This window comes from Triticum urartu, chromosome 5 (genome assembly GCF_003073215.2).
Source record: "Triticum urartu cultivar G1812 chromosome 5, Tu2.1, whole genome shotgun sequence".
In the NCBI taxonomy this organism is placed as follows: domain Eukaryota; kingdom Viridiplantae; phylum Streptophyta; class Magnoliopsida; order Poales; family Poaceae; genus Triticum; species Triticum urartu.
In genome coordinates, this window is record NC_053026.1 from 467,202,519 (window position 1) to 467,490,876 (window position 288,358).

Genomic DNA, 288,358 nt, shown 5'->3' on the forward strand with positions numbered 1-288,358 from the left:
CTAGTTAAATAGATGGTTCAAGCTAAGGGGGGAATTAGAGAATATACATGGTCTAAGAGTCATCAATTAGCACAACCGTACAAGTATATCGTCTAGAATGTACATGAGAAATAGGATAGTTGTCATCTTCTTACTTCAGAGCATACATCAAATTCTCCCATCAAACAAATGTTACACAAAGATCAAGCGTGGTACAATGGACGCATTTTCTCCCCCTTTTCTCTGCTGCCACAAAGCAAATGAAGTTGTCCAACAATGAATTAAGTTATGCAAGTATCAGGTATTGGTAAAAGGAGAAGTCACTGGGAGAAGAGAGAGTCAGGGAGAGGCTGGGGACCAAACAATGCACCGAGCAGGCCAAACTCCATGGGAGAGGCTACAACCAAAGATATTGTTCCCACGCTCTATTCCTGACCAAAGGCTAAGGCACACGATATCATAAAACTGCATTACCCAAATATTTCAATAAACACCACGGCGAAAAGTACTTTGTAAGCACCTCACACTAAGCAATGTCATATTTCTCTTGATTTGTAGCATCAAATCTTGTAGGAATTTTTATAGGGATTCTTTTGCAAGGTGCAACCAAACAACTTTGGTAATCCAGGGCCCATTTGGTTAAGAGGATTTTCAGATTTTGCTGTGCGTGGGTTGTTCGACAAGCTGCCCCAATTTGTTAAGGAAATGTTCAGAATACAACACCTATGTCAGGGGTTTGGCGGGCTTATTCAGAGATGATGTGTTTCATAGGCTTCTTCCGAGAAGTCGCAAATATGCAACGGGAGCTCCCATATCAGCGGTACCTACAACAGAGATCAAACTCAAACGGGTTTGTAGATACAACTTACATGGCGCACAGAAAAAAACTGAATAAATTGTAAATCACAGAAGGTAGAAGCTAGACATATATACCTGTACCCAACAGTTTTCAAGATTTAAGAACTACTAACAACCTCTTCACTTTGCGTGATTATGAGAAACCAAGAGTAGCAGAACGCATAAATGCTTCTTGAAGGATTTAATTCGTTTGTTCCACTGCCTCCACACTGCACCTCGCCAGATACATACTACAGACTTCCTATGCACTATGCTCATAACCAGAAGGAGAAGAGGGGGTGAGAGCACCTTGGTCATGGCCGCCGTGCTTGCCGTCCGTGCGTGAAGATGAATCAGCCTGTGCCCATCAAACATGCAAGCACAAGCGTGGTGGAGGACAAGCTAGAGGTAGCCAGTGTGTGCTTGGTCGCAACCAGCTCCACACCCTTGGCGAAGACGACAACCTACATGAGGAAACAAATTGGACTAGCGTGAGTAATAGCAACGCATCATCCAATCGAATCGAACCAAGGGGCGAAGAAGAGGGCATGAGAGGACCTTGTTAATGCCGAACTTTGCAGCGTCGTCGCTAGAGAAGAACCTCACAGAGCAGCCCAGGTCGATGAAGCACCGTTCGATACCGTTGGAGATGTGGCTGCATGAGAGTGGGAGAGCCACCCCTCGCACTTCAGCGACGCCAAACACAGCCAACCATCTCTCCCCCTCGCCTCCACCGCCCTGCCCCGTCTCGGCAACGGCCACATCGCCTTTCTCCCGCGTGCTCCCAAGGTCTAGATTGAGAAGATCGCTAAAGATGAGGCAGGAGGTGGAGCTCGGGGCGGGATGGAGAGGGCACGATTGTCGGGGAGGACGCCGCCGCCGGCGGCGGTAACCCTAGCCTGAGAGAAAAAACAAAAAGGAGCGCTGGGTCATGGAGGAGAGAACTGGCTCGATGAAAATCTTGTTTTTTAACTTGGCACAGTAAATGGACAGGTGTACCACGCGAATGAGCGCCCTTACCGCGACTGTTAATGGGTTTAATTGTGATCCCCTATACTTGTGGGTTATCAAGACCTTTTTCTGGCGCCGTTGCCGGGGAGCATAGCTATATTTGTTGAGTCACTTGGGATTATTATCATATTATCACTATGAAGAATCTGAAGAATCCAAAGACTAAGATTTATCCCTCAAAGACGAGGGGAGGTAAGGAACTGCCATCCATTTCTGCCTTAGATTCACCTTCTATTATGAGTAAATTTGCAACATCACCACATGCTATTAATTCTAATACGTTGCAAGTTATTGATGATACTTCCACTATGAATGATGCTTATGATGATGCTAGTACCTTGCTTGATGATGATGATGTGCCACTTGGTGATTTTCTTGATAAACAAATTGCTAGAGTTATACAACATGATGTTGTTGAATCTGATGATGAACTTGAAACTGAAACTCCTGAAACACCTGCTAGAACTAGCCTTACTAGATATGAATTGCCTAAGGCACCGGAAGGTTATGTTACGAGTGAAGAAACAACTAGAGATATTCTTGCTTGCAATGATAGAGATGATCTAGAGAAATTACTAAAAAAGTATAAAAAATCTCTGAATGCTCAAATGAAATGTGATCCCAAGTTTGCTACTTCAGCTATCTGTATTGCTAATAAGGATTATGAATTCTCTGCCGACCCAAAGTTAATTACTTTGGTTGAATCTTCTCCTTTCCATGGTTATGAAACTGAAACTGTTGTGGCACATCTTACTAAGTTGAATGATATAGCTGCCCTTTTTACTCATGATGAGAATCTTGTTATTACTTTATTCTCAAATTATTTCGTTTCTCATTAAAGGGTGATGCTAAAGCTTGGTACAATACTCTTGCTCCTGGTTGTGTGTGTAGTCCCCAAGATATGGTTTATTACTTCTCTTAAAAATATTTCCCTGCTCATATGAAACAAGCTGCCTTACAGGAAATATTTAACTTTGTGCAAACTAAAAAAGAGAGTCTCCCACAAGCTTGGGGAAGGCTTTGCCCGTTACTCCATGCTTTGCCTAATCATCCTCTTAAGAAAAATGAAATACTTGATATCTTCTGTAATGGACTAACCGATGCTTCTAGGGACTTCCTAGATAGTTGTGATGGTTGTGTTTTCAGGGAACGAACTGTTGCTTGGGCTGAAGAACTATTGAACAACATATTGAAAAATTATGATGATTGGACTATTCCTGAACTACCGGCTAAATTCATTCCAAAGAAGAGGGGTACATTATATCTCAGTCCAGAAGATATGCAAGAGGCAAAGAAATCTATGAAGGAAAAAGGTATTAAAGCTGAGGATGTTAAAAATTTACCTCCTATTGAAGAAATACATGGGCTTAATACACCACCACTGCCTAAGGTGGTAGAGGTAAATTCTCTTATGAAGTTCAATGAAAATGATAATCCTCACAATATCCATCCTAGTCAATGCCTTTATGAGTTTCTATACTACATTAGGAAACAAGATCACTTCAATGCAAATGTTATGAGACACTTGAAATATAATTCTGATATGATTGCTCGCTTGAGTGACTTGTTGTTTAGAATTTCAAATGATGTTAGAGGTGTTGGAAAACATGCTTCTATGGTTCAAACTCAACTAGAACAAGTTGCTAAATCACAAAGAGAATTACTTGATGAAATGGATCATAATATGCATGACTTTGCTGTTAGAGTTGCAACTAGAGGAGGTAAAATGACTCAGGAACTACTTTATTGTAGGGGAATGCAGTATTTCAAAAAACTCCAATGATCACACAAGATCTATCTTGGAGATGCATAGCAACGAGAGGGGAGAGTGTGTCTACATACCCTCGTAGACCGAAAGCGGAAGCGTTAAGTAATGCCGCTGATGTAGTCGAACGTCTTCGCGATCCAACCGATCAAGTACCGAACGCACGGCACCTCTGCGATCTGCACACGTTCAGCTCAGTGACGTCCCTCGAACTCTTGATCTAGCTGAGGCCGAGGGAGAGTTTTGTTAGCACGACGGCATGATGACGGTGATGATGAAGTTACCGATGAAGGGCTTCGCCTAAGCACTACAACGATATGATCGAGGTGGAAATCTGTGGAGGGGGCACCGCACACGGCTAAACAATCAACTTGTGGGTCTATGGGGTGCCCCTCCCCCGTATATAAAGGGGTGGAGGAGGGGGACGGCCGGCCTCCTAAGGCGCGCCCCTAAGGGGGGAATCCTACTCCTACTAGGAGTAGGTCCCCCCTTTCCTAGTCCTGATAGGAGGGGGAAGGAAGAGAGAGAGGGGAGGAAGGAAAGGGGGGCCACCCCCCTCCCAATTTGGATTGGGATTGGGGGGTGCCCCTCCCATTGGCCTTCTCCCCTCTCTTCCACTAAATCCCATGGAGGCCCATTAAGCCCCCGGGGGGTTCCGGTAACCCCCCTGTACTCCGGTAAATGCCCGAACACATCCGAAACCATTCCGGTGTCCAAACATAACCTTCCAATATATCAATCTTCATGTCTCGACCATTTCGAGACTCCTCGTCATGTCCGTGATCACATCCGGGACTCCGAACTACCTTCAGTAAATCAAAACACATAAACTCATAATACTGATCGTCATCGAACGTTAAGCGTGCGGACCCTATGGGTTGGAGAACTATGTAGACATGACCAAGACTCATCTCCGGTCAATAACCAATAGCGGAACCTGGATGCTCATATTAGTTCCTACATATTCTATGAAGATGTTTATCGGTCACACCGCATAACAACATACATTGTTCCCTTTGTCATCGGTATGTTACTTGCCCGTGATTCGATCGTCGGTATCATCATACCTAGTTCAATCTCGTTACCGGCAAGTCTATTTACTCGTTCCATAATGCAATATCCTACAACTAACTCATTAGTCACATTTCTTGCAAGGCTTATAGTGATGTGCATTACCGAGAGGGCCCAGAGATACCTCTTACACAATCAGAGTGACAAATCCTAATCTCTATCTATGCCAACTCAACAAACACCATTGGAGACACCTGTAGAGCATATTTATAATCCCCCAGTTATGTTGTGACGCTCGATAGCACAATAAGTGTTCCTCTGGTATTCGGGATTTGCATAATCTCATAGTCATAGGAACATGTATAAGTTATGAAGAAAGCAATAGCAACAAACTAAACGATCATAGTGCTAAGCAAACGGATGGGTCAAGTCAATCACATCATCCTCTAATGATGTGATCCCGTTCATCAAATGACGACTCATGTCTATGGTTAGGAAACTTAACCATCTTTGATTAACAAGCTAGTCAAGTAGAGTCATACTAGTGACAGTCTGTTTGTCTATGTATTCACACATGTACTAAGTTTTCGGTTAATACAATTCTAATATGAATAATAAACATTTATCATGATATAAGGAAATATAAATAACAACTTTATTATTTCCTCTAGGCCATTATTCCTTCTGTCTCACACTTGCACTAGAGTCAATAATCTAGATTACACAGTAATGATTCAAACACCCATGGAGTCTTGGTGCTGTTCAAGTTTTGCTCGTGAGAGAGGCTTAGTCAACAGGTCTGCAGTATTCAGATCCGTATGTATCTTGCAAATCTCTATGTATCCCTCCTTGACTTGATCGAAGATGGAATTTAAGCGTCTCTTGATGTGCTTGGTTCTCTTGTGAAATCTGGATTCCTTTGCCACGGCAATTGCACCAGTATTATCACAAAAGATTTTCATTGGACCCGATGCACTAGGTATGACACCTAGATTAGATATGAACTCCTTCATCCAAACTCTTTCATTTGCTGCTTCCGAAGTAGGTATGTACTCCGCTCCACACGTAGATCCCGCCATGATGCTCTGCTTGGAACTACACCAACTGATAGCTCCACCATTCAATAAGAATACGTATCCGGTTTGTGACTTAGAGTCATCCGGATCAGTGTAAAAGCTTGCATCGACTTAACCGTTTACGATGAGCTCTTTATAACCTCCATAAACGATAAACATATCCTTAGTCCTTTTCAGGTATTCCAGGATGTTCTTGACCGCTGTCTAGTGATCCACTGCTGGATTACTTTGGTACCTCCCTGCCAAACTAATAGCAGGGCACACATCAGGTCTGGTACACAACATTGCATACATGATAGAGCCTATGGCTGAAGCATAGGGAACATCTTTCATTTTCTCTCTATCTTCTGCAGTGGTCGAGCATTGAGTCTTACTCAACTTCATGCCTTGTAACATAGGCAAGAACCCTTTCTTTGCTTGATCCATTTTGAACTTCTTCAAAACTTTATCAAGGTATGTGCTTTGTGAAAGTCTTGATCTATCTCCATAGATCTTGATGCCCAATATATAAGCAGCTTCACCGAGGTCTTTCATCGAAAAATTCTTATTCAAGTATCATTTTATGCTATTCAGAAATGCAGTATCATTTTCGATCAACAATATGTCATCTACATATAATATCAGAAATGCTACAGAGCTCCCACTCACTTTCTTCTAAATACAGGCTTCTCCAAAAGTCTGTATAAAACCATATGCTTTGATCACAATATCAAAGTGTATATTCCAACTCTGATATGCTTGCACCAGTCCATAAATGGATCGATGGAGCTTACACAATTTGTGAGCACCTTTTGGATCAACAAAACCTTCTGGTTGCATCATATACAACTCTTCTTTAAGATATCCATTAAGGAATGCAGTTTTGACATCCATTTGCCGAATTTCATAATATAAAATGCGGAAATTGCTAACATGATTCGGACGGACTTAAGCATCGCTACGGGGGAGAAGGTCTCATCGTAGTCAACTCCTTGAACTTGTCTAAAACCTTTCGCAACAAGTCGAGCTTTGTAGACAGTAATATTACCGTCAGCGTCGATCTTCTTCTTGAAGATCCATTTATTCTCTATGGCTTCCCGATCATCAGGCAAGTCAACCAAAGTCCATAGTCTGTTCTCATAGATGGATCCCATCTCAGATTTCATGGCTTCAAGCCATTTTGCGGAATCTGGGCTCATCATCACTTCCTTATAGTTCGTAGGTTCATCATGGTCAAGTAACATGACCTCCAGAACAGGATTACCGTAACACTCTGGTGCGGATCTTATTCTGCTTGACCTATGAGGTTCGGTAGTAACTTGATTAGAAGTTTCATTATCATCATCATTAGCTTCCTCACTTACTGGTGTAGGAATCACTTGAACTAATTTCTATGATGAACTACTTTCCAATAAGGGAGCAGGTACAGTTACCTCATCAAGTTCTACTTTCCTCCCACTCACTTCTTTCGAGAGAAAATCCTTCTCTAGAAAGGATCCATTCTTAGCAACGAATGGCTTGCCTTCGAATCTGTGATAGAAGGTGTACCCAACAGTCTCCTTTGGGTATCCTATGAAGACACGTTTCTCCGATTTGGGTTCGAGCTTATCAGGTTGAAGCTTTTTCACATAAGCATCGCAGCCCCAAACTTTAAGAAATGACAACTTGGGTTTCTTGCCAAACCATAGTTCATATGGAGTAGTCTCAATGGATTTAGATGGTGCCCTATTTAACATGAAAGCAGCCGTCTCTAAAGCATAACCCCAAAACGATAGCGGTAAATCAGTAAGAGACATCATAGATGGCACCATATCTAATAAAGTACGATTACGACGTTCGAACACACCATTACGCTGTGGTGTTCTGGGTGGCGTGAGTTACGAAACTATTCCACATTGTTTCAAATGAAGACCAAACTCGTAACACAAATATTCTCCTCCATGATCAGATTGTAGAAACTTTATTTTCTTGTTACGATGATTTTCCACTTCACTCTAAAATTCTTTGAACTTTTCAAATGTTTCATACTTATGTTTCATCAGGTAGATATACCCATATCTGCTGAAATCATCTGTGAAGGTCAGAAAATAACGATACCCGCCGCGATCATCAATACTTATCGGACCGCATAGATCTGTATGTATTATTTACAAAAAGTCTGTTGCTCGCTCAATTGTTCCGGAGAATGGAGTCTTAGTCATCTTGCCCATGAGGCATGGTTCGCAAGCATCAAGTGATTCATAATCAAGTGATTCCAAAAGCCCATTAGCATGGAGTTTATTCATGCGCTTTACATCGATATGACCTAAACGGTAGTGCCACAAATAAGTTGCACTATCATTATTGAACTTATATCTTTTGGCTTCAATACTATGAATATGTGTATCACTACTATCAAGATTTAGTAAAAATAGACCACTCATCAAGGGTGCATGACCATAAAAGATATTGCTCATATAAATAGAACAATCATTATTCTCTGATTTAAATGAATAACCGTCTCGCATCAAAAAAGATCCAGATATAATGTTCATGCTTAACGCTGGCACCAAATAACAATTATCCAGGTCTAAAACTAATCCCGAAGGTAGATGTAGAGGTAGCATGCCGACGGCGATCACATCGACTTTGGAACCACTTCCCACGCACAACGTCACCTTGTCCTTAGCCAATCTTCGCTTAACCCGTAGCCCCTGTTTTGAGTTGCAAATATTAGCAACAGAACCAGTATCAAATACCCAGACACTACTGTGAGCATTAGTAAGGTACACATCAATAACATGTATATCAAATATACCTTTCACTTTGCCATCCTTCTTCTCCACCAAATACATGGGGTAGTTCCGCTTCCAGTGACCAGTCCCTTTGTAGTAGAAGCACTCAGTCTCAGGCTTAGGTCTAGACTTGGGCTTCTTCACTTGAGCAGCAACTTGCTTGCCATTTTTCTTGAAGTTCCCCTTCTTCCCTTTGCCCTTTTTCTTGAAACTGGTGGTCTTGTTGACCATCAACACTTGATGCTCCTTCTTGATTTGTACCTCCTCAGCCTTTAGCATCACGAAGAGCTCGGGAATTGTCTTATCCATCCCTTGCATATTATAGTTCATCGCGAAGCTTTTGTATCTTGGTGGCAATGATTGAAGAACTCTGTCAATGACACTATCAAATGGAAGATTAACTCCTAGCTGAGTCAAGTGATTGTGGTACCCAGACATTCTGAGTTTGTGTTGACTGGCAGAACTATTCTCCTCCATTTTGCAGTTGTAGAACTTATTGGAGACTTCATATCTCTCAATCTGGGCATTTTCTTGAAATATTAACCTCAACTCCTGGAACATCTCATATGCTCCATGATGTTCAAAACATCGTTGAAGTCCCAGCTCTAAGCAGTAAAGCATGGCACACTGAACTATCGAGTAGTCATCAGCTTTGCTCTGCCAGGTGTTCATAACATCTGGAGTTTCTCCTGCAGCAGGTTTGGCACCTAGTGGTGCTTCCATGATGTAATTCTTCTATGCAGCAATGAGGATAATCCTCAAGTTACAGACCCAGTCCGTGTAGTTTCTACCATCATCTTTCAACTTAGCTTTCTCTAGGAACACGTTAAAATTCAACAGAACAACATCACGGGCCATTTATCTACAACAACATAGACATGCAAAATACTATTAGGTACTAATTTCATGATAAATTAAAGTTCAATTAATCATATTACTTAAGAACTCCCACTTATATAGACATCCCTCTAATCATCTAAGTGATCATGTGATCCATATCAACTAAACCATGTCCGATCATCACGTGAGATGGAGTATTTTTCAATGGTGAAGATCACTATGTTGATCATATCTACTATATGATTCACGCTCGACCTTTCGGTCCAGTGTTCTGAGGCCATATCTGCATATGCTAGGCTCGTCAAGTTTAACCTGAGTATTCTGCATGTGCAAAACTGGCTTACACCCATTGTATGTGAACGTAGAGCTTATCACACCCGATCATCACGTGGTGTCTCGGCACGACGAACTATAGCAATGGTGCACACTCAGGGAGAACACTTATACCTTGAAATTTAGTGAGAGATCATCTTATAATGCTATCGTTGTACTAAGCAAAATAAGATGCATAAAGGATAAACATCACATGCAATCAATATAAGTGATATGATATGTCCATCATCATCTTGTGCCTTTGATCTCCATCTCCAAAGCACCATCATGATCACCATCGTCACCGGCTTGACACCTTGATCTCCATCGAAGCATCGTTGTTGTCTGTCCAACTATTGCTTCCATGACTATCGCTACCGCTTAGTGATAAAGTAAAGCAATTACATGGCGATTGCATTTCATACAATAAAGCGACAACCATATGGCTCCTGCCAGTTGCCGATAACTGAGTTACAAAACATGATCATCTCATACAACAATTTATATAATCACGTCTTGACCATATCACATCACAACATGCCCTGCAAAAACAAGTTAGATGTCCTCTACTTTATGTTGCAAGTTTTACGTGGCTGCTACAGGCTTAGCAAGAACCGTTCTTACCTACGCATCAAAACCACAACAATTTTTCGTTTGTTTGCTGTTTTAACCTTCAACAAGGATCGGGCGTAGTCACACTCGATTCAACTAAAGTTAGAGAAACAGACACCCACTAGCCACCTATGTGCGAAGCACGGCGGTAGAACCTGTCTCATGAATGCGGTCATGTAATGTCGGTCTGGTCCGCTTCATCCAACAATACCGTCGAATCAAAGTATGACATGCTGGTAAGAAGTATGACTATTATCGCCGACAACTCTTTGTGTTCTACTTGTGCATATAATATCTACGCATAAACTTGGCTCTAATACCACTGTTGGGAACGCAGTATTTCAAAAAAATTCCTACGATCACGCAAGATCTATCTAGGAGATGCATAGCAACGAGAGGGGAGAGTGTGTCTACATACCCTCATAGACCGAAAGTGGAAGCGTTAAGTAACGCGGTTGATGTAGTCGAACATCTTCGTGATCCAACTGATCAAGTACCGAACGCACGACACCTCCACGATCTGCACATGTTCAGCTCGGTGACGTCCCTCGAACTCCTGATCCAGCTGAGGCCGAGGGAGAGTGTACTATCCCAAAATTCTAAATTTTGTAATGTTAAATTAAATAGATAGATTTGATTGGCTGTGTGAAATTGAGTGCAATTCGAAACCTTTGAAAGCTAAATGAGAGGGAATAAAAGGACTTTCCCAAACTTTCATTTTTGCATTTCTGATCTCCGTGAATTAAAATTCTTTTCAAATACAAAACCATAGAGAGAAGATAACATGACTTCCATTTAAATAAATGAAAAGGGTTTTTGAAATATTTGAATTTCACTTGGAAATATTGCAAATTCAGAAACTTTAAGCAACTCAATGATTTTCGTGAGAGAAGATAAAATGACTTCTTCAAAACATATGAAATCTGAGTGTGGAGTTTAAAAGGATCAAATTTAAAGTCCTTTTGAATTTATTTTCAATTTGGAGTTATTTGGGTTGTATTCAAATTATTTTTCTCCAAAATAAAAATATATGGAAAATAGGGTAACATGATTCCCTACATCAAAAACTTGGAGATAAATGAATTTGAAGTCATTTTGGTATTTTTAAAATGATTTTTTTATTTTAGTAGGGCAGTTGCACTCTTTGAATTATTTGAATTTTTCTCGATTTTATATGACTTGACAAAAATGTCCATGTTGTAGAAAATCTTTTTCTAAATTTTTTGATATATTATATGCCTATAGAATATTTTCATTTACTTTTGTTTTATTCTTTTAATTGTCAAAAAATTGTTTTAGAAAAACTTTTCTCCCGACCAAACCGGGCCGACCCAGCTCAGCCGGGCCGCGACCCAGTGCCTCGTCACGCCCGAACCGCCGACGGAGTCCCGCCCGACCACTGTCACCGCCGTCGTACCCCACACGGAGACCGTCGCCGCCTCACCCCTTGCCCTTCCTCCACGCCTCGCCTCCCCTTCCTTAAAAAGCAGAGCCCCGGGCCCCCTCTCCACGACGCCGCCGCCGCATCTTGCCATGCTGCCCGAGACCGACACAAACCGCCGCCGCAGCTCTAGTTCGCCGCCGCCGCCTACTGCTGCTGCTGTTGCCGCTGCCGCTGCCGTTCCGCCTCGCCTTACCGCTGCTGCTGCCCACCGCCGCAGACGCCGGAGCTCGCCGGACTCGCCGGAGTCCGCAGGCTCGCCGGAGAGCCGCCGAAAAACCACCACCGCTGGTTTTCCACCGAAGACTGCCGAACCGCCAAGGATCGGTATAAAAAAACCGAACCCTAGATCGGTTATTTTTGGTTTTCTCGGTTTTCTTTAAAACACTGTTTTTCTTTTTAGTCTAGTTATTTAACGAATGTTCGTCGTTTAGACTTCTGTAGCGAACGTTCGTTCGATATGATTTTTTTCTTTTTCTTTTTCTTTTTCGGCCAGGGACCCATCTGTGAATGTTTTATTTATAGTTTAGTCCCTATAATTCAATCGATCACTACTTTCTGCTCATTTATCCAAATCCAACTAAACCAATGCCCACTTCTTCGTTATGATCCCTTCTATCCAGTAATCCAACTCAAACATGTTTTTGAAATTTTTAATTTTGAATTAGATCAGATTTGAATTGAAACTTTTTTGTTTATAACTCAAGTTTTATAACTCCGATTTAGTTTATTCTTTTTGCAAATCGAAGCTCTTGACCTAAACTTTCTGATAAGGTCACATTCACATAATTTTGGTACTGTTAGAAATTGTTTTATGTTGCAAGAGTTATTTGCTTGGTTTTGATGTTTTCCGAATGGTCTTCTTCGTTCTTTCTAATCTTTTGAGTGATTGCTTATGTGTGATTGCTATTGCTTGCTTACGATAGATTGACCGGAGTGTGACGAGTAGAACTATCAAGAGTTTTGTGTGTGAATCATCTTCATCAACAGTATATGCAAGTTCACACTTTGATCATATCCCTTTATCACCCAGTTTTTATGCATTAGTTTCAACCCTCAAGCATTGCATGGTTAGGATTGATAACATGTGGGTATTGGGAAGTAGTTGATGAGGTAGAACCTATTACCTGTTTTATTATCAAACCCTTGGGAGTTACTTCTATGTTATGCTCATGTTGCTATGCTATGCACATAGACGTGGATTGGGTTTGAGTGTAACCATGACAGATGTGAGATTGTTAATTAATGGTTCAACTTAAGGTGGCAACTTTAATACACATCTGGGTGGATTGGTTGGGGCACCCTGGAGCATCTAGTGGTTTGCTCGGGCACCTGGAGAACCCAGTGCTTGCCCAAGGGGATCCCGTAGGACCCGTGTGATCACCCTATGAATGCCACCCAGGCTCAAAGGGATCATAAGATTATTCATGCTAGAAACTTCCGTGTGCAGCCACAAGCCATTATGGGCTCTAGCATTGTTGAGTAAGTTGCGTGAAGCTCTTGAAGAGGTAGACTAGCAGATGTAGTGGGTTGTAGGTGGTACAGTCTATCCAGAGTAGAGAGTTAATGCTTCTGAAAGACTGTGTCTCGGTCATCCATTTGTCAAACACTATGTAGTGCGAGAAATCCAATGGAGGAGATTGAGTCTTGTGGGGAAAAGCACGCAAACCTCTGCAGAGTGTACAAACTAATCATGATTAGCCGTGTCCCTGGTTATGGACATCTTGAGTCTCTGGTTCTTGGATTATCCTCATCACTTCACTTAATTAATTGGTTGGGTTGTTAACTTCTAATTGGGATTGAGTTGGAGGAACCTCCTAAATAATTTTCAACCAACTTTGTAGTTAAATAAATTATATTCCTTTGCAGTAGGGAAAAATTGGCTTTTCACAAAAAAACATTATAACCATTGAGCTTTTCCACCAGCCACATATGCATGTAGTGATAGTTATTATTCATCTTTATCCTATGGTGTGAATTTGCCAGTACATTCAATGTACTGACCCTTCGTGGCTGCAACGTCTCATGTTGCAGGATTCTTACGATGAGTAAGTGATACATTAGGGTTACGATTCTACACTCACTTTTGCCATTGGTGTTGATGGGAATCCACAACCTTGTTGTTACTTTTGCTATTTGGATTGAGGTAATAGTATTTATGTTATTTTATACATGTGATTTACCTCTGTTATAAATCCTCAAGTACTGTGTGTCAGCATAACGATCCAGGGATGACACTTAAGCACAGAGACTTGACCGTCCGAGGTCGGGTTGCTACACAGAGTTTCATCAGCACGACGACGTGATGACGGTGATGATGAAGTTACCGACGCAGGGCTTTGCCTAAGCACAACAACGATATGACCGAGGTGGAAATATGCGGAGGGGGGCACCGCACACGGCTAAACAATCAACTTGTTTGTCTATGGGGTGCCCCGTCCCCCATATATAATAGGGTGGAGGAGGGGGCCGGCCGGCCTCCTAGGGCGCGCCCCCAAGCGGGGAATCCTACTCCTACTAGGAGTAGGTCACCCCCTTTCCTAGTCCTAATAGGAGGGGGAAGGAAGGGAGAGAGGGGAGGAAGGAAAGTGGGGTCGGCCCCCTTCCAAATTCGGATTGGGCTTGGGGGGGCGCCCCTCCCCATGGCCTTCTCCTCTCTCTTCCATTAAAGCCCGTGTAGGCCCATTAATCCCCCGGGGGGTTTTGGTAACCCCCCGGTACTCCGAAAAATACCAGAATCACTCGGAACCTTTTTATGTCCGAATATATCGATCTTTACGTCTCGACCATTTAGAGACTCCTCGTCATGTCACCGATCTCATCCGAGACTCTGAACTACCTTCGGTACATCAAATCACATAAACTCATAATACCGATTGTCACCGAACGTTTAAGCATGCGGACCCTACGGGTTCGAGAACTATGTAGACATGACCGAGACATGTCTCCGGTCAATAACCAATAGCGGAACATGGATGTTCATATTGGCTCCTACATATTCTACGAAGATCTTTATCGGTCAAACCGCATAACAACATACGTTGTTCCCTTTGTCATCGGTATGTTACTTGCCCGGGATTCGATCATCTGTATCTCAATACCTAGTTCAATCTCGTTACCGGCAAGTCTCTTTACTCGTTTATGTAATGCAACATCCCGCAACTAAATCATTAGTAACATTGCTTGCAAGGCTTATAGTGATGTGCATTACCGAGAGGGCCCAGAGATACCTCTCCGACAGTCGGAGTGACAAATCCTAATCTTGATCTATGCCAACTCAACAGACACCATCAGAGACACCTGTAGAGCATCTTTTTAATCACCCAGTTATGTTGTGACATTTGATAGCACACTAAGTGTTCCTCCGGTATTCGGGAGTTGCATAATCTCATAGTCATAGGAACATGTATAAGTTATGAAGAAAGCAATAGCAACAAACTAAACAATCGTAGTGCTAAGCTAACGGATGGGTCAAGTCATTCACATCATTCTCTAATGATGTGATCCCGTTCATCAAATGACAACTCATGTCTATGGTTAGGAAACTTAACCATCTTTGATTAACGAGCTAGTCAAGTAGAGGCATACTAGTGAAACTCTGTTTGTCTATGTATTCACGGAGGTACTAAGTTTCCGGTTAATACAATTCTAGTATGAATAATAAACATTTATCATGATATAAGGAAATAGAAATAACAACTTTATTATTGCCTCTAGGGAATATTTCCTTCATTTATCCCGAAGGACACCCAAAAAGAATTGAAGAATATTCACAAAGAAACAGCACTAGTGCACCTAGTCCTTCTAAAAAGAAAAAGAAGAGAAAAATGATAGGACTTTGCACACTTCTAGTGAACCTGAAATAGAGAAACCTCCTGATGATGCAAATGAAACTTCTATCTCAGATGCTGAAACTCAATCTGGTAATGAACACTCACCTACTGATAATGAAAAAGATAATGATGAGGTTCATGAAGACATTCAACCAAATAATGATAAAGAACCAGATAATGATGTTGAGATAGAACCACCAGTTGATCTTGATAACCCACAACCTAAAAATAAAAGATATGATAAAAGAGACTTTGTTGCTAGAAAACAAGGTAAAGAAAGAGAACCGTGGGTTCAAAAACCTATGCCTTTTCCACCCAAGTCAACTAAAAAGAATTATGATGAAGAATTTGAACGCTTTGCTGAAATGCTGAGGCCAGTATTTTTGCGTACCCGCTTGACTGATATCTTGAAGATGCCTCCTTATGCAAAGTATATGAAAGACATCATCACAAATAAGAGAAAAATACTGGAAGCTGAAATCTCCACTATGCTTGCTAATTATACTTTTAAAGATGGAGTACCTAAAAAACATGGAGATCCGGGAATACCAACTATACCTTACTCTATCAAAAAGAATTATGTGAAAACTGCTTGTGTGATTTAGGAGCTGGTGTTAGTGTTATGCCTTTCTGTTTATACAAAAGACTTGACTTGAATAAGCTCACACCTACTGAAATATCTTTGCAAATGGTTGACAAATCAACTGCCATACCTATCGATATCTGTGAGGATGTGCCCGTTGTTGTTGCTAATATTACTATTTTGACTGACTTTGTTATACTTGAGATGCCCAAGGATGACAACATGTCGATTATCCTTGGTAGACCCTTCTTGAATACTGTAGGGGCTGTTATTGATTGCAATAAAAGCAAGGTCACCTTTCATATTAATGGTAATGAGCATACGATGCATTTTCCGAAGAAACAATTCCAAGTGAATGGTATTAATGTTATTGAAAAATCTCCGGCAATCACTACTGGAAGTTTTCAAATACCTCTACCTACTATCAGAAAGAAATATCAAATGCTTATTGTTGGGGAAATGCAAATCCCCGTAGAGGTAACTTAGTGATTTATGAAAGTTCTTCGATTTCATACGAACCGAAAGTGGTTGTTAATAGACTTGATCAACCTTATTAATGAATCAGTTTTGAATGGTATGAAGTTGATGAATTTAGTAAGCACTACTTTCTGTCCCTACTTTTTATTCTCTGTTTTTATTAGTTAAATAAAATAAAATGCCATGTTTTGTCTGTTCTCTGAATTTCCTGTGCAATAAAAAATGACCCAAAAATAAAAGTTCTCAGAATGCCTTGAAAATTTTATATGATTTTTTCCTGAATATTTAAGAATTTTTGCTGCAAAAATAACTAGAGGGGGGTGCACCTCATGGGCACAACCCACTAGGGCGCGCCAGCACCCCCTGGCGCGCCATGGGGGGTTGTGGTTCCCACATGGGCCCCCTCACTTACATCTTCATCCCACATTGTCACCTACCTACAGAAAAAATCACTCCTGCTCTCTCTCCCGCGTTCTTGCTCATTTTGCTGCCATTTTCGATCTCTTTGCTCGAAGCTCCATTTCCGAAACTATTTCGGGTATTTGTTGCTTGGTATGTGACTCCATCATTTGTCCAATTAGTTTTTGTTCTAGTGGTTTATACTTTGAATAAATAGCTACTCTTGGTGCTGCTGTAGATGTTCTTGCATGTTGAATTCTTAGTGTTACAAGTAGTTTGAATGCTTGCTATGGCCTCTATGTATCCCTATGAGTAGTTGCTATTAGTTTTGTGAAGTTTTGTTGGAAAAATTTTGTGGACTAAAAATACAGATTTTTGTTTATAGAAAAAATTGTATGCGGACATGAATATCTTCAGGAAATTTGTCTCTAAGAAGAACTCCAAGGGTGTTATTGGGGAGTCTGCTGACAATGATCTCCACCTTTGGAGGTTGGCGGAGGTATGACTGTGTGAATGGCCGCACATCCCGTTCCTACAAGAAGCTGGAATTCATGAGGAGTTCATGCAATTCATTGCCAATGCGGGTCTGATACGTCTCCAATGTATCTATAATTTTTGATTGTTCCATGCTATTATATTACCTGTTTTGGATGTTTAATGGGCTTTAATATGCCCTTTTATATTATTTTTGGACTAACCTATTAACTGGAGGCCCAATGACAGTTTCTGTTTTTTTTTGCCTATTTTAGAGTTTCACAGAAAAGGAATACCAAACGGAATGAAACCTTTGCGATGATCTTTCTTGGACCGAAAGCAAACTAGAAGACTTGGAGTTTGAAGTCTGGAACGCCACGAGGCGGCCACGAGGCAGGAGGGCGTGCCCAGGGGGTAGGCGCGCCCCCACCCTCATGGGCCCCTCGTAGCTCCACCGGCGTACTTCTTTCGCCTATATATACTCTTATACCCTAGATCGATCAGAGAGAGCCACAAAACCACTTTTCCACCGCCGCAACCTTCTGTACCCATGAGATCCCATCTAGGGGCCTTTTTTGACGATCTGCCGGAGGGGGAATCGATCACGGAGGGCTTCTACATCAACACCATAGCCTCTCCGATGAAGCGTGAGTAGTTTACCATAGACCTTCAGGTCCATAGTTATTAGCTAGATGGCTTCTTCTCTCTCTTTTATTCGCAATACAAAGTTCTCCTTGATGTTCTTGGATATCTATTCGATGTTGTACTCTTTTGCGATGTGTCTGCCGAGATCCAATGAATTGTGGATTTATGAACAAGATTATCTATGAATATCATTTGGTTCTTCTCTGAATTCTTATATGCATGATTTCATATCTTTCCAAGTCTATTCGAATTATCGGTTTAGTTTGGCCTACTAGATTGATCTTTCTTGCAATGGGAGAAGTGCTTAGCTTTGGGTTCAATATTGTGGTGTCCTTTCCCAGTGACAGTAGGGGCAGCAAGGCATGTACTGTATTGTTTCCATCGAGGATAAAAAGATGGGTTTTATATCATATTGTTTGAGTTTATCCCTCTACATCATGTCATCTTGCTTAATGTGTTACTTTGTTCTTATGAACTTAATACTCTAGATGCATGCTGGATAGCGGTCGATGTGTGGAGTAATAGTAGTAGATGCATAATCGTTTCAGTCTACTTGACACAGACGCGATGCCTATATTCATGACCATTGCCTTAGGTATTCTCATAATTATGCGCTTTTCTATCAGTTGCTCGGCAGTAATTTGTTCACCCACCGTAATACTTGCTATCTTGAGAGAAGCCACTAGTGAAACCTCTGCCCCCCGAGTCTCTTCCGTATTATATTGCATCTCTTTTATTTACATCACATCTCGTTTACTATTTTACGATCTTTACTTTCCAATCTATACAACAAAAATACCAAAAATATTTATCTTACTATCTTTATTAGATCTCACTTTTGCGAGTGACCGTGAAGGGATTGACAACCCCTTTAACGCGTTGGTTGCAAGGTTCTTGATTGTTTGTGCACGTACTAGGTGACATGTGCTTTATCTCCTAGTGGCTTGATAACTTGGTTCTCAAAACTGAGGGAAATACTTATGCTACTTTGCTGCATCACCCTTTCCTCTTCAAGTGAAAACCAACGCATGCTCAAGAGGTAGCAAGAAGGATTTCTGGCGCCGTTGTCGGGGAGATCTACTCTCAAGTCAAGACATACCAAGTACCCATCATAAACTCTTCTCCTTCGCATTACATTATTTGCCATTTTCCTCTCGTTTTCCTCTCCCCTACTTCTAAAACGATTTTCGAAAACCTTTTCCTTTTCTTCTCCCTTTTCTGTTCGTCTCTTTTCGCTTGCTTCTTGTGTGCTTGTGTGTTGGATTGATTGCTTGTCATGATGGCTCAAGATAATACTAAATTGTGTGACTTTTCCAATACCAACAACAATGAGTTTATTAGCACTCCGATTGCTCCTACTATCAATGCTGAATCTTGTGAAATTAATACCTCTTTGTTGAATCTTGTTATGAAAGATCAATTTTCTGGCCTTCCTAGTGAAGATGCCGCTACCCATCTAAACAAATTTGTTGATTTGTGTGATACGCAAAAGAAGAAATATGTGGATAATGATATTGCTAAATTGCAGCTATTTCCGTTTTCTCTTAGAGATCATGCTAAAACTTGGTTCTCTTCTTTGCCTAAAAATAGAATTGCTTCATGGAATAAGTGCAAAGATAATTTTATCTCAAAGTATTTTCCTCCCGCTAAGATCATCTCTCTTTGGAACGATATTATGAATTTTAAGCAACTTGATCATGAGCATGTTGCACAAGCTTGGGAGAGTATGAAATTAATGATATGTAATTGCCCTATACATGGTTTGAATTTGTGGATGATTATAGAAAAAATTATGTCGGATTGAATTTTGCTTGTAGAAATCTTTAAGATTCGGGCGCAGGAGGCACTTTTATGGAAATCACTTTGGGAGAAGCTACTAAACTCCAAGACAATATTATGGTTAATTATTCTCAATGGCACGTGGAAAGATCCACTAGTAACAAAGTTCATGCGATTGAAGAGAATAATGTTTTGACTGGAAAGATGGATGAACTTATGAAATTGTTTGATAATAAAAGTGTTTCTTCGGATCCTAATGATATGCCTTTGTCCACTTTGATTGAGAATAATAATGAATCTATGGATGTGAATTTTGTTGGTAGGAACAATTTTGGTAACAACGCGTATAGAGGAAGCTCTAATTCTAGGCCGTTTTCTAATAATTCCTCTCATAATTATGGTAATTACTAAAAGAACTGTTATGGAAATTTTAAGAAGATTCCCTCTGATTTTGAGATTAGTGTTCAAGAATTTATGAGTTCACAAAAGAATTTCAATGCTTTGGTTGAAGAAAAATTGCTTAAGATTGATGAGTTGGCTAGGAACGTGGATAGAATTTCTCTTGATATTGATTCTTTGAAACTTTGATCTATTCCACCTAATCATGACATCAATGATTCTCTCAAAGCCATGAGAATTTCCATTGATGAGTGCAAAGAAATAAGTGCTAGGATGCGTGCTAAAAAGATTGCTTTGTGAATGCGTGTTCTTCTAGTTTTCGTGATAATAATGATGAAGATCTAAAAGTGATTGATGTGACTCCTATTAAATCTTTGTTTTCTAATATGAATCTTGATAAAGATGGGACTTGAGATGAGTCAACTTTAGTTAAAAGGCGTCCCAATGATTTGGAGTTTTTAGATCTTGATGCAAAAATTAATAAAAGTGGGATTGAAGAGGTCAAAACTTTACGTGGCAATGAACCCACTATTTTGGATTTCAAGGAATTTAATTATGATAAGTGCTCTTTGATAGATTGTATTTCCTTGTTGCAATCCATGTTAAATTCTCCTCATGCTTATAATCAAAATAAAGCTTTTACTAAACATATCGTTAATGCTTTAATGCAATCTTAAAAAGAAAAACTTGAACTAGAAGTTTCTATTCCTATAAAACTTTATGATGAGTGGGAACCTACTATTAAAATTAAGATTAAAGATTATGAATGCTCTGCTTTGTGTGATTTGGGTGCTAGGTTTCCGTGAATTTGATGATTGTTCTTTAAATTTGCATCTTGCGGATTCCACTATTAAGAAACCAGTGGGAAGGATTAATGATGTTCTTATTGTTGAAAATAGGAATTATGTTCCCATAGATTTTATTGTTCTTGATATAGATTGCAATCCTACATGTCCTATTATTCTTGGTAGACCTTTCCTTAGAATGATTGGTGCAATTATTGAGATGAAAGAAGGAAATATTAGATTCCAATTCCGTTAAGGAAAGGCATGGAACACTTTCCTAGGAAGAAAATTAAATTACCTTATGAATATATTATGAGAGCCACTTATGGATTGCATACCAAATATGACAATACCAAGATCTATTCTTGCTTTTATGCCTAGCTAGGGGCGTTAAACGATAGAGCTTGTTGGGAGGCAACCCAATTTTATTTTTGTTATTTGCTTTTTGTTCCTGTTTAGTAATAAATAATTCACCTAGCCCCTGTTATGGTTGTGTTTTTTATGTTTTAATTACTGTTTGTTCCATGTAAAGCCTTTAGGATCTTCTTGGGTGATATTTGTTTGATCTTGCTAAAAAAACAGAAAGTATGCGCTCACGAAAATAATTATCATTTTTTACCAGAGAGCGATAAAGTACCAATTCCAACTGTGCTAGATTGATATAACTTTTATCCTGGTATTCCTAATTTTTCAAAAAAATTGGAGTTACAGAAGTATTCGAAACCTTCAGATTGCTAGAGACTGTTCTGTTTTGACAGATTCTATTTTTCGTGTGTTGTTTGCTTATTTTGGTGAATCTATGAGTAGTATCGGGGGGGGGGGGGTATGAACCATAGAGAAGTTGGAATACAGTACGTTTAACACCAATATAAATAAATAATGAGTTCATTACAGTACCTTAAAGTGGTGGTTTATTTTCTTATACTAATGGAGCTCATGAGATTTTCTGTTGAAGTTTTGTGTTTTGAAGTTTTCAAGTTTTTGGGTAAAGATTTGATGGATTTTGGAATAAGGAGTGGCAAAAGCCTAAGCTTGGGGATGCCCAAGGCACCCCGAGGTAAAATGCAAGGACAACCAAAAGCCTATGCTTGGGGATGCCCCGGAAGGCATCCCCTCTTTCGTCTTTGTCTATCGGTAACTTTACTTGAGGCTATATTTTTATTCACCACATGATATGTGTTTTGCTGTGAGTGTCTGGTATGATTTGAGTATTTGCTTTTAGTTTACCACAATCATCCTTGCTGTACACACCTTTTGGGACAGACACGCATGAATCAAAATTTATTAGAATACTCTATGTGCTTCACTTATATCTCTTGAGCTAGATAATTTTGCTCTATTGCTTCACTTATATCTTTTTAGAGCACGGTGGTGGTTTTATTTTATAGAAATAATTAATCTCTCATTCTTGACATATAATATTTTGAGAGTCTTTTAGAACAGCATGGTAATTTGCTTTGGCTACTAGTCCTAATGTAATGGGAATCCAAGATGGGTATAATAAAAACTTTCATATAAACTGCATTGAATACTATGAGAAGTTTGATGCTTGATGATTGTTCTGAGACATGAGGATGGTGATATTAGAGTCATGCTAGTAGATTAATTGTGAATTTGATAAATACTTGTGTTGATGTTTGCATGTCCCGTAGCATGCACGTATGGTAACTGTTTTGTAACAAATTTGAAGCATGAGGTGTTTCTTTGATTGTCTTCCTTATAAGTGGCGGTCGGGGACGAGCGATGGTCTTTTAATCACTTGTAGATTTTTGCAATAAGTATGTGAGTTCTTTATGACTAATGTTGAGTCCATGGATTATACGCACTCTCAACCTTTCATCATTGCTAGCCTCTTCGGTACCGTGGATTGCCCTTTCTCACCTTCAGAGTCGGTGCAAACTTCGCCGGTGCATCCAAACCCTGTGATATGATACGCTCTATCACACATAAGCATCCTTATATCTTCTTCAAAATATCCACCAAACCTACCTATTATGGCATTTCCATAGCCATTCCGAGATATATTGTCATGCAACTTTCCACCGTTCCGTTTATTATGACATGCTTCATCATTGTCATATTGCCTTGCATGATCATGTACCTGACATTGTATTTGTGGCAAAGCCATCGTTCATAATTTTTCATACATGTCACTCTTGATTCATTGCACACCGATACAACCGCCAGAGGCACGCATATAGAGTCAAATTTTGTTCTAAGTATCGAGTTGTAATCCTTGAGTTGTAAATAAATAGAAGTGTGATGATCATCATTATTAGAGCATTGTCCCGTGTGAGGAAAAAAAGAGAAAGGCCAAAACAGAGAAAAGAAAAAAATAAAAAGAGAGAAGGGACAATGCTCTACTATCCTTTTTTCCACACTTGTGCTTCAAAGTAGCACCATGATCTTCATTGTAGAGAGTCTCTTATTTTGTCACTTTCATATACTAGTGGGAATTTTTCATTATAGAACTTGGCTTGTATATTCCAACAATGGGCTTCCTCAAAATGCCCTAGGTCTTCATGAGCAAGCAAGTTGGATGCACACCCACTTAGTTTCTTTTGTTGAGCTTTCATACATTTATAGCTCTAGTGCATCCGTTGCATGGCTATTCGTACACACTCACATTGATATCTATTGATGGGAATCTCCATAGCCCATTAATATGCCTAGTTGATGTGAGACCATCTTCCTCTTTTTTGTCTTCTCCACAACCACCATTCTATTCCACCTAGAGTGCTATGTCCATGGCTCACGCTCATGTATTGCACGAAAGTTGAAAAGGTTTGAGAATACTAAAGTATGAAACAATTGCTTGGCTTGTCATCGGGGTTGTGCATTATTTGAGCATTTTGTGTGACGAAGATGGAGCATATCCAAACTATATGATTTTGTAGGGATGAACTTTCTTTTGCCATGTTATTTTGCGAAGACATGATTACTTTGTTAGTATGCTTGAAGTATTATTATTTTTATGTCAATATTAAACATTTGTCTTCAATCTTTCGGATCTGAACATTCATGCCTCAATAAATAAAACTACATTGATAATTATGGTAGGTAGCATTCCACATCAAAAATTCTGTTTTTTATCATTTACCTACTCAAGGACGAGTAGGAATTAAGCTTGGGGATGCTTGATACGTCTCCAATGTATCTATAATTTTTGATTGTTCCATGCTATTATATTATCTGTTTTGGTTGTTTAATGGGCTTTAATATGCTCTTTTATATTATTTTGGGACTAGCCTATTAACCGGAGGCCCAATGCTAGTTTCTGTTTTTTTGCCAATTTTAGAATTTCGCAAAAAAGGAATACCAAACGGAATCCAAACGGAATGAAACTGAGGGATTCGTGGATTAAGGGGTCTCCGGACAGCCGGACTATATCCTTTGGCCGGACTGTTGGACTATGAAGATATAAGATTGAAGACTTCGTCCCATGTCCGGATGGGACTCTCCTTGGCGTGGAAGGCAAGCTAGGCAATACAGATATGTAGATCTCCTCCCTTGTAACCGACTCTGTGTAACCCTAGCCCCCTCCGGTGTCTATATAAACCGGAGGGTTTAGTCCGTAGGACAACATAAAATCATACCATAGGCTAGCTTCTAGGGTTTAGCTTCTACGATCTCGTGGTAGATCAACTCTTGTAATACTCATATCATCAAGAACAATCATGCAGGATGTAGGGAATTACCTCCATCAAGAGGGCCCGAACCTGGGTAAACATCGTGTCCCCTGCCTCCTGTTACCATCCACCTTAGATGCACAGTTCGGGACCCCCTACCCGAGATCCGCTGGTTTTGACACCGACATTGGTGCTTTCATTGAGAGTTCCACTGTGTCATCACCGTAAGGCTCGATGGCTCCTTCGATCATCGGTAGCGATGCGGTCCAGGGTGAGGTTTTCCTCCCCGGATAGATCTTTGTATTCGGCAGCTTCGCACTACGGGCCAATTCGCTTGGCCATCTGGAGCAGATCGAGAGCTACGACCCTGGCCATCAGGTCAGATTCGGAAACCTAAACTACACTGCCGACATCCGCGGAGACTTGATCTTTGACGGATTCGAGCACGTGTCAGGTGCGCCGCACAGTCACGACGAGCACGACGTAACTCTGCCGTCGGACAGTGTTCGGGAGATTGCATCTGCAACTACTCCGGCCTTCAATCCGGAGCAAATTGCGCCATCCAAGGACGGAGGGATAGACCCCGCCATGGAGGCTGCACTCTCAATGGCGATGGAGCCGGATACTGACTTCACCCCCTACGAGAGCCGTGTCGCTGAACCACTGGATTCGTCTCCGGCCACGGACTCCGAGCCGCTTGCATCTGTGCCTATCGAATCCGACCGGGCGCCGATCATGGAGTTCACCTCTGCGGATATCTTTCAACACTCGCCTTTCGGCGATGTGCTAAATTCATTAAGGTCTCTCTCCTTGTCAGGAGAACCTTGGCCGAACTATGTCCTGCTAGAATGGGATGCGGAAGACGAAGAAAATCGCTGCCCACCCACCACCCACTTAGTAGCCACCGTCGACGACTTAACCGACATGCTCAACTTTGACTCCAAAGACATCGACGGCATGGACGAAGATGCAGGAGACGAACAGGAACGAGCGCCCACAGGGCGCCGGACAGCCACTTCATCACATGACATATACATGGTGGATACACCCAAAGAAGGCAATGGCGAAGAGACAGCGGAGGATGGCCCCTCCAAGAAGCAACCCAAGCGCCGACGTCAGCGGCGCCGCTCTAAGTCCCGCCACAACAAAAATAGTGATAACAACGCAAGAGAAAATAACACTCTAGTCGACTCCAGAGAAAACGACGACCACATTGCCTCGGCAAGTGGCGAACATAGTACGGATCCGACGTCCGAACACGGCGTCACCGAGGATAAACCTCATCAAACCCCCTCTGGGGAGGAAAACAGTTCGGACAAAGATGCACACATCATCCCGAAAACGCACTTGGAGCAAGAGAACCTCCGCAGAAGGCTTATTGCCACAGCGAGGAGTCTAAAGAAGCAGAAGCAAAGGCTTAAGGCCGCACAAAATACACTCAATAGCAGGTGGAACAAAGTGCTCGACAACAAAGCAAAGTATGGTGGAAGTTACCACACAAAGAGCTATCCAAAGCACAAGCTATTACCCGAATTCGACGACGAGGCCTTAGAGCCCACACAGCCAAAAAATGAAATGGCCAACCGGTCGGATCAACCACTCTGTGACCACGATAGAGCGGCTAACAAAGTCGCACATAAGTCAACACACGATCTACGTGAGGACTTGAGCCAAAAATCCGGTACGACCAGATCCATCTATGGATAGGAAGCGCGCTCCGGCACAAAATCAAAACCAAATACTACAACCGTCCGGACGCCATGGCACATCCCAATACAGGGGTGCCGCACACCCCCTATGTTTTACCGATGAGGTGCTGGACCACGAATTCCCAGAAGGATTCAAACTAGTGAACATAGAGGCATATGACGGGACCACAGACCCTGGGGTCTGGATTGAGGACTTTATCCTCCATATCCATATGGCTCGCGGAGACGATCTCCACGCCATTAAATACCTGCCCCTCAAACTTAAAGGACCAGCTCGGCATTGGCTGAAAAGCCTCCCCGAAAACTCAATTGGAAGTTGGGAGGAGCTAGAGGACGCTTTTCGGGCTAATTTTCAAGGGACCTACGTCCGACCTCCTGATGCAGACGATTTAAGTCATATAATTCAACAGTCCGGAGAGTCCGCCCGAAAGCTTTGGAATAGGTTTATTACCAAGAAGAACCAAATCGTCGACTGTCCGGACGCTGAAGCCTTAGCAGCTTTCAAACACAGCGTCTAAGATGAATGCCTCGCCAGACACCTCGGCCAAGAAAAACCGAGAACAATGGCAGCCCTAACAAGCCTCATGACCCGCTTTTGCGCGGGCGAAGACAACTAGGTAGCCTGCAGTAGCACCAGCGACCCAAGCACATCCAAAGTCAGGGATGGCAATGGAAAACCACAACGCAATAAAAACAAGCGTCGAAATAAAGAAGATAGCCCAGATAATACGGCGGTAAACACCGGATTCAGGGGCTCTTGACTAGGTCAGCGGAAAAAGGCTTTCAAAGGCAACATAGACGGACCGTCTGGCCTAAACAGGATTCTTGATAAAGTATGTCAGATTCATGGCACCCCCGACAAACCTGCAAATCACACCCATAGAGAATGCTGGGTCTTCAAGCAGGCCGGTAAGCTAAACGCCGAACATAAGGGGGGAGACACCAAGCGAAGACGAGGACGAGCCTTGCCAGCAAAGCACTGGAGAACAGAAAAAATTCCCACCATAGGTTAAAACAGTAAACATGATCCATGTGACAAAGAGGAGAAGCAAACATGCACTCCGAGACAGACGCGCCATAGAGCCCGTCGCCCCTAGGTTCAACCCCTGGTTGTCCTGCCCGATCAATTTTGATCACGGGGATCACGCGACAAGCATCCGACATGAAGGATTGGCTGCCTTGGTGTTAGACCCAATAATAAACGGATACCATCTCACACGAGTCCTCATGGAAGGCGGCAGTGGTCTAAACCTGATATATCAGGACACAGTCCGCCAAATGGGGATAGACCCGACAAAAATAAGCCACCGTACTACTACCTTCAAGGGAGTAATACCAGGCCTAGAGGCCCGCTGCACGGGCTCTCTATTACTAGAGGGTGTATTCGGTTCTTCCGACAACTTCCGAAGTGAAAGGTTAACTTTCTACATCGCTCCATTCCGAAGTGGCTATCAGGCACTACTCAGAAGAGCGGCTTACGCTCGTTTTAATGCAATACCGCATTATGCTTCTCTCAAGCTTAAGATGCCCGGTCCACGTGGCACCATCACAGTTAGCGGAAACACTGAGCGTTCTCTATGTGTGGAAGAATGTGCGGCAGCTTTAGCCGCCGAGCACTAGACGGCCTCACCAACCAGAAAAAATGACAGGTCGTCAAGACCACAGACACGGTTAGACAAGTTCGGTGCACCACTAGATATACATGAGATTGGTTTGATGATCAAACCCTCCTAGACGGTACCAGGGGCTTCCCGCGTGTAATCAGGGCTAGTCCGGCTCAACTTGACCTATCTTGAATTTTAGTGGTTTATTGATAATAACCAATTTTCTGGCACGACAACTTTCACCTACGTTCTTCTCTTTTACAGATGATAATCGTGCTACACCCGTCCAGGACACGGCACAACTGAGACACAGGCGCAGACGTGCAGCAGGGACCCGCTCAAAGGTTTCTTTTCAGATTAAGACCCTGCGTAAACCTTTTTTACTGTCTCTTGTTGTTCACATCCTCCGGATACTCAATACAACCGAGAAGGATGCTGACGTTATTGGCATGTGGCCACGTCAGGATATTGCACGTACCTGGACACCTGAGGTTTATTACTAAGGGCATTGTTCAGCCCGGCATATGTTATAAAGACTGAATACCTTAGGGAGTGTTCGGCGTCACGAGTTTGCCCTTATATGCATCAACTCCGAATCATGTCTTTGGTCAAATGTTGGGTTTGCCCGGCTCCCATGTTTTGGTACCTTACGTTCCGCTATATCGGCTAAGATAGCACTGGGAGAACTACTGCGATTGTGCCCTGGTTCATCCGGATTTGCACCTCAGTAGAGAAAACCAAAAACTGACTGTCATGATATAGCGCGAGACTGGTCAACCACTCGATGACTCAGCGGAATCTTCGGGATTCCTCCGCATTAACGAAGGGCTGTTTCCCGGTCATGTACGTACGCGCCCCGTATTCAGACGAGCGCAGAAGTACCAGGGGCTATATAGTAGCCCCACCGTCAAACTCCTATGGCTAAGTGAAAGTGTTAGAGCAATATAGTCCAATTGCCTCATTCGCTGCGCTACTACCTCCTTAATGGACCAAGACGTTGGATCAAGTGTGAATACGCGTTTTTTGCGAACACCCCCGCATTATATGCGTGGGAGCGGAAGCCGACGACTGCAAACTTTCAGGTTATATACATATATACATAAACGACCGCACAGGAGGTATCATAATACTTTCAGGCAAAAGTATAAACACAGCCTTGATAACTCAATAAAACATTGTTCTTACAATGGGAGTACATGTCAATAGAACATAATATTCTTCGAGCACTGAGCCTCTATCGAATGAGCGCCTTCAAGAACTTCTTCAAACTAGTGCTCGGCAGCCACTCGGCCCACGGCCGAACCCTGTGTTGCAACAGTGGTGGCCTCCATCTCTGCCTAGTATGTCTTAACACGGGCAAAGGCCATCCGCGCACCCTCTATGCACGCCGACCTCTTCATAGCATCGATGTGCGACACAACACCAAGGAATTGTTGCACTAAACTGAAGTAACTATTCGGCCTTGGCCATCCCGGCCACAGATGATCCACAATAGACCTCATGGAAAGTTCGGACAACCTATGGAGCTCGGCCCACTCGGCCATTCGCTCATTCAACAGCAACGGACGCACTGGAGCATGGAACTGTGACCAGAATAGTTTCTCCACTTCATGATCTTTTTGATCCTTGAAGTACTCGACCGCGTCAGCAGCACTTGCCGCCAAATCCACGTAGGTGTCCGCAGAACTCCATAGTTGATCAAGAGGAGCATACTTCGGATCTCCGAACTTAGTCCGCAACAAGAAGGGCTTCCCAGCCACGATATCCGCAGCTTGACATAGCTCCTCCTTCGCCGCTCTGATTTTGGAGCGGGCTTCCTTGGCTGCTACCATGGCCTTCTCTAGGTCCATTGCCCTCGCTCGGTTTTCTTTTTCAAGAAGCTCGTAACGGTCAGCGGCATCTTTTAACTCAACGGACATCTTGGCTATTCTTTCCTTGCTCCGGCCGTGCGCGGCCTGTTCGACCCTCAGCTCTTCGACCGCCTTTAGAGCGGCTGCATCGCTATTCCTTGCTTGTTCCTTGGCTCGGGCAAGCTCCGCCCGAAGGGTCTCCACGGTGGCAGCTCCATCTGCAGTCACAACATATTAAAGATACTGGCATCCTGCTCCTCTTACCATATGTTGATCACCGGAGAAATCACTTACCCTGTGCCTCGTCAAGCCTCTTGTTGACAAGCACGATGTCGGCATCTGCCGCATCAAGTTGCCGCTTTAGCTCGGCAAACCCATCAGCCCGGCTAGCCACCGGAGCTTCAGCCACCTGCACATAAAGGCAGTCTGGTTATTACCTGGGACTACGATCCTCTGTTTTCCGCCGTTTTCAAGGACATCCAGAGTCTCAGGGGATACTATCTGCATAGGGCACACCTAACGTGTGCGGTACTGTCAAAACATACACTATGTCACGTACCTCAAAGCCTTTCAGCAGACTCATAAAAGCTTCATGCAATCCACTTTCAGCGGATGAAATCCTTTCAATTACCGTACCCATTAGCATACAATGCGCTTCTGAGATGGCCGCTTGCTCCGTAAGATCCTTCAGTGCGTCCAACCGCACACTGTACGGTTCCGGACTCTTTTTGTTGCTCTCTTTAGGAGCCGAATACTGAGGACTCCGGGTGGCCAAGGGATTACCCTCTGGCCTTGGTGGATCAGGAGAAACCCTCCACGATGACACTTCGGGGTCGCCCGCCTCATGAGGTGGGATGGCAGGGGGAGGTGTTTCGCTCTCCATCATATCCGGAAGAAGATCCCCCAAAGACGAACTCTGTCGAGAAGGGCTATGATCCGAACTACAAGATATAAGCTTCGGTTATTGTCTTCAGAACTAAGGTAGGATATTTTCACTACTAAGTACTTTTCGATTACTTATAGCTCGGTAGAGGGCTGATTCCCTTGCAGACACGGTGCGGCAAGTGAACCCCACGAGGCAGGACCCTCTGGTGAAGATTTCTTCCCCCGTTTGGAAACCTTTGTTCCGGACCTTCAGAGGTGGTCCTCTTCCTTCCTCGGGGAGAGGGAATGTCAGATTCTTCTCCCTGGTTATCCTCCCTTGCGGAGGCGCTCATTCCCCCGGTTGGGACGAGTAGCGAGTGAGGCTCGCTTTCGGCCTCTCTATTTCCCCCTTTATCTTCCTTCGAGGGCACCTAATAAGGCGCCAACTCGAGCATTATGTCCAGTACCGGATTGGCCAAGCCTTCGGGAAGGGGGGCCAAACACCTGATCATCTTTGCCTTTGTTATCCAGTCCTGGTCAAAGAGGGACTTTTCCGAATGATGTCATGATAAATAAAAGGACAGCGTGTTCGTCCATGTGATTACTTACTTGGGTATCAGGACGGTTGCAGCTCAGACCCGCATCCTCGGTGGTGTCCGGACACTCTATTTGGGGTTCGAAGAACAATTTGTACATCTCTTCGAGCATCATGCCGAGGAAGTGCTGAATAGTTTGCGGTCCTTCCAGGTTGAATTCCCACATACGGAGGGGTCGACATTTGCAAGGCTGGACTCGACGAACTAGCATAACTTGCATTACCATAACCAAGCTGAAATCTCTCTCAAAGAGATCTCGGATGCGGCTCTGCAATATCGGCGCATCCTTTGCTGGACCCCAGCTCAGCCCCCTGCTGATCCATGACATCAGTTGTGGTGGGGGCCCGAGCGAAAGGCAGGGGCGGCTACCCACTTGGCACTTTGGGGAGCTGTGATATAAAACCACTCCCGCTGCCACAAACTGGACACCTCTGGGAAGGAACCTTCTGGCCATGGAGCATCAGCGCTTTTGCTTATTACGGCACCTCCGCACTCTGCGTGTCGCCCCTCGATCATCTTCGGCTTCACATTAAAGGTCTTGAGCCACAGGCTGAAGTGAGGGGTAATGCGAAGGAAGGCCTCACATACGACGATGAACGACGAGATGTGAAGGAGGGAATCCGGGGCTAGATCATGGAAATCTAGCCCATAATAGAACATGAGCCCCTAACAAAGGGATCCAGAGCGAGGCCTAGTCCTCGGAGTAAGTGAGAGATGAACACAACACTCTTGTTGGGTTCGGGAGTGGGGATGACCTGCCCTTGGGCGGGCAGCCTGTGCGAAATTTCGGCAGTCAGATATCTAGCCTCTCTCAGCTTCTTGATGTCCTCCTCTGTGACAGAGGAAGGCATCCACCGACCTTGGAGGTTGGATCCGGACATGGTTGAAGGTCCGAAGCGCCTGACCTGAGCCTGGGGTGTGGGAACTCGAGGCGGGGGAAGGATTCGACTGAGCACGAGAGGAAAAAAGGACAGGTCTTGGCCTCTTTATAAATAGGGTGAATGTCAAGCATCCTCCTCGCGTCCGTTTTGGAATCGCCTAAAATCGAGGAGTCATACCAATGGGCACGGTTGGGTTACCCACGTCTGTATCGATGAGAATCTCGTAATAAGGGGAACACGATCTCTGCTTTGACAAGACGTGTCAAGAAAACCGTCTCGCGATATGTGCGGTGCTAGTTGAGAAAAACGGTTCGAATAATGACCGGGCCATGGCGTGATGTCATGCTGTCAAAACGTGTCAGTAGATTAGATTTGTTGAAATATTATTCTCTCTACGGTGGTATGTGGAACTTGTTTTGCAGAGCCGGACACTATCCTTGTGTTCAAAATCTTCCATGGAGTATTCGGAGGAGGAACCTGCCTTGCAATGCCGAAGACAATACTGCGCGTCGGACTCATCGTCATTGAAGCCTGGTTCAGGGGCTACTGAGGGAGTCCTGGATTAAGGGGTCTCTGGACAGCCGGACTATATCCTTTGGCCGGACTGTTGGACTATGAAGATACAAGATTGAAGACTTCGTCCCGTGTCCGGATGGGACTCTCCTTGGAGTGGAAGACAAGCTAGGCAATACGGATATGTGGATCTCCTCCCTTGTAACCGACTCTATGTAACCCTAGCCCCCTCCCGTGTCTATATAAACAGGAGGGTTTAGTCCGTAGGACAACATACAATCATACCATAGGCTAGCTTCTAGGGTTTAGCCTCTATGATATCGTGGTAGATCAACTCTTGTAATACTCATATCATCAAGAACAATCAAGCAGGATGTAGGGCATTACTTCCATCAACAGGGCCCGAACCTGGGTAAACATCGTGTCCCCTGCCTCCTATTACCATCCGCCTTAGACGCACAGTTCGTGACCCCCTACCCGAGATCCGCCGGTTTTGACACCGACAGAAACCTTCGCGATGATCTTTCTTGGACCGAAAGCAAACGAGAAGACTTGGAGTTGAAGTCTGGAACGCCACGAGGCGGCCACGAGGTAGCTAGTAGCTAGGCAAGTTGCTAAGTTTAGAGGAAGTACCTCAGGCATGGCGAGGTGCCATGGATATTTATTTCCCAAGTGTCAAGGAAGATCCGCTTTACATGTTTTAGATGCAAAAAATGTACGTAACCATATCACAGATCCTTTGTTGCGTGGCCATAGCCGATCAACCTTCTGCATGTACATAAAAATGATTATTCATTCAGCTACAATTAAGCACGTGCATGTTCACACCATATATACATCTTAGCAGCTATTGGTGTTGCGAACCAACATGTGGTTGGATGGTTAGAGGGACTGTGGTATCCCAGCCCACCAGGGTTCAAGTCCTGGTGCTCGCATTTATTCTTGGATTATTTCAGGATTTCCGGCGATGCGCATTCAGTGGGAGGAGATGTTTCCATCGGCGACGAGGTGCCTATGGTGACTTTGTAAATTTCAACAAGTGTTGGAAAGTCCCCATCTAAATTTGAGCTCATATGATTTCAGCATGAACAGTAAAATCTAAAAACTAAAAAATCAATAAATTCTACAAAAATTGTGGCAAACATTGACAAATATTTTGAGTGCTTGCGAATTTCATGAGGGAATGACATTTGTGGAGGTCGTGGCTAAAAACAAAATTAGCACTCCAAAATGCTTTTGTTTTGGAGCATTGATTTTTTTGTGCCACGACCTCCACGAATGCCATTCCCTTATGAATCTAGGCAAGCACTAAAAACATTGGTCAATGTTTAACACCAAAATTTTTAGAATTTCTTAAAAAAAATCAGATTTTACTGTTCATGCTGAGATCATATGAGCCCAAACTGGGTTGGGGACTTTCCAACACTTTTGTCATGACTGCAACATATAGGTGATGTTTTTTTGAACATTTTGTTATCTTATTCGCATTTTTTTGAGTTAGTACAATTTTTTTATGAATTATTCAAAATGATGGTCATAGGCGTCGCTCCCTCTGTGTCGGCCACAGGCGTCGCTGCTAGCAAGGAGCAGCAGCAGGCCGACATGGGAAGAAGCACGAACTAACAGATTCGTAAGCTTCCTCAAAACAAATCTTAAGAATAATAATAGCCTTGCTCCCACTAGAGAGAAGGTGCAATCTCATGAAAACTAAGGTTCACATCAAGAATAAATCATAACTTTTTGAAAGTAGACTGGTGTCACCCAATAACCCTATGGGCCACCGAGGATAAGTGAGAATCAAAACCTTTTGAAGGGAACTTAACAATATTATTGATCGGCACAATAGCACTAAATTGACGAATGGAGTTAGCACCCTTAACATTAGGAACCAGAGAAATTACGACATAGTTCAGCCAAAAAATATCTACCGTCCCGAGGCAAAAACCTTGGATGTTAGCGTAAACAAGGAATTTCATAACATGCCAGAGCTTTTTGAAGAATGACTTAGAGAAGCCATTTGGGCCACGAGTAGAGTTACACTTTGATGTCGCTACCACTTCATCAATCTCAGCCTTAGATAAGGGCGTCAAAAGTTCCAAGTTTTCAGCATAGGAAATGTGAGCATTAGTAGGCCAGAGTTGGGGAGAAATAGACATGGCAGAGAGAGGACTAGCAGACAGAAGAGACAAGAAGGAGAGCACATTTTCCAAGATGATGGCGGGATCAGCCACGACTTTTCCACTGATAACTAGGCGCAAAATAGAGCAACAACGATGCCTTCCATTAGCAATAGCAAAGATGTAAGCAATGATAGCATCACTTTTAAGAATCCAGGAGAGACATCCTCACTATTACCAGTAAATTTCTTCCTGGCGATGGATGTCCAAAAGTGTGATTTCTAAGGCATACATTTGATCCGAGAAAGGGAGAGACCCACAAAAACAACAACGGAATCAAGATTCTTGATTCGATCCAAAAGACTAACTTTGTCTCAACGAGGCTCGACCGCCGGATTGGCACCCCAACCCTTGAGGAATTTGTGAAGATTTTGAGAACAGAACTGCAAATCATACATGGGTCCAAAAGAACGATGATTAGAGAAGAGAAGGGATAAAATCTTGTCAAAAGGAAGAGCAACAAAGCCATAAATGAGAAGACGAGAAGAGTCAAAGTGGAATCTATGTTTAAAACCAGCCATAAGATAACCATAATCAAGAAGTGGGGGTGTGGTTACTACCAATGTGATATTTATCAATAAAAAACGAGTGAGGAAACAACAAATCCCATTCCAGGCATATAAGAACACAGTCCAACACCGACCTAACGGGATTAAATTATAGAAGGCATCATCCCTAGCCCAAGAAAACTTAGCTTGTTCTTATCATCAGGTGTTCGCATCAACTTAAAATCACCACCAATCAACAAAGGAAAGCTGGAGGAGGAAACCCAACTCATCTAAAAAATTGCAAGATTGAGTGATCCCCAGGGCCGTAAACAACTACCACTTCCCAAAGCTTGTTAACAGAATGATAACAGAGAACCATGCAAGTGAAGAAAATACCAAGCTGGAGGGAGATAGTCAAAAACATCTAGTTTAGCCCCAATATGGATACCTCCCGAGTGCCCATTGGCCATGAACTACTTCCAAATAAAATTTTAAGAGCCCACAAGCGAAGACAGTAAGTTAGCAGAAAAGAAGGTTCTAATGGTTTTTTGAAGGCGAATGACATCAATAAGGTTGTCCGAGATGTATTCACGAAGCTGGTTCCAGCGCCCTAGCACCGAAACCATGCATGTTCCCAAAATGGCCCTCATTTGAATGAGAAGTTTTTAATACGGAAAGTAGCCCTGCTAGGGGCGACATATCTTTTATCTCATTTTCCTCTCGTGCGAACCGCCGCGGCTGGCCCCTACCAGCTTGACTACCAACACTCAGTAGCAATGAGACAGCAAGCCAAGCTGCTGCTCGAGATTTGGCCAAGGCAACTTGAGAAAGTACATTATCCCGGATTACAAAAATCAACTTAGAAGGAGAAACAAAGGAGGAATGAAATACTAAAATAGAGTCCTGAGCCACGTTAGAAAAATGCAGGTCTAAGTGATTAGGAAGGATAACACGCGCGGAAGATTTGGGCGGCGAAATACCTAGAGATACCCAATTCCTCTCCTCGTGTGTCTCTTTGCATGAGCCACCACTGACTCCCCAATGCCGCGATTGCAATGACTCTTGCATGTCATCGAAACTAGAGCTAGATATGGAGCGCCCAGAAGGCAAAGACAAAAAGCGCTCAGCCACATCCTCCCCAGCCACCTTTCCAAGGTCATGATAAAGCTTGCGGCAAAGGCCCACGTAGGATTATTTGGAGGCACCAGATGCACAACTGCAGTTGCGGGAGGAGAACTTTCTGATAGTAGAGTTGCTCTTCGGTATAGGAACTGAAATCTCAGCATCGTTGGTAGGTTGCTCGGGACAGTCGTCGATACCAGAGAAGGAGACATCGAATGGGTTAGGAGGTTGGAGCACACCATAGAATATGGGATAGGGCGAGCCTCCGTCATCGAATTGGCATGCACCCTCAGGCCAGCTAGTAGCTTGATACGTCCCAAACGTATCTACTTTTCCAAACCCTTTTGCTATTATTTTTGACTTTAATTTGCATGATTTGAATGGAACCAGTCTAGATTGACGTTGTTTTCAGTAGAATTGCCATTGTGTTATTTTTGTGCAGAAATAAAAGTTCTCGGATTGAGCTGAAAATTTACTTAGAATATTTACATAATATATAAAAAATATTGGTGAAGAGAACTACTGGAGGGAGGCCACCGAGAGGGCACGAGCTCAGTAGGCGCGTCCACCCCCCCACCACCACCCTCCCCCAGGGCACGCCCTATGAGCTCACGGGTCCCACATGCCTCCGTTTACCCTAAATCCAACTCTATGGGTGTGTTTGTGTAACGCCCATGATGCGGATATATCTCCCACGTGTGGAGGCACGACTTAGAGGCATAACCGCACTGTGGTTTTGTCGCAAGAAGATTCATCTTCACATAGTCCCATGTAATGAACAAGAAAGGGATAAATAGATAGTTGGCTTACAATCGCCACATCACACAATGATCAAATGATTCATACATCAATCGGAGTAACATTGTCCGACTACAGACAAATCCAAATGAAAAGAAGATAAACCGAACTGCTAGATCCCCGATCGTCCCAACTAGGCACCACTACTGATCATTAGGAAAAGAAACATAGTAACGACTAAGGTCCTCGTCGAACTCCCACTTGAGTTTGGTAGCATCACCTGCGCAAGTATCATTGGCACCTGCAACTGTTTTGGTAGTATCTGTGAGTCACGAGGACTCAGCTATCTCAAAACCCGCGAGATCAAGACTATTTAAGCTTATGGGTAGGATGTGGTTATGAGGTGGACCTGCAGCAATCGCAACGAAAATATGGTGGCTAACTTACAAGTACAAGAGTGAGATGAGAAACTACCCAACGGTCATAAACTAGAAGTGATCACAAAGTGATCCTGAACTACTTACGCTCAAAAATAACCCCACCGTGTTCTCTTCCCGAACCTCGTCGAAAAGAGACCATCACGGTTACACACGTAGTTGGTGTCTTTTAATTAAGTCAAGTGTCAAGTTCATTACAACCGGAAATTAACAAATTCCCATCTGCCACATAACCGCGGGCACGGCTCTCGAAAGTTTAAACCCTGCATGGGTGTCGCAACTTAGCCCATGACAAGCTCACGATCCGCGGAGACAATCCTCCATCGTGGGACCCTCCGATCAGACTCGGAATCCCGGTGCACAAGATATTTCGACAATGGTAAAACTAGTCTAGCAAGACCTCCCAACGTGCTGACACCCTGATAGTAGCCCCGCGTATCTCATCTCAGGCCACGATCGGATTGTCCAAACTTCCTGTAGGCCAATCTAGAGTTGCCCCTGGCAACCACCGGCGGCTGACAGGTTTGGACCAACACTCATGAGGAGCACTGTCCCGGGAGGGGGTTAGTTAAGTGCACGGGGTCCGGAAAGTCCCTATGCAAGTTTTAGTTGTAAAAAGGCAAATGGTAAAACCAAGGTTGGGCCTTGCTGGAGGAGTTTTATTCAAAGCAAACTATCAAGAGGGGCCCATAAACCCTCACTGTGTTAGGGACGCAAAATTAAGGAACATAACACAGGTATGATGGCTACTAGGGCGGCAAGAGTTGAACAAAACACCGAGCAAAATGCCAAGCCTTCCACCCTTTACCAAGTATGTAGATGCATTAATTAAATAAGAGATATTGTGATATCCCAACATATCCATGTTCCAACATGGAACAACCTGCAAGGCACCTGCAACTAGCAACGCTATAAGAGGGGTTGAGCAAAGGAGTAACATAGCCAAACAACGGTTTGCTAGGACAATGGGTTAGAGGCTTGACATGGCAATATGGGAGGCATAATAAACAAGTGGTAGGAGTGCGGCATAGCGATAGAACGAACAACTAGCAAGAAAATACAGAAGTGATATCAAGGGTAATGATCATCTTGCCTACAAAGTCATCGGGGTTGTCGAAAGCTTGCTCCTCGTAAACGTACTCGACAGGTTCCTCGTTCATGTACTCGTCTCCCGTCTCTACCCAAAGCAAGTGCACAAGCAACAAAACAACAATCAATCATGGTGCAATGCACAAGCAACATGATGCAAGACATGGCATGGAATGTAAGGTATGACGTGCAATGCATATGGGTACTCCAGAAGGGAAAAGATGATCAATGCATCAACTTGGCAAACCAAGTATGCCTCTGGAAAGAGTGAGTGATTTCGGTCAAAATCGATATAAGGATCACCGTAAACGGATGCACTGTTTGCAAATGACAAGCAAAACAAGAATGATGCAAATCTGCGCTTAACAGCATCATAACACTTATGATGCAACATGAAACTATGCTACAGCACTCCAACATAGCAACAAGGTACATGAAAGTAAAGTACAAGTGAAGCTCTACAAATCATGAACACTGAGCTCCTGCTATAACTCACTAGAACAAGCCTAAAATAGCATGGCAAAAATGCAAATGACAATCAGGTTACAGAATTAGTAAAAATACCAAACATGGCATAAACAGCATCACATAGCAATGTTTAGAGCTAGCAAACAACATGCTACAGGAACATATCATGGCAAACAACATGTACTAAAGGCAGAGAACAAAACTCCCTTACTAAACTTTAGCCAAAGATGCATAGAAAAGATGGTAGCCCTAATGCAAACATGGCAAGTAATATGATCAGTTTCAGACTTGGAAGAAAAACGGAGCATGGCAGAAACAGATTCATGATAGCAACTTTGCAAGCTCATGGCATTCACCACAAAGCATTTCATGGCATCACAAGGTAACAAACAGTAAGAAGACACAATTATGAATTTAAGCATGGCAAGAGAAAGTTCATAGGGAGCATGGACCACTAGCAAAAAACATGGAAAAAATGAACTTCATGTTAACAATCTGCCAGCAACAATATTTAGCAAAAGTAGAGCATGGTTATGACAAACTACACTACTCCATAATTGCAACCAGAGGCATGAATGGAGAGAGCATAACCATATCTTCAAAACACTCGTACTGAACTACCTCAAAATGTGCATGGATTTACCAGTAGCAACAAGACAACACAGCAACATAATATACCAGGAAAAGACTTGGCAAAATACCAAGTGTCTGAAAACAGCAACATCATATAGCCTACTTTGCATGCTTGTGCTAGTCACCATAGAGCTCATAAAAATACAAGGCTTGCACCACTGTAAAGATGGCATGGAGATGCTCCTAAAACATGTAGACATGATGCTCAAAGGATGCACCCACAAAATGCAATGAAAATGACAAATCAGCAAGTTATGTTGAATTGCAGCAGACAACATCATATAGCAATTTTGCAACGAAGGTGAGAGCATCAATATGGAAAGTAACATGAATGCAAATGCCACTAACATGAATAGCATCATGAGACGAACATTACGACATATCATATGTGCAAATCGGAGCTACATGCATGGAGATAGGACATGTCAACGAGGTGCACATAATGTTGAAAATTCCAAGACTTAGTGATGAAAACGACCTCGAGGTGAGAAAGTCAACGCGGCATTTCGGATCGGCCGCGGGCGTGGGAGGTGATGCCAGCGACCGGCGGGGAAAGGTCCAGGGGCCCCGGATCCGGCGAGCCCCGGCCGGATCTGGGCACCGGAGAAGATGTGGCGGCGTAGGGGCGGCGTACCGGCGACGGGGTTGGCGTGGGCGCGCGGCAGAGGTGCGGCGACTCGGCGGAGAGGTCCGGCGTGGTTCGTTGATGGTGGCCGACGATGGCGAGTCCCGATAGAGACGAGCGGTGTGAGGTGTGGTCTCTCGAGGGGGGCGGCGGGAGGCGACCGGGCCGGGGGGCGGATGCGGGCTTGCGCGGGCCGGCAGCAGGTGGCGGTGGCCAGCTGCCACGTGGCACGCGGTGATTCGCCAGGTGCAGCGAAGGATGTGTCTGGCATCGCCCAGACATGTCCGGCGGCACGGGGAGAGGGGAGCTAGGGTTTTGATCCGGATAGTGAGAAGGGGGAGGCATATTTATAGGTGGGGGAGTTAGGAGTGTCCAAATGAGGTGCGGTTTTCGCCCACATGATCGTGATCCAACGACGGAGAGCATGGAGGGGGTTTAGATCGGTTAGTGGGATGTAAAGAGAGAGAGGCTTTTGCGGTTACCTGGTTAACCGTTGGGGCATCAAACGACCTCCAAATGGAGCGAAATTTGACAGGCGGCCTACGGTGATGTACCAAGGCCACTCGACAAATCCCGACCCATTCCGAGAATGTTTTTCTCCTGCTCACAAAACGAGATTTGAGGGGTGCAACAGGTGCATGTGGGAGTGTCGGATTGCGAAACGGACAAACGGGGAAATGACCGGATGCAAGAGGCGAACTTGAATGCAAATGAGATGCACATGATCACATGAGAAGAAATTCATGACATCGACAATAGGAAAAACGAAGACAAAAACCCAACCACGGAGGGAATATCATATCACATAGCTGGAAATGGCAAGAGTTGGAGTTACAATTATGGAATGTTCTGGAACGAAGTGTAATGGAATGTCACGGTTCCATTCCACTAGAATGGGTCGGTTCCGTCCTTGTGTTTGGTAGTGAGAATTTGAAGGAATGGAATGGTTACATTTTAATGTTTAGTTTGAGACATGGAATCGAACGAGTTTATTTATCCCATCATGAACTAGAGTGAATTTCGGTCATAAAAAGGAAAATAAAAATTGAATTGTGCAGTAGTGTGAGCATCAACTACTTTAGAACACTCTGTCAAAAACATATCGCACCTCATCTGATTGGATTTCAGTTAAACAAAGGCCACCCAAATAACAAAGTCTGCATCTCATCTGAGTGCTACAAACAAAGTCTACATATGTTTCATTTCTTTTTCAATCATGTGGCCGACGGGCTGAATTGCACGTTGCTCCTCCAGTTCTTCTTCCCTCACTGAGGCCGTCCAGCTGCTTGAGCTCGAGCTTGACTGGCCTTCCAATCACAGCATGCCACACGCACACATGCGTCTTCTCATGTACACAAAGACACACCTCACTCGGACTCCTTACGCCAGATTCTTGGTCGAGGGGGAGATACGAGGGGACAGAGACGCCGACGAGGCTACACTTCCAACGAGGGGCAGAAGTCAGCGACGTAGCAGGCGTGATGCACGCTGCACCTTCGATGAGCCAGACCTCGGCAGCGCATCCGTCGTGGCCGTGCACAAGGGGGTGCATCAGAGAAAGCAAAGGGGCTATGGCAGCCGGCCGCTGCCACGACCATCGAGGGAGAGAGGAGGGCAGAGATCGTAGGTGGCCGGGGCGCGGGCTGCGGGGTGGGTGAGTCAAGGAGAAGAGACACGAGTGAGCCATTCTGCATGGTCCATCCGATTTGGAGGAACTCCCAGGTTCGGCATAAACAGGGAATATGTCATTACTTGGAACCGGTGGGTTCCGATTCCTTCGGCAATCTAAACACCAGAACCGGTCCTTGGGATAGAACCGACCCGTGCCGTTTCGGTTTGTGACAGAAACCAAACACACCCTATAAGTGTCGTCTCGTGGAGAAAAAAATCAGAGAGAAGGAATCATCATGTTTTATGATAAGGAGCCACCTCCTGTTCTTCATCGGGAGGGCCGATCTGCAGTCCGTTCGGGGTTCCGGAGGGTGGAAATTGTCGCCGTCATCATTATCAACCCTTCTCAATCAACAATTTCATGATGCTCACCACCGGGAGTGAGTAATTCCTTCGTAGGCTTGCTGAATGGTGGTAGAGTTGTATGATGTTTGTCATGTAGTTGAGTTAATTTGTTAGGGCTTGATCCTTAGTATCCACTATGTTCTGAGATTGATGTTGTTATGACTTTGCTATGCTTAATGCTTGTTACTTGGGCCTGAGTGCCATGATTTCAGATTTGGACCCTCTATGTTTTTATGAATATATTTGAGTTCTTGATCCTATCTGCTATTTATATGCACTTGTTATTGTTCTGATTCGTAGACCCCAAAGTGACAGTAGTTGGGATACTCTCTGGGGATGACTGTAATTCGAGGGGTTCATGTATTCACCATGCGTTACTTTGTTGTGATTCTCTATTAAAAGGAGCTCTTAATATCTCTTAGTTTCCTTATGGACCTCGCTGCCATGGGAGTGTAGGACAAAAGATGTCATGCAAGTTCTTATTATAAGAATGTATGACTATATACGAAATACATGCCTACATTGAATTGATGAATTGGAGCTATTATGTATCGCTCTAGGTTGTGATTGTTACATGATGTATATCATCCAACACGAATAGCCATCGGTGACGCAATGCCTAAGATTTTCTCACATTGATCTTTGCTAGGTTACTTTTGTTGCTGCAGCCGTTACAATCACTACAAAACTGCTGCTGCTATTGTAACTGTTACTATTGCTACTGTTACTAAGTTGACAAAGTCCTCTGTCCCCGTCAACTTAGTAGGCCCACAAGTCAGCCTCCCACCAAGGTGGGTCCCAGCTAGCAGGGGGTATTCATTTTTTTGTGCGTAATAAGGAGGCACTTCCGGTGGGTCCGAGTTGACAGCAGGGGGAACGTTTTTTTCGTGAAATACGGTGGCCCGTCGGGTGGGTCCGAGCAGTCAGGGGCAAACGTTTTTTTCGCGATATACTAGTGGGCGTCCAGTGGGTCCCTGCTGTCAGGTGGAAGAATAATTATTTTCCGCGTAATAAGGAGGCACTTCCTTGCGGCTGCCATGGACCCAGCTGTCAGCCTCTCCACTTACAGTATTCTTCCGATGGAATTCGGTCGTTGACCACATTGACCACGCCGCGCCGACAGCACCACGGCGGTGGACGACGACGAGGCCTAGGAAGGGGACAGCGCGGAGACGGGGAAGACGCGGCAGTGGATGCCCATGCGGAGAGGAGTATGAGGGTTCACTGGTTCGGCTGCGCTGCCGTCGCCGCAGAATAACAAGGGGTGTGGGTGACTGGAGTGGAGGGATGGCCTGGCCAGCGGCGGGAGTAGTATGGGGGCGGTGAGGCCTCCGCGGCAGCATAGCCGGCCACGGGAGGCAGGAGCAGGCGGCACGACCAGCGCTGCTTTGGGCGGCTGGAGCAAGAAGACCAGAGGTTGAAGAAGCACTACGGCCGTTGGATGGACATCGTACGGTCAGTCGAGGTAGAATCGTGCATATTGACTAAGTTGACAAATCCCTTCGTCCCCGTCAACTTAGTAGGCCCACTATACTGGGTCCCAGCTAGCAGGGGGAGTATTCATTTTTTGTGCGTAATAAGGAGGCACTTCCTTGCGTGCGAAGATATAGCTGGTGGGTCCAAGCTGTCAGCGGCGGTAACGTTTTTTTCGCGAAATACAGAGGCCGTTTCGGTGGGTCCCAGATGTCAGGTGGAGGAAATCATTATTTTGCACGTAATAAGGAGGCATTTCCTTGCATGCGGCCGTGGACCCAGCTGTCAGCCTCTCCACATACAGTCCACTTCAGATGCATGTCGGTCGTTGACCACGCTGACCACGCCACGCCGAGAGCACCAGGGTGGTGGACGACGGCGAGGCCTAGGAAGGGAACGACATGGAGGCAGGGAAGACTCGGCCGTTGTTTTTGTTTCCCACGCGGAGGGGAGTACGACTGTACGAGGGTTTACTGGTTCGTCTAGCGTCGCCGGAGAATAACAACAGGTGTAGGTGAGTAGAGGGATGGCTAGGCCAGCGATGGGAGTACGGTGGGGCGGTGAGGCCTGCGGCAGCAGAGCCGACCGTGTGGAGGAGGGAGCAGGTAGTCCCGCCGGCGCTTGTTTGAGCGGCTGGAGCAGGAAGAGCAGAGATTGAAGAAGCACGACGGCCGTTGGATGGACATCCAACAGTATACAGGCCATCTGTGGAAAGCCTCAAATCTTTGGAAAACAACATACAACCCATCTGTCATTATTTCAAATAATTTACAGCCCATTTGCTAATTCTTATGGGTTTTTTCGGAGCCCATATTATTTATGTTAGCATTACAGCCCATATTGTGGCCATGGTTAAAAAATTATACGAAATTTTGCATATGTCGGTGCGGTCTGAACTATTTTTAATCCCGAAATTTCGAGTCACATTTAGACTGATTTTAAAAATAAATGTATATCAATATAAAATCCAATAAATTGTCCACGCATAAAAATCAATGCAATTTAAAATCTTGAAATGAAAAAAAGATATTTGAAAATAATTGCCGGTTTGATGTGTTTTAAAAATGTACAGCCCATTTCTCAGTACTAATAGGCCATTTTCTCGGCCAGCCGAATGAAGCTCTCCTCGTCTTGAAAGATTTGCAGTCCAACAGGCCTGATAAAGCGACTTACTTGACAAATCACAAAAGAACTGGGGTAGCCATTTTCAGAAAGAAAAAAAAATACTGGGCTGGTCTGTGGTAAACATAAAAGAAAAGGTTGTCTAGACGGGCCAGAGTGTCCCTCACAGCCCAGTTTACACCCTGCTTCCGTCTCAAAAACAAATTAGATAAATGCCACTCCAATTATGGTGAATCATAAAAATGCCACTGCAATTTCCAAACTTTGAAAAATGCCACTACAATTTTTGCAAACTTTGAAAAATGCTACTGCAGTTTGCAAACTTTGAAAAATGCCACTCCAGACTTCGAAAAATGCCACTAGAAATGGCATGAAATGGCATTTTTCAAAGTTTGGAAATTGAAGTGGCATTTCTCGGATACACCAGATTTAGAGTGGCATTTATCAAATTAACCCAAAACAATAATAACTGGGCGAGCTGCTGGGTCCCTGGTGTCAGCCGCTCATTGTGCAATTCTCTCGTTTATTGACTACGTTGATAATGGCATGGGACCCAGATGTCAGAAATCCACTAGGAGGAGCCATTTTTTTATTCGCTTGAAATAAGGAGGCACTTGCTTGCATACTGCCATGACCTTGGCGGGTCCCTCCTGTCATCCTCTCCACGTACAATCATCTCCTGATTGTGTACGCGTCAACTTGCTAGGCCCACAAGTCAGCCTCTAAACCGTGGAGGACAAATACAACCCGTTTATAAAAATAACAGCGCATTCCATACATTCAAACGGAAAGTTTAACATTCAGAGCAAAGTAACAGGTCTGATCCACATATAGAGTACTGAACTTCCACATTGACAACCATCATAGCCAAGTTAACTATCTACTCCCACTAACACTCTAGTAGCGTACAAGTACTAACTTACTCTTAGCTAACTAGACGATGTCGGCCGCCATCTGCTGTCCATGCTAAACGCCGGCACCGGCGTCCTCCGCCTCGCCTCGGACATGCCAAAGGTGCGATAGGGCGCATTGCTCGCGCGCGTTGGCCCTTTCCATGCCGGCGTGGTCCATCGAAGCTTCGGTTCCAAGCGGGAAACCCACTTGACGAGCTGGTAGTAAAAATCGGCGTCGCGAACGTGTGCGTGCCCGACATCCTCCCCGGCTATTTGCCGGGCGCCGGCCTCCATGTAGTCAGCCCAGTTGCGGGCGCTATTCTCGCGACTCAGAGCGTCGGTGCGCTGCTGCTCCATGTCCCGCTGGCGGCGCAAATCGGCGATACACTGCTCCTCCGCCAGGCGGTCGTGCTCCAACAACTCCTGCTCCTCCGCCATGCGGTCGCGCTCCAACAACTCCTCGATCTCCGCATTGCTATCTAAAGACAGATAGAATGCCTCCTCCCTCCGTCTTCCTTCCGGTGAAAACCCGAACACTAGTTCCGGTGGTGACCGCCTCCGGCATCGCCTACCGCGGACGGGTGGGGGCATGGCGGACGTGGCGAGCGACATCAGGCCGGTGGGGGCTTATGAGGATATGGCGAGTTGGGTCATGGTGGCACCTAAGAAGGCCGGGAAACAGTACTTATAGGCGGAAGGTAGCACGGCGGTCATCGGAATTCAATGCATAATGGCTTAGCGCGCCAGCTTGCCGTGGAAAACTAGAGAAACTGAAATTATGACTGTGTCGTCCCGTCCCGTCTGGGTCATACGCTGGCATGGCGGTCAAACGAGTGCACTCGAATCATCTCCCTCCTTGTCAATAATGATTCCACGGATTTAAAGCGTATCTTTTTTCGCATCAGTTAGCTGCCTTAATTACGGCCGGCTACATGCAGGCACTCAGAATCACTCGCAGGCAGTATGCGAAGCAGCATGCAACGAGTCGCAGCCGAGGGCACGCATGCAGCCACTTAAATTGCTGGAATTAATTAGGACTAAACTTTTGCATGCCGTTAATTATTGCCATGCCTTGGTCTTGCTGCTTTGCTCACGTGTAACATCCCAAATTTTCAATTTGGAATGTTATACATTAGATCATCATTGCATATCATATTTGATCTACGTTTGGTTTTGATCCTAGAATTTCTACGCAACTCAAGGACCCATGGAGAGAGTTGGGGAATTCATTATTTTCATATTTGAGTTTTCTCAAATTTTGAGAATAGGATCATTTGATTTTATTTATTTTATCATCAATTATTTCTATTACAAAAATATGAGAGAGGGAATAAAATGACTTTCCCAAAATAAAGAAATATTGAGGATTTAATAATAAAATCAAATAAGATTTTATTTCGGAGTTTTTCGTTATTTTATTTGAATTTAGGAAAAATGTGCGTTTTTCAAAATAGCATTTAGGCCCCAAATAAATGTTCACCTTGTGCGGCTTGATTTTAGAAGTCCGTGAAAATTTATTTCGGAATTTTTCGAGTCCGTTTAGTATTTCTTTTTATTTTTCTTCTGTGCTTAATATTAAAAAAACAGCGAACCGACCTAGGGCCGTGTCCGACTAGGACTCCCGGCCCGTTAGGCTATATAAGCCGGGGTAGAGGCCCAGCCAAACCCTAGCCCCGCCCCAAGCCGCCGCGCCGCCGGACGCCGCCGCCGCACGCCGCCCGAGGTCCGCCGCCGCCTCGATTTCCGCACCGGTTTTTTTATTTTTTATTTTTTTCGAAAAACCGTTCGGTTTTTCGTCGTTTTTTTAGTTTCGGTTTTTTTAATAGATCGGTTTTTCCGGTTTATTTATTTACCGAGCGTTCGTCCGTTCGTTCGTTCTAGCGAACGTTCGTCGTTTTTCTTTTTCTCGGATTAAATCCGCGATTTTTCTAATCGTGATTCCTGATCCGATTTTCGTTTTAGTATAACTTTTCGCTCGTTTATCGGAATCAGGCGATTCAAGCGCCTAGAGTTTCGTCTCGAAACCCTCTATCCGTTTAACCAACTTAGACAAGTTTTTGATACTGTAAAATTTTCCCTAGATCCAGATTAGTAGAACGAAGTTGTTTTCTTTCGCCGTTTGACCTTCGTTGCTTCGTTCGATTTGATTCTTTTTGCAAACCGGAGTTCTTAAGTTGAACCTTCTGGTTAGATCTCTTATTTGAGTTTTACCCGTGCATTAGATGAGTGCTTATTGTATGCTTGTTTGTTTGTTTGTTTGCGATAGAGTACCCGGAGTGCGTCGCTTGGTTACTTCGAATCGCTAGGTTTCCCGGATCATCAGCAAGGCAAGTAACACTTTGATCATACCTTTCCTACTACCCAATTTTATTGCATTAGATCAATCCTCACACATTGCATGGTTAGGATCTAATTAAATTGTGGGATGGGAAGTAGTTGAGGTAGTACCTATTACCTGTTTATTATCAAACCTTTGGGAGTTACTTCTACGTTTGCTTATTATGCCATGCTATGCTCGTAGACGTGGATTGGGTGAGTGATATCCATGACAGATGTGAGCTTGTTAATTAATGGTTTATCTAAGGTGGCAACTTAAACACACATCTGGGTGGATTGAGGCACCTGGGTATTCCAGGACTTGCCTGTTTTCTTTTGGACCGACACCCAGGCTCAAAGGGATCATGAGACTATTCATACTAGAAACTTCCGTGTGCAGCCACAAGCTATTATGGGCTCTAGCATAGTTGACTAAGTCATGCGAACTCTTACAGTGGTAGACTAGCAGATGTAGGGGATGTAGGTGGTACGGTCTACCCGATTGTAAGGTGCTAGTGCTTCTGAAAGACTATGTCTCAGTCATCCGTCTTCTCAAACACCATGTAGTGCGAGAAACCAAACGGAGGCGATCGAGTCTTGTGGGGAAAAGTGCGCAAACCTCTGCAGAGTGTAATAAACTAATCATGGTTAGCCGTGTCCCCGGTTATGGACATCTTGAGTATCTAGTACCTGGATTATCATGTGAATCTCAACATGTTACTCTAAATTAATTTTGTTGGGTTTTGTTAATGATGATGCTTAATTGGGATTGAGAATGCTGTCAACCATTCTCAATGTTTAACAACCACTATTTTAGTAAATAAATTTATTCCTTTGTAGTAGGGAAAAATTGGCTTTATGCAAAACTGTAACCATAGAGCTTTCCACCAGCCAGATATGCATATAGTATAGCTGTTTCATTCCATTACTCTCTATGTGTTACCTTGCCAGCATATTCCATGTGCTGACCCATTTCGGGCTGCAACGTTAATGTTGCAGACTTTTCAGACGACGATTAAGGAGTTTTTAGGTCGTGGTTCTATACTCAGTGATGCCGTTGGAGTTGATGGACTCACTTATCTTCCAAGCCTCCCGCTGTTATCGTTATTAGATGGCCTTAAGCCATATTTATTGTAATAAGTTCTCTTTTGAGACACTCGATGTAATAAGTGTGTGATTGATACTCTATTATAAATCTTCCAAGTACTGTGTGGTGTCAGCATTACTGATCCAGGGATGACATCGGAGCACAGAAATCAGACTGTTTGAGGTCTGTTCGCTACATCACGGGACTAAAAAATCCCGGACGGAGGGAGTACCTTGGTTGGTGAGAGGTTTGAATTAAGCCCTGCAAACCGGAAAGGAGGTACTAGTACGTGCGTGATCCGCTATTTATTCGTGTAGGATCGAGTAGGTCGTTTCTTGAATTGAGCCCTGCAAACCGGAAAGGAGGTAGTACGTGCGTGATTAGCTATTTATCCATGTAGGATCAATAGTGTAGCTTGTCAGTTTCTTCAGAGGTAGGCATTTTTATCTGTGTAGGATCGATAGTGTAGCATGTCAGTTTCTTCAGAGGTAGGCATTTTTATTCAAAAAACTGCCACTTCGCTTCTTGCGTTGCAAATAAAACTACCAGGAGCGCATTTGTAGGCTAGCTAGTGATCGATCAGTAACTTGTAAACACTGAGCGAACAGAAATAAGTAACTGTTAATGCATCTCAATGATTCACAGATCATATACAAATATGTAACTACAAAAGCAAAGATCAGCCACTTTGGATCTCGCGTCGCAACTAAAACTAACTAGTACGATTCCCATACATAAGATCAACATGTTAATGCATTTCAATGATTCACAGATCATATACAAATATGTAGCTCCAAAAGTAGAGATCTAGAAAAAACATCTGTTCTTCCTACTAACATGGATGCTTCTCTTGGCCAACATTCAGTACAGACTGAAAGACATATTTGTTTGTGAAGTCTACAATTCCTCTTGCAAACTTAAGTGGTTTCACCAACAGCTGGAACCATGAGAATGAACCACACATGATGGAGGAACATCCACTGCAATATGATTTGGTCTTCTCTCGATCACACCGTGAGACTATTTTTGGAATACAAACTTTAACTTAGGCAAAATGATGCCCATTGTATAATCGGACCAAAGCATTGAAGCAGCTAGTGTTGACCAATAAATAGTATAGTACTACTTTTCTGCAGTCCATGAAGTGACTATCCAATCTTTCTGTGTCTATTTTCAAATGGCACTGCATGCAGTGACTATACTATTCTCCTGTGCAGTTCAACCAAAATTGCGGACACTTTGTTTGTTTGCCAAATAGCAACGGGCAGACATCTCTGTCTGCACAAATATCAAGTAGCTAGTAAACATATACTACACCTTGTATTTTCGGTTTAAACATGTCTCTTCCGCTTAGCATCTGTCATGTTCTGCACTGGACAATATGATACAGTTGTGTTTTGCCCTAGACAATTTCATACTGAATTGATATGCTAGTTCAGAGCAGAAATATAGCGCCTATTCTTCATCAGACCAAGGATATCCATGTTCGGAGTGATTGAAGAGGTGAAATCAATACAACCAAAATTGAGCATCCAATCATTGAATCATGTCCTGCACCTCCAATGTAGGTCCACCCTGCCAATAAATTCACATGCAAACCACTAGTATTACTATCTAATGACAGTACAAAAAGAGTAGCAAGATAGTAGCAAACCATGTACCTTCGTAATGAACAGCTCAAAGTGCCACCAATTGGATATAAAGGTTTGGAAAAAAACATGCTCCTAATGTTGAACCAGTTGGACTTTTTGTGCAGTTCCACTAAAATCAAGCATCCCTGTTTGCATAGATATTGAAAGTGTGATTACTCTAAAAGTGGCACTAGTTGAAGCAAAGACTCACAAATATAAGCATTCCAATTTCATAGTGGGAAAAGGTAGCAAGACAGTTTCTAACCACCTGTTTGAAGGAATAAATAAAGCAACAACGGCTAATGTCAGGAAGGCATACATAGTTTTTTCTGAAAAACTGAGCCATTCCTGACCTTTCCTCTTCTTTTAAGCAAATTTTGTGCAGTTCTACTAAAATAAAATGCCATCACCGCCTTGACAATTCAGTGACACTGTACAAAAGGAAATGACTTAACATTACATCATAATGTCAGGTATGTAGTCGACAGGCATTAGAGACAAACATACAGATCTCCTCCGATAACATAATGAACATTAATTTTAACAAAGGTGTGACTAGCTTTACCGGGATAATTTGAGTGAACTCTACACCCTTTGTTCCTTAATATAAGACGTTTTCGCGGTTCAATTTAAAGTACCCAAACGTCTAGTATTTAGAAAAACGGGTAGTAGTTTTCTTGAGCACATATCTGGGAAAGCTTACCACACTTTATTTATGTCCATACACTAATGCAACACCATTCGAATACTACAAATATACACTAATCCAGTGGCTAGTGCAACAGTAGAGTAGTTAGTTTATTACAGGGTACAGTACAATGGTTTTACTGAACAGATTTCAATAAACTCTAGCACTGGAAGGTTTCTATAAGAATTAACAATACAAAATGTAAAGGTAACAAGTTTCAGCATTGGTATACTAGCTCTGCATGAGCATTAAACCAAATACAAAAGTCTGAAGGTAACTAGCATTATTAACTAATGACAGTATAAAAAATTGCAAAGCATGTACCTCCAAGGTAAATATCATTTCGAACTCGTGGGGACCTTAAAAATTGCTATCCCAATCTTGATAATCGATCAAACATAAAAACTTGATCGAACGAATCAAGAGAACAGCCGGAGGAGGAGGTGCCCACTCTTGACCTTTCCTCTTGTCTTCATAATTGTCAGTGTAGTTTAACCAAAATAAAATGACATCAGTGCCTTGGCATTTTGGTGACACTGTACAAAAAAATTAACTTATCTCATGAAAGTGAGGTATGTAATCTATAAGCATTAACAGTGCAAAAATCTGAAGGTAGTAACAAGTTTCATCATTGGTATACTGGCTGTGCAACAACATTAGAATGCCTTAGCTGAAAAATCTTTAATACATCCACAATCAACAGCTAACCCTGAAATAATCCAGTGACATTAAATGGCATTGCTTAAATTTATCGGTGGCATTAGACTGAGAGCGGCATTAGTTAAATGTGGCATCACTTTAGTAGTAGCATTGCTTGACTTGACTGCTGGCGTTATACTAACAGCAAAAAAAGTGGCAACAAGAGCATGGGAGGCCCATTCGGACAGTGGGCGCACCAGTACGTTGTACTTCCATGGACGCAGAGTGGTGAGGGAGGTATGGTTGCCCAAATCAACAAATATCCAGGCAGCATGTGTGGATTACGTCCTATTTTTGCTCTCTTTAGCCACCCTTTTCCTATGCGATGACAACAAACCGATCGACCTGGTCATTCTCTATTGCGTTGTCATGCCTTTCTACCCTTCTTCAACCAAGAGACACGAGACTCGTTCCTTAGCTACTAATTTTCCCCTTTTCAACCTAGATGCGGGTTCGATGCCTACTCTCTTGGACAGTACAGTCTCCCTTCCTTTCCTTATTCAACCCAGACATGGATTAGTCTGCATGAAGTAGGGTTTCCTTTAATAGTGCAAATTATGGTTTTCGTCTGCGTGGCCAGCAGAGCAGAGGATAGCAAATTGGGAAGATGGTGGAGTGGAAAAAGATCCACATGCAACGACGTGGCAGATGGGGCAATAGAACAAGGTTATGGTTCGAAAAGAGGTAGCATACCTGAGGGTCGGCGGGAAGTGGCTTCGCTCGTGGTCGTCATCCTCCGCACACACTACGGCAGCGAGCTTGGGGACGGAGGCCATCCCCCGCGGGCGCTAGTTCTGAGAGGACGACCTTGTTGTTAGTGCGTGACCTCGCTCGCCGACGACGAGTGCGTCAATGCTACACGTCCTTTTCTTCCCTGGCGGATCTGTGACCACCGGTGAGGAGGGAGAGAGGGACCGTCTTTTTTAGATCTGGAGAGAGGGTGGTAGTGTGAGAAGCAAGTGGGCAGCCCTTAGCAAGAAAGCGCTCAAGCTCCAGCATATATATCTTTTTTATACTACTAGTACTGGAGGTGGAGTAGTGGTAGAGTAGTTTATATTTTCTCTACGTACAGTACCAGTTAGTCGTGATTCAAAACTGATCGGCACCCCATTAAAAAAATAAAGGTCGATAACTAATGCGGCACCTTGGGCCAGCGTGGCCAGATCGCATTTTGCACGAGAAATTACACACCATGTTTCGTTGACATGTGGTCCCGTTCCAACATATCAGTGAGACGACGGCGAGTAGTAGGAGTATTTCCGAACGGACGTGTAGGCCGGGGCGCCTCTTCGTGAACCATGGCAAACTTGCAACCGTCCACTGACTCTTCGCCTTTCCCTCTCGATTTGGAACTGCTATCGCACGCTCTTCCTCTCCCTCCTCCATTTTCCTTCAGCCCTTCACCCTTTCTTCTGCCATTGTTCGATCGTCTTCTCCATGGAGGGAACAGGCCGGAAACGACCCCGTTATTCTTGCCCCGATCTGAAAGATGACGTGGTGGAGAAACTCATTGATCAGTGTGACGTCATCACCTCGGCTAGCATGGTAGATTCGTTCAAGACCATTCTCGACTCAACTAATAACATAATTAAAAGAACCCAAGAGTCAAGGAGCGGTTTGATCTCCCCTATCTTCTTCGCCGTGACCCTGATGATGACTGGCGCCGGCACGACGAAGGCCTCGCCCTGTGCAAGTTGATGCCCCTTGATAATGATACGTATGATGTTAAGATGCCATCGCTTGAGGGCAAGGCTTGGGCGGGCGCAAATGGAGATTGGGTTGTTTACATTGGGTCCAACTGTGAGTTGGAACTTGTGAATGTGTACACTCGTCACCGGGTTCCACTTCCAAAAATCTCAGCACACTGCCCAGAGGTTGAGCACACCGTAATGTACGCACGTTCAAATACGATCATGGTGACTGTATTCTATGGAAGATAGAAATTTGTCGAGTTCCCAACCGCTCTTGGAATTACAGCAACTATGATGTTGTTGCTATCTTCGACAAGCTTGTTGCCGTCCTTGATGGTTTCACTCGATGGATATTCCTCAAAAATCAGATCCTGTACACGGATGAGTACTGTGATGCAATTCAATACGAGGGCCTTGTGTTTGCTGCCACCACTCGTGGCACTGTTTTTGCATGGCATCCTAATAGTTTCGTACGTTTGACTTCCACCGTAATTATAATTGTTTCATCCACATGCATGTGGGTTAGCAAGTTTCCCTTTACTAATTAACCTTCTTCTTGTGTTTCCAAGGTCCTGTGAACATCCCACCACCTATACTTGAAAATTTTTATAACTGATGACCCACAAGTATAGGGGATCTATCGTAGTCCTTTCGATAAGTAAGAGTGTCGAACCCAACGAGGAGCAAAAGGAAATGATAAGCGGTTTTCAGCAAGGTGGTCTCTGCAAGTACTGAAATAAGTGGTAACAGATAGTTTTGTGATAGGATAAATTGTAACGAGCAACAAGTAACAAAAGTAAATAAAGTGCAGCAAGGTGGCCCAAACCTTTTGTAGCAAAGGACAAGTCGGAACAAACTCTTATAATAGGAAAAGCGCTCCCGAGGACACATGGGAATATCGTCAAGCTAGTTTTCATCACGTTCATATGATTCGCGTTCGATACTTTGATAATTTAATATGTGGGTGGACCGGTGCTTGGGTGCTGTTCTTACTTGAACAACCATCCCACTTATGATTAACCTCTATTGCAAGCAACCGCAACTACAACAAAAGTATTAAGGTAAACCTAACCATAGCATGAAACATATGGATCCAAATCAGCCCCTTACGAAGCAACACATAAACTAGGGTTTAAGCTCCTGTCACTCTAGCAACCCATCATCTACTTATTACTTCCCAATGCCTTCCTCTAGGCCCAAATAATGGTGTAGTGTTATGTAGTCGATGTTCACATAACACCACTAGAGGCTAGACAACATACATCTTATCAAAATATCAAACGAATACCAAATTCTCCCTTGTCCTCAGGAACGAACGTAATTACTCACAAAGCATATTCATGTTCATAATCAGAGGGGTAATAATATGCATATAGGATCTGAACATATGATCTTCCACCAATTAAACCAACTAGCATCAAGTACAAGGAGTAATCAACACTACTAGCAACCTACTAGCTCCAATCCCGGACTTTGAGACAAGAATTGGATACAAGAGATGAACTAGGGTTTGGAGATGAGATGGTGCTGGTGAAGATGTTGATGGAGATTGCCCTCTCCCGATAAGAGGAGCGTTGGTGATGACGATGGTGATGATTTCCCCTTCCTGGAGGGAAGTATCCCCGGCAGAATAGCTCTGCCGGAGCTCTAGATTGGATCCGCCAAGGTTTCGCCTTGTGGCGGCGCAGTCTTGTCCCAAAAAGTTCCTTCTTATTTTTTTTCTCATCGAAAGACTTCATATAGGAGAAGATGGGCGTCGGAGAGCCACCAGGGGGCCCACGAGGTAGGGGGGACGCCTTAGGGGGGGGCGCCCCCCACCCTCGTGAGCAGGGTGTGGGCCCCCTAGCCTTCATCTTTGGCGATGATTTTTCTTTATTTCTTTTCAGATGTTCCATGAAGTTTCAGGACTTTTGGAGGTGCGCAGAATAGGTCTCTAATATTTGCTCCTTTTCCAGCCCAGAATTCCAGCTGCTGGCATTCTCCCTCCTTATGTAAACCTTGTAAAATAAGAGAGAATAGCCATAAGTATTGTGACATAAATTGAAATAACAGTCCATAATGTGATAAATATCGATATAAAAGCATGATGCAAAATGGACGTATCAACTCTCCCAAGCTTAGACCTCGCTTGTCCTCAAGCGAAAAGCCGATAACAATAAATATGTCCTCATGTTTAGAGGTAGAGGCGTCGATAAAAATAAAATACGGACATGAAGGCATCATGATTATTCTGATAACAGCAACATATATAGATTTTGTCATATGATTACTTATATTCAAGTGATGATCTATTCACAATGCAAAAGCATAAATCATAAACCTTATTGGGCTCCGACAAACTATAATCTCAGTCATTGAAGAAATTGCAATTTATCATAACATCGGAGAGAGTCTATGTCAGAGCTAAAAAGCAAGTCCACATACTCAACTATCATTTAGTCCTCCATAATTTCTAACACTCACGCGATACTTGTGGTTACGGAGTTTTAATCGGACACAGAGAAAGATAGGGGCTTATAGTTTTTCCCCACAACCTTTTACCTCAAGGGTAATGTCAACAATAATGGTTCATGCTCCCCTACATCCAATATTATATATATATATATATCAAGTTCTTTCCAACATGCTGAGCTTGCCAAAGGGTAAAATGAAAAAGAAAAGGTGAAGATCACCATGACTCTTGCATAAGGTAGAAGATAATAATAAAGTATAGGCCCTTCGCAGAGGGAAGCAGAGGTTGCCATGCACTTTTATGGTTGGATGCATAAAATCTCAATGCGAAAGAACGTCACTTTATATTGCCCCTTGTGATATGAACCTTTATTATGCAGTCCGTCGCTTTTATTACTTCCACATCACAAGATCGTATAAAGCTTATTTCTCCCACACCAATCAATCATACACATTTAGAGCAATTTTTATTGCTTTGCACCGCTGACAACTTACTTGAAGGATCTTACTCAATCCATAGGTAGATATGGTGGACTCTCATGGCAAAACTGGTTTAAGGGTATTTGGAAGCATAAGTAGTATTTCTACTTGGTGCTTAGAATTTGGCTAGCATGAGGGGGAAAGGCAAGCTCAACAAGTTAGAGGATCCATGACAACATACTTTATCTCAGATATAAGAAAGACATAACTCATTACGTTGTCTTCCTTGTCCAACATCAACTCTTTAGCATGTCATATTTTAATGAGTGCTCCCAATCATAAAATATGTCAATGATAATATATCTATATGTGAAACCTCTCTTTCCTTATTACTTCCTATTAATTGCAACAATGACCAAAGCTATGTCTGCCAACTCCCAACAACTTTTAATCATCATACTCTTTCTATGTGAAGTCATTACTCTCAATAAGATCAATATGAACTTTTTGTTTCTTTTTATTCTTTTTATCTTTTCTTTATTTACCCAAGATCATGGCAAAATAATCAAGCCCTTGACTCAACACTAATCTTTATTATATATAGCTCACGGACTCGATTACATAGAGAGATCATAAAGCAAACTCAAAACTAGATCATGCCATAAACTTTATTCTACTAGATCAAGATACTACTAATAGGATCGAACTAAGAAAAATGGTAAAGATAGGAGTTGTGATTGTGATACGATACAGGGGCACCTCCCCCAAGCTTGGCAGTTGCCAAGGGGAGTGCCCATACCCATGTGATTATATCTCCTTTGTCGGTGAAGATGGTGGTGGTGATGTTGGCTTAGTTGATGTCTTAGGCTTCTCCCTTAATTTGCGCTTGAGGATGGCATTTTGATCCCTCAGATCATCAATCTCCCACTCCAGGGTCAATATCTTTTTGCATAGGTCCTGCTTATTTTCCTGCAAGAGACGAAAAGGGATAAACTCGAACTTGGGTTTCTTTACCCTATCAGGGAGACTTGACTTTTTGAACTCCACGTGCATGTCCCCAAGCTGAGGTAATGGTGCTTCATCTTCATCTGAGCTCGTCTCCTCCTTCCCCTTGGGTTCATAGTCCTCTTCTTCCTCCGTGGTCCATCCATCGTGTTCCACATCTCCATAGACCTTTGGATTTGCTAAGTAATCATCCACATAGCTTTCTCCTTCCGAATCCTGGGAAGACATGTTGATTTAATCTGCAACGGGACAGCTCGAAACGAAAACAGAGGATATTTGCATGATACAGGAGTCAAAACCATCGGGAGAATATATAATGAATTTTTACCGACCAAAATATGTGACGTGCAAGAAAACGGAGTCCGGAAGGCACATGAGGTGCTCACGAGGTAGGGGGCGCTCCCAGGGGGGTAGGGCGCGCCCACCACCCTCGTGGGGCCCTCGTGTCCTTCCCGGACTGCTACTTATTTTTCTATTTTTCTAAATACTCCAAAACGGAGAAATATTGCCTTAGAAATTGTTTTGGAGTCGGTTTACTTACCGTACCACATACCTATTCCTTTTCGGAGTCTGAAACGTTCCGGAAAGTGTCTCTTATGTATTCCTCTGGGGTTACGGTTTCAATAATATTGGTTTCAACATTTATGGGATTACCTGAGATATAATGTTTGATTCTTTGACCGTTTACCACCTTCGGATTTGTGCCTTCGAAGTTGTTAATTTTTATGGCACCGGAACGATAGACCTCTTTGATAACATAGGGACCTTCCCATTTAGAGAGAAGTTTTCCTGCAAAAAATCTTAAACGAGAGTTGTATAGCAATACATAATCACCTACATTAAACTCACGCTTTTGTATCCTTTTGTCATGCCATCTTTTAACTTTTTCTTTAAACAACTTGGCATTTTCATAAGCTTGGGTTCTCCATTCATCAAGTGAGCTAATATCAAATAACCTCTTCTCACCGGCAAGTTCAAAATCATAGTTGAGCTCTTTAATAGCCCAATATGCCTTATGTTCTAGTTCGAGAGGTAAGTGACATGCTTTTCCATAAACCATTTTATACGGAGACATACCGATAGGATTTTTGTATGCAGTTCTATAAGCCCATAATGCATCATCAAGTTTCTTGGACCAATTCTTTTAGACCTATTAACAGTCTTTTGCAAAATTAATTTGATCTCTCTATTGCTCAATTCTATGATTAACATCATATTTAGCAAGCATTTTACGGAAAGCACCATGAATAAAGTGTGAACCACCATCAGTCATTAAATATCTAGGGACTCCAAACCTCGGAAAAATAACTTCTTTAAGCATTTTAATAGAAGTGTTATGATCAACGCTACTAGTTGGAATAGCTTCTACCCACTTAGTAACGTAATCAACAACAACTGGAATATGTGTGTATCCATTAGAGGCAGGAAAAGGTCCCATATAATCAAAGCCCCAAACATCAAATGGTTCAATAACAAGAGAATAATTCATAGGCATTTATTGACGTCTACTAATATTTCCAATTCTTTGACATTCATCACAAGACAAGACAAACTTACGGGCATCCTTGAAGAGAGTAGGCCAATAAAAACCAGATTGCAATACCTTATGTGCAGTTCTATCTCCAGCGTGGTGTCCTCCATTAGACTCAGAGTGACACTTGCGTAGGATCTGTTCCTGTTCATGCTCAGGTACACAATGTCTAATAACACCATCTACTCCTTCTTTATAAAGATGTGGGTCATCCCAAAAGTAATGTCTCAAATCATAGAAGAACTTTTTCTTTTGTTGGTATGTGAAGCTAGGTGGTGTAAACTTAGCAACAATATAATTAGCATAATCAGCATACCATGGAGTACTACGAGAAGTACTTATAACATTTAATTGTTCATTAGGAAAGCTATCATTACTAGGTAGTGGGTCATCAAGAATATTTTCTAACCTAGACAAGTTGTCTACAACGGGGTTCTCAGCTCCCTTTCTATCAACAATATGCAAATCAAATTCTTATAGCAAGAGAACCCATCTAATAAGTCTAGGTTTAGCATCTTTCTTTTCCATAAGATATTTAATAGCAGCATGATCAGTTTGAATAGTTACTTTAGAATCAACAATATAAGATTTGAACTTATCACAAGCAAATACAACTGCTAAAAGCTCTTTTTCAGTAGTAGCGTAATTCCTTTGAGCATTGTCTAGAGTCTTACTAGCATAATGAATAACATTTAGTTTCTTATCAACTCTTTTCCCTAGAACAGCACCTACAGCATAATCACTAGCATCACACATAATTTCAAAGGGTAGGTTCCAATCAGGTGGTTGAACAATAGGTGCAGTGACTTATGCTTTCTTAAGTAATTCAAATGCTTCTACACAATCATCATCAAAGACAAATGGTATATATTTTCGCAATAAATTAGTCAGAGGCCGAGAAATTTTTGAGAAGTCCTTAATGAACCTCCTGTAAAATCCGGCGTGACCAAGGAAACTTCTTATACCTTTGATGTCCTTGGGACATGGCATCTTTTCAATAGCATCAACCTTGGCTTTATCAACTTCATTATATCTTTCAGAAACTTTGTGCCCCAAGACAATACCTTCATTAACCATAAAGTGGCACTTTTCCCAATTCAAGACAAGATTAGTTTCTTCACATCTCTGCAAAACTCGATCAAGATTGCTCAAGCAACCATCAAAAGAGGAACCATAGACGGAAAAGTCATCCATGAAAACCTCACAAATCTTTTCACAAAAGTCACAGAATATAGCCATCATGCATCTTTGAAAGGTAGCAGGTGCATTACATAAACCAAAAGGCATACGTCTAGAAGCAAAAGTACCAAAAGGGCATGTAAAAGTAGTCTTTGATGGATCTCTAGCCGACATAGGTATTTGGCAGAAACCAGAATAACCATCTAGAAAGCAATAGTGTTTATGTTTGCATAATCTTTCTAGCATTTGATAAATAAAAGGTAAGGTGTAATGATCTTTCTTAGTAGCTTTATTTAATTTGCGGAAATCAATTACCATCCTATAACCTATGATAATTCTTTGTGGAATCAATTCATCTTTATCATTAGGAACAACAGTAATACCTCCCTTCTTAGGGACACAATGGACAGGACTTACCCACTCACTATCAGCAATGGGATAGATTATCCCTGCCTCTAGAAGCTTTAGTATTTCTTTTCTTACCACTTCTTTCATCTTAGGATTCAGACGTCATTGAGGATCACGAACTGGTTTGTCATCTTCTTCCAAATTTATTTTATGTTGACATAGAGTGGGACTAATGCCCTTAAGATCATCAAGAGTATATACAATAGCAGCACAGTGCTTCTTCAGAGTTTTCAATAATCTTTCTTCTTCATGCTCTGAAAGGTTAGCACTAATAATAATAGGATATATCTTCTTTTCATCAAGATAAGCATATTTAAGATTATCAGGCAAATGTTTAAGCTCAAAAACGGGATCTCCCTTGGGTGGAGGAGGATCCCCTAAGATTTCAATAGGCAAGTTGTGATGCAGAATAGGTTCCTGTTTAAAGAATACTTCATCTATTTCCCTTCTTTCATTCATGAACATATCATTTTCATGGTCTAGCAAATAGTGTTCTAAAGGATCACTAGGAGGTACGGCAATAGAATCAAGACCAATAATTTCATCCTTGCTAGGTAATTCTTCCTCACGATGTTGTTTACTAAATTTAGAGAAATTAAACTCATGAACCATATCATCCAAGCCAACAGTAACAACATTCTTTTTGCAATCTATGGTAGCATTGACAGTATTTAAGAAGGGTCTACCAAATATAATGGGACAAAAGCTATCTTGTGGGGAGGTAAGAACAAGAAAATCAGCAGGATATTTAGTTTTACCACACAAGACTTCAACATCTCTAACAATTCCAATTGGTGAAATAGTATCTCTATTGGCAAGTTTAATTGGGACATCAATATCTTCTTACTCAACAGGTGCAATTTCATTCTTAATTTCTTCATATAAAGTATGCGGTATGACACTAGCACTTGCACCCATATCACATAAGCCATGATAACAATGATCTCCTATTTTAACAGAAATAACAGGCACGCCTACCACATGTCTATGTTTATATTTGGCACAAGGTTTAGCAATTCTAGCAGTTTCACCTTCGAACTGAATAACATGCCCATCAATATTATCAGACAAGAGATCTTTAACAATAGCAATATTACGTTCTACTTTAACTTGCTCAGGAGGTGTATAAGTTCTAATATTGCTTTTACGAACAACAGTTAAAGCTTTAGCATGATCCTTTATTCTAACAGGGAAAGGTGGTTTCTCCATATAAGAAGTAGGAACAATAGGATCATTATAAGTGACAGTCTTTTCTTCAACTTTAATAGGTGCAGCTACTTTTACTTCTATGGGAGGATGATATTGAAACCACTTCTCCTTAGGGAGATCAACATAAGTAGCAAAAGATTCACAGAAAGAAGCTACTATCTCAGAGTCAAGTCCATATTTAGTGCTAAACTTACGGAAAATATCGGTGTCCATAAAAGATTTAACATAATCAAACTTAGGTGTCATACCTGACTCCTTACCTTCATCGAGGTCCCAATCTTCAGAGCTGCATTTAATTCTATCCAATAAATTCCATCTGAATTCAGTAGTCTTCATCATAAAAGAGCCAGCACAAGTAGTATCGAGCATGGTGCGGTTGTTATCAGAAAGCTGAGCATATAAATTTTGAATAATCATTTCTCTTGAGAGCTCATGATTGGGGCATGAATATAACATTGATTTAAGCCTCCCCCAAGCTTGAGCGATGCTTTCTCCTTCGCGAGGCCAGAAATTATATATATAGTTGCGATCACGATGAGCAAGATTCATAGGGTAATACTTTTGATGAAATTCCTACTTCAATCTTTTATAGTCCCATGATCTCATATCATCACATAGCCTATACCATATCAATGTGTCTCCCTTCAAAGATAAAGGGAAGACCTTCTTCTTAGCAACATCATCGGGTATACCTGCAAGCTTACATAATCCACAAACATCATCCACATATATTAAGTGCTCATCAGGATGCTTTGTTCCGTCTCCTGTAAAAGGGTTATCTAGCAGTTTTTCCATCATACCCGAAGGAAATTCAAAAGGAGTTTCATTTTCAATAGGTTTAGTAGGTTGAGGAGCAACTCTCTGCTCTACTGGACGGGGTGAAGATACCCCGAACAAGCCCCTCAGAGAATTACTTTCCATAGTAACAAGTGACAGTAAATTTCAGCACACTATATAAAATTTTCCTTACCAAATTCCACCTACCAAAGGCGCTACACTCCCCGGCAACGGCGCCAGAAAAGAGTCTTGATGACCCACAAGTATAGGGGATCTATCGTAGTCCTTTCCATAAGTAAGAGTGTCGAACCCAACAAGGAGCAGAAGGAAATGATAAGCGGTTTTCAGCAAGGTGTTCTCTGCAAGTACTGAAATAAGTGGTAACAGATAGTTTTGTGATAGGATAAATTGTAACGAGCAACAAGTAACAAAAGTAAATAAAGTGCAGCAAGGTGGCCCAATCCTTTTGTAGCAAAGGACAAGCCGGAACAAACTCTTATAATAGGAAAAGCGCTCCCGAGGACACATGGGAATATCATCAAGCTAGTTTTCATCACGTTCATATGATTCGCGTTTGATACTTTGATAATTTGATATGTGGGTGGACCGGTGCTTGGGTGCTGTTCTTACTTGAACAAGCATCCCACTTATGATTAACCTCTATTGCAAGCATCCGCAACTACAACAAAAGTATTAAGGTAAACCTAACCATAGCATGAAACATATGGATCCAAATCAGCCCCTTACGAAGCAACACATAAACTAGGGTTTAAGCTTCTGTCACTCTAGCAACCCATCATCTACTTATTACTTCCCAATGCCTTCCTCTAGGCCCAAATAATGGTGTAGTGTTATGTAGTCGACGTTCACATAACACCACTAGAGGCTAGACAACATACATCTTATCAAAATATCAAACGAATACCAAATTCACATGACTACTCATAGCAAGACTTCTCCCTTGTCCTCAGGAACGAACGTAATTACTCACAAAGCATATTCATGTTCATAATCAAAGGGGTAATAATATGCATATAGGATCTGAACGTATGATCTTCCACCAATTAAACCAACTAGCATCAAGTACAAGGAGTAATCAACACTACTAGCAACCTACTAGCACCAATCCCGGACTTCGAGACAAGAATTGGATACAAGAGATGAACTAGGGTTTGGAGATGAGATAGTGCTGGTGAAGATGTTGATGGAGATTGCCCTCTCCTGATGAGAGGATTTTTGGTGATGACGATGGTGATGATTTCCCCCTCCCGGAGGGAAGTATCCCCGGCAGAACAGCTCTGCCAGAGCTCTAGATTGGATCCGCCAAGGTTCCGCCTCATGGCGGCGGAGTCTCGTCCTGAAAAGTTCCTTCTTTTTTTCTCATCGAAAGACTTCATATAGGAGAAGATGGGCGTCGGAGAGCCACCAAGGGGCCCACGAGGTAGGGGGCGCGCCCTAGGGGGGCGCCCCCACCCTTGTGAGCAGGGTGTGGGCCCCCTGGCCTTCATCTTTGGCGAGGATTTTTCTTTATTTCTTTTAAGATGTTCTGTGAAGTTTCAGAACTTTTGGAGTTGCGTAGAATAGGTCTGTAATATTTGCTCCTTTTCCAGCCTAGAATTCCAGCTGCCGGCATTCTCCCTCCTTGTGTAAACCTTGTAAAATAAGAGAGAATAGCCATAAGTATTGTGACATAAAGTGAAATAACAGTCCATAATGCGATAAATATCGATATAAAAGCATGATGCAAAATGGACGTATCAATAACCAAGGGGGAGATGACGATGGTGATGATCACGAGCATGAGGACGAGCAGCGCCCATATACTCTGTGGCGCCTGGCAACTAATTCCGATGGATCACCTCTTCTTGTGTGTATACATCCCACTGATGCTGTTACTGCTAAGGAAGCAGGTGTCTCCCATGGTCGCACTCTCCGGACCTATTCCAACACCCATTGCATGGTATTCGGGATGGATACTAGTGTGCTAGCGCCAACTCCTTCTCCCAGGTACAGAATTGATAGTCTTGGAGAAAACTCGCTCTTCCTTGGACAAAACTATCCGATGATGGTGAAAGGCGATCCAACTACTGTTGACACAACATTAATAGTTCCATTTATGAGAAGCAATTGTGTCTATACCTCGGGCATTTGTGGGGTTCCCTACCCTGGTAGGGATATAGTAGGCCGCTTCAGCCTGGATGATCAGTCCTGCGTTCGTTTCCAGATCGACAATCGATGGCCCGTCCCAGAGAATCACTTGTGGTTCAAAGCAAGCGTTTCGAACGCCGAGGAATGGTTGAGTTGAAGTTCATTTCATTGCTTGTTATTTGTTGTGTGGTGAAAACTTTAGTATTTATAATGTATCCTCGTTGTCGATGTGGGCTGATGACCTGTTGTGTGGTGAAAACTTACTAAATTTATGAATGGCTTTCGAGTCGCTTCTCTAAGTGAGTGGTGCGACGAGGAAACAAAATATTTTCCAAATACATAATTGTACGTGCATTGCAACAGGTTATCGGATGAGGCCAATCAACAATAGTAGTACACTATTTGTACTAGCTTCACATGCTTCGCGCGTCGGGCGGGTGTTTTTACTATAGCCATATGTTAATGTGTTCGCTGTACGTAACCAGCACCTCGAATCCTCGATACTAGTACTATATAGTAGGAGTAAGTAGTAGGAGTAGTAGGGTGGCATGGGCCAGAACAAGCATTCACGTCCAGGAGTACGGCACACGCCACCACCACGACATCCGTCTGACACCATATTATTTCTTGGAGTCCGTGCTAGAGCAATCTCTTCAACCTCGTCGTTTCTCTAACTTTAGCCATCGCACGGCGGGCGAGGTGGGGGTTTGCCGATAGTCGGTTTCCTTAACTACGGTCCCACTTGTAAGGCCAACTCCAACGCATGACCCCAAACGCACCTCTGTTTTGCACGAACTCCAACGATAATTTTGACTAGAAAAGCCAGACCAAAGAAAACAAGAACCATAAGAATACATTTTACTACTCCTGTAAGTTGGATTAGTGCCTTCTCGATGCATTCATTGTTGATCTACGGAGGCTCGATCTTGCGTCTGTGCTAGCTAAAAGTGATAGAACATCTACTAAATTGCGCTCTATCAATATATGGTTGTACTATTCTTCCCAATACAAAAACTTGCATCCATTCTACTCCCTCCATTGCACAATACATGCCTTCTATTTGTCAAAATATATATGTATCTAGACATGTCTTAGTATATAGGTACATCCATTTTTTGACAAATGGAAGTCAAGTATTTTGGAACGGAGGGAGTACACAATAAAAAATTTAAGTTAGCACAACTAGTCTAATTCGTGAGCAGAACCGAAGATTTGGTCGGGTTCTTCCTCCTTTTGCCGACACGTGGGACATCCAGCATCCAGGTCGTGTCATGAAAGAAAATAGAGTGGTAGTTGAAGCCACGAGATGTGCATCTTGGGTTAAACTGTAAATAGAATCTTACTACTCTTGAGTAACTCCAAAAGCGGCCACCAGAGATCTTTATTGGATTTTTTTTCATCACCAGCACGACAAAGGTGAAAGATGTGCAGGTTCAGTGGGTCCTCTTGCGTTTTCACTGACATGTGGGGCCGCATGTGAGCAAATAGATGATGGGCTCCGTGCGTCCGCTGGCTGGCTGAGAAGAGAGGTAGAGGAGGGCTGAGCACGGACTGCAGGAAATTTGTTCTACATACCTCGATATAGTGGGGTGGCATGGGCCATAACTAGCATTCACGTCTAGCAATATGGCACACGCCACCCACACGAGTCCCATCCGACACCAATTTTCTTGGAGTCCGTGCTACAACCATCTCTTTGCCCTCCTGTTTTCTCAGCCATCGCGCGGTGGGCGGGGTGGGGGTTTGCCGATAGTCGGTTTGCTCAACTGCGGTCCCACTTGAAAGTGAAAATGCAACACCGCACGCAATCCCGCTTGAGCAGCATGGCGGACCAACCGTGAGGGGGTGCGTCGCGAACACGGCAGGCTTTTCCTTTTGAACTCGTAACTTGTAAAATTTGGTTCTGCTCCATGGCGCGACCGATAGATAGAAATAACGATTTTGCCTAGAGTAATCAGAAGTTTGGTTCTGGCGCCGTTCATGCATGGAGTACGTACGAAAATTATGAAGTTGATGCGAAAGGTAAGATAATTACTGTAGTATCATATACTACTACATGGATTTGACCGAAAGATAAAAATACATACGGATCCATCAACGTTCAACGACATCCTCACGCCCTAGTGCGTCGGGTCACCAACCGACGTGTGAGGAGCAGCGGCCTTGGCGGCGAGAGCAATGTGCTTCTGAACAGTGCCGTCCAAGGTTGCCCTACGCTCCAAGAAGGCCAGCGTCCTATCGTCCTCCTCTTGCATGTAGTAGTCCTTGTGGATGATTTGCGTGTAGACGTGGGTGATTATGTCGATGGTGTCTTGCTGCGCCAGGCGCTGCGTGGCGAGCGCGACCTCGAGGTGGACATTCTCCGGCACGGCGGCGGGCAGTCGCAGGGCCACCAGTGCGTCGAAGAGGTTGTTTCCATAGTGGCCGTTGAGGGTGGCGGGCATCGTAGAGCCTGGGCGCGTCCGCTGGAGGCTTATGTCAAAGTCGTCCACAAGCTTCTTGATGACGGTGAACTTGTCGAGGAAACCGACGAGGACCTCGTCGAAAAAGGAGACGAAGCTGTCGTCCAAGCGGCCCCTCGCCCAGGCGGCCTCAAGCAATACTACCTGGAGACGTTCCTCGGTGTCGGGCCGCAGGCCGGCGTCGTGGACCATCTGGCACAACCGGCTGATGCTCGCGCTCATCGCCTCCATGGGTCTAGCATAGCTTCTAGTCAACTGATCTTGCGATTCGAGTGATCACTCAGCCTTTGGTTAGCATGCGTAGGTGCGTAGGATTTCATACTACTCCTCGGCCCTCTACTGCACCTGCCTTTGGCTGTATGATAGGTGGGCCAGCCACCCCCTAGGGCCACGTGTCATTCACCCAAAGGCAGTTGCCGTAAGTCAATGAAGCTGCGTCTCCCTCCGTGTCAGTGTAGTATAGTCATCTCACCGGACCTCTAGTTGGGGCCAAACGACAGAAGTTTGATGTTTACTAGTTTATTGGTCCCCTTTGCATTTTGCGCCCAGTTTTGACCTTTGATTTAACTAATAAAATGTTAATGCATGTAAACAAAAACGTTGTGTAAGTCACCTTACGAAAACCAAATAATCCCAAATACTTAGGCACGGTGCATTAACTCCCTCCTTGTTTCTTATTTCGTGACATATCAACCAATGAGAGATGTGGGTCGTGCATGCTTTCAATGACTTGAGACTACCAAACATGACATGCAGTGTTTAGTTCATTGCATGTAATCCTATTAGTACTCTAGTTAGGAGTAGCAAAAAAACGTTAAGTTCTCTTGCCGATAGGAATAAAACACCATGCATTTATTTACAGAGGGAGTAGTACATTTTTGGTGACATGAATTACTAGATATTGCTAGTCAAATAATAAAATCCAGATGGACGTGGTAGTACTCCTAAATCCAGACGGTGGTGCTACTAGTACTAGTAGTAGTACTACCAATGTAGTAGTAGGAGTACTAGCACTGTACTACCCGTTGGTCAAATTATTACGTGCCACTCCTCACAGTGAAGTGACAAGACCCTGCGTCGGAGATGACACCTGAGTATAGGCGCCGTGTTCGGCATACCATAGTCAGCCTCACCGTCTGCACTCACTATCATCATGGCTGTAGAGCTAGCCTGCTTACATCTTGCCCTATTCGACATAATTTTCCGTGCGTAGATGCCCGTGCATTGCACGGAACACCAAGATTGGGGGTGGACGGCTCCGGCAGCGGCCATCATGCCAGATTTTTCCACGGCCTTCTACTCCTAGATGTGGTGGGGAGGAGACGAGGCTGATTGTGAGAGACAAGGAGTTGTTTGTAAATAGGGAACAAGTGTGGGCATCTTTTTTCAAAAATGGAGAAGCTTGATTTGTATGCGTAAGATCTAGATCTGACGGCTATTGGTGAAAGATGGGAGGCACAACATCATCACCAACTCAGGACCTGTTTGATTCGTAGGATTTTGAAAACGCAGGAATAGGACACGGCAATTTTACAAGTTTCAAACTGATATTACAAATGTTAGGAGTAATGCTGCACCTACGAAGAGGGAATTACTAGGAAGTTTACGTAAGAACTTTCGTTACTTTAGGTGGATGCAGCATTATCGTACAAACTAAAATCCACCGCCCTGACAAGTCACTAATGGGCAAATAAGTTTTTGAGTCTCTGGCCACTTGATGTTTCAAAAACAAATTCAGCTTCTGCGGAGACTTTGTCATTTAGGCTTAGATGCTTGCGGTGATCAGCACGCCATTCATTGTTGCGCCAGAGAATGCCAAACCTCATTACCTTGAGCACACTTGCCTCCAGAACAAAGAACCTGGCCAATTTAAGCTCAGATGTGCCGCCTCGGTAGTCGATCAAATCAATTTCTGTAAGATGGAGATCAAGGCATTCGATGAGATTGTTATAGTGCAGAACATTTTTCACTTTTGGGTCTTTTTTTATCTGCAAAAGAAGAGAACATATTAGAGCAGCTGGCTGCATAAGATTGTCGTGTCAGCAAGAGTTACCAATATCATTCGCTCATACGATAGGGTTGGCTGGCTAGTGATATTTTTTCACTCTCTCTCTCTCTCTCTTTCCGTTTCCTCTCATTTAACTAGGAGCACATGAAGAGCTTGGGCATTTGTTGCCTTCCACTATGTAGCTGATGCCATATTTCGCAAAAGTATGCCACATAACACGCATCGATGTCAAATCAAAATATTTTGGCACCGCTGTGCAGACAGACCCACATGTATAAACAAATCAATCAAACCAACTACACCAGCCTCTCACTCTCCCAAACAAGTGTTTTTTTCTTGCCTCAGTCCTCTCTCTCTCCCACGTAGTGTTTTTTCATTGCGTGAGTTAATTTGGCACCGGAGCAAAGTAGGTGATCCAGATTGGGACACCAGGTGAGCAATGGAGGGGCATCAATGCCAAATGCATCACAAGTGAATTTGGCACATGTTTTGGCCTACATAGCCCACTTTTGTAATACTACCTCGTATTTAGTATAAAATTTTGACCATAGATTTACCTAAGAAAATGCCAATGCATGTCACTAAAAATTACAGCATTTGAAATTATGTTCAAATACGAATCCAACGATATAGTTCTTAGTGACATGCATTAACATTTTGTCAGTTAAATCTATGGTCAAATTTTGATACTAAAAAATTGGAAGAGTAAACTAGGAGAATTTGGCAGACGAGTACACCAACGCTGTCAATTTCGGCGCGTCAATGACCCTGATTTTTGTTGGACCTTCTAGATCTGATACAAGCAATCTCTCAAGGAAAGGCGCATTCTCAATGACCATAAAATGGAACAGCTGGAGTGATCTCTTCCAATTGATGTCTTGTTGCGGGGCCAACAAGACACATAAATCCATTGGAGATTTGTCGAGGCGATGTGGAGGCTAATGAACCCGTGGATTTGCTCAAGACGAAGGTACTCGAGTGCAGTACAGCTGCGGACCAGGTGCTCCATAGCCTTCTTCGAGATGACAACGTCGAAGAGGTCGAGCTGCTTGAGTTGAGGGAGAATAAGAGCGGGCGTGACATTAATCTGGGGAAGATAGCAGGAGCTGAAGCTGGCGCGGCGCAGCGTTGGTGTGAGGCGGAGCGCGGACGACGGTAGAGAGCGACATTGTCCAGCTTCAAAGCTGAGCTCCTCGAGCTGATCTATGGCGGGGGATAAGAACCACTCGTCGAACTTGGGTTGGACCTTGCAGTTGGTACTGAACATGCGGATGTCAAGGCATTTGGCTGGCCCAGGGTGCGATGAAAGGATCTTGGAGACTGCGGCCATGCGTTTGCAATCCCCGCCGCAGAGGCAACTGTCGATGGTGAGGTTGAGGGGGACGCAGCGCTAGAGGGGGCGCCACCGCCGGGAGAGCAGGGCGGTCCGCACTACATATTTGGTGGGGAGGAGGCCAATGATGACGAGCAGTGTGTCGTCGGGGAGGCTGCTGATGAAGTCCAGGCTCGCCGGATGCAGTTTTGGCTCGAGCCGCCTCCGCTTGTTGGCTGCCTCGCCGTCCATCTCAACCGGCGGCGACGCCGGTGTACACGTGTGTTGGTGTGTGTTGTGTGCTGGGTGTGCGCGAGTGCGTCCTTCTGTGCATGCTGCCGCGCAGTGGTGAATTGTGCGCGAGTGCGTCCTTCGCGCGCAAGAAGTTTGTCCTCAATGCGCCCTCAATTTACTAGCGTGCGGGGTGCTGCCCCGAGTGGTTTCAACTTTGTTTACTTCACCGCGTGTCAGATGGGCCTCTAGTTTACTTATTTTCACCCACTGCCACATGGGCCAGCACACGAAGATACAGAACACGAGCTGACAAGGCAGCATGTGGACTGGTTGACCGGTTAACTAAACAATATACGGAGCTACACGCTGACACAGTGAGCGTATAATCTGTCGGTATAGAGAGTTCGAGTAAGAGGGGAGGCCCGTGAGAGGTAGTAGAGAGAGAGAGAAAGAGCTACTCCCTCCGTTCGATAATGTAGTTCCAACATTTTTTTAAGTCAAACTTTTGAAACTTTGACCAAGTTTATAAAGAAATTACTTATATCTACAATACCAAAGATAAATGATAGTATGAAGTAAGTACATGTTGTGATGAATCTAATGATCGTTCCAGATGTAAATGTTTTTCTCCACATATACCTGGTCAAACGTTTCTGAGGTTTGACTTTTCAAAACATCCATATGCTTATGGACGTGACCGAGTCCCTAACAAGAGAGAGAGAGAGAGAGAGTGAAAAAAGTGTGTGTGCATGTGTGAAAGAGACATGGACAACACATGATAAAAGTAGAGAAAAAGCGTGCATGTCTTATGCAAACATATCACACATGCATCTTCGACAATGGAGGCAAGGTGAGGAGATAGTGTGTGGTTGTTTGGAACCGAGAGAGCAAGACCCCTAGCACGTGGCCAAGAGGGGTCTGACAAACAAGGGAGAGAGGTCGAGAGAGACGTATGGAGAAAATGCAGACATGGGGAGGAGAGAGTGTATGTTTGTCATACAGAGATCCGCTGGAGATCGTGATGGGACTACATGGGTGGGAGATCGAGTGACAAGGTGTGTGCGCGATAGAAGATGCCCCGAGAGATATCGCGATAGACGTATGGATGGAAGGAGACAATACGTGTGTTCCTGTTGGCTAGTAAGAGATAATCATACTTAGGAGGGGGGAGTGCTTGCGCCTATGATGGATTGAGGGATTATGGTACTTAGGGGGTGCATGTCACATGGAGAGAGAACAAGGGCGGAGAGTGTTGGATGGGTCTATATGTATAGCGCGAGCGAGACATGTGTATGTGTGAACCAGGGAGATATAAGGCCAATTTGGCTTGCATCCTGAGCATCTTTTGCCTGGCCTGGGGTTGTGGCTGGATTTCATGCACGCTTGTTTGGTTGCTACCCTGTGAAAAAGAAAGCCCGCCTGGCCTGGGTTCCCTTGCACTTTAATTAGCCTGGCTGAACTCTAGACACTGCAAGTAGCCTGGCCCAGGTGACCGATTTCGAACGCCTGGTCGTGCCTGGTCGTGTGGCCACGAGGCTAACAACAACATGGATGGATATTAGCAATAAATAATTGATGCATGGATTGATTGATGGGACATTGATGCTTTTTCCTGGCCCAGGCATGAACCGAACGCTTCAGCACCACACAAGCCTGGCCAGGCAGAAATATATTACATCTCACGTCCACACCAGGCAGTACCGGCCATCAAGGCATGAGGGTCAGGTCACGAACCAAACTGACCAATAAAGTTTGAGAGAGATTGAGGAGCCCTGATAAGGCTGAGTGGTGCGCCAGATAGCTGAGAGGGGGAAAGAGATATTCCATCCGCTCGTTAATGCAGTGCATGTAATTTTTTTAGAAGTCAAACTTTGGAAACTTTGATCAGGTTTACGCAAATGTTATTTATATCAACAATACCAAAGATACATCATACAAAACTACATCTCATGGTGAATCTAATGGTATATGTTTGCCGTACTAGACGTAATTCTTTTTCTCCACGTACATGGTCAAACTTTGTGATGTTTGACTTTTCAATAAATCTATATGCTATGGACCGAGGAGAGTGCCTCAGTCGAGACAGATCAAGTGCGTGTGAAGGAGAATGAGTAAGTGTGCAAAAAGAGTATATGTGTGAAAGAGAAAGTGACAACAAACGATAAATTAGAGAGAGTGTGTGTTTTTCCGTTTCTTATGCGAACATATCACGCATGCATCTCCGAGATGGAAAAGCGAGGCGAGGAGATACACGAAGATAGCTAGTGTGTGATTGTTTGCAACGGAGAGAGACACCCCTGTAGCACATGTCCAATAGAGGTGTGGCCAACAAGGAACAAAGGTCGAGAGGGACACATGGATGGCATGGACGCATGGGGAGGGAGAGAGGGTGTGTTTGTGATAGAGAGATCCCGTCGAGGTCGTGAGGGGACTATATGGGTGGGAGATCGAGGGAGTGCATGCGCGATAGAAAGATGCCCCGAGAGAAATCGAGATAGACCATGCACATGTTTGTGATGGAGACTAAGATTAGCTAGTCTTATACATATAGGGGGACTGCGTGTGCCTACAATTGAGTGAGAGACCATCATACCTGGGTAGCTGGGCATGAGATTGTGTGTGTGCGCGTGTGAGATGGAGAGAGAACAAGGGGGAGAGATAGAGTTGTAGATGGGCCTATCGAGTGCGAGTGAGATATGCATGTGTATGTGTGACCCCGGTGGATGGAGAGTTTGAGAGAGGGGGGGAAGAGCTCCGAGACGACATAATGGTGCGTGAGAGAGTTACAGGCAAAGAGCCAAGGAATCTGTGTGCGTACGATGAGTGCATCCAAGATATCTAGCTTGGACTAGCTAGAGTATCATACATAGTGTGCGAGAGAGACCTATAGATGGTGTATATATGCATGCGAACTGGAAAGACCCCCCCCCCCCACACACACACAAAGAGAGAGAGATGGAGAGAAAGGGAGAGGGACAAACAAGGTTTTTGTGTCGGATGCGTGCGACAGAATTGAAGATTGTCGGCGAGAGAGAGAGAGAGAGAGAGAGAGAGAGAGAGAACAGGAGTCCAGGAGAGGGGGAGGTCGCGTTTTATGCATCAAAGACTGATATAAACCATGTTTCAATATAAACTTGCATTCAAATATTTAAATTGGAGAACATGTTGTCTGCAATCCACACATGAACGGATATATGCGTATATCAAACAAGTTCATTAATTTGACTTTCAACATGTTCATGGAGTACTATAATACTGTACAACATGCTACTGGATTGAGGTGTTCAATTTTGGATTTAGTTTACTATTTAGACCTACTGAACGAGCTATTTCATTGAATCGAGATATTTCATTTTGGGTTTGATTCGCGTTTTGAGTGGGTCAACTATTTGTCATATAGTAAATCGCTAGCAACGAGCATGTAAAAACACATTACACCCGAGCATCATCTCTCCATCTAAAAAAGAAGTGGCAAGCTAATATTTCAAAATTTGATCCGAATCGACTTGGTAAGGTAGACGTGGATGCTCGTTCTCCCAAAATTTGAACGAACCGTTAAACATCCTCTCTGCTCGGTGGAATTCGCCCGAGCAAATAAATGGGAGACGCGAATTTACCATCCTATGTGGGACATGCATCAATTGGCCGGTTGTACATCGAGGGTAGGTTCATAACTTCATCCAAGCGCGCCTTCTCCTCGGCCGAAATGACATGTGCCGAATAATTCATAAACCATGGACGGCAAAACACACTCTCCTCGCCCGAAATAGCTCGTGCCCACTATTTCAAAACACGCTCTCCTCGCCCAAAATCGCTCACACCCACTTTAGTTCAAAACACGCCCTCCTCGCCCGAAATCGCTCCCGCCCAGAGAAGCAAAGCTACTCTACTATCCCCGACCCTCAGTACACAAACCCAAGCCGAGAAGCCTATAGGCAAGGGTAGAACTGTAACTCCCCCTCCCATTTCAGACAAATGCGTCCGTAAGACATGGTTCCACTCCCCTCCCAATTTCCCCCACCCGCCCCCATTCATACCTCGTGGGCGCCAAATCACCTTCTCCCCGGGAAGCTCCCTTCTCCCGAGCCGCGAAACCTCAGCCCCACCTCCATGGCGCCCCCCACCGCACCAATTTCATAGCCACCCTCCTCCCTAATGCCGGAGACGCTGTCCATTTGCCGTCATGCACTGGGCCGTGTGCCTCTTACTCCGTGCTGCTGGTGCTGCCTCGACGACGGCCGCATGAACCGTACCAGAGCCGATTCACCCCCACTGTTGTTCACGGTGCCGGAGCGGCTCCAACTTTGGATCCGTCCAAAGTCCTGGCGCTTCTTCGGCGTGCCTGTTAACCATCGCGACATCGCTCTTTCCCTGCCGCCGGTCGCCACCGCAACCACGCCGGCCTCACCGACTCGGCAGCTGGACCTGACTACTTCACCATGCCGCCAGATAGGTCGCACCCTCATCTCAAATCACTTTATTTAGGCGTCCGTTGTCTGAATTTTTATTTTGGGCCAATCGATTTGCAATGGGAAGCAGCACCCCTCGAGGCGGCGGAGCTCCTAGGCTGCCGGTTGGCTGGTGTCTAATGTAAGGGTGCGGGGCCGCAAAGTTCACCGCGGAAGCATCGCTTAGATGGCTATCTTTTAGAGTTGCGTGGGTTGAAGGTACTGCCGCCGCTAGATCTGGATGACGGGGAGTCTTTGTGGATTGGCCCGGGGGCAGTGCAACCACGACAGTGCGGTGGGGCGGGGAGCGGGGTTTTGGCCGGGGCCACGGACGGCGGAGGCAGGCTGCTCTGCCTTTGGTCGCTGGCTCTTCGGGGAAGATTCCAAACAGTGTCAGCTGGGAGGCACAAGACGGCTAGCCATCCGGCATAGATCGGACAATACCAAAATAAAATAAAATCGTGTGACCCCAATTTAGTCTTTAGTCAACAGACGTGTGACCACTCTCGTACCTTGCTGTTGATCTCTTAGTGTATTTCTTCAGATCAAAGAGATATGTCGTTCTTAACATTATGCATTATCTGCATCTTCAGACACACCATCTTCCGACTCACCGCAGCTGCTCCAACAAGGGAAGCATACACCAGAAGGGAGATATAGTCCCCACTCAACAGTTCCCTGCATCGAATGCGCGTGCCCGACATGCACAGCCACAACAACTACAGGGCCATCGACAAGTCAGCACATGATGCTCACTCCTATGGATGGCATCCAGATAGGTTGTACCCTCATCTTACTTGTGTGCAACATTTATGGCTTTGTTATTCATCTAAGCATGGAAAATAGATCATCACATTTCACTGTATATTCATGCTGATCTCTTACGGGTCTTGTTCAGGAGTTAACACTTTTCCATAGTTCAGCTAAGATACTTGTTCTTTAGGTAACACTGTTCCATAGTTATCATCCATCAGCCAATGCTATCCCACAGGCTGGTGATTATAGTATTATACCACTTCTAGTATTTCCTATGTTGTTCTTTTATACTTTTGTGTGCCTTCTAGTTAATCTCGAGTACAAACGATACATATTCTGTAGCTTTCATCTGTGTTCTCCCTTTAGTTTATGAGACCTGTTGCTGCTAGTTAACCCCAGTCCTACTATTTATGTCGTCTCCTACAGGCACTCATTACATAAATCTAACTACTAGTTGTCTTCCATGCATGTCAGATATAATTGCACACACTGATATATCCACAAGAACCTCACAGAGCAATGTAAAGGCCAATGATACCCAATATGATGGAACATGTAAAGGCAGTTCTTCAGAAGACTTGCAGAAAGATGATGAATCCTCTTCACCCCACAAGGTCCTTGCTCTAACTTGGCCTGCGATATGGGTACAACATGCATATAATGTCCTGGAGTGTATCTACTCTGTTGCAATGCCATGTGCTTAGCATGCTGATCATGCATGTAAATATGTCATGCCTTCCTGTTTTTCAGTACCTATTCCATTCATGATAACATGTTTTCAAATTCAAGTACTGACATTCTACTCTATCGCAATGCCATCTGCTTAATTTGGACATCATGCTTCTGAATATCTTATGCATTGTTATTCATCAGTATGTACTTCATCTGTCTACCATACCATGTTTTTTTACATTGAAGTGCTGTTCTAGTGCTTTGTTGCAATGCCATCTTATTTTCCCAATCATACACGTGTATGTTGCCTTAGTTATTTCTGTACGTATTCCGCTAGCATACAATTTTACATTCAACTAGTGTTTTTGTTGATGTGTTGTCTTATCGTATCCCTAGCTCTTACACCATACTCCCTCCGTCCGGATTACATGTTGCCGAAATGGATAAAAAGGATGTATCTAGAACTGAAATACGCCTAGACCCATCCATTTTTTCCGGATGGAGGGAATACATGTCAATATGTCATGCCTTTCTATTCTTTAGTACCTATTCCATCTCTCTGCTGCCGCATGTTTTATAATTAAAGCGCCATTCTTCTATACAAGGCATGCAAGGGGAAGACGACTATGTTAGAATCTGAAGGGTTACAAACAAGGCCTTTTCAAAAGATCCAAACGCCAGGAGATAATAAACCAACTCTAGTTTTTATAGATACTTCTCCAGCACAGAGAAACCCAACTCCTACTGATAATAAGCAGATTCCAGTGGCCAAAGAACTAGTCCGCTCCAGTCCAGCAAAAATATGTCAACTCAATTCTAAGAAGCCTGTGCGTATCCTTACATCATGAAATTTTATAGCAAGCTGATAATATTTCCTACATGTTTCTTACCCATCTCCCTTTTAGAAAATAAGCTTAACAGATAGAAGATTTTTTGCAATGGTATCGTTTATGAGGAAAGATTCTTGCAGGAATTCTCTGTGCTCCAATGTAGATGTAAATACCTGTTGTATATCACTATATTTTTACACCAGCATGTATTTTATTAATCGGCGTGAATCCAACCATTATCTGATCTAAATTTAGTTGTAGAAAAATGTATGATTAAAGGCCACAATGTTGATTTTTGCAAGGAAAACTGCCTGGTAGTTTTGCATCCTGAGCTGCATGAGTGTACTATCTCATATCAGTGGGTTTGAATACTTTGGTTCTGTAGTGGGTTTTTCAGTGTTTTTTTACTGTGTTGTCCTGTCGTATCCCTAGCTCTTACATCATACTCCCTCCATCCGGATTAAATGTCGCAGAAATGGATAAAACTGGATGTATCTAGAACTGAAATACGCCTAGACCCATCCATTTATTTCCGGATGGAGTGAATACATGTCAATATGTCATGCCTTTCTATTCTTCGGTACCTATTCCATCTCTGCTGTAGCATGTTTTATAACTGAATCACCATTCTTCTATATAAGGCATGCAAGGGGAAGATGGCTATGTTAGAATCTGAAGGGTTACAAACCAGGTCTTTGCAAAAGATCCAAACCCCAGGAGATAATAAACCAACTCCATTTTTCATAGATACTGCTCCAGCACAGAGAAACCTAACTCCCACTGATAATAAGAGGATTCAGTGGCCAAAGAACTAGTCCGCTCCAGTCCAGCAAAATAATGTCAAATCCATTCTAAGAAGCGTGTGCGTATCCTCGCATCATGAAATTTTATAGCATTCTGATCATATTTTCTACATGTTTCTTACCCGTCTCTCTTTTAGAAAATAAGGTTAAACTATACAAGACTTCCTCAATTGGGATCGTATTCGAGGAAAATATCTTGCGGGAATTCTCTGTGCTCCAGTATTGATGTAAGTACCTGTTGTATATCACTATATTTTTACATCAGCATGTATTTTGTTAATCGGCCTGAATCTAACCTTTATCTGATCTAAAATTAGTTGTAGCAAAATGTTAAAGGCGCCAATGTTGATTTTTGTAAGGAAAACTGCCTGGTAGTTTTGCGTACTGAGCTACATGAATGTGCTATCTCATATCACACACATTACTGAATTGTAGTGCTTCTCTGGTTGCCCATTCATTCATTGTGTCAATTTTGCTTTCGTATTACCTTACTTGCCTGATGATGGCTGTGTCATATTGTGTTAATTTGGTGTAGGCTAGTTGCCCAAACATTCGTTGTGTCAATGTTGCTTTCCTATTATATGACTTGGCCAATGATAGCAATGGTAGTGTGTTAATTTTGTGCAGGCTACTGAAGATAAGAAGATAAACTCTAAAAACAGCAAGGCAACCCCATTGTTTCTTTCCAGTAAATCTAGGCCAGGTAATATGGCAATATCTCATGATTAATCTGTTTGGTTCCCGTCCTAATTTATGTTATGATGCAGTGGTTAAGACACTCTCCACTATCAATAATACAAGCCTGCCAAAATCGCCATCTGAATCTGTTCAGTATCCTCTGTCTCAAATGCGACGGAATAAATGTATGTTTGTGAACCAATTAATGGCTGAAGCAATGATGGAAATGGTGGATGAATCACAGGTGCAGAGTCGTGCGACACAACAACTGATCAATGTTTTCAGAGACAGTGTGGCAAAGCAGCAAGAACTTGCCCACATGCTTATGGGCGTCATATGTGCTGAGGTTGTAGATTGTTACGTTGTAGATGGTTAGATTCTGCTCATTTATTTGCACTGGCATCAATCTTTGATTGCCCAGTGGATGTAATTTCATGTAATATATTCTGGATGTGCAACGTTATTCCCTATATGTCGTACCTTTGCTCGTCGTAATGGGCTCAAATTATCGAATTTGGCCTAAAGACATGAACGAACTTTAGTGGGCCCATTAAGTTAATGGGACGTTACTAGGCCGAAAGTTAATGGTCGGCCCTCTTACCTCCTGGCTCGTTAACATGCCGACATCGAAGCGGGCAACAGGTGGCACCAATTTATTTCACGGGCCGTTAACAGGCTGTTACTAAGTTTGGGCTACATATGGCCCAACTATACTGTAGGCCTTTAGCAGGCCAAAAGCGACAGCAGGCTTGTATTGGACCATGAAGAGCATGGGCCGCTAAGAGGCCGAAAGTCAGGTTGTATTGTAAACGGCCCAACTGTGTTGTGGGCCTTTAGCAGGCCGAAAGAGAAACCGGGCTGGTATTGGACCATGAAGGGCATGGGCCATTAAGAGGCCAAAACTAAGGTCCGACTACAAATGGCCCAACTCATTTATGGTCCGTTAACAAGCCAAAAGGCACACAGGGCCGGGAATTAGCCCAACACTTAAATGGGTCACTAAAAGGCCAAAACTCAGGTCCGACTACAATGGGCCCAACTGATTTATGGGCCGTCAACAGGCTGAAAGTGACACCGGGCTAGAAATTGGCCCAATACTTAAATGGGCCTCTAAAAGGCCGAAACTCAGGTCCGACTACAAATGGCCCATTAGATTTATGGGCGTCAACAGGCTGAAAGACACACCGGGCCAGAAATTAGCCCAACATTTAAATGGGTCGCTAAAAGGCTGAAAGATGTACATCCTAAAAATTGGCCCATCCATTAAATGGGCCGTTAACTGGCGGAAATCTCATCGGGCCGATATTGAGCCCAAATATATAACGGGCCATTAAGGGCTTGAACTGACGATGGGCTACAATGGTGTCAAATCTTCAACGGGTCGAATTGGCACATCTCGTATGGGCCGTGGGCTTAAATGGACCTGCCACAAGTAGGCCTTATATGGGCCGGCCTACTAATTTTTACTAGGCCGGCCTTTTTCATCGGAATGGGCCACTGTTGGGCCGTGCCACATGTCGACCTATCATAGGCACCTCCTGTCCAATGAGTGGATGACATCTGTCCCAACGATGAGCCGACACGTGTTTCCTCTAGCCAATGATGATTTTACACGTGGAAAATCCCCATTGGTCGGTGCTATTAACGGGTTATCAGATCCAAAACCCGACCCGATAACTTAACAGCGTTCCGTTATGGTGGATGCCACGTGTCGGTCACCCTTGACGAAAGCACTTCTGTGACACGTGATTTATCGTCATGGAAGTGGACACTTCCATGATGATAATTTTGGCAATGTCATGGAACACTTCTACGACAGCACAGGTATGACTATCTTCATTCTGTCATAAATTTGTCATGGATGTACATGCATGACAAAAAACACGACGTACTGTGACAAACACGTAAAGATCTTCAATTTGAAGCCGAAGGTGGTGGGTGGCCAACACACAGAGTGCGGAGGCGTCATGGTGAGCAATATTGCCAAGGTCACATGGCCGAAAGGCTCCTTCGTGGAGACCGTCAAAGGGTGGCAGCAACTGTGGTTCTATATCACAGAGCCCCGTGACGCCACCTAGGCTGCGCCTCCCAAATTCAAGTCCAGCGCCCCAATGCGGCTCACCTCCTGGCTAGGGAAGGGCCTAATTAAATTGGTCTTCATCGGATGAGCTGACAGAGCTACAGACGCGCATCTAGAGCATGGTGGACAAGAACATCCAGCTTGTCAATGTGGTCCAGGTGATGCTAGTTCTCCGGATCCTTCCATGCAAGAACCGGGCTTGCCATCTATGGGAGTTCGATCCGGCCGAGCACCAGACCTTGCAACGGTTCTTCGGAACTACGCACCAAGATATCTGGAAGGTGCTCTCCAAGGCCAACGAGATATGGCCGAAGATGACTGAGGACCGTGGGAACGACCTGGCCCATCCCGCCAGTCCGGTAAGTCTTTCGCATTTCACGGTGTATCCTTTATTTTCTTTTTCAGGGAAAGTGCCTAAGCCTTCCTATTTATTTTTTTTCAGGGCTGGACAAAGAAGGCGGAGCGGATTCAGTGTCCGGCTCCGCTGCCTGAGGAAGTAGCCATCCCCCTTCTGACGAAGATGCTGGTTCCGGCGCCCTACCAGACACCGGAGAAGAAGGCCAAGAAAAAGGCCAAGGAGAACAGAAGTGGTATCCGCCGCAAGGACGCTTTGGACGTGATGTCCGAAGGCACCAAGACTCACTCCTCCACCACCAAGGACGATGACGAGGAGGAGGAAAGCAACTCTCCCCCTAAGGAGGGAAGGAAGAAGAGGGCGGCCTCCACAAATCTGGAGGCAGAGGAGTCCAAGATGGGGAAGGTCTCCCTCGTGGATAACTCCGCATGGGACATCGATAGCAGCCTAGAGCGGCGCCCCTGAGATAAACCCCCGGCCAAATCGTGAGTACTCAAAGACCCTGACACATTCATATATCAGCCTCTTTACTTCATAGTTTAAACATGTTGAATCATGCACTTGCAGTCCGGCTCGTTCCGACCTCGAGCAATCCTCAAGGAATTTGCTGGACCCAAAGGCGATGGACAGTGATACGTCCATTTTGCATCATGCTTTTATATCGATATTTATCGCATTATGGACTGTTATTTCTCTCTTATTTTACAAGGTTTACATAAGGAGGAAGAATACCGGCAGCTGGAATTCTGGGCTGGAAAAGGATCAAATATTAGAGACCTATTCCGCGCAACTCCAAAAGTCCTGAAACTCCACGGAACATCTTAAAACAAATAAAGAAAAATCCTCGCCAAAGATGAAGGCCAAGGGCCCACACCCTGCTCACGAGGGTGGGGGGGCGCCCCCCCTATGACACGCCCCCTACCTCATGGGCCCCCTGGTGGCTCTCCAACGTCCATCTTCTCATATATGAAGTCTTTCGATGAGAAAAAAACAGGAAGGAACTTTTCGGGATGAGACTCCGCCGCCACGAGGCGGAACCTTGGCGGATCCAATCTAGAGCTCCGGCAGAGCTGTTCTGCCGGGGAAACTTCCCTCTAGGAGGGGGAAATCATCACCATCATCATCACCAACGCTCCTCTCATCGGGAGAGGGCAATCTCCATCAACATCTTCACCAACACCATCTCATCTCCAAACCCTAGTTCATCTCTTGTATCCAATTCTTGTCTCAAAGTCCGGGATTGGCGCTAGCAGGTTGCTAGTAGTGTTGATTACTCCTTGTAGTTGATGCTAGTTGGTTTATTTGGTGGACGATCATATGTTTAGATCCTATATGCATATTATTAACCCTCTGATTATGAACATGAATATGCTTTGTGAGTAATTACGTTTGTTCCTGAGGACAAGGGAGAAGTCTTGCTATTAGTAGTCATGTGAATTTGGTATTCGTTTGATATTTTGATAAGATGTATGTTGTCTAGCCTCTAGTGGTGTTATGTGAACGTCGACTACATAACACTTCACCATTATTTGGGCCTAGAGGAAGGCATTGGGAAGTAATAAGTAGACCATGGGTTGTTAGAGTGACAGAAGCTTAAACCCTAGTTTATGCGTTGCTTCGTACGGGGCTGATTTGGATCCATATGTTTCATGCTATAGTTAGGTTTACTTAATACTTTTGTTGTAGTTGCGGATGCTTGCAATAGAGGTTAATCATAAGTGGGATGCTTGTTCAAGTAAGAACAGCACCCAAGCACCGGTCCACCCACATATCAAATTATCAAAGTATCGAATGTGAATCATGTGAACATGATGAAAACTAGCTTGACAATATTCCCATGTGTCCTCGGGAGCACTTTTCCTATTATAAGAGTTTGTTCCGGCTTGTCCTTTGTTACAAAAAGGATTGGGCCACCTTGCTGCACTTTATTTACTTTTGTTACTTGTTGCTCGTTACAATTTATCCCGTCACAAAACTATCTGTTACCACTTACTTCAGTACTCGCAAAGAATACCTTGATGAAAACCGCTTATCATTTCCTTCTACTCCTCGTTGGGTTCGACACTCTTACTTATCGAAAGGACTACGATAGATCCCCTATACTTGTGGGTCATCAACAGCGGGTCCCTTCGGGCGGCCTCCTCTCCCAGGGCCATGGATGACACCAAGGTTGTCGGCGTTCTGGGAACGGGGGTCCCCAGACTTGCCTGCCTGCGGCCTGCGGCGTGGCTCAAAGGGGGGCCCAGCACGACCCATCTTCATCAACACAGACCCAAGACCCTCGCGAGGGGCCAAGCCTCGCGGGGTGGACGACACGGAGCTTCCTCAGGCACGGCCTCATCAGGCTGGCTCGCGAGGAGGCGGAGAGATCAAGGCGGGGTACCTCATGAGGTGCCCATGACGCAAGCCATGACGACCAAAGGCGCCAGGTGGGCGCCAGCCCGCGCAGTGTCCTCCTTTCCTCTTTCGTGCAAAGGGAGCAAGCGTAGGCGAGAGCATCAAGCAAAGGCACCCATTTCGGTGCAACGAGACCAAGACCAGTCCAACGGCAGGGAGGAAGTCATTGTGGAGCCCAAGCCAACGTCACCACCAGAGCCTTTGGCAGGCGAGGACCAACTTTAGTCAGGATCAGTGTACCAGATGTTCCCCTTCAAAATGGCCAATTGTTGGCGCCCTTCCCGCTCAGTATTTGGGAAGAGGCCCAGGGCCTTTGCCTATAAATAGGACTAGCCACCCACAGGGTAGGGGATCGAAATCAGAGAGAGAATCGAGAAGAGAGGGAGAGAAGGGTGACTGAACACCTCCTAGCAGTTCATCCCCTTAGCCAAGAACAGACCCTCGCGAGGCTGTTCTTCCTTGTATTGCTCATCATCATCAGCCCAAGAGGCAATCCACCACACCACACACTGGAGTAGGGTATTACACCACAACGGTGGCACGAACCAGTATAAACCCTGTGTCTCTTGTGCTATTCTTTCCATAGCTTAGATCTTAGCGAGGCGGAGGGGTGCAGGTAGGTAGAAGGCGAAATCTCCGCGCGCACCCCAGTGTTCAACCTCAAGGGTCTGCCGAAACCCGAAATCCAACAGAGGTGTTGTCCTGAAGGATCCCAGGCTAGGGAGAGTCGCAGGAGTCCATCAGGGTGGTGCCAGAGGGTGAAACCTCGGCCGCTGGACACATGGGGGAGCAAATCCCCATGGAGACTGGCGATGGGGGCCATATCCAATTCGCCCCCTAGCCGAATACGGTCCCCGAGACCTATACAGCTCCAGAATCCGACAAGTAGCCACCTTTGAAAGAAGGAGGTGTGCCCATTTTGCCGGTGACCTCTGTCCAACCAGAGGCACTGAATACTCTATTGGAAGCGCTATGAAGTGCTTCCATTGTTGAGGAACACCGTACCCTCATGGGTACAGTGATTGAGAAGATTCAGTCCGCGAAGAGCGGACTGACCGAAGCCTGCACAAGCCTTCTAACAGGCTTTGAGGTAAGCAACACAATTATGTGAAAAAAATGTCACAGTATAGACGGTAGCCCCTGAGACTCTGTCCAGTGTTCGGAAAGAAAAACCGGACAGAGGATCAAATATTTTTCCTGAGAGACTAACCAGACATGTCTATGTGAATAAGCAGGCGTCGCTGCTGGCTGCAACCTCTCATGCTGCCGAAGTCTCCGGTCTGAGGCAGAGTCTGGAGCGGGCCGAGGAAGAGCTCGGCCGAGTGAAAAAGCAGCTAGAGGACAAGCAAGGTATGTAATGACCTATTCAGATATAGCATGATATGAATTCCTTGTGTTGATCATATGATAATTTGTAGGAGCAGCGTCCGAGGTGGAAACCCTCAAGGCAGAGCTAGCCGAAGCCCAGAAGAAAGCAGCAGATGAACATGCCGCCCACGAAAAGCACGATGCCAGGGTTGGTGAGGTCCAGCAGGAGCTCCAGGATGCCATGAAGAAATGCGAGTCCTTGGAGCGCAATATTGCGGATCAAGAGACCGAACTCGCCAAGGCTCGCCAAAGTGCACAAGATGCCCGGGTTGAAGCCTAGGGCGCCCTCTAGGAAATCCAAGAAGCCAGGAAAACCGCGGCGGGTAAGGCCTTCATTATGTAGAGCAAATATGTGAAGAAGATTTATCTCTTACTAACCCAGATTTGGAGTTCTCCAGGGGCGTTTGCGGATCTGCCGTGCAGTGTTTCTGACGCTGCGGAATTCTTCCGAGCCAAAGAGGGGAGCTCAACGGAGAAGCTGTTCTGGTCACAATACCTTGCGCCAGAACATCTGGTGCCCTTTAGCGATCAGCTAAAACAGCTGGTCGAACTGCATAGGGTGGCCGAACTGGCCATGAAGAACTTGACAATCTGGCTGTGGCCTTCCGAAGCCATACCCAGCAGCTACTTCGGGCTTGTGAAGCGGCTGGTCAATGCCTGCCCCTGGCTTGACGCCATCAAGCGGTCGGTCTATATCGAAGGTGCGCGGATGGCCTTTGCCCGTGTTAAGGTGCAGTGGGTGAAGATGAATGTCATCAAACTCGCGATCGAAGGACCGCCCGATGGTAAGGAGCACCGCACGCCCGAGCAATATTTTTACGATGCCCTGGAGGGATCCCGCATTGTAGTGGAGCAATGTGCTAAGGACATTATTTTTGAATGAATACATTCATGTTATCCTGTCCTGTAGTATGAAAAAGAGCTGATATGTAATATAATGCTTGTTTATTTTTTGAAATTTTACCTCCTGTGCGGCCGTTTTTATTAAATCTCAGAGTTGGCCAGTCATCGGTTTCAGCCCCCACGTAGGTAGTACGGGGGTGTTCGGGATGGAATCTAAACACTCTTGATCCAAAAGTTTGGTACTTGAATGAGGTGTTTAGCGCAACGAACCAGGCAATCAGACTATTCAGCATTATCACCCTCACTTAGCCACTGGATTTTTACAAATAGAAGTGTAGGCGCATCCCCTAGTATTTTGTAATCTAGAGTAGGGTGTTGTAGACACCTGATCGGGTGGAAGCCGATCCTTCGCATAATGCAGGAAAAAAATCGTAAAGATTTTAACCTCCGAACAGCTGACCAGCTCTCGCATCATCATGACAGTCAGTTTTCGGCTTTCTCTACTGAGGTGCTCATCCGGATAAACCAGGACACAATCACAGTAGTTCTCCCTTTACTACCCTAGCCGGTAGAGCAGAACGTAAGGTAGTAAGAATAGGAGCCAGGCAACCCAACTATTGACCAAAGACATGATTCGGAGCCAATGCATATAATGCTAAATTCAGGGTGCCGAACTATACTGTAAAAGTGTTCGGACTTGTTGCCATAGTATGGAGCGCAATGAGGCTCCTGGCAAATCAAGGCGTACCAAAGTGTACGGATGCAATCTTTAAGAATAGCGAAATAAAATGAAGTATTAAGCTAGTGCCACAGAAGTTGGGCCGCAAACTGTTTCCATTATAGCTTGATTAATACGTCAAAGCATATTTGTAAAATGGTGCGAGAAGCAACCGGGCTATTTAACATGCCAAGACCAAGGGGAGCTTCGCGCGGGTCCTGAAAACGGGTAGAGTGGTCGTCAAGAAGACCACCTAGAGATTCCCCCGTACATCGATGCTACTTGCCGCCTTGGGATGTCCATCCTTCGAAAGGATAGGTGATCAGGCCGTCGTGAGGGGCCTGTGAAGAAGAAACTTGAAAAGGAGAAAAATAAAAAAGGAAAATATGTGTATCCAAGGATGGTCGAGCTGTATTACGGATCACAATTGAGTTACGCCACCGTCTATGCCCATGGTATTTTGAGTGCGTAATTATGCACGTGCGGTACATACACCGCTATGTGTTCGGGACTGAAACGGAGGCCAAATTGCTAGTCAGACTTCTGGCAAGTTGGACTGTCCTGCTGTGGAGCGGTCCGGACTCATTTGATAGTGTCTGGAAGATTGGCCACCGAATTAAAATTCTGCTTGATAAGGCCGCTCCGTACTTCCGCCACCAGGACTGTGGTGTGCTCCTCGGTACGAAGGGAGCGTTCAATGTTTCCATTGACTGTTATGACGCCACGTGGTCCGGGCATCTTGAGCTTGAGATAAGCATAGTGTGGCACCGCATTAAATCGAGCGAATGCGGTTCGTCCGAGCAGTGCGTGATAGCCACTGCAGAAGGGGACGATATCGAAGATCAACTCTTCGCTTCGGAAGTTGTCCGGAGATCCGAAGACAACCTCCAGCATGATTGAGCCTGTACAGCGAGCCTCTACACCCGGTATAACTCCTTCAAAGGTAGTTTTTGTGGGCTTGATCCTTGATGGATCGATGCCCATTTTGCGCATTGTGTCCTGATAGAGCAGGTTGTGGCTGCTGCAACCGTCCATGAGGACTCGCGTGAGGTGGAATCCATCAATTATTGGGCCAAGGACCAATGCGGCTGAACCGCCATGACGGATACTGATTGGATGGTCCCTTTGATCGAAGGTGATCGAGCATGATGACCATGGATTGAATTTTGGGGCGACTGGATCTATCGTGTAGACGTCCCTGAGCGCGCGTTTGCGCTCCCTCTTGGGGATATGGGTAGCATATATCATGTTCACCGTTTTAACCTGAGGGGGAAACTTCTTCTGTCCCCCTGTGTTCGGTGGATGGGGCTCCTCGTCATCGTCCTCACTTTGCGACCCCTTCTCCTTGTTCTCGGCATTTAACTTGTCGGCCTGTTTAAAAACCCAACAGTTTCTGTTGGTATGATTGGGTGGTTTATCAGGGGTGTGTCATGGATCTGACATGGACGATCGAGTATGCGGACCAAGCTGGATGAGCCCGGATTGTTTATTTTATATGGCTTAGTCCGCTGGCCGAACTTGGAGCCACTGAATCTGGCGTTGACCGCCCTGTCATCGGTATTGTCACCGTTGTTTCGACACTTGTGCTTGTTGTGTCGGGGCTTGCCGTTGCTATTCTTGGCTTCAGAGGTGCCAGTTTCGCTTGCATTATTATTGCTACAGGCTAGCCAACTATCTTCGCCCGCACAAAAGCGGGTCATAAGTGCCATGAGGGCCGCCATGGACTTCGGCTTTTCTTGGCCGAGGTATCGGGCGAGCCATTCATCGCGGATGCTATGCATAAAGGCCGCTAGGGCTTCGGCATCCGTACAATCGATGATTTGGTTCTTTTTAGTTAAGAATCTAGTCCAGAATTTCCTGGCTGACTCTCCAGGCTATTGAACTATGTGACATAAGTCATCGGCATCCGGAAGTCGGACGTATGTGCCTTGGAAGTTATCGCGGAAGGCATCCTCCAAGTCCTCCTAGCTGCCAGTGGAGTTTTCAGGCAGGCTGTTCAACCAGTGCCGAGCTGGTCCCTTGAGTTTTAGCGGGAGGTGTTTGATGGCATGAAGATCATCGCCACGGGCCATATGAATATGGAGAAGGAAATCATCGATCTATACCGCGGAGTCTGCTATCCCATCATATGATTCAATGTTCACGGGTTTAAACCCTCCTGGGAATTCATGCTCCATTACTTCATCAGTGAGGCAAAGGGGGTGTGCGGCGCCTCTATATTGGGCCACGTCGCGACGTAGCTCGGATGGAGTCCGTCTGCGGTTTTCGGCCCGAGCGTGATTATGCTTGTCATGTCCGGCTAGATAGTCGTCGTCGCGTATCGGGGCACGCCCCCGCGATCCATAGATCGATCTGATCTGTCCTGCTCTACTGTCGAGGTCCTGCCACAGGTCATATGTATATCCCCGAGTTGTTCTATCTCTGCCTTTACGGCGAGGTAGTACGGGCTGTTCGGCTTGAATTGTCGCTTTGTCCCAGCCACGTGGTGGTCGATCAGCCGCATTACGCGCTGATGGTACGGGCTTAAGTGCCTCGTCATTGAATTGAGGTAGCAATTTGCACTTTGGGTAACTTTTGGTTGGGCAATCGAGGCCATATTCCTCGGCTGCTAGGACATTAATCCATCTATCGTTGAGCAGATCTTGATCAGCTTGAAGCTGTTGCTGCTGCTTCTTCTTCAGGCTCCTTGCAGTGGCTATTAGCTGGCGCTTAAAGTGCTCCTGCTCGAGAGGTTCCTCAGGCACGATAAAATCCTCGTTGTCGAGGCTCACCTCATCCTCGGAGAGCGGAAGATAATTACTGTCCTTCGAGTCTTCGTTTACGGCCTGTTCATCAGGGCTGACTCGCCCATCTTCCCATTTGTCCTGTTCGGAGGTTGGCTCAAAGGGGTCTTCATTGTCTTCGGCATTGTCTAGAGTATTGTTTTCTCCTGTGCCGGTATTGCTGTCTTTTCCACTGTGTGACTTAGAGCGGCGCCGCTGTCGTCGGTGCTTTGGCTATATCTCAGGAGGTTTATCCTCGACTAGGTCTTCTCTGCCATCGCCGTCATTCTCTTTTTGTGTATCCACCATGTATACGTCATATGTTAGGGATATAGCTACCAGGTATGACCCGCCCAGGAGGGGCCGGGTCACCCCAATGGAGGGTTACGGAAAGAAGCCCAGTAATATTCAAGGTGATAGTGTATTAAGAATTGTAAAAGGCATAAGCCCAAAGGCGACTTAAGGCCCAACATTTTAAATTGACTTATGTAAAGAAAGGCTTGTAGAGAAAGGCATGTAAAAGAAGTCACCAAGGTGGACACGTTTTATGAGCCGGCCGGGACTCTGTAGGCCGCCAGGCGTCAACCTGTATATATAAGGGGACGACCCGGTGGCGGCTTAGGGCAAGAAACAACCAGATCGATAACCAAGCCGGCGAGTTGAGCCCCTTGGAGATCGAAACCTCAGCAATACCAATCCCAACTAGACATAGGCTTTTACCTTCATCGTAAGGGGCCGAACTAGTATAAAAACTCTCTCGTATCCGTTGTCCCGATTAACCCCTTTAAGCTTCCTAGTGCGATGGCCCTACGACTAAGTCCTTGCTCTTGGACATATGTCGTGTCAACCCCACGACAGTTGTCGCCCACTGTGGGGCCAGCGCATGGTGGATTTGAGTTCTTGAAGGGCAACTTCGAAGGGCTCAAGGGATACGCTGTGGGCCGGATGACCAAGAGTCATCGCGGCAAGCTCTACATCGACAACGAAGGCTGAGGCCCTGATGCCGGCTCAATCGAGTACGGGTACCGGGTCCCCTTCGGTGGAATTCATGTCTTCATCGGTCGGATCGGCGAGTCAGGCCCTAAGCCGGACGTCCGCACCGACCTCATTGAAACAGCTCAGCGCACAAGGACCACCCGTGTTCAATCTGTCATGAAGCATGCCTTCGTGGGCTGCATCCACGGCAGTGAATACTCTGAAGGATCGATAATGGGCGGTGAGACGGCCGTCTATTCTGACACTGCATCGTCAACAGGTGAGACGAACTCTCTGTACCAGTTGCAAGATGGCATGCTCGCGGGTTGTTCTGATGGCAGCAGTATTCCGGACCCCTTTGATCCACCAAATTGGGCTAGAGTCTTCATGGCGGGCACACAGCCCGGACAGAACTCTACCGCAGCGATAGCAGCAGCTACCGGGTCGGCTGCAGCTGGGTCAGGAGACCCTGCGCGCCCCCCTGACTCAGATTTTAATGGACCTCGTGGATAAGCTGACTGCTCTGTTAACCATTGTGGTAGAGCCGGCGGATAAGGCCCAACACGACGCAGAGGTGGCACGCATGCGTGAGGAGATGGTGCGAGCCAAGGAAAATCTAGCCGCGGAGGAGACCCGGATGGCAGCAGAACGAGCAGCTTTAGATGCTCGCGCTCAACAGCTTCAAGCAGAAATTTCCGGCTCTCGGTGGATCTTAACGCATCAAACGAGGTCATGAGGAGGAGGCATCAGAAAACTCAGTCGCGTCTACCTCTGATGCTGGATCCGAGGAACCTGTTCCATACACCCGGGGCTGGGGGGAGCAACCCGCCGGAGGCAAACCGGGTTACGACACCCGGTGCACCAGTTCAGCCACGTGGCATGGAGCCACCTCGTATAAACGCAGCTCCTCCTCATTATGTGCCAACACCTCCAGGTCACTTCTCAACCCTCTGGAAAACCTCATCGCGACGTCGGCTCGTTTGGCGGCTCTCCCAATGGAGGGCGACTCACCAACAGCAATTGAAACCCGGAGGGTAAGAGAACTACTTCAAACAGCTCTGGCCCAGCAGGATGCATACTCCTACAGTCGAGACATGATCCATTCAACTCCTCGCCCAAGCCGGAGCCCGAGTTACAGTATGCACATGGAGTCTGCGGAGATGTCAAGTAATGCTGAGCACCACAACCGGCCATATAGGCATGAGCAGGTGCGGGCTGGAGCCCTTAATTTAGGGGATCAAGAGAGGATTCGTCAAGAGGCGGAACGAGCGGCTCAAATGGCGGCAGAGCAGGCAGCTCATCAAACCTTTCCGGCTTATCCAGCAACCTCAGTCGAGGCAGGAGTAGCCACAAGAACCGGAGGTGTGCCTTGTTTGGTGCCGGCCATATGCAATGATAGGTTGCCAAAGGACTTCAAGGGGCCTCGTAAGGTGCCTAATTACACGGCTGACCTACAGTCGGGGGCTTGGATTGAGAGTTATGAGATGGCTATGGAACTATTGGAGGTTAGCGACACTGCAATGGCCAAGTATTTTACTATGATGTTGGATGGAACAGCTCGTACTTGGTTAAAGGGATTGCCACCCAATTCTATCGGCTCATGGGCAGAGTTGAAAGCCCGGTTCATCCAGAACTTTAAGGACACGTGTAAGCAACCTATGTCGATTGTGGACCTGACCAATTGTAAGCAATAGGATGGTGAATCCACAACCCATTGGGTGCACTGAGTCAAAGAGATAATACATTCATCTGATAAGATGGACGCCGTCTCAGCAGTTTTAAAGTTGGAGAAAAATTGCCGTTTTGAACCTCTAAAGTAGAAGCTGGGGCGGCTCAAACATGACTGTAATGACATGGGAACATTGATGGCGGCTCTCGTCAAATATGCTGATTCTGATACCACCAAGAACCCGGTGTCTGACGAAGAAAAGGCAACAAAGGAAAAGAAGAACGGCAACGGCAAGGGTCCCCAGCATAACCCGGCAAATCAGGGAGGTAATAAATGTAAGGCTGATGAGTTTGTTGCTAATACTAATGCGCAGGGTGGTAATCAACGGCGCAAGGGCAGACAGCCCCCTCGATCGGGCGGGTCAGGCCCCACCCTGGAGCAGTTGTTGAATGAACCTTGTCCAAAGCACGGCACCCGGGAGAAACCAGCCACTCACCTGTGGAAGGATTGCACGATCATGAAGGCATTTAAAAATTCAAATACATTTGATGGGGGTCATGGCCCAGGTGGCGGTTCAGGTGGAGGCGGCTTTCAGGGCCCAGGAGCCGGTTCAGGCGAAGGAGGTTTTCACGGTCAAGGTTATCCTGGTCACCAAGGAGGATATAATCAGCAACCTGGCCAGGGTAATCAGCAGCAGCAATCCGGTTATCAGAGCAACCCGAAGCAGCTGAATAGTGGGCAATATCATGTATTTACCACCAGCTTATGTAAGAGGGACCAGAAACTTCACAAGAGAGCCGTCAATACTGTTGAGCCGACGGTTCCACGTTATCTACGTCGGTCAGAGCAGCCTATTGTGTGGAGCAGAGAGGATCACCCGCCCCGAGTTGATAACCCGGGTCACTTGGCTTTGGTAGTGGCACCTCAGGTTGGTGGATACAAGTTTACTAAGGTACTCATGGATGGACGCAGCATCATCAACATCGTCTACTATGAGACGTTCCGCCAGATGGGATTGGCTGATAAAAATCTTAAACAGCCCAACACTGTTTTTCATGGTGTGGTACCTGGTAAGTCGGCATACCTAGTTGGTAAGATTGAGCTAGAAGTAGCTTTTGGGGATGAATATGACTCCGGAGCGGAGAAATTAACCTTTGAGGTGGTTAAGATCAAAAGCCCATATCATGCTCTGTTTGGGCGGCCGGCTTATGCCAAGTTCATGGCTCAGCCTTGTTATGTGTATTTGCAGCTCAAGATGCCGGGTCATAAGGGTACCATTACGGTACATGGGAGCAGGAAGATTGCCTTGGAGTGTGAAGAAGGTGATGCTGCCTATGCGGAATCCGTCTGTGCAACAGAGGAGTTAAAGTTTTACAAAGATCATGTTGACCCGGCGGCCATGACGTCATTAAAGAAACCCACAACAGAGCATGAGCCGGTGTTGAAATTCAAATCGGCTGATGACACTAAGATGGTTGACTTTGTGCCTGGCGACTCATCCAAACAGTTCATCATCAGCACAAACTTGGATCCAAAATAGGAAAGCGCGCTCATCGAGTTCATTCGTGAGAACCGGGACATCTTTGCATGGAAGCCTTCAGACATGCCGGGTGTCGGTGTCAAAATCGGCAGATCTCGGGTAGGGGGTCCCGAACTGTGCGTCTAAGGCGGATGGTAACAGGAGGCAGGGGACACGATGTTTTACCCAGGTTCGGGCCCTCTTGATGGAGGTAAAACCCTACGTCCTGCTTGATTTATTCTTGATGATATGGGTATTACAAGAGTTGATCTACCACGAGATCGGAGAGGCTAAACCCTAGAAGCTAGCCTATGGTATGATTGTATGTATCTATCTATCGACTAGCCTAGCCTCGGTTTATATAATGCACCAGAGGCCTAGGATAACAAGAGTCCTAGCCGAATACGCCAGTGGGGAGAAGTCCTTGTCTTGATCGCCAAGTCTTGTGGAATCTTCCATGTATGCAGCAGCTGTCCGAACTGGCCCATGAGTATACGGCCATGGGGATCCTCGGCACAATCTAACAGATCGGGAGATGACGTGGTGAGTACCCCCTAGTCCAGGACACCGTCAGTAGCCCCCTGAACCGGTCTTCAAGTTAGTGACGCTCCTCAATTCTTCTGAATTGTTCTTCATCTTCGGTTGTCGGTCTTGAAAACTGGTTCAACAAATATTCTCATCTTCGATCTTGAGGATCGCCGAAATGCATTCGGCGAGTTTACACGTCGGGTATTCGAGGAGCCCCTTTAAGTTTCCGGCCTTTCTCAATGCCTTGTTATTTTTATGCCACACCTTGGGTTTGAAGTTGTTCCCGGGAGGCAGTGTCATCTTGCATCCGAGCTCTAACGCCGGACTGCATTCGAGGTATCTTTTGCAGTCGAGCACCAATGTCGGACTGCTTCTGAGCTCCAACGCCGAAATGTATCCGAGCTCCAACACCGGACTGTGTCCAAGCTCCAACGCCGGACTATATCCAAGATGTCATAGATCATCTTGGTCCAAAAAAAGTTGAAGGAGTTTAGCCGAGCTTAATGCCGGAAATGCCCTCTATGGAGCCAGCCACTAGCGCCAGAGCTTTATGCCAGACTGCTTCCGAGGTGGTGCACCACCCCGATTGTGGGCCGATTTTTGTCAATATTTTTTATTGGTGCAATTTATTCTCTGCCGAGATATATAGCCAGTAGCCCTCAAGGTGTGTATCGGTCTAAAACCCGAGATGCACCTGAAGGATGACGTAAGACCGCTGATCCCAGTAGCCGCTGAGAGTTAGGTTGATTTGCAAAATCAGCCTAAGGATCAAGTCCTAGCTCGGCAAAATACTTCGGGACACAAAAAGCGGCGTGCTCAGCCCTCGAGACTCAGGTTGGGTGCGGCCGACAAACCTGAGGATCAAAATCTCATCGGAAACTGTATTGCACTTAAAATTTTCTGCATTGAACAGGCAATGCAGTAGCTCCCGAGACACTGGTCGGGTGGCAACACCAGATCAGGGGATCGATGTGCCCCTGTAATATTTGTAAATAATAAGCCCGAAGCCCAGTAGCCCCTGAGCCTTAATGCGGGCACGGGTGGCTGAATTAAGGATCAATATCCATAGTAAAATCACAAATTGTGTGTAATGACTCTATGTATCCAAGTACTTTACATCATTAATGCTTGGATCCGCATTGTACAAAACTGTGTTGACCGACCATCGGCTTCCACCTCCTCAGCTAGTAGCCGAGGAGTGTTTGTCCTACTTTATAAAGCCTTTATGAGGGCAAAGATTTACGACAAAGAAGGCAATCTGGCCATACGGTTTTATAAACAAAGGTACGCAGAGAGATATGTTATATTATTGTTTAACACAAGAAATGTCTTCCAAAGAAAATAGTCCCGCTATCGGTTCCTTTCTTTGGGTTGTCATGCTAAGCATGATCATGAAACCTCAGCTCTAATGTAAGAGCAAAATATCAAGGATTTAGTTTGGGAGGCCAGTTACTAGCCCCCGGTAGTGTTCGGTGACAGTCGAGGTCAAGCAGTAAACACTTTGGCCAATGTTATGAATGGCCCATCATTTAACACAGTCATCGGATCGCTGGCCAGTTTATGCTTATTTGCTTTCTCCACTGAGGTGCTTAACCATGTGAGCTGGAAGCACAATCGCAGTGGTTCTCCCTTTGCACACCTAGCCGAACAAAGCGGAACGTAGGAGGCAAGTACAAGAGCCGGGCAACCCAACTATTGCCCGAAGACACAATTTGAAACCGATGCATATATAGCAATATCCGAGAATGTTTTTGCCGAGTCTATGAAGGTGTCCGGCATTGCACTGTGAGACTTGTGCTGGAAACACACAAATAGTTTAAATGTGCCAAAAAGCTTGGAAAACCAAAAAACGTCAGTAAAAACATGACGTCCGAACAAGATCAAGTGTTCGGTGCCAATCCAAAAATTGGAAGAGAAAGAAAAGATTGTGCTTCCGTCGTGTTTTGGTAACGACCAAGAAGAAAACACATTTACAACTCATATATAAATTTTAAGAGCCCCCAAGTGACTTGGGTAAAAGAATTTTATGTATAATGATTGTATGTACCGAAGTACTAATATCATATCTTTTTTCACCCGAACTTTAAACGCGTCTTAACCGACCGTCGGCTTCTCCCTCTTCGGTCAAGGACCGAAAAGTGTTATGTACTCCACCTGTCGAGAATATCGACAGTGTTTCCAATAACCAGGCAACCGGGCCATAAGGCTGTAACAGACAAAGCGCGCTCAGGGAACTTATGCTATATTACAGACGAAGTGTAAGAAGCATCTTCGAAGAAAATAGTACCCCCACCGATACCTTTCTTCGGTGCTCATTATTACTATGAGACTTGTGCAATAGATTTTGTGTACTCATGAGTTCCGTTGTGTGCCGACCATGATTGATAACAATAAGAGCGCTAGCTTTCGGCTTCACCCAGTCTGAGGTCAGAGCTCGGAGGACCCGGTCATGACAATCGCAGAGGTGCTCCCTTTACTCCCTAGCCGAACAATCGAGAACGTAGGGGTAAGCACAGGAGCCAGGCAACCCAGCTTGCAAATCGCTTAAGTCAATATGGTGCATATTGTGGCGTAATACACGAACAAGGAACGAAGCCGTACAAGTATAATCATATGCAAGAGGAAAAGCTTCATGAAGGAAGCCAACAAGTAAACGGGGTATTTGAAGTTGCATGTCACAAACAAAGTTTTGACAAGGAGATTTTTTACAAGCAACTTTTTTCCAAAAAAGTATAATGCTTGGTCGAACCGAACACAAGTTAAAAATTAAAACTTTGAGCATGAAAGCGACTTAGCTGATTAATGTGTTCGGCATTGATGACGCGGTCCTAGCTTGATGTGGGACAAGGTTCCATCCCCCAAGCCGGTCCCGAGGTGGCGGAGCGGAGAGCTCGACACGCCTTAGTGGTGACATAGCACGGTCAATGCAGGCTGGCAGAGAGATGCCGAAGTCCCCGGCATGGGGTAATGAAGAGTTGACGAAGCCCCCCGTCTAGCCGAGGTGGCGAGGTATGTCAATACGCCGAGTTGACGATACTGCCCAACCCGGATCATTTTCCTGTGCACAAAAAGTGATGCAGACCGGAGATAATAGTATAGAAAAAAATCATTGCATGATAAATAATTTATGCAAAGTGAGTAATAAAAGAAATATGACCTGGCACCGAAGTCAATGTCGATGCGGGGCGTTGGCGTGATGCGGTAAGGGCGTGGCAAAGCCTGAATTCACAGGTTGGTCCGAGTTCCGGATGCGGCGTTCGCCGGACTATGTACGGAGACTGACTGAACCACCACGTGGCCGTCGTAAATGCGGCCATCATTTGATAGACCTGTGTACAGATGATGGACAAACCAGAGTAATAATTCCTTGGGAAAAATAAACCCAAACAAGCAAAAAATACTAGGATTAATAGCACCTGGTTTATTTGTTGTAGCAATCCGAAGAAAGGTGATTCCCAAAATTGGGACTCGATCCGCACACCCATTGCCTGATGGACGATAAAGCGATGGTATGGCGATGCTGGCAAAGGCTGGCTCGCCGAGGTAAAGCCCTCGGGCTAACGGGACAGAGCTGGTCGGCTAGTGACGCTGAAGTCTCCGGAGTAGGTTGATGAAGAGATGGCGAAGCCCCCGGTCCAGCCGAGATGTCGAAGCCTCGATGTCAGCTGATGAGTCGAAGTAGGTCGGCGTGATGGACACCGGCTTGAAGGAGCAACAGTGCGGCCCTGCCGATGCAGGTCGTGGCGTGGTCAATGCCGGCTTGATGAAGTGACCGTGCGGCGATGCCGGTGTGCCCGCTCCGGGTAATCCGTGGGGCGGCGATGTTGGTGATGATTTATCCTTCGCGATGTCGAACTCTTGTTCGGCTTGCCAAAATGATGATCCGAAGAAGTTGAGCTCGGCTCAACAAAGTGACGACGTGTCTAGCGCAGGTCGGCAGCCGTGGAGCAATATTGTCGGACTGGTTTGACACCAGCATGATGTTGAAGATCATGTTCAAAGGATCTTAAAGTTAGTGGGATGTGTTCGGGAACAAAACACAACACCCCATATAAAACTTCCTTCAAAAGGGATGTCCCAAATCCCATTCATAAAAAAGACGAACTCGGGTGGGACCCATTTTCGCGCAGAAAACAGATCCGAAAAGTGAAGCACTAATCGAAAGGTTCCCAGAGTTTGGACGGTCAGATCGAGCTGAAATTTTGAGAGGTGGTAGATATATGAATTCCGCAGCCGATCAACGGTTGGATCTTCCAAAGGACGTCCGAGATAGAAGCTGGACACCACACCCTAAACTCGTCCAGATTCCCGTCCAGATTTGACAGGGCTCCGGTATATCGTGGATTGCCAGAGATTCCTCCATCGGAAGTCGACGAAATTTTCCAGGGTTGTTGTAGACTCAATTCCGCACAATTCCACTGAAGTAATCGTTAAAAAGACACTTGAGGAGGCGGTGGCGGCGGACACAAGTTTGTTGTCCAGAAAAATAGCACGGTCGCCCGAGGGCAATGTTGACGTTGAGCCCCCGGGCTCCCTGGATGATTCCTCCATGATCTTGATAGAGATCGGAGTTGATGTTTATAAAAGCCCTCATCCGAACATGGCGATCGAAGGTAGGGTGCAGTCCTTGGTCGAACCAAGGAGACCAGTCGAGCTGGTGACGAAGATGTTGAAGTCGCAGTTGATCTGCAGGTGAGCCATCGATCCTTTTGCCGAATACACAGCGGAACTCTCAATGAAAGCACCAATGTCGGTGTCAAAACCGGCGGATCTCGGGTAGGGGGTCCCGAACTGTGCATCTAAGGCGGATGGTAACAGGACGCAAGGGACACGATGTTTTACCCAGGTTCGGGCCCTATTGATGGAGGTAAAACCCTACGTCCTGCTTGATTTATTCTTGATGATATGGGTATTACAAGAGTTGATCTACCACGAGATCGGAGAGGCTAAACCCTAGAAGCTAGCCTATAGTACGATTGTATGTATCTATCTATCGACTAGCCTGGCCTCGGTTTATATAATGCACCAGAGGCCTAGGATAACAAGAGTCCTACCGAATATGCTAGTGGGGAGAAGTCCTTGTCTTGATCGCCAAGTCTTGTGGAATCTTCCATGTATGCGGCATCTGTCCGAACTGGCCCATGAGTATACGGCCATGGGGGTCCTCGGCCCAATCTAACAGATCGGGAGATGATGTGGGAGTACCCCCTAGTCCAGGACACCGTCACCGGGTGTCCTGAGGGAACTCACTGAGCACACTCTTAATATTGATCCAAAGTTCAAACCTGTCAGGCAGTTTCTCCGATGGTTTGATGAAGAAAGGCGCAAGGCCATTGGAGAAGAGGTGGCCTGGCTCTTAGCAGCCGGGTTCATTGTGGAGGTCTTTCACCCGGAGTGGTTAGCTAACCCAGTGCTTGTACTCAAAAAGAATGGCACATGGCGTATGTGTGTGGATTACACCGATCTGAACAAAGCTTGTCCGGCTGATCCTTTTGCTCTCCCTCGTATTGATCAGATCATTGATGCTACTGCGGGTTGCGCATGTTTGAGTTTCTTGGATGCTTATTCCGGTTATCATCAGATTAAGATGGCAATCAAGGATCAGGAGAAGACAACTTTTATTACTCCATTTGGAGCTTTCTCCTATGTGTCTATGCCTTTCGGGCTTAAGAGTGCCCAGGCGACTTACCAGCAGTGTGTGTAGAATTTTCTTCACGATCAGATTGGGCATAATGTTCATTCTTATGTGGATGACATAGTGGTGAAATCTAGGAAATAGGAAACCTTGATCACAGATCTGAAAGAGACTTTTGATAATATCCGGGTCTACAAGATGATGCTTAACCCGGCCAAGTGTGTTTTTGGAGTCCCAGCCGGCAAGCTTTTGGGTTTTTTGGTGTCCAACCGAGGCATTGAAGCTAACCCGGAGAAAATCAAGGCAATTACATCCCTAGCCAAACCAACATGCATCAATGATGTCCAGCGGCTGGCGGGTCGAGTTGCTGCTTTGAGCCGGTTCATAAGCCGTTTAGGGGAAAAGGCAATGCCTCTGTATCAGATGATGAAGAAAACAGATGCTTTTGTTTGGAGCGATGCTGCGAGCGCTGCTTTTGAGGATCTGAAGACACAGCTTGCTGAGCCGCCAGTCCTGGCTGCTCCAATTGAGAAAGAGCCGCTATTGTTATACTCCCTCCGTCTGGAAATACTCGTCGGAGAAATGCATAAAAATGGATGTATCTAGAACTAAAATGCGTCTAGATACATCCATTTCTCCGACAAGTATTTTGGGACGGAGGGAGTACGTGGCTGCCAACTCACGAGCTGTTAGTGTGGCTATTGTGGTATAGCGCAAGGAGGCTGGCAAAGAGCATCCGGTTCAACGGCCGGTTTATTACGTCAGTGAAGTGCTAATTGAATCTAAGCCACGATATCCACATTGGCAGAAGCTTGTATATGGGGTGTTCATGGCAAGCCGGAAGCTTAAGCATTACTTTCAGGGGCATCCAATCACTATGGTTAGCTCTACTCCTTTGGGAGACATTATTCAAAATAGAGAAGCCACTGGGTCAGTCGCCAAGTGGGCAATTGAGCTTGGGTCTCATGGGTTGAAGTGTGTTCCACGTACTGCAATTAAATCTCAAGCCCTGGTTGACTTCATCAATGACTGGACAGAGATGCAGATGCCAGAAGAGAAACTAGACAACTTGTATGGGACTATTCATTTTGATGGGTCCAGGTAGTTGGAAGGCTCAGGGGCTGGAGTTGTGCTAACTTCCCCACGAGTTGACAAATTTTGTTATGTGTTACTGTTGATGTTTCCCTGCACTAACAACGCAGCAGAGTATGAAGCCTTGCTCCATGGTCTTCGAGTGGCAAAAGAGATGAGCTTGAGCCGGGTCAGATATCTTGGCGACTCGGATCTAGTGGCTCAACAAGTATCTGGCAAGTGGGATTCCAAGGACCCTCTCATGGCGGCTTATCACCGAGAGGTTGATGCCGTTGCAGGACATTTTAAAGGTTATCAGGTGGAGCACATTGACCGTCGAAAGAACGAAGCAGCTGATGCTTTAAGACGGTTGGGGTCTCAGTGTAAGCCGGTGCCACCTAACACCTTTTTGGATGTTTTGCATAACCCCTCTTTCATGTTGCCCACAGAAGAAGATTTAGCTGTTCCTGACCCGAAGGCGCAGTTGGTAGCGGCTCTTCATGTCATCCCAGATTGGACGGTGCCGTTCTTGGCTTACATGACTCGGGGAGAGTTGCCAGCGGATGAGACCCTGGCTCGACTGATAACCCGGCGATCAAAGTCCATGACGATTTCAGATGGAGAGTTATATCATCGCAGTGTTTCCGGAGCGTTTCAGCGGTGTGTTTCCCCCGAAGAAGGTCAAGAAATCCTTTGTGAGATCCATGAAGGCGATTGTGGTCATCATGCCGGGTAAAAATCTTTAGTGGCCAAGGCGTTTCGTCACGGTTTTTACTGGTTGACAGCTCACGCTGATGCAGAAGATCTGGTCAGTAGATGTGATGGATGTCAAAAATTTGCACGACGAGCGCATGTGCCGGCTCAAGAGCTCCGGATGATTCCAATCAATTGGCCGTTTGCGGTCTGGGGGCTTGACATGGTGGGACCTTTCAAAAGGTCTAAGGAGAAAAAGACACATCTCCTAGTGGTAGTTGATAAATTCACCAAGTGGGTTGAGGCAGAGCCTGTGAGTAAATGTGATGTAGCCACGGCGGTTCAGTTCATGAAAAAGGTGATTTTTCATTTCGGTTTTCCACACAATATTACCACTGACAATGGCACTAATCTGTCCCAAGGGGCTATGGAAGAGCTTTGTCAACGAGAACACATCCGGCTTGATGTTTCTTCTGTAGCTCATCCTCAATCCAATGGTCAAGCTGAGAGAGCCAATCAGGAAATTTTGAAAGGGCTCAAACCCCGGCTTATGGTTCCTTTACAGCGAACGCCGGGTTGTTGGGTAGAGGAATTACCCTCGGTGTTATGGAGTATCAACACTACACCCAATAGGTCTACGGGTTACACACCTTTCTTCATGGTTTATGGAGCAGAAGCAGTATTGCCTAGTGACATCCGTCATGACTCGCCCCGTGTGGCGGCTTATGTTGAAGCTAATAATGAACAAGCCAGACAGGATGCACTTGACTTGTTGGATGAAGAAAGAGACTTAGCAGCAGCCCGGTCAGCAATTTATCAACAGGACTTGCGTCGTTATCACAGCCGTCGGGTTAAGTCCAGGACTTTTCAGGAAGGTGACTTGGTGCTTCGGCTCATCCAGGATCTGTCAGATGCACACAAGTTATCCCCACCTTGGGAAGGACCTTTTGTGGTCAGTAAGAACTTAAACAACGGGTCATATTACCTAATTGACGTTCGAGAGCACAAAGACTCACATAAGTCGGAGGAAGAGACCCGCTGGCCGTGGAACATTGCTCAACTTCGGCCATACTACACCTGAGCCACCGGCTCTCATCATGTACATACGTTCACATTGTATATACCATGATAAGCAATAAAGTAAGACCATCGGTCTCTTTTCTTTTCAAAGACTATGTTTTTTCTCATTTTCGAAAGACTATTAAGGAGCTGATCATATTTGAATCAAGTCTAACCTTTTTTGCTTCGGCTTATGATCGTATCCGAATCTATCTGCAAATCTCATGGTCACTTGGGGGCTTCCTGTTCAAACATAGGTCGTATTCGAACCAAAGAGAACATAGCTGTCATAACCCTCTTGATCGGCTCAAGGCCAAAACTCAATTGGGGGCTTCTTGATCGTATCCGAATCATAGGTTAACCCCTTCGGAGTCCGACTTGGATCGTATTCGAATCAAGGTCGTTAAAAACCTCTCAAGGTCATTTGGGGGCTTCCTGTTCAAACATAGGTCGTATTCGAACCAAAGAGAACATAGATGTCGGTACCCTCTTGATCGGCGCAACGCCAAAGCCATTGGGGGCTATATGGTCATATTCGAACCTTAGCTTAACCCCTTTGGTCCTGTTTACTGATTGTATTTGAATCAGAAACCCCCACCTTTTTGAGTACAGGATTAAATTATTTTTATCTATTGTTTGCTTTTTTGTTTCAATGTTACAAACAATTAGCCTGGTCCTCTTCACCGGCTCGACTATTTGACAGCATAACCGCCCGGGTCATTCACACCGGCGGCTTATGGATCAAAAGGTACAGCCTACCAAGGTATAGTAATCATTGAGTATTCAAAAAAGCATAAAGGTTGGGTTATCAAATTCATCACCCGGGTTATTTAAACCGGCGATCTAAAGATCAAAAGGGACAAGGTATGGGTATTACTTATGCCCACTTACCTGCTGCGTTAACTAAAGAGTTAGTTTTAAAGCCCTTATCCTTTATTTATATTTGTCTCTGGTTCTTATTGAGGTAAATATATTGGCTATAAATTAGGTATTTAAACTCGTTTGATTTTAAACCGCCAAGCCAGTCTTTTCTCTATAATTACAGGAATAGAGTTCAAGCATTGCAGAGACAAACATTAAACGACGCATGCATTGGCATCTGGAAACACAGATTCACATAGAAGTATTTTATGCGCGATGGCATAGGCAAACATGCGGTTCCCATGAAGATGATCATTGTCCCTCCCTCGCCGGTTCACCACCTTCTGTTTGCTGGAAGTTGGGTTTTGACCAGTCAAAGCCATTCACGGCGACGAATTCGGCTTCGTCATCAATCAGGCCAACCGGGTCAACCTCCGGTGCAAATGTATCTGCTCTCACTGGTGGGATCAAGTCTGTTACTTTGTATGAGGGAGTGGCCATCTTCTTATTCTCACTATCAAAACCTGGCTGGTACTTATCAACATTGGTGTCATCTCCAAGGCTAGTCGCCTGAGGCCGGACACAAGCCATGAAGTCATCCTGATCAAAGGGAGACCCGTCCTCTTTCACGGTGGGATAGCCTCTTGCTACGTCCGCTAGGTCTAGATCTGGCACCCAAGCCATGGAGCGGCTTAGGGCAGTCAAGGCTCTGGCTCGCGCACAGGAGCATTTTAGTTCTTGGAACCTGGCAGGAAGGATGGACAGCTCTTTCAGGACGTTGCTGAGCCGGTTGGGTCCTTGGTTAGCAGGAGAGATGGTGGCCAGAGCCCGTTGTGCGCCGATATACAATTGTTCAACTAAAGTATATAATGCCTTTAGTTTAATCAACGGGTCTTGGCTCAGATTCTTGCTTTGAGGACCTGCATAAATTTTTACACGCAAAGTCAGTTAACGGCTTATACTCCAGTTTGGCAAAAAATACACAAAAGATCAAGTCAGACAACTTACCAAAGATAGCAGCTACCATCTGAGACACCCGCCCCTTTAACTCGTTCAGCTTTGTTGAAATCTCTTTCAGAGTTGTCTCGGCTGTCTCAGCTCATCGGGTCAGAAGTGTTTTTTTTCCTTTTCCCAAGTTTTCTCCTTGGCAGTAAAGCTGGTCTTCAAATTTTCCGTTGCAGAGAGGCTTATTTCCAGTTTGGAGTTAGAAGATTTGATTTCTGTCTCCTGATTTGCTAGCCGGGTCTTTGCGTCAGTCAATTGAGAGTTCAACTCAGACAAGGCATTCTGTAAAACATTCAGATGAGCCAAGACTTGGTTTCCAATTCAAATTCAAGACTCAAGTCTCAAACAATTTACAAACAAACCACTTGTAAAGTACTTGACACTTGGGGGCTAATGTATGCCAAATCAGATTTCTACGACTCACAAAAATATTTAAAGTCCCAAGTACCTTAAAGTAACAACATTTGGCCCTTGGGGGCTAATGTATGCAGTTCAGCAAGTTTATCAAGGTTAAACCGGAGCATGAAGTACTTTGAAGACGGTCTTAACAACAATTTTTATGTACCGATTCACTTATGATCAAAGTGAACTGGTTCTTGGGGACTACAGGTGAAGCTTTGTTTTTATCATTGATTCAGAGGTAAAAGCTTTGGCCTATATTTTACAATCTACAGGTTATTCTGTTTCTCTCATAATCTAAAGACTTGGGGGCTGAAGGAATACAAGTAAACCGGAAAAAACGGACCTCGTACTTCAACTGAAGCTGCTTCACCATCTCGATCTCAGACTCGCGACTGGAGTGTACATGACTGAGATAGCCAGATAAAATGTCACTGGCATTGAGATGGTCATAGTTGTCAATGTCAAAGCGAACCTTCTGCCTCTCCAATGCCTCTTACTTTGTTGTGCACCGAGCCAGCACCATTGGGTTCCCCGGCTCAACAAAGCGGCTCCAAGTAATTTGAACATCTTGAGCAGGTGGAGACGGCAGGTCGGTTGAGCTTGACGGTCGAGCTGTAGAAGGATTCACAGTGGCTTCATCAAAAGACGGCTCCGAAAGATTTGCTTCATTGTCAATAGGCGGGTCTTCGGGAGCGTCAGTTAATGGAGAAGGCGGCCTAGCCAGGTCAGATGCCAGCACTGGCGGGTCTTCCGCCGGTTTTACTGCCTTCGCCTTTTTTGATTTAGCTTGGCCGCTAAGAAAAAATGTTGCAGGAATGTTAGTATAAAGATAAAATTGAACAACCCAAAAGAAAGGAGGATTACTGATTACCCGGGAGCAGTCTTGAAAGCCGGGAATTGGGTCTGCGAAGAGTCGCCGGAGGAACGAGACACCTCCTGAAAGAATAAAAAAGAGATCATAGAAATACAAGGAGAAGGATCCATTAAGAAGAGTTAAAGACAGATAAGTAACCTCATTCGGACGTTTCTGAGGAGTTTGTTGAAGGACGATAGCCGGTTCATCTTCAAACCCAGCTTCACGGCGGCTTTCATGTTGCTGCTTTTTCAAATGAAAGTTGGGATCCAAGTGAGCTAAAGGGTTAGAAAACCTTAGTTTACGGATCACTCATCGAACTTTGTGTCTTGGTAAGGGATCTGAGTCGGAGGAAATAATAGTTACCTCAGCTTCCCCGGCCTGACTGGCCCCAGTGTCATCCTGGTAAGGATCAGTGTCAATAGGATTGTTAAAAAAATTGTCCAAGGGAATCAAGGGCTACCTCCGAGTCAGATGTGTCATCAAGTTTCATCAAATCTTCAGCAGTGGTCTTCTTTTTCTTCTTCGATCTCCGGGTCGTTTTCTTGGCATTCATGGCGGCGATTTTCGCCTTCTTGGCAGCTTCGTGGTCATATTTCACTTTCCAAAAGTCAGAATTGGCCTACAAAGAGAAGAGGAAGGATCAGTGCTAAACAATACGGCTGGGCAAAATACAAAGGAAAAGAGATCAGAATATCCTTACTTCTGGTACCGGGTTAAGTTTACAGAAGGGATTTAACCCAACAATACTGCAGTCTTCATATTTCCCATTCACCAAAAGGTTTGACATTGAGACAATGTCTTCTTTAGTTAATTGAACCGGGCTATGATGAAGAGAGTCGTCCGGGCCTCCACCATATTCATACATCAATTTTGACCGGCGGCTTAATGGAATAACCCGCCATGAGATCCAGCAGCGGGTCAGATCAACTCCGGTTAAACCGTTCCCCAACAAAGCGTTGATTCTTCTGATGGATGGAAGCAGCCTCTTGCATTCAGTAACAGTAAGTTTATCTGGAAGTGCGAACTTGGAGTCAAGACGATCGGGGCAGTAACCCGGCAGTGGCTTCTCGTTGGCTGGTGAGATGTCCTGACAGTAAAACCAAGCTTGGTTCCAGTCCTTTGGATGACTTGGTAAAACTATGAGAGGGAAGACAGCACCCTGCCGGTGCTGAATTGAGATGCCTCCAAGCTCTAAGCTAAGGCCGTTGGTGCACTCGTTTTGCCGTTCAGATAGAAGTATTCTCTAAACAGTTCTACAGTCGGCTCTTGCTGAAGATATACCTCATAGAGCACTTGGAAGTTCCAAATATTAGATATGCAATTGGGCCCAATGTCCTGAGGATAGAGTTTGAAAAAGTGACGGACCTCTCTGAAGAACTTTGAACCGGGCGGTGAGAAGCCACGGTTCATGTGGTCAGTAAAGACAATCACCTCTCCGTCTTTTGGATTGGGTCGTTCTTCTTCCGGGTTAGGAGCACGATAAGACATGACGGTTTTTGAGGGCAGAAACCCAATGAGGAAGAACTCTTTTAAACGATCCTCGGTTATGGTTGAGGGGACCCAGTTACAGATGGTCGGTGTCTTTGACGGCATGATGTGCAAGGAACTAAAAAAGGAAAAACAACATGCCGGTTCACTTTACGACAAGATTAACAGTTAAAGGATGAAGATGTAAAAACAAGTAACGGTGGCTTAACTAAGGGCTAATGACATATAAGGAAAAGAAAGCCGGAGCGGTAAGCCTCCATGACTATAGATTCTTTCAGAAAGCGAATCCAGCTAAGTCTTGGTGTAAAAAAGTTTCACCAAGCTATCATTATTATTTTGGATCAAATGGCTGTCCCAAAAAGAAAATATTCTAGACCTAACAATCCAGTACAGATGAGTTCGTCAGCTATAATGAAGCATCTATACAGGAAAAAGGGATCTACTAATATAAAAAATGGACGCAAAACAACTACCGCGCGAGTTATATTTCTTTTTTGGATCAGAAGAAGTTGCGGAAGAAGAACTACAAGAAGATCCGTGATGAACAAGCAAAGAACACTGATGAACTCGCAACCCTAATACAAATCTAGATGTGTGGAAAAGAAGGAACTTACGAGATGCAGATCTACTGCGAAGAGTTGCCGCGTCTCTCTGGATGAACTCAGGGTGGTGCAGCGGCCGGCGTTGAGGGCAACGGTGAGTGCTACGGCGGCGGCGGAGCTCGAGAAGCAGGGAGGCAACGACAGGAAGAAGACAGAGAGAGAGAGAGAGAAGAATGAGGAAGGCCGGGGTAAGCTTATTTATAAGGATAAGATGCGAACAGACGGGCGCGAAAATCAAGGGAGAACCAAATAATGGTTATCCAGCTATATAGACGCCTCGATTCTCAGGAAGCATTGAAGATAAAAGGTCCGTTGGAAGATGACATCATGAAAGTTTTTTGTGTTTTCAAAAGATGACATCACGGCGGGTTACAAAGTTTTTCAGACAACAGAAGATGGATTTCATCTAAGTATTGAAGATTGACAAGGAACAAAGTTCAAAGTCAACCTGGGGCCTAATGTTGGGGATATAGCTACCAGGTATAACCCGCCTAGGAGGGGCCGGGTCAACCACAATGGCGGGTTACAGAAAGAAGCCCAGTAATATTCAAGGTGATAGTGTATTAAGAATTGTTTAAGGCATAAGCCCAAAGGCGGCTTAAGGCCCAACATTGTAAATCGACTTATGTAAAGAAAGGCTTGTAGAGAAAGGCATGTAAAAGAAGTCACCGAGCCAGACACGTTTTATGAGCCGGTCGGGACTCTATAGGCCGCCAGGCGTCAACCTGTATATATAAGGGGACGACCCGGCGGCGGCTTAGGGCAAGAAACAACCAGATCGATAACCAAGCCGGCGAGTTGAGCCCCTTGGAGATCAAAACCTCAGCAATACCAATCCCAACTAGACGTAGGCTTTTACCTTCATCGTAAGGGGCCGAACTAGTATAAAAACTCTCTCGTATCCTTTGTCCCGATTAACCCCTTTAAGCTTCCTAGTGCGATGGCCCTACAACTAAGTCCTTGCTCTAGGACATCTGCCGTGTCAACTCCACGACATCATACGAGGATGTGACCGTCCAGCGTCCGGTAAACAGCAGGTTTTGGGCCTGCTCTTCTCCAGCATCGTCGTTGTAACATCCCAAAATTCTAAATTTTGGAATGTTATATTAAATAAATAATTGTGATTGTTTTTTTTGATTTTTGTGTGATTGGTTGTGTGAAAATGAGTGGAAATTGAAACTTTTGAAAGTTGAATGAGAGGGAATAAAAGGACTTTCCCAAAACTTTCATCTTGCATTTGGATCTCCCTGAGTTCAAATTCATTACAAAACCCTAGAGTGAAGATAATATGACTTCTTCCATTTAAAGAAATGAAAAGAGGTTCGAAAATGATTTGAATTTCCATTTGAAATATTTTAAATTTAGAAACTTTAAGCAACTCAATGAGTTCATGAGGGAAGATAAAATGACTTCTTCATATTTGAAGAAAGAGAGTTGGAAGTTTCAAAGAAATAAATTGGAAGTCACTTTTGAAGTTATTTCAAACCCATTTTTCCATTCGAAGTTGTTTGAAATTCCAAATTAAAATCCACCTGGGAGTTATTTGAGTTTCCTTTCAAAATATTTTCTCCTAAAAATAAATAAATGGAAATAAGGGTAAAATGATTCCTTTCAATGGAAAATTAGGGGAAAATAAATTTGAAATCATTTTGCTATTTTAAAAATGATTTTTATTGATTTTAAATGCAACTGTAGCACTGTTTGACTTTTTTGAATTTTTATGGAATTTATTTGAACTTTAAAAATAGTTCCTCTTATTCTTGGCAATTTTTTGAACATTTCGGTATATAATATGCCTATGTAAAATGTTTACTTATTTTCATATTGAAGTTTTTTTTTCTTTCCGTAAAAAAACAAAAAAAACATGCACGCACGCGCTGGCCCGCCGGCCCAGCAGCCACCCAGCCGCGCGGCCCACTGGCCTACTGGCCAGCTGGCCCAGCCCGACCGGCCAGGCCGTCCCAGGCCGGCCAGCGCCTCAACTCCCAGCGCCCAGGGGCTTCGCCATCGCTCGCCCGCTTCTCATCTCCCTCTCTGTCCCGTGACCTGTGGGCCCCGCGCCCATCATCCCCAACCTCCCGCTCGCCCTCCACGGGATCAGGAAGCCGCAGCCGCATGCCGAAACCGCCGGGCGAAGCCCTCGCGGATAAGCTTATCCCTTGATCCCGAGCCCTCTCTCCGCGCCTATAAGAAGCCCTCGACCCCCTCTCTCCGTTCTGCCAGTTCGTTCGCCCTCAAACCACCCGCATGCCGGGGTTTCTGATCCACGGGCACCTATGGGACCGGCGGACCGGGTCCCTTTTGGTTCGGCGGGGGGCGGAGGTTGCACAAAGAGCAGATCGAGGCGAAGCAAGCGGGCGGTTGGTCGTGCGAAGAGTAAACCGAGGCGAAGCACGCGAGCGATTTACCCAGGTTCGGGCCGCAAGGATGCGTAAAACCCTACTCCTGCTTTGTGGATTGGTATTGATTTCTAGCTCGAGGGCGAGCGTGAGTGTGTGGAATTGCTGAACCTCGCGAGAGCTCTCGAGGTGGCCCACCCCCTCTACGTTGCACAAGGGCCTCCTTTTATACTCAAGTGATTACCGAGATAGAGCAACGGGGGCCAAGGGCAAAGATGGAAAGGGTGCCGTGGGCAGGCGCAGCTAGGTGCTGTAGTAGGCACAGCTAGCTGCTACAGTGTTATCATACCTAACCCTGACGGCAGGGGACAAGGGCATTAAATGCCCGTCTGTGTCGCCTAGACAGCACCGAAAGGGACCGCTAGGGACGCCACCGTCTTGCCACGATGGCTGTCTAGTCATCGCCTGCGTGCCACCGCACGCCCCTAGCCGCACAGCCTCCTGCCACATGCGCTCGGGAGGGGCCCCAGAGCGACACGTGGGTGGATGTGCTGGAGCGCGGGCGTGGAGTGGGGGCTTGCCGCGGCCGTCGACTTGTCGCTTCCGGGAGCTTGTCGCTCACCGGGCCTTGCCGGGGCGCGAAGCACGCCGCGGCAAGTTCCGTGGAATGCCTCGGACGGCCTTCCCGGCAAGCGCCTCTTGCCGGGGCCTTGGAACGCTTCTGATGGCCTTCCCGGCAAGCTCCTCTTGCCGGGGTCTTGCCTTCTTCCCGGCAAGCTCCTCTTGCCGGGGTCTTGTCTTGAGTACTTTCTTCTTGAATGGTCTTCAGAGGGACCACAAGGAATCTTGGCGGTGACCTGCCAGGCCTTGCCGCGGGACGCTGCGACTGCCCGTGCACAAGTTCGGGGTACAAGGGTACCCCTACTCTAGTACACCGACAGGAGCCCCCGGGCCTGGGCCAGACACGGTGCCGAGCGCTGTTGGGCCAGGCCCAAAATAGTGCACGGGCACGCGCGGCCTAGGTCGCGCCGCGTATCTCTCCGCAACCATCGCGCACGCCCATAACGGTGCGCGTCGAACGCGGCGTCGTGGGTGACGCGGGCGGAGCACGCGCATGGGGCTAAGCCCCGCGAGCATGCGTCAAGCCATGATGAAGGGGAACGGCCCACGCCCTCTTCTCCAAACGGAGGTAGGCGTGGGGGCGTGGCGCATTTACTGGATGGGGCCGGTGCGCGATTTTCGAAGCGCCCACTCCCCGAGATCACGGGGTAGGGTGAGGCCGCCCCATCCGTCGCCGCAGTTCTGCATCTCCGCCACGCGGCTCCCATGCATTTGGGATCGCGGAAGGCGGGAGCGGGAACCTAGGCCGTTGCGAGCAGAGGGGGTGGGTCGGCCCGCCTCCCTGCTCTTCCTGTGCCTTGATTCGCTGAGCGGGGCGGTTGGGCTCCCACTTCGCTCCTTTATAAGGAGCGGGAAGGGAGCACCGAAGCCTGCATTCTCCCGTCTCCTCCTTTCTTCAGCTTCTGCTCCCCTTTCTCTCATTCGCCATGGAGAAAGGGAATCCTGGGCCTTCATCGGTGGCGGCGAGGGTCGCCGCCAGACAGCGCACCCTCCCCTTTTCCTCGCTCGTGGTGGCAGAGCCAGCCGTAAGGGGAAGAGGGAGGGGGCGAGGTCGTGGACGAGGTCGAGGATGGGGTCGAGGCGCTCGGGGAAGAGGCGGACGGGGCGACGCGCCAGCTTCGCCCCCGCCGGCGGCTCCTCCCCCCGCGGCGGTCAACATAGGGGACAACCCTTGCGAGTTCTTCGTCAAACTGCGCCGGGCGCCTCGTAGTCGCCTCCGGCTTCCGGCTCCGTTCGCGGGCGCGATGGAGTCGGATCCGCCCGAGACTCTGAGATTACACATGAGGGGCTGTGGGATCAGCGGCACGCGAGTCCGCGTGGCGTTCCCAGCCCCTGGTGTGATGTATCTCGATCGAGGGTGGAAGACGTTCGCCCGCATCCACAGCTTGATGGGGGGACTCACCCTCCATTTTAAGCTGGTGGAGGGCGATCTCCTTTCCGTCAAGGTCTTCGGGTGCTTCGGCACCCGGGCGAAGTGCTGCGTGGACAGCTCCTCCGATAGCGAAGGCTCCTCCTCGAGCGAGAGTGACGAGGAGGAGAGCGGCAATGATGGTGAGGGTGGCGGGCGGCAGGAAGGCGGCTCCGACTAGGTGTCGGGCGCCGTCTCGTGCGGCACCGGCGACCCTATCATCCGCGGCGCCGGCTTCTTGAACTCCCCGGGGGCGTCTCCTTGGGCGGCTGGCGTAGGGAGGTCGCGGAAGGGGAAGAGGGCTGGCGACAAGGCCGTCAGGTCGGAGTACGAGGGCGTGGTGCCCTCGACAGCGTGCTGACGTCCTGCCGCCCCTCCTTCGCACCCTTCTCCCGGCGTCGCCATCAACGTCCGGCCCCCGGATGTTCTCTTGGTGTCTTCTGGCACCTGTAGCTCGCCTTGGCGCCCCTTTCCCCTTTTCGCCTTCTTGTTCTACCTCCTGAAGAGAGGGACAGGAAAGGATTACGGGCACCTTATCTTTTTAATTGTAAGCCTTCGGGCCTTTAGCTGTATCTTGTAATCCTCTCTTTCATGTTTTTCATCCTCTATGGACTGTACCTGTATGGGATGTTTTTTAATGAAAAGGGGATGTTTGCCGGGTTATTTGCCTCGCGGGTCGAACCCACGCCAAGGAGCAAATCCTTGGTATCTCTCGGACAGGCATTCCATTCCTCGACAACAAGCCCTGCCGCCTTCCCACGCCGCTCGACCTTTCTCACGCCTTTGGCGGAGGTGGGAACGAGGTGGGCGCGGCCTCCTCGTTTCGTCCCTTCTGCTGCCGCGACTACGACCAAACTTGGCCCCGGGAACGCGCTCCAGGGCCTAGAGTCGGGGGAGCATGGCAGTTTCCGGGAAGAAACGGGGTTTCGCATTCCCCAGTCCATAAGAGGATGCATGAAGTGGGATAAAAGACTTATCTGATATTGTAGCCCCCGGCAACTCTGGCTTGCCGGGGGTGACATCTTGGCATCCGCAGCCCCCGGTGTTCTTGCCAGGGCCCAGGTGCCGGCGCGCCCTTCTTCTCCTTTTCGTCTCCAGGTGGCCTGGCCAGGACGTGTGTGCCCTGCGAACGAAGGAAAAGCAAAGGGACGGACACTCGACCTCTAAGCTAGGGGTTAGCCGCTGTTAGGGACTATCGACCCTAACCAAGGACGAGACTCAGACTCAATCTAGCATGCATGCTATAGCCCCCGGGGTACGCAGCGCTTCATTTTCTGGTGCCAGGGTCTGCGCCTGGCTCTGTACAGAGGTTTACATGCAACAGCGGCAAGACTCGCACAGAGAGGTGGTTGCCGGACGGGGTCCGACAACCGCGCCTTATGAACGAAACTTGCGAAGAGGCTCGATGTCCCAGGAGTTGCTCACTGGCGTGCCATCTTCGGTCTCCAGGCGGACAGCGCCAGGCCTAGTCACTCGTTTCACCCGGTAAGGGCCTTCCCACTTCGGCGTCGACTTGTTTGGATCTTGGCCGACTGAACGCGCCGAAGAACAAGGTCGCCTTCCTCGAAGCTTCTGGCACGGGCTGGGAGCGATGGCTCGCACAGCGGCCTGAAGACGATCTTCCTCAAGGAGCAGCGCATCATCTTGCTGCAGCCGCTCTTGCTCAAGCTCATCATGAGCGAGCACTCGAGGTGACCCGTATACGAGTTCCGTGAGGATATCTGTTCCTGCGCCAGGGTCTGCGCCTGGCTCTGTACAAAGGATTACATGCAGCAGCGGCAAGACTTGCACAGAGGGGTGGTTGCCGGACGGGGTCCAACAACCGCGCCTTACGGGTAAAACTTGCGAAGATGCTCGATGTTCCAGGAGTTGCTCACTGGAATACCGTCTTCGGTCTCCAGGCGGATAGCGCCAGGCCTGGTGACTCGTCTCACCCAGTAAGGGCCTTCCCACTTCGGCGTCAACTTGTTGGAATTCTTGGCGGACTGAGCGCGCCGAAGAACAAGGTCGCCTTCCTCGAGACTCCTGGCATTGACTCTGCGGCTGTGGTAGCGGCGTAGAGCTTGCTGGTAGCGAGCAGCTCGCACAGCAGCCCGGAGACGATCTTCCTCAAGGAGCAGCGCGTCCTCTTGCCGCAGCCGCTCTTGCTCAAGCTCATCATAAGCGAGCACTCGAGGTGACCCGTATACGAGTTCCGTGGGAGTAACTGCCTCTGCTCCATAGACTAGAGCAAAGGGTGTCTGTCCAGTGGCTCGATTTGGCGTCGTTCTGATCAACCAAAGAACCACCGGTAGCTCCTCGATCTAGTTTCTTCCACACTTGTGCAGCCTGTCGAAATTTCTGGTCTTGAGCCCACGCAGCACCTCGGCGTTTGCCCTCTCCGCTTGACCGTTGCTCCTTGGGTGAGCAACAGAGGCGAAGCAGACTTTGGCGCCGAGATCTTGGATGTACTGCATGAAGGCATGGCTCGTGAACTGTGTGCCGTTGTCGGTGATTATCCGGTTAGGGATCCCGAAGCGGCAAACAATCGACCTGAAGAACTTGACGGCTGACTGAGCGGTCACCTTCCTCACTGGTTCCACTTCCGGCCACTTTGTGAACTTGTCGATTGCGACGTACAAGTACTCAAAGCCGCCGACAGCTCGGGGGAAGGGGCCGAGGATGTCAAGCCCCCAGACCGAAAATGGCCAGGATAAAGGGATCGTCTGGAGAGCTTGAGCTGGTTGGTGTATCTGCTTGGAATGGAACTGGCACGCTTCACACTTGGTTACTTGTGCAGTTGCATCCTGGAGGGCTGTTGGCCAGAAGAAGCCTTGCCGGAATGCTTTGCCGACGAGTGCTCTTGCGCCAATGTGGTGACCACATATGCCTCCGTGTATCTCTGCCAACAGCTTCTGTCCGTCTTTTCGGGCAATGCACCTCAATTTCACACCATTGAGTCTTCTTCTGTACAACGTCTTGTCGACGAACTGGTACATACTTGACTGCCGGGCTACTCTTTTGGCTTCTTCTTGCTCTTCGGGAAGTTCTCCGGTCTGAAGGAAACGGACAATCTGCTGCGCCCATGTTGGAGCCTGTGGCTCGACAACAAGGACTAAAGGCAACTCTGCTGCTGCGGGAATGTTCGCTTCTACGGCGAGAAGCTGTGTCTCTGCCGGAGCTTGACGTTCCGCGACAAGCTTGCCGGGAGCTTCAGCTTCAACGGAACAAACCCTAGGGCTTGCCGGAGCATCTGGTTCACCGGCGCTCTTGGCGTTGATCTTGGAGGTTGTTGCGGGAATATCTGCTTCGACGGCGAGAAGCTGTGTCTCTGCCGGAGCGTGACATCCTGCGACAAGCTTGCCGGGAGCTTTAGCTTCAACGGAACAAACCCTAGGGCTTGCCGGAGCATCTGGCTCACCAGCGCCTTCGGTGTTGATCTTGGGGACCTTCTTGGCGGCGGCTTCGGGAAGCTCTGCCGGCAGGTAGCCACCAGGAATCAACTTCCTCTTCTTGCTTTGTCCAGTTGATGGTGTTACGGACGGTTGAGTCAGCTTGAGCACAAAGGTCCCTGGTTCCACAGGTAACTTATGTGCGGCGCACTTTGACAGGCCATCAGCAATGGCGTTCTGAGTTCTCGGAACGTGCTCCATTTGCAGGCCGTCAAAGCGCTCTTCTAGCTTTCTCACTTTGTCGACGTAAGCTTCCATCAACGGACTCTGATAATTCTTGTTTACTTGGCGGACGACAAGCTGTGAGTCACCCCTGACAATGAGCTTCTTAATCCCAAGGTCTGCCGCGATCCTGAGACCGGCAAGCAATCCCTCATACTCTGCAGTATTGTTTATTGCTTGCTCCTTGGGAAAGTGCATCTGGACTATGTACTCGAGGTGCTCTCCGGTGGGCGCGATAAGCAGCACACCAGCGCCGGCGCCTTGCAGCGAGAAAGCATCATCAAAGTACATCAGCCACTCTTTGCTCGCTTCTTTGTCGGGGATGCTCGTCTCCGGGATTTCTTCGTCCGGAGTTGGCGTCCATTCCGCTATGAATTCTGCCAATGCTCTGCTCTGGATAGTTGAAGTGCTTTCAAACTTGAGACCAAAGCTTGACAGTTCCAGTGCCCACTCAACAATCCTGCCTGTCGCTTCAGGATTCTGCAGTATCCTCTTCCGCGGAAAGCGAGTGACCACTGTGATCTCATGTGCTTGGAAGTAATGGCGCAGCTTTCTCGAGGCCATGAGAAGGCCGAAAAGCAGTTTCTGCACACCAGAGTACCTTGACCTAGCCCCCTGCAAGAGGGAACTGACAAAGTAAACTGGGCGCTGCACCGTTTTCTTCCGTATCTCCTCGTGTATCAGTGCGGGGTCATCTTTGTCGGGACCAGAGCTTGTCGGGGAAGCCCCCTGCTTGTCGCTGGATGCGCTTGCCGCGGCTGCTGGCTCATCATCCGCCTCCCTCTCTTCCACTAACGCAGCACTAACCACTTGATTGGTTGCCGCTATGTACAGCAGCAACTTCTCTTGTGGCTTAGGCGCGACAAGTATTGGAGGGGAGGACAGGTATCTCTTCAGGTCTTGCAGCGCAGCCTCTGCGTCCTGAGTCCATTTCATTGGACCTGCCTTTTTCAATAGTTTGAAAAACGGCAGGGCGCGCTCGGCAGACCGAGAGATAAACCTGCTGAGAGCAGCCACGCAGCTGGCAAGTTTCTGAACATCTTTGACGCGCTTCGGGGCTTCAATCTGCTCAATGGCCCTGATCTTGTCGGGGTTGGCTTCAATTCCCCGCTGAGACACGAAGAACCCGAGAAGCTTGCCGGAGGGAACTCCGAACACACACTTCTCTGGGTTGAGCTTGAGGCTGATCTTGCGCAGATTTGCAAAAGTCTCATCCAAGTCTTGGATTAGGGCTGCTCTGTCCTTGCTCTTGACCACTATATCATCCATGTAGGCTTCCACATTTCTGTGTATTTGTGGCTCAAGAGCAATATGGACTACTCTTGCAAATGTTGAACCGGCATTTTTTAATCCGAAAGGCATCCGTACAAAGTAGTACGTGCCACATGGAGTAATAAATGCGGTCTTCTCTTCATCCTCTTCTGCCATGAAGATCTGGTGATACCCGGAATACGCATCAAGAAACGAAAGCAAATCACATCCTGCTGTGGAGTCAACAATCTGGTCAATGCGCGGCAAAGGAAATGGGTCTTTGGGACAAGCTTTGTTAACATCGGTGAAATCGATGCAAAGCCTCCATTTCCCGTTTGCCTTGCGCACGACTACAGGATTGGCCAACCATGTGGGATGGAGCACTCCTCTGACGAGGCCTGCTGCTTCCAGTTTCTTGATTTCTTCCGCAATGAATTCTTGGCGCTCCACCGCCTGCTTCCGGACTTTCTGTTTGACGGGCCGCGCATGAGGACAGACGGCAAGGTGGTGCTCAATTACTTTCCTGGTAACACCGGGGATGTCAGACGGTTGCCATGCAAACACGTCGACGTTCGCCCGCAGGAAAGCAATGAGCGCGCTTTCCTATTTAGGGTCAAGCGTGGCGCTGATGGTGAAGGTACCACCAGCGCCATCCTCCTTGGTGGACACCTTCTTCGTCTCTGGCGGAGCCGCCATCGTCTTCTTGTGCTCGCCGGCGGAGCTCGATGGTGCGTCCTCGACGGCAGCGCAGCACTCCGAAGAGGCGCGCTTGCCGGAGTGGGCACCAGAGCTTTTGCCGGACTTGGTCTTCTTGCCGGTGGAGCTCCGTGGTGCGTCCTCGACGGCAGCGCAGCACTCCGGAGAGGTGCGCTTGCCGGAGTGGGCACCGGAGTCCCTGCCGTTCTTGGTCTTCTTGCCGGTGGAGCTCGATGGCGCGTCCTCGACGGCAGCGCAGCACTCCGAAGAGGTGCGCTTGCCGGAGTGGGCACCAGAGTCCCTGCCGGACTTGGTCTTCTTGCCGGTGGAGCTCGATGGCGCGTCCTCGACGGCAGCGCAGCACTCCGAAGAGGTGCGCTCGCCGGAGTGGGCACCAGAGTCCCTGCCGGACTTGGTCTTCTTGCCGGTGGAGCTCGATGGCGCGTCCTCGACGGCAGCGTAGCACTCCGAAGAGGTGCGCTCGCCGGAGTGGGCACCAGAGTCCCTGCCGGACTTGGTCTTCTTGCCGGTGGAGCTCGATGGCGCGTCCTCGACGGCAGCGCAGCACTCCGAAGAGGTGCGCTTGCCGGAGTGGGCACCAGAGTCCCTGCCGGACTTGGTCTTCTTGGTCCCGGGAGCTTGAGCGGCAAGTGGATCGCGGTCTACCGTGGCTGCTGCTTCCCGGTAGATCTTGTCGGCACAGATAAGAGCGTCCTTCTTGTCGCCAGGGATAGAAATGACGCTTATCGGGCCTGGCATCTTCATCACATTATACGCGTAGTGTGAGGCCGCCATGAACTTGGCGAGCGCTGGACGGCCAAGTATCCCATTGTAAGGCAACGGGATATCGGTGACGTCGAACGTGACCCTCTCAGTCCTGAAGCTTAACTCGCTGCCGAATGTTACCGGCAGCGTGACCATCCCCTTCGGCTTGCTCCTTCCCGGGTTGATTCCTTGGAATGTGTCAGTCTCTTCGAGCTCGCCGTCAGGGATCTGGAGTTTTCGGAGCACAGCGGAGGAGATCAGGTTTAAACCGGCCCCGCCGTCGACTAGCATCTTGGTGACCTTGAGGTTGCGGATGGTTGGTGAAACCAACATCGGCAGACACCCGACCGCGGTTGTGCGATCAGGGTGGTCCTCAATGTCAAAGATGATAGGCATGCTGGACCACTTCAGAAGCTTGCGCGATTCGATGGGTGGCTCCGCTGCATTGACTTCCCGCACCCACTATTTGAGTTGGCAATGCGAGGTATGCAGGGAAGCACCCCCGTCAACGCACAAGACCTCTGTGGCTTTCTGAAACTCCTGCTCACTGGTCTCAACGTCATCCATGTCTTCATCCTCACCGTCGTCGTCGTCGTTGTCGCGACCGTGGGGAGGTCTGTCTCCTTGCCGCTGCTTGGCCTTGCCACGGCGTCCTTCCTGGCCGGTGCGCTTCTGGCCAGGTTTCTCGGCACCCCCTTGGACTCTCTCTTTGTTGCACCGCTCGTACTCAGCCCTCTGTTGCTGGACGAGCTGCTCGACCTTCTTGCAGTTCTGGAGGTCATGGCCCTTGGTGCGGTGAATCTTACAGTACCTCTTGCCGAAGCTGTCCCGCTTGTCGGCGACCGCCACAGCCTGACAGTTGGTGCACGCGGCAACTTCCTTGCCGGAGCTACCAACTGTAGCCTTCGTGGCGTCACCTTCATTGCCGGACTGCTCAACGACCAGCACCTCGTTGTTCTGCTTCTTCCTGTTGTTGCGCCGCCGGCTTCTCTTTGCCGGGGCGGCATCCTCACTGTCAGATCCTCCTGCTCCAGTGCTTTCCCCGGGGAATTTCCTCCCCTCTTCAGCGCGTGCACATCTGTTGGCCAGGGCATAAAGCTCGCTGACGTCCCGAATCTTGCACATCGCCAGCTCCTCCCGCATCCTGCGGTTACGCATGTTCTGATGGGACGCGCTGATTACCGCGGCAGGGTGGATATTTGGGATGTTGTGGTGTACATGGCTGAACCTCTAGGTATACTGGCGCAGGGGCTCTCCTTCCTTCTGGACGAGCAGATGAAGATCGCTCTTGGCCATGAGGTTTGTGGCCGCCTGTGAAGGCGCCAACAAACTGATGGCATAGCTCAGCCCAGGAGGATATGGAGTTGTCCGGCAAGTGCATGAGCCAGGACCTGACGTTGGGCTTGAGTACCAACGGGAAGTAGTTGGCAAGGATCTTGTCGTCCCGCCCCCCAGCAGCCTGCACCGCGATGGTGTAGATGCTGAGGAACTCCGACGGATGCAACTTGCCGTCGTACTTCTCTGGTACGTCGGGCTTGAAGTTCTTCGTACTGGGCCACTGGACTTGCCGTAGCTCACGAGTGAACGCAGGGCAACCTACTGGGTACGGCAGGTCGCCTGGTTCCCCCAGCGCATGCATGTCGACAGAGGGCCCAGCGCGCTGGTCTAACTGACATCGCGCTTCTCTCCGGCGCTCGATGCGTGTACGAGCGTCTTCCCGCTGCCGTTCTTGAAGAACTTGTCGTTGGTCGCGACGAGCTCGCGGATCCGACGACGCGGTGGAGTCGCTGTCGTGGCGGATCCGGCGGGTCGGCGATCTTGGCCTTCGGGGTGGGGAGTGCACAGTAGTTGCACCCCCACCAGTCTTGTCTCCACCGGTTTGTGCCTGGCTGACTCGCTGCGGCTGCAACGTGCTCGGCTGCCGAGGAGTGTCGCCGTTGGCGAAGCCGATGAGACTCTGGATAGTGGCCCTCCAGTCGTCGATCTTGTCCGCCGCTGGAGGGTAGTCTAGGAGCAGCTGAGCTCGCGCCAGAGCTTCCGCTGCGGTGGCGGGCGGCGGTAGCGAACGGTGCGAAGAGCGGGATACGCTCGGACTCCTAACCACGTTAGAAGGAGCAGTATCCCGTCCAGGCGACCGTGTCTCGCTCGCGCCGGCTTGTTGACGCGCATGGTGGTCCTGGGCGCTCCGGGGTCCACCAGCTCGATCTTGGTCCAGCGAGCGCATGGTACCGTGAGTACCATGGCGCTGCCGGTCCCGCGCCTCCTGGGATGGGCACAGTGCATGCACGGACGCCGAGGTCTTGGAGTGCGCCCGGTCGTTGTGGGAGCCGGCCACGCCGCCGATGGGCAGCGCAGCCTTGTCCTGGGACCTAGCAGCACCAAGAGTTCCCTCGTCGATGCGTGCCCTTCCGCCGGCGCCTGCCCCACCGTCCGTTTGCTCCGGCGTTGGGTGGCTCGGCGCGGACGGAGCAGCTGCCTCCGAAACTTTCTTCTTCGGCGGCATGTTGATGAAGATGGTGAAGATCGATGAAGAAGATGAAGATCTAGCCCGCAAGAACGCCGGATCTGATTCGCACAACTTCGACGCCCCCTACCTGGCGCGCCAGAGATGCCGGGGTTTCTGATCCACGGGCACCTATGGGACCGGCGGACCGGGTCCCTTTTGGTTCGACGGGGGGCGGAGGTTGCGCAAAGAGCAGATCGAGGCGAAGCAAGCGGGCGGTTGGTCGTGCGAAGAGTAAACCGAGGCGAAGCACGCGAGCGATTTACCCAGGTTCGGGCCGCAAGGATGCGTAAAACCCTACTCCTGCTTTGTGGATTGGTATTGATTTCTAGCTCGAGGGCGAGCGTGAGTGTGTGGAATTGCTGAACCTCGCGAGAGCTCTCGAGGTGGCCCACCCCCTCTACGTTGCACACGGGTCTCCTTTTATACTCAAGGGGTTACCGACATAGAGCAACGGGGGCCAAGGGCAAAGATGGAAAGGGTGCCGTGGGCAGGCGCAGCTAGGTGCTGTAGTAGGCACAACTAGCTGCTACAGTGTTATCATACCTAACGCTGACGGCAGGGGACAAGGGCATTAAATGCCCGTCTGTGTCGCCTAGACAGCACCGAAAGGGACCACTAGGGACGCCACCGTCTTGCCACGATGGCTGTCTTGTCAGCGCCTGCGTGCCACCGCACGCACCTAGCCGCACAGCCTCCTGCCACGTGCGCTCGGGAGGGGCCTCGGAGCGACACGTGGGTGGATGTGCTGGAGCGCGGGCGTGGAGTGGGGGCTTGCCGCGGCAAGCGCCTTGCCGCGGCCGTCGACTTGTCGCTTCCGGGAGCTTGTCGCTCACCGGGCCTTGCCGGGGCGCGAAGCACGCCGCGGCAAGTTCCTTGGAATGCCTCGGACGGCCTTCCCGGCAAGCGCCTCTTGCCGGGGCCTTGGAACGCTTCTGATGGCCTTCCCGGCAAGCTCCGCTTGCCGGGGTCTTGCCTTCTTCCCGGCAAGCTCCTCTTGCCGGGGTCTTGTCTTGAGTACTTTCTTCTTGAATGGTCTTCAGAGGGACCACAAGGAATCTTGGCGGTGACCTGGCAGGCCTTGCCGCGGGACGCTGCGACTGCCTGTGCACAAGTTCGGGGTACAAGGGTACCCCTACTCTAGTACACCGAAACCGCAGCCGCCGCAGTTGCCGCTTGGATCTCGCCGGTCGGAGCTCCGTTCGCCGGAGGAGCTCGACGACCGTAAGCCACCCCGAGGCCTCAAACTCCGTCAAACTACTCCCCATGTTCTTCCGCACCTAATTGACATCTTATTTTGCCCCTAGGTTCGCCGGAGACGCGGTTCCCACGACCTGTGCCCTCGTCGGAGCCGCCGCCCTCTACCTCGCTATCCCGGACACCCCGACGCGCGCCGGCACCACCACCGGACCGCCCACCTCGCGCCCGTCCCGTCCGTCCTCTTCCCCGCCGCCGAGGAGCACCGCAGCCGCCGCCCCGTCCACCGCCCGACGCCTGCGCCACCGTCTCCTGTTCGTCGTCGTTGCCACCATGAGCTAACCCCGTTTCTGTTTAGTTTTTTTATCGGTTAACTGTCGTTTTTATTTAACCGTGCGGTTTTAGTTTAACCGTGCAGTTTTATTTTAAACCGATGTCATTTTTTTAGTTAGCCATCGCTGCTATTTTGCTTAAAGTCCGAGCATCCGCTGTATAAGCTACGCGGCGAACACCTTTCGGCCACTAGGAATTTTCCATGTGTTAGGAACCTGTTTGTAGTTATTTCCTTTTCTGTTTAGTCCCTGAGTTTTACAGATTAGTCCCTGAACTTCGGATAGCCGTATCTTTTTAACCGTTGATCCAAATTTGATGAAACCAGCGCCAAAATGTTCGTCTCGAATAGCTTTATCCAGAAATCCAACTTTGAAAACTTTTGGCCAAATTCAAATTTGAAATTTATTCATAATTGAATTCAAACTTCAATTGGCCATATCTCCTAAACCGTAGCTGCGATTGACGTGATTCTTTTTGCACCGTGTCACCGTAGCCAAACCCTATCACTTGGACCTATCTCATGATATTTTTTTCACACATTAGGATATGTCCATAATAGTTTTACTCATATGCCTAGTATGCACTGTGGTCCACGTCACAATTTCTTTTTGGCACCCATGCCCTATGTTGTTTTGCACTTAGTATTTTCTTTTGATAGTTAAGTGTGTTGTGTGATCATTGGGTTTTCCGAGTCTTTTCATGTTGCATGTTATTTGGTTCTCCGAAATGATTGCTTATGTGAATGCAATGTTTGACCTTATAGATTTTCATCAAAGAGTGACGAATAGCTCTATTAAGTAAATTTCTGAGAGTGATATAATCTTCATCAACTATTACCAGGTAAGTTCACATTTGACCATTCTTCCAATTACCTATGTTTTATATTATGCACTTAGTCCTTTTGTGGTAGGATTGCATGGTAGGATTTATTGATGCCAGATGGCTATGCCGTTACCTAGTAGTTCATTGAGGTAGGTTTGAATCATTATACCTTTGTCACCACCGCGTAAGTTTAATTTTGCCCCGCCAATGTAGACGTGGATTGGGAAGTGTTCATTGTGGGAGATGAGTGACAAAGTAGTAAGTAGAACCAAGATAACTTAATGAACTACCTGGGCGGAGGTTTGGTTTGAATGGTGGCGAAGTACAGTGGGAGCATGCATGGGAAATCCATGGTGGTGCACCACTAGTGGTCCGTCCGCCCAGGCTCAAAGAGATCACTCATATTCTCATGTCTAGAAGCTTACGTGTGCAGCCACAAGCCAATATGGGCTCTGGCTTAGTTGAGTAGTTAGTGTGACCCCTTCCGGGATGGGCTAGCAGATGTAGAATGAGTAGGTGTACCGGCCTATCCGTGGGTTAAGGGGGAATACTTTCGAAAGACTATGTCTCGGTCATCCTATTCTCAAACGCCAGGCAGTGCGATAACTTCAAGGGAGGCGATCGAGTCTTCTGGGGAAAAGTGCGCAAACCTCTGCAGAGTGTTAAAACCTAATCGATTAGCCGTGTCCCCGGTTACGGACAACTTGAGCATCTAGTAGTGGAAATGCTGGGAGATCTCATCACTCTTAATTAAACAGTTCGGTTGTAAATGAAACTTTGGGAATGGATTGAGTTGGGTTTACCAACTCATTCTATGCTATACAGTAGTGGTAGAATAATATCTTTTATTCTAGGGAAAAACTAGCTTTATGCAAAAAAACTAAACTTAGAGCTTTCCACCAGCCAAATTGCATGTACAATAGGTTCATTATTCTTATGATGCGACTTGCCAGTACATTCAATGTACTGACCTACAGGGCTGCAACGTCTTATGTTGCAGGAATTTTCTACGACGAGTAAGAGTTACGTTGTAGGGTTACGGTCTACACTCAACTTGCCGTTGGCGCTGATGGACTCCACACCCTTATGTTTGTTTCCGCTGAGACTTATGAGGTATATATCAGTTTTACGTTATTTATACATGTGATTGCACTTTGATATATATATTGATGTACTGTGTGTGCCAGCATACCGATCTAGGGATGGCACGGATACACAGAGGCTTGACCGTTTGAGGTCGGGTCGCTACAGAGATGGTATCAGAGCACATGTTGACTGTAGGACGTGACCCTAGAAACTGGAAAGGCCATAGGAAAGGATTTCTCTAAAACTTAATTTTCAAAAAGATCCTTTATCTCTCTTCTTTTCTGAGCTTTATCAAATATTCCCTTTTTAGTTAGACAAAACCTCGGTCCATTTGGACCACATGGAGGATGAACTGAAGCCACTCCGAGAACGACAAGATATCAGACTTCACCATACACTAGAAGAACTGAAGCTACAACAGTCAAAGCCTCTTAAGAATTGAAGAATTTGAAGACAATGACATATTCCAAGATTTATATGACCTTTAGAGGACCAAACCCCCGTTGTAGACTCACGTTAGATGCGATATTTGTGAGCTATCATTGTTTGATGTTTTTCCCAATAGCCACAAATAAAACTTATTTTCAAAACAATATTGTGTGTATTGGGTGTATCTCTCTATCCCTCTTATCTCATCCCAAAACCCTTGGACCCAATAGATGATGAAAGAAGATGTTGACACCCTGATGGAGAAAGCCTAAACTGATTTTACTCCAATGCTTGCTATTCATGTGGAGAAGAAGGACATTTTTCACAATATTGCATGAAGGAAAACCAAGAGTATCTGGGAGACTTCCCGATAGAAGAAGTGGAGCTTGATCCACATGAGATAGAAGAACTGATCGGAACAAAGAAGTCCAGGAAGAGAAAGAGCATGTATCCCCAGAACAACCCAATTTCTGTAGAAAAGGACCTGAGTCAAATCACTTGTTACAGGTGCAAGGATTTAGGTCATTACGCTAGCAAATGCCCAGCAAGGAAGCCAAGAACCCAAGGAGCCAAGATAACCACCAGGAAGCCCCTGGATTTGTCTGAAGTCATTTGTTTATGCTGCAAAGGAGTAGGACATTTTGCCGGAGAATGTTCAGACCCGAGGAGAGATTGAGCAGAGTAGTTGAGATCTTGATATAAAGCATGTAATAAAGTTGGAACACACTTTTATTTTCATTGGGGATGTTGAGTTGAGTTGTGAAATGGAATTGTAATAGCTCATGAAGCAATAAAAGTTGAGGTGTTTGGAATCTCATATGAAATGTTATGAGTTGTTTGTTGACTGTGAGGGCCTCTCTCATTATCTCACCCAGACTAAAACCTTGAACCCATGGACAAGCTGACCCCAAACTTTTCCCAGAAAAACAACCACATTTCACCCGAGGAAATACATACATTATACTGAGTACCCTTTCTTTCTTATGCCTGCAGATGACAACCCTTTACGAGTCTTTTCTCAAGGGCCCGGAAACGATCATGACCCTGACTAGTGGTCAGGATTACCCAAAAAACCTGAAGGACATGATGAAGCATATTCATCTTGAAGGAGATGCAGTCTACAAGGGTTATCCTTTCATGGAGAATGGAGTTGAACTTTGGTATGTGGAGGTACACCTCCACCGTGTGAAGGGAGTTTGCCCAAAGACTATGGGGCAATACTTTTTCATTTCTCGAGTACCACGAGCAACATTCATCGACGCTGTTCATGAAGCTGCTATGGAAGCCATACGTCAGTTTCATCAGTAGACGTTCCATAGGAGGTTATGTAAACCCGAGAGTTGTGAAGAAGCGATAGAAATTTTGTTTGGCTTGCAGAACAAATGGATTTAGCCGAACCCAGTTCGTGGAGAAGAGAAGTTCTGAAATGCTTGTGAGGATGCCCAAGTGTTAGAATGCATGATTCACTATCTGCGTATGTGGTAATGATTCAAGTACGGGATGGATTGGCCCCCATACCGAAGACTTCTATCATGAGCTATCATATGTTGATGGGAAAATCAGAGAGGCTTGAAACCCTAGAAGAGTGTCGCCATGACAAGCCAAAAGCCTTAGAATGGCAGGATGATGGAAACCCTGTACATGCACCTGTTGCCAATCGTAGGATATGCGGTGGGATTCAACCCAGACCCGTTTCCTGCAGGAAGAACCAGTAATTGTTGACCACCATGAGATTTTCGATAGTTGTTTAGCATTGGCGACAGCCTGACAGCTAAGAAGACCCAGATTCAGAAGGACCTTATTTGATGCAAGGACTCCACACTTTGAGGAAAAGGTCATGCCCTTACCAGAAGAGCACTAGTGAAAGAGTTAACCCAGAGAATATGAGAAGACTGACACCGTCAACCCAATGGATGGGTACATGAGTTTTGTTGGAAGCGTAACCATGCTTCTAAGGGTGGTAGCACCCCATACCTTGTGTGGATGAATGGATTTTCAAGGAGACCCTCCAAACCTAACCTCTTTTCTAGCCTCTCCGAATCTCGAGGACGAGATTCATTTTAAGGGTGGTAGTTTGTAACATCCCAAAATTCTAAATTTTGGAATGTTATATTAAATAAATAATTGTGATTGTTTGTTTGATTTTTGTGTGATTGGTTGTGTGAAACTGAGTGGAAATTGAAACTTTTGAAAGTTGAATGAGAGGCAATAAAAGGACTTTCCCAAAACCTTCATCTTGCATTTGGATCTCCCTGAGTTCAAATTCATTACAAAACCCTAGAGTGAAGATAATATGACTTCTTCCATTTAAAGAAATGAAAAGAGGTTCGAAAATGATTTGAATTTCCATTTGAAATATTTTAAATTTAGAAACTTTAAGCAACTCAATGAGTTCATGAGGGAAGATAAAATGACTTCTTCATATTTGAAGAAAGAGAGTTGGAAGTTTCAAAGAAATAAATTGGAAGTCACTTTTGAAGTTATTTGAAACCCATTTTTCCATTCAAAGTTGTTTGAAATTCCAAATTTAAATCCAACTAGGAGTTATTTGAGTTTCTTTTCAAAATATTTTCTCCTAAAAATAAATAAATGGAAATAAGGGTAAAATGATTCCCTTTAATGGAAAATTAGGAGAAAATAAATTTGAAATCATTTTGCTATTTTAAAAATGATTTTTATTGATTTTAAATGCAACGGTAGCACTGTTTGAATTTTATGAATTTTTATGGAATTTATTTGAACTTTAAAAATAGTTCCTCTTATTCTTGGCAATTTTCTGAACATTTCGGTATATAATATGCCTATCTAAAATGTTTACTTATTTTCCTATTGAAGTTTTTTTTCTTTCAGTAAAAAAAACAAAAAAAACATGCACGCACGCGCTGGCCAGCCGGCCCAGCAGCCACCCAGCCACGCGGCCCACTGGCCTACTGGCCAGCTGGCCCAGCCCGACCGGCCAGGCCGTCCCAGGCCGGCCAGCGCCCGAAGGCTTCGCCCTCGCTCGCCCGCTTCTCGTTCCCTCTCTGTCCCGCTGACCCGTGGGCCCCGCGCCCATCATCCCCAACCTCCCACTCGCCCTGCACGGGATCAGGAAGCCGCAGCCACACGCCGAAACCGCCGGGCGAAGCCCTCGCGGATAAGCTTATCCATCGATCCCGAGCCCTCTCTCCGCGCCTATAAGAAGCCCTCGACCCCCTCTCTCCGTTCTGCTAGTTCGTTCACCCTCAAACCACCCGCAGCCGCCACAGTTGCCGCTTGGATCTCGCCGGCCGGAGCTCCGTTCGTCATACGAGCTCGACGATTGTAAGCCACCCTGAGGCCTCAAACTCCATCAAACTACTCCCCATGTTCTTCCGCACCTAATTGACATCTTATTTTGCCCCTAGGTTCGTCGGAGACGCGGTTCCCATGACCTGTGCCCTCGACAGAGCGCCGGAGCCGCCGCCCTCTACCTCGCTGTCCCGGACACCCCGACGCGCGCCGTCACCACCACCGGACCGCCCACCTCGCGCCTGTCCCGTCCGTCCTCTTCCCCGCCGCCGAGGAGCACCGCAGCCGCCGCCCCGTCCACCGCCCGACGCCTGCGCCACCGCCTCCTGTTCGTCGTCATTGCCACCGTGAGCTAACCTCGTTTCTATTTAGTTTTTTTATCGGTTAACCGCGGTTTTTATTTAACTGTGCGACTTTAGTTTAACCGTGCGGTTTTATTTTAAACCGATGTCGTTTTTTTAGTTAGCCGCCGCTGTTGTTTTTCTTAAAGTCCGAGCGTCCGTTGTATAAGCTACGCGGCGAACACCTTTCGGCCACTAGGAATTTGCCACGTGTTGGGGACCTGTTTGTAGTTATTTCTTTTTCTGTTTAGTCCCTGAGTTTTACAGATTAGTCCTGAACTTCGGATAGCCGTATCTTTTTAACCGTTGATCCAAATTCGATGAAACCAGCGCCAAAATGTTCGTCTCGAATAGCTTTATCCAGAAAGCCAACTTTGAAAAGTTTTGGACAAATTAAAATTTGAAATTTATTCAGATTTGAACTCAAACTTCAATTGGCCATATCTCCTAAACCGTAGCTCCGATTGATGTGATTCTTTTTGCACCGTGTCACCGTAGCCAAACCCTATCACTTGGACCTATCTCACGATATTTTTTCACACATTAGGATCTGTCCATAGTATTTTTACTCGTATGCCTAGTATGCACTGTGGTCCACGTCACAATTTCTTTTTGGCACCCATGCCCTATGTTGTTTTGCACTTAGTATTTTCTTTTGATAGTTAAGTGTGTTGTGTGATCATTGGGTTTTCCGAGTCTTTTCATGTTGCATGTTATTTGGTTCTCTGAAATGATTGCTTATGTGAATGCAATGTTTGACCTTATAGATTTTCATCGGAGAGTGACGAATAGCTCTATTAAGTAAATTTCTGAGAGTGATATAATCTTCATCAACTATTACCAGGCAAGTTCACATTTGACCATTCTTCCAATTACCTATGTTTTATATTATGCACTTAGTCCTTTTGTGGTAGGATTGCATGGTAGGATTTATTGATGCCAGATGGCTATGCCGTTACCTAGTAGTTCATTGAGGTAGGTTTGAATCATTATACCTTTGTCACCACCGCGTAACTTTAATTTTGCCCCGCCAATGTAGACGTGGATTGGGAAGTTTTCGCCCCGACAAAGTAGTAAGTAGAACCAAGATAACTTAATGAACTACCTGGGCGGAGGTTTGGTTTGAATGGTGGCGAAGTACAGCGGGAGCATGCATGGGAAATCCATGGTGGTGCACCACTAGTGGTCCGTCCGCACAGGCTCAAAGAGATCACTCATATTCTCATGTCTAGAAGCTTACGTGTGCAGCCACAAGCCAATATGGGCTCTGGCTTAGTCAAGTAAGCAATAAAGTGAAAGTACGAAGACTATCAGCAGCTAGGTAGTATGGATCCGGATGGAAGATAGTTTGAAGCTAAACAGTAAATAGTCTTCACTCAGTGAAGTCAATCAAATCATACAGGCAAACAATGACTTCATGAAGACAAACCGTAACATAAAGGAAAGTGAAGGATAGAACCAGTTGCTTGGTGAAGACAAGGATTTGGTATACCAGTTCCAGTTGCTGTGACAACTGTACGTCTGGTTAGGAAGGCTGAGATTCAACTCAGAAGACCGTGTCTTCACCTTATCCCCCTTGAGCTAAGGACACCCAGTCCTCGCCCAATCACTCTGGTAAGTCTTCAAGGTAGACTTCCAAACCTTCACAGACTTCGTTCACCGGTAATCCACGATGACTCTTGGATGCTTAGAATGGGACGCCTAACCGGCTGGAGGATTCACAGTCCTCAAGTATAACAAGTCTTCAGGTCACGTAGACAGAAAGACTTCAGTGATGCCTAACACTCTTTGGCTCTGGTGTTTTGGGCTTTGTCCGCACAAGGATCTCTGTCTCAAATGCTTCGGAGGTGGGTTGCTCTGAAACAACATAAGCCATGCACTAACTCTGAGCAGCCACCAATTCATGGTGTAGGGGTGGGCTATTTATAGCCAGGAGGCAACCCGACCAGATTTTTCCAAAATGACCATGGGTCACTAAGGAACCGACATGTGTCCAGCGGTGAGATTTCAAACACACGCGGCAGCTTGACTTGGGCTACAAGTAAAGCTGACTCATCCAGCTCTGGATAATATTTGCTCTCATTGTCTTCGCTCGAAGACATTGGATTTGGTTAAGCATCACATCAGTCACTCTGACTTTGTTAACTTGGACCCCACTTAACAATACGGTGGTTCCTATGACTCAACAAAAAAGAAATAGAAACTACGAAATAACTATGTCTTCGCACTCCATACTCTTCATGTGAATGTCTTCTCATGTCATAATCTTCACTATGAATATCTTCAAAGACCACCATTGTCTTCAATGTCTTCACATATTTTTAGGGGTCATCTCTGGTAGGTAAACTGAATCAATATGGGACTACTACCTATGTTATCATGCAATTCTCACAAACACATTAGTCCCTCAACCAAGTTTGTCGTCAATACTCCAAAAGCAACTAAGGGTGGCACTAGATGCACTTACGATATCCCCCTTTTTGGTGATTGATGACAAACCGATTGAAGTTTTCAACGGGGATAAAAGTATGTGAAAGTTAAGGATTAAGGGATTGTCTTCATAAGTGGTAAAGGACTCCTCCTGAAGATGTGCGTATAATTAGTTTGCTTTTGAATGCAAATGCACATGGCAGGTTTTACTTTATGGAGATCCTCTTCAACTTATGAAGACAATTCATCATGCATATAAGGAGATAACGAAGATAATGAGATGCATAATGAAAAATGGGCGTCCGCGGAATGGCTTCATGCGGAATTTATATCGCATCACAAGGTAGCAGAAAAAGTAGCAGACGACCATCGAGTTTAAGTGTTACAACTCAAAGAACCAAATGTTTCAAAAGATGAGAGTTGTAAAGACTTAGCAAAAAATAATGCAACCACCCATTAGGACCCGCTTGAAGACTATCAACTCATAAGCTTCTGCCCCTTTTGTCAGTAAGGACCAAAAAGGTTTGAAGACATAGAGTAACTACTCGTTCCCATCAGGAGTGGACGATGGAGCAGGGTCGACGTTGGAGTTCGTTAGTGCAGACGGGCCTGATGTAGTGTCAAGATGCAGTGCGGCCATGGTTGGTGAAGAGGTGTCTTCTTCTTCATCGACGACTCTTGCAACAACTGTTGCAGCCGAAGACGAATGTTCAGAGTCTTCAATAGACGGCGTGCGACGCCAGCTTGCATTTTGTGGAGGCCTGGAATCAAACTTGAAGTTCTTAGTGAAGCCATCTTCGCGAAGATTGTCTTCAGAACAGAGCAGTGTGAGACTCTTCCAGGACCGCCGACAGGTGTCATAGGCAACAAACGAGTTCTTGGTGGCCAAATTTCGAATGCGATTGACATCCACCAAGATACTCTGCATCTGACGCTTTAGCCAGTCGTGATGCTTATCATGTTTCTGATGCAAGGCCACAAGAAGCTCTCAGTCATTGAGTACACGAGAACGCTTCCGAGGCCTTTGTGTAGTCGTACTTGAAGTGGCTTCGGTGTTAGCACGATATGGCACTCTCATATTCCACTCCAGAGGATAAGTAGGGGTTGCAGCATTGGGGACAAGAATTCCCTCCATTGGTTGTGAGAAGCTTTGGTGTTCAGCATTCTGAAGATGTAGAGGCTTCTTGGTAGGCTCAGGGTAGATGGCTTCAATGGACAAATAAACCTCAGGCAGAAAAAACAAGATGGTTGTGTGCTGAGGGCTGATAGTCAACAGAAGAATGGATCTCTATCAGTCGCATCACCCATGGAGCATAGAACTTCAGGCCAAATAGATCAATCCTAGAAGCAGCTAATTGTCTGATGAAGAAATCCTGGGTATTGAATCTGATGCCATTGATGATATAAAATACCAAAGTCTTCATGCTTCCTTCAAGTTTGGCTTCAGAAGAATGTCCCTTACTTGGCCAGAGAGTACGCCTCGAGGTCTTGGACGAACAATTCCTTTGGGTATTCAACATCTTGAGGTAATGGCTTCATCATGCTTTGCATCTGACTCATATTGGGTTCGGGCCTCTGAAAGATACTCTGCAGTTCATCTCGATGATGCTGACAACTAGGTTTGTAGAACTCACTTGGAGTGGGCAGGGAAGTAAGCTCGATAATGTCTTGAGCTTTGGCTTCGTGATGTACATCACCTGACATCCACTCAAGGATCCATGTCTTCGGATCCCTGTTGTAGCCGCAAATATGAAGTATGGCATAGAACTGCAGCAGAAGCTCTTCATTCTAGTGCTCTTTGTCTGTTACAAAAGGCAGAAGACCAACATCCCTGAAGCAGTGAAGCGCTTCTTCAAGACAGGGCAGCCCAGCAATAGCTTCACTATGCAGACGCATGTGGGGAAAGATTCGCTCTTGATTGTACATAATGTAGGAGTAGTAGCTTCGCTACTGATGGCTCCAAAAATGATCGGATGAGATCTTTGGCTTCGTGTAGGGATTTTTGGCATTGTCAAAGAAGGTGTTGTGAGCTCTGAAGCTATGCACGTTGAAAGAACCCGTTGTAGTTGTAGCACCTGGAAGCCTTGGCAGCCGTGGCTTGGGCTTCTGAACTTGAGGCCTCTGCTCCACATAATAGTCATACTGTGGGCCTGGAGCAGTGGGAGGAACCATAATAGGCCATTTTACAGTGAACAGTTGTCCATGATCAAAGGTCTATTCAATGGTGTGAGGCCATGGAGATGGAACAGTGGCTTCAGCATCCTCATTGGCTCCAGGCTCCACATTGTCTTCAGCCATGACTGAGTCATTGGCTTTAGTGGCATTGGTTGTGGCGGCCTCAGTGTTTTCAACCTCCGTTTGTGCAATAATAGGAGGGTCGGGCACAATCACATTCTCCTCGAGAATGGCTTGATCAGTAGTAGGGGGTGTGGCAAGTCTTTCTTCTTCTCTTGCTTCTTCATTATCTTCATCGGCTGATGCAGCCGGAATGTCTTCAGTGACATTAGCTTCAGACTCAGAGACATTTGCAGAAGGGTGGCTTCAGGGAACACTTGATGTGCAACTGAGCTTTGGTGCACTTCCCCTTCTAGAATACTCGACATGGTTACCTATGGCCTAGGGCCTTTGCGAAGCCTGCGAAATGCGGGCGATGCCTTTGGTGAGGGAGTGGTCTGCACCATGTAGTTGTCGTCATCAAGCACCGGAGTGGTGACTTAAGGTGGTGCAGTTCTGGGTGTCTGATCATGGACGGGGGTGTCTTGCTGAGGGCGCTCGGCCCATGAGTCATCCTAAGCAATTGGTGTCAAAGGACGACTAATGCTGATAAGTTCACTATTCGTAAGAACGGGCAATGATACTGTCTGGGGCTAATGAAGGACTACATCATCATCATCATTATCTTCACGACCAATGTCTTCATCTGCGTTGGGGTCAACATTTGGTACTTCTTCACTTGCATGAGCCTCTATGGAAGCAGGCTCATGGATCACAAGACGACGCTCTTGATTAATTGAGGCAGGAGGAGCAACAGAAATGGGTTCAACATTAAGGGGCTCAGTGACCGCAACATGCTCTTTCTTTGAAGACTTCGTCTTCAATTTATTCTTAGATGGAGCTTCATCAGAAGTGTTCTTGTGCTTGCATTTCCTGGCATCAGCTTCGGCTACCCTTGTTTTCTTCATATCTGAAGCGGCTGAGGTGGCCTTAGGCTTCGAGCCTGTCATACTGGCATGGAAGACAATGCGAGGTTCTTCCTGCCTTGGTGCTTCAGTTTGGGCCGCAACAGGCTTCTTCTTAGCAGCCATTCTGGGGTCGATGCCAGGGAGCCCAAGAGCTTTGCGCTTTTCAGCTTCATTGTGTGCTTGAACACACTTCTGCGCGTAGTATTTCATGCGCTCATGAGAGCCTTTCGCTTCTTACCTCTTCTTGTGAAACTCGGCCTTGAGGTCATGCAACATCTTCTTGAAGATCTGCACATCAGCCACACTTAGCTTGGCCATATTCTTCTTGAAATGAGCCTTCTCATAATCAATCGTGTTCCTGAGTTCAACAATTTTCTGAGCCAAGGCCAACTCATTAGAAATGGCTCCGCGAAACGTGACGCTTATGTCCACATGCAGCTAAAGATCATCAATATTGATGCTTTAGTCATTGAACCACTCATCGATGAAGTTGTTCAGAATGTCAAAATCAAAGAGGGGCAGATCGTTGAAGATCTCCGCCTCTTGCTTTCTCTTGATCAGCTGCTCTAATGTGTCATCACCAAGATCTTCATCACGGGATAGATCAATGGTGTCTTCCCCGTTGCATAGAATGGCAGCAGGCGTCAGTTCATGCCCAGAACTCTTCTTAGGCTTCATGGTTTTCTTGGACTTCTCGGCCTTCTTGGAGACACAAGACAAATCTTCAAACTGCACACTGGTTTCAGGAGGTGCAATGGTCAACGGCTTCACAGTCGAAGCTTTTGGTGTGGCAGAGGGCTTTGAAGCTTTTGACTTCTTTTTCTTTTGCTTCGGAGGAGCATGCGCATCTTCGGAGTCTGCATCATCAGCTGATTGCTCCACAGTGGCCCTCTGAGCAGCAATGTGAGAGAGTAGCCCATCGAAGCTGTTGAAGGGGCCGATGACATTGGGATTGGCATCGCGAGTGCCATCTTGCCTAGGTGCAGATGGACCGGGGTTGAAGTTGAGTCCTAGTTCCTTCTTGTTCTTTGTAGCTGACTTTTTGGCAAACTGATAGTTGCGCTTGAAGAGATTGTCTTCACGACACCATAATAATGATGATGGGTCGGCATTCTCAGGCTTTGGTCCATGGACCATGCATGGGTAGAAGCCTTGAGCAATTGCTTCAGGCTTCGACTTAGGCTGTAGAATCCTATACAGAATATCTCCCCATGGGCGCTTGATTGCATTCTTCTCTGCATATTCAGGGGTTACAAAGTTATACTTGAACCACTATTCAGCCCAATATCTTCGAATCCATTGGATTCGGGTCTTGCGTTGGCCGTTACTTTCCTCGGGATCTGACTTGTACAATTCATACAGATCCGGAGGCAGATCTAGAGCTGTGTTGCCTCTGCGCTGCCTGCAACCTTTCCTTGCTGATTTCTCTATTGCCATTATATTCAGACTGATTGGCTTCAAAATACTGAAAGGCGTTTGTCTACTGGTTAGACAAGAACTGGCTTTAGGGGAGTGAATATGATGCTGTAAGAACTCTGCAAATAAATGCAGACTATGAGAACCAAGGGATTCTCCCACGGACATGTACCTGTGATAGCATTAAAGGTGCGAGGGAAGGGGAAGAGGTCATATACAATCTCAGAAGATTTTGAAGATAAATCGGTTTGAATACATTGACCTCATAGAGCGAAGATATTCAATTATTTGGAGAGAGTTGGTTCCAGATCTGTACGAATCCATGAATAAGTACAAGTGAGGAATCTAACTAGTTATGAAGCATAAGTGAATACCCTTAGCATAATATGAGATGCAAGTAAAGACAGATCCAGATTTGGAAGTGTAGAAACCACTTTTGGTCGAAGTGGATGGATTTGACGGATCAAAAGACAGTAAAAATAGAGGTTTATTTACCGCTGACGAACTGCTAGGCGAGGTAGAGTTTTGAAGCCGAGTAGTTCAATCTCCCATGCCCTAACTTGGCGGCAGTAGACAGCTACGGCTGCGGCGGAGAGGACGAGGTCCGCGGCCGGCGTGAGGATGGTGTCGAAGAAGTCACGGCAGCTAAGCGCGTCGTCTCCGGCGTCGACGCGAGTTAGCAGAGGCGCTACGGTTTGAGCGAGGTGGGAGAAGAAATAATGACCGTGAGGGGTGTGTATTTATAAGGAAAGGGGCAACACAGCGTAATTACATAGGTGCCCCTGACGGTTTACATCTGAAGGACACGTGGCTTGAATGCAACTTATTGGAAGTTGTTCCATGCTCCCACGCACGCTTGGATTGTCGGGTGGTCGTTCCGGCTTCTCTAGTATTCCAGCAAAAGGGATATAGTATTAAAACATATTTTAAATGTGTGTCTCTATGTCTTCAGCTGAAAAGGAATCAGTGAAGACATTCGACAGGTTTCAACAGAACGCATATGACTTGGATAGGATCCAATCAGATTCACTTAGATCAGTAAAAAATTCAAGTGTGAAGACACACCGATAAGTGAATGTTGTAGAGGACAGAACACCATATATATATCAGTATAAGACCAACTCAACATTGCGAAGATAAACCTAGAAGTCAAATCAATGTTGAATACAAACCAAACGCGAAGACTATGCAGTTATGACACCAAATGAAACACTTCCAAAAGACTTTTGGTGGAGGCATTACCCACCGTATAGGAAGTATTAGACCCAGACACGGCGCATAATTACCGTGGCGCTCCGAAGTCAAATTCCGCGTTAATGTATTCACACTTAGAGTGTATGTCTTCATTGATTGAAAATATACGTTACTTTGTGTGTTGCACATCTAAGTCATCAACGTGCATATGCGTTAGGATGTGTCTCCAATTATAGGACATTTGAGGATTCTAAGATATTTAGCTCACACCAGAACTTGCAAAATCTTTTCTCATCCAAGGATTGTGAAGATATCTCCCAATTGCTCTTTAGTGTTGACGTGAATGATATCAATATCCTCCTTCATGAGATGACGTCTGAGCAAGTGATGACGGATCTGAATGTGCTTTGTCTTCGAGTGCTGAACTGGGTTGTTGGAAATCTTGATGGCGCTTTCATTGTCGTAGTAGAGTGGCACTTGCTTCAGGTGGATGCCATAGTCCTTGAGAGTTTGCTTCATCCATAGAAGCTGAGCACAGCAAGATCCAGCAGCGATGTATTCAAATTCAGTAGTGGAGAGAGATACACAGTTCTGCTTCTTTAAAGACCAAAAAACAAGAGATCATCCAAGAAAGTGACATGTGCCTGATGTGGACTTTCGATCAACCTTGTCACCAGCATAATCAACATTTGAAAATCCAACTAGATCAAACTCTAAGCCCTTTGGATACCATAATCCTAGTGTTGGGGTGTAAGCCAAATATCGGAGAATTTGCTTCACAGATAAGTGACGCGATTCCTTTGGTGCCGCTTGGAACCGGGCACACATGCAAACGCTAAGCATTATATCTGTCCTAGATGCACATAAATAGAGTAAAGAACCAATTATGGAGCGGTATACCTTTGGATCAAACTCTTTACCATTATCGTCGGGGCCCAGATGACTTTTGGTTGGCATGGGCGTCGTGTATCCTTTGCAATCTTGCATTCCAAACTTCTTCAGGCAATCTTTGAGGTATTTTTCTTGTGATATGAAGATGTCGTTGCTCTGCTGGAGGATTTCAAGACTGAGGAAGAATTTCAGCTCACCCATCATGGACATCTAATATTGCTCTTGCATCATATGTGCAAACTCATCACTGTATTTCTTGTCAGTGCAGCCGAAGATAATGTCATCCACATTGATTTGGCACACAAACAGTTCACCATCATATGTCTTCGTGAAGAGTGTGGGATCCAGGGAACCAGGTTTGAAGCCTTTGCTCTTCAGGAAGTCTTTGAGTGTGTCATACCAAGCGCGAGGGGCTTGTTTGAGGCCATACAGTGCCTTGTTGAGCTTGTATACCATGTCAGGATGCTTTGAGTCTTTGAAACCAGGTGGTTGTGCAACATACACTTCTTCTTCAATTTTTCCGTTGATAAAGCCACTCTTTACATCCATTTGATACAGAAGGATGTTGTGATGGTTGGCATAGGCTAGAAGGATGCGAATAGCTTCAAGCCTCGCCACCGGAGCAAATGTTTCATCAAAGTCAATCCCTTCTACTTGAGTGTAGCCTTGAGAAACTAGATGAGCCTTGTTTTTGACGACTTGGCCATGCTCATCTTGTTTGTTGCGATAGATCCATTTGGTGCATATGATGTTGTGCTTGCGAGGATTAGGAGACTTTACTAGTTCCCATACATTGTTCAGCTCGATATGTTGAACTCTTCTTGCATAGCTTGAATCCATTCAGGTTCCATGAAGGCTTCAACAACTTTCTTGGGTTCAGATATAGAGACAAATGCAAAGTGTCCATAGAAATTTTCTAGCTGTGTTGCTCTTGAATGATTGAGTGGACCAGGTGCATTGATGCTATCGATTATCTTCTCAATCTGTACTTCATTTGTAACACGAGGATGAACTGGACGAAGATTTTACTCTTGCTGATCATTGTCTTCATCTTCAGCATTACCTTCAGGCTGAGCAGTGTCTTCGGGTTGATTAGGTGCAAAAATGATGATTTCTTCAGCCTGAGCCTCTGAAGGTATGATTTCTCCAGTACCCATAAGCTTGATAGATTCACTTGGTGAGGCTTCATCTAGCACATTTGGTAGGTGCTCTCTTTGCGATCCGTTAGTCTCATCGAACCGTGCTACCTCTTGAGCATTGCGTTGGTTTTCCCTTGAAGAGGAAAGGGTGGTGCAGCAAAGTAGCGTAAGTATTTCCCTCAGTTTTTGAGAACCAAGGTATGAATCCAGTAGGAGGCCACATGCAAGTCCCTCGTACCTACATAAACAAATAAGAACCTAGCAACCAACGCGATAAAGGGGTTGTCAATCCCATCACGGTCACTTACGAGAGTGAGATCTGATAGAGATAATAATGGTAAGATAAATATTTTTTGTATTTTTATGATATAGATTGAAAGTAAAGATTGCAAAATAAAATAGATTGGAAACTTATATGATGGAGAATAGACCCGGGGGCCATAGGTTTCACTAGTGGCTTCTCTCAAGATAGCATAAGTATTACGATGGGTGAACGAATTACTATCAAGCAATTGATAGAAAAGCGAATAATTATGAGAATATCTAGGCATGATCATGTATATAGGCATCACGTCCGTGACAAGTAGACCGACTCCTGCCTGCATCTACTACTATTACTCCACACATCGACCGCTGTCCAGCATGCATCTAGAGTATTAAGTTCATAAGAACAAAGTAACGCCTCAGGAAAGATGACATGATGTAGAGGGATAAACTCAAGCAATATGATATAAACCCCATCTTTTTATCCTCGATGGCAACAATACATTACGTGTTGTTTCCCTTTCTGTCACAGGGATCAAGCACCGCAAGATTGAACCCAAAGCTAAGCACTTCTCCCGTTGCAAGACAGATCGATCTAGTAGGCCAAACCAAACTGATAATTCAAAGAGACTTGCAAAGATAACCAATCATGCATAAAAGATTTCAGAGAAGAATCAAATATTGTTCATAGATAGACTTGATCATAAACCCACAATTCAATGGATCTCGACAAACACACCGCAAAAAGAGTTACATCGAATAGATCTCCAAGAATATCGAGGAGAACTTTGTATTGAGATTCAAAGAGAGAAAAGAAGCCATCTAGCTAATAACTATGGACCCGAAGGTCGGAAGTAAACAACTCACACATCACTGAAGGGGCCATGGAGTTGATGTAGAGGCCCTCCGTGATCGATGCCCCCTGCGACGGAGCTCCGGAAAAGGCCCCAAGATGGGATCTCTTGGGTACAGAAGGTTGCGGCAGTGGAAATAGGGTTTCGTGGTGCTCCTGGATGTTTTCGGGGTATGTGAACATATATAGGAGGAAGAAGTAGGTCGGTTGAGCCACGAGGGGCCCACGAGGGGGGAGGGCGAGCCCAGGGGGTAGGCGCGCCCTTGCCTTGTGGACACCTCGTTCGTTTCTTGACGTCCACTCCAAGTCCTCTGGATCACGTTTGTTCCAAAAATCACGCTCCCGAAGGTTTCATTCCGTTTGGACTCCGTTTGATATTCCGTTTCTGCGAAACACTAAAATAGGCAAAAACAGCAATTTGCACCGGGCCTTGGGTTAATAGGTTAGTCCCAAAAATAATATAAAAGTGTGAAAGAAAGCCCATTAACATCCAAAACAGATAATATAATACATTGGAACAATCAAAAATTATAGATACGTTGGAGATGTATCAAGCATCCCCAAGCTTAATTCCTGCTCGTCCTCGAGTAGGTAAATGTTAAAAACAGAATTTTTTATGTGGAATGCTTTCTAGCATATTCTTCAATGTATTTTTCTCTATTGTGGTATGAATGTTCAGATCTGAAAGAATCAAGATAAAAGTTTATTGTTGACATAAATATAGTAATACTCCAAGTATGCTAATCAAGCAATTATGTCTTATCAGAATAACAAAGCCAAAGAAAACTTATCCCTAAAAAATCATATAGTTTGGCCATGCTTCATTTTCGTCACACAAAATGCTCCCATCATGCACAACCCCGATGACAAGTCAAGCAATTGTTTCATACTTAGCCTTTTCACACTCTTTCAACTTTTACGCAATATATGAGCGCGAGCCATGGACATAGCACTATGGGTCGAATAGAATATGATGATTGAGGTTGTGTGAGAAGACAAAAAGGGAGAAAGTCTCACATTGACGTGGCTAATCAATGGGCTATGGAGATGCCCACTGACGGTGTCCTGGACTAGGGGGTACTCATCACGTCGTCTCCCGATCAGTTGGATTGGGCCGAGGACCCCCATGGCCGTATACTCATGCGCCAGTCCAGACAGTTATCGCATACAAGGAAGATTCCACAAGACTTGGTGATCAAGACAAGGACTCCTCCCCCACCAGCGTATTTGGCTAGGACTCTTGTTATCCTAGGCCTCTGGTGTATTATACAAACTAGGGCCAGGCTAGTCGATAAATCATATATACAACACACAATCATACCATAGGCTAGCTTCTAGGGTTTAGCCTCTCTGTTCTCGTGGTAGATCAACTCTTGTACTACTCATATTATCAAGAACAATCAAGCAGGACGTAGGGTATTACCTCCATCAAGAGGGCCCGAACCTGGGTAAACATCGTGTCCCCTGCCTCCTGTTACCATCCGCCTTAGACGCACAGTTCAGGACCCCCTACCCGAGATCCTCCGGTTTTGACACCGACATTGGTGCTTTCATTGAGAGTTCCGTTGTGTGATCGGCAAAAGGACGATGGCTCCCTGCAGATCAACTGCGACTTCGGCATCTTCGTCACCAGCTCAATAGGTCACCTTGGTACGACCAAGGACTGCGCCCTACCTCCGATCATCATGTTCGGATGAGGGCCTTCATCAACATCAGCTCCGATCTCTATCAAGATCGTGGAGGAATCATCCAAGGAGCCCGGGGGCTCAACGTCAACATTGCCATCGGGCGGCCGTGCTGTTTTTCTAGACAGCGAACTTGTGTCGGCCACCACCGCCTCCTCAAGTGTCGTTTTACCGATTGCTTCGGTGTGTGAAGAGTTGAGTCTACAACAACCCTGGAAAATTTCGTCGAGTTCCGATGGAGGAATCTCTGACAATCTACGATATACCGGAGCCCTGTCAAATCTGGACGAGAATCTGGACGAGTTTCGGGCATGGTGTCCAGGTTCTAGCTAGGACGTCCTTTGGAAGATCCAACCGTTGACCTGCTGCGGAATTCCTATATCTACCACCCCTCAAAATTTCAGCTCGATCCGATCATCGAAACTCCGGGAACCTTCCGATTAGTGCATCACTTTTCGGATCTGTTTTCTGGGCGAAATCGAATCCGACCCGAGTTCATCTTTTTTATGAACAGGATTTCGAACATCCTTTTTGAAGGAAGTTTTGTATGGGGTGTTGTGTTTTGTTCCCGAACAAATCCCACTAACTTTAAAATCTTTTGAAAATGATCTTCAACATCATGTTGGTGTCAAACCAGTCCGGCAATATTGCTCCACGGCTTCCGACCTGCGCTAGACACGTCGTCACTTTGTTGAGTCAAGCTCAACTTCTTCGGTTCATCATCTCGGCAAGCCGAACAAGAGTTCGGCGTCGCAAAGGATAAATAATCACCAACATCGCCGCCCCATGGATTACACAGAGCGGGCACACCGGCATCGCCGCACGGTCACTTCATCAAGCCGGCATTGACCACGTCACGACCTGCATCGGCAGGGCCGCACTGTTGCTCCTTCAAGCCGGTGTCCATCACGCCGACCTACTTCGACTCATCGGCTGACATCGAGGCTTTGACATCTCGGCTGGACCGGGGGCTTTGCCATCTCTTCATCAACCTATACTCCGGAGACTTCGGCGTCACTAGCGGACCAGCTCCGTCACGTTAGCTGGACTGAGGGCTTTGCCTTGGCGAGCCAACCTTTGCCAGCATCGCCGTGCCGTCGCTTTATCGCCCATCAGGCAATGGGTGTGCGGATCGAGTCCCAATTTTGGGAATCACCTTTCTTCGGATTGCTACAACAAATAAACCAGGTGCTATTAATCCTAGTATTTTTTGCTTGTTTGGGTTCATTTTTCCCAAGGAATTATTACTCTGGTTTGTCCATCATATGTACGCAGGTCTATCAAATGGTGGCCGCATTAACGACGATCGCATGGTGGTTCGGTCAGTTTCCGTACATAGTCCGGCGAACGCCGCATCCGGAACTCGGACCGACCTGTGAATTCAGGCTTTGCCACGCCCTTACCGCATCACGCTGACGCCCTGCATCGACATTGACTTCGGCGCCAGGCCATATTTCTTTTATTACTCACTTTGCATAATTATTTATTATGCAACGGTTTTTTTATGATTATTACTATTATCTCCGGTTTGCACTATTTTTTGTGCACAGGAAAATGATCCAGTCGGACTATATCCTTTGGCGTCACCTTGGCTGGACAGGGGGCTTCGTCAACACTTCATTACCCCATGTCGGGGACTTTGGCATCACTCTGCCAGCCTGCATTAACCGTGCTATGTCACCACTTCGGAGTGCCGAGCTCTTTGCTCCACCACCTCGGCACCGGCTTGGGGGATATAACCTTGTCCCGCATCAAGCTCGGACCGCGTCATCAATACCAAACACATTAACCAGCTAAGTTGCCTTCATGCTCCAAGTTTTGAATTTTTAACTTGTGTTCGGTTCGACCAAGCATTATACCTTTTTGGAAAAAAAAGTTGCTTGTAAAAAATATCCTTGTCCAAACTTTGTTTGTGATGCACAAATTCAAATACCAAGTTCACTTGGGGGCTTCCTTCATGAAGCCTTTCCTCTTGCATATGATTATACTTGTACGGCTTCGTTCCTTGTTCGTGTATTACGCCACAATATGCACCATATTGACTTAAGCGATTTTCAAGCTGGGTTGCCTCGCTCCTGTGTTTACCCCTACGTTCCCGATTGTTTCGCTAGGGAGTAAAGGGAGCACCCCTGCGATTGTCACGATCGGGTCATCCGAGCCACACCTCAGACTGGGTGAAGCCGAAAGCTAGCGCTCTTATAGTTTTCAATGATGGTTGGCACACAACGGAACTCATGAGTACAAAAAATCTATTGCACAAGTCTCATAGTAACAATGAGCACTGAAGAAAGGTATCGGTGGGGGTACTATTTTCTTCGAAGATGCTTCTTACACTTCACAGTAATATAGCATAAGTTCCCTAAGCGCGCTTTGTCTGTTACAGCCTTATGGCCTGATTGCCTGGTTATTGGAAACACCGTCGATATTCTCGATAGGTGGAGTACATTACACTTTTCGGTCCTTGACCGAAGAGGGAGAAGCCGACGGTCGGTTAAGACGCGTTTAAAGTTCGGGTGAACATAGATATGATATAAGTACTTCGGTACATGCAATCATTCTTTTACCCAAGTCACTTGGGGGCTCTTAAGTTTATTTGAGCCATTTTATAATAAGTGTTTTTCTTCTTAGTCATTGCAAAGTTTTTATTTTTATTATTGTTATTATTTATCATTCCTTTTTTCGACACAAGTATGTGGTCACTAGCTGAGGAGCCTAATTTCTCTCTCGAAACCGCTAGAGTTTAGTTTGCTAAACTGGCCTAATGAGAAGTACTCCGCCTTCGGGATAGGATGTTGAAGCCGTAGGGTGACCCGCTTGTAGTCTTCAGATAGGACTAGCACATATGCCCGTGCGTTGCAACGGGAAAAATTGATGTTTTGTGCAAGCATAATGTCTCGCAGCACCGGATTCACTATGAAGAACATGCTGCAACGCAGCATCCTTCTACAAAATGAACATAAAAAATATGTTGCAATTTAGCTGTGTTCAAATTTTCTTTGCTGGGCATAATCTACCACTGTTTCCATCTAAGTATAATCCTTTCTAATGGTATTTAAGTATAATTATTTCCTTAATTACCATGACGTCCTTTCCCGTTTTAGTCGGAAACCAAATCCTTACTTTTCTAATTTAGTGGCTCCAACAGATTGAAGCCTACAGATCCTTCATTTTAAATTTTAATTATCCTACTTTTTTGCCTCAAATCCTTCATGTAGAATTTATTAAAATGACAAACTTTCTTTTAGTTATTCCACCGGTTTATCCATAATCCTTTCTTTAATTAGGCACATCCATTTAAATATTCTATTTAAGCCCACAATCCTCCTTTATTAGCTCATTTTCTTAATTAGCTCTCCCTAAACATGATGACTGCCACTTGTATATTTATAGCGAGTTAGAATTAGTAAGTGTGAAAGGCGCATAGGCCGTTGGTTGTTACATCGAATAGCTACATAGGAGGTCCTGTGTTTAGTTCCAACAATCTTGATTTAGTTTGATCCAATTATTTTTCACGGTCTCTATGAAAGCCCATAAAAGGCCCATCAACATACAAGTACCTGGGCCAGATCGCTTAGCATGTTTAAACCAAATGAAAAGGACTAAACCAAACCAAGAATACCTATTCCCTTTAATAGTAGGTATAGATGTGCCATGTTAAAGCACGGCAGAAGCACTTTTTTTTCAAGTCCAATTTTCGGATTGGCACCGAACACTTGATCTAGTTGGGACATTAAAGTTTTGAATAAGTTTTTTGGCTTTTCGAGCCTATGGCACTTTTAAACTATTTGTGCGTTTCCAGCATTAGTCTCGCAGTGCAACGCCGGACACCTTTAGGGATTCGGCAAAAACATTCTCGAATATTGCTATATATGCATCGATTTCGAATTGTGTCTTCGGTCAATAGTTGGGTTGCCGGTCTCCTGTGCTTGCCTCCTACGTTCCGCTTTGTTCGGCTAGGTGTGCAAAGGGAGAACCACTGCGATTGTGCTTCCAGCTCGCTGGGTCAAGCACCTCAGTGGAGAAAGCCGAAAACTGACTATCACAATAGGCGTAAACTGGTCAGTGATCCGATGACTATGTTAAATGACGGGCCGCTCATAACATTGGCCGAAGTGTTTACGGCTTGACCTCAGATGTCGCCGAACAGTAACCGGGGGCTCATAGCTAGCTTCCCCAGTTTAAAGCTCCTATGACTAAGCGAAAGTTTTAAAGCCCGCATATCTGATTGCCTCGTTTCCGCTAACACAACCGCCTTCGGGCACCGAGATGTTGGCTAAGGGTTGCTTTGTTATTGCGGAAACACCCTACGTAGTATCTACCAAGGGGTAGAAGCCGACAATGGGCCACTTTCAACTGATAAACGTTCACAATGGAGTCAAAATAATGATGTAAAGTACTTGGATACATAGAATCATTACACATAATCTGTGATTTTACTCTGGATATCGATCCTTAATTCGGCCACCTGTGCCCACATTAAGGCTCGGGGGCTACTGGGATTTGCGCTCATTATTTACAAATATTAAAGGGGCACATCGATCCCCTGATCTGGTGTAGTCACCCGACCAGTGTCTCGGGGGCTACTGCATTGCCTATTCAATGCAGAAAATTCAAAGGGCTCAGTGTTCGGCTTGATCGAACTATGGGAAGCGCGTCTTCGGACAGCAATAAGTACCATCTGGACCTATCTGGCATCAAGCTATATATCACCGCGACTTCTCACGACCCTCTCTTAGGGGCCCATTCGTCGATCACTATTATCTCTAATATATTACACTGCGTTTTTATTCCTATGTATGCTGCCGAGCTAGGAGTTAATCCTCAGGCCGTTTTTGGCGCATCGACCTGAGTCTCAGGGGCTACTAGGAACAACGGTTTTATGCTTCCCTTCAGGTGCATCTCGGGTTTTAGACTGATACACACCTTGAGGGCTACTTGATATACATCGGTAGAGAATATACTGCACCAGTTAAAAATATTCACAATAAATCAGCCCGCGGTCAGGGTGGTGCACCACCTTGGAAGAAGTCCGGCATAAAGCTCGGGCGCTAGCGGCTAGCTCCATAGAGGGCATTTCCGGCATTAAGCTCAGCTAAACTCCTTCAACTTCTTTGAACCAAGGTGATCTATGACTTCTTGGATATAGTCCGGCGTTGGAGCTTGGACACAGCCCGACATTGGAGCTCGGATACATTTCAGCGTTGGAGCTCGGAAGCAGTCCGGCATTGGTGCTCGGCTGCAAAAGATACCTCGAATGCAGTCCGGCGTTAGAGCTCGGATGCAAGAGGACACTGCCTCCCGGGAACAACTTCGAACCCGAGGTGTGGCATAAAAATAACAAGGCATTGATAAAGGCCGGAAACTTAAAGGGGCTCCTCGGATACCCGACGTGTAAACTCATCGGATGCACTTGGGCGATCCTCAAGATCGAAGATGAGAAGATTTGTTCAACCAATTTTCAAGACCGACAACCGAAGATGAAGAGAAGTTCGGAAGAATCGAGGAGCGTCCCTAACTTGAAGACCGGTTCAGGGGCCTACTGACGGTGTCCTGGACTAGGGGGTACTCATCACATCGTCTCCCGATCAGTTGGATTGGGCCGAGGACCCCCATGGCCGCACACTCATGGGCCAGTCCGGACACTTGCCGCATACAAGGAAGATTCCGCAAGACTTGGTTATCAAGACAAGGACTCCTCCCCCACCAGCGTATTCGGCTAGGACTCTTGTTATCCTAGGCCTCTGGTGCATTATATAAACCAGGGCCAGGCTAGTCGATAGATCATATATACAACACACAATCATACCATAGGCTAGATTCTAGGGTTTAGCCTCTCTGATCATGTGGTAGATCAACTCTTGTACTACTCATATTATCAAGAACAATCAAGCAGGATGTAGGGTATTACCTCCATCAAGAGGGCCCAAACCTGGGTAAACATCGTGTCCCCTGCCTCCTATTACCATCCACCTTATACGCACAGTTCGGGACCCCCTACCCGAGATCCATCGGTTTTGACACCGACACCCACCGATTGATGTCAATGCAAGGAGTAGGGATTGCCATGCAACGGATGCACTAGAGCTATAAATATATGAAAGCTCATCAAAGAAACTAAGTGGGTGTGCATCCAACTTGCTTTCTCACGAAGACCTAGGGCATTTGAGGAAGCCCATCATTGGAATATACAAGCCAAGTTCTATAATGAAAAAATCCCACTAGTATATGAAGGTGAAAAAATAAGAGACTCTCTATCATGAAGATCATGGTGCTGCTTTGAAGCACAATTGTGGAAAAAGGATAGTAACATTGTCCCTTCTCTCTTTTTCTCTCTTTTCTTTGTTTGGGCCTTCTTCTCTTTTTTTATGGCCTCTTTTTTTCATCCGGAGTCTCATCTCGACTTGTGGGGGAATCATAGTCTCCACCATCCTGTCCTCACATGGTACAATGCTCTAATGATGATCATCACACTTGTATTTACTTACAACTCAAGAATTACAACTCGATATTTAGAACAAAATATGACCCTATGTGAATGCCTCCGGAGGCGTACCGAGATTGTGATGAAGCAAGAGTGACATGTATGAAAAATTAAGCATGGTGGCTTTGCCACAAATACGATGTCAACTACATGATCATGCAAAGCAATATGACAATGATGATGCGTGCCATAATAAATGGAATGGTGGAAAGTTTCATGGGAATATATCTCGGAATGGCTATGGAAATGCCATAATAGGTAGGTATGGTGGCTGTTTTGAGGAAGATATAAGGAGGCTTATGTGTGATAGAGCATATCATATCATAGGGTTTGGATGCACCGGCGAAGTTTGCACAAACTCTCGAGGTGAGAAAGGGTAATGCACGGTACCGAAGAGGCTAGCAATGATGGAAGGGTGAGAGTGCGTATAATCCATGGACTCAACATTAGTCATAAAGAACTCACATACTTATTGCAAAAATCTACAAGTCATCAAAACCAAGCACTACGAGCATGCTCCTAGGGGGATAGATTGGTAGGAAAATACCATCGCTCGTCCCCAACCGCCACTCATAAGGTAAGCAATCAAAGAACACCCCATGCTTCAAATTTGTCACACAATGTTTACCATACGTGCATGCTATGGGACTTGCCAACTTCAACAAAAGTATTCATCAATTTCACAATTAATCAACTAGCACACCTCTAATATTACCACCTTTATATCTCAAAACAACTATCAAGCATCCAACTTCTCTTAGCATTTAAAATTTATAACCAAAGTGAATTACCATGCTGTTCTAAAGGACTCTAAAAATGATATAATTGAAGCATGAGAGATCAATTATTTCTATAAAATAGAACCACCGCCGTGCTCTAAAAGATATAAGTGAAGTACTAGAGCAAAAATTATCCAACTCAAAAGATATAAGTGAAGCACATAGAGTATTCTAATAAATTCCAATTCACGTGTGTCTCTCCGAAAAGGTGTGTACAGCAAGGATGATTGTGGTGAACTAAAAAGCAAAGACTCAAATCATACAAGACGCTCCAAGCAAGACACATATCATGTGGTGAATAAAAATATAGCTTCAAGTAAAGTTACCGATGGACGAAGACGAAAGAGGGGATGCCTTCCAGGGCATCCCCAAGCTTAGGCTTTTGGTTGTCCATGGATTTTACCTTGGGGTGCTTTTGGCATCCCCAGGCTTAGTCTCTTGCCACTCCTTGTTCCATAATCCATAAAATCTTTATCCAAAACTTGAAAAGTTCACAACCCAAAACTTAAAAGAAAATCTCGTGAGCTCCGTTAGTAAAAGAAAACAAACCACCACTTCAAGGTACTGTAATGAACTCATTATTTATTTATATTGGTGTTAAACCTACTGTATTCCAACTTTTCTATGGTTCATAAACTCTATTACTAGCCATAGATTCATCAAAATAAGCAAATAACACAAAAAAATAGAATCTGTCAAAAACAGAACAGTCTGTACTAATCTGTAGGTTTCGAATACTTTTGGCACCCCAAAAATTCTAAAATAAATTTGCTGGACGTGAGGAATTTTTCTATTAATCATATGCAAAAAGAATTAACTAAATAGCACTCTCCAGTAAAAAATGGCAGCAAATCTCGTGAGTGCTAAAGTTTCTGTTTTTTATAGCAAGATCGCAAAGACTTTCCCCAAACCTTCCCAAAGGTTCTAATTGGCACAAACACTAATTAAAATCATAAAACCACATCTAAACAGAGGCTAGATGAATTATTTATTAATAAACATAATCAAAAAGCAAGAAACAAAAATAAAATTGGGTTGCCTCCCAACAAGCGCTATCGTTTAACGCCCCTTGCTAGGCATAAAAGCAAGGATAGATCTAGGTATTATCATCTTTAGTATGCAATACATAAGTGGCTCTCATAATATATTCATAAGGTAATTTAATTTTCTTTCTAGGAAAGTGTTCCATGCCCATCCTTAGCGGAAATTGGAATCTAATATTCCCTTCCTTCATATCAATAATTGCACCAATCATTCTAAGGAAAGGTCTACCAAGAATAATAGGACATGAAGGATTGCAATCTATATCAAGAACATTGAAATCTACGGGTACATATTTCCTATTTTCAACAATAAGAACATCACTAATTCTTCCCATAGGTTTCTTAATGGTGGAATCCGCAAGATGCAAATTTAAAGAACAATCATCAAATTCACGGAAACCTAGCAAATCACACAAAGTTTTAGGAATCATGGAAACACTAGCACCCAAATCACATAAAGCAAAGCATTCATGATCTTTAATATTAATTTTAATAGTAGGTTCGCACTCATCATGAAGTTTTCTAGGGATAGAAACTTCCAATTCAAGCTTTTCTTCATAAGATTGCATTAAAGCATCAACGCTATGTTTAGTAAAAGCTTTATTTTCACTATACGCATGCGGAGAATTTAGCACGTATTGCAACAAGGAAATACAATATATTAAAGAACAATTATCATAATTAAATTCCTTGAAATCCAAGATAGTGGGTTCATTGCTATTTAAAGTTTTGACCTCTTCCATCCCACTTTTATCAATTTTTGCATCAAGATCTAAAAACTCCAAATCATTGGGACGCCTTCTAACTAAAGTTGACTCATCTCCAGTCCCATAATTATCAAGATTCATATTGCAAAACAAATATTTAATAGGGGACACATCAGTAACTTTTAGATCTTCATCATTATTATCATGGAAACTAGAAGAACACGCTTTCATAAAGCAATCTTTTTTAGCATGCATCCTAGTAGTTCTTTCTTTGCACTCATCAATGGAAATTCTCATAGCTTTGAGAGACTCATTGATATCATGCTTAGGTGGAATAGGTCTAAGTTTCAAAGAATCAACATCAAGAGAAATTCTATCCACGTTCCTAGCCAACTCATCAATCTTAGACAATTTTTCTTCAATCAAAGCATTCAAACTCTTTTGCGAACTAATAAACTCTTTAACATTAGATTCAAAATTAGAGGGAATCTTATTATAATTTCCATAGGAATTGTTGTAGGAATTACCATAATTATTAGAGGGATTGCTAGGAAACGTCCTAGGATTAATATTACCTCTATATGCGTTATTACCAAAATTGTTCCTACCAACAAAATTCACATCCATAGATTCATTATTATTCTCAATCAAAGTATAAAAAGGCATATCATTAGGACCGGAAGAAACACTCTTATTAGCAAACAATTTCATAAGTTCATCCATCTTTCCACTTAAAACATTGATTTCTTCTATAGCATGCACCTTTTTATTAGTAGATCTTTCAGTATGCCATTGAGAATAATTGACCATAATATCATCTAGAAGTTTATTTGCTTCTCCTAAAGTGATTGCCATAAAAGTTCCTCCCGCGGCCGAATCTAAAAGATTTCTAGAAGCAAAGTTCAATCCGGCATAATTTTTTTGTATAATCATCCAAAGATTCAAACCATGTGTAGGGCAATTGCTTATCGTTAATTTCATCCTCTCCCAAGCTTGTGCAACATGTTCATGATCAAGTTGCTTAAAATTCATAATATCGTTTCTAAGAGTGATGATCTTAGAAGGAGGAAAATACTTAGAGATAAAAGCATCTTTGCACTTATTCCATGAATTGATACTATTTTTAAGCAAAGACGAAAACCAAGTTTTAGCATGATCTCTAAGGGAAAACGAGAATAGCTTCAGTTTAGCAATATCATTATCCACATCTTTCTTCTTTTCCATATCACACAAATCAACAAAATTGTTTAGATGGGTAGCGGCTTCTTCACTAGGAAGGCCGAAAAATGGATCTTTCATGACAAGATTCAGTAAGGCAGCATTAATTTCACAAGATTCAGCATCGGTAAAAGGAACAATCGGAGTGCTAATAAAATCATTATTGTTGGTATTGGAAAAGTCATACAATTTAGTATTATCTTGAGCCATCGTGACGAGAAAAAAAATCCAACACACAAGCAAACAAGAAACAAGCAAAAAGAAGCAAACTGGAAAAGAGAAGGGGAAAGGAAAAAGAGGGTGAATAAAACGGCAAGGGTGAAGTGGGGGAGAAGAAAACGAGAGGCAAATGGAAAATAATGTAATGCGAGGGATAAAATTTTGTGATGGGTACTTGGTATGTCTTGACTTGTGCGTAGACTCCCCGGCAACGGAGCCAGAAATCCTTCTTGCTACCTCTTGAGCACTGCGTTGGTCTTCCCTTGAAGAGGAAAGGGCAATGCAGCAAAGTAGCGTAAGTATTTCCCTCAGTTTTTGAGAACCAAGGTATCAATCCAGTAAGAGGCCACACTCAAGTCCCTCGTAACTACACAAACAAATAAGAACCTCGCAACTAACGCGATAAAGGGGTTGTCAATCCCTTCACGGTCACTTACGAGAGTGAGATCTGATAGAGATAATAATGGTAAGATAAATATTTTTGGTATTTTTATGATATAGATTGGAAGTAAAGATTTCAAAATAAAATAGATTGGAAACTTATATGATGGAGAATAGACCCGGGGGCCATAGGTTTCACTAGTCGCTTCTCTAAAGATAGCATAAGTATTACGGTGTGTGAAGGAATTACTGTTGAGCAATTCATAGAAAAGCGAATAATTATGAGAATATCTAGGCATGATCATGTATATAGGCATCACGTTCGTGACAAGTAGACCGACTCCTGCCTGCATCTACTACTATTACTCCACACTGATGTCTACTACACAACCTTCTTCTTGTAGACGTTGTTGGGCCTCCAAGTGCAGAGATTTTTAGGACAATAGCAAATTTCCCTCAAGTGGATGACCTAAGTTTATCAATCCCTAGGAGGCATAGGATGAAGATGGTCTCTCTCAAGCAACCCTGCAACCAAATAACAAAGAGTCTCTTGTGTCCCCAACACACCCAATACAAGGGTAAATTGTATAGGTGCCTAGTTCGGCGAAGAGATGGTGATACAAGTGGTATATGGATGGTAGATAAAGGTTTTTGTAATCTGAAAATATAAAACAGCAAGGTAACTAATGATGAAAGTGAGCACAAACGGTATTGCAATGCGTTGAAACAAGGCCTAGGGTTCATACTTTCACTAGTGCAAGTTCCCTCAACAATAATAACATAATTGGATCACATAACTATCCCTCAACATGCAACAAAGAGTCACTGCAAAGTCACTAATAGCGGAGAACAAACGAAGAGATTATAGTAGGGTACGAAATCACCTCAAAGTTATTCTTTCCAATCAATCCGTTGGGCTATTCCTATAAGTGTCACAAACAGCCCTAGAGTTCGTACTAGAATAACACCTTAACACACAAATCAACCAAAACCCTAATGTCACCTAGATACTCCAATGTCACCTCAAGTATCCGTGGGTATGATTATACGATATGCATCACACAATCTCAGATTCATCTATTCAACCAAAACATAGAACCTCAAAGAGTGCCCCAAAGTTTCTACCGGAGAGTCAAGACGAAAACGTGTGCCAACCCCTATGCATAGGTTCATGGGTGGAACCCGCAAGTTGATCACCAAAACATACATCAAGAGGATCAATAGAATACCCAATTGTCACCACGGGTATCCCACGCAAGACATACATCAAGTGTTCTCAAATCCTTAAAGAGTCCATCCGATAAGATAACTTCAAAGGGAAAACTCAATCCATTACAAGAGAGTAGAGGGGAGAAACATCATAATATCCAACTATAATAGCAAAGCTCACGATACATCAAGATCGTGCCACCTTAAGAACATGAGAGAGAGAGAGATCAAACACATAGCTACTGGTACATACCCTCATCCCCGAGAGAGAACTACAACCTCCTCGTCATGGAGAGCGCCGAGATGATGAAGATGGCCACCGAAGAGGGATTCCCTCTTCGGCAGGGTGCCAGAACAGGTCTAGATTGGTTTTCGGTGGCTACGGAGGCTTCTGGCGGCGAAACTCCCGATCTATTGTGCTCCCCGAAGTTTTTAGGGCATGTGGGTATATATAGGAGGAAGAAGTACGTCGGTGGACCTCCGGGCTATCCATGAGGAAGGGGGGCGCGCCCAGGGGGGTGGGCATTCCCCCCACCCTCGTGGGCAGCCAGGGACTCTCCTGGTCCAACTCTGATACTCTGTGGGCTTGTTTTGGTCCAAAAATAAGTTCGGTGAAGTTTCAGGTCAATTGGACTCCGTTTGATTTTCCTTTTCTGTGATACTCTAAAACAAGGAAAAAAACAGAAACTGGCACTGGGCTCTGGGTTAATAGGTTAGTCCCAAAAATAATATAAAAGTGCATAATAAAGCCCATAAACATCCAAAACAGATAATATAATAGCATGGAACAATCAAAAATTATAGATACGTTGGAGACGTATCACACACATCGACGCTATCCAGCATGCATCTAGAGTATTAAGTTCATAAGAACAGAGTAACGCCTTAGGTAAGATGAGATGATGTAGAGGGATAAACTCAAGAAATATGATATAAACCCCGTCTTTTTATCCTCGATGGCAACAATACAATACATGTCGTTTCCCTTTCTGTCACTGGGATCGAGCGCCGCAAGATTGAACCCAAAGCTAAGCACTTCTCCCATTGCAAGAAAGATCAATCTAGTAGGCCAAACCAAACTGTTCGAAGAGACTTGCAAAGATAATCAATCATGCATAAAAGATTTCAGAGAAGAATCAAATATTGTTCATAGATAGACTTGATCATAAACCCACAATTCATCGGATCTCGACAAACACACCGCAAAAAGAGTTACATCGAATAGATCTCCAAGAAGAACGAGGAGAACTTTGTACTGAGATTCAAAGAGAGAGAAGAAGCCATCTAGCTAATAACTATGGACCCGAAGGTCTGAAGTAAATTACTCACACATCACCGGAGGATCCATGGAGTTGATGTAGAGGCCCTCCATGATCGATGCCCCCTCCGACGGAGCTCCGGAAAAGGCCCCACGATGGTATCTCTTGGGTACAGAAGGTTGCGGCGGTGGAAATAGGGTTTCGTGGTGCTCCTAGATGTTTTCGGGGTATGTGAACATATATAGGAGGAAGAAGTAGGTCGGTTGAGCCACGAGGGTCCCACAAGGGGGGAAGGCGTGCCCAGGGGGTAGGCATGCCCCTTGCCTCGTGGACACCTCGTTCGTTTCTTGACGTCCACTCCAAGTCCTCTGGATCACGTTTGTTCCAAAAATCACGCTCCCAAAGGTTTCATTCCGTTTGGACTCCGTTTGATATTCCTTTTCTATGAAACACTGAAATAGGCAAAAACCAGCAATTTGCACTGGGCCTTGGGTTAATAGGTTAGTCCCAAAAATAATATAAAAGTGTAAAATAAAGCCCATTAACATCCAAAACTGATAATAGAATAGCATGGAACAATCAAAAATTATAGATACGTTGGAGACGTATCAAACCGCACATCCACAGTTTCAACCACTTTATGGTGAAAGAGGTTGAAGACCATGTAGGAGTGCGAATTCTTTCCGTAGCCAAGCATAAAACCTTCATGTGCTTTTGGTGCAAATTTTGTAGTGTGATGCGGATCCTTGATCCAGCACCTAGCACCAAATACTCTAAAGTAGCTGACGTTTGGCTTCTTACCAGTTAGTAGCTCATATGATTTCTTCTTTAGAAGCTTGTGAATATAAAGACGGTTGATGACGTGACATGCAGTGTTAATGGCTTCAGGCCAGAATTTTCTTGGAGTCTTGTACTTATCAATCATCGTCCGTGCCATCTCAATGAGGGTTCTGTTCTTGCGCTCCATGATGCCATTCTGCTGAGGTGTGTATGGAGCTGATTACGCATGAGTTATGCCCAATGTATCAAGATAAGTGTCGAGGCCGGTGTTCTTGAATTCTATGCCATTGTCACTTTTGATGTGCTTGATCTCGATGCCATAGTTCGTCATGGCACGGTTGGCGAATCCTCTGAAGACATCCTGCACTTCATTCTTGTAAAGGATTATGTTCACCCATGTATATCTTGAGTAATCATCAACAATGACGAAGCCATAGAGGCAAGTGGTGGTAGTAAGTGTAGAGTAGTGAGAAGGGCCATATAAGTCCCTGTGAAGCAGCTCGATGGGACGGGACATCGTCATGATTGTCTTCGAGGGATGCTTGGCCCTTGTCATCTTCCCAGCTTCGCAAGCACCACATAGATGATCCTTCTTCAACTTGACGCCCTCGATGCCTACGACATGCATCTTCTTCGCGAGAGTGTACAAGTTCCTCATGCCAGCATGTCCTAGCCTCCGATGCCAGAGCCAGCACTCTGAAGCTTTCGCTAGAAGACATACGGCCAACTGTGGTCCTGCTGAGAAATCTACCATATATAGATCGTCTTTTCGATACCCTTCAAAGAGTAGAGATTTGTCAGATTCCATAAGCACAAGGCAACGATATTTTCGAAATATCACAATCATGTTCAGATCACAAAGCATTGACACAGACATTAAGTTGAAACCAAGGGATTCAAGCATCACTTTGTCCATGTGTTGATCCCTTGAGATTGTAACTCTACCTAGACACAATACCTTGCTTTTACCAGTGTCAGCAAATGTGATGTGACTCTTGTCAGATGGATGTAGGGTTGAATCCATGAGAAGACTTCGATCACCAGTCATGTGGTTAGTGCATCCACTGTCCATAATCCATTATAAAGACTTTGGTGTCATCCCCTACAGTGCAGTTTGCGGGATAGGCTTCACCAAGGGTATTGTGAAGCATAAACATCTGACGAACAAACAGAATATGAAATTTCAGATCTTGGTTAGGATAAATAGGTTGTTTGTCAAAGAAACCTGGGACGAAATACATAGTAAGACCATTTGGGCATTTTATCTTGCGCCCCACAAGATGTTTTAGGTCTCCAGCATAAGCATCAAACGGCTTTGATTTCCGGCTGGAGACCTTTCCCTGCAAAAGAGAGTTAATTTTTCTTAGCCACACACATTTTCAGGGGTGGCTTAGAAGCAATGAGTTTTAGTGCCGCATCTAAGAACTTCGCCTTTGGAGCCCTAGCAAATAGCCTTGTAGGAGGTGAATAGTACTCATAAGACTAAGCATAATAGTTCTTGGTCTTATGAACATAGCGGTTTGATAAAACACACTCATATTCATTAGTCTGAGTATGGTTTCCCTGCAAAACATTGGTGTTAGGGTGACTCTGATGAGTCCTCTGTCTGTATGAAGCCTTTGAGCCATATGAAGCCTTCGGTCTGGGGTTTGTCTTCTTCCTATGTGGTGTCATGATGAAATTCACAGGAATTTTCTCAAGACAGCTTTTGGGTACCCAGGTCTTCTTCAAAGGTGATCCGTTCCTGCAGTTAGTACCAATACCTGGCAAACACTTCACCATTCTGATTCTTAAACACTTTATAGTTTGCATCAAGGATTCATCAATGATAATCGGGTTAGCACAAGTGAATCCATATAAGGTAGATGGATCCATTGAAGGTCCCTTTGCAGACATCCATGTGGTTTTAGGGTACTGCTCAGGCTTCCAGTATGAACCATCAACATTCATTTTCCTCTCGAACCTCACACCCTGTTTCCTAGGGTTACGGTTCAGAATCTGTTTCTTGAGGACATCACATAGTGTATGATGCCTTTTGAGACTTTTGTACATCCATGTTTCAAGCAATAGTGTCTGATGCCCTTTGAGACATCGCATAGTGTCTGATGTATAGCGGAAGCATATGACAATGCGGTTGATGTAGTCAAACTTCTTCTCGTTCCGACCGATCAAGCACCAGACGTACGGCACCTCCGAGTTCTGCACACGTTCGACTCGATGACCTCCCTTGAACTCTTGATCCAGTAGAGTGCCGAGGAAGTAGATGAGTTTCGTCGGCACGACGGCGTGGTTATGGTGATGGTGAAGTGATCCGTGTAGGGCTTTGCCTAAGCACTGCCAGAATATGACCGAGGGTGTAATCTATGGACGGGGGCGCCGCACACCGCTAACAGATGTTGTTGTGTGTTCTAGGTGAAGGAAATATGCCCTAGAGGCAATAATAAAGTTATTATTTATTTCCTTATATCATTATAAATGTTTATTATTCATGCTAGAATTGTATTAACCGGAAACTTAGTACATGTGTGAATACATAGACAAACAAAGTGTCACTAGTATGCCTCTACCTGAATAGCTCGTTGATCAAAGATGGTTATGTTTCCTAACCATAGACATGAGTTGTCATTTGATAAAAGGGATCACATCATTAGGAGAATGATGTGATTGACTTGACCCATTCCGTTAGCTTAGCACTTCATCATTTTAGTTTACTGCTATTGCTTTCTTCATGACTTATACATGTTCCTATGACTATGAGATTATGCAACTCCCGATTACCGGAGGAACACTTTGTGTGCTACCAAACGTCACAACATAACTGGGTGATTATAAATGTGCTCTACAGGTGTCTTCGATGGTACTTTTTGAGTTGGCATAAATCGAGATTAGGATTTGTCACTCCGATTGTCGGAGAGGTATCTCTGGGCCCTCTCGGTAATGCACATCACTATAAGCCTTGCAAGAAATGTGACTAATGAGTTAGTTGCGGGATGTTGCATTACGGAAATGAGTAAAGAGACTTGCCGGTAATGAGATTGAATTAGGTATTGAGATACCGACGATCGAATCTCGGGCAAATAACATACTGATGACAAAGGGAACAACGTATGTTGTTATGCGGTTTGACCGATAAAGATCTTCGTAGAATATGTAGGAGCCAATATGAACATCTAGGTTCCGCTATTGGTTATTGACCGGAGACGTGTCTCGGTCATGTCTACGTAGGGTCCGCACGCTTAAACGTTCGGTATTATGAGTTTCTGTGATTTGATGTACCAAAGGTAGTTCAGAGTCCCAGATGAGATCGGGGACATGACAAGGAGTCTCAAAATGGTTGAGATGTAAAGATCGATATATTGGACGACTATATTCGGACATCGGAAAGGTTCCCAGTGGTTCGGGTATTTTTCGGAGTACCGGGGAGTTACGGGAATACGGGGAAGAAGTATTGGGCCTCATGGGACAAGTGGTGGAAGAGAGGAGGCAGGGCGCATGGCCCCCCTAGCCCAAACCGAATTGGACTAGGCGGTCGGGCCCCCTTTCCTCCTTTCCTCCCTCTCCTTCCTTCTCCCCTTCCCCCTACCTTTCCTCCTCCTAGTAGAAGTAGGAAAGGGGAGTCTTACTCCTACTAGGAGGAGGACTCCTCCTCTTGGCGCGCCCTAGGAGGGCCGGCCGGCCTCCCCCCTTGCTCCTTTATATACGGGGGCAGGGGGCATCCTAGAACACACAACTTGATCATTGATCCCCGAGCCGTGTGCGGTGCCGCATCCACCATAATCCACCTCGATCATATCGTAGCGGTGCTTAGGCGAAGCCCTGCGTCGGTAGCAACATCATCACCGTCATCACGCCGTCGTGCTGAAGGAACGCTCCCGTGAAGCTCTGCTGGATCGGAGTTCGTGGGACGTCATCGAGATGAATGTGTGCTGAACTCGGAGGTGCCGTGCGTTCGGTACTTGGATCGTGAAGACGTTCAACTACATCAACTGTGTTCTCATAACACTTCTTCTTATAGTTTACGAGGGTACGTGGATGATACTCTTCCCTCTCATTGCTATGCATCACCATGATCTTGCGTGTGCGTAGGAATTTTTTTGAAATTGCAACATTCCCCAACAGTGGCATCCGAGCCAAGTTTATGTGTACATGTTATATGCACGCGTGTAACACAAATGAGTTGTGGGCGATACAAGTCATACTGCTTACCAGCATGTCATACTTTGGTTCGGCAGTGTTGTTGGATGAAGCGGCCCGGACCGACATTACACGTTCGCTTACGCGAGACTGGTTCTACCGACGTGCTTTGCACACAGGTGGCCGGCGGGTGTCAGTTTCTCCAACTTTAGTTGAAACAAGTGTGACTACGCCCGGTCCTTGTTGAAGGTTAAAAAATCACTAACTTGACGAAATATCATTGTGGTTTGGATGCGTAGGTAAGAATGGTTCTTGCTCAGCCCGTAGCAGCCACGTAAAACTTGCAACAACAAAGTAGAGAATGTCTAACTTGTTTTTGCAGGGCATGTTGTGATGTGATATGGTCAAGACGTGATGCGATATAAATTGTTGTATGAGATGATATAAGTTATCGGCAACTGGCAGGAGCCTTGTGGTTGTCTCTTTATTGCATAAGATGCAAGTGCCATGTAATTGCTTTACTTTATCGCTATGCGATAGCAATAGTTGCAAAAGCAATAGCTGGTGAGATGACCATGTGACGACACGTTGATAAAAGATCAAGATGATAGAGATCATGGTGTCATGCCGGTAACAATGGAGATCATGACAGTACTTTGGAGAGATCAAAGGCACAAGATGATGATGGACATATCATGTCACATATTTTGTTTGCATGTGATGTTTATCTTTTATACATCTTATTTTGCTTAGTTCGGCGGTAGCTTTATAAGATGATCCCTTACTATAAATTTCAAGGTACAAGTGTTCTCCCTGAGTATGCACCGTTGCCAAAGTTCGTCGTGCCGATACACCACGTGATGATCGGGTGTGATAAGCTCAATGTTCATCTACAACGGGTGTAAGACAGTTTTGCACACGCAGAATACTCGGGTTAAACTTGACAAGCCTAGCATATGCAGATATGGCCTCGGAACACTGGAGACCAAAAGGTCGAGCGTGAATCATATAGTAGATATGATCAACATAATGATGTTCACCATTGAAAACTACTCCATCTCACGTGATGATCGGACATGGTTTAGTTGATTTGGATCACGTAATCACTTAGAGGATTAGAGGGATGTCTATCTAAGTGGGAGTTCTTAAGTAATATGATTAATTGGACTTAAATTTATCATGAACTTAGTCCTAATAGTATTTTGCAAATTATGTTGTAGATCAATAGCTCGCACATAGCTTCCCCGTTTATTTTTTATATGTTCCTAGAGAAAAATAAATTGAAAGATGTTAGTAGCAATAATGCGGATTGGATCCATGATCTGAGGATTATCCTCATTGCTGCACAGAAGAATTATGTCCTTGATGCACCGCTAGGTGACGGACCTATTGCAGGAGCATATGCAGACGTTATGAACGTTTGGAAAAGCTCGGTATGATGACTACTTGATAGTTTAGTGCACCATGCTTTACAGCTTAGAACTGGGACTTCAAAAATGTTTTGAATGCCATAGAGCATATAAGATGTTCCAAGAGTTGAAATTAGTATTTCAGACTCATGCCCATGTCGAAAGGTATGAGACCTTTGACAAGTACTTTGCCTACAAAATGGAGGAGAATAGCTCAGCTAGTGAGCATGTGCTCAGAATGTCTGAGTGCTACAATCACTTGAATCAAGTGGGAGTTAATCTTCCAGATAAGATAGTGATTGACAGAATTCTCTAGTCACTATCACCAAGTTACTAGAACTTCGTGATGAACTATAATATGCAAGGGATAACGGAAACGATTCCCAAGCTCTTCGTGATACGAAAATCGACGAAGGTAGAAATCAAGAAAAGCATCAAGTGTTGATGGTTGACAAGACCATTAGTTTCAAGAAAAGGGCAAAGGGAAGAAGGGGAACTTCAAGAATAATGACAAGCAAGTTGTTCCTCAAGTGAAGAAGCCCAAGTCTAGACCTAAGCTTGAGAATAAGTGCTTCTACTGAAAAGGGTCTGGTCACTGGAAGCAGAACTGCCCCAAGTATTCGGCGGATAAGAAGGATGGCAAAGTGAACAAAGGTATATTTCATATACATGTTATTGATGTGTACTTTACTAGACTTTATAGAAACCCCTCAGTATTTGATACTAGTTCAGTTGCTAAGATTAGTAACTCGAAACGGGAGTTGCAGAATAAACAGAGACTAGTTAAGGGTGAAGTGACGATGTGTGTTGGAAGTGGTTCCAAAATTGAAATGATTATCATCGCACACTCCCTATACTTTCGGGATTAGTGTTGAACCTAAAATAAATGTTATTTGGTGTTTGCGTTAAGCATGGATATGATTGGATCATGTTTATTGCAATACGATTATTCATTTAAGTCAAAGAATAATTGTTGTTCTATTTACATGAATAAAACCTTCTATGGGCATACACTCAATATAAATGGTTTATTGAATCTCGATGGTTGTGATACACATATTCATAATATTGAAGCCAAAAGATGCAAAGTTAATAATGATAGTGCAACTTATTTGTCGCACTGCCGTTTAGGTCATATTGGCGTAAAGCGCATGAAGAAAATCCATGCTGATGGGCTTTTGGAATCACTTGATTATGAATTAGTTGATGCTTGCGAACCATGCCTCATGGGCAAGATAACTAAGACTCCGTTCTCTGGAACAAGGGAGCGAGCAACAGACTTGTTGGAAATAATACATACTGATGTATGCAGTCCGATGAGTTTTGAGGCTCGCGGTAGGTATCGTTATTTTCTGACCTTCACAGATGATTTGAGTAAGATATGGGTATATCTTCTTGATGAAACATAAGTCTGAAACATTTGAAAAGTTCAAATAATTTCTGAGTGAAGTGGAAAAACATCGTAACAAGAAATAAAGTTTCTACGATCTGATCGTGGAGGAGAATATTTGAGTTATGAGTTTGGTCTTCATTTGAAACAATGCGGAATAGTTTTGCAACTCACGCCACCTCGAACACCACAACGTAATGGTGTGTCCGAACATCGTAACCGTACTTTATTAGATATGGTGCAATCTATGATGTCTCTTACCGATTTACCACTATCGTTTTGGGGTTATGCATTAGAGACAGCTGCATTCACGTTAAATAGGGCACCATCTAAATCCGTTGAGATGACACCATATGAACTGTGGTTTGGCTAGAAACCTAAGGGGTCGTTTCTTAAAATTTGGGGCTGTGATGCTTATGTGAAAAAGTTTTAACCTGATAAGCTCGAACCCAAATCGGAGAAATGTGTCTTCATAGAATACCCAAAGGAAACTGTTGGGCACACCTTCTATCACAGATCCAAAGGCAAGATCTTTGTTGCTAAAAGTGGATCCTTTCTAGAGAAGGAGTTTCTCTCGAAAGAAGTGAGTGGGAGGAATGTAGAACTTGATGAGGTAATTGTAACTTCTCCCGAATTGGAAAGTAGTTCATCACAGAAATCAGTTCCAGTGATCTCTACACCAATTAGTAAGGAAGCTAATGATGATGATCATGAAACTTCAGATCAAGTTACTACCGAACCTCATAAGACAACCAGAGTATTGTAACATCCCAAATTTTCAAATTTGGAATGTTATACATAGATCATTCTTGCATATCATGTTTTGTTGCATTTCATCTTGCGATCCTCGAAATCCTAAGCAACTCAAGGACCCTCGGAGAGAGTTGGGGATTTCCCCGGTTTTCAAATTTGATTTATATCAAATATTGAAACGAGGATTTTGGTTTTAATTATTTTTCTCTCTAAAAATATTTCCTATTAATATATGAGAGGAGATAATATGACTTCTCCAAAATAAATAAATATTGGAGGTAAAATGTTAAAATCAATTTTTTCTTTTATTTGCATTTTCGGTTGCATTAGAAAAATTGCACGTTTTCAAAATTGCATTTTAGGGCCAAGAAAATGTTCATCTCGTTCTAAATATTTTATTTAGACGGGGAAAATTTGTTTTGGCATTTTTAGAATTTTATTTTATTTTCTAGGATTTTTCTAAGTTCGGTGGAATTATTTAAAAAAAAAGAGCGCGCCTAGGCCGACTGGGCCGAAGCCCAGCCACCGCCCCAACTCCCCGGCCGCCGTCTCCGGCGCGGAGACCGCGCCGCCGCCGCCGCCGACTCAGACACGAGTCCGAGCCGGACTCCGCGGCCGCCTTGCCCCTCCCCCAAGGCACCACCTCTGCGCCCCGCCGCAAGCCGCCGCCGCCCGCCGCCCGTCGCCGCTGTCGAGCTGCCGCGCCGCCCCGCCGCAAGCCGCCGCCGCCGCCCCGCGCCACGCCGCCCCTCGCCGGAGCCCCGCCGTGCCGGACCTCGCCGAGGTTAGCGCCGTTTGGTTTTTTTAGAAAACCGAATCGGTTTTCATTAGAAAACCCTAGTCGTTTTTTTCGGTTCGCCGGTTTTTCTTTTCGGTTTTCTTTTTAGCCGACGTTCGTCCGGACGTTCGTTTTAACGAACGGTTTTCGCCCGATAGTTACAGATAACGAACGCTTGTTCATTAGCTTGTTCGTCAGTTTTCATTTGTCGGATTAACCCGCGATTATTTCTGATCGCGATTTCTGATTCGATTTTCGTTTTAGTTTTTTTTCGCTCATTAGTCGGAATCAGGCGATTCAAGCGCCTAGATCTTCATCTCGTGGCCCTCTTTTCGTTTAACCAACTTAAACAAGTTTTTTTTACTGTAAAATTTGACCTAGGTCTAGATTAGTAAATAAATCTTGTTTCTTTTGCCGTTTGGGTTTTCTTGCTCCGTTTGATTTGATTCTTTTTGCAAAGCGGAGTTCTTAAGTTGAACATTCTAGTTTGATCTTCTTATTTGAGTTTTAGCCGTGTTTCCTAGTTTGATTGCTTATGTATGCTATTGCTTGTTTGCGATAGAATTCCCGGAGTGTGAAGCGTGTTATTTGGAGTCTCTAGGTTTTGAAGATCGTCAGCAAGGCAAGTAACACCTTGATCATACCGCTTTATCACCCAGTTTTATGCATTAGTTCCAATCCTCAAACATTGCATGGTTAGGATGTCATTAACATGTGGGTTGGGAAGTAGTTGATGAGGTAGAACCTATTTCCCTGTTACATTCAAACCCTTGGGAGTTACTTCTACGCGTTGCTTATATTGCTATGATATGCTCGTAGACGTGGTTTGGGTGAGTGAAATCCATGACAGATGTGAGATTGTTAATTAATGGTTCAACTTAAGGTGGAAACTAAAATACACATATGGGTGGATTGAGGCACCTAGAGTACCCAGTGTTGCCTGTATTTTTGGAAATCCCGGAGTACCCGTGTGATCTTCCTATGGACCGCCACCCAGGCACAAAGGGAACTGAGATTATTCATGCTAGAAACTTTCGTGTGCAGCCACAAGCTATTATGGGCTATAGCATAGTTGAGTAAGTTACGTGAAGCTCTTGAAGAGGTGGATCAGCAGGTAGTGGGTTTGTAGGTTTGGTATGGTCTGCCCGAAGTAGAGAGCTAATGTTTCTGAAAGACTGTGTCTCGGTCATCCGTTTCTCAAACACCCTGTAGTGCGAGAAAACCAACGGAGGAGATCGAGTCTTGTGGGGAAAAGTGCGCAAACCTCTGCAGAGTGTATAAACTAATCATGCTTAGCTGTGTCCCTGGTTATGGACAATCTTGAGTATCTAGTACTTGGAGTATCTTAAGTATCTCATCACTCTAAAAATATATTGTTGGGCTGTTAATCACCTTAATTGGGATTGAGTTGGAGGAACCTTCTCAATGATGTTTCAACTACCATGATAGTTAAATTAAAATCTATTCCTTTGTTGTAGGGAAAATTGGCTTTTCGCAAAGCTATAACCATAGAGCTTTCCACCAGCCAAATATGCATGTAGTGATAGCATTATTCTGTTCTTGCTCTACTGTGTTATTTTGCCAGCATATTCCATGTGCTGACCCGTTTTCGGGCTGCAACATATTATGTTGCAGACTTTTCAGACGAGGAGTAAGGTTCGTTAGGTCGTTGTCGTGCAGCTCAGCTATGCCGTTGGAGTTGATGGACTCACTTTATCTTCCAAGCCTTCCGCTGTTATCGTATTAGATGGCCTGAAGCCATATTTATTGTAATAAGTTCTCTTTGGAGACATTTGATGTAATAAGTGTGTGATTGCTACTCTGTTATAAATCCTCGAGTAATGTGTGTCTCGGCATTACCAATCCAAGGATGACACTGAAGCACAGAGACTTGACCGTTTGAGGTCGGGTCGCTACAAGATGGTATCGGAGCACACGCTGAGTGTAGGACACGACCACTAAGCTAAAGCCATAGATCACTATTCTCTTCTCCCTTCTGACTCGTCTCCATTTTCTACTCTTTAGGATGGCGGATGCAAGCAACAAGTTTGCACAGCCGGAGGAAGAATCACCTTTTGGATGACTTTTAAGGAAGTCACTAGGTACCTAAACATAGGAATACCAAGTTTCACCGGGACTTACAACGCCACTTTGCCAGAAGAGGAGCGATGGATGATTCAAGTTCAAGTTCCAGGAAGGACCTTCACGCCAGTCACTAAACCTATAGACTTTTCCTTTGACGCACCAACCTGGAGTTTAGGAAAGAGTATCGCATCCCACATCACCATAGGATGCATTGGAGAAGTATATCTCAAGGATCTTAAGGACACTATCTACCAGATATGTGGGCGCCGAGACGAGCAATGGGAGATGAACAGCACCAAGAAGGATAGATCAATTGCAGCTTTCATCCAGGAGTTAAACCAGCACATTCAACGTCAGGAGAATCAGATGTGCGCAGACATGATAGATTTGAAGGAGGCGAAGACGAGGATCATCGAGCTGGAAGAAGAACTTAAGTCTACACGCGATGGATATGAGGAGGAAATTGCGACACTACTGGAGAAGAATGACGACCTGATTAAGAAGATCAAAATATTTATGGGAGACCCCACACCCATAGAAGAAGATGAAGAACCCAAGGAGATTCACCCGGAGGACTACATCATCATCGACGACACTGACTCTGACCTGAGCGATGATGACTTTGAAGACGAAACTGGAGCAGATATCATGGAGTCTGCAACCGAGGAATATTTTTAGTAGACCACCACATCAGTAGTAGTATTCCACCATGTAAATAAAGTAGTCCGAGCACTTTTGCGATAGTTAGATCGATTGTATGCCCTGCTTGATTGATTGAGTGAAATGTTTGTGTTTGTCTCATGTGCATATGGGTAGTGCTTTCTCATTAGACCTCATTCTATTCTAATATGTCCCCTCTAAACCCATCAGATGCCTCCGAGACGTGACCCCGGATTTGTTTTCCCACCGGAGCTCACCCAGTTGATCCAGTAGCAGAATACCCTGATGCAGTTGTTAGTTCAGAATCAGGGCAACAACAACAACAATCCACCACCACCACCAGTTGACAACTTAGCCCATTTTCTGAGGTCGCAACCGCCGGTGTTTTCCAGTAGCATCGAGCCTATAGTAGCAGATGATTGGCTCCACAAGATTGGAAGGGAGTTAACCACTGCAGGATGTACTGATGCTGAGAAGGTGCGTTTTGCCGCACATCAGTTGGATGGACCAGCAGCATCATGGTGGGATAATTATACTGTTACCTACCCCATAGCCACGGTGACATGGGACCAATTTCAGCAAGCTTTCTGTACAGCCCATGTCTCCACTAGAGCCATGAATTTGAAGAAGCGTGAGTTTCGCAACTTATGCCAGGGGAACAGTATTGTGGCTCAGTACGCGGATGAGTTCAGCAAGTTATCTCGCTATTCCCCTGATGATGTGGCCACAGATGCCGCAAAGCAGGAGAAGTTTATGGAAGGGCTGAATGATAAGATGAGTATGCAGTTGATGGTGGCAACATTCACCAATTACCAGGAGTTGGTAGATAAGGCTCTTATGATTAAAGGGAAGCAACAGCAGATTGAGAGCCGTAAGAGGAAGTATGGACAAGGGAGGTATAACTCAGGAGCTTAGCAGAAACCTCGCCTAACCGTGAACTCGGAAGGACTTGTTCATAACCATGGAGGCCACACCCATAATGGAGGGAGTAACCATAATCATACTGGCACAAGGAATGGAAATGGGAATGGAGCAAGCAACAATCAGAACCGCCCCAATACAGCCACATCCACCAAGAGGTACCTAAGCCACGTTACTTGTTTCAAGTGCGGGAAGACTGGACACTATGCCACGGAGTGCCCTGAAGGGAAGAATGGAAACGGAAACAGGAGCACTGGGAAGAAGCCCAATCCATTCAACAAAGGACAAGTGAACCACGTTAACGTGGAGGAGGTTGAAGAGCAACCAGACGCGGTTATAGGTAAGTTTTTGGTTCAGTCATTTACCGCTCTTGTTCTTTTCGATACTAGTGCATCGCATTCATACATATCAAGGGAATTCGTGGATAAGTTTAATCTACCGACCCAAACCCTTAGGACCCCTTTGTTAGTAAATTCACCTGGAGCAGAGTATATGGCTAGTCGATGGTGCGACCAGATACCGTTAACCATTGGTAGCCATGTTTTTCCGTCCAACCTAATTATCTTGGAGTCACAAGGATTGGATGTTATATTATGTATGGACTGAATGTCAAATTATGGAGGAAACATTGACTGCGTTAGTAAGTCAATTTGTCTCACCACCCCGGAGGGAAAAAGGATCAAGTATATATCTAGGCATACGTCAAGAAGTAGCCAAGTAAATACCCTCACGGGAGTTGTTCAGGAGGAAGTGCCTGTAGTAACGGATTATCCGGATGTTTTTCTAGAGGAGTTACCAGGCATGCCACCATATCAAGATATCGAGTTTTTGATAGAGCTATTGTCAGGCACAGGGCTAATATCCAATAGACCCTATAGGATACCCGCGAATGATCTGGAAGAGATTAAGAAACAGATCAAGGAGTTATTGGAGAAAGGTTACATTTGACGGAGTTCATCACCATGGAGAGCTCTAGTACTTTTGGTTGAGAAGAATGATAAATCCCTAAGAATGGTTGTTGATTATCGGGCCTTGAATGAAGTGACGATTAAGAACAAGTACCCATTGCCGATGATCAATGATCTGTTTGACCAGTTGCAAGGATCTAAGGTGTTTTTGAAGATCGATCTGTGATTGGGATATCATCAGTTGAATATACGAGATAAGGATATACCAAAGACAGCCTTCACCACATGGTACGGGTTATACGAGTATACGGTCATGTCGTTTGGACTGACTAATGCCCCTGCCTATTTCATGAGCATGATGAACAAGGTGTTCATGGAGTATTTGGATAAGTTTGTTTTGGTGTTCATTGATGATATAATGGTATATTCGAGGAATGAAGAGGAACACAAGGAGCATTTGTGTTTAGTTCTTGAGAAAATCAGGGAACATCAGTTTTATGCCAAGTTCAGCAAATGCGAGTTTTGGTTGAAATAAGTCGGATTCCTTGGACATGTTATATCAGGAGAAGGTATAGCAGTAGACCCCAGCAAGGTTCAGTCAGTCACTGAATGGTTGGCACCCACTTCAGTTAGCGAGATCCGCAGTTTTCTTAGACTCGCAGGATACTATCGGAGATTCATTGAGATTTTTTCCAAGATTGCGAAGCCCATGACAGAATTATTGAAGAAGGATACCAAGCTTAAATGGGAGGAAGATTGTGAGGCAAGTTTCCAGGAGCTGAAGAAATGTTTGACTACAGCCCCAGTGCTGACACTGCCGGATATACACAATGATTTTCAAGTGTATTGCGATGCCTCTCGCTTAGGACTTGGAAGTGTGCTTATGCAGGACGGAAGAGTTGTTTCGTATGCCTCATGACAACTAAAGCCTCACGAGTTGAATTATGCCACGCATGATTTGGAGCTAGCAGCCGTAGTGCATGCGTTGAATACTTGGAGACATTACCTTATTGGAAATCATTATGATGTGTATACGGATCATGAGAGTTTGAAGTACATTTTCACCCAGAAGGAGTTGAACCTTAGGCAGAGAAGATGGTTGGAGCTTATAAAGGATTATGACATGAAGCTTCATTATCATCTAGGAAAGGCCAATGTCGTAGCAGAGCCTTGAGCTAGAAGAGCTATGCTAATACCCTAATAAGCACGGGATTGCCGAAGCAGTTAGTAGAGGATCTCCGGGAACTACGTTTGGAGATTGTTCCTGGAGTTTTTGTTGCAAAAATGGAGGTACAGTCTACATTGTTGGGAAAGATTCGAGAAGCTCAGAAGGATGACAAAGAGATTGCCAAGATAAAGGAGAAAATGAGCGAAGGAAAGTCCAAAGGTTTTCGTGAGGATGAGCATGACACCTTATGGTTTGAGGACTGTGTTTATGTGCCCAATAATACAGAGATCGGGAAGTTAATACTTCAGGAGGCACATGACTCACCATACTCGATACACCCCGGAAACACCAAGATGTATTTGGATTTAAAGGAACGTTTCTGGTGGACAGGGATGAAGAAGGATATCGCCGAGTATGTGGCCGTATGTGATGTATGTCAGAGAGTGAAGGCAGAGCATCAAAAGCCAGCAGGACTGCTACATCCTATGCCGATACCCGAATGGAAGTGGGATAAACTTGGCATGGATTTTATCACCGGATTACCCAGGACCAAATCAGGATACGATTCTATATGGGTAGTAGTTGACCGTTTAACCAAAGTGGCACACTTTATCCCAATGAAAACAACTTATACTATTGCAAAGTTGGCCAAGATATATATGACCAGGATCGTATGTCTGCATGGAGTTCCAAGGAACATCGTATCGGATAGAGGGACACAGTTTACCTCAAAGTTTTAGCATCAACTGCACCAGACCTTGGGAACCAGATTGGAGTTCAGTACAGCATTTCACCCGCAAACAGATGGACAGACCGAGAGGGTCAATCAGATTCTGGAGGACATGTTGAGAGCCTGTGCGCTAGATTATTGATCTAGTTGGGATGACAATCTGCCTTACGCAGAGTACTCATACAACAATAGTTACCAAGCCAGTCTGAAGATGACACCGTTCGAAGCTCTGTATGGCCGAAGGTGCAGAACACCATTGATGTGGGATGAAGTTGGACACCGACAGTTGTTTGGACCAGACTTGATAAAAGAGTCTGAGGAGAAGGTTAAACTGATCCGGGATAGACTGAAGATAGCCCAGTCTAGGCAGAAGAGTTATGCAGATTCAAAACGCAAGGAGGTAACCTATGAAATTGGAGACAGAGAATATTTGCGAGTATCACCTTTGCGGGGAGTGAAACGTGTTGGAGTTAAGGGAAAGTTAGCCCCAAGATTTGAAGGACCATATCGTGTTTTGGAACAGATGGGAGAAGTTGCCTACAAGTTGGAGTTACCTGAAGGACTGTCAGGAGTTCACGATGTGTTTCACGTTTCCCAGTTGAAGAAGTGCCATGCTGAGATGGCCGACATACCACTAAGAGATACGGTGCCTTTGGAGGCGATTCAGTTGGATAATGACATGACTTATGAAGAGAAGCCAGTCAAGATTTTGGAGTTTGCTAGTCGAGTCACCCGCAGCAAGGTTGTTAAGTTTTGCAAAGTTTAGTGGAGCCACCATACCGAGGACGAAGCCACATGGGAACGAGAGGATGATCTCCACAAGGACCACCCACACCTATTTTCTAGCCAACCCGAATCTCGAGGGTGAGATTCATCTTAAGGGGGGTAAGTTTGTAACATCCCAAATTTTCAAATTTGGAATGTTATACATAGATCATTCTTGCATATCATGTCTTGTTGCATTTCGTCTCGCGATCCTCGAAATCCTAAGCAACTCAAGGACCCTCGGAGAGAGTTGGGGATTTCCCCGGTTTTCAAAATTGATTTATATCAAATATTGAAACGAGGATTTTGGTTTTAATTATTTTTCTCTCTGAAAATATTTCATATTAATATATGAGAGGAGATAATAAGACTTCTCCAAAATAAATGAAATATTGGAGGAAAATTTTAAATCAATTTTTGCTTTTATTTGGATTTTATTTACATTTTTGGTTGCATTAGAAAAATTGCATGTTTTCAAAATTGCATTTTAGGGCCAATAAAATGTTCATCTCGTTCTAAATATTTTATTTAGATGGAGAAAATTTGTTTTGGCATTTTTAGAATTTCATTTTATTTTCTAGGATTTTTCTGAGTTCGCCGGATATTTTTTAAAAAAGAGCGCGCCTAGGCCGACTGGGCCGAAGCATAGCCGCCGGCCCAACTCCCCGGTCGCCGTCTCCCGCGCGGCGGCCGCGCCGCCACTACCGCCGCCGACTCGGACACAAGTCCGAGCCGGACTCCGCCGCCGCCTTACCCCTCCCCCAAGGCACGACCTCCGCCCCCGCCCCTTTATAAGCCGCGCCCCCGCCGCCGTAAGCCGCCACCCCGCCGCGAGCCGCGCCCCGCCGCAAGCTGCCGCCGCCCGCCGCCCGTCACCGCTGCCGAGCTGCAGCGCCGCCTCGCCTGCTGCCGCGCCGCCCCGCCGCAAGCCGCTGCCGCCGCCGCCCCGCGCCACGCCGCCCCTCGTCGGAGCCCCGCCGTGCCGGACCTCGCCGAGGTTAGCGCCGTTCGTTTTTTTAGAAAATCGGATCGGTTTTCGTTAGAAAACCCTAGTCGTTTTTTCGGTTGGCCGATTTTTCTTTTTGGTTTTCTTTTTAGCGGACGTTCGTCCGAACGTTCGTTTTAACGAACGGTTTTCGCCCGTTAGTTACAGATAACGAACGCTCGTTCGTTAGCCTGTTCGTCAGTTTTCTTTTGTCAGATTAATCGGCGATTATTTCTGATCACGATTTCTGATCCGATTTTCATTTTAGTTTTTCTTTTCGCTCGTTAGTTGGAATCAGGCGATTCAAGTGCCTAGATCTTCGTCTCGAGACACTCTTTTCGTTTAACCAACTTAATCAAGTTTTTGCTACTGTAAAATTTGACCTAGGTCCAGATTAGTAAATGGGTCTCGTTTGTTTTGCCACTTGGGTTTCGTTGCTCCGTTCGATTTGATTCTTTTTGCAAACCGGAGTTCTTAAGTTGAACTTTCTGGTTAGATCTTCTTATTTGAGTTTTACCCGTGTTTCTTAGTTTGATTGCTTATGTATGCTATTGTTTGTCTGCGATAGAATTCCTGGAGTGCGAAGCGTGTTATTTGGAGTCTCTAGGTTTTGCGGATCGTCAGCAAGGCAAGTAACACTTTGATCATACCCCTTTATCACCCAGTTTTTATGCATTAGTTCCAATCCTCAAACATTGCATGGTTAGGATGTCATTAACATGTGGGTTGGGAAGTAGTTGATGAGGTAGAACCTATTGCCCTGTTACTTTCAAACCCTTGGGAGTTACTTCTACGTGTTGCTTATATTGCTATGCTATGCTCGTAGACGTGGTTTGGGTGAGTGAAATCCATGACAGATGTGAGATTGTTAATTAATGGTTCAACTTAAGGTGGCAACTTAAATACACATCTGGGTGGATTGAGGCACCTGGAGTACTCAGTGTTGCCTGTATTTTTGGAAATCCCAGAGTACCCGTGTGATCTTCCTATGGACCGCCACCCAGGCTCAAAGGGAACTGAGATTATTCATGCTAGAAACTTCCGTGTGCAGCCGCAAGCTATTATGGGCTCTAGCATAGTTGAGTAAGTTATGTGAAGCTCTTGAAGAGGTGGATCAGCAGGTAGTGGGTTTGTAGGTTTGGTATGGTCTGCCCGGAGTAGAGAGTTAATGTTTCTGAAAGACTGTGTCTCGGTCATCCTTTTCTCAAACACCCTGTAGTGCGAGAAAACCAACGGAGGAGATCGAGTCTTGTGGGGAAAAGTGTGCAAACCTCTGCAGAGTGTATAAACTAATCATGCCTAGCCGTGTCCCCGGTTATGGACAATCTTGAGTATCTAGTACTTGGAGTATCTTAAGTATCTCATCACTCTAAAAAAATAATATTGTTGGGTTGTTAATCACCTTAATTGGGATTGAGTTGGAGGAACCTTCTCAATGATGTTTCAACTACCATGATAGTTAAATTAAAATCTATTCCTTTGTTGTAGGGAAAAATTGGCTTTTCGCAAAACTATAACCATAGAGCTTTCCACCAGCCAAATATGCATGTAGTGATAGTATTATTCTGTTCTTGCTCTACTGTGTTATTTTGCCAGAATATTCCATGTGCTGGCCCGTTTTCGGGGTGCAACGTATTATGTTGCAGACTTTTCAGACGAGGAGTAAGGTTCATTAGGTCATTGTCATGCAGCTCAGCTATGCCGTTGGAGTTGATGGACTCACTTTATCTTCCAAGCCTTCCGCTGTTATCGTATTAGATGGCCTTAAGACATATTTATTGTAGTAAGTTCTCTTTGGAGACATTTGATGTAATAAGTGTGTGATTTCTACTCTGTTATAAATCCGCGAGTACTGTGTGTGTCAGATTACCGATCCAGGGATGACACTGAAGCACAGAGACTTGACCGTTTGAGGTCGGGTCGCTACAAGTATGGTCCACACCAGAGTGGTACGGTAATCCTTTCTGGAAGTCATGTTACTAGACCATGACGAACCTACGAACTATGAGAAAGCGGTGATGAGCCTTGATTTCGCGAAATGGCTTGAGGCCATGAAATCTGAGATGAGATCCGTGTATGAGAACAAAGCATCGACCTTGAATGACTTTCCCGATGATCGGTGAGTCATTAAGAATAAATGGATCTTCAAGAGGAAGACGGACGCTGATAGTAGTGTTACTATCTACAAAGCTCAAATTGTCGCAAAATGTTTTCGACAAGTTCAAGGTGTTGACTACGATGAGATTTTCCCACTCGTATCGATGCTTAAAAGTCTATTCGAATCATGTTAGCAGTTGCCGCATTTTATGAAATCTGACAAATGGATGTCAAAACTGCATTCCTTAATGGATTTCTTAAAGAAGAGTTGTATATGATGCAACCAGAAGGTTTTGTCGATCCTAAAGGTGCTGACAAAGTGAGCAAGCACCAGCGATCCATCTATGGACTGGTGCAAGCATCTTAGAGTTGGAATATATGCTTTGATAAAGTGATCAAAACATATGGTTTTATACAGACTTGCGGTGAAACCTGTATTTACAAGAAAGTGAGTGGGAGCACTACAACGTTTCTGATAAGTATATGTGAATGACATATTGTTGATCGGAAATAATGTAGAATTTTCTGGAAAGCATAAACGAGTGTTTGAAAAGAGTTTTTCAAAGAAAGACCTCGATGAAGCTGCTTACACATTGAGCATTAAGATCTATAGAGATAGATCAAGATGCTTGATAAGTTTTTTCAATGAGTACATACCTTGACAAGATTTTGAAGTAGTTCAAAATGGAACAGTCAAAGAAGGAGTTCTTGCCTGTGTTGCAAGGTGTGAAGTTGAGTAAAGACTCAAAACCCGACCACAGCAGAAAATAGAAAGAGAATGAAAAGTCATTCCCTATGCCTCAGTCATAGGTTCTATAAAGTATGCTATGCTGTTTACCAGTCCTATTGTATACCTTAGCATCTTTCTGGCAAGGGATTACAATACTGATCTAGGAGTAGATCACTGGACAGCGGTCAAAATTATCCTTAGAGGACTAAGGAAATATTTCTCGGTTATGGAGGTGATAAAAGAGTTCGTCATAAAGGGTTACATCGATGCAAGCTTTTTACATCGATCTAGATGACTCTAAGTCTCGATCGGGATACATATTGAAAGTGGGAGCAATTAGCTAGAGTAGCTCCATGCAGAGCATTGTAAAGATAGAAATTTGCAAAATACATACGGATCTGAATTTTGCAGACCCGTAGGCTAACCTCTCTCACAAGAAAAATATGATCACTCTTTGGGTGTTAATCACATAGCGATGTGAACTAGATTATTGACTTTAGTAAACCCTTTGGGTATTAGTCACATGGAGATGTGAACTAATCACATAAAGATGTGAACTAGATTATTGACTCTAGTGCAAGTGGGAGACTGAAGGAAATATGACCTAGAGCAATAATAAAGTTATTATTTATTTCCTTATATCATGATAAATGTTTATTATTCATGCTAGAATTGTATTGACCGGAAACTTAGTACATGTGTGAATACATAGACAAACAGAGTGTCACTAGTATGCCTCTACCTGAATAGCTCGTTGATCAAAGATGGTTATGTTTCCTAACCATAGACAATAGTTGTCATTTGATAAACGGGATCACATCATTAGGATAATTATGTGATTGAGTTGACCCATTCCATTAGCTTAGCACTTGATCATTTTAGTTTACTGCTATTGCTTTCTTCATGACTTATACACGTTCCTATGACTATGAGATTATGCAACTCCCGATTACCGTAGGAACACTTTGTGTGCTACCAAACGTCACAACATAACTGGGTGATTATAAAGGTGCTCTACATGTGTCTCTAATGGTACTTGTTGAGTTGGCATAGATCGAGATTAGGATTTTTCACTCCGATTGTCGGAGAGGTATCTATGGGCCCTCTCGGTAATGCACATCATTATAAGCCTTGCAAGCAATGTCACTAATGAGTTAGTTGCGGGATGTTGCATTACGGAAACGAGTAAAGAGACTTGCCGGTAACGGGATTGAACTAGGTATTGAGATACCGACGATCGAATCTCGGGCAAGTAACATACCGATGACAAAGGGAACAACGTATGCTGTTATGAGGTTTGACCGATAAAGATCTTCGTAGAATATGTAGGAGCCAATATGAACATCCAGGTTCCGCTATTGGTTATTGACCGGAGATGTGTCTCGGTCATGTCTACATAGTTCTCGAACCCGTAGGGTCCGCACGCTTAAACGTTCAGTGACGATCGGTATTATGAGTTTATGTGATTTGATGTACCGGAGGTAGTTCAGAGTCCTGGATGAGATTGGTGACATGAAGAGGAGTCTCTAAATGGTCGAGACATAAAGATCGATATATTGGACGACTATATTCGGACATCGGAAAGGTTCCGAGTGATTCGGGTATTTTTCGTAGTACCGGGGGAGTTACGGGAATACAGGGAAGAAGTATTGGGCCTCATTGGCCAAGTGGTGGAAGAGAGGAGGCAAGGCGCACGGCCCCCCTAGCCCAAACCGAATTGGACTAGGGGGACGGCCCCCATTTCCTCCTTTCCTCCCTCTCCTTCCTTCTCCCCTTCCCCCTTCCTTTCCTCCTCCTAGTAGGAGTAGGAAAGGGGAGTCCCACTCCTACTAGGAGGAGGACTCCTCCTCCTGGAGCGCCCTAGGAGGGCCGGCCGGCCTCCCCCCTTGCTCCTTGATATATAGGGGCATGGGGCACCCTAGAACACACAAGTTGATCATTGATCCCTTAGCCGTGTGCGGTGCCCCCCTCCACCATAATCCACCTCGATCATATCGTAGCAGTGCTTAGGCAATGCCCTGCGTCGGTAGCAACATCATCACCGTCATCACGCCGTCGTGCTGACGGAACTCTCCCGTGAAGCTCTGCTGGATCGAAGTTCGTGGGACGTCATCGAGCTGAATGTGTGCTGAACTCGGAGGTGCCGTGCGTTCGATACTTGGATCGGTCGGATCGTGAAGACGTTCGGCTACATCAACCGCGTTCTCAAAACACTTCCTCTTACGGTCTACGAGGGTACATGGACGATACTCTTCCCTCTCATTGCTATGCATCACCATGATCTTGCGTGTGCCTAGGAAATTTTTTGAAATTACTATGTTCCCCAACACTAGGCGCCCCCTCCCCATGTATATATAGGTGGGAGAGGGAGGGGAGCAGCAAGGGGGTGCCCCAAGTAGGAGGAATCCTACTTGGGCGCCTCCCCAATTCGGCCTCCCCCCTTCCATAAGTTCCGAAGGGGGGAGGAAGGAGGAGGGAAGGAATGGGGAGGCCGAATCCCTCCCCTTCCTTCTCTCTTCCCCTCTTTCCTTCTCCTCTGGTTCGTTCGGCCCATGTGGGGGGCATAGCAGCCCCTGCTGGCTGCTGCGTTTCCCCTCTTGCCCATTAGGTCGATATCTTTTGCGGGGGTGGGGGAGGGGCTCCGGAACACTTTCGGCGTCCGAATACTATCGACCTGTATATCAATCTTTACCTCTCGGCCATTTCGAGAATCCTCATCATGTTCGTGATCTCATCTGGGACTCCGAACAACATTCGGTCATGAAATCACATAACTCATATAATACAAAATCGTCATCCAACGTTAAGCGTGCGGACCCTATGGGTTCGAGAACTATGTAGACATGACCGAGACACCTCTTAGGTCAATAACCAATAGCGGAACCTGGATGCTCATATTGGCTCTGACATATTCTATGAAGATCTTTATCGGTCGAACCATTATGACAACATGTGTTATTCCCTTTGTCATCGGTATGTTACTTGCCCGAGATTCGATCGTCGGTATCCACATACCTAGTTCAATCTCATTACCCGCAAGTCTCTTTAATTATTCTTTAATACATCATCCTGTAACTAACTCATTAGTCACTTTGCTTGCAAGGCTTCTTATGATGTGCATTACCGAGAGGACCCAGAGATACCTCTCCGATACTCGGAGTGACAAATCCTAATCTCGATCTATGTCATCCCAACAAACACCTTCAGAGATACCAGTAGAGCATCTTTATAATCACCCAGTTACGTTGTGACGTTTGATAGCACACAAGGCATTCCTCCGGTATCCGGGAGTTGCATAATCTCATAGTCGAAGGAATATGTATTTGACATGAAGAAAGCAATAGCAATAAAACTGGACGATCATTATGCTAAGGTAACAGATGGGTCTTGTCCATCACATCATTTTCCTAATGATGTGATCCCATTATCAAATGACAACTCATGTCCATGGTTAGGAAACCTTAACCATCTTTGATCAACGAGCTAGTCAAGTAGAGGCTCACTAGAGACATAGTGTTTGTATATGTATTCACAAATGTATCAAGGTTTCCAATCAATACAATTCTAGCATGAATAATAAACCTTTATCATGAGTAATTAAATATAAAATAACAACTTTATTATTGCCTCTAGGTCATATTTCCTTCACCATTACCTCGCTCTTTGCGAAGTTTATTGTAAGCCCTGATATCTCCTGGAAACAAAGGAGCAAGAACTTGAGGTGTTAAATGTCCTCATCTGATCCCTCCACCATCATCAAGATCGTATCGTCCGCATACTACAGGTGTGTGAGCCCTCCATCTCTAGTGAGATGGGGACATACACCTCTAATGTGGCAAGCCTGCCTGGCCAAGTCCAAGATTGTAGCCAAGGCATCAACCACCAAATTAAAGAGGAAGGGGAGCGAGGGTCTCCCTGATGCACCCCCTGACCAGTAGGAATGTAAGGCCCCACCTATCCATTAATATTGATCGCCATGCATCCACTGGTCACTAGTTTCATCACGTGCGCAACCCAATGAGGGTCAAAGCCGCGCTTCAACATTACTTCCCGAAGGAAAGACCAGTGAACTGAATCATAGGCCTTGTGAAAGTCGATCATAAATAAGACCGCACGGAGGCGTTTATGCCAAACTTCATGCGGGATTTCGTGAAGGACTAGGATCCCATCTAAGATAAATCTGTCCTTAGTGAAGGCCGATTGGTTGGGGTGATGGATCCTAGGGGCAATAAGGGCCGCCCTAGTGGCGTACCCCTTAGCCAAAATCAGAAAGATTATGTTGAGGACCGTAATCGGTCGAAATTGCCTAATATCCGAAGCCCCTCGGATTTTCGGGATCAAGGAGGTGATCCCATAATTAAGGAGGGCAACATCAAGGGTTCCTCTAGAAAATTCAATGAACGGGACTAAGAGCAACTCCAACGGGGTGACCCATTTTGTCCGCTGGCATCCGTTTGGGTCAGCGCGGACACAAAAGGCGGCCCGACGTGCCGACCCAAACGGACGCGTGTCCGCTTGGCATCCGCATGGTGACCCATTCCCGGCCCAATTTTGAGCCGAATTTGTGTCGGCGTGGATGATAACCCGCAAGTATAGGGGATCGCAACAGTTTTCGAGGGTAGAGTATTCAACCCAAATTTATTGATTCGACACAAGGGGAGCCAAAGAATATTCTCAAGTATTAGCAGCTGAGTTGTCAATTCAACCACACCTGGAAACTTAATATCTGCAGCAAAGTGTTTAGTAGCAAAGTAATATGATAGTAGTGGTAACGGTAGCAAAAGTTAATGATAGCAAAAGTAATATTTTTGGTATTTTGTAGTGATGATAGCAATAGCAAAGGAAAAGTAAATAAGCGAAGAACAATATATGGAAAGCTCGTAGGCAATGGATCGGTGATAGAGAATTATGCCGGATGCGGTTCATCATGTAACAGTCATAACCTAGGGTGACACAGAACTACACCAATTCATCAATGTAATGTAGGCATGTATTCCGAATATAGTCATACGTGCTTATGGAAAAGAACTTGCATGACATCTTTTGTCCTACCCTCCCGTGGCAGCGGGGTCCTAGCGGAAACTAAGGGATATTAAGGCCTCCTTTTAATAGAGTACCGGACCAAAGCATTAACACATAGTGAATACATGAGCTCCTCAAACTACGGTCATCACCGGTAAGTATCCTGATTATTGTCACTTCGGGGTTAACGGATCATAACACATAATAGGTGACTATAGACTTGCAAGATAGGATCAAGAACTCCCATATATTGATGAAAACATAATAGGTTCAGATCTGAAATCATGGCACTCGGGCCTGAGGGAGTCCTGGATTAGGGGGTGTTCGGGTAGCCGGACTATACCTTCGGCCGGACTCCTGGACTATGAAGATACAAGATTGAAGACTTCGTCCCGTGTCTGAATGGGATTTTCCTTGGCGTGGGAGGCAAGCTTGGCAGCGCGGATATTCAAGATCTCCTACCATTGTAACCGACTCTATGTAACCCTGACCCTATCCGGTGTCTATATAAACCGGAGGGTTGTAGTCCGTAGGACATCAACTCCATATACAACAATCATACCATAGACTAGCTTCTAGGGTTTAACCTCCTTGATCTCGTGGTAGATCTACTCTTGTACTACCCATATCATCAATATTAAACAAGCAGGACGTAGGGTTTTACCTCCATCAAGAGGGCCCGAACCTGGGTAAAACATCGTGTTCCCTGCCTCCTGTTACCATCCGGCCTAGACGCACAGTTCGGGACCCCCTACCCGAGATCCGCCGATTTTGACACCGACATTGGTGCTTTCATTGAGAGTTCCTCTGTGTCGTCGCCTTTAGGCCCGATGGCTCCTTTGATCATCAACAACGATGCGGTCCAGGGTGAGACTTTTCTCCCCGGACAAATCTTCGTCTTCGGCGGCTTCGCTCTGCGGGCCAATTCGCTTGGCCACCTGGAGCAGATCGAAAGCTACGCCCCTGGCCATCAAGTCAGGTTTGGAAGCTTAAACTACACAGCTGACATCCGCGGAGACTTGATCTTCAATGGGTTCGAGACACGGCCAAGCGCGACGCACTATCTCGAGGGGCATGATCTAGCTCTGCCTTCGGACAGTGTCCTGGAGGCCGCACACGCATCGGTTCCGACCCCTAACTCAGAGCCTATTGCGCCAATCGAGGACGAGCGGTTGGACGTCACCTCGGGGGCTGCGATCTCAAAGGCGATCGAGCCGAACGCTAGCCCCGCACTCTGCATGACCCGTGACTCCGAGGATCCGGACTCCTCCCCGGACTCCGAACCCCCCGCGCCCCTGCCAATCGAATCCGATTGGGCACCGATAATGGAGTTCACCGCCGCAGACATTTTTCAGCACTCGCCTTTTGGCGACATCCGGAATTCTCTTAAGTTTTCTCTTTATCAGGAGAGCCCTGGCCGGATTACGGTCAGCGAGGGTGGGATACGGACGATGAAGAAATTCAAAGCCCACCCACCACCCACTTTGTAGCCACTGTCGACGATTTAACCGACATGCTTGACTTCGGCTCCGAAGACATCGATGGTATGGACGACGATGTAGGAGACGAACAGGAACCAGCACCTGTAGGGCGCTGGAAGGCCACCTCGTCATATGACATATATATGGTGGATACTCCAAAAGATGGAGATGGCGATGGAACAGTGGGGGACGACACCCCCAAGAAACAGCCAAAGCGCCGGCATCAGCGGCGCCGCTCTAAATCCCGCCAAAGCAAAAACGGTGATTCCGGCACGGGAGATAATACTACCCCGGATAGCGCCGAAGAACACCCACCTCAGCAAGATTCGGCACAGGAAGATGGAGAAGCCAGCCCTCATGAGAGAGCGGCAGACCGAGAGGTCGAGGATGATAACTATACGCCTCCCTCCGAAGACGAGGCAAGCCTCGATGATGACGAATTCGTCATACCATCAGACCCCGCCGAACAAGAGCGTTTCAAACGCAGGCTTTTAGCCACGGCAAGCAGCCTCAAGAAAAAGCAGCAACAGCTTAGAGCTGCCCAAGATTTGCTAGCAGACAGATGGACTGAAGTCCTTGCGGCCGAAGAGTATGAACTCGAATGCCCCTCCAAGAGTTACCCAAAGCGCAGGACGCTACCACGATCAGAGGAGGAAGCACCTACATCACCAGCGCATGACATGGCAGACCGGCCACCTCGTGGCCGCGACAGTGAGGCCTCTAGGTCCTCCACCCAAGCCCTGCCCCGACGCCGCTCAACTAAGGCACGGGAAAACGCGCCAGACCTGCGAGACGTACTGGAGGATAAGGCAAGACAAGCAAGATCGATCTACGGATCGCGCAGGCGCCTTACGGCACGTAACGATGATCTTCACTCCGGATACAACAAATCCGGCCGGGCCGAACACAACAGACATAGCTCTTCCAAGCTGCGTCGAGATATAGCCCAGTACAGAGGCGCCCCACACCCGCTATGCTTCACGAATGAAGTAATTGATCATAAAATCCTAGAGGGTTTCAAACCCGTAAACATCGAATCATACAATGGCACAACAGATCCGGCGGTATGGATCGAGGATTATCTCCTTCACATCCACATGGCACGCGGCGATGATCTACATGCCATCAAATACCTCCCGCTCAAACTTAAAGGACCGGCCCTGCATTGGCTTAACAGCTTGCCAGCAGACTCAATCGGTTCTTGGGAGGACCTGGAAGCCGCATTCCTCGACAACTTCCATGGCACTTACGTGCGACCACCGGATGCCGATGACTTAAGCCACATAATTCAGCAGCCATAGGAATCGGCCAGACAATTCTGGACACGGTTCCTAACAAAGAAAAACCAGATAGTCGACTGTCCGGACGCAGAGGCCCTAGCAGCCTTCAAGCATAACATCCGCGACGAATGGCTTGCCCGGCACCTGGGACAGGAAAAGCCGAAATCTATGGCAGCCCTCACGACACTCATGACCTGCTTTTGCGCAGGAGAAGACAGCTGGCTAGCTCGCAGTAACAACTTATCAAAGAACCCTGGTAATTCGGATACCAAGGACAAAAGTGGCAGGACACGTCGGAATAAGTAAAAACGCCGCGTTAGCAGCGACAGCAATGAAGACACGGTAGTGAATGCCGGATTCAAAGGCTATAAATCCGGTCAGCGGAAAAAGCCATTCAAAAAGAATACTCAGGGCCCGTCCAGTTTGGACCGAATACTCGATCGCTTGTGCCAGATACATGGCACCCCCGAAAGGCCAGCCAATCACACTAACAGGGATTGTTGGGTGTTCAAGCAGGCAGGCAAGTTAAGAGCCGAAAACAAAGACAAGGGGCTACACAGCGACGACGAGGAGGAGCCCAAGCCGCCGAACAACAATGGACAGAAGGGCTTTCCCCCACAAGTGCGGACGGTGAACATGATATACGCAACCCACATTCCCAAGAGGGAGCGGAAGCGTGTGCTATGGGACGTATACGCGATGGAGCCAGTCGCCCCAAAGTTCAACCCATGGTCCTCCTGCCCGATCACTTTTGATCGAAGGGACCATCCCACTAGCATCCGTCATGGCGGCTTCGCTGCATTGGTTCTTGACCCAATCATCGACGTATTTCATCTCACAAGAGTCCTCATGGACGGCGGCAGTAGCCTGAACCTGCTTTATCAGGATACAGTGCGGAAAATGGGCATAGATCCCTCAAGGATTAAGCCCACAAAAACGACCTTTAAAGGCGTTATACCAGGTGTAGAAGCCAACTGCACAGGCTCAGTAACACTTGACTTGGTCTTTGGATGCCCGGACAATTTCCGAAGCGAAGACTTAATCTTCGATATAGTCCCGTTTCGCAGTGGCTATCACGCCCTACTCGGACAAACCGCATTCGCAAAGTTCAATGCGGTGCCACACTATGCATATCTCAAGCTCAAGATGTCAGGCCCTCGAGGAGTAATCACGGTCAACGGAAACACCGAACGCTCGCTCCGTACGGAGGAGCACACGGCGGCTCTCGCAGCGGAAGTACAAAGTAGCCTTCTTAGGCAATTCTCCAGTCCGGCCGTTAAAAAGCCAGACACTGCCAAGCGCGCTCGGAGCAACCCACAGCAGGACTGCCTGGCACATTGTGAGCAAGCGTAGCAATGCGGCCCCAACCCCAGCTCTCGCGACATAGCGAAACCAGTACCTCGCGTACATAACTACGCCCTTGAAATACCATGGGCACAGGGGAAGGGGAACAATAACGGCACGCCCAAAATACGGCTTAAAACGTACTAGGGGCTGCCGGATTCTTTTTTTAATTTTTTCTTACTTTCAGGACTCCATACTTCGGACGACCTGTTCGGCAATTCGACTGCCGCACAAACGATGCAAGATCCAGGGAGGCAGACAAGCCATGCCGCATTATGGAACTCCCAGGTGGTCTCTGTTACGAGCGGTATACCTGTTTTAAATACAATTCCGCGGCCTGCCCCTGGTTAGGACATACTAAATAGTCCAATATCTTTTGCTTACCGCACTATTTGTATCGTTCGGCTTTGATAAATAGCCTCTCTATAAACAATGCATAGCTTTCTGTCTATTTTTTGCATTATCTTCTTTTCACATATATGTTTATTAAATGACATGATTGCACCCATACACCATGGTATGGCAAACACACCAGGGGCTTCAGTACCCCTCATAATGGTGTGAGAAGTCCGTACACTTTCACAAGTGCGGCACCCCGAACTTATAGCACTATATGCATCGGCTCCGAATCATGATTTGGGTCAATAGTTGGGTTTTCCTGGCTCCTATGTTTTGGTGCCTTACGTTCCGCTATATCGGCTAAGGTAGCACTAGGAGAACCACTGCGATTGTGCCCCGGTTCAGCTGGGTTAAGCACCTCAGTGGAGAAAGCTAAAACTGACTGTCATGATGTGGCGAGAGACCGGTCGCTGTTCAAGAGGTTTTTCGAGTCCCTAAAGGCTTATGTCGCTTCGAGCGAGGAGCTGGCTTTGTCCGGTCAAGGCGTGGATAGCGCCCCGAACTCAGTCTTCCGAACTAGGGGCTTCACCGAAATTTAAAATTATAGAGTTCTATGGCTAAGTGAGAGTGTTCAAGCATTATAGTCCGATTGCCTGGTTAGTTGTGCTGAGCGCCTCCCTCGAAGGACCCAACTATGGGAAAAAGAGCGCTCAGGTTTATCCCGAACAACCCAGCACTAGTGGCATGGGGGCAGAAGCCGACGACTGGCCATCTCTCAATTTTTGATAAACGGCCGCATAGAAAGTAATATTTTAAATTCAATAAGCATTGCTTAGCTCATATGAACAAGTTTTCAGCGCACAGGATAAACACGAGCGAGTTCATTCTAAAATCACATCCTTGGTACATTCATCCGCCACAAGGCGGGCACCTGCAAGAACATCCTTGTAGTAGTTCTCGGGCTTGTGATGCTCCTTCCCCGGCGGCGGCCCGTCCTTCACAAGCTTCTCACCGTCCAGCTTACCCCAGTGCACCTTTGCACGGGCAAGGGCCCGACGGGCACCTTCGTTGCAGACGGAGCGCTTGATGACCTCAAGCCTCGGACAGGCCTCCACCAACCGCCGCACCAGCCCGAAATAGCTCCCAGGCAGGGCCTCTCCGGGCCACAGCCGAACTATGAAGCCCTTCATGGCCTGTTCGGCCACCTTGTGGAGCTCGACCAGCCGTTTCAGCTGGTCGCTCAAGGGCACGGGGTGTCCGGCCTCATAATACTGAGACCAGAACACCTTCTCCATCGAGCTACCCTCCTCAGCTCGGTAGAATGCGGCGGCGGCGGATACGCTACGGGGAAGATCTGCGAATGCCCCTGGAGAGCTCCGGATTCGGGTAAGTAACAAGTAGTTCACTTTTATATTTCTGCTATGCACAAAGAATGCCTTACCCGCTGCTATCTTCCTCATCTCCTCCAACTCTTGGAGGGCCTTTTGGGCTTCGGCCTTGGCAGACTTGGCAGCCTCTAGGGCCGTCGCAAGCTCGGATGCTTGCGCCTTCGACTCAAGCTCCAAACTCTCATGTTTTTTCATGAGAGCCTGAAGCTCTTGCTGCACCTCGCCGACCTGAGCCCCAAGTCTGTCTCGCTCGGTGCGCTCCGCGGCCATTTTCTTTTCGGCCTCAGACAGCGCCTGCTTAAGGGTCACCACCTCAGTCGTGGCCCCTACAATAAGCAGTACAATCCTGTTATTCTTTTTGCAATCACGCCTTTTTATAGGCACTTTTTCTGTAAGGTATTTCTTACCTTCTTTCTCCTCGAGCCGCCGCTTGCCAAGGCCGAGCTCTTGCTCGGTCCGCTCGAGGTCCTGCTTCAGGACACCCACCTCCGCAGTCAGTGCGGCAGTGGATAGCAGCGAAGCCTGCATACGCATATTGACCCTTTTTTTAGACTCCTGGAAATTTAATAGATCCTCTATTCGGCTTTTCTTTCCGAACGCCAAACAGAGCATCAGGGGCTACTGTTTATGCGGTAATATTTTTACATATTTTTACTTACCTCGAAGCCTGTTAGAAGGCTAGCGCAAGCTTCAGTCAGTCCGCTCTTGGCGGACTGAACCTTCTGGATCACCGTACTCATAATAGTACGGTGCCCCTCGTCGATGGAGGCGTCGTCAAGCATCTCCAGCAGATTGTCCGGCACCTCCGGTTGGACGGAGGCCGCCGGCTCAGAAGGCTTGCTCCTCTTGGAAGGAGTTCGCCTACCGCGGTCCAGAACTGTGGAAGATTCCGGCGCGGTGTCCGGCACAAAGCTGGACTTGGAGCCCTGGGGAGCCTTATCCCCTTCACTCCTGGAGTCCGGGAGGTTGCCTTGCGGCTCCTCCGGGACCACCTCCTCCTGCCCCGGGGCTTGTCGCGATGCCACTTCAGCATCGTCTGCAGTGCGGGGGGAGACAGCAGGTGGAACTGAGTTCATGTCCGATGAGTCCAGGGAGCCGCCCGACGATTCGTCGAATTCGGCCCGGGGCGGACTGCATAATTACATTCGACATTAGGGAAAGTTGTGCAACAAAGGAACATCATGAGTTACTCTGATATCCAAACTTATGATTTCGCCGGACGCTTGGCCCTGTTTGGCCACTCCTCTTTGCCCTCTTCGGCGTCGGGGGCGTAGTCCGGCGGAGGGGTCTTCCTTTTCCTATACCCCTCGGCCTCCCCCGTTGGGGCGGCCTTCCTCTTCTCTCCTCCCTCTGCTGGGGGTGGAGAGTTTTCTTCTTCCTCCTCCTCGTTTTCACGGGAGGAGAGCGTCTCGGACTCGTCAGATGACGAGTCCGACGCCACCACGTTGCGGGCACTCTTTCGAGTCCCTGTGGTCTTCTTCTTCTTGGCCTTCTTCTCCGGCACCACATAAGGCGACAGAACAAGCAGCTTCACTAGTAGAGCTGGGGCTGGGTCTTCGGGCAGCGGAGCCGGACAGTTAATCGGTCCGGATATCGCCCGCCAAGCCTGTCAAAGGTAAGGGAGTTTAGATCCCGCATAGAGTCAAACTATGAAAAAAGCTTAACATCCTGTAAAAGGTGTAGATGGCTTACCTCGCTAGCGTGACGCTGCGAGCTGTATCCGTGGTCCTCGGAAGCAGATGCGGGAGCCTCGGCGCCCTTGAATAGCATCTTCCAGGCGTCTTCGTACGTCGTGTCGAAGAGCCTGCTGAGGTTTTGATGCTGCGCCGGGTCGAACTCCCACAGATTAAAATCCCGTTGTTGGCACGGGAGGATCCGGCAGACGAGCATAACCTGGATTACATTAACAAGCCGGATTGGCTTGTTCACCAGGGACTGGATGCATGTTTGCAATCCAGTCACCTCTTTTTCGTCACCCCATGACAGGCCCGTCTCTTTCCAGGACATAAGCCGCGTGGGGGGTCCGGATTGGAACTCGGGGGCTGCGGTCCATTTCGGATCGTGCGGCTCGGTGATGTAAAACCACCCGGATTGCCATCCCTTTAGGGTCTCCACAAAAGAGCCCTCGAACCATAGGACGTTGGCCATCTTGCCCGCCATGACGCCTCCGCACTCCGCCTGGCTGCCGCGCACCACCTTGGGCTTGACATTGAAGGTCTTGAGCCAGAGGCCGAAATGAGGGCGGACGCGGAGAAAAGCCTCGCACACGACGATAAACACCGAGATGTTGAGGATGAAGTTCGGGGCCAGATCGTGGAAATCCAGGCCGTAGTAGAACATGAGCCCCCAGACAAATGGGTGGAGTGGAAAACCCAGTCCGCAGAGGAAGTGGGGAAGAAATACTACCATCTCATGGGGCCTTGGGGTGGGGAGAAGCTGCCCCTTTTCGGGAAGCCGGTGCGCGATGTCCTTGGACAGGTATCCGGCCTTCCTTAGCTTCTTGACTTGGCCCTCCGTGGCGGAGGAGACCATCCACTTTCCTCCCGCTCCGGACGTTGCTGGAGAAGGTTGAGGTGGGAAGTGCGGGCTTGGGCGCTGGAGCTCGAGTCCGCAGAAGATGGATAGGCAAAGGAGGAAGAAGGCGTAGGTAAAAGGTGGATCCTTATCCCCTTATATGGGCGGATGCGGTTGTGCGTCCCCACCTGCCTAGTAAAACTCGCTTGCCTCCCAAGCACCGCGATAAGTGGCGTGGTTGGGTTGCCCACGTCCGTATTGATGAGAATCCCGCAAAAGGGGGGTACACGATCTCTGCTTTGACAAGACGTGCCAAGGAAACTGCCTCGCAAAATGTGCTGAGGTGGAAAAGTAAAAACGATTCGAGTAAAGGACTTGGCCGTAGTGTGATGACGCACTGCGGAATACGTCAGCAGATTTGATTTGTGTTAATATTATTCTCTCTATGGCAATATGTGGAAGCTTATTTTGCAGAGCCGGACACTACTCTTGGTGTTTACAATCTTCTATGAAGGATTGGAGGAGGAACCCGCCTTGCAATGCCGAAGACAATTTGCGCACCGGACTCGTCGTCATTGAAGCCTGGTTCAGGGGCTACTGAGGGAGTCCTGGATTAGGGGGTGTTCAGGTAGCCGGACTATTCCTTCGGCCGGACTCCTGGACTATGAAGATACAAGATTGAAGACTTCGTCCCGTGTCCGGATGGGACTTTCCTTGGCGTGGGAGGCAAGCTTGGCGGCGCGGATATTCAAGATCTCCTACCATTGTAACCGACTCTATGTAACCTTAACCCTATCCGGTGTCTATATAAACCGGAGGGTTGGAGTCCGTAGGACATCAACTCCATATACAACAATCATACCATAGGCTAGCTTCTAGGGTTTAGCCTCCTTGATCTCATGGTAGATCTACTCTTGTACTACCCATATCATCAATATTAATCAAGCAGGACGTAGGGTTTTACCTCCATCAAGAGGGCCCGAACCTGGGTAAAACATCGTGTTCCCTGCCTCCTGTTACCATCCGGCCTAGACGCACAGTCCGGGACCCCCTACCCGAGATCCACCGGTTTTGACACCGATAGGGCCCTAGTGACAAGCATTAAGCATAGCAAAGTCATAGCAACATCAATCTCACATAGTGGATACTAGGGATCAAACCCTAACAAAACTAACTCGATTACATGATAAATGTCATCCAACCCATCACCATCTAGCAAGCCTACGATGGAATTACTCACGCACGACGGTGAGCATCATGAAATTGGTGATTGAGGATGGTTGATGATGATGATGGTGATGGATTCCCCTCTCCGGAGCCCCGAACGGACTCCAGATCAGCCCTCCCGGGAGGTTTTAGGTCTTGGCGGCGGCTCTGTATCGTAAAACACGATGAATCCTTCTCTCTGATTTTTTTCTCCCCAAAAGAAAATATATAGAGTTGGAGTTGAGGTCGGAGGAGCTCTAGGATGCCCACAAGGTAGGGGGCGCGCCCCCCACCCTCGTGGCTAGGGTGTGGGCCCCCTGGTCTTCATCTTTTGCAAGGATTTTTTATTATTTCCGAAAAGATGTTCCGTCAAGTTTCGGGTCATTCCGAGAACTTTTGTTTCTGCACATAAATAACACCATGGTAATTCTGCTGAAAACAGCGTCAGTCCGGGTTAGTTCCATTTGAATCATGCAAGTTAGAGTCCAAAACAAGGGCAAAAGTGTTTGGAAAAGTAGATACAACGGAGATGTATCAACTCCCCCATGCTTAAACATTTGCTTGTCCTCAAGCAATTCAGTTGACAAACTAGAAGTGATAAAGAAAAACTTTTACAAACTTTGTTTGCTCTTGTTGTTGTAAATATGTAAAGCCAGCATTCAAGTTTTCAGCAAAGATTATGAACTAACCATATTCACAATAACGCATAGGTCTCACGTTTACTCATATCAATGGCACAATCAACTAGCGAGCAATAATAATAAATCTCGGATGACAACACTTTCTCAAAACAATCATAATATGATATAACAAGATGGTATCTCGTTAGCCCTTTCTGAGACTGCAAAACATGAATGCAGAGCACCTTTAAAGATCAAGGACTGACTAGACATTGTAATTCATGGTAAAAGAGATCCAGTCAAGTCATACTCAATGTAAACTCAATGTAAATGACAGTGGTGCTCTCCAACTAGTGCTTTTTAATAAGAGGATGATGACTCAACATGAAAGTAAATAAATAGGCCCTTCACAGAGGGAAGCAGGGATTTGTAGAGGTGCCGGAGCTCGGTTTTGAAATAGAGGTGAATAATATTTTGAGCGGTATACTTTCCATATCAACATAACAACCAAGAGATGGAAATAGCTTCCATGCTACACACATTATTGGCGGTTCCCAAACAGAATGGTAAAGTTTATACTCCCCCTCCACCAACAAGCATCAATCCATGGCTTGCTCGAAACAATGAGTGCCTCCAACTAACAAGAGTCCCAGGGGGAGTTTTGTTTGCAATTATTTTTATTTAGTTTGCATAAAGCATGGTACTGGGCATCCCGGTGACCAGCCATTTTCTCGTGAGTGAGGAGCGGAGTCCACTCCTCTTGAGAATAACCTGCCTAACATGGAAGATACGGACAGCCCTAGTTGATACATGAGCTATTCGAGCATACAAAACAGGATATTTATTTGAAGGTTTAGAGTTTGGCACATACAAATTTACTTGGAGCGGCAGGTAGATACCGTATATAGGTAGGTATGGTGGACTCATATGGCATAACTTTGGGGTTTATGGAGTTGGATGCACAAGCAGTAATCCCTCTTAGTACAGGTGAAGGTTAGCAAAAGACTGGGAAGCGAACAGCTAGAGAGCGACAACAATCATGAACATGCATTAAAATTAATCAACACCGAATGCAAGCATGAGTAGCATATAATCCACCATGAACATAAATATCGTGAAGGCTATGTTGATTTTGTTTCAACTACATGCGTGAACATGTGCCAAGTCAAGTCACTTAAATCATTCAGAGGAGGATACCACCCTATCATACCACATCACAACCATTTTAATAGCATGTTGGCTTGCAAGGTAAACCATTATAAGGTCCTAGCTAATCAAGCATGGCACAAGAAACTATGATCTCTAGTTGTCATTGCAAACATGTTTATTCATAATAGGCTGAATCAGGAACGATGAAATAATCATATTTACAAAAACAAAAGAGGTCGAGTTCATACCAGCTTTTCTCATCTCAGTCAGTCCATCATATATCGTCATAATTGCCTTTCACTTGCACGACCGAACGATGTGGATAATAATAATAATAATAATAATAATAATAATAATAATAATAGTGCGCGTGCATTGGACTAAGTTGGAATCTGCAAGCATTCAATAAACAGGAGAAGACAAGGCAATATGGGATCTTTTGTCATATTAACAATAAGGCATATAAGAGCCACTTCAACAATTTAATTATGGTCTTCTCCTATCGACCCCCAAAGAAAAGAAAAGAAATAAAACTATTTACACGGGAAAGCTCCCAGCAAGCAAAAGAAGAACAAGAAATCTTTTTGGGTTTTCTTTTTAATTACTACTACAAGCATGGAAATTAAAACTAGCTAAAAGCTACAACTAATTTTTTTGTTTTTCTTAAGGTTTATTAAACACACAAGAAGAAAGCATAAAAAGGAAAATAAACTAGCATGGATGATACAATGAAAAAGTATGAGCACCGACATCTAGCAATGAGTGTGTGAACATGAATATAATGACGGTGGGAAATACGTACTCCCCCAAGCTTAGGCTTTTGGCCTAAGTTGGTCTATGGTCATGGCTGGCCTGGCAGATATCCATGATAATAGTTGGGGGTCATACTACGAAGAAGAAGACTCTGACTGCCACTGATTGGCAATCATTTCTGGATCACAACGGTAATTAGACTGTCGTGGAGGATCAACTTGTGGTTTTGGCTCTGGCTCTGTGGCTGATGTAGGGTTCCGGTAGGCATGAATAGCCTCTAACGGAACAAAGTACTGGCCTGGAGATAAATCAAACAAGGAAGGAGCAGGCAGGGTGATAGTCTCAGGATGATGTTTATGAAAGAACAATTTGTATTTAAGCTCCCCTTCCCTATTCTTAACAATAAAATCGTGTGCCACCATACTTTTATAATCTAGATAAACAGTGGGCAGAAATTTTTTCTTCCTTCTCATAATGCCAAATAGGTATGTTAAAATGTGCAGCTAGACATGAAGCATAGATGCCTCCAAAGATGGGGCCCTTTGTATGGTTCATACTTAACCATTTAGCAATAATACCGCCCATACTAACAGAGTTATCATAGAATAAACCATGGAACAAAATAATAATATCAGGAACACTAAGGTTTCCACAGTTTCCGCGACCAATTAAGCAACGACTAGCAAATATTGCAAAGTAGCGTAAAACAGGAAAATGTATGCTAGTGATTCTTGCATCGAAAACCTTCCTCGTTTCCCCTACAGTGATTGTATCAATAAATCCATCCACGTCACCGCGATGTGGTTCCTCTATCGTTCCCTCGAAAGGGATCAAACAAACCCGACAAAAATCATAAAGTGACATCTCTTTATGCTCATCATATAAATAAAATTCCACCATAGGTGGTGAGCTCCTAGCATGGAAATGAAAGTTTTGCACAAAGATATTGGTGTTTGTGGGAGGAAGAAGAAGTGTGTGGGTGCAGGAATAAGTAGAGGAGGGCCACCGTGGGCCCACGAGGCAGGGGGCGCGCCCTCCACCCTCGTGGCCAGGTGGATGCCCCTCCTGCTGTGTTCTCAGTGCCAAATATTCGCAAATATTCCAGAAAAAATCATATTTAAATTTCAGGGCATTTGGAGAACTTTTATTTTCAAGGTATTTTTATATTGTACTGATAATTCAGATAACACACAGAGAAATGCTATTTTTATTTTATTTAATATAAATAACAGAAAGTAAGAGGAGGGTACAGAAGGTTGTGCCTTCTAGTTTCATCCATCTCATGCCCATCAAAAGGAATCCACTAACAAGGTTGATCAAGTCTTGTTAACGAACTCATTCCAAATAACATGGAACCAGAGAAATTTCGAGTAACACTATGTTACCTCAACGGGGATATGCACATCCCCAATAATAAGAATATCATATTTCTTCTTGACAGTAGGAAGAGGAAATTCAAAACCTCCAAATATAATCGATGGAATTTTTCCAATAGAGTTGATACTATGAACTTGAGATTGTTTCCTCGGAAAGTGTACTGTATGCTCATTACCATTAACATGAAAAGTCACATTGCCTTTAGTGCAATCAATAACAGCCCCTGCAGTATTCAAAAAGGGTCTTCCAAGAATAATAGACATACTATCGTCCTCGGGAATATCAAGAATAACAAAGTCCATTAAAATAGTAACATTTGCAAATACAACAGGCACATCCTCACAAATACCGACAGGTATAGCAGTCGATTTATCAGCCATTTGCAAAGATATTTCAGTAGGTGTCAACTTATTCAAATCAAGTCTACGATATAAAAAGAGAGGCATAACACTAACACCAGCTCCAAGATCACATAAAGCAGTTTTAACATAATTTCTTTTAATGGAGCATGGTATAGTGGGTACTCCTGGATCTCCAAGTTTCTTTGGTATTCCACCCTTAAAAGTATAATTAGCAAGCATGGTGGAAATTCCAGCTTCCGGTATCTTTCTTTTATAAGTAACAATTTCTTTCATGTACTTAGCATAAGGATTCATTTTAAGCATATCAGTTAATCGCATACGCAAAAAGATAGGTCTAATCATTTCAGCAAAGTGCTCAAAATCCTCATCATCCTTTTTCTTGGATGATTTGGGAGGAAAAGGAATGGGTTTATGAACCCATGGTTCTCTTTCTTTACCATGTTTCCTAGCGACAAAGTCTTTCTTATCATAGCATTGATTCTTTGATTGTGGGTTATCAAGATCAACAGCAGGTTCAATTTCTATATCATTATCATTGCTAGGTTGAGCATCAACATGAACATTATCATTAACATTATCGCTAGTTTCAGGTTCATTACCAGATTGTGTTTCATCATAAGAAATAGAAATATCATTTGGATTCTCAGGTGTATCAATAACAGGTTCATTAGAAGCATGCAAAGTCCTATCATTTTTCTTTTTCTTCCTTTTAGAAGGACTAGGTGCATCTATATTATTTCTATGAGAATCTTGCTCAATTCTCTTAGGGTGGCCTTCAGGATACAGAGGTTCCTGAGTCATTCTACCAGTTCTAGTAGCCACTCTAACAGCATAATCATTATTCTACTATTCAATTCATTGAGCAAATCATTTTGAGCTTTAAGTACTTGTTCTACTTGAGTGATAACCATAGAAGCATGCTTACTAATAAGTTTAAGTTCACCTTTTACATTAGCCATATAATCACCCAAGTGTTCAAGCATATTTGAATTGTATTTCAATTGTCTACCAAAATAAGCATTAAAATCTTCTTGCTTAGCCATAAATTTATCAAACTCATCTAAGCATGGGCTAGCAAACTTAGTAAATGGGATTTCTGTTTTATCATATCTATAGAGAGAATTTACCTTTACTACCTATGTCGGGTTATCAAGACCATGTACTTATTCAATAGGTAATGGATTTAGATCATATGTTTCTTCAACAGGCGGTAAATTAAGACCGTGTATTTCTTCAATAGGAGGTAAATTCTTAACATCTTCAGCTTTGATACCTTTTTCTTTCATAGATTTCTTTGCCTCTTGCATATCTTCAGATCTGAGAAATAGAACACCTCTTTTCTTCGGAGTTGGTTTAGGAATAGGCTCAGGAGCTGGCTCAGGAAGTGTCCAATTATTTTCATTTTTCAACATATTATTGAATAGAATTTTAGCTTCATCCGGTGTTCTTTCCCTGAAAACAGAACCAGCACAACTATCCAGGTAATCTCTGGAAGCATCGGTTAGTCCATTATAAAAGATATCAAGTATTTCATTCTTCTTAAGAGGATGATCAGGCAAAGCATTAAGTAACTTGAGAAGCTTCACCCAAGCTTGTGGGAGACTCTCTTCTTCAATTTGCACAAAATTATATATATCCCTCAAAGCAGCTTGTTTCTTATGAGCAGGGAAATATTTAGCGGAGAAGTAATAAATCATATCCTGGGGACTACACACACAACCAGGATCAAGGAAATTAAACCATATCTTAGCATCACCCTTTAATGAGAACGGAAATATTTTAAGGATACAAAAGTAACGAGTTCTCTCATCATTAGTGAACAGGGTGGCTATATCATTTAATTTAGTAAGATGTTCCACAACAGTTTTAGATTCATAGCCATGAAAAGGATCAGATTCAACCAAATTAATTATATCAGGATCAACAGAGAATTCATAATCATTATCAGTAACACAGATAGGTGAAGTAGCAAAAGCAGGGTCAGGTTTCATTCTAGCATTAAGAGATTGCTGCTTCCATTTAGCTAATAACCTCTTGAGTTCGTATCTATCTTTGCAAGCTAAAATAGCTACAGCAGCTTCTTTTTCAAAAACATAACCCTCGGGAATAACAGGCGATTCATATTCATTAGAGGGAGAGTCTTCATCATCACTTTCATCAATATTATCAGATTCAATATTTTCATTCTCTCTAACCCTAGCAAGTTGTTCATCAAGAAATTCACCAAGTATCACAGTAGTATCAAGCCTAGAAGTAGTTTCATCATAAGTATCATGCATAGCTAAAGTGGCATCATCAATAACATGCGACATATCAGAACGAATAGCAGAAGCAGGTTTAGGTGTCGCAAGCTTACTCAAAACAGAAGGTGAATCAAGTGCAGAGCTAGATGGCAGTTCCTTACCTCCCCTCGTAGTTGATGGATAAATCTTGGTTTTTGGATCTCTCAAGTTCTTCGTAATGATAAGCAGATATAAATCCCAACTGACTCAAAGAATAGAGCTATGCTCCCCGGCAACGGCGCCAGAAAATAGTCTTGATAACCCACAAGTATAGGAGATCGCAGCAGTTTTCGAGGGTAGAGTATTCAACCCAAATTTATTGATTCGACACAAGGGGAGCCAAAGAATATTCTCAAGTATTAGCAGCTGAGTTGTCAATTAAACCACACCTGGAAACTTAATATCTCTAGCAAAGTGTTTAGTAGCAAAGTAATATGATAGTAGTGGTAACGGTAACAAAAGGTAATGATAGAAAAAGTAATGTTTTTGGTATTTTGTAGTGATGATAGCAATAGCAACGGAAAAGTAAATAAGCGAAGAACAATATATGGAAAGCTCGTAGGCAATGGATCGGTGATAGAGAATTATGTCGGATGCGGTTCATCATGTAAGAGTCATAACCTAGGGTGACACAGAACTAGCTCCAATTCATCAATGTAATGTAGGCATGTATTCCGAATATAGTCATACGTGCTTATGGAAAAGAACTTGTATGACATCTTTTGTCCTACCCTCCCGTGGCAGCGGGGTCCTAGCGGAAACTAAGGGATATTAAGGCCTCCTTTTAATAGAGTACCAGACCAAAGCATTAACACATAGTGAATACATGAACTCCTCAAACTACGGTCATCACCGGTAAGTATCTCGATTATTGTCACTTCGGGGTTAACGGATCATAACACAAAATAGGTGACTATAGAATTGCAAGATAGGATCAAGAACTCTCATATATTGATGAAAACATAATAGGTTCAGATCTGAAATCATGGCACTCGGGCCCTAGTGATAAGCATTAAGCATAGCAAAGTCATAGCAACATCAATCTCAAAACATAGTGGATCCTAGGGATCAAACCCTAACAAAACTAACTCAATTACATGATAAATCTCATCCAACCCATCACCATCCAGCAAGCCTACGATGGAATTACTCACGCACGGCGGTGAGCATCATGAAATTGGTGATGGAGGATGGTTGATGATGACGATGGCGATGGATTCCCCTCTCCGGAGCCCCGAACGGACTCCAGATCAGCCCTCCCGAGAGGTTTTAGGGCTTGGCGGCGGCTCCGTATCGTAAATTGTGATGAATCCTTCTCTCTGATATTTTTTTCCCCGAAAGCAAATATATAGAGTTGGAGTTGAGGTCGGAGGAGCTCCAGGGGGCCCACGAGGTAGGGGGGCACCCCCACCCTCGTGGCTAGGGTGTGGCCCCCTGGTCTTCATTTTTTGCAAGGATTTTATTATTATTTCCAAATAGACGTTCCATGAAGTTTCAGGTCATTCCGAGAACTTTTGTTTCTGCACATAAAAAACACCATGGCAATTCTGCTGAAAACAGCGTCAGTCCGGGTTAGTTCCATTCAAATCATGCAAGTTAGAGTTCAAAACAAGGGCGAAAGTGTTTGGAAAAGTAGATACGACGGAGACGTATCAGCAGACACAAGACGGACGCGTTCGTGCGTACTCCTCTCCCCGGGCCCGCAGGTCGGTGGCAGCTGTCGGTGTCAAAACCGACGGATCTCGGGTAGGGGGTCCCAAACTGTGTGTCTAAGGTCGATGGGAACAAGAGACAGGTGTCAGCGTTCCGGAAACGGGGGTCCCGAGACTTGCCTACCTGCGGCCTGCGGCGTGACTCAAAGGGGGGGCCCAGCTCGGCCCATCTTCATCAACACAGACCCAAGACCCTCGCGAGGGGCCAAGCCTCGCGGGGCGGACAACACGGAGCTTCCTCAGGCACGGCCTCATCAGGCTGGCTCGCAAGGAGGCGGAGAGATCAAGGCGGGGTACCTCACGAGGTGCCCGTGACGCAAGCCATGACGACCAAGGGTGCCAGGCGGGCGCCAGCCTGCGCAGTGTCCTCCTTTCCTCTTTGGTGCAAAGGGAGCAAGCGCAGGCGAGAGCATCAAGCAAAGGCACCCGCTTCGGTGCAATGAGACCAAGACCACTCCAACGGCAGGGAGGAAGTCATTGTGGAGCCCAAGCCAGCGTCCCCACCAGAGCCTTTGGCAGGTGAGGACCAACTTTAGTCAGGATAAGTGTACCAGATGTTCCCCTTCAAAATGGCCAATTGTTGGCGCCCTTCCCGCTCAATATTTGGCAAGAGGCCCAGGGCCTTTGCCTATAAATAGGACTAGCCACCCACAGGGTAGAGGGAAGGAGGATCGAAATCGAGATGGGAGAGAGAATCGAGAAGAGAGAATGAGAAGGGTGACTGAACTCCTCCTAGCAGTTCATCCCCTCAGCCAAGAACAGACCCTCGCGAGGTTGTTCTTCCTTTTATTACTCATCATCATCAGCCCAAGAGGCAATCCACCACACCACACACTGGAGTAGGGTATCACACCACAACGGTGGCCCGAACCAGTATAAACTCCGTGTCTCTTGTGCTATTCTTTCCATAGCTTAGATCTTAGCGAGGCGGAGGGGTGCAGGTAGGTAGAAGGCGAAATCTCCGTGCGCACCCCAGTGTTCGAACCTCAAGGGTCTGCCGGAACCCGAAATCCGACATTTGGCGCGCCAGGTAGGGGTGCACCGGAATTCGTCTTCCACCACCCCGTTCTCCTCCGACCATCGCATCCATGTCTGACACTCGTCGGGCCCGCGCCGAGCGCCGGGCCTCTCTCGCTTCCCGCGTCGCCTTGACGGCTCCTGTCGCCGGGCGTCCTCGCCGTTCCCCGTCACCTGCCGTCAACGCCGCCACCAGCCCGGTGGGGAACGAGCAGCAAGCGTCGTCTCAGCATCCGTCCGTGCGGCAAGAGGGCCGCACCGCTACTCCCTCGCTCACCCCAGCTGGTTCTTCGTCCCGCGCGCTCCGCGCACCCATGGCGGCTCGAGCTGCGCTCATCGCGGCAAACGAGCTCCTGTGCTACCGTCCCGTCGATGACGTCTATGAAGAATGGCTCGACCGCGTCGCCGAGCTCGTCCGCGCCGTAGGGGGCTCCCCTGCGCCGTCCGTTCCGCTGCACCGCACCCTGCCCCGCGCGGGCAACGAAGCTCCGGGGGCGCCCCAGCCGCCTCCTCCTCAAGAAGGCGCCGTGGCTCCAAGGCGCGTGGCCCCTGGGCGGAACCCACTCCGTCAGGTGCCAGCGCGGCAAGAGCAGAGCTGCCAAGAAGTCCCTCGCCCGCAAGAAGCTGCCCGGGCGCTCCCTGCTCCAGCACGTCGCGACCATGCTCCTGCTCCCGCACGTCAAGACCCCGCGCTGCTCCCAGCTGCAGCGCGTGGGGACATGCAAGACCAAGCTCTCCGTCACCCAAGGCCTCCCGTGGCTACAGCAGGCTGCCGTGCCTTCACCACCGAGCTACGCAGTGTCGCGTGGCCCAGCAAGTTCAAGCCAGACTTGCCTCCTCGTTACGACGGCACGGCCGACCCTGTGGAGTTCCTCCAGCTCTATGAGCTGGGCATCGAAGCTGCCAACGGAGACGAGAAGGTCATGGCGAACTGGTTTCCATGGCGCTCAAGGACGGGGCCCGCACCTGGCTCCTGAACCTGGCTCCAGGCACGATCTCCTCCTAGGACGAGATGCGCACCCGCTTCATCGCCAACTTCCAAGGTACTCGCGACCGGCCACCCGCCGTGAGCGACATGCGCCGCATCAAGCAACAACCCGGAGAGACCCTGCAGAAGTACATCCAGCGCTTCAACAACGCACGCCTCAAGATTCCCAAGGTGACCGAGGAGGCCATCATCTCAGCCTTCTCCGATGGTGTGCGTGATGTCAAGATGAAGGAGGAGCTGGCGATGCATGAAGACCTGTGCACTTCCTTGGAGTTGTTCAACTTGGCAACCAAGTGCGCCAGGGCTGAGGAAGGGCATCTCTCCCTCCTCGAGCTGCCTGCCACAGACCCAGAAGAGAAGAAGCCCAAGGCCAAGGATGTGAAGCGCAAGGGGGCTGCCGTGCTCGCGGCCGAACCAGACACCAAGCGGGGCAGAGATCAGCCCGAATCTTCCAAGGGCAGTCGGTACTGTGTGTACCACGACCTCCACACCCACAACACCAACGAATGTCAAGAGCTCCGAGCCGTGCGAGAAGGAAGGATCGGCCGTCGCCCCGACCACGGTGACCGGGGCTACAGTCGAGGATGAGAAAGGAACGCAGGACGCTGGGAAGACCGCTGCCCGCGCCAAGGGTGGCGCGATCGACCTCGCGAGGATCGCTGGCAAGACCTGCCTCGCGAGGGAGACTGGAGGGATCAGCCTCGCGAGGATCGCCCGCAAGGTGACACAGGCCTCCCTCCGCTGCCGCCGCAGCCAAGGAGAAACGAAGACCACCATCACGACGAGGGGGCTGGGGGCTTCCAGGATCCGCGCGCGATCGCCTGCATCCTGGGCAGGGCTCAAGCCCCAGCCTCTCATCGCATCTTCAAGCAGTTCGCCTGCGAAGTGAATGCAGTCCTCCCCAAGCTCGAAGCCACACGCCCACTCAGGTGGTCGGCGTGCGCCATGATGTTCAGCTCAGCAAATCATCTCAAGTGTGCAACCACAGCCGGAGTCCTCCCGATGCTTTGTTCCCCAATCATCAGCAACATGGTGGTCACCAGGACCCTCATTGATGGCGGGGCAGGGCTCAATGTCCTGTCCGTGGAAACATTCAACAATCTCCAAGTGCCCTACAGCTAGCTTCAGCCAACCAAGCCTTTCTCCGGAGTCACCGACGGCTCCACGGTCCCGATTGGGCAGGCCCGCCCCCTGTCACCTTCGGGGCACGCGACAACTACCGCACCGAGCTCATCGACTTCGACGTCGCTCACATTCACCAACCTACAACGCCATCCTTGGGTACCCAGCGCTGGCCAAGTTCATGGCCGTAACTCACCACGGCTACAACGTCCTCAAGATGCCGGGAAGTGGCGGAGTCATCACGGTGCCCTGTGAAGAGAAGGACGCGGTGTGTTCCCTGGAACGAGCCTTTCAGGCCACATCACTGGAAGACCCGGATCACGGAAGCAGGAGGCTTGGCGCTTGGGCACCACATGGAGGCGTGTTTCGAAGCACGTTTCCCTGAAGAAGGAGTAAGGCAAGGAGCGCCAGACCCTTAGGAGTTCGTCAGCAAGGCCATTCAGGAGCTACAGGAGTCAAGAGTCATGAAAGGCGGCCGCCGCCTACCAGCTGTGGCTCCCCATCCAGGCGAGGATGGTGGGCTGCGCGTCTGCATCGACATACCAGGGCTCAATCGAGTCGCCTCTCTGGCAGCGCCTCTGGCCCTCGCGAGTGGGGCGCTGCGAAGGTCCACCCCACAGCTACGTTCGCATGCCTTACGGCTTGCCGAACGCGGCTCGCGTACCAGCGCCTCATGAGGGGCATCTGGAGGCTCAAGGGCCAGGCGTTCCGCAGCCCTGGCGGAGATGGAGATGGTCCGCGAGGAAGCCACCAGCGCCTCCGGAGCCTCCTGAGGCCCCTGGGCCTGGAGGCTCATGAGGATCGGCTTCCGCAGCCCACCGAGTCTGCTACACCAACGCTGCTTCGTCCTCAACATCATCAGGTGACATCTTTCAAGTTTCATTTCCAGCTTGGGAGCGCCCCCCAGGGCTGCATTATTCCCAGGCGCGTGGTCCGTCCTTGCGCATGTACCCCTTTTATTTTCATGTTGTTAGCTTACTTTGTTGGGGCGCCCTCGGCTGGCATCATCCCCAAGTCGTTCGGGCCAGACCCAGCGGCATGTATCCCTGCGCTTATTTCCGGCTATGCGTTCGACCACCATGCTTGATTATTGATGCTGGTCCTCGGCACCTCTTCTTCTCCAGCCGACACTTGCACGTTAAAGGGGGGTACTGAGCAATCGCGACTCAGGGCTCTTACTGGCTCTCCAGCCCTCACCCTCTGGCTTGTCACGGCATCGCGACCTGGCATATACAGAGCGGCTGAGACCAGCTTCGAGGGCCGGGACCCGAGGACGTAGAGTGCCGCATCTAACCAAATTGCCAGGACACATCACAAGATAAGGCCCAGTGCCAGGCAACCCGCCTAGAGGTAGGGCCCCCGTGAGTCCCGCGCTTGGCTTCAACGGGTGCCCAGATACACCTCGCCAGCCCTACCGTGCCAGCCACGTGTCAGGGCGGGGCCTGTACAACCCGGGGGCTCCTCCCGGAGGGGAGCCCCTCCCACGTACCAGTGGAAGCACCATGCTCCGCCTGGCTGACGACACTGCCGAGGAGCGCTATGCCCATACACATACGAAAGCGCTATGCTCCGCGCTGTGATAAACACTGAGGGCGGCCCCCGGCCGCATCAACTCAGGGAGCCCAGAGCTCAGTGTCTAGCCTCATCGTACGCCTCCCTCAGAGTGCCGCGCGGGGGCTGGGCACGGGGGCTGCGCTGGTCATGCCCAACGCACGCCACCCCAGCCAGGCCCCCCGGGCCTGTTCGTCGCGCGTCTCTCCCGAGCGGAGCCAGGTACAAAGGCGTTTGGAGCGTCAAGGGGGGACTCCTGAGCATCGCGACTCAGGAGCCTAACTGGTCACGTAGCCCCTCACTCCTTAGTTCCAAAAGGCTAACGGCGGTTGAGGTATGCGCGCGGCCGGGCTCTGCAGACGTAGAACGGTAGATCCACCCACATCACACCTCCCTACTTGCTGTTCGTGCGCCAAGGGGGACTCCTGAGCATCGTGACTCAGGAGCCTAACCTTGTCACGTAGCCCTCACTCCTTGGTCCCGTCCTGGTTTCCGGTCGGGGCTAACGGCGGTGAGGTATGCGCTGGGGCCGGGCTCTACCGGCGTAGAACATAAGAAAGTAGGAAGGAAAAGCGTAAATTTCCAGGAATTCCCTCAGCATCCACCCACATCACACCTCCCTACTTGCTGTTCGTGCACCAAGGAGGACTCCTGAGCATCGCGAATCAGGAGCCTAACTTGTCACGTAGCCCCTCACTCCTTGGTCCCGTCCTGGTTTCCGGTCGGGGCTAACGGCGGCTGAGGTATGCGCGGGGCCGGCTCTGCCGCGTAGAACATAAGCAAGTAGGAAGGAAAAGCGTAAATTTCAAGGAATTCAAAAGCAAATATTACAGTCCACACTGTTATCTCAATGCCAAACGCAAGTTTAAACGCCTCCCCGAGGCATGATACATGTGCAGGAATTAAAGGCAGGACAGGAGCCACAACGGAGTCACTTGTCGGCGGTGGAGCAGCGCGGAGTGGAATCACTTGTCGGCAGTGGAGCAGCGCGGAGTGGGTTCGCCTCATGGAGCAGCGGGGTCAGCAGCGCCTTGCTTCGGCTTGGTGCTGAAGGCCCAGAGCTTCCCCAGCAGAGCCTCCGCGCGACCCTTCACGGCCTCGGCAGCGGCAGCAGCACGCTCGCCGCTTACTAGCTCCAGCAGGCTGTCAAGGTCGACGCCGGGATCGCGAAGCTAGATGTGGGTGAGGACCCGCGTCAGTGCTACAGAAGACAGGACACGCGCCTCGGCCTCGGCCGTGGGGCCAAGGCCAAGGGCGACATCTTCAAGAGCGTGAACCAGGAAGGGGAGCAGCTTGGCGGGGCCTTCCTCGGCGCCAGCCAGCGGACTCTCCAGGCCGCTGTCATAAAGCGTCCTCAGCGAGGAGCGAGCCTTCGCCTCCATCTCCACGAAGGCCACGCGGTCCTCGACAAGAACCTGCGCCTTGTCGTCCAGCTCGACCTTCCTCGCCCCCAACTCCTGCTCCAGCGCGCCTAGGCGGTCACGGCGCCTCCTGAGCTTGACCTCCCTCTCCTTGACGGCCGCCTCGCGAGCCTTCACGCCTTCTTCCTGCTCTTGGCGAAGGCGGGCCTCTTTCGCGAGCTGGTCCTGCAGGCCTTGCAGCTCGTCCTCCAGCGCCTTGCAGCGACCATAGACGTCGACCACCTCCCCCAGGGCTGCGTCACGAGCAGCCTTCGCATCAAGGACGGCCTGCCTCTCCTCATCGCAAGCTGTCGAGGCCTGGACCAGCACTGCCCGAATCGAAGCGTCGGAGCAAATCCATCCTGAAGCCAGCTCCAAGCGCCCGGCCACCAAGCGAGGGTCGGCGCCAAGAAGATCCTGCCGCAGCCGGTCCAGCTCAGCAGAAGCACGATCCAGAATGGTAGGAGGAGTCAGAGAGACAGCAGTCGGTGGAGTAGGAGTTGAAGGCGGCAGCGCAACCACAGCATCCTGAGGCAGAGCCTCCTGCGCCCCAACGGATGTAGTGGCGGCAGTAGGCAAAGGCACCACGGGAGTTACTTGGGCCATGGGGGCTGAGCTCGCCCCAGCCGGCTCAACCAGGCCTCCCGAGGACGACCGGGCAGGAGAAGCCCGTGCGTCGCGGTCACCTTCCTTCGCGGGCAGAGGCGCTGCCACGGATGGAACCTCAGGAGCTCCCTTCGGCTTCTTTGCTGCGGGCGCCAGCCTGTCCAAGAGATGTGGACGTCAAGCCTCAGCAGTAGAACAAGAAATAAAGACAAGAATCAAGCGCTCATGTCCGATCAACCGCCACGCGGTGCCCAAGGCCGCAGGCTGTTAGGGCCCGCGGCGCTTCGCTCTTGCCCTTTCGCCTCCCTGCACGGCCAAGTCCGGGCGCGCCTTGGGCCCGGGGGCTACTGTCGGTATTCTGGGAACGGGGGTCCCCAGACTTGCCTACGGCCTGCGGCGTGGCTCAAAGGGGGGGGGCCAGCTCGGCCCATCTTCATCAACACAGACCCAAGACCCTCGCGAGGGGCCAAGCCTCGCGAGGCAGATGACACGGAGCTTCCTCAGGCACGACCTCATCAGGCTGGCTCACGAGGAGGCGGAGAGATCAAGGCGGGGTACCTCACGAGGTGCCCGTGACGCAAGCCATGACGACCAAGGGTGCCAGGCGGGCGCCAGCCCGCGTAGTGTCCTCCTTTCCTCTTTGGTGCAAAGGGAGCAAGCGCAGGCGAGAGCATCAAGCAAAGGCACCCGTTTCGGTGGAACGAGACCAAGACTAGTCCAAGGGAAGGGAGGAAGTCATTGTGGAGCCCAAGCCAGCGTCACCACCAGAGCCTTTGGCAGGCGAGGACCAACTTTAGTCAGGATAACTGTACCAGATGTTCCCCTTCAAAATGGCCAATTGTTGGCGCCCTTCCCGCTCAATATTTGGGAAGAGGCCCAGGGCCTTTGCCTATAAATAGGACTAGCCACCCACAGGGTAGATGGAAGGAGGATCGAAATCGAGATGGAGAGAGAATCGAGAAGAGAGAGAGAAGGGTGACTGAACTCCTCCTAGCAGTTCATCCCCTCAGCCAAGAACAGACCCTCGCGAGGCTGTTCTTCCTTGTATTGCTCATCATCATCAGCCCAAGAGGCAATCCACCACACCACACACTGGACTAGGGTATTACACCACAACGGTGGCCCGAACCAGTATAAACTCCGTGTCTCTTGTGTTGTTCTTTCCATAGCTTAGATCTTAGCGAGGCGGAGGGGTGTAGGTAGGTAGAAGGAGAAATCTCCGCGCGCACCCCAGTGTTCGAACCTCAAGGGTCTGCCGGAACCCGAAATCCGACAACAGGGGACACAATGTTTACCCAGGTTTGGGCCCTCTCTATGGAGGTAATAACCCTACTTCCTGCTTGATTGATCTTGATGAATATGAGTATTACAAGAGTTGATCTACCACGAGATTGTAATGGCTAAACCCTAAAAGTCTAGCCTATCTGACTATGATTATGAGGATATATATCTATGTACCTAGCCCTTAGGTTTATATAGACATCAGAGGGATCTAGGGTTTCATAAGGTCGGTTACAAAGAAATGAATCTTCATATTCGGACGCCAAGCTTGCTTTCCACGTCAAGGAGAGTCCCATTCGGACACGGGTAGAGTCTTCGGTCTTTGTATCTTCACAGCCCATCAGTCCGGCCCATGTCTAATAGGTCAGACGCCCGAGGACTCCTTAGTCCAGGACTCCCCAGTAGCCCCTGAACCAGGCTTCAATGACGAGGTGTCTGGCACGCAAATTGTCTTCGGCATTGCAAGGCGAGTTCTCCTTTCCGAATACTCCAAAATAGTGTCCGGGCGTAATGAATGTGTCCGGATCTGCAACACAAGCAACACACACAACTGCAGAGAATATAATATTGCATGAGTCCAATCCGCTGACAACTTTTAGTAATGTGACATCACGTCTGCTTCGTCATCATTTCGAACCGTTTTCCGTCTGTCGTTCCACGTTTTGAGACGCGGTTTCATAGGCATGTCTTGTCAAAGCAGAGATCGTGTCCCCTTATTGCACGATTCTCATTAATACGGGTGTGGGTAATCTAACCATGCCGTTTACATAGCCCTTGGGAATAGGCAAGTTTTAAGGCGAGTGGGGAGGCGCTTGATATTCACTATCTATATAAGGAGATAAGGATTCCCTTTTCTTCACCCACGCCTTCTCTCTTTCTCTGCCCTTCCATTCTCGAGCTCCAGCGCCCAAGTTCTCATTCTTTCCGCCTCAAGGAAGCACTCAACCAAGTCCGGATCTGGAGGGCAAGGCAAGTGGATGGCCTCCTCTGTCAGGGAGAAGGACATCACCAGGCTTCGGGAGGCCGGGTATCTGGCAAAAGAAATCGCCCACCGGCTTCCAGCCAAGGGGCAAATTGTCCCCACCCCGAAGCCCAACGAGAGGGTGGTGTTCATCCCTCATTTCGTCTGCGGGTTAGGGTTTCCCTTCCACCCTTTCGTCCGCGGGCTTATGTTCTATTACAGGCTAGACTTCCATGACCTAGCCCCGAATTACTTCCTCAACATCTCAGCATTCATTGTTGTGTGTGAGGCCTTCCTCCGCATCCAACCCCACTTCGGACTGTGGCTCAAGATTTTCAACGTGAAGCCGAAGGTTGTGGATGGCCAGCATGCGAAGTGCGGAGACGCCATGGTGACAAGCTGCCCAATGTCACATGTCCCAAGGGTACCTATATGGAGACCATCAAGGAGTGGCAGAAACTGTGGTTCTATATCACAGAGCCCCGCGACGCCACCTGGGCCGTGGCTTCCGAATTCAAGTCTGGAGCTCCAATACGGCTCACCTCCTGGATAGAGAAGCGCCCAAATTGGTCTTCGTTGGATGAGCTGATAATGCTGCAAACGTGCATTCAAAGCATGGTGGATAAAGACATCAAGCTCGTCGACGTAATCCAGGTGATGCTGGTTCGTCGGATCCTCCCATGCGAAAGCCGAAGCTGCCCCTTATGGGATTTCGACCCGAACAAGCACCGAACCTTGGAAAGGATCTTCGGAACCACTCACGAAGATGCCTGGAAGTTGCTCTTTAAGGGCAACGAGACGCCGTCGGCCATAGACTCGGACCGCGGGCACGCTATTACCCATTCTGCTAAGGCGGTAAGCCTTTCACATCTCTGGACGCATCCTCTACTTGCATGTTTCAAGGATGATATCTAAACTTTTATTATATTTTTTTCAAGTATGGACGGAGAGGGCGGAGCGAATTTAATGTTCAGCTCCGCTGCCCAAGGAACCAGTCATCCCGCTCCTGGCGAAGATGCTGGTGCCGGCGCCCTATAAGACGTCCGAGAAGAAGGCCAAGAAGAAGGCCAAGGGGTTCCGGAGTGGCCCCCGCCGCAAGGGGGCTTCGGACGTGTCGTTCAAAGACAACAGTCTCTCCTCCGCCGCTGAAGACGACGAGGAGGAGGAGGAAGAAAGCACCTCTCCCCCTGATGGGGGGAGGAAGAAGAGGGCGGCCTCCACAAATCTGGAGGAAGAGGCGCCCAAGAGGGGGAAGGGTCCCCCTACGGATAATTCCGCGTGGGACGTCGACAACAGCCCAGAGCGTCGCCCCCGAAACAAGCTCCTGGCTGCATCGTAAGTACTAAAAACCCGCATATGTCCGTGTATCCAGCCTCTCTTGCTTCAAAATATAATATGTTAATTTATGCCATTGTAGTCCGGCCCACGACAACTCCCTGCGATCCTCATCAAGAGGTTCGTTGGATTCGAAGGCGATAGCCAGCGGGTCACCGCCGGCCGCTCACTCTCCCACGGCCAAGGGCGACGATGAGGTGTTGTCCCAAAGGACCTTCCCCGGCCAGGGAGAGGTTCAGGAGGCTGCCGGGGTGACGCCAGAGGGCGAAACCTCGGCTGCCGGACACATGGGGGAGCAGACCCCCATGGCAACTAAGGATGGGGGCTTTGCTCAGTTCGGCCCCCGGCCGAATACAAGTCGGGACACCTATACGGCTCCGGAATCCGGCGAGCAACCTCCTTCGAAAGAAGGAGGTGTGCCTATTCCACCGGTGACCTCTGTCCAACCAGAGGCACCGGATAATCTGCTGGAAGCGCTACCAGGCGCTTCCATTGTGGATGAACACCGTATCCTTATGGGTAAGGTGATTGAGGGGGTTCGGTCCGTCAAGAGCGGACTAACCAAAGCCTGCGATAGCCTGCTGACAGGTTTTGAGGTAAGCGACGCAAAAGAGAAAATCCCAATATAGACAGTAGCCGCTGAGACACTGTCCGGTGTTTGGAAAGAAGAGTCAGATAGTGGATCAATTTATTTTTGCAGGAAACTAACTAAATATGTCTTATATGAACAAGCAGGCGTTGTTCTTGGCCACGACCTCACACACTGCCGAAGTCTCCGGACTAAAGCAGAGACTGGAGCGGGCCGAGGAGGAGCTCGGCCAAGCGAGGAAGCAGCTAGAAGACAAGCAAGGTATCTACTGACTAGCTGTATATTCGGAAAGAATAAATAATGCATATTGACTGTGGTGCCATGATATGTGTAGGAGCAGCGACCGAGGTCGAGGTCCTTAAACAGGCCCTGGCCGAGGCTGAGGAGAAAGCTGCCGAGGAAAAAGCCGCCCGTGAGAAGCACGAGGCCAGGCTTGATGAGGTCCAGCAAGAGCTCCAGGATGCAGTGAAGAAATGTGAATCCTTGGAGCGCGACGTTTTGGCTCGAGAGACCGAACTCGCTAAGGCCCACCAAAGCGCGGAAGAGGCCCGGGTTGAGGCCCAGGGCACACTCTAGGAGATCCAGGAGGCCAAGAAAATCACGGCGGGTAAGGCGTTTAGTATGCAAAGCAAGTATGTGAAGAAGAAGTATCTCTTACTAACCCAGATTCGGAGTTCTCCAGGGGAGTTTGCAGATCTTCCACGCAGTGTGTCTGGCGCTACGGGGTTCTTCCGAGCCGAATAAGGGAGCTCAACAGAGAAGCTGTTTTGGTCACAATATCTTGCGCCAGAACATCCAGTGCCCTTTAGCGATCAGCTAAAACACCTGGTCGAGCTGCATAGGGTGGCCGAAGTGGCCAAGAAGGATGTAATAATCCGGCTGTGGCCTGCCGAAGCTATACCCGGCAGCGGCTGATGAATGCCTGCCCTCGGCTGGACGTCGTCAAGCGGTCGGTCTGCATTGAGGGCGCTCGCATGGCCTTCGCCCGCGTCAAGGTGTGGTGGGCGAAGATGGACGCCGTCAAGCTTACGACCGGGGGACCACCAGAGGGCAAGGAGCACCGCACGCCCGAGTGGTATTTTGAGGATGCCCCGGAGGGGTCTCGTATTGTGGCGACGCAATGTGCGCAAGACATTATTTTCAAATGAATACATTCATGTTATCTCTGCCTTGTATGATGAAACAAAGTCGTTATGTAATATAATGTTTGTTATTTAAAAAAATTCACCTCCTGTGCGGCCGTGTTGTGTGAAATCTGAGAGTTGGCTAGTCGTCGAATTCTGCCCTCACGTAGGTAGTACGGGGGTGTTCGGGATGTAATCTAAACACTCTTGATCCAATTGTTTGGTCCTTCAAGGAGGTGTTTAGCGCGATGAACCAAGCAATCGGACTATGCGGCTTTAGCACCCTCACTTAGCCATAGGAGTTTGACAATAAAAATATAGGTGCGGCCCCTAGTATCCGAACTAGGATGCTGTAAACACCTGATCGGGTAAGTACCGATCCCTCGCGTAATGCGGAAAAAATCTCTAAAGATTTGAGACCTCCGAAGAGCTGAGCGGCTCTCACCGCATCATGACAGTCAGTTTTTGGCTTTCTCTACTGGTGTGCTCATCCGGGTAAACCAGGCCACAATCGCAGTAGTTCTCCCTTTACTACCCTAGCCGATATAGCAGAACATAAGGTAGCAAGCACAGCAGCCGGGCAACCCAACTATTGACCAAAGACATGATTCAGAGTCAATGCATATAGTGCTAAATTCGGGGTGCCGAACTATACTGTAAAAGGTGTTCTGACTTTGTTGCCATGTTGTGGGGCGCTATGAAGCCCCTAGCAAATTGAAACGTACCAAAGTGTACGGGTGCTATTTGATAAAGTTATCAAAAAAGAAAAAGAAGAAAGGGTAGTAAGCTAGAGCCGTAGTATTTGAGCTGCAAACTGTTTCCATGATAATTTCATTAGTGCGTCAAAGCGCATTTATACAAGTAGTGCAATAAGCAAAAGGCTATTTAATATGCCTTAACCAAGGGAGAGCTGCGTGTGGGTCCTGAAAACAGGTAGAGGGATTGTTAAAGAAACCACCTAAAAATTCCCCCGTACGTCCATGCTTCTTGCCTTCTTGGTGTGTTTATCCTACGAAAATGACCGATGGTCAGGCCATCAGAGAAGGCCTGTGGAAAAGAAACCTGAAAAGGAGAAAGAAGAAAAAGTGAAAGTACGTGCGTCCGGGGGCGGTCGAGCCATATTGTGGATCACAAGCTAGTTATGCCTCCATCCATGCCCATGGTATTTTGAGTGCTTAATTATGTACGCGTGGTAGAATTGCCGCCACTTGGTCAGGATTGGGACGGAGGCTGAATTGCTAGTAGAGCTCTTGATGAGCCAAGCTGTCCTGCTGCCGAATAGTCCGGATTCTCTTGACAGTGTCCGGGAGCTCGGCCGCCGAATTAAGGTTCTACTTGAAAAGGCCGCTTTGTACTTCTACTGCTAGGGCAGCGGTGTGCTCCTCGATGCGGAGGGAGCGTTCCGTGTTTCCATTAACTGTTATGACGCCGCGTGGTCCGGGAATCTTGAGCTTGAGATAAGCGTAGTGTGGCACCGCGTTGAATCAAGCAAATGCGGTTCGTCCAAGCAGTGCTTGATAGCCATTGCGAAAGGGGACGATATCGAAGATTAACTCCTCGCTTCGGAAATTGTCCGGAGATCCAAAGACAACCTCTAGTGTGATTGAGCCCGGACAGCGGGCCTCCACACCTGGTATGACTCCTTTAAAGGTAGTCTTTGTGGGCTTGATCCGTGATGATTTAATGCCCATTTTGCACACCGTATCCTGATAGAGCAGGTTGAGGTTGCTGCCACCGTCCATCAGGACTCGCGTCAGGTGGAACCCATCAATTATCAGGTCCAGGACCTGTGCGGCTGAACCGCCGTGACAGATACTGGTCGGATGATCCCAGCGATCAAAAGTGATCGGGCATGACGACCATGGATTAAATTTTGGGGCGACTGGCTCTATCGCGTAGAAGTCCCTGAGCGCGCTTGCACTCCCTCTTGGGGATGTGGGTAGCATATATCATGTTCATAGTTTTGACCTGAGGGGGAAACTTCTTCTGTCCCCCTGTGTTCGGTGGCCGGGGCTCGTCGTCGTCCTCGCTTTGTGATCCCTTCTCCTTGCTTTCGGCATTTAACTTGCCTGCCTATTTAAAAGCCCAACAATATATGTTGGTATGATTGGGTGGTTTGTCTGGGGTGCCATGGATCTGGCACGGATGATCGAGTATGCGTTCCAGGTTGGATGAGCCCGAATTGTTCTTTTTGAACGGCTTATTCCGCTGACCGGACTTAGAGCCACTGAATCCGGCATTGACCGTCGTATCATCGGTGTTGTCATTGTTGTTTCGACGCTTGTGTCTGTTGCGTCGGGACTTGTCGTTGCTATTTCTGGCTTTAGAGGTGCCGGCGTTCCTTGCATTTTTTTTGCTACGGGCCAGCCAACTATCTTCACCCGCACAAAAGTGGGTCATGAGTGTCATGAGGGCTGCCATGGACTTTGGCTTTTCTTGGCCGAGTTGGCGGGCGAGCCATTCGTCGCGGATGCTGTGTTTAAAGGCCACTAGCCCGCTAGGGCTTCGACATCCGGACAGTCAACGATCTGGTTCTTTTTGGTTAGGAACCTAGTCCAGAATTTCTTGCCTGACTCTCTGGGCTATTGAACTATATGGCTTAAGTCATCGGCATCTGGTGGCCGGACATATGTACCTTGGAAGTTGTCGTGGAAGGCGTCTTCCAAATCGTCCCAACTGCCAATAGAGTTTTTGGGCAGACTGTTTAACCAGCGTCGAGCTGGCCCTTTGAGTTTTAACGGGAGGTATTTGATGGCGTGGAGGTCATCTCCGCAGGCCATATGGATATGGAGAAGAAAATCCTCAATCCACACCGTGGGATCAGTTTTTCCATCGTATGATTCAATATTCACGGGTTTAAACCCTTCCGGGAATTCATGCTCCATTACTTCTTTAGTGAAGCAAAGAGGGTGTGCGGCGCCTCTATATCGGGCCACATCGTGACGTAGCTCCGATGGAGTCCGTCTACGGTTTTCGGCCCGCGCATGACTAGGCTTGTCATGCTCGGCTTGATAGTGATACGTCTCCAACGTATCTATAATTTTTGATTGCTCCATGCTATATTATCTACTGTTTTGGACATTATTGGGCTTTATTATCCACTTTTATATTATTTTTGGGACTAACCTATTAACCGGAGGCCCAACCCAGAATTGTTGTTTTTGCCTATTTTAGGGTTTCGAACAAAAGGAATATCAAATGGAGTCCAAACAGAATGAAACCTTCGGGAACGTTATTTTTGGAACAAACAAGATCCAGGAGACTTGGACCCTACGTCAAGCAACCAACAGGGAAGCCACGAGGTAGGGGCGCGCCTACCACCCCAGGCGTGCCCTCCACCCTTGTGGGCCCCCTGTTGCTCCACCGACGTACTCCTTCCTCCTATATATACTTACGTACCCCCAAACGATCAGATACGGAGCCAAAAACCTAATTCCACCGCTGCAACCTTCTGTATCCACGAGATCCCATCTTGGGGCCTGTTCCGGAGCTCCGTCGGAGGGGCATCCATCACGGAGGGCTTCTACATCAACACCATAGCCTCTCCGTTAAAGTGTGAGTAGTTTACCTCAGACCTTCGGGTCCATAGTTATTAGCTAGATGGCTTCTTCTGTCTTTTGGATCTCAATACAATGTTCTCCCCCTCTCTTGTGGAGATCTATTCGATGTGATCTTCTTTTTGCGGTGTGTTTGTTGAGACCGATGAATTGTGGGTTTATGATCAAGATTATCTATGAACAATATTTGAATCTTCTCTGAATTCTTTTATGTATGATTGGTTATCTTTCCAAGTCTCTTCGAATTATCAGTTTGGTTTGGCCGACTAGATTGATCTTTCTTGCAATGGGAGAAGTGCTTAGCTTTGGGTTCAATCTTGCGGTGTCCTTTCACAGTGACAGTAGGGGAAGCAAGGCACGTGTTGTATTGTTGCCATCGAGGATAACAAGATGGGTTTTTTATCATATTGCATGAATTTATCCCTCTACACCATGTCATCTTGCTTAAGGCGTTACTCTTTTTTCATGAACTTAATACTCTAGATGCATACTGGATAGCGGTCGATGAGTGGATTAATAGTAGTAGATGCAGGCAGGAGTCAGTCTACTTGTCTCGGACGTGATGCCTATACACATTATCATACCTAGATATTCTCATAACTATGCTCAATTCTGTCAATTGCTCAACAGCAATTCGTTCACCCACCATAAAATACTTATGCTCTTGAGAGAAGCCACTAGTGAAACCTATGGCCCCCGGGTCTATCTTCATCATATTAATCTTCCAATACTTAGTTATGTCCTTTGCTTTTATTTTACTTTGCATCTTTATCACAAAAAATACAAAAAATATTATTCTATCATATCTATCAGATCTCACTCTCGTAAGTGATCGTGAAGGGATTGACAACCCCTTATCGCTTTGGTTGCAAGGAGTTATTTGTTTTGTGCAGGTACGAGGAACTCGCGCGTAGCCTCCTACTGGATTGATACCTTGGTTCTCAAAAACTGAGGGAAATACTTACGCTACTTTGCTGCATCATCCTTTCCTCTTTAAGGAAATCCAACGCAGTGCTCAAGAGGTAGCAAGAAGATTTCTAGCGCCGTTGCCGGGGAGTCTACGCAAAAGTCAACATACCAAGTACCCATCACAACCCTTATCTCCCGCATTACATTATTTGCCATTTGCCTCTCGTTTTCCTCTCCCCCACTTCACCGTTGCCGTTTTATTCGCCCTCTCTCTCTCTATCCTTCCTCACTTTCTCTATTTGCCTCTTTTTTCCCGCTTGCTTTTTGTTTGCTTGTGTGTTGGATTGCTTGTTTGTCACAATGGCCCTACCTAGATTTGGTGATCTTCACCTTAAAAGGTTAGAAGAGATCGAAAGCAATGTCAGGAGTTTTATGGTTTTGCAATTTGAGCATAATAATTTCTTCAGAAACGAGCATAAGGAACAGAAAAGTTTTATGATTTTTATGAATAAAGAACTCGATGATATGTCTAAAGAATTTGATGGTTTAAGATCCCAAATTGCTCGTCTTGAGAAATTGACTGCTGAAATTTCAGATAAGCAGGCTACCTTAGTTAATAGGATGGCTGCTAAACCGGATTTTTATGAAAATAAAGATTAAGATCTAAAAGTTATTGATGTGTCGCCTATTAAATCTTTGTTTTGCAATATGAATCTTGATAATGATGAGACTGAATATGATCCACCTTTACCTAGAAGGCATTCCAAAAATTCAGAGTTTTTAGATCTTGATGCTAAATTTGATGAAAGTGGGATTGAATAAATTAAACCCCTAGATGTTGATAAACCCACTATTTTGGATTTCAAGGAATTTAATTATGAAAATTGCTCTTTGATTGATTTTATTTCCTTGTTGCAATCCGTGCTGCAATCTTATGAAGAAAAACTTGAGTTGGAAGTTTCTATACCTAGAAAACTTTATGATGAGTGGGAACCAACTATTAAAATTAAGATTAAAGATCATGAGTTATATGCTTTATGTGATTTGGGTGCTAGTGTTTCCACGATTCCAAAGACTTTGTGTGATTTATTAGGTTTCCATGATTTTGATGATTGCTCCTTAAACTTGCACCTTGCGGATTCCACTATTAAGAAACCAATGGGAAGAATCAATGATGTTCTTGTTGTCGCAAATAGGAATTATGTGCCCATAAATTTTATTGTTCTTGACATAGATTGCAATCCTTCATGTCCTATTATTCTTGGTAGACCTTTCCTTAGAACGATTGGTGCAATTATTGATATGAAGGAAGGAAATATTAGATTCCAATTTCCGTTAAGGAAAGGCATGGAACACTTTCCTAGAAAGAAAATTAAATTACCTTATGAATCTATTATGAGAGCCACTTATGGATTGCCTACCAAAGATGGCAATACCTAGATCTATCCTTGCTTTTTATGCCGAGCTAGGGGCGTTAAACGATAGCGCTTGTTGGGAGGCAACCCAATTTTATTTTTATTCCTTGCTTTTTGCTACTGTTTAATAATAAATAATTTACCTAGCCTCTGTTCTGGTTGTGTTTTTTGTGTTTAATTAGTGTTTGTGCCAAGTAGAACCGTTGGGAAGACTTGGGGAAAGTGTTGTTATCTTGCTGTAAAAAACAGAAACTTTAGTGCTCACGAGAACTGCTGCCATTTTTATTTGTAAAGTGATATTTAGTTAATTCGTTTTGAAGATGATTAATAGATAAATTCCTCACGTCCAGCAATTTATTTTAGAATTTTTGGGGGTCCAGATCTTGTGCTAGCTACAGATTACTATAGACTGTTCTGTTTTTGACAGATTCTGTTTTTCGTGAGTTGTTTGCTTATTTTGATGAATCTATGGCTAGTAAAATAGTTTATAAACCATAGAGAAGTTGGAATACAGTAGTTTTAACACCAATATAAACAAATAATTAGTTAATTACAGTACCTTGAAGTGGTCTTTTGTTTTCTTTCACTAACGGAGCTCACGAGATTTTCTACTTTAAGTTTTGTGTTGTGAAGTTTTCATGTTTTGGGTAAAGATTTGATGGATTATGGAACAAGGTGTGGAAAGAGCCTAAGCTTGGGGATGACAATGGCACCCCCAAGATAATCTAAGGACACCTAAAAGCCAAATCTTGGGGATGCCTGGAAGGCATCCCCTCTTTCGTCTACTTCTATCGGTAACTTTACATGGAGCTATATTTTTATTCACCACATGATATGTGTTTTGCTTGGAGCATCTTGTATGATTTGAGTGTTTGATTTTTAGTTTACCACAATCATCCTTGCTGTACACACCTTTTGATAGAGCCTTACATGACTTGGAATTTGTTAGAATACTCTATGTGCTTCGCTTATATCATTTGAGTTATATAGTTTTGCTCTAGTACTTCACTTGTATTCTTTTAGAGCACGGTGGTGGAATTGTTTTATAGAAACTATTGATCTCTCATGCTTCACTTAGATTATTTTGAGAGTCTTAAATAGCATGGTAATTTGCTTAAATAATCCTAATACGCTTGGTATTCAAGAATAGTAAAAACTTTCTTATGAGTGTATTGAATGCTATGAGAAGTTTGATGCTTGATAATTGTTTTGAGATATGAAAATGGTGATATTAAAGTTGTGCTAGTTGAGTAGTTGTGAATTAGAGAAATACTTGTGTTAAAGTTTGTGAATGTCGTAGCATGCACGTATGGTGAACTGTTATGTGATGAAGTCGGAGCATGATCTATTTTTTTATTGTCTTCCTTATGAGTGGCGGTCGGGGACGAGCGATGGTCTTTTCCTACCAATCTATCCCCCTAGGAGCATGCGCGTAATACTTTGCTTTGATAAATTGTAGATTTTTGCAATAAGTATATGATTTCTTTATGACTAATGTTGAGTCCATGGATTATACGCACTTTTCTTCCTTCCACCATTGCTAGCCTCTCTAATACCGCGCACCTTTCGCCGATATCATACACCCACCATATACCTTCCTCAAAACAGCCACCATACCTACCTATCATGGCATTTCCATAGCCATTCCGAGATATATTGCCATCTAACTTTCCACCGTTCCATTTATTATGACACACTCCATCATTGTCATATTGCTTAGCATGATCATGTAGTTGACATCGTATTTGTGGCAAAGCCACCATTCATAATTCTTTCATACAAGTCACTCTTGATTCATTGCATATCCCGGTACACCGCCGGAGGCATTCATATAGAGTCATATTTTGTTCTAAGTATCGAGTTGTAATTGTTGAGTTGTAAGAAAATAGAAGCGTGATGATCATCATTATTAGAGCATTGTCCCAGTGAGGAAAGGATGATGGAGACTATGATTTCCCCACAAGTCGGGATGAGACTCCGGACAAAAAATAAAAAAAAGGAAAGAAAAGAAGCCATAAAAAAAGAGAAAAGGCCCAAATAAAAAATGAGAGAAAAAGAGAGAAGGGATAATGTTACTATCCTTTACCACACTTGTGCTTCAAAGTAGCACCATGATATTCATGATAGAGAGTCTCTCATTTCGTCACTTTCATATACTAGTGGGAATTTTTCATTATAGAAATTGGCTTGTATATTCCAATGATGGGCTTCCTCAAAATTCCCTAGGTCTTCATGAGCAAGCAAGTTGGATGCACACCCACTTAGTTTCTTTTGTTGAGCTTTCATATACTTATAGCTCTAGTGCATCCGTTGCATGGCAATCCCTACTCACTCACATTTATATCTATTGATTGGCATCTCCATAGCCCGTTGATACGCCTAGTTGATGTGAGACTATCTTCTCCCTTTTTTGTCTTCTCCACAACCACCATTCTATAGTGCTATATCCATGGCTCGCGCTCATGTATTGCGTGAAGATTGAAAAAGTTTGAGAATGTCAAAAGTATGAAACAATTGCTTGGCTTGTCATCAGGGTTGTGCATGATTTAAATACTTTGTGTGGTGAATATAGAGCATAGCCAGACTATATGATTTTGTAGGGATAACTTTCTTTGGCCATGTTATTTTGAGAAGAATTGATTGCTTTGTTAGTATGCTTGAAGTATTATTATTTTTATGTCAATATTTAACTTTTATCTTGAATCTTTCGGATTTACATATTCATACCACAATTAAGAAGAATTACATTAAAATTATGCCAAGTAGCACTTCGCATCAAAAAATATCTTTTTTATCATTTACCTACTCGAGGACGAGCAGGAATTAAGCTTGGGGATACTTGATACGTCTCCACCGTATCTATAATTTTTTATTGCTCCATGCTATATTATCTACTGTTTTGGACATTATTGGGCTTTATTATCCACTTTTGTATTATTTTTTGGACTAACCTATTAATCGGAGGCCCAGCTCAGAATTGTTGTTTTTGCCTATTTTATAGGGTTTCAAAGAAAAGGAATATCAAACGGAGTCCAAACGGAATGAAACCTTCGGGAACGTGATTTTTGGAACAAATAAGATCTAGGAGACTTGGACCCTACGTCAAGAAACCAACAGGGAAGCCACGAGGTAGGGGCGCGCCTACCACCCCAGGCGTGCCCTCCACCCTTGTGGGCCCCCTGTTGCTCCACCGACGTACTCCTTCCTCCTATATATACCTACGTGCCCCCAAACGATCAGATACAGAGCCAAAAACCTAATTCCACCGCCGCAACCTTCTGTATCCACGAGATCCCATCCTGGGGCCTGTTCCGGAGCTCCGCCAGAGGGGGCATCCATCACGGAGGGCTTCTACATCAACACCATAGCCTCTCTGATGAAGTGTGAGTAGTTTACCTCAGACCTTCGGGTCCATAGTTATTAGCTAGATGGCTTCTTCTCTCTTTTTGGATTTCAATACAATGTTCTCCCCCTCTCTTGTGGAGATCTATTCGATGTAATCTTCTTTTTGCGGTGTGTTTGTTGAGACCGATGAATTGTGGGTTTATGATCAAGATTATCTATGAACAATATTTGAATCTTCTCTGAATTCTTTTATGTATGATTGGTTATCTTTGCAAGTCTCTTCGAATTACCAGTTTGGTTTGGCCTACTAGATTGATCTTTCTTGCAATGGGAGAAGTGCTTAGCTTTGGGTTCAATCTTGCGGTGTCCTTTCCCAGTGACAGTAGGGGCAGCAAGGCACGTATTGTATTGTTCCATCGAGGATAACAAGATGGGTTTTTTATCATATTGCATGAATTTATCCCTCTACATCATCTCATCTTGCTTAAGGCGTTACTCTATTTTCATGAACTTAATACTCTAGATGCATGCTGGATAGCGGTCGATGAGTGGAGTAATAGTAGTAGATGCAGGCAGGAGTCGGTCTACTTGTCTCGAACGTGCTGCCTATACACATGATCATACCTAGATATTCTCATAACTATGCTCAATTATGTCAATTGCTCAACAGTAATTCATTCAGCCACCGTAAAATACTTATGCTCTTGAGAGAAGCCACTAGTGAAACCTATGGCCCCCGGGGTCTATCTTCATCATATTAATCTTCCAATACTTAGTTATTTCCTTTGCTTTTTTACTTTGCTTTTTATTTTACTTTGCATCTTTATCACAAAAATACCAAAAATATTATTCTATCATATCTATCAGATCTCACTCTCGTAAGTGACCATGAAGGGATTGGCAACCCCTTATCGCGTTGGTTGCGAGGAGTTATTTGTTTTGTGCAGGTACGAGGGACTCGCGCGTAGCCTCCTACTGGATTGATTCCTTGGTTCTCAAAAACTGAGGGAAATACTTACGCTACTTTGCTGCATCATCCTTTCCTCTTCAAGGAAATCCAACGCAGTGCTCAAGAGGTATCAGATAGCCTTCGTCGCGTGTCGAGGCACGCCCCCGTGATCCGTAGATCGATCTGGTCGGGCATGTTTTATTCTTCAGGCCCTGCCGGAGATCATACGTGTATCCCTGAGCAGTTTTGTCTTTGCCTTTATGGCGAGGTAAGGCGGGCTGGTGTCAGATCATGGGTTCCGGCAAACCCTAAAGGTTCGAACACTGGGGTGCGCGTGAAGGTTTTCTCCCTATCGATCCATGCCCTAGCTCTCTAAGATCTCGCAGACGAACACGACGAAGTCACTGCACAGAAAGACACAAGATTTATACTGGTTCGGGCCACTATTGTGGTGTAATACCCTACTCTAGTGTGGTGGTGGTGGGTTGCCTCTTGGGCTGATGAAGAATAGTTACAAGGGGAAGAACCGCCTCTTGAGGTTGAGGTGTTCTTGTTCTTGGCGAACTTGTGTGTGGCCTTGGTGGGGTGGATCTGGTCCAAGATCATCTCTCCCCGGTGGTGGCTAGTCCTATTTATAGAGGCCCTGGTCCTCTCCCCAAATATTGAGCGGGAAGGGAGCCAACAACGGCCAATTTAAAAGGGGATAGCTAGTACAAGTTGTCCTGACAAAAGGTGTTCTTCGCCTGCAAAAGGCTATGGTGATGACGCCGTCTTGGGCTCCATGGTGACCTCCGTCCTGCCGTCCTTCAGGTCATGGTCTTGTTGCACTAATTTGGTAACCTTTGCTTGATGCCTCGGTGCTCCGCGCCTGTGCTTGCCCCCTTGGCACCAAAGAGGAAACAAGGACACTGCGTGCGCTGGCGCCCGCCTGGTCTCGATCGTCATGGCTCACATCACACGGACCTCGTGAGGTTTGCCTTGCCTTGATCTATCCGCCCCTCGTGAGCATGCCTGGCGAGGCCACTCCTGAGGAGGTCTTGCGTCGTCCGCCTCGCGAGGCTTGGCCCCTCGCGAGGGTCTTGAATGCCTGGTCGATGAAGATGGGCCGTACAAACCTGCCAGCCCAGCCATGCCGTGGGTCGCAGGCAGGCAAGTCCGGCGACCCCCTTTCCCAGGACACTGACAGCTGGTGTTCGGCTTGTGTTGCCTCTTTGTCCCGACCACGTGGTGGTCGGTCAGCCGCATTGTGTACTGATGGACTGGGTTCCAACGCCTCGTCATCGAATTGAGGTAGCAATTTGCGCTTCGGGTAACTTTTGAGTGGTTGCTTGATGTCATGCTCCTCGGCTGCCAGGACATCAGTCCATCTATCGTTGAGCAGATCTTGATCAGCATGAAGCTGCTATTGTTTCTTTTTCAGGCTCCTTGCAGTGGCTATAAGCTGGCTCTTGAAGCACTCTTGTTCGAGAGGTACCTCAGGCACGATAAAATCCTCGGTGCCACGGTTTTCCTCGTCCTTGGAGAGCAGAAGATAATTACTATCCTCCGAGTCTTTGTGCGTGGCCTGTTTACCAGGGCTGACTTGCCCATCTTACCGTTCATCCTGTTCGGAAGTTGGCTGAACAGGGTCTTCATTGTCTTCGGCACCGTACGGAGTGTTGTCTTCTCCTGTGCCGGTGTTGTTGTCTTTGTTGCGGCGTGACTTAGAGCGGCGCCCCTGACGCCGGCACTTTGGTTGTATCTCGGGAGGTTTATCCTCAACCGGATCTTCCTTGTCATCGCCGCTATTCTCTTTTGGTGCATCCACCATGTATACGTCATATGAGGATGTGGCCGTCCATCGTCCAATGAACGGCGGGTTTTGGGCCTCCTATTCTCTTGCATTGTCGTCCATATCATCGATGTCTTCGGAGCCGTAATCAAGCATGTCGGTTAAGTCCTCGACAGTGGCTATGAAGTGGGCGGTGGGTGGGAAACGAAATTCTCCGTCATCAGCCTCCAGTTCGAACCGGATATAATTCGGCTGAGAGTCCCCCACCAGGGATAGATTTTTTAATGAGTTTGGCACGTCACCCAAAGGCGAGTGCCGGAAGATGTCCGCGGAGCTGAATTCGATGATCGATGACCGATCAAGCTCGACGTACGCGGATGCACAAGGTTCGGAACCTATAGCCGGAGACGAGTCCATGGTTCCAGTGACGCAGATGTTACTTGAAGTTAGGTCTGTGTGCGGATCCAACGCCGCTGAGTCTGCGGCTCCCATGGCGGGGTTGACTTCCCGTCCTCAGAAGGTGCAATCTGCTATGGATCTAAGGCCAGAGCAGCTACAGGTACTATCTCCTGGGTATGGTCCGATGACAGATTTACGTCATGTTCACCGTGGTGGCTGGGAGCGGCTGCCGTGGTCTCGAATCCTTCGAAGATCAAGTCTCCATGGATATCCGCGACGTAGTTCAAGCTTCCAAAATCTGACATGATGGCCAGGGGCGTAGCTTTTGATCTGCTCCAGATGGCCAAGCGAGTTGGCCCGCAGTGCGAAGCCACCGAACACGAAGATATGTCTAGAGAGGAAGACTTTCCCTTGGACAGCGTCATTGTAGATGATTGAAGGAGCCATCAAACCTTTTGACGATGGCACAGCGGAACTCTCAATGAAAGCACCAATGTCAGTGTCAAAACCGGCGGATCTCGGGTAGGGGGTCCCAAACTGTGCGTCTAAGGTCGATGGTAACAGGAGACGGGGACACAATGTTTACCTAGGTTCGGGCCCTCTCTATGGAGGTAATACCCTACTTCCTGCTTGATTGATCTTGATGAATATGAGTATTACAAGAGTTGATCTACCACGAGATCGTAATGGCCAAACCCTAAAAGTCTAGCCTATCTGACTATGATTATGAGGATATATATCTAAGGACCTAGCCCTCCAGTTTATATAGACACTAGAGGGATCTAGGGTTACATAAGGTCGGTTACAGAGAAAGGAATCTTCATATTTGGACGCCAAGCTTGCTTTCCACGTCAAGGAGAGTCCCATCCGGACACGGGTAGAGTCTTCGGTCTTTTTATCTTCACAGCCCATCAGTCCGGCCCATATCTAATAGGTCGGACGCCCGAGGACCCCTTAGTCCAGGACTCCCTCAGCAGCCACCACCATTTCCCCCAAAAACCCTCCCGCCCGCGCGCGCTCCCAACCCACACCTTCCATGGACGACGCCCTCGACCTCGACGCCGCCGCCGGCCTCGCCTCCCTCGCCTCGTCAGACATGATGACCGCCCCCTCCGGCAAAGGCAAGTGTCGGTGTCAAAACCGGCGGATCTCGGGTAGGGGGTCCCGAACTGTGTGTCTAGGCAGATGGTAACATGAGGCATGGGACACGAAGTTTTACCCAGGTTCGGGCCCTCTTGATGGAGGTAAAACCCTACGTCCTGCTCGATTAATATTGATGATATGGGTAGTACAAGAGTAGATCTACCACAAGATCAGAGAGGCTAAACCCTAGAAGCTAGCCTATGATATGATTGTATGTTATTGTTGTGTCCTACGGACTAAAACCCTCCAGTTTATATAGACACCGGAGAGGGCTAGGGTTACACAAGGTCGGTTACAAAGGAGGAGATATCCATATCCGTACTGCCTAGCTTGCCTTCCACGCCAAGTAGAGTCCCATCCGGACACGAGACGAAGTCTTCAATCTTGTACCTTCATAGTCCAACAGTCCGGCCAAAGGTTATAGTCCGGCTTTCCGAAGACCCCCTAATCTAGGACTCCCTCAGTAGCCCCTGAACCGGGCTTCAATGACGATGAGTCCGGCGCGCAGTATTGTCTTCGGCATTGCAACGCGGGTTCCTCCTCCGAATACATCACAGAAGAATTTGAATACAAGGATAGTGTCCGACCCTGCAAAATAAGTTCCACATACCACCATAGAGAGAATAATATTTCCGCAAATCTAATCTGCTGACTTGTTTTGGCAACACGACATTATGTCATGGCCCGGTGATTATTCGAACCGTTTCCTTTAACTAGCCCCACACATAACGCGAGGCAGTTTTTTGACATGTCTTGTCAAAGCAGAGATCGTGTCCCCTTATCACGGGATTCTCATCAATACGGGCATGGGTAACCCAACCGCGCCATCGACTACGGCGCTTGGGGGATAAGCGAGTTTTACCAGGCTAGTGGGGACGCATAGTTTCATCCGCCCATATAAAGGGATAAGGATTCACCTTTTCATCCATGCCTTCTTCCTCCTTTGCTCATCCATTTTTGCACACTCGAGCTCTAGCGCCCAAGTCCGCACTTCCCACCTCAACCTTCTCCAACCATGTCCGGAGCGGGAGGCAGGTGGATGGTCTCCTCCGTCACGGAGGGAAACATCAAGAAGCTGAGGAGAGCCGGATACCTGCCCGACGACATCGCACACCGGCTCCCAGATGAGGGGCAGCTCACCCCCACCCCTAGGCCCCATGAGAGGGTAGTGTTCCTTACCCATTTCCTCCGCGGACTGGGATTCCCTCTCCACCCATTCGTCCGGGGGCTCATGTTCTACTACGGCCTGGATTTCCACGATCTAGCCCCGAACTTCATCCTCAACATCTCGGCGTTTATCGTCGTGTGCGAGGCCTTCCTCCGCATCAAGCCCCACTTCGGCTTATGGCTGAAGACCTTCAATGTCAAGCCGAAGGTAGTGGGCGGCCGCCAGGCAGAGTGCGGAGGCGCCATGGTGGGAAAGATGCCCAACGTTACATGGCTCGAGGGCTCCATTGTGGAGACCATAAAGGGGTGGAAATCGGGGTGGTTCTACATCACCGAGCCGCATGACCCTGCATGGGCAGCGGCCCCGAGTTCCGATCTGGCATCCCCATGCAGCTCACCTCCTGGAAAGACAAGGGCCTGTCTTGGGGTAGTTCGAGAGAGCTGACCAGACTCCAAACATGTATTCAGAACATGGTGAACAAGAAGCTCAAACTCGTCAACGTAGTCCAGGTCATGCTCATCCGCCGGATCCTCCCGTGTCAACAACGGGCCTTCAACTTGTGGGAGTTCGACCCGGCCCAGCACCAAACTCTGAACAGGCTCTTCGATACAACACACGAGGATGCTTGGAAGGTGCTATTCAAGGGCGCCGAGGTTCCCCCTCCTACTACCGAGGATCGCGGATTCTGCGCGAAGCGCCAAGCCGGCGCGGTAAGCTGTTTTACCTCTTACAGGATACTTGTTTTTCATAGTTTGACTCTATGCGGAATCTAAGCTCCCGTTCCTTTGACAAGACTGGCAGGAAACGGCCGGACAGATCGACTGTCCGGCTCCCTTGCCCGAAGGCCAAGCAAACGATCTCCTGACGGAGATGCTGACTCCGGCTCCTTACAAGGTGCCAGAGAAGACCGAGAAGGCCAAGGGAACCCGAAAGAGTTCCCGACGCCAGGTGTCATCGGACTCATCGTCCGATGACTCTGTGGCACACTCCTCCCCCGAAGACGAGGAGGAAGAAGAAGATGCTCCCCCTTCAGTTGGGGGAGACAAGAAAAGGAAGGCCGCCCAACCGGGGGGGCGAAGGGTCCAAGAAGGGAAGGACTCTCCTTCCGGACAGCTCCACCGCCGCCGCTGAAGGTGAAGATAAGTGGTTGCCTAGGGCCAAGCCCCTGGGAAGGTTATAAGTATTCGGATACTAGAGTAACTCGTAGCATTCCTTTGTCGCACTGCTTTCCATAACGCCGAATATGATTATGCAGGCCGCCACGAGCCCGTATCGATGTATCGTCGGACGGCTCCTTGGGCTCGTCGGATATGGATAGCGATCCACTTCCGACCGCCACCTCCCCTTGCCCTGCGGATGATGCCAGGGTGTTGTCTCAAGAGGCACCGGGTCGAGGGGAGACAGTCCCGGAGGCGCCTCAAGGCAACCTTCCGGACTCCAGGAGCCGAGGGGACAAGGCCCCTGAGGGCCCCGAGTTCGGCCCTCAGCCGAACACCGCGCCGGAACCTCCAGTGGTTCCGGACTCGGGCAAGCGGCCTTCTTCTAAGAGGGGCAAGACGCCTGTGCCGGTGACCTCTGTCCATCCAGAGGCGCCGAACATTCTGCTGGAAGTGCTTCGCAGCGCTTCCATCGACGAGGAGCACCGTACTATTATGAGTGCGGTGGTCCAGAAGGTTCAATCCGCTCAGAGCGGATTGACTGAAGCCTGTGCTAGCCTTCTGATAGGCTTTGAGGTAAGTGTTAAAATATAGGAAAAATATTACTGCATAGACTGTAGCCCCTGATGCTCTGTTCGGTGTTCACGTAGAAAAGCCGAACAGAGGATCAAACAATATTGCAGGAGTCTAATATGAGTATGTCAATATGCGTATGCAGGCTTCACTGCTGGAATCTGCCGCACTGACTGCGGAGGTTGCCGCACTAAAGCAGGACCTCGAGGGGTCCAAGAAAGAGCTCGGCCTTGCCAAGAGGCAGCTCGAGGAGAACAAGGGTAAGTAATACCCTGTCTATACATATGTATATATAAAAGAAGACGCAATTGCAAAATGACAGGATCATCTTATATTTGCCAGGGGCCACGACCGAGGTGGCGTCCCTGAAGCAAGCGCTATCCGAGGCCGAAGACAAAGCGGCCAAGGAGCGCACCGAGCGGGAAAGGCAAGAGGCACGGGTGGGCGAGGTGCAGCAAGAGCTCCAGGCTCTCGTGACGAAGCACGAGGCGTTGGAGCTTGACTCGAAGACGCGAGAGTCTGAGCTTGCCGCGGCCCTCGAGAGCGCGAAGAGTGCCAAGGCCGAGGCCCAAAAGGCCCTCCAGGAGATTGACCTGATGAAGAAAATAGTGGCGGGTAAGGCATTCTATATGCAAAGCAAGCATGTGAAAGTAAATTACCTATTACTTACCCGGATCCGGAGCTCTCCATGAGCATTCGCAGATTTACCCCGCAGCGTGTCGGATGCCGCACAGTTTTACCAGGCCGAGGAGGGAAGCTCAACGGAGAAGCCGTTCTGGTCTCAGTACACTGGGACCGAACACCCGGTGCCTATGAGCGACCAACTGAAGCAGCTGGTCGAGCTACACAAGGCGGCCGAACAGGCCATGAAGGGCCTTATAGTCCGGCTGTGGCCTGGCGACGCCCTTCCAAACAGCTACTTCGGCCAGGTGAGGCGGCTAGTGGATGCCTGCCCACAGCTGGAAGTCGTCAAGCGGTCCGTCTGCATTGAAGGTGCACGCCGGGCTTTCGCCTGTGTGAAGGTGCAATGGGACAATCTAGACGTCGTGAAGCTGATCAAGGAAGGACCGCCGCAGGGCAAGGAGCATCGCACCCCCAAAATTTATTATGAGGGTGTCCTGAAGGGTGCCCGTCTCGTAGCAGACAAATGTTCCAAGGATGTAATATTTGAGTAAACTTGCTCGTGTGATCCTGTATGATGAAAACTTGTTTCATATGCGCTATGCAACGCTTGTTTGAATTTAAAATATTACCTTCTGTTTGGCTGTTTATCCAATCTGAGAGATGGCTAGTCCTCGGCTTCTGCCCCCATGCCACGAGTGCTGGGGTGTTCGGGATAAACCTGAGCACTCTTGTTCCCATTTTTGGGTCCTTTGAGGGACGTGCTCAGCACAGCAAACAAGGCAACCGGACTAATAATGCTTTATCACTCTCACTTAGCCATAGAATTCTATAATTTTAAATTTCGGCGAAGCCCCTAGTAGTCGAAAGGCCGAATTCGGGGCGCGATACACGCCTTTAAGCCAAACAGGATCGGCTCCTCGCTCTAAGCGGCATAAGTCTTTAGGGACTCGAAACCTCGCCGAACAGCGACCAGTCTCTCGCCTTATCATGACAGTCAGTTTTAGCTTTCTCTACTGAGGTGCTTAGCCCGGCAGAACCGGGGCACAATCGCAGTAGTTCTCCTAGCGCTACCTTAGCCGATAGAGCGGAACATAAGGTACCAAAACATAGGAGCCGGGCAAACCCAACATTTGACCAAAGACATGATTCGGAGCTGATGCATATAATGCTATAAGTTCGGGGTGCCGCACTTGTGAAAGTGTTCGGACTTCTCACACCGCATTGTGGGGTACTTAAGCCCCTGGTGTATTGGCCGTACCAAAGTGTACGGTTGCAAGGCGTCATTAATGAACACATATATATAAAACAGAAGAATGCAATAATAGTATTAACGCTATGCATTGTTTATTCAAATAGATGCGTTAAAGCAGAATGATACAGATAGTGCGATAAGCAAAAAGTAGGATTATGTCCCTTCCAAGGGCAAGCTGAGGAATAGTATTAAAGCAAATATTTCACTCGTTATCGTAAACCACCTGGGAGTTCCGTGGTGTGATGTAGCTTTTTGCCTCCTTGGTTGCTGCATCATGTTTTTGACAATCATGCTGTCGGACAGGGTTTCCAGAGATTAAAGTCCTGAAAGAGAAAAAATAACAAAGCGGGAAGCCCCTAGTGCGGTGTAAGCCGCGTATCGGGGCGTGTCGTAGTTGTGCCCCCTCCCCGCCTGTGCCCATGGTATTTTTAATGCGTAATTATGTACGCATGGCACGAATTTCGCCGTTTGGCTGGGACTGGGGTAGGGGCCGCATTGCTACGTGAGCTCAGATCGTGCCAAGCGGTCTAGTTGCTGATTACTCCAAGCGCGCTTGAAGGTGTCCGGGTCTTGAAACGGCTAACTAGTGGATTGCCTTGAGAGGCTGCTTTGCGCTTCTGCTGCGAGGGCCGTAGTGTGCTTCTCTGTTTGGAGAGAGCGCTCTGTGTTTCCATTAACAGTAATAACCCCACGAGGTCCTGGCATCTTGAGCTTGAGGTATGCATAATGCGGTACCGCATTGAATCTCGCAAATGTGGTTCGCCCGAGCAGTGCATGATAACCACTGCGGAACGGGACTATATCGAAGATTAATTCTTCGCTTCGGAAGTTATCCGGGGATCCGAAGACCACTTCCAGTGTAATTGAGCCTGTGCAATGGGCCTCTACACCTGGAATGACGCCTTTAAAGGTCGTTTTTGTGGGTTTGATCCTTGAGGGGTCTATACCCATTTTGCGCACTGTGTCCTGATAAAGCAGGTTCAGGCTGCTGCCGCCATCCATAAGGACTCGAGTGAGGTGAAATCCGTCAATGATTGGGTCTAAGACCAGTGCGGCGAATCTGCCGTGACGGATACTAGTGGGGTGGTCCCTGCGATCGAAGGTGATCGGGCAGGAGGACCATGGGTTGAACTTTGGGGCGACTGGCTCCAATGCATATACGTCCCTGAGCGCACGCTTCCGCTCCCTCTTGGGGATGTGGGTTGCGTATATCATGGTCACAGTCCGCACTTGTGGGGGGAACCTCTTCTGTCCTCCGGTGTTCGGCTGCCCGGGCTCCTCTTCGTCATCGTTGTCTGACCCTTTATCTTTATCTTCGGCAATTAACTTGCCAGCCTGCTTGAACACCCAGCATTCCCTGTTGGTGTGGTTGGCTGGCTTGTCAGGGGTACCGTGTATTTGACATGAGCGATCGAGTATGCGGTCCAAATTGGATGGGCCCGGAGTGCTTCTTTTGAATGGCTTTTTCCGCTGACCGGGTTTAGAGCCTTTGAATCCAGCATTGACTGTCGTATCCTTAGTATAATCGCTGTTAATGCGGCGCTTATGTTTGTTGCGACGTGACCTGCTATTGCCGTCCTTGGTATCCGAAGTACCATGGTTTTTCGATATGTTGTTACTGCGAGCCAGCCAGCTGTCTTCTCCCGCACAGAAGCGGGTCATGAGTGTCGTGAGGGCTGCCATAGATTTCGGCTTTTCCTGACCAAGGTGCCGGGCAAGCCACTCGTCGAGGATGTTATGCTTGAAGGCTGCTAGGGCCTCTGCATCCGGACAGTCGATGATTTGATTTTTATTTGTTAGGAACCGTGTCCAGAATTGCCTGGCCGATTCTTCTGGCTACTGAATTATGTGGCTCAAGTCATCGGCGTCTGGTGGTCGCACATAAGTTCCCTGAAAGTTGTCGAGGAACGCGGCTTCCAGATCTTCCCAACAGCTAATGGACTCTGCTGGCAAGCTGTTAAGCCAATGTCACGCTGGTCCTTTGAGCTTTAGTGGGAGGTATTTGATGGCGTGTAAGTCATCACCGCGGGCCATGTGGATGTGGAGGAGGAAATCCTCGATCCATACCGCAGGATCTGTTGTGTCGTCGTATGATTCAATATTTACGGGTTTGAAACCCTTTGGGATTTGATGATCCATTACTCCGTCTATGAAGCATAGGGGGTGTGCGGCGCCTCTATATTGGGCTATATCGCGACGCAGCTCGAATGGGTCTTGCCTGCTGTGTTCGGCCCGGCTGGATTGACATTTACTGTATCCGCGTGACGTTTATCGTCTCGCATAGTGGCGCGCCCTCGTGATCCGTAGATCGATCTTGCATGTTTTGCTTTGTCCTCCAATACGTCTCGCAGGTATGGCATGTTTCCCCATGCTTTTTTATTTGAATGGCGTCGGGGTGCGGGCTGAGCTTTTGGCTGGAATGCCTCTCTATCACGGCCACGAGGTGGCCGATCAGCCGCGTCATACGCTTCTTCCTCCAGTCGAGGTAGCAACCTGCATTTTGGGTAACTCTTGGAGGGGCGCTCGAGTTTATATTCCTTGGCCATGAGGACTTCAGTCCATCTGTCAGCTAGCAGATCTTGATCAGCTTGAAGCTGCTGCTGCTTTTCCTTAAGGCTATTTGCCGTGGCCATAAGCTGGCGCTTGAAGCGCTCTTATTCGACGGGATCCTCTGGCACGGCGAATTCGTCATCACCGAGGCTTGCCTCGTCTTCGGAGGGGGGCATGTAATTATCATCCTCCGCTTCTCCATCTGCCGCTCTCTCAAGAGGGATGGCTCCTCCATCCTCCTCCTGTAAATCTTGTTGGGGGGATTGTTGTTATCTTCGGCACTATCCGGAGTGTTATTATCTCCTGTGCCGGTATCACCACTTTTGCTTTGGCGGGACTTAGAGCGACGTCGCTGACGTCGGCGCCTGGGTTGCTTTTTGGAGGGGTCATCCTCTGCTGTCTCGTCGCCATTGCCTTCTTTGGGTGTGTCCACCATGTATATATCGTATGATGAGGTGGCTGTCCAGTGCCCTATGGGCAGTGGTTCATCGTTGCCTCCCGCATCGTCGTCCATGCCATCGATGTCTTCGGAGTCGAAGTCGAGAATGTCGGTTAAGTCATCGACAGTGGCTACTAAGTGGGTGGTGGGTGGGCCGCGAGTTTCTTCGTCGTCCACATCCCAGTCCTGCCGGACATAGTTCGGCCAGGATCCTCCTGACAAGGAGAGAGACCTTAATGAGTTCAGTATGTCGCCAAAGGGCGAGTGCTGAAAGATATCCACGGAGGTAAACTCCATGATCGGCGCCCAATCGGATTCGATAGGAACAGGCGCAGGCGGTTTGGAGTCCGTGGCCGGAGAGAGATCCGGCAGTTTGTCAACACGGCTCTCGTGCAGAGTAAGGTCGATGTTCGGCTCGATCGCCGATGAGGGTAAGGCCTCCGTGGCGGGGTCCATCCACCCGTCCATGGACGCCGCAATTGGCTCCGAATTGAGGGTCGGAGCGGCTGCCGGTGCGATCTCCTGAACACTGTTGGATGGTAGAGCTACATCGTACTCATCATGACCGCATGACGCACAAGGCAGAGGCTCGAATCCGTAGAAGATCAAGTCTCCGTGGATATCGGCCGTGTAATTCAAGTTTCCAAACCTGACCTGATGGCTAGGGGTGTAGCTTTCAATCTGCTCCAGATGGCCAAGCGAATTGGCCCGCAGTGCAAAGCCGCCGAATACAAAAATCTGTCCGGGGAGAAAAGTCTCACCCTGGACTGCATCGCTAACGATGATAAAAGGAGCCATCAAGCCTAACGGCGACAACATAGAGGAACTCTCAATGAAAGCACCAATGTCGGTGTCAAAACCGGCGGATCTCGGGTAGGGGGTCCCGAACTGTGCGTCTAGGCGGATGGTAACAGGAGGCAGGGGACACGAAGTTTTACCCGGGTTCGGGCCCTCTTGATGGAGGTAAAACCCTACGTCCTGCTCGATTAATATTGATGATATGGGTAGTACAAGAGTAGATCTACCACGAGATCAGAGAGGCTAAACCCTAGAAGCTAGCCTATGGTATGATTGTATTTTATTGTTGTGTCCTACGGACTAAACCCTCCGGTTTATATAGACACCGGAGAGGGCTAGGGTTACACTAGGTCGGTTACAAAGGAGGAGATATCCATATCCGTACTGCCTAGCTTGCCTTCCACGCCAAGTAGAGTCCCATCCGGACACGAGACGAAGTCTTCAATCTTGTATCTTCATAGTCCAACAGTCCGGCCAATGGTTATAGTCCGATTGTCCGGAGACCCCCTAATCCCGGACTCCCTCAGCAAGCCTCGTGCCCCGCGCAAGACCGCCGCGGCGCCCAAGCTAAAGAAGGTGCTGACGCCCGAACAGCGGGCAAGGCAGTCGGCCAAGAGGAAGGGTTGGAGGCACGCCGCAGACGCGTGGGGTGAAGCCGTCGCGGCTGCCGCCGTCGCCGCCGCCGCGCTGGAGGAGGTCACCAACGCCCGCATCGCAGCGGCAATGAGGGAGGCGCTCTACATGCTAGGGTTAAACCCTAGCTAGCACGACCTCGTCAACGCCGCCGTTGCCGCAGCCAGCACTGGCTCATCGGCGTTCCCTCGGATGGTGCTGCCCGACTCACCCCATGCGTCGGCTTGCACCCGGATGCCCGGCTTCCACAGTACCCGCAGGCATCCCACCTCTCCGGGGAGTGCTCGCCCAACATGAGTGTGGTGGCCCCTTCCACACCCGCGCCCGCGCCCATCGACCTCAATGCCACACCGGAGGCCGGTGGCTGGTCATCCGGAGGCGCGAGGAAACGCACGCAGCAGATGCCGGCCGGCGTGCTCTCGGACACCCGTAACCTGTTCGAGGGAATGCCGTCGGCCGTCGACGAGGACTACACATGCAGAACCTCATCTTCGAGGGCGGTGCACCAGCCGCTGGCTACGATCCTGACGAGACACATAGCCAGGACGGCCGCGAGGCATTCACGTCGGCCACTGGCTATGATCCCGATTAGGCGGCCTTCATGCGTGATCAGGTCAGCATGGACCTAGACAGCTTGCCACTTAACCACGAGTTTCTGGACGACTACGAGCAAGAGGAAGAGGATGGGTGCGACATCGAAGTGGAGCCTTTGTTCGAGGACGAGCTCGCCAACGAAGTCGCTGGTCCGAAGCCGAAGCGCAAGACCAAGCGCACAAAGGCGTACGCGGCGGCCGAGCAGAAGCTTCTTTGTGAGTGTTGGCGAGACATTGGACAAGACCCCAAGACGGGCGCCAAACAAAAGCATTCAACCTTTTGCATTCGTGTCCACCAGGAGTTTCATGAGCACAAGAAGTTTCCACCTTACCAAATTGTGAGCACGCGCGGGTGGGCGTCCATTTCAAAGCGATGGAGGATGATCCAACAAGGGTGCAACAAGTTTTGTGCCACTCTTGAGAGTGTCAAGAGCCGCCCCGTGAGGGGCATCGGCATGCAAGACATGGTATGCTAGCAAGTTGCCCTCTTTTTTCAGCAAGTTCATGCTTGCGTGTTCATTTGCATACCATTTGCCAATATGCTTGCATGGAAACATTTTGTAGGCATTTCAAGCTGTGGAGGCATTCAAGGTCCAACACAATGGCAAGTGCTTAAAGCTCTAACATTGCTTTCGGTTCATCAAGGACGAGGAGAAGTTCAAGGCACAATATGCCACCATCAAGTTGCGTGGGAGGAAGCAAGCCGTGGAGGAGGTTGGGGACGGCGAGCCGGCACGGACGCGGGGGAAGACCAACTCCAAGAAGGAGGACAAGCGGGATGCGGCATGCAACGCCTGATACATCTCCAACATATCTACTTTTCCTAACGCTTTTCCTCGTGTTTTGGATGATTTGAATGAAACTAACCCCGGACTGGCGATATTTTCAGCAGAACTACCATCGTGTTGTTTTCGTGCAGAAATAAAAGTTCTCGGAATGGAACGGAACTTTGTGAGGATTTTTTATATCAATAATAAGAATTTTTGGAGCCAAGACCTGCCGAAGAGGGGCGCCTGGGTCGGCACAACCCACCAGGGCGCGCCCCCCTCTCCTGGCGTGCCCAGGTGGGTTGTCCCCACCTGGTGGCCCGCTGACCCTGAAACCGACGCTATAAAATCCTATTTTCGGAGAAAAAAATAAGGAAGAAAGAATTATCACGATCCACGAGACAGAGCCGCCACCAAGCCCTGTTCTTCCTCGGGAGGGCAGATCTAGAGTCTGTATGGGGCTCCGGAGAGGGGGATCTTTGTTCTTCGTCATCACCAACCCTTCTCCATTGCCAATTCCATGATGCTCCCCACCGGGAGTGAGTAATTCCTTCATAGGCTTGCTGGTCGGTGAGGAGTTGGATGAGATTCATCATGTAATCGAGTTAGTTTTGTTAGGGTTTGATCCCTAGTATCCACTATGTTCCTAAATTGATGTTGCTATGACTTTGCTACGCTTAATGCTTGTCACTTTGGGCTTGGGTGCCATGATTTCAGATCTGAACCATTTATGTTATCACCATTATATTTATGTTCTAGATCCGATCTTGCAAGTTATAGTCACCTAATATGTGTTATGATCCGGCAACCCCGGAGTGACAACAATCGGGCCCACTCCCAGTGATGACCGTAGTTTGAGGAGTTCATGTATTCACTATGTGTTAATGCTTTGTTCCGGTTCTCTATTAAAAGGAGGCCTTAATATCCCTTAGTTTCCAATATGGACCACGCTGCCATGGGAGGGTAGGACAAAAGATGTCATGCAAGTTCTTTTAATAAAGCAAGTATGACTATTTATGGAATACATGCCTACATTATATCGATGAAGTGGAGCTAGTGTCATATCGCCTGCTACCTCTTGAGCATGCGTTGGTTTTCCCTTGAAGAGGAAAGGATGATGCAGCAAAGTAGCATAAGTATTTCTCTCAGTTTTGAGAACCAAGGTATCAATCCAGTAGGAGACTACACGCAAGTCCCGCGTACCTGCACAAACAAATAAGAACCTCGACGGATTCGAGACCTTGCCGAGTGCGCCACACGGTCACAATGAGCATGACTTAGCTCCACCATCGGACAGTGTTCGGGAGATCGCACCGGCGACCGCTCCGACCCTCAAATCGGAACCAATTGCACCATCCAGTGACGGGTGGATAGACCCTGCCGCGGAGGCTGCAATCTCATCGGCGATCGAGCCGAGTATCGACCTTACCCTTCACGAGAGTCGTGCCGCCAAACTGTCGGATTCTTCCCCGGCCACGGACTTCGAACCGCATGCGCCCGTGCCCATTGAATCCGACTGGGCGCCGATCATGGAGTTCACCTCCGCGGATATCTTTCAGCACTCGCCCTTCGGCGACATACTGAACTCATTAAAGTCTCTCTCCTTGTCAGCAGAGTCCTGGCCGAACTATGTCCAGCAGGATTGGGATGCGGATGACGAAGAAATTCGCCGCCCACCCACCACCCACTTAGTAGCCACTGTCGACGATTTGACCGACATGCTCGACTTCGACTCTGAAGACATCGACGGCATGGACGACGATGCAGGAGACGAACAGGAACCACTGCCCACAGGGCACTGGACACCCACTTCATCATATGACGTATACATGGTGGACGCACCCAAAGAAAACGACGATGAAGAATGGAAGGACGCAGAGAAGGGTTGTTCCCTCGAGAAGCAGTCAAAGCGGTGGCGTAAGTGCCGCTCCAAATCCCGCCTCGGCAGAAACAGCGATCATATAGACCCAGCGATAGAGCAAGGTGAGCTAGCGGATGACAAACACGGCATTGAACCATCGTCCGACCACGGCAACACGGAGAATCAAACCGAACAACCCAACTCCGTCGAAGATAACAGTCTGGATGACATCAGACCGGACAGGCGCCCGGAGCAACAGAATACCCGTCAAAGGCTTGTTGCCACTGCGAGGAGTCTGAAAAAGCAGAAGCAAAGGCTCAGGGCTGCACAAGACACACACGTCAAGAAACAAAGGAGGAGGCCACGAGGTAGGGGGTGCACCTGCCCCCCCCCCCAGGCGCGCCCTCCACCCTCATGGGCCCCCTGTTGCTCCACCGATGTACTCCTTCCTCCAATATATACCTATGTAACCCCAAACAATTAGAGACGGAGCCAAAACCCTAATTCCACCATCGTAACTTTCGGTATCCACGAGATCCCATCTTGGGGCCTATTTCGGAGCTCCGCCGGAGGGGGCATCCATCATGGAGGGCTTCTACATCAACACCATAGCCCCTCCGAGGAAGTGTGAGTAGTTTACCTCAGACCTTCGGTTCCATAGTTATTAGCTAGATGGCTTCTTCTCTCTTTTTGGATCTCAATACAATGTTCTCCCCCTCTCTTGTGGAGATCTATTCGATGTAATCTTCTTTTTGCGGTGTGTTTGTTGAGATCGATGAATTGTGGGTTTATGATCAAGTCTATCTATGAACAATATTTGAATCTTCTCTGAATTCTTTTATGTATGATTGGTTATCTTTGCAAGTCTCTTCTAATTATCAGTTTGGTTTGGCCTACTAGATTGATCTTTCTTGCAATGGGAGAAGTGCTTAGCTTTGGGTTCAATCTTGCGATGTCCTTTCCCAGTGACAGTAGGGGCAGCAAGGCACGTATTGTATTGTTGCCATCGAGGATTACAAGATGAGGTTTTCATCATATTGCATGAGTCTATCCCTCTACATCATGTCATCTTGCTTAAGGCGTTACTCTGTTTTCATGAACTTAATACTCTAGATGCATGCTGGATAGCGGTCGATGAGTGGAGTAATAGTAGTAGATGCAGGCAGGAGTCGGTCTACTTGTCTCGGACGTGATGCCTATATACATGATCATACCTAGATATTCTCATAACTATGCTCAATTCTGTCAATTGCTCAACAGTAATTTGTTCACCCACCGTAAAATACTTATGCTCTTGAGAGAAGCCACTAGTGAAACCTATGGCCCCCGGGTCTATCTTCATCATATTAATCTTCCAATACTTAGTTATTTCCTTTGCTTTTATTTTACTTTGCATATTTATCACAAAAATACCAAAAATATTATCTTATCATATCTATCAGATCTCACTCTCGTAAGTGACCGTGAAGGGATTGACAACCCCTTATCGCGTTGGTTGCGAGGAGTTATTTGCTTTGTGCGGGTACGAGGGACTCGCGCGTAGCGTCCTACTAGATTGATACCTTGGTTATCAAAAACTGAGGGAAATACTTACGCTACTTTGCTGCATCATCCTTTCCTCTTCAAGGAAATCCAACGCATTGCTCAAGAGGTAGCAGGGCGCGCCCTCCTGCCTCGTGGCCTCCTCGCTTCTTTCTTGACGTCCACTCCAAGTCCCCTAGATCACGTTTGTTCCAAAAATAACTCTCCCGAAGGTTTCATTCCGTTTAGATTCCGTTTGATATTCCTTTTCTACGAAACATTGAAATAGGCAAAAAACAGCAATTTGCATTGGGCCTTTGGTTAGTAGGTTAGTCCCAAAAATAATATAAAAGTGTATAAAAAAGCCCATTAAACATCCAAAACAGATAATATAATAGCATGGAACAATCAAAAAATTTAGATACGTTGGAGAAGTATCAAGCATCCCCAAGCTTAATTCCTGCTCATCCTCGAGTAGGTAAATGATAAAAACAGAATTTTTGATGTGTAATGCTACCTAGCATAATTCTCAATGTAATTTTCTTTATTGCGGCATGAATTTTCAGATCCGAAAGATTCAAGATAAAAGTTTAATATTGACATAAAAATAATAATACTTCAAGCATACTAACAAAGCAATCATGTCTTCTCAAAATAACATGGCCAAAGAAAGTTATCCCTACAAAATCATATAGTCTAGCTATGCTCTATCTTCATCACACAAAGTATTTAATCATGCACAACCACGATGACAAGCCAAGCAATTGTTTCATACTTTTGATGTTCTCAAACCTTTTCAATCCTCACGCAATATATGAGCGTGAGCCATGGACATAGCACTATAGGTGGAATAGAATAGTGGTTGTGGAGAAGACAAAAAGGAGAAGATAGTCTCACATCAGCTAGGCGTATCAATGGGCAATGGAGATTCCCATCAATAGATATCAATGAGAGTGAGTAGGAATTGCCATGCAATAGATGCACTAGAGCTATAAGTGTATGAAAGCTCAACAAAAGAAACTAAGTGGGTGTGCATACAACTCGCTTGCTCACGAAGACCTAGGGCATTTTGAGGAAGCCCATCATTGGAATATACAAGCCAAGTTCTATAATGAAAGATTCCCATTAGTATATGAAAGTGAAAACATAAGAGACTCTCTATCATGAATATTATGGTGCTACTTTGAAGCACAAGTGTGGTAAAAGGATAGAAACATTGTCCCTTCTCTCTTTTTCTCTCATTTTTTTTTGTTTGGGCCTTTTCTCTCTTTTATGGCATCTTTTTATTTTATTTTTTTTCGTCCGGAGTCTCATCCCGACTTGTGGGGGAATCATAGTCTCCATCATCCTTTCCTCACTTGGGACAATGCTCTAATAATGATGATCATCACACTTTTCTTTACTTACAACTCAAAAATTACAACTCGGTACTAGAACAAAATATGACTCTATGTGAATGCCTCCGGCGGTGTACCGAGATGTGCAATGAATCAAGAGTGACAGGTATGAAAGAATTATAAAGGTGGATTTTCCACAAATACGATGTCAACTACATGATCATGCAAAGCAATATGACAATGATGTAACATGTCATAACAAACAGAACGGTGGTAAGTTGCATGGCAATATATCTCGGAATGGCTATGGAAATGCCATAATAGGTAGGTATGGTGGCTGTTTTGAGGAAGGTATATGGTGGGTGTATGATACCGGCGAAAGGTGCGCGGTATTAGAGAGGCTAGCAATGGTGGAAGGGTGAGAGTGCGTATAATCCATGGACTCGGCATTAGTCATAAAGAACTCACATACTTATTGCAAAAATCTATTAGTTATCGAAACAAAGTACTACGTGCATGCTCCTAGGGGGATAGATTGGTAGGAAAAGACCATCGCTCGTCCCCGACCGGCACTCATAAGGAAGACAATCAATAAATAAATCATGCTCCGACTTCATCACATAACGGTTCACCATACATGCATGCTACGGGAATCACAAACTTTAGAACAAGTATTTCTCAAATTCACAACTACTAAACTAGAATGACTCTAATATCACCATCTTCATATCTCAAAACAATCATAAAGAATCAAACTTCTCATAGCATTCGATGCACTTTATATGATAGTTTTTATTATACATATCTTGGATGCTCATCACTTTTAGGACTAAGATTTTAACCAAAGCAAATTACCATGTTGTTCTAAAAGACTCTCAAAATAATATAAGTGAAGCATGAGAGATCAATAATTTCTATAAAATAAAACCACCACCGTGCTCTAAAAGATATAAGTGAAGCACTAGAGCAAAACTATCTAGCTCAAAAGATATAAGTGAAGCACATAGAGTATTATAATAAATTCCGATTCATGTGTGTTTCTCCCAAAAGGTGTGTACAGAAATGATTATTGTGGTAAACTAAAAATAAAAGACTCAAATCATACAAGACGCTCCAAGCAAAACACATATCATGTGGTGAATAAAAATATAGCCTCAAGTAAAGTTACTGATAGACGAAGACGAAAGAGGGGATGCCTTCCGGGGCATCCCCAAGCTTAGGCTTTTGGTTGTCCTTGAATTTTACGTTGGGGTGCCTTTGGCATCCCCAAGATTAGGATCTTGCCACTCCTTATTCCAAAATCCATCAAATCTTTACCCAAAACTTGAAAACTTCACAACACAAAACTCAACAGAAAATCTCATGAGCTCCATTAGTATAAGAAAACAAACCACCACTTCAAGGTACTGTAATGAACTCATTCTTTATTTATATCGGTGTTATACCTACTGTATTCCAACTTCTATATGGTTCATACCCCCCCCCCCCGATACTAGCCATAGATTCATCAAAATAAGCAAACAACACACGAAAAACAGAATCTGTCAAAAACAGAACAGTTTGTAGTAGTCTGTAGGTTTCGAATACTTCTGTAACTCCAAAAATTCAGAAATAAATTGGTGGACGTGAGTAATTTTTCTATTAATCATCTTCAAAAATAAACAACCTAATCGCACTCTCCAGTAAAAAATGGCAGCAAATCTCGTGAGCGCTTAAGTTTCTGTTTTTTACAGCAAGATCGCAAAGACTTCCCCCAACTCTTCCCAAAGGTTCTACTCGGCACAAACACTAATTAAAACACAAAAACACAATCATAATAGAGACTAGATGAATTATTTATTACCAAACAGGAACAGAAATAAAATTGGGTTGCCTCCCAACAAGCGCTATCGTTTAACGCCCCTAGCTAGGCATAAAAGCGAGAATAGATCTAGGTATTGTCATCTTTGGTATGCAATCCATAAGTGGCTCTCATAATAGATTCATAACGTAATTTAATTTTATTTCTAGGAAAGTGTTCCATGCCTTTCCTTAGCGGAAACTGTAATCTAATATTTCCTTCTTTCATATCAATAATTGCACCAATCGTTCTAAGGAAAGGTCTACCAAGAATGATAGGACATGTAGGATTGCAATCTATATCGAGAACAATGAAATCTACGGGCACATAATTCCTATTTGCAACAATAAGAACATCATTAATCCTTCCCATAGGTTTCTTAATGGTGGAATCCACAAGATGCAAATTTAAAGAACAATCATCAAATTCGCGGAAACCTAACACATCACACAATGTTTTTGGAATCGCGGAAACACTAGCACCCAAATCACATAAAGAATAACACTCACGATCTTTAATCTTAATTTTAATAGTAGGTTCCCACTCATCATAAAGTTTTCTAGGGATAGAAACTTCCAACTCAAGTTTTTCTTCATAAGATTGCATTAAAGTATCAACGATATGTTTAGTAAAAGCTTTATTTTGGCTATAAGCATGAGGAGAATTTAACACGGATTGCAACAAGGAAATACAATCTATTAAAGAACAATTATCATAATTAAATTCCTTGAAATCCAAAATAGTGGGTTCATTGCCATGTAAAGTTTTGACCTCTTCAATCCCACTTTTACCAATTTTTGCATCAAGATCTAAAAACTCCGAATCATTGGGACGCCTCTTAACTAAAGTTGACTCATCTCCAGTCCCATCATTCTCAAGATTCAGATTGAAAAATGGATATTTAATAGGAGACACATCAATCACTTTTAGATCTTCATCATTATTATCACGAAAACTAGAAGAACGCGCTTTCATAAAGCAATCTTTTTTAGCACGCATCCTAGCGGTTCTTTCTTTGCACTCATCAATGGAAATTCTCATGGCTTTGAGAGACTCATTGATATCATGCTTAGGTGAAATAGATCTAAGTTTCAAAGAATCAACATCAAGAGAAATTCTATCCACGTTCCTAGCCAACTCATCAAACTTAGGCAATGTTTCTTCAATCAAAGCATTGAAATTATTTTGCGAACTAATAAATTATTTAACACTATTCTCAAAATCAGAGGGCATCTTATTAAAATTTACATAAGAATTGTTGTAGTAATTACCATAATTATTAGAGGAATTACTAGGAAACGGCCTAGGATTAAAGTTTCCTCTATATGCGTTGTTACCAAAATTGTTCCTACCAACAAAATTCACATCCATAGATTCATTATTATTCTCAATCAAAGTAGACAAAGGCACATCATTAGGATCAATAGGAGCACTCTTAGTAGCAAACAATTTCATAATTTCATCCATCTTTCCACTCAAAACATTAATCTCTTCTATCGCATGAACTTTTTTACCAGTAGATCTTTCGGTGTGCCATTGAGAATAATTAACCATAATATTATCTAGGAGTTTAGTAGCTTATCCTAAAGTGATATCCATAAAAGTGCCTCCCGTGGCCGAATCTAAAAGATTTCTAGAAGAAAAATTCAATCCGGCATAAAAAATTTGTATAATCATCCATAAATTCAAACCATGAGTAGGGAAATTACGAATCATTAATTTCATCCTCTCCCAAGCTTGTGCAACATGCTCATGATCAAGTTGATTAAGATTCATAATATCATTTCTAAGAGAGATGAACTTAGCAGGAGGAAAATACTTAGAGATAAAAGCATCTTTGCACTTATTCCATGAATCAATACTATTTTTAGGCAAAGAAGAGAACCAAGTTTTAGCATGATCTCTAAGCGAAAACGGGAATAGCTTCAATTTAACAATATCATTATCCGCGTCTTTCTTCTTCTGCATATCACACAAATCAACAAAGTTGTTTAGATGGGTAGAGGCATCTTCACTAGGAAGGCCAGATAATTGATCTTTCATGACAAGATTCAGCAAAGCAGCATTAATTTCACAAGATTCAGCATCGGTAAGAGGAGCAATCGGAGTGCTAAGAAAATCATTGTTGTTGGTATTGGAGAAGTCACACAATTTAGCATTGTTTTGAGCCATCATGACAAACAATCAATCCAACACACAGGCACTAAAGAAGCAAGCGAAAGAAGGCAAACGGAAAAACGGCGAATTGGAAAAGAGGTGAATAAAACGGCAAGGGTGAAGTGAGGGGGAGGAAAACGAGAGGCAGATGGCAAATAATGTAATGCGAGGGATAAGAGTTTGTGATGGGTACTTGGTATGTCTTGACTTGTGCATAGATATCACCGGCAACGGCGCCAAAAATCGCACGTTGGCGAGAGATCGAATCTTGACTTGACTTGGTGTAAGCCTCCCCGGCAACGGCGCCAGCAATCCTTCTTGCTGCCTCTTGAGGATGCATTGGTTTTCCCTTGAAGAGGAAAGGATGATGCAGCAAAGTAGCATAAGTATTTCCCTCAGTTTTGAGAACAAAGGTATCAATCCAGTAGGAGACTACATGCAAGTCCCTCGTACCAGCACAAACAAATAAGAACCACGCAACCAACGCAATAAAGGGGTTGTCAGTCCCTTCACAGCCACTTGCAAAAGTGAGATCTGATCAAGATAATAAGATAAATATTTTTGGTATTTTTGTTGTATAGATTGAGAAGTAAAGATTGCAAAATAAACGGCGACAGAAATAACTAGTTGCTGGGAGAATAATATAATGGAAGATAGACCCGGGGGCCATAGGTTTCACTAGTGGCTTCTCTCAAGATAGCATAATCTACGGTGGGTGAACAAATTACTGTCAAGCAATTGATAGAAAAGTGAATAATTATGAGAATATCTAGGCATGATCATGTATATAGGCATCATGTCCGCGACAAGTAGACCGAAACGATTCTGCATCTACTACTATTACTCCACACATCGACCGCTATCCAGCATGCATCTAGAGTATTAAGTTCATAAGAACAGAGTAACGCATTAGGCAAGATGACATGATGTAGAGGGATAAACTCAAGCAATATGATATAAACCCCAGCTTTTTATCCTCGATGGCAACAATACAATACGTGCCTTGCTGCCCCTACTGTCACTGGGAAAGGACACCGCAAGATTGAACCCAAAGGTAAGCACTTCTCCCATTGAAAGAAAGATCAATCTAGTAGGCCAAACCAAACTGGTAATTTGAAGAGACTTGCAAAGATATTTAAATCATGCATAAAAGAATTCAGAGAAGAATCAAATATTGTTCATAGATAATCTTGATCATAAACCCACAATTAATCGGATCTCGACAAACACACCGCAAAAAAAATTACATCGAATAGATCTCCAAGAGAATCGACGAGAACTTTGTATTGAGATCCAAAGAGAGAGAAGAAGCCATCTAGCTAATAACTATGGACCCGAAGGTACGTGGTAAAATACTCACACATCATCGAAGAGGCCATGGAGTTGATGTAGAATCCCTCCGTGATCGATTCCCCCTCCGGCGGAGCACCGGAAAAGGCCCCAAGATGGGATCTCACGGGTACAGAAGGTTGCGGCGGTGGAAATAGGGTTTCGTGGTGCTCCTAGATGTTTTCAGGGTATATTGATATATATAGGAGGAAGAAGTAGGTCAGTGGAGCTGCGAGGGGCCCACGAGGGTGGGGGTGCGCCCACCCCCTGGGGCGCGCCCTCCTGCCTCGTCGCCTCCTCGCTTCTTTCTTGACGTCCACTCCAAGTCCCCTGGATGACGTTTGTTCCAAAAATAACTCTCCCGAAGGATTCATTCTGTTTGGATTCCGTTTGATAATCCTTTTCTATGAAACACTGAAATAGGAAAAAAAACAGCAATTTGCACTAGGCCTTTGGTTAGTAGGTTAGTCCCAAAAATAATATAAAGGTGTATAACAAAGCCCATTGAACATCCAAACCAGATAATATAATAGCATGGAACAATCAAAAATTACAGATACGTTGGAGATGTATCATCGCCCTAGGTTATAGCTGTCACATGATGAATATCGTCCAACAAGTCACCGATCCAATGCCTACGAATTTATCCTATATTGTTTCTGCTAAGTTACTACTGATATCATCATTGTTACACTTGCTACAAAATTACTGCTATCACTGTTATTGTTACCGTTGCTATTGTCACTACTATCAAAACTATCATATTACTGTGCTACTGATCGCTTTGCTGCAGATAATTAATCTCCAGGTGTGGTTGAATTCACAACTCAGCTGCTAATACCTTCAAATATTCTTTGGCTCCCCTTGTGTCGAATCTATAAATTTGGGTTGAATACTCTACCCTCAAAAACTTTGTGATCCCCTATACTTGTGGGTTATCAAGACCCTTTTCTGGCATTGTTGCCAGGGAGCATAGCTATATTTGTTGACCCACTTGGGATTATTATCATATTATCACTATGAAGAATCTGAAGGATCCTAAGACTAAGATATTTCCCTCAAGGACGAGGGGAGGTAAGGAACTGCCATCCAGTTCTGCTTTAGATTTGCCTTCTGTTATGAGTAAACTTGCAACACCACCACATGCTATTAATACTGATATGTTGCAAGTTATTGATGATGCTACTTCTACTATGAATGATGCTTATGATGATGCTAGTACCTTGCTTGATAATGATGATGTGCCACTTGGTGAATTTCTTGATAAACAAATTGCTAGACTTATACAACATGATGTTGAATCTGATGATGAGCTTGAAACTGAAACTCCTGAAACACCTGCTAGAACTAGCCTTCCTAGATATGAATTGCCTAAGGTACCAGAAGGTTATGTTATGAGTGAAGAAACAACTAGAGATATTCTTGCTTGCAACGATAGAGATGATCTAGAGAAATTAATACACAAGTATAAAGAAAAATCTCTGAATGCTAGACTGAAATTTGATCCTAAGTTTGCTACTTCACCTATCTTTATTGATGATAAGGATTATGAATTCTCTGTCGACCCAAAGTTGATTACTTTGGTTGAATCTGATCCTTTCCATGGTTATGAAACTGAAACTGTTGTGGCGCATCTCACTAAGTTGAATGATATAGCCACCCTTTTTACTCATGATGAGAAAACTCGCTATTACTTTATTCTCAAATTATTTCCTTTCTCATTAAAAGGTGATGCTAAGGCTTGGTACAATACTCTTGCTCCTGGTTGTGTGCGTAGTCCCTGGGATATGATTTATTACTTCTCTGAAAAATATTTTCCTGCTCATAAGAAACAAGCTACCTTACAAGAAATATTTAACTTTGTGCAAACTAAAGAAGAGAGTCTCCCACAAGCTTGCGGGAGGCTTTGCCAGTTACTTAATGCTTTGCCTGATCATCCTCTTAAGAAAAATGAAATACTTGATATGTTCTATAATGGACTAACCAATGCTTCTAGGGATTTCCTAGATAGTTGTGTTGGTTGTGTTTTCAGGGAACGAACTATTGGACAAGCTGAAGAATTATTGAACAATATATTGAGAAATTATGATGATTGGACTATTCCTGAACCACCGCCTGAATCCACTCTGAAGAAGAGGGGTATATTATATCTCAGTCCCGAAGATATGAAAGAGGCAAAGAAATCTATGAAGGAAAAAGGTATTAAAGCTGAGGATGTTAAAAATTACCTCCTATTGAAGAGATACATGGGCTTAATACACCACCACTTCCTAAGGTGGTAGAGGTAAATACTCTTATGAAGTTAAATGATAATGATAATCCTCACAATATGCACCCTACTCAATGCCTTTATGAGTTTGAAAACTACATTAGAAAACAATATCACTTCAATGCAAATGTTATGAAACAATTGAAATATAATTCTGATATGATTGCTCGCTTGAGTGAATTGTTATTTAGAATCTCAAATGATGTTAGAGGTGTTGGAAAACATGCTTCTATGGTTCAAACTCAATTAGAACAAGTTGCTAAATCTCAGAGAGAATTGCCTCATGAAATGAATCATAATATAAATGACTTTGCTGTTAGAGTTGCGACTAGAGGAGGTAAAATGACTCAGGAACCACTTTATCCTGAGAGACACCCAAAAATAATTGAACAAGATTCACAAACAATTAACACTAGTGCACCTAGTCCTTCTAGAAATAAAAAGAAGAAGAAAAATGATAGGACTTTGTATACTTCTAGTGAACCTGAAATAGAAAAACCTCCTTCTAATGATAATGAAGTTTCTATCTCTGATGCTGAAACTCAACCTGGCAATGAACATCCACCTAGTGATAATGAAAAAGATCATGATGAGGTTCATGAAGACTCTCAACCAAATGAAAAAGAACCATATAATGATGTTGAGATAAAACCACCTGTTGATCTTGATAACCCACAACCTAAGAATAAAATGTATGATAAAAGAGACGTCGTTGCTAGAAAACACAGTAAAGAAAGAGAACCGTGGGTTCAAAAATCTATGCCTTTTCCACCCAAGTCAACTAAAAAGAAAGATGATGAAGAATTTGAACGCTTTGCTGAAATGTTGAGGCCAGTCTTTTTGCGTACTCGCTTGACTGATATCTTGAAAATGCCTCCTTATGCAAAGTATACGAAAGACATCATCACAAATAAGAGAAAAATACTGGAAGCTGAAATCTCCACTATGCTTGCTAATTATACTTTTAAAGATGGAGTACCTAAAAAACTTGGAGATCCGAGAATACCAACTATACCTTGCTCTATCAAAAAGAATTATGTGAAAACTGCTTTGTGTGATTTAGGAGCTGGTGTTAGTGTTATGCCTTTTCTCTATATGAAAGACTTGATTTGAATAAACTCACACCTACTAAAATATATTTGCAAATGGCTGATAAATCAATTGCCATACCTATCGGTATCTATGAGGATGTGCCCGTTGCTGTTGCTAATGTTACTATCTTGACTGACTTTGTTATACTTGAGATGCCCGAGGACGACAACATGTCGATTATCCTTGGTATACCCTTCTTGAACACTACAGGAGTTGTTATTGATTGCAATAAAAGCAAGGTCACTTTTCATATTAATGGTAATGAGCATACGATGCACTTTTCGAAGAAACAATTCCAAGTGACTGGTATTAATGTTATTGAAAAATCTCTGACAAACACTATTAGATGTTATCAAATACCTTTACCTACTATCAAAAAGTAATATGAAATGCTTATTGTTGGGGAAATGCATATCCCCATTAAGGTAACTTAGTGGTTTACCAAAGTTCTTCGGTTTCATGCTAATCGAAAGTGGTTGTTAATAAGACTTGATCAACCTTATTAATGGATCATTTTTGAGCGATATCGACTTGATGAATTTAGTAAGCACTACCTTCTGTCCCTACTTTTTGTTTTCTGTTTTTATTAGTTAAATAAAATAAAATGCCATGTTTTGTCTGTTTTCTGAATTTCCCGTGCAATAAAAAAATGACCCAAAAATAAAAGTTCTCAGATTGCCCTGAAAATTTTACACGATTTTTTCTGGATATTTAAGAATTTCTGGTGCAAATAATATGAGAGGGAGGTGCACCAGGTGGGCACAACCCACCTGGGCGCACCAGGACCCCCAGGCAAGCCCTGGTGGGTTGTGGTCCCCACATGGACCCCCTCACTTACCTCTTCATCCCACATCATCACTTACCTCCGGAAAAAAATCTCCATTGCTCTCTCTCCCGAGTTCTTGCTCTCAAACCCGCGAATTTCGATCTCTTTGCTCGAAGCTCCGTTTCTGAAACTGTTTCGGGGGATTGTTGCTTGGTATGTGACTCCACCGTTTGTGCAATTAGTTTTTGTTTTAGTGGTTTATATTTTGAATAATTAGCTACTCTTGGTGCTACTGTAGATGTGCTTGCATGTTAAATTGTAGAGTTCTAAGTAGTTTGAATGCTTGTTATAGCCTCTATGCATCCCTATGAGTAGTTGCTATCAATTTTATAAAGTTTTGTTGACAAATTTTTGTTACCCCAAAATTTTTATTTTCAGAAAATTGTACGCGGACATGAATATCTTCAGGAAGTTTGGCTCGAAGAAGAACTCCAAGGGTGTTATTGGGGAGTCTTCTGACAGTGATCTCCACCCTCGAAGGTTGGCGGAGGTACGGCCGTGCAAATGGCCGCACACCCCGTTCCTGAAAGAGGCGGGAATCCTTCAGGAGTTCACACAATATGTTGTGAATGCTGGCCTCACCGACTTCATCGCAAATGAGAGTGACCAGCACCAAATCCTCACAAACATCTTTGTTCATAGTTTTACTTTCCTGCCTAGAAATAATCCTCCTGAAGTAAGCCTTGATTTATATGCTGAAAACCACCAGATACCACTTACTGAATTTTGTGACATATGCATGATCCCTTCTGATGGGAGCTTAGCAGAGCCTAGGCCGGCTGGGTTTGAGGACTTTTATCGCACTTTGACAGTGGGAGATGAGAGAGGGGTGTCAGCCACTACGGCTGCTAGCATACACTTTCTTGCCATACATTATTTTGCTTTATTTGTTGCTAAGTGCTTTCTTGCTAGAAAGAAAGTAGGTGCGCTCAGCGCACCATACTTTCTTGTTTTATGCCGAGCACTAGAGGGCGACAACACCCATAGCTTGGGAGCTATTGTGGCTCGTCGCCTCCATCTTAATAAATCCCAGGGTGAAATACATGGTGGGATTTTTGCTACTCTTTTGGCGGCTCACTTCGAGGTTGAGATATGCCCTCATGATTACCCTCTGACCAAAGTTTACCTAGACCGGGCAGCTATGGAACACCATCATTTCCTTGCACGAGATTATCCTAATATTCCAATTCCTTATAACTTGGTTTTTAGCGTTAAAATTCGTGATATTATTCCACTGCCTGCGCCTACTTTTTTTGATTCTGCTTCCAGGGTGAATATAGGATCATGCATGCGTACATCATCGCCTACCGGAATGCTCAGGCTGCTGCGGAAGTGGCACAGGAGAAGCCTCAGCAGTGGGATGAGTGGATGCCTGCTCCTCAGCACCCCTACTACCTTCCATGCTACTGATCGACTACCAAGTTAGGCCAAAATCCTAAGCTTGGGGGAGTACGTGTTTCCCATCGACTTTACATACATGTCCACATATTTCATTAGTCGGTGTTCACACTTTTTCATTGTATCATCCATGCCTATATTTATTTTTCTTGCTTTCTTCTTGTGTGTTTGAAAAGCTTTAAGAAAAACCAAAAAATTAGTTGTAGCCAGTTTACTTTCTATGCATACTTAGTAGTCATATTAAAAAGAAAACCCAAAAAGATTTCCTTGTTCTTCTTTTGCTTGTTGGGAGCTTTCCCGTGTAAATAGTTTTTCTCGTTTTTGCTTTTTCCTTTTATTTGCTCATTCAAGAAAACCAAAAACTCCAAAAAATATTTCAATGTGTTTCCCTGAATTTCTTTTCTTTTTATTTGAGTTGTACCGAGGAGAATACCACGATGAAAATATTGAGTGGCTCTCATATGAATAATTGTTGAACTAATAAAGAGCACATTTTACCTTGTCTTCTCCTATTGAATAAAATGTTTGCAGATTCCAGCTTAGCCCACGGCACTCTTCCACTATTATAATTTCCATATCATTCGGTCGTGCAAGTGAAAGGCAATAATGACAATATTTGATGAACTGGCCGTGGCATAGAGAAACTGGTATGAACTCGACTTGTTCTTTTTGTATAAATATGTTTAACCTAGTATCCATGCTTCAGCCCATTATGATTAAACATGTTTGCAATGATAATTAGAGATTATAGTTTCTCATGCCATGCATAAGTAGCTGGGAGTTGATAATGATTTATCTTGGATTTCAACATCGTGTTAAAATAATTGTGATATAGTATGATGATATGGTATCCTCCTCTAAATGTTCGAGTTGCTTGACTTGGCACATGTTCATGCATATAGTTGAATCAAAACCAACATAGCCTCTATGATATTTATGTTCATGGTGTTCATATCCTACTCATGCTAGTGTCCAATGTTACTTATGCATAATGCATGGTTATGATCGTTGTTGCTCTCTAGCATGGCCCCTTCTCAATCTAATTGCTAGCCTTCGCCTGTACTAAGTGGGAATTCTGCTAGTACATCAAAAACCTTGAACCCAAAATTATTCCAGATGAGTCCACCATATCTACCTATATGCGGTATTACCCTGTCGTCCTAAGTAAATTTGCATGTGCCACCTCTAAAAACTTTTAAAAAAATAACCGTTTTGTGTGCCTAGATCGTTTATGGAATGACAGGAGGTGGTCGATATCTTCCATGCTAAGCAGGTTATTCTCAGGTCGAGTGTTTATTCACTCGCCATCGCACGAGAAAAGGGCGGTAATAGGGATGCCCAGTCCCAAACTGCAAAATACAAAAAGAGTTAATCGCTCGAATAATCAAACAAAAACTCCCAATGAAGTCAAAACCTTTACTTTTTATTGCTTGGGAACCGCCACTAGCTTGTTTAGCATGGGAGATATTGATAACTGATGGTTGTGAAGTAAATGAGAAGGGTGCATGTCTCAAATTATCATTTACCTATGTTTTAAAAATTGAGCACTGGCACCTCTGCAAATAACTGCTTCCCTCTGCGAAGGGACTATCTATTTACTTTTATGTTGTGTCATCACCTTCTAAAACAAGCGCCAGAAACTGAGAGAGCACAGTTGTCATGATTTATGCATTGTTGGTAGCTAATTTTGGGTGCATCATAACTGGATCTTTTCTACCATGAATTACAATGTTTAGTCGCTGCTTGAACTTTGGAGGTGCTTTGCATTTATGTTTTGCGGTCTCAGAAAGGGCTAGCGAGATACCACTATTGTCATATTATATCATGGTTGTTTTGACAAAGTGTTGGCGTTTGAGATGCCTTATTATTGCTCGCTAGCTGATTATGCCATTGATATGAGTCATTATAATATTTAAGAGTTATTGTCGGCATGATTAGTTATAATGTGGCTGAAAACCTGGGTGTTGTTTAAGCTTATTTATGCACTTTCAGGAGAGCAAAAGAGTTCGTAAAAGTTTTTCTTTTGCACTTTCAGTTTATCAACTGAATTGCTTGAGGACAAGCAAAGGTTTGAGCTTGGGGGAGTTGATACGTCTCCAACGTATCTACTTTTCCTAATGCTTTTCCTCTTGTTTTGGACTCTAATTTGCATGATTTGAATGAAACTAACCCCGGACTGACACTGTTTTCAGTAGAACTACCATGGTGTTGTTTTTGTGCGGAAATGAAAGTTCTCAGAATGGAACGGAACTTTGCGAGGATTTTTTATCTCAATAATAAGAATTTCTGGAGCCAAGACATGCCGGAGAGGGGCACCTGGGTGGGCACAACCCACCAGGGCGCGCCCCCTCTCCTGGCGCGCCCAGGTGGGTTGTCCCCACCTGGTGGCCCTGCTGACCCTGAAACCGACGCTATAAAATCCTATTTTCAGAGAAAAAATAAGGGAGAAAGAATTATCGCGATCCACAAGACGGAGCCGCCGCCAAGCCCTGTTCTTCCTCGGGAGGGCAGATCTGGAGTCCGTTTGGGGCTCTGGAGAGGGGGGTATTCGTTCTTCGTCATCACCAACCCTTCTCCATCGCCAATTCCATGATGCTCCCCACCGGGAGTGAGTAATTCCTTCATAGGCTCGCTGGTTGGTGAGGAGTTGAATGAGATTCATCATGTAATCGAGTTAGTTTTGTTAGGGTTTGATCCCTAGTATCCACTATGTTCCTAAATTGATGTTGCTATGACTTTGCTATGCTTAATGCTTGTCACTTTGGGCCCGAGTGCCATGATTTCAGATCTGAACTGTTTATGTTATCACCATTATATTTATGTTCTAGATCCGATCTTGCAAGTTATAGTCACCTACTACGTGTTATGATCCGGCAACCCCGGAGTGACAAAAATCGGGCCCACTCCCGGTGATGACTGTAGTTTGAGGAGTTCATGCATTCACTATGTGTTAATGCTTTGTTCCGGTTCTCTATTAAAATGAGGCCTTAATATCCCTTAGTTTCCTATATATGGACCCCGCTGCCACGGGAGGGTAGGGCAAAAGATGGCATGCAAGTTCTTTTAATAAAGCACGTATGACTATTTACGGAATACATGCCTACATTATATCGATGAACTGGAGCTAATGTCGTACCGCCCTAGGTTATAACTGTCACATGATGAATATCATCCAACAAGTCACCGATCCAATGCCTACAAATTTATCCTATATTGTTTCTGCTAAGTTACTACTGCTATCATCACTGTTACACTTGCTACAAAATTACTGATATCACTATTACTGTTACCGTTGCTACTGTCACTACTATCAAAACTATCATATTACTGTGCTACTGATCACTTTGCTGCAGATAATTAATCTTCAGGTGTGGTTGAATTGACAACTCAGCTGCTAAGACCTTCAAATATTCTTTGGCTCTCCTTGTGTCGAATCTATAAATTTGGGTTGAATACTCTACCCTCAAAAACTGTTGCAATCCCCTATACTTATGGGTTATCAACGCCTTAATCGCAAGCGTGGAGGGCATGATGAACAAGGACTCAAGGGAGGAGGAGCGCCAATGTTTCAAAGAAGAGAAAATGAACGCCTTCATGGAGATCCAAAGGAGGAGGCTTAAGATGGACGCGGAGAAGCAAGCCAAGATGCTTGAGCTGGAGGCGGAGAAGCAAGCCAAGATGCTAGAGATCGAGGCCGCCAACGCCAAGACCAAGGCGAAAGAAGTGGCTCTCGCGAGCATGATGACCGGGGTGGAGATCATGAAGGTGGATCTCAACACAGTGTCGCCAAGGAAGAGGCCGTGGTTCGAGAAGATGCAGGCCGACATGCTCAAGTTCACCGACGAGTGATCTCGTGGCCGCGAGCGCCTTCCTTTTTTGGATGTTGGCTTGTGTGCTGGCATGACCATGGGGCCGCGATGGCATGGTCGAACTCAAGTCCCACCCCTTTTCGTGTGCTGGCATGTGTGCCGGCCGCTGGCGAGTGCGTCAGCGCAAACTGTGTGATGATATTTTTTGAAAATAGGTTGGCGCATTGGGCGGGCGGCCGATCCAAATGCAAAATAGGGCGAACACCGGGAGGGCGGCCGATTCAAACAGACAAAAACAGACAAATGCGCCGTCCGTTCGGATCGGCCCGTTGAAGTTGCTCTAAGACATCATCCTTGATGGTAACCCAGAACGTCTAGAAAACATGTTGAGTATCGTGATTATTAGGAAAGCTAGGATACTATCTTGCCTTGTACTCCAAGATGTTCATCTACTCCTATATATATATGCCCACGAGGCTCAAGCAATACAACGAACAACTATTTCACCAATCCTCTCTCTCTCCCTTTTAACATGGTATCAGTTTCCGAGTTCTAAACCCTAGCCGCCGCCGCTTCCACACCCGCGCGCCGCCTCGGGGCGGTCGGCCTCCATGACCGCCGCCGGGGGCCGCGCAGCCCGTACCTAGGGTTCGTCCACCGGTCGTGTTGACCGGCTGCCCTAGAGAGTCTTTTCCCAACCCTTTGCTCTGGGTTTTTTCGCTCTCTCGCCAGTCATTTTGATCGGTGTTTTTCTTTTTGGTTTTCGATCTATGCTTGATCGGTTTGCGTCGCCCGCCGCCGCCGTCGACCACCGTGCGCCTCTACTCCGACACCAGCGCGACCGGCCGGCCTTTTCACCGACCCGGCGGCCCCGCGCGATAGGCAGCCCCTAACAGCCATTGTCCGTACATCTGCCCGCCCGTCGCCCCGACCCAGCGGCCTTGCGCGACAGGCGGCCCCTCACGGCCGACGTCCGCGCATCGGTCCGCTCGTCGACCTACGTCGGCCATCACCGCCCTGTCCCCGAGTTCAGTGCGCCGTCCACCAATCGAGCAACGGGCTGCCGCTGCGTCGCCCCCATCAGGCCGCAGCGCCGCCGCCCCGTGGTTCTTCCCGTGGCTGCACCGATCCGCCCCGTAGCTGCGTCGCCCCTTCGGGCCGTAGCATCGCGGCACGTGGTCCCCGCCACCGCCCTGAGGCAGTTCCCATGGTTGCACCACATCCCGCGCTGCCACTGCGTCGCCCCTTCGGGCTGTAGTGCCACGGCCCGCGGTCAACCGCTGCACCGAAGCTGTCCGCTCCAGGCCGTCCGCGATGCTGCACCGACCCTCGCGCTGCCGCTGCATCGCCCCGTCGGGCCGCAGCGAGCGTGGCACGCGATCCCTGCAACCGCCCTGAGGTCTTCCCCGCCGTTTCCCCGACCACCGCGCCGCCTCCCTTGGCGCGGGAACGTCACCGTCCACGCCGGTCTTCGTCACGCTGTCGGGTTCATTATCGCCTACTTCGAGCACCGCCGCCGCAATCCTTCTGTAGCCGCCGCCGCCTCCTTAGGCCGCCGCTGCTCTTCTTTCGCGGCTCCACGGCGACTACCTCGACACCAGCAACACCCAACTCGACACCGACCACGGCGTTCTTCGCACAGCTACCTCGACTTCGGCTACACCACCTACACTCTCGACTACCTTGACAAACGGCACAAAGGGCTACCTCCTTGCTTAAGCAACCTCGTCGGTTGCCACTCCAGCCACGACTTCATGATGCATCGTCCGTTACGATAGTGGGGGGTGTCAGTCGGCTTCCCTTCGGATTTGTAGCGACCCGACCTCAGAAGGTCAAGCCTCTGTGCATCTGTGCCATCCCTGAATCGGTATGCTGGCACACACAGTACATCAATGTATATATCAAAGTGCAATCACATGTATAAATAACGTAAAACTAATATATACCTCATAAGTCTCAGCGAAAACAAACAATCGGGTGTGGAGTCCCATCAACGCCATCGGCAGGTTGAGTGTAGACCGTAACCCTATGACGTAACTCTTACTCATCGGAAGAAACATATCTGCAACATGAGACGTTGCAGCCGTGTAGGTCAGTACATTGAATGTACCGGTAAGATCACCATAAGAGAAAACAGATGATAAACTATACTATATGCAGTATGGCTTTGTGGCTCTGTATCTGAGTTTTGTTTGCGTAAAAGCTGGTTTTATTGTCCCTACATCAAAGGAATTATCCGGAGTCTGTACTACAGAGTTTTCTATCATGACATGGTTCCGCCAACCGATGTCTCATAGCCCAAATCATCATAAGTTGCCCACAATTAATTTAGCAGTCTGGTGTTGAGAGTTCCAAGATAGATCCAAGTCCAGAGGCTCAAATTGTCCGTAACCGGAGACACGGCTAATCGATTAGGTTTTAACCCTCTGCAGAGGTTTGTACACTTTACCCGCAAGATTCGATCCCTATCTTTACATTCTCGCACTCCAGGGTGTTTGAGAACAAGATGACCGAAACATGGTCTTCCAAAGAGTTCCTCTGACCACTGTCCGGTGCTCATCCAATCCTACCGTAGTTCTACATCTGCTAGCACCGTCCCAGCCAGAGTCACCACTAAGGTCAACCAAGCCAGAGCCCATAGTGACTTGCGGTTGCACAGGTAAGCTTCCGGGGATGAAGTATCCTTCTGTCTCTTTGAGTCTGGGTGAAGGTTTCCGCAAGATGTCATGGCGCTTCTCCATGCATCCCGGCCAACCACTGGTTTCTCCAGGGTGCCCGTCAACCGTCCTTCACACAGTAGTGTGTATTGAATTCTTGTCTCGAGTCTCGAAAATCTTGAGGAGTCCTAAAGATGCAGTCCTTGCCGGTGCCATCATGAAGTTGTCACCATTGACGTAGAGTCCTCCTTCTTCACACCACTCTCATGCACTCGTACCAAACCCCGTCTACTATAGCGTAGCATTAAAAATATATAACGTCCCGGGTTTGTTAACAGGGAGATGGTTCCTACCTCATGCATTCTACTCAACTACAAGATTCAATAACACTACTGGAGAGACTGTTAAAAGGGTGATACTGCATGCAAATAAACATAGGTATGGAAAACATGGTCAAAGTGAACTTGCCTGGCCAGTTGGTGAAGATATTATCGCTCTTAAAAACTTGATAAACTAGTCGTCACTCTCCGATGAAATCTATACAAGCAAGCATAGTATTCACATAAGCAATCATTCTAGCACTCAATCATAACAATCAAAATAACAACGAAATCGAAATAGGATCAAAGGTAAAAACCAAATAAAACTCCAAATCAGTCAAATAAACTTATAGGGCTAATCTACACCACAACAACTCTACCTAACAACAAGTAAAAATCCTAAAACAAAAAATACTTAACACAAGGTAAAAATACTTATTTGCTATGTAACATAAAGTATTTTTCCTATAATAAAATTCTAACAGTACCTAGAACCTCTAACACTATTCCTATTGCTAGCAACTAGTCATACAACAAACAACACCTAGAACCTCAAGAATACTAAGTCTAATAAATCCTAGAAATCACCTACTGTTAAACAATAGAATATATGACACACTGGCAAAAACTAGCAAAAGAAACTAATTAATAATAATTAAACTACAAACAGTACTAAAAACAGAGTAAACAGTACTGTTTACAATAAAAAGCTAATCTAACTAACTCACTAACATGCAAACTAAACACTACTGCTTAGCTAGTCTAATAAGTAACCAGTAGCAAAAAGAATCGGTCAAAAATAATATTCCTAACTCAAAATAGCTCAAATCTAGTGACTTGATAAAATTCATACAAACACAAATTTAAACTGCTCAAACATGAAATACAATTGAACTAACAGAAACTTCATAAAATTTGTGATCCAAGGCAGTTGGAATCACTCAAAAATACCTCGTAGAAAATTACTGCGGATTTTACAAGATTGAAACTATTCTGTTTTAAAAACATAACGAAAAAAGGCAGGTCGGGATTACTGTAGCTGTTCCGGCGAGGGGCTCGGGCGGAGTGCCTCTGGTGGTCCTCCGGGTGAGGCGACGGGATGGGCGGGGGCGGCGGAGCGGGGCGGGGTAGCTGGTGGCAGCGATGGGTGGCGGGGAGGGCCGGCGGTGGGTGGGGCGGAGCAAATGGCGGCGGCAGCTCCGGCGAACTCCGGCGGGGCGGCTCGGCGACGTGGGGCGAGGAGAGGAGGGACTAGGTGGGGGAATGGATGCGCGATGTGGCTATTTATAGGGGGAGGAGGTCGTCTTGGAGGAGGGGGCGAGGGATTTCGCGAATCCCGCGATTCCGGCGATGCTCCGGCGGTGGCTGTAGATCGTGAGTATCTTGCCTAGAGGAAGGAGATGATTCGGTTCGGATCGGGCCGGATTTGGCCCAAAAAAAACAGTACCTTCCGTTTTTTTGAATAAGCCACGAAGAAAAATCATTTTAGAAAATAAAATGAAAACAAAATATAGGCGTATTATATATCAAAATGATCAGAAAAAAGCCCAATTTAATGGGATATTTTCCAGGGGCAAATAAAATACTTTTTGAAAAGTCGTTTTTTTAAAATTCAAACAAAAATAAAAATGACTTTCAAAACTCTATGGAAAATTTATTCCAACATTTTTGGGGTGTCATGTTACTCCCTCTCAACACTTTTGTTCAAGTGTTCTTTGTCAAAAAAGTTTTTGAATAAAACTCAAATGCCACTTTGAGTTAAAAAAATAAATTAAATGACAACTTCAAAATGAAATTTTTCTTTACTTCCCACTCTCTTTCATTGAAGAAATCATGAGGATCATTGAGTGGCATGAAGTTTGAAATATTTCCAAATTCAAATATTTTCAAACAGAAACTTTTTTTTGGAAAGTCCTTTTTATTCCCTCTCAACAAAACTTCAAAAGTTTAAAATTCTAATAAATTTCACTCAATCAATCACTCAACAATCAATCAACAATCATATATTTTAATTATTATAACATTCCAAAATTTAGAATTTTGGGATGTTACAAACTACCACACTTAAAATGAATCTTGTCCTCGAGATTCGAAGAGGCTAGCAAGAAAAGGTTAGGGGTTGGGAGTCTTCTAGCAAATATTTTGGCCGGAAGGGTCAGGGGTGCTACCACACTTAAAAGCAAGGTTACAGTTCCAATAAACTCAGATACTTCCTCCAGAGTGCCGACAATATCTATCTCTTCACATATCTGACAATAGCTCCTTCATTAACGCTCTTCTGTCAGAAGCATAGCGTTTTCCTCAAAATCTTTGGTCGCTTCGTCAAAGATGAAGTTCGTCCGAGACTGGATCTTAGCTGATAGGTCTGCGTCCATTCTAGACAACTATCGAAATACTCATGGTGGCCTACCATTAATGGTTTCTGCAAAAAAAGGGCATTGGCTTCATTCTCATAGTATAATCTACGATTGGCAACAGCTGCCATGTACATGGGTTTATCATCATACCATTCTAAGGCTTAAGAAAGGCTTCAACGAGCGTCGTCACTTTACTATGGGTAAGTCTCTCAGATTTACCATTCCAAATATCAAGAGTGAATGATAAGATTAAGTCGGTATGGTGATCAATTCATTCCGCACCCAGATCATTACCCTGTATAAGGTTTAGCGAATCTCGTATTTCTAACAGTCGGGCATCCTCACAAGCTTTGCAGACATTTCTCTTATCCTCGAACTAGGTTCGGGTAAATCCATTGATTCTGCAAGCTGAACAAAACATCTATCATTCTTCACAATCTCGGGGTTTATGTAACATCCTATGTAATGTCTGCTGATCAATTCACAGCTTCTTCCAGAATTCTTCCTTCAACAAGATTGTGCTTGTGCCGTTGTCAAATCCTGGGCCTGTGGGTTATGCGTCCACTTCAGTGCTTGCATAGTGTTAACTCATCTGTGGAGTTACCGTTGTTCCATATTCCAACATTAAACCTCCTTTAAATCCAATAGTACTTCATTTTGTCATACTCTTGGGGTAACTATCATAATCAAACTCCAACGTATTTCGTCCGGCTCCTTTCTATGGACCGTCATGAACAACGCCCTTTTTTTCTTCATTGATTCTGTGACTTTACGCAGTAATACCACACTTAAATGAAATGCACTAGTTCATCCATAAATCATATTATTTTCATATCAAATCTTTTATTACCTCCTTAACCATTTTTCATAAATCCAAATTCCAAAAAAATACTTTATTACAAATGCCGCCATCCACATGGTTTGGTATGGTCAAGCATTACTTCCCACTTTATTCATTTTTCCTCCTTGAGGATCCTTCAGTCCCACTGGAATTGGGCGACATGCTCCTTGAAATCTTCAATCCTCTATTTCATCGTGGTGGCCTTGAGCTTCACCTCCATCATCTCTGCATGCACTTCTCTTAGGTATTCCTGAGTATAACGGAGTCTTGCTTCAAGTATTTCTCCGATCTGGCGTATGGCTTCCATGGCTGCTTCACGAACAGCGTCGAAGAAAGTTGCTTGTGGTACACGTGAGATGAAAAAATATTGCCCCATCGTCTTTGGGCAAACTCCTTTCATACGGTGGAGGTGTACCTCCACATACCAAAGTTCCACTCCCTTTTGCATGAAGGGGTAGCCTTTGTAGATTGCATCTCCTTCAAGGTGAATATGCTTCATCATGTCCTTCAGGATCTTCGGGTAGTCATGATCACTTGTCAGGGTCATGATCGTTTCCGGGCCCTTAAGGAAAGACTCATAAAGGGTCGTCATCTGCAGTTGTAAAACAAAAATGGTGCTCAGCATAAGATACACATCTCCTTGGGTACACATTCATATCATTCAAACAAAACTTCAAACTCAATTTCCAACATCCAGTTTATGCATCACAACTCATTTTCTTCCATGTTCACCCAGAATATTACTTTCCAAGATAAAACATAACAACTCCTTAAAGCCTTTCAGCATATGACATATCAACTTTATTGAGTCATGAATTTTTACAATCTCTGAGTAATCTATTACATAACTCAACCCCGCATTCTCACGAAAAAGTGTTTTCCTTACTACCCTTATTACTGATATCAACATCTCCACTACTCAGCTCTAGCTTTCTCATGATTTGAAAAATCCCTAGCAAAATGTCCTGCTTCCTTGCATCGGAAACAAATAACTTCCAGCATGTCTCGAGGCTTCTTGGTGATGGTGCCTGCTCCTTGAGTACCTTGCTTCCTTTCGAGACAATCATTGGCATAATGCCCGACGTCCTTACATTCAAAACAGGTAATATGACTCTTGTCCCTCGTTGCAGAAATTGGGTTGCTCTGAGGGTGTCTTTGTTTTCTCTTCTTGGTTTTCTTCGTTCTGATCAAACGTCCTATTCCCTGTGGATCAAACTCCACTGCTTCTGTCGGGAAGTATCCCAGATACTCTTTTCTTTCCTTGGTGCAATACTGTGAAAAATGTCCTTCTTCTCCACATGAATAACAGGCATTGGAGTAAAATCTGTTGAGGCTTTCTCCATCAGGGTCTTCAACACTTTCCTTAATCATATGTTCTTTCATAACTTCTCGGAGGGCTTCTTTCATTCCTTCTTCCTGCTTCTGAATAGTTTGTTGCACTGTGGGGTAAATGTGACACTGAGCTGGGTAGTGGGTGGTTCCTTCACACAAGAAACAAGTCACCTGACTAGTTGTGCATTCCTCAGCTGGGTGTTTCTCCTTACAATGAGGGCATCCATCCTTGTGTTTCTCCTGGGTGTGTCCTATTTCTCCGCAAATTTTGCAGGCACAAGGTTTATTTCTTGGGGTATCATGGTGCTTCTGGATAAGACGTGATCTTGTCAGAGTCTTCTTGAATTCTTCCCAAGTCCTTGCTCCATTCCATCCCTGTATAGCTTGATGCATATGCCACCATGTTGCAGCACTTCCTCCAAAGTACTGAAGAGCATACGATACTTCATTCTTCCTTGAAACCAAATTTCTCCCGAAGTGATTCTCCATGTTCTGAATCCATAGCTCTGCCTCCGGCTGGGTTTTCAGTCCAGAGAATACCAGTTCAACTTCATTCATCATCTACTGGGTCCAAGGGTTTTAGGGTGAGATAAGAGAGAGGTGGGGAGGGATACACACAATACAAGCAATAGTTTTGAAAATGGGTTTTATTTGTGGTTGTCGGAAAAACATCAAACAGATGACAGTTCACAAATCGTTAGGTCTAACGTAAGTATATAACATGGGTTTGGTCTTCTAAAAGTCAAATAAATCTTTAGAGTCTTCAGATTCTTCGAGTCTCCGGAGTCTTCAACTGGTGTAGCTTCAACTATTTTAATGCATGGTGAAATCCTATTTACTATGAAATGGTCATCGGTTATCCGATATCTTGTCCTTCTTAGAGCGGCTTCAGTTGATCCTCCGTGTGGTCAAAAGGGAAAAGGGGTATATTCTAACTATTTGAGGTAAGAGAAGATATTTGATAAAATCAGAAAAGATGAGAAGTAATGGATTCTTTTGAAAATAAAGTTTTAGAGATTTCCTGTCCTAGGAGCTTTCCGATTTCTAGGGTCACGTCCTACAGTCAACATGTGCTCTTATACCATATCTGTAGCGACCCGACCTCAGACGGTCAAGCCTCTGTGTATCTGTGCCATCCCTGGATCGGTATGCTGGCACACACAGTACATCAATGTATATATCAAAGTGCAATCACATGTATAAATAACGTAAAACTAATATATACCTCATAAGTCTCAGCGGAAACAAACAATCGGGTGTGGAGTCCCATCAACGCCATCGGCAGGTTGAGTGTAGACCGTAACCCTATGACGTAACTCTTACTCGTCGGAAGAAACATATCTGCAACATGAGACGTTGCAGCCGTGTAGGTCAGTACATTGAATGTACCGGCAAGATCACCATAAGAGAAAACAGATGATAAACTATACTATATGTAGTATGGCTTTGTGGCTCTGTATCTGAGTTTTGTTTGCGTAAAAGCTGGTTTTATTGTCCCTACATCAAAGGAATTATCCGGAGTCTGTACTACGGAGTTTTCTATCATGACATGGTTCCGCCAACCGATGTCTCATAGCCCAAATCATCATAAGTTGCCCACAATTAATTTAGCAGTCCGGTGTTGAGAGTTCCAAGATAGATCCAAGTCCAGAGGCTCAAATTGTCCGTAACCGGAGACACGGCTAATCGATTAGGTTTTAACCCTCTGCAGAGGTTTGTACACTTTACCCGCAAGATTCGATCCCTATCTTTACATTCTCGCACTCCAGGTGTTTGAGAACAAGATGACCGAAACATGGTCTTCCAAAGAGTTCCTCTGACCACTGTCCGGTGCTCATCCAATCCTACCGTAGTTCTACATCTGCTAGCACCGTCCCAGCCAGAGTCACCACTAAGGTCAACCAAGCCAGAGCCCATGGTGACTTGCGATTGCATAGGTAAGCTTCCGGGGATGAAGTATCCTTCCGTCTCTTTGAGTCTGGGTGAAGCTTTCCGCAAGATGTCATGGCGCTTCTCCATGCATCCCGGCCAACTATTGGTTTCTCGAGGGTGCCCGTCAACCGTCCTTCACCCAGTAGTGTGTATTGAATTCTTGTCTCGAGTCTCGAAAATCTTGAGGAGTCCTGAAGATGCAGTCCTTGCCGGTGCCATCATGAAGTTGTCGCCATTGACGTAGAGTCCTCCTTCTTCACACCACTCTCATGCACTCATACCAAACCATGTCTACAATAGCGCAGCATTAAAAATATATAACGTCTCGGGTTTGGTAACAGGGAGATGGTTCCTACCTCATGCATTCTACTCAACTACAAGATTCAATAACACTACTGGAGAGACTGTTAAAAGGGTGATACTACATGCAAATAAACATAGGTATGGAAAACATGGTCAAAGTGAACTTGCCTGGCCAGTTGGTGAAGATATTATCGCTCTTAAAAACTTGATAAACTAGTCGTCACTCTCCGATGAAATCTATACAAGCAAGCATAGTATTCACATAAGCAATCATTCTAGCACTCAATCATGACAATCAAAATAACAACGAAATCGAAATAGGATCGAAGGTAAAAACCAAATAAAACTCCAAATCACTCAAATAAACTTATAGGGCTAATCTACACCACAACAACTCTACCTAACAACAAGTAAAAATCCTAAAACAAAAAATACTTAACACAAGGTAAAAAATAATTATTCGCTATGTAACATAAAGTATTTTTCCTATAATAAAATTCTAACAGTACCTAGAACCTCTAACACTATTCCTATTGCTAGCAACTAGTCATACAACAAACAACACCTAGAACCTCAAGAATACTAAGTCTAATAATCCTAGAAATCACCTACTGTTAAACAATAGAATATATGACACACTGGCGAAAACTAGCAAAAGAAACTAATTAATAATAATTAAACTACAAACAGTACTAAAAACAGAGTAAACAGTACTGTTTACAATAAAAAGCTAATCTAACTAACTCACTAACATGCAAACTAAACACTACTGCGTAGCTAGTCTAATAAGTAACCAGTAGCAAAAAGAATCGGTCAAAAATAATATTCCTAACTCAAAATAGCTCTAATCTAGTGATTTGAGAAAATTCATACAAACACAAATTTAAACTGCTCAAATATGAAATACAATTGAACTAACAGAAACTTCATAAAATTTGTGATCCAAGGCAGTTGGAATCACTCAAAAATACCTCGTAGATAATTAACTGCGGATTTTACAAGATTGAAACTATTCTATTTTAAAAATAGAACGAAAAAAAGGCCGGTCGGGATTACTGTAGCTGTTCCGGCGAAGGGCTCGGGCGGAGTGGCTTCGGTGGTCCTTCGGGCGAGGCGAGGGGATGGGCGGGGGCGGCGGAGTGGGGCGGAGCAGCTGGTGGCGGCGGTGGGTGGCGAGAAGGGCCGGCGGTGGGTGGGGCGGAGCAAATGGCGGCAGCGGCTCCGGCGAACTCCGGCGGGGCGGCTCGACGACGTGGGGCGAGGAGAGGAGGGACTAGGTGGGGGAATGGATGCGCGATGTGGCTATTTATAGGGGGAGGAGGTCGTCTTGGAGGAGGGGGCGAGGGATTTCGCGAATCCCGCGATTCCGGCGATGCTCCGGTGGTGGCTGTAGATCGTGAGTATCTTGCCTAGAGGAAGGAGATGATTCGGTTCGGATCGGGCCGGATTTGGCCCAAAAAAACAGTACCTTTCCTTTTTTTGAATAACCTGCGAAGAAAAATCATTTTAGAAAAAAAATGAAAACAAAATATAGAAGTGTTATATATCAAAATGATACGAAAAATAAGCCCAATTTAATGGGATATTTTCCAGGGGCAAATAAAATACTTTTTGAAAAGTAATTTTTATAAAATTCAAACAAAAATCAAAATGACTTTCAAAACTCTATGGAAATTTTATTCCAACATTTTTGGGGTGTCATGTTACTCCCTCTCAACACTTTTGTTCAAGTGTTCTTTGTCAGAAATTTTTTTGAATAAAACTCAAATGCCACTTTGAGTGAAAAAATAAATTAAATGACAACTTCAAAATGAAATTTTTCTTTACTTCCCACTCTCTTTCATTGAAGAAATCATGAGGATCATTGAGTGGCATGAAGTTTGAAATATTTCCAAATTCAAATATTTTCAAACAGAAACTTTTTTTTTGGAAAGTCCTTTTTATTCCCTCTCAACAAAACTTCAAAAGTTTAAAATTCTAATAAATTTCACTCAATCAATCACTCAACAATCAATCAACAATCATATATTTTAATTATTATAACATTTCAAAATTTAGAATTTTAGGATGTTACGGGATTCTTCTCCAGTCTCATCGTCTACGTCGCTACTGTTGTGACTGCGGGAGGTGTTGAGTATCGTGATTATTAAGAAAACTAGGATAGCGTAGGATATTATTCTACCTTGCCTTGTACTCTAAAATATTCATGTACTTCTATATATATACCCACGAGACTCAAGCAATACAACGAACAACTATTTTATCAATCCTCTCTCTCCCTTCAACAAAGCGGACAGGCAAGCCATTCGGCCCGGGCGCCGGTTTTTATGCCCACCCTACACAAGACCATCTCTTACTCCGCAAGACCATCGCCAGTGCGACGACCAACCGTCGCCGAACACCGCACAATCATAGCACTAGTTACAAAATAAATGATGGACGCACTTTGTGGACCCATCCGGGAGACCCACGCATAGAGGTCGTCTGTGGCAAAATAAACAAAGACCACTTTACTACTCACTCCTCGCACACATAGAGGTCGACTTCGCTTTGGTCTCGATCGATCTTTCTCAGTAGCAGAGCGCAGAGCAATGGCCACCCACGCTCTCGTCTCCGTCGCCGTGCTCCTCGCCGTCTGTGCCGCCCCGGGAGCGCTCGCGCAGACGGTGCAGGTCTGGGACCAGTGCTCGCCGGCGAACTACACCGCGGGGAGCACCTACGGGGCCAGCCTCCGCAGCGTGCTCCGGGACGTGGTCGCCGCCGCCAGCCGCTCCCGCGACGGCGACGCTACCGTGTTCCGCAGTCAGCAGGCGAAGGATGGCGCGCCGTACGGGCTGGCCTTGTGCTACGCGGACGCCGGCCCGCCGGAGGTGTGCCGGCTGTGCCTGCGCATGGCGGCCGGGAACGTGACGCTGGCGTGCCCGCGCGCTGCGTCCGCCAGCATGCTGTACAACAACTGCCTGCTCCGGTACGCGGACCCGGCGGCGGACGGGAGGGAGCTCGCGCGGCCGGAGCCGGACACGGTGCAGAGGTTCTCCTTCTACAACGGCAACATGACCAGCGCCGGCGAGGCCGACAGGTACGGCGCCGCGCTCAATCGGCTCATGGACCGCCTCGCTCCCGCGGCCGCCGAGGCCGGAGCGAACGGCCGGCCGCGTCCGCTCGCCGCGTTCGGGCAGACCAACATCACCGCCGACGAGAGCCTGTACGGGTTCGCGCAGTGCGTGGCGGGCCTGTCCCCCGCCGACTGCCGCCTCTGCCTCCAGAGCATCGCCGCGTCGTTGCCCATGTAAGTAGCTCTAGTATTATATAGTTCAATCGCATGCGTTCATCTACGTCGTAGCTGCCTGCTGCCGGCCGGCGGCGTATGAGGAGTTGAGGACTGACACCACGGCCGGACATGCATGCATGCATGCATACTCTGTATGCGTAGGACGAAAGGAGGGCGGGCCTACTCGCTGACATGCTACACGAGGTTCGAGGTGGTGCCCTTCTACATGCCGCCCAACACAACCAGGATCATCGTGGCGCCGGCGCCGTCGCCCCCCTCAAGAGGTGAGTTAAATGTGAAGTAGCTTCATTAATGAATTGTTGGTGGGAAAGCGATGTACACTAGTAGGTGAGATCAGGTGAGGTCCTGGTCTCTCACTTCGTCTTGATCGATCGACCGATCGGGTGCGATCATAAATTCTCGGCCCTCGTGATTAAAGCAGCAAGCTGCTGGTCCCATGAAATGAAAGGAATTCATTCACTGAATGAATTGAAACAGCGGCAGAACGTACAACCAGCCCGTCTGAGCCCCTTGCTTGACTGGTGGTGACGTCAACGTAGAACGTAGAAGCTTTGCAATAACTGATTAATAAGTACATGCAACTAAATAATGTAGTACCCGTTACAAAATATATAGTGTATCCCAGAAGTAGTCTATATTAGATTCAGTTTTTGAAAGGTTCCCTCAAAAAAAGGTTCAGTTTTTGAAAGTGAAATTTTGACCAAGTTTAGAGTGTTATCGACATCTAGGATACCAGATCAATATCATTAAATTCATCATTTTTTTTATAAAGGACTTTTCATTGAATAGATATATCAAGGTGATACAATCGGATTGAAAGAAAGCCCGGCCTCTGCATAGCTAGATGCACACAGCCAAAAAGTCCAGAGCACCCTAAAACTAAAATAATTCGATACAATGCCAAGCAATAAAACGTGTCCATCCTAAGAAACGGTAGATCCTATCCGTAAATCACACCGCCATCCATGTGGGTAGAAAACCTCCCTGGCCGTACGCTCCAGCCATGTAGACGCCATCATAAAAAGGTCCCTGTCCTTTGGCTTCTGCAGGATAGACCACGTACGGAGCCATCGTGTACAAACATGGATAACCTGCATAAGAGATGAGACACATTTATTGTTAAAAACCACATCATTCCTGGTAAGCCACATTGCCCAGCATAAGGCCGCCGCTCCCGCAAAAATATGTGCAGAAAATTGTTTATCAATACGCCGCAACCAGTTGCCGAACATATTTCGTGCACTACGTGGTGGGTATAAATTGTAAGCTACTTGGACCATGGCCCAAACTGCCCGAGCGAACTTGCACTCAAAAAAATAAGTGTTTGATAGTCTCGTCATGTTGGCAAAAGACACATGTCTTGGACCCGTGCCAGTTTCGTCGCGTGAGGTTATCTCTAGTTAGAATGACTCCTTTGTTTAGAAACCAAAGGAATATCTTCACTCTTAGAGGGATTTTTAGCTTTCACAATTTTTTATTATCAACTGGAACATCACAATGGACCATTGCATCATACATGGATTTGACCGAAAATTTGCCATTCTGATGCAAATTCCATCGAAAAGTGTCCGGCTCATCTGACAATTGAATGTCCTCCAAACGAGTGAGTAATTCATTCCATGCTGTCAGGCGAGTGCCCAAAAGATCCCTACGAAAAGAAATATCGGGGTTTTCTTGTCCTAAGACTTGTTTGATCGTGACGAATTTATGTCTAACAATCCGGTACAAGCTCGGATATTGCACCATTAGTGAGTTGTTCCCTAGCCAGGTATCTTCCCAGAAACGAACCTGAGAACCGTCCCTAACCGAGAAGGTCCCAAATTGAAAGAAGAATTTCTTGGCCTTCATGACACCACTCCAAAAATGTGAATCCCCAGGTTTCCAATGTAGTTGAGAAATGGCATTGGATCCCACATACTTATTGCGAATGATTTTCTGCCATACTCCATTCTCAATGAGTAGTTTATAAACCCACTTGCTGAGAAGAGAGATATTTTTAATCTCAAGGTCTTGGATTCCCAGGCCCCCCTGACTTTTAGGTCTGCATAATACGCTCCACCTAGCAAGTCGATATTTCTTTGTTTCGTTATCACACTGCCAAAAAAATCTGGATCTAAAGTAATCTAGCCGCTGTAGAACCCCTTTCGGCAGGTGGAAGAATGACAACATATATAAAACCATGTTGCTTAGGACGGAATTGATCAAGATCAGTCGGCCCCCATAAGACAAGAGTTTGGCCTTCCAACTGGCTAATCGTTTCTCAAGTCTCTCTTCCACATGCCTCCACTCAGCGATAGTTAACCGCCGATAGTGTATGGGAATACCCAGATACCGAATCGGAAACTGCCCAAGCTGGCATCCAAAAATCTCGGCATATTCGGGTGCTGATTCTGCAGCATTGCCAAAGCAAAAAAGTTCGCTTTTATGAAAATTAATTTTGAGGCCTGAAAGTTCCTCGAAAGCACATAAGAGCAGCTTGAAATTTCGTGCCTTATCTAAATCATGATCCAAGAATAGTATCGTGTCATCCGCATATTGTAGAATGGATAGACCATCTTCTAGCAAGTGTGGAATGACTCCACTAATTTGATCATCCAGCTTAGCCCGCTCAACAAGGGTAGCTAGCATGTCAGCGACTATGTTAAACAGAATGGGAGATGCGGGGTCACCTTGACGAAGCCCCTTACGTGTCTGAAAGTAGTTGCCAACGTCGTCGTTAACTTTTATGGCCACACTACCTCCAGAGACAAAGCTCTCTACCCAACGACACCATTTTTGTGAAAACCCCTTCATGCGCAAGGTTTGCAATAGGAAGGGCCACTTAACTTTGTCGTAGGCTTTCTCAAAATCAATTTTAAGAATGACACCGTTCAACTTTTTCCGATGCAGTTCATGTACAGTTTCGTGCAGGACGACCACTCCATCTAATATGTTTCGTCCTTGCATAAATGCTGTTTGAGTGGGTTTTACGACATAATCAGCTACACCATTCAATCGATTAGTCGCTATCTTCGTAAAAAATTTAAAACTTACATTCAGGAGACAAATCGGTCGATATTGTTGAATACGACTAGCCTCCTTAATCTTAGGCAATAGGATAATTTCCCCAAAGTTTAAACGAGAGATATCAAGGTCCTCAGAATGCAGTTGGTTAAACAACTGAACCAAGTCTGCCTTAATCACATCCCAAAAGAATTGATAGAACTCTGCGGGAAAGCCATCCGGTCTCGGTGCCTTGTTGTGTTCCATCTGAAACACAGCAGCTCGAATTTCCTCCTCAGAAAACGGAGAGGTTAGGTATTCATTTTCCGCTTCTGTTACTTGAGTAATGTCATGAGTAACAGATTCTTCCAACTGAAAATTAGTTTTAGCTGAAGGCCCAAAAAGGTCTTTGTAAAACTTAGTAATAAAATTTCTAAGTGGTACTTCCCCCTCTATTCGGCCTTCCTCCTGGTCAAGGGCGAATATACGCTTCTTTCTATGCCTGCCATTGGCTAGCATTTGAAAGTATTTCGTATTATCATCACCTTGCACCAGCGAGTCCACCTTACTACGTTGGTACCATTTAATCTCTTCCTCGCGTAGTAAGCGGGCAATATGCTCGTTAAGACTACTTTTTTGTTCAATCTCAACAGCAGACAGAGGCCTCACCTCCGCAATTTTATCAAGGGTGTCAATTAAGGTAGACAATCGCATTTTTTCTTTTTTGTAAATACCAGAAGTATGTTTGGCCCATCCTCGAAGGAATCGACGCAAGGCGCGGATTCGATTATTCCATCGTTGAATGGGTGTGTTACCGCGAGGTTGGCGCGCCCACACCTTCTTAACCAGCTCATGAAATCCCTCTCTAGTGAGCCATCCCAGTTCAAATTTAAACTGATGACGATTAGAACATGGGATTGGTTGTCCAAAATCGGTTAGCAATGGAGCGTGATCCGATAAGGCCTCAATTCTTTCTAGTGCCCGAACCGAGGCTAGGGGATATTTATATTCCCAATCAGTGGTAACTAGCACCCGGTCTAGTTTTTCAAAGGTTGGCACCGATCGGTTATTAGCCCAGGTATACTGACGACCAGACATCGTGATCTCCCTCAGATCCAGGCTGTCAATAACAGCATTAAAGAGGAAAGGCCACCTAGTGTCAAACCGGTCATTGTTTTTTTCTTGTTGATATCGAAGGATATTAAAATCCCCCCGATTAACATGGGATGGGGATTGTCTCGACAAGTGTTGACTAATTCTTTTAGAAATGCAGACTTAAATTCCTCTTGAGCGGCGCCATATACAGCCACCTGGCTCCTGATGAAGTTGTCGGACTTATTTCGAAGGTGGAATTTAATATGATACTCCCCCTTAGACGTGGACAAAATTTGTAAGTATGTAGAGTTAATACCTAGAAAAATTCCCCCAGACCTCCCTGTCGGCGGTAAGACGTGCCATTCGTATTCAAAACCACAGGAAAAGTGGTCCAGATCTCGTGTTGGAAAATCACGTTTACCCGACTCAGCGATAGCCACAAAGTCCAATGAATGATCCTTTACACAATCGACAATGTGTTTGTGTTTAGCCAAGTCGCCAAGACCTCTGCTATTCCAGAACACGCCTCTCATGTTGAACCAACTTTATGTTTAGAGACCTTTACTTTCTTAGAAGGGCGCCCTCTTTTCTTTGCTGAGTTAGACTTGTTCTTGCGCACCGTCGCGACAAGCTCAAAAGGCGTAGTGTCACGTACAGTGTCGTCAAGGTCTACTTCAGTCGTGTCTTTAATCAAATGAGAGAGGAGCTTGCCTTCATGGCTGGCATCAGCATCCTCCACCTCCTCATCTGACAGTAGAGGGTCGACAAAGCTCGATAACTTTGGAGCAACCGTAAGCCGGTCGAACTCCACTTGTTTTAGAGCCTTGACCGAAAAATCTATCTCATTGTCATTACATCCTAGTGACACCCCAAGTCTAGTAATATTTGAAGATACTTTGGAATTATCAAAAGACATAAAAGATTTACGAGAGGGGGTACCTTCGAAGTCGAGGTTACGTGCAGCAGTCCTACGCATGGCCTTCACCATAGTGTCCTCGTCAGTGGCTGCTGATCCGTCAGCCCCTACCTGATGACGCTCGCTGCGCCTCAGCGGTGAAGGAGTGACATCGGTCTCGGAGCCCATCACCTCGATTCCGCAAGGCGTGGTGGGCTGCTGCAGCGATGAAGAAGATAGAGAAGGCTGCTCCTCAGCCTCCTCAAGCCCGGGAGCCGGCACCCCTCCCTGTGACGGAGGAGTTGAAGATAACGCGCGAAGCACCGCCATGGCAGACTCCTGGCTAGCTTGCACGGATGGGGAGAATATCACACCACCACGTCGAGTCGGAGAAGCGGGAGTGGGCGATGTTGATGGCGAAGGAGCGGTTCCCTCCGGCACGGGGCGCCCGCAAGACCCCACATGGGGGTTAGGCGGTGGCGACCAGCAAGTCGAAGGTGGCGGCGTCGAGGGTCGTGGCTCTGACGTCGTAGGAGAAGCAGCACTAGACGAAGTATCCGACCCCGAGGAAGAAGGCCCCCTTAATGGTGATGGAGCAGCCATGGCGGGTAAGCCTCGATGAGAGCTCGTAGGTGTGACGATGGAGGTCATTTGCATAGGCACCACACCACCCGATGAAGTAGGATCCGAGGAATTGTTGGATGATGAACTGGGTTTGGACCTCTTGTTTGTATCATTGTTCCTCACAGAGTCCTCCCTGTCATGCCCCATGTCGCCCCCTGGATCATCGCCGTGCTCCCAGATGTTGGGAACGTACTAATTTCAAAAAAATTCCTACGCACACGCAAGATCATGGTGATGCATAGCAACGAGAGGGGAGAGTGTGATCTACTACCCTTGTAGACCGACAGCGGAAGCGTTAGCACAACGCGGTTGATGTAGTCGTACGTCTTCACGGCCCGACCGATCAAGCACCGAAACTACGGCACCTCCGAGTTCTAGCACACGTTCAGCTCGATGACGATCCCCGGACTCCGATCCAGCAAAGTGTCGGGGAAGAGTTCCGTCAGCACGACGGCGTGGTGACGATCTTGATGTACTACCGTCGCAGGGCTTCGCCTAAGCACCGCTACAATATTATCGAGGACTATGGTGGAAGGGGGCACCGCACACGGCTAAGAATATGATCGCGTGGATCAACTTGTGTCTAGAGGTGCCCCCCTGCCCCCGTATATAAAGGAACAAGGGAGGAGGAGGCCGGCCCTAGGAGGGGGCGCGCCAAGTGTGGAGTCCTACTAGGACTCCCTAGTCCTAGTAGGATTCCACCTCCCATATGGAATAGGAAAAGAGGAAGGGAAAAGGAGAAGGAAGGAAGGGGGCGCCCCCCTTCCCTAGTCCAATTCGGACCAGACCAAGGGGAGGGGTGCGGCTACCCTTGAGGCCCTTTTTCTTCTTTCCCGTATGGCCCAATAAGGCCCAATACGTATTCCCGTGACTCTCCGGTACTCTGAAAAATACCCGAATCACTCGGAACCTTTCCGATGTCCGAATATAGTCGTCCAATATATCGATCTTTACGTCTCGACCATTTCGAGACTCCTCGTCATGTCCCCGATCTCATCCGGGACTCCGAACTCCTTCGATACATCAAAACTCATAAACTCATAATATAACTGTCATTGAAACCTTAAGCGTGCGGACCCTACGGGTTCGAGAACAATGTAGACATGACCGAGACACGTTTCCAGTCAATAACCAATAGCGGAACCTGGATGCTCATATTGGCTCCCACATATTCTACGAAGATCTTTATCGGTCAGACCGCATAACAACATACGGTGTTCCCTTTGTCATCGGTATGTTACTTGCCCGAGATTCGATCGTCAGTATCTTAATACCTAGTTCAATCTCGTTACCGGCAAGTCTCTTTACTCATTCCGTAATACATCATCTCACAACTAACTCATTAGTTGCAATGCTTACAAGGCTTATGTGATGTGCATTACCGAGAGGGCCTAGAGATACCTCTCCGACAATCGGAGTGACAAATCCTAATCTCGAAATACGCCAACCCAACATGTACCTTTGGAGACACCTGTAGAGCTCCTTTATAATCACCCAGTTACGTTGTGACGTTTGGTAGCACACAAAGTGTTCCTCCGGCAAACGGGAGTTGCATAATCTCATAGTCATAGGAACATGTATAAGTCATGAAGAAAGCAATAGCAACATACTAAACGATCGTGTGCTAAGCTAATGAAATGGGTCATGTCAATCACATCATTCTCCTAATGATGTGATCCCATTAATCAAATAACAACTCTTTTGTTTATGGTTAGGAAACATAACCATCTTCGATTAACGAGCTAGTCAAGTAGAGGCATACTAGTGACACTCTGTTTGTCTATGTATTCACACATGTATTATGTTTCCGGTTAATACAATTCTAGCATGAATAATAAACATTTATCATGATATAAGGAAATAAATAATAACTTTATTATTGCCTCTAGGGCATATTTCCTTCAGTCTCCCACTTGCACTAGAGTCAATAATCTAGTTCACATCGCCATGTGATTCAACACTAAGAGTTCACATCACCATGTGATTAACACCCATAGTTCAAATCGTCATGTGACCTATACCCAAAGGGTTTACTAGAGTCAATAATCTAGTTCACATCATTTATGTGATTAACACCCAAAGAGTACTAAGGTGTGATCATGTTTTGCTTGTGAGATAATTTTAGTCAACGGGTCTGTCACATACAGATCCGTAAGTATTTTGCGAATTCTATGTCTACAATGCTCTACACGGAGCTACTCTAGCTAATTGCTCCCACTTTCAATATGTATCTAGATCGAGACTTAGAGTCATCCAGATTTGTGTCAAAACTTGCATCGACGTAACTTTTTACGACGAACCTTTTGTCACCTCCATAATCGAGAAATATTTCCTTATTCCACTAAGGATAATTTTGACCAATGTCCAGTGATCTACTCTTAGATCACTATTGTACTCCCTTGCTTAACACAGTGTAGGGTATACAATAGATCTGGTACACATCATGGCATACTTTATAGAACCTATGGCTGAGGCGTAGGGAATGACTTTCATTCTCTTTCTATCTTCTGCCATGGTCGGGCTTTGAGTCTTACTCAATTTCATACCTTGTAACACAGCCAAGAACTCTTTCTTTGACTGTTCCATTTTTGAACTACTTCAAAATATTGTCAAGGTATGTACTCACTGAAAAAACTTATCAAGCGTCTTGATCTATCTCTATAGATTTTGATGCTTAATATGTAAGCAGCTTCACCGAGGTCTTTCTTTGAAAAACTTCTTTAAAAACACCCTTTTATGCTTTGGAGAATAATTCTACATTATTTCCGATCAACAATATGTCATTCACATATACTTATCAGAAATGTTGTAGTGCTCCCACTCACTTTCTTGTAAATACAGGCTTCACCGCAAGTCTGTATAAAACTATATGCTTTGATCATACTATCAAAGAGTTTATTCCAACTCCGAGAGGCTTGCACCAGTCCAATAAATGGATCGCTGGAGCTTGCACACTTTGTTAGCTCCTTTTGGATCGACAAAACCTTCCGGCTGCATCATATACAACTCTTCTTCCAGAAATCCATTCAGGAATGCAGTTTTGACATCCATTTGTTGGATTTCATAAAATGCGGCAATTGCTAACATGATTCGGACAAACTTAAGCATAGATACGAGTGAGAAACTCTCATCATAGTCAACACCTTGAACTTGTCGAAAACCTTTTTGCGACAATTCTAGCTTTGTAGATAGTAACACTACTATCAGCGTCCGTCTTCCTCTTGAAGATCCATTTAATCTCAATGGCTCGCCGATCATTGGGCAAGTCAATCAAAGTCCATATTTTGTTCTCATACATGGATCTCATCTCAGATTTCATGGCCTCAAGACATTTCGCGGAATCTAGGCTCATCATCGCTTCCTCATAGTTCACAAGTTCGTCATGGTCTAGTAACATGACTTCCAGAACAGGATTACCGTACCACTTTGGTGCGGATCTCACTCTGGTTTACCTACGAGATTCGGTATTAACTTGATCTGAAGTTACATGATCATCATCATTAGTCTTCCTCACTAATTGGTGTAGTAGTCACAGAAACAGATTTCTTGTGATGAACTACTTTTCAATAAGGGAGAAGGTACAATTACCTTATCAAGTTCTACTTTTCTCCCACTCACTTCTTTCAAGAGAAACTCCTTCTCTAGAAAGGATCCATTCTTAGCAACGAATGTCTTGCCTTCGGATCTGTGATAGAAGGTGTACCCAATAGTCTCCTTTGGGTATCCTATGAAGACATATTTCTCCGATTTGGGTTTGAGCTTATCAGGATGAAACTTTTTCATATAAGCATCACAATCCCAAACTTTAAGAAATGACAACTTTGGTTTCTTGCCAAACCACAGTTCAGATTGTGTCGTCTCAACGGACTTAGATGGTGCCCTTTTAAACGTGAATGCAGCTGTCTTTAATGCATAACCCCAAAACGATAGTGGTAGATCGGTAAGAGACATCATAGATCGCACCATATCTAATAAAGTACGGTTATGATGTTCGGACACACCATTATGCTGTGGTGTTCCAGGTGGCGTGAGTAGTGAAACCATTTCACATTGTTTTAACTAAAGGCCAGACTCGTAACTCAAATATTTTACCTCTGCGATCATATCGTAGAAACTTTTATTTTCTTGTTACGATGATTCTCCACTTCACTCTGAAATTCTTTGAACTTTTCAAATATTTCAGACTTGTGTTTCATTAAGTAGATATACCCATATCTGCTCAAATCATCTGTGAAGGTCAGAAAATAATGATACCCGCCACGAGCCTTAACACTCATCGGATCTCATACATCAGTATGTATTATTTCCAATAAGTCAGTTGATCGCTCCATAGTTCCGGAGAACGGCGTTTTAGTCATCTTGCCCATGAGGCATGGTTCGCAAGCATCAACTGATTCATAATCAAGTGATTCCAAAAACCCATTAGCATGGAGTTTCTTCATGCGCTTTACACCAATATGACCTAAACGGCAGTGCCACAAATAAGTTGCACTATCATTATTAACTTTGCATCTTTTGGTTTCAATATTATGATTATGTGTATCACTACGATCGAGATCCAACGAACTATTTTCATTGGGTGTGTAACCATATAAGGTTTTATTCATGTAAACAGAACAACAATTTATTCTCTTACTTAAATGAATAACCGTATTACAATAAACATGATCAAATCATATTCATGCTCAACGCAAACACCAAATAACACTTATTCAGGTTCAACACTAATCCCGAAAGTATAGGGAGTGTGCGATAATGATCATATCAATCTTGGAACCACTTCCAACACACATCATCACTTCACCCTTAACTAGTCTCTGTTTATCCTGCAACTCCCGTTTCGAGTTACTAATCTTAGCAACTGAACTAGTATCAAATACTGAGGGGTTGCTATAAACACTAGTAAAGTACACATCAATAACATGTATATCAAATATACTTATGTTCACTTTGCCATCCTTCTTATCTGCCAATCACTTGGGGTAGTTCCGCTTCCAGTGACCAGTCCCTTTGCAGTAGAAACACTTAGTCTCAGGCTTAGGACCAGACTTGGGCTTCTTCACTTGAGCAGCAACTTGCTTGCTGTTCTTCTTGAAGTTCCCCTTCTTCCCCTCTGCCCTTTTCTTGAAACTAGTGGTCTTGTCTACCATCAACACTTGATGTTTTTCTCGATTTCTACCTTCGTCAATTTCCGCATTACGAAGAGCTTGGGAATCGTTTCCATTATCCCTTGCATATCATAGTTCATCACGAAGTTCTACTAACTTGGTGATGGTGACTAGAGAATTCTGTCAATCACTATCTTATCTGGAAGATTAACTCCCACTTGATTCAAGCGATTGTAGTACTCAGACAATCTGAGCACATGCTCACTAGTTGAGCGATTCTCCTCCATCTTTTAGCTATAGAACTTGTTGGAGACTTCATATCTCTCAACTCGGGTATTTGCTTGAAATATTAACTTCAACTCCTGGAACATCTCATATGCTCCATGACGTTCAAAACGTCTTTGAAGTCCCGATTCTAAGCCATTAAGCATGGTGCACTAAACTATCAAGTAGTCATCATATTGAGCTAGCCAAACGTTCATAACGTCTGCATCTGCTCCTGCAATAGGTCCGTCACCTAGCGGTGCATCAAGGACATAATTCTTCTGTGCAGCAATGAGGATAAACCTCAGATCACGGATCCAATCCGCATCATTGCTACTAACATCTTTCAACACAATTTTCTCTAGGAACATATCAAAATAAATACAGGGAAGCAACAACGTGAGCTATTGATCTACAACATAATTTGCAAAATACTACCAGGACTAAGTTCATGATAAATTTAAGTTCAATTTAATCATATTACTTAAGAACTCCCACTTAGATAGACATCCCTCTAATCCTCTAAGTGATCACGTGATCCAAATCAACTAAACCATGTCCGATCATCACGTGAGATGGAGTAGTTTCATTGGTGAACATCACTATGTTGATCATATCTACTGTATGATTCACGCTCGACCTTTCGGTCTCCGTGTTCCGAGGCCATATCTGTATATGCTTGGCTCGTCAAGTGTAACCTGAGTATTCCGCGTGTGCAACTGTTTTGCACCCGTTGTATTTGAACGTAGAGCCTATCACACCCGATCATCACGTGGTGTCTCAGCACGAAGAATTTTCACAACGGTGCATACTCAGGGAGAACACTTCTTGATAATTAGTGAGAGATCATCTTATAATGCTACCGTCAACCAAAGCAAGATAAGATGCATAAAAGATAAACATCACATGCAATCAATATAAGTGATATGATATGGCCATCATCATCTTGTGCTTGTGATCTCCATCTTCGAAGCACCATCGTGATCACCATCGTCACCGGCGCGACACCTTGATCTCCATCGTAGCATCGTTGTCATCTCGCCAATCTTATGCTTCCACGACTATCGCTACCGCTTAGTGATAAAGTAAAGCATTACAGCGCGATTGCATTGCATACAATAAAGCGACAACCATATGGCTCCTGCCAGTTGCCGATAACTCGGTTACAAAACATGATCATCTCATACAATAAAATTTAGCATCATGTCTTGACCATATCACATCACAACATGCCCTGCAAAAACAAGTTAGACGTCCTCTATTTTGTTGTTGCAAGTTTTACGTGGTTGCTACGGGCTTAAGCAAGAACCAATCTTACCTACGCATCAAAACCACAATGATAGTTTGTCAAGTTGGTGCTGTTTTAACCTTCGCAAGGACCGGGTGTAGCCACACTCGGTTCAACTAAAGTTGGAGAAACTGTCACCCGCTAGCCACCTTTGTGCAAAGCACGTCGGGAGAACCGGTCTCGCGTAAGCGTACGCGTAATGTCGGTCCGGGCCGCTTCGTCCAACAATGCCGCCGAATCAAAGTATGATATGCTGGTAAGCAGTATGACTTATATCGCCCACAACTCACTTGTGTTCTACTCGTGCATATAACATCAACACATAAAACCTAGGCTCTGATACCATTGTTGGGAACGTAGTAATTTTAAAAAAATTCCTACGCACACGCAAGATCATGGTGATGCATAGCAACGAGAGGGGAGAGTGTGATCTACGTACCCTTGTAGACCGACATCGGAAGCGTTAGCACAACGCGGTTGATGTAGTCATACGTCTTCACGGCCCGACCGATCAAGCACCGAAACTACGGCACCTCCGAGTTCTAGCACACGTTCAGCTCGATGACGATCCCCGGACTCCGATCCAGCAAAGTGTCGGGGAAGAGTTCCGTCAGCACGACGGCGTGGTGACGATCTTGATGTACTACCGTCGCAGGGCTTTGCCTAAGCACCGCTATAATATTATTGAGGACTATGGTGGAAGGGGGCACCGCACACGGCTAAGAATATGATCACGTGGATCAACTTGTGTCTAGAGGTGCCCCCCTGCCCCCGTATATAAAGGAGCAAGGGAGGAGGAGGCCGGCCCTAGGAGGGGGCGCGCCAAGTGTGGAGTCATATTAGGACTCCCTAGTCCTAGTAGGATTCCACCTCCCATATGGAATAGGAAAAGAGGAAGGGAAAAGGAGAAGGAAGGAAGGGGGCGCCCCCCTTCCCTAGTCCAATTTGGACCAGACCAAGGGGAGGGGTGCGGCCACCCTTGAGGCCCTTTTTCTTCTTTCCTGTATGGCCCAATAAGGCCCAATACGTATTCCCATAACTCTCCGGTACTCCGAAAAATACCCGAATCACTCGGAACCTTTCCGATGTCCGAATATAGTCGTCCAATATATCGATTTTTACGTCTCGACCATTTCGAGACTCCTCGTCATGTCCCCGATCTCATCCGGGACTCCGAACTCCTTCGGTACATCAAAACTCATAAACTCATAATATAACTGTCATTGAAACCTTAAGCATGCGGACCCTACGGGTTCGAGAACAATGTAGACATGACCGAGACACGTCTCCAGTCAATAACCAATAGCGGAACCTGGATGCTCACATTGGCTCCCACATATTCTACGAAGATCTTTATCGGTCAGACCGCATAACAACATACGGTGTTCCCTTTGTCATCGGTATGTTACTTGCCCGAGATTCGATCGTCAGTATCTTAATACCTAGTTCAATCTCGTTACCCGCAAGTCTCTTTACTCGTTCCGTAATACATCATCTCACAACTAACTCATTAGTTGCAATGCTTGCAAGGCTTATGTGATGTGCATTACCGAGAGGGCCTAGAGATACCTCTCCGACGATCGGAGTGACAAATCCTAATCTCGAAATATGCCAACCCAACATGTACCTTTGGAGACACCTGTAGAGCTCCTTTATAATCACCCAGTTACGTTGTGACGTTTGGTAGCACACAAAGTGTTCCTCCGGCAAACGGGAGTTGCATAATCTCATAGTCATAGGAACATGTATAAGTCATGAAGAAAGCAATAGCAACATACTAAACGATCGGGTGCTAAGCTAATGAAATGGGTCATGTCAATCACATCATTCTCCTAATGATGTGATCCCGTTAATCAAATAACAACTCTTTTGTTTATGGTTAGGAAACATAACCATCTTCGATTAACGAGCTAGTCAAGTAGAGGCATACTAGTGACACTCTGTTTGACTATGTATTCACACATGTATTATGTTTCCGGTTAATACAATTCTAGCATGAATAATAAACATTTATCATGATATAAGGGAATAAATAATAACTTTATTATTGCCTCTAGGGCATATTTCCTTCACTAGACTCGAGGTACAAAGTCACTATCAACGCGAAAGTCCGCTTCTTCAAGACTGTACCGGAACTCATAACCTTTCCTTTGAACCACCACGTCGGAAGAAAGAGAGTCAAGTGTGCTGCTTTTGAAAGAATCAAGGTTTAGTACCGCTACCTGGATACGAACAATTCCTCTCCGGCGCAAACAAAGAAGATCAACATCGAGAGTAGAACCAATCACCGAGCCGACTGCCCAAAGCCCCAAGAAGTGTCGGAGAGCGTGAGGCACCCCATGCACATGAACCTAGATAGGAATTAGCTCGAAGCGATGTGGTATCTTCTCTGAATTCCATGGCTTAAACTCGATAGTGACATTGTGAGATTTGATAAATACTGCGAAGCCCGTCACCCTCTGTAAGACCCCCTCACTCGGAAAGGACATGAGAAAAGCGTCATTGCCATGCGGTATAGCCTCCCACGTCCACTGTTGCTGGTACTGAGCAATTTTAGCAATCTCTGCCTCCATGATACTGGGAGTAATAGAGCCTCCAGAAATAGATACCAACGCCATCAGTGAATCCTGTGGTGCAAGATCCTCCCTGCAGACATCATGAAATATATTTTTATATAATATATATTTGGTATTGTAGATATAGATATTGTTCTCTATAAACTTGATCAATGTTTATGAAGTTCGACATTTGAGAAAACTTAAATGCACATTATATAATATGAAATGGATAAAGTAGCATTTATCTGTTGTAAAATGTATCATACATATTCATACACAGTTCGACTGAGAATAACCGTGATTAACCACTTGTTTTCTTGTTGCAGCTTCTAAGCGTCGCAAGTTGGGCATAATTGTGGCTGGTATCACTTCCAAACCCTTCCATCCCCTTCTAATCGACAAGTTGAGAAAAAAAAGGATGTGTTTTTCCCTGATTACCTTAAATATATGCTAGTTGTCATAGTATTACAAAATAATTTATATCTTGTCAAAATAATTACTTGCTTAAAAAGTAATCACACGTTTTTTCTGTTCCAGTTTCGGCCGTTGCAATAATTATTTTGGTCACGACGTGCTCCACTATTGCTCTGAAGATTCACAGAAGTGGAAGATCTCCATTTCCGTCATTGACAGGAAAGGACTACAACGACCGTAGGGACAACATCAAAGAAATATTGGGCAACTACGGCTCACTAGCTCCCAAGAGGTACAAATTCTCACACCTCAAGAAAATAACCAAATCATTTGGTGAAAAGCTAGGGGAGGGTGGCTATGGCATGGTATACAAGGGCACCCTACCGAATGGCCGCCATGTCGCTGTCAAGTTCCTTCATGACACGACCGGAAATGGAGAAGAATTTGTAAATGAAGTCATCAGCATTAGAAGGACATCCCACGTCAATGTTGTCACTCTGCTTGGTTTCTGTTTGGAGGGTTCAAAGAGAGCTCTCATCTATGATTATATGCCTAATGGGTCACTGGACAAATTCATCTACACCGAGAATTCGAAACAAGCTCTTGGATGGGAGACACTATATGAGATCGCAACGGGCATCGCGAGAGGATTGGAGTATCTTCACCGAGGGTGTAACACACGAATCATACACTTTGACATCAAGCCCCAAAACATCCTCCTAGACCAAGACTTCGTCCCAAAGATCGCCGATTTTGGTCTGGCGAAGTTGTGCAACCCCAAGGAGAGCTACCTATTGTCGATGGATGGCATGAGGGGTACGGTCGGGTTCATCGCGCCTGAGGTCTTCTCGAGGCGGTTCGGGGTGGTGTCGACAAAGTCGGATGTGTACAGCTTTGGGATGGTGCTCTTGGAGATGGTCGGAGGAAGGAAGAACTTGCGAGCAAGTGTTGAGAGGGAAAGTGAGGTGTACTTCCCGGATTGGGCTCACAGTCACCTCGCACAATTTGGGAGCTTGCAACCATTTGACTTGGGATTTGATGGACCTGAAGAGATCGCAAAGAAGATGGCCACTATTGGGTTGTGGTGCATACAAATATCGCCGGCGTCTCGCCCGACGATGAGCAAGGTTCTGGAAATGTTTGAGAAAAGCGCAGATGAACTCGAGATACCACCAAAGCAGTTCATCTACTCGCCTATACAGTGAGTTTTCTATTACTCTCTATTTATGTTGAAATGTTGCTTTTGCAGATAACTACTTGCGGTTTGCACTAGATTTAACTCGCTTTCTAATTCCATCTGCACAGGGATGACTCGGATGAACTACAGAACGATAGCAGAACTAGCTAGCTAGGCCAGTTCCAAGGTTTAGATGAAGTACCTCAGGCATGGCGAGTTGCCATGGATATTGTTTCGCAAGTCTCAAGGGAGAACAAGAAGAAGAAATATTATTAAGTAGTGACCACTAGTTACTGATCCTCTGTTGCGTTTCAAGGCCAATAAGCTCAGGTGATAGCCGATCGACATTCTGCGTGTGACAGAAAAGACTGTCCATTCAGTTAATATTAAGAATGTTAGAGTATCTAAAGCCACATATGGCAAATCCGGTCCCTCAAATGTCCACGAACGCATCCGAGCGCGTTTGCAGGGAGTGACCGGGCACATCTCGAATTTCACTTGTTGCATTGGACATCTCATACTCAATTCCTATATCTATACAAAGACATGTAAAAGAAAATAGAACCTACGTACTACGTCGATCCTAACTATTCCTCGTCGGAGATCACGACAATCTCCGTGCCCGACTCCAGCAGCATGGGCGGCAACTACAGCTGCAGCTGCTCCGCTCCAGCCTCCTCCGCCTCTATCTGCGTCGAGCTCGACGAAGAGCGGGTTGGACTCCGCCTGCTCCCGCCGAAGGAACACCCGATTGGCCTTCACATAGGATCATCCTGAATGGACACCAGAATGACCTGCTACTCCGCCATCTCGCCAGACTAGGCGACAACGAACTCTGCCTCCGCCTGCTCCATGTTGAAGGGCGGCACCTACTGGTCCGGCTCCTTTGCCTCCTCCACCTCCATCGGAGCCATCTCCTCTCCTCCTTTTCCCCCGACTGCTCCTCCTCCTTCTCCAGCTCCGGCAAGTCCGGAGGCAGCCCGGCCGCGATAAGGGCGGCGCGCGCGGCTTCCGTCGCCCGGATCTGCTACTGGATCTCATAGCGACGCTCCGGCGTCAGCATGGCATAGTAGGTGATCTTGCTTCGGACCATGACGGAGTGCAGGAGCATGGGCAGAGCGCTGGAGCAGGAGAGGGAGGAGGTGGATGGGTTCGGACTGGCAACGCGGAGAGGGGGAAGGGGATGAGTTAGGGTTGCAGGACGCTGGCCGGCTTAAATAGTCGGATTTTGACTTGGGCGATGAGCCGGAGCGGCGCCACGCGGCGTTCACACCGCAGCGATGAACGCGACGTCCGTCGGACCGTCGGGTTTCCGGGCATTTCCATGTGGAGCCCCTTCGTCAGGCCACGTGACGGGCGTGCCCGGGCGCCTCCATTTCTGCCTCATATTTAAGCTGGATATGGGAGGTGCCGATCACCCCGGACTTTTGATGGCCTTTTAAGAGGCTCGCCTGGATCAAAAAATCGTGACCGGACAATGACCGGGCGATCTGCCTGGATGTTTGAGACGGGTTTGAGAGGTCCGGTTATAGATGATCTTAATCCGTCACACACCGCATTATAAACAGCCAACATTTGATTCATCGCTCTGCCTTCCATACTGAAATCACGTATTAGTAATTAACCAGCTTACGGTTGCAATGTCAGCCAAACCTTAGACAACAACTTCTGATGCACCACCATATACTCGGTTATGTACGCGTTTTAACAAAGCCATGCATCCATTCAGGTTTTAACAAAAACCATCCAGCGGGGCGTGCTACTAGAGAAGAGACCAAAGGACCCGTTTAGTTTGTGAGTAAATTTGCCTTAGTTTATGGCACCTAAGATTAAACAAGTTTGATCAATTTAGAAAGGTGTTTGGTTCAAGTTTCGCCTTAGACAAAATATTTTTTGCCACACCAGAACCTCACATCACACACTCAAAAAGTGTTGCAAGGGCAACCTACTATTACTAGTTTTTCTTTCCTCTCTTGCAATGTACTCTGTCGGTGAGCCTGTGAATTCGCCTTCGCTCTGTCTGCCACTCCAGTGGCTGGTAGCAGGGAGGAGAATCCTGATACGTCGCTTTGGCTAATAGATAGGTTATAGTTTCAGTCCTCGCAGGGGTGGCGCTCGTGTGGATGGCGGCACTTCATCTTCGGATCGGTCATCCGGTCTTCTATCCTCCTCAAGTTCATTCTTTGAAAAAGTAAGTGAGAACATGATAACATCTCTAATACTTTATGTGGATGATAAATTATTGACTGGGAATGATGTTACATTTCTTAACACAATTAAGGATTCACTGAAAAAATAGCTCTTCAATGAAAGACTTATACGAAATAACGTACATATTGGCATAAAAATCTATAGAGATAGGTTAAGACGCCTAACAGGGCTGAGCCAAAGCACATACATTGGCAGATCTGGGCGGCCTCTGCTTTGCTGGTGGCTAGCGTCGAGCTGGGTTTTGAACTGATAAGTTTACTGACGGGATGCGCTTCTCGGCTATTGTAGACAAGTTTTGAACTGATAAGCTTACTGACGGGATGGAAGGAGGATTAGCTTACTGACATATCATCTACAATTTTTCCCAAAGGTTCTACAGCTTGACACAACAAGCCTACTATTACTAGTTTTTCTTTGGAGAGGCGGATATTCTTTCTGCTGCATTCTCGGCACAACAAGTACGAGAAAACAAAAAGGGAGAGAGATTCAAACTGGCGACCTACACCTTAATTTTAACTCGCTCTGACCAACCGGGCAGACAACAGGTTGCAATAATGTTCTTTCTTTTTCTTTTTTATATACTTTCCCCTGCCAGGTTTATTCCTTTTTTCGTTGTGGATTTTTTCTGGACCGAATTTTTGTTTTGGTTTTTCCTCTCTTTTCTGTTTCTTTTCTTTCATATTTTTTCTTTTCCTTTTTTTCAAAATGGACAAAGTTTTTCAAATTTGACGAACTTGTTTCAAATTTTTTGTGCACTTTTTTCAAATTCAATGAACTTTTTTCAATTTTTTTGAAATTTTTATTCCAAATCTGATGATTTTTTTTAAATCTATGGGCTCTTTTTCAAAATCGGTGAACCTTTCCAAATTCAGTGAACTTTTTTCAAAATCGACAAACCTTTTTTATATGTGAACTTTTTTTTAACTGAGCAACATTGTTTTTGCATGTTCATGAACTTTTTTCGAAATATGTGAACTTTCAAGTTTTGTTCACTGTTTTTAAAGAAAATCACGTATGAGAGGCTATAATTCTTCTTACATTTTTAGCACCCATTTCAGTCACTTGCGGCGAGATGGTGCAGTGGTAAGCCAAACGCCAGCAAGAATGCTGTCGCGAGTTCAATTACGCGCGGCTGTTCTATCTTTGGTGGAGTTTTCGCACTATAACATCATTTCGTGCGTTGCACCTTGGTGGGCCGGCTCACTTGGCGCTGCAGTGAGCGCCGGTTGGGGTCCGCAGAGCTGAATATGAGTTCCCATTTTTATCTGGTTTTCGGATCTTGTCTACTCGATGAATAATCACAGAAGAGCTCGACTGGTTTGTTTTTCTTAGAAAAAGAAAAAACACTCGGCTGGTCTGTCTCTACCGTTCGTCCATCTATGCAACCTGTCATTTCTATTCAGTGGATGGGGGCTCGCCGTGCCCGTTGGTCACCGACTGATCGAACTACAGAACTACTTGCACGGTCTAGTTGCAGAGGCCAGAGATCATCCTTCTTTTCGAAGAAAAAAAAAACTTGCACTGCCTAGTTAATTTACTTTATTATTGTCCATATATCCATGATACATCAGCTGTATGGCGTTTATGCCTATCACTCCAGCGGCGACCGTCGTCCGGGTCCGGGTGGGGTAGTAAAATGACCGCAGCAGCAGTAGGGCATCGTGCCTTTGGTGATGCAACGGCCTCTGTATCGACTTCTCATGCAGAAATTCCTGCAGTCCTCTTCAGGGCAGTACCCCTTGATCGGCACGCATCCTTCATTCTCTGCACGCGCACAAAATCCCGATTCAATAATAGCTCAGGCCAGGAAATAGATCGCGGAGATGCAATTCAAAGACAAAGTATCCTGGTCATGACTGACAGATCAGAAGAAGAGGATCACCTGCGAGACATGACGATAGAACGGCCATGACCACGAGAGCGGCCAAGCACAGGGTGCTTGTCATCTTGGAGGCTGCCATGCAAAACCTAATTCTCCCTTGCTTGCTTCCTCTCGGTTTTTTCTTCTGGTTTTTTGTACCCTGGGCCTAGGGTGCTCGTTGTTGACTACGCTTATATAGAGTCACATACTTTGTCTTGGAGTAGCAGCGTTTCATGCATTTATTGTGGTAAGTTAATATTCAGTGGATATGCCATATCCTGGAGTATAGTATAGCAACGTTATCATGCATTTATTGTGGTAAGTTAATATTGAGTGGATTTGTCATATCTTGAGGTACTGACAATTGTGGATTGTGATATTGTATTAACACACGCTAAATGGCCTAAATCAATACTATATATTTTCTTATATTATGGATTGCCGTTGCACCTACCTAGTAAGATAGTATTTGATGGGAAGCGTGTGTAACACATCCAACTATGATTCCTTCCATTTAACTCCCAAAATTTTATTTTTTGGAATATTTTAAAAGATTATTCCTATATTCACTTTTATTTCCAATTTCCCTATCATTTTTTTGCGGACAAATTTCCCTATCGTTGTTCACTATAATCAAAATTTTGCTCACTCTGTCTGACTCTTCTATTAATTTGATTTTTTTAGTGACATGATCCTTCTTTCCGCAATATTTCATGTTTTCATTTTCATGATCACTACATACTCAGTCAAACATCTTTAGAAAATACATCATTATTATTTGACCAACCATCAGGAGAAGAAAAGAAGGGGCATTATTTGTAGAGCGAAATACACATAAAGTCGGTTGCTTGTGATACATGTCTTTTGTAAGTGCATCTAGTGCCCTCTTAGTAGTTTTGGAGTACTGTAGACAAATGAGTTAAGGAACTAATGTGTTTG

At 45.9% G+C, this 288,358-nt stretch overlaps 1 protein-coding gene across 1 annotated transcript; it reads left to right on the top strand.

Moving 5' to 3' along the window:
* The first annotated feature begins 266,157 nt into the window (after positions 1–266,157).
* LOC125556323 (LEAF RUST 10 DISEASE-RESISTANCE LOCUS RECEPTOR-LIKE PROTEIN KINASE-like 2.4) lies at positions 266,158–283,884 on the top strand. The gene is made up of 5 exons (XM_048719074.1): positions 266,158–266,939; positions 267,084–267,205; positions 282,083–282,118; positions 282,294–283,371; positions 283,476–283,884. Exons 1-5 carry the CDS (start codon positions 266,242–266,244, stop codon positions 283,516–283,518), a joined length of 1,977 nt encoding a protein of 658 aa, XP_048575031.1. The 5' UTR covers positions 266,158–266,241; the 3' UTR covers positions 283,519–283,884.
* The last annotated feature ends 4,474 nt before the right edge of the window (positions 283,885–288,358 follow it).

What these genes read in the sequence shown, in the direction of transcription:
- LOC125556323 (XM_048719074.1), top strand. Translation starts at nt 266,242, where the DNA reads ATGGCCACCCACGCTCTCGTCTCCGTCGCCGTGCTCCTCGCCGTCTGT. An exon ending in GCCGTCGCCCCCCTCAAGAG is followed by an intron (nt 267,206 to 282,082) that starts GTGAGTTAAATG and finishes TTCTTGTTGCAG; the next exon opens with CTTCTAAGCGTCGCAAGTTG. An exon ending in GTTGGGCATAATTGTGGCTG is followed by an intron (nt 282,119 to 282,293) that starts GTATCACTTCCA and finishes TTTCTGTTCCAG; the next exon opens with TTTCGGCCGTTGCAATAATT.